Raw genomic sequence first — 288,358 nt, 5'->3', positions numbered from 1 at the left:
ACTTCCATTAGGTGCAGCCCAGTATATCCTCAGGTGATCTGACTTAGTCTGTTCTGTACCAATCTTTATCTTTCAGGGGAAATGATACATCGGCACTGTCCATAAAGCTCCCAGCCCAATTTCCTAGTTACTAGGCTGGTTATCCTTAGTATAATTTAATTGTTCCCAAGGTAAAGGGGTGCCTTAAAGCTTAAATGACCATAACCTGGTGTTAACCACGTAAATCCATCCCATAGTTGTGGGAGCTTTTATTCCTTGGCTGAAATTTTGCTTGTTGCTCTGATTGAGCTTGAGTAACTTTAGAGGAAAATTCATTTTTATGGCCAGGGTCAGAGCAGGTATTATTAGTTGTCTAGGTGAGGGGATCCCATCTAGTAATATCAAGAGTAACCTAAACAGGACTGAACTTTCTTTCTTCTAAAATAAATGTCCTAAGGACCATCCAATTAGAGCCTTGGAGTTGAGAAATGCACCAAGGTAATACAGAAGCGCTAGACGCAGGTAATTGGCCACAAACCCAACAAATGGACTGATTTTTAAAACTAGCATAGGATCGTGTCCATGATAGAAAAACATTTGATTTATATGTAAAGGTCCAAGAAGTCAGAAAACATTATAAATTATCATACGAGTCAGGTCGAGCATCTTGGGTAAGCTGTCTACTTCTGATGTTGTCTTCTTCTTGTCCTGGTGTGAGTGTAGTTTCCTCTGAGCATTGTTTTAAGGTGATTTTGACGTCAGCAGTCCTCTCTGCAGACCAGTCCTGTACAGGGACGCTTTGTAATTGGAAATTAATCTGAGTCATTTTCCTTTAATCTTGTTGTACATGAGCTAATTAAGAGTACCTGGTGAGGGCCTTTCCATCTGGGTTGTAGTGAGTCTTTAAATGATGTCTTTTCCAATATACATAGTCCCCTGGTTGCAGGTCTTGAGACATCTGATCTTCATCCAAAGATAGATTACTAAGGTAAGTTTCAGAAACAAACTTAGAGTGTCCTTTTAATAATTCAATTTAACTTTATGTGAATATAACATAATAGCAAGGAACTATCCGGGAAGTGAGTCTTAGTAAATACAGACCTCCATTAACAAAACTGGGATTTAACATTCATTGAAGCATCATTTTCTCTCTAAAAGTACCCTAATTTCTACCAAATACAGCCAAATTAAGAGTAATTTGTTTGCCAAATAAATCTGGTCTCAATAAACTTGGCCTGATGATTGATATAACTATAATTGATCATGCAGGCTTTTTTCTTTGCTGAAACTTTTATAAGGGGTCTCAGACTGAACTTTTAAATTAATTTATTATTTATTTATTTATTTTTATTTATTTTTTTGAATTTTATTTATTTATTATACAGCAGGTTCTTATTAGTTATCTATTTTATACATATTACTGTATATATGTCAAACCCAATCTCCCAAATCATCCCACCACCACCACCCCCCACCCCTGAATTCCCCCTTGGTGTTCGTACGAATTTCCCCTTGGTGTCCATACACTTGTTCTCTACATCTTTGTCTCTATTTCTGCCTTGCAAACTGGTTCATCTGTACCATTTTTCTAGATTCCACTTATGTGTGTTAATATACAATATTTGCTTTTCTCTTTCTTATTTACTTAACTATGTATGACAGTCTCTAGGTCCATCTACGTCTCTACAAATGACTCAATTTCATTTCTTTTTATGGCTGAATAATATTCCATTGTATATATGTACCACATCTCCTTTATCCATTCGTCTGTCGATGGGCATTTAGGTTGCTTCCATGACCTGACTATTGTAAATAGTGCTGCAATGAACATTGGGATGCACGTGTCTTTTTGAATTATGTTTTTCTCTGGGTATATGCCCAGTAGTGGGATTGCTGGGTCATATGGTAATTCCATTTTTAGTTTTTTAAGGAACCTCCATACTGTTCACCCTAGTGGCTGTATCAATTTACATTCCCACCAACAGTGCAAGAGGGTTCCCTTTTCTCCACACCCTCTCCAGCATTTGTTGTTTGTAGATTTTCTGATGATGCCCATTCTAACTGGTGTGTGGTGATACCTCATTGTAGTTTTTTTTTTAACATATTTATTGGAGTATAATTTATTGGAGTATAATTGCTTTACAATGGTGTGTTAGTTTCTGCTTTATAACAAAGTGAATCAGCTGTATATATACATATATCCCCATATCTCCTCCCTCTTGCATCTCCCTCCCAGCCTCCGTATCCCACCCCTTTTCGTCTTGTTTATGGTTTCCTTTGCTCTGCAAAAGCTTTTAAGTTTCATTAGGTCCCATTTGCTTATTTTTGTTTTTATTTCCATTAGTCTAGGAGGTGGGTCAAAAAAGTTCTTGCTGTGATTTATGCCAAAGAGTGTTCCTCCTGTGTTTTCCTCTAAGAGTTTTATAGTGCCCGGTCTTACATTTAGGTCTTTAATCCATTTGGAGTTTATTTTTATGTATGGTATTAGGGAGTGTCCTAATTTCATTCTTATACACGTAGCTGTCCAGTTTTCCCAGCACCACTTATTGAAGAGACTGTCTTTTCTGCATTGTATATCTTTGCCTCCTTTGTCATAGATTAGTTGACCATAGATGCGTGAGTTTATCTCTGGGCTTTGTATCCTGTTCCATTGAGCTATATCTCTGTTTTTGTGCCAGTACCATATTGTCTTGATTACTGTAGCTTTGTAGTATAGTCTGAAGTCAGGGAGTCTGATGCCTCCAGCTCCTCTTTTTTCCCTCAAGGCTGATTTGGCTATTCGGGGTCTTTTGTGTCTCCATACAGATTTTAAGATTTTTTGTTCTAGTTCTGTAAAAAATGCCATTGGTAATTTGATAGGGATTGCATTGAATCTGTAGATTGCTTTGGGTAGTATAGTCATTTTCGCAATACTGATTCTTCCAATCCAAGAACATGTTATATCTCTCCATCTGTTTGTGTCATCTTTGATTTCTTTCATCAGTGTCTTATAGTTTTCTGAGTTCAGGTCTTTTACCTCCTTAGACAGGTTTATTCCTAGGTATTTTATTCTTTTGTTGCAATGGTGAATGGGATTGTTTCTTTAATTTCTCTTTCTGATCTTTCATTGTTAGTATTTAGGAATGCAAGAGATTTCTGTGCATTAATTTTGTATCCTGCAAGTTTACCAAATTCATTGATTAGCTCTAGTAGTTTTCTGGTGGCATCTTTAGGATTATCTATGTAAATAGTATCATGTTATCTGCAAATAGAGACAATTTTACTTCTTTTCCAATTTGCCTTCCTTTCTTTTCTTTTTTGTCTCTGATTGCTGTGGCTAGGACTTCCAAAACTGTGTTGAATAATAGTGGCGAGAGTGGACATCCGTGTCTTGTTCCTAATCTTAGAGGAAATGCTTTCACTTTTTCACCATTGAGACATGTTTGCTGTGGGTTTATCACATATGGCCTTTATTACATTGAGGTAGGTTCCCTGTATGCCCACCTTCTGGAGAGTTTTTATCATAAATGGGTGTTGAATTTTGTCGAAAGCTTTTTCTGCATCTATTGAGATGATCATATGGTTTTTATCCTTCAGTTTGTTAATATGGTGTATCACATTGATTGATTTGCATATATTGAAGAATCCTTGCATCTCTGCCTGGGATAAAACCCATTTGATCATGGTGTATGATCCTTTTAATGTGTTGTTGGATTCTATTTGCTAGTATTTTGTTGAGGAATTTTGCATCTATATTCATCAGTGATATTGGTCTGTAATTTTCTTTTTCTGTGGTGTCTTTGTCTGGTTTTGGTATCAGGGTGATGGTGGCCTCGTAGAATAAGTTTGGGAGTGTGCCTTCCTCTGCAATATTTTGGAGGCGTTCGAGAAGGATGGGTATTAGCTCTTCTCTAAATGTTTGATAGAATTCACCTGTGAAGCCTTCTGGGCCTGGAATTTTATTTGTGGGAAGATTTTTTTTCTTTTTTCTGGTATGCGGGCCTCTCACTGTTGTGGCCTCTCCCGTTGCAGAGCACAGGCTCTGGACGCCAGGCTCAGCGGCCATGGCTCACGGGCCTAGCTGCTCCGCGGCATGTGGGATCTTCCCAGACTGGGGCACGAACCCGTGTCCCCTGCATTGGCAGGCGGACTCTCAACCACTGCACCACCAGGGAAGCCCTGTTGGAAGATTTTTAATCACAGTTTCAACTTCATTACTTGTGATTGGTCTGTTCATATTTTCTAGTTCTTCCTGGTTCAGCCTTGGAAAGTTATACCTTTCTAAGGATTTGTCCATTTCTTCCAGGTTGTCCATTTTATTGGCATAGAGTTGCTTGTAGTAGTCTATTTTGATGCTTTGTATTTCTGTGGTGTCCATTATAACTTCTCCTTTTTCATTTCTAATTTTATTGATTTGAATCCTCTCCTTCTTTTTCTTGATGAGTCTGGCTAAATGTTTATCAATTTTGTTTATCTTCTCAAAGAACCAGATTTTAGTTTTATTGATCTTTGCTATTGTTTTGTTTCTATTTCATTTATTTCTGCTCTGATCTTTATAATTTCTTTCCTTATACTAACTTTGGGTTTTGTTTGTTCTTCTTTCTTTAGTTCCTTTAGGTGTAAGGTTAGATTGTTTATTTGAGATTTTTCTTGTTTCTTGAGGTAGGATTGTATTGCTATAAACTTCTCTCTTAGAACTGCTCTTGCTGCATCCCGCAGGTTTTGGATTGTTGTGTTCTCATTGTCATTTGTCTCTAGGTATTTTCTGATTTCCTCTGATTTCTTCAGTGATTTCTTTGGTTATTTAATAACATATTGTTTAGCCTCCATGTGTTTGTGTTTTTTATGGTTTTTTTCCCTGTAATTTATTTTTAATCTCATAGCATTGTGGTTGGAAAAGATGCTGGATATGATTCTGATTTTCTTAAATTTACCAAGGCTTGATCTGTGACCCAAGGTGTGATCTATCCTGGAGAATGTCCTGTGTGCACTTAAGAATAAAATGTAATCTCCTGTTTTTGATGGAATGTCCTATAAACATCAATTAAATCTATCTGGTCTATTGTCTCATTTAAAGCTTGTGTTTCCTTATTAATTTTCTGTCTGGATTATCTGTCCATTGGTGTAAGTGAGGTGTTAAGGTGCCCCCACTATTATTGTGTTACTGTCGATTTCCTCTTTTATAGCTGTTAGCATTTGCATTATTTACTGAGGTGCTCCTATGTTAGGTGCATATATATTTATAATTGTTATATTTTTTTCTTGGATTGATCCCTTGATCATTATGTAGTGTCCTTCTTTGCCTCTTGTAACATTCTTTATTTTAAAGTCTATTTTATCTGATTTGAGTATTGCTACTCCAGGTTTCCTTTGATTTCCATTTGCATGGAATATCTTTTCCATCCCCTCACTTTCACTCCTTATGTGTCCCTAGGTCTGAAGTGGGTCTCTTGTGGGCAGCATATATATGGGTCTTGTTTTTGTTTCCATTCAGCGAGTCTATGTCTTTTGGTTGCAACATTTAATGCATTCACATTTAAGGTAATTATCAATTTGTATGTTCCTACTACGATTTTCTTAATTGTTTTGGGTTTGTTTTTGTAGATCATTTTCTTCTCTTGTATTTCCTGCCTAGACAAGTTCCTTTAGCATTTGTTGTAGATCTGGTTTGGTGGTACTGAATTCTCTTAGCTTTTGTTTGTCTGAAAAGCTTTTGACTTCTCCATCAAATCTGCATGAGATCCTTGCTGGCTAGAGTAATCTTGGTTTTAGGTTCTTCCCTTTCATCACTTTAAATTTATCATGCCACTCCTTTCTGGCTTGTAGAGTTTCTGCTGAGAAATCGGCTGTTAACCTTATGGGAGTTCCCTTGTATGTTATTTGTTATTTTTCCCTTGTTGCTTTTAATAATTTTTCTTTGTCTTTAATTCTTGTCAATTTGATTACTCTGTATTTCTGAATGTTTCTCCTTGGGTTTATCCTTCCTGGAACTCTCTGCTTCCTGGACTTGAGTGGCTATTTCCTTTCCCATGTTAGGGAAGTTTTCATCTATAATCTCTTCAAATATTTTCTCAGTTCCTTTCTCTCTCTCTTCTCCTTCTGGAACCCCTATAATGCGAATGTTGTTGTGTTTAATGTTATCCCAGAGGTCTCTTAGGCTGTCTTCATTTCTTTTCATTCTTTTTTCTTTATTCTGTTCTTCAGCAGTGATTTCAACCATTCAGTTCTGGGTCACTAATCCATTCTTCTGCCTCAGTTATTCTGCTATTGATTCCTTCTAGTGTAGGTTTCATTTCAGTTATTGTATTGTTCATCTCTGTTTCTTATTTCTTTAATTCTTTTAGGTCTTTGTTAAACACTTCTTGCATCTTCTTGATCTTTGCCTCCATTCTTTTTCCGAGGTCCTGGATCATCTTCACTGTCATTATTCTGAATTCTTTTTCTGGAAAGTTGCCTATCTCCAGTTCAGTTAGTTTTTTTTCTGGTGTTTTATCTTGTTCCTTCACCTGATACATAGTCCTCTGCCTTTTAATTTTGTCTATCTTTCTACAAATGTGGTTTTCATTCCACAGGCTGCAGGACTTTAGTTCTTCTTGCTTCTTCAGACTGAACTTTTAAAAGATGTTTCAGGGCTAAGAAAGTCATGCCAAGGGCTTATCACTGATTTTACCTAACAGATCTAGATGAATTCCTCCCTTTTTAAGGTCCCCAAAATACCTTGAAGTCTCTGTACCTGTTATTGATTGACCTTCCTAATTTATCTGATAAGGCTGCTGGGATCCTAAGAGTTTACAAACTCTGGAGGGAGCAAGTAGAGAAAAAAGATATATGTTTCAATTCTGCCTACAAAGGTATAATTTACCATATTAAGGTAAACCATGATTAGTTTGAGGGGAAGGTTTTCCCTACATCTGGAAAACACAGATTCAAACCAATAATTTTTCAGATAGAAAGCATAAAAGTTATAACCGTATTTACCAGTTCACTCAGTCTTATGTAACTAATCCTTTTGGTTAACAGCTGTATGAAGCCATCAGGTTTTTCACTAGAATTCTTCAATTTGTTACCCAGTTCAGCATTATGGTCTGAAAGTCAGAAACTTGTATTTATCCAAAAGTACTTTCTATAAATCTTCTTGAAGAGGAAGCATTTTTGCAAAGGCATTGGAATAAAACCGTAAGTGTCTATAATGACAAAAGACTTAAGAAGGCATGTTTAAAATCTGATTACTATGCAATGCAATTGACAGAGTAACTTGGTTATTGCTGTGACATACAACACTTTAAGATAATGACTAGAATTATGACTGATAACATTTTACCAGGACATATCAGAATTTTAGGTATTCCGTATAATTTCCAGAATATATATATATATATATATATATATATATATATATATATATAGTAACATTTGCCATACAATATAACCTAAGAAGATTTATTATTCATTTGACAATTATTCCCATGTAACTCAACACACCAAATGAACCTAGTTTATCTCTCTCTTTGGGATGTTTCAGGGGCCCTTTGATGCAACCCAAAGTTAGCTAGAGGTCAAAAGGTCTTCATTAGAGTTTCATTTAGGAAGTTTCAGCAAAAAATATCAAAAAGGGTTTAGAACACTCAGTCAGATAGGATCACAGGTCACCATGAAACTATAGTTATTCACTTAGCCAAAGTAACAATAAAAGATTTCAAAGTCAGATACAGAACAGATCACTTAAAAGGTAAAGAAACTTGAAATCTGTTGTGAAACGCAGTTCAACATTTAAAAATATCTTGTCCTCTTAAGACAGAGAAAAACCAAATTCAAGTTTTGCATGTGCTTACTTTTACAATTTATTTACTCAAATTTATTTTAACCTTAGTCAATCTGGACCATGCATAAAACTCTTTTCTTGGGGTCCACTTTCCACAGCACTTTTTACCACTTTCTGTATCCATCACTGTATTTCCCATTCAGAAACAGCCAGCTATAAGTCAGACCTACCCGTTTCCCTTGATAAAATGCAATTCCATCCCTCATGCCTTCTTTACTGAAAACATACACTCTACTTTCCTACTGTACACTGAAATGTTTATTATTTCTATTAGCTTTAGTTACATGTTTAAAAAGAAGTTACTCTATCATTTCCTCTTTTAGAAGCTTCTAGATACCAATCAAAGTAAGCATTCCATTCAGTCTGTTTGATTTTACAGCCAGCTTTTTTCTAACCGTGCATGCAAAAATATTAATTTTGGAATATCAAAAGAACTCCAATTTGGCGATTTTAGGTTGAGATCTCCTTTAGTATAATTTCCCCAGTTAAGTAGGTACTTGAAAGTATGCGTTTTTGTACATACATAAACTTGGCTGGAGTGTTAGTCAGAGGCTGGCTTTCTGATGCCCCTTGTTTCTGTGTTTGAGAGGATTTATTTCCCATTTTAAAGTTGAATTTGTCAGGGCTAAAATTTGCTAGTGAAGTTGTGTGGTGGCCAGTGTGCTGCTTGTGAGCTTAGCTCCTCTAGGCATCACCCCAGAGTCGTTTCAGCCCTCTTACATGTCTCAGTTTCTCCCTTCGGTGGTCTAAGATCACTGAGGGTGCTCGAATTGCTGAATGGCCAGTTCTTACCCATGACCCCTGGACGAGTAAGTGTTTTAATCAATGAGTGGGTTTCCCTATGGGACCACGGCACGGCATGAGGACTCTGCCTCCACCACTCCCATAAATCTCCTAGTTGCCTGAGAAAGCTGTAACTGGCCAGAAGGAGTCTTGTTCCTTTTCTTCAGAGCAAAGCTCTCATGTAATATTTTCACTTTTATCCCGACAAATTCTATTAAGGCAGCCAAAATGAGGAAAAGCATCAGATCAGTCTCATACCTAACCACTCAGTGAAGACCACTCAGTCTCCTACAACTGAGCAAACCCTGGTGCCTTTCAACAAGCCCCCTCCCCCTGCAGTATCTTTCACTTGGGTGGGTATTCCTTGGTATCTTTCAACTGAGCCCCACCCCACCAGTATCTTTCAACTGGGTGGGTATTCCCCAGTAGCTTTCAACCCAGTCCCCGCCAGTATCTTTCAACTGGGTGGGTATTTCACTGATATCTTTTAACAAGGTCCCCCCCCCCCCCCCGCCCCCAGTATCTTTCAACTGGGAGGAGGCAGGTACCTGCTATATACCGTCAAATAACACTCAGGATCATCAACCAATATGGGAGATCCAAGAACCAGGAGAGACTTATCCAAATTCATCTGAACTCTCAGAGGAGGCAGATGGGTGCCTCTGCTGATACTAAGGCTCTGGTTCCTCACAGAGTTCAGGCGAAGGAGAGGAGTCCTCTCTGGGTCCCTTTGTGGTCACCATAAAACTGTCAACTTAAAAAAATGCACAATGTGAAAGTTGTGACTTAAGTTTTATTTGGGGCAAAAAGGGGACTGCAGCCCAGGAGACAGCATTTCAGATAGCTCTGAGAAACTGCTCCAAAGTGGTAAGGGGGAAGGTCAGTATATATGTGATTTTGGTGAAGGGGGAGTACATGTCATCAAGCACATATTTTTTGGCAGAAGGTTTCTGCCAGTCACGAGGAGCAGTCGTCACCATGAAGGAGTTTAGTGTTTTTCTACATATGAGGAGACACAAGAATTGGGCTCATAAAATCGGCTCCTAAAAATATCTCTCTGAAGACCCGTCCTGCCAGTTTTTCCCAGAGCACAGAGCGCCTTATTTCAGCTCTCCACCCTGAACTCCTTTTAGGAGGGTGTTGAAGATCAGCAGCTCCATGCACAGCAGCACATGATTTAATCCTTGCAGAGGTAGACGGCAAGTGCCAATGGCAAGTGCCAACTGTAGTTGACAATATTAACAACGCAGGTGTGAAAGACAAAGGCGAAATGATCCAAGTGTCACAGGGGTATAGAGGAAAATCTCAGAAGGGGTGGGAAGAGAAAGCAAAGGGCAGTTTAGAAGTCCTAGAGCACAAGGATGGCCCAGGGATTTGTGACATATCCCATTACTTTCTCAGGTTGGTGATATCTATTTTTTTAAAAAAACACTCTCTTTTAAAAATCTTTGCTTTGAAATGTACTTATTTTCACTCTGCACATTTAAATCATGTCATTTTAGGAGATTTCTGAAATCTTTTCCAGCTGACCTGATTTTACATCAAACACCTTTGTGATAAACAAGGTAATAGCCTAGGGAGTCATCAATTCTGGTCCTTCCCCATCTGAGTGATGGGGGCAAATGAACCAAAGCAGAGAACAAATTACTTTCAACATTAGAACTATGGAGACTTTTTTGGTAGTGTTTCTTACTTCCAATACAAACACTATCCTCATGTATTTGTTCTCTTGCTGCTAGCTCTCTTTTTTCTTACTATCCCAATCACAATTCTCACTTTCCTCCTTTCTCTATCCCCCACTCCCCTCTGTTGTCAAGTTCTGACAAAGCTTTCTCTAAAATGTTTGAATTCAATCCATCAGTCCATCTATCCCCTACAGCTAATATCTTGGAATATTTTAAGAGACTTTCTCTCTGTCCGTTTCACTCTGCGGACCACAGTCAGGTCAATAACCTGAAAAGCACCTTTACAGTAAACCAGGCTATTTCCTTATTTAAAAACTTTATAGAGGGGATATATGTAAACATATAGCTGATTCACTTTGATATACAGCAGAAATTAACACAGTATTGTAAAGCAACTATACTTCAATAAAAATTAATAAAAAATACTTTATAATTCTCCATGATGAAGTCAAAACCACTTTAGACTTTCAGACAATCTGTGGTCTAGGCCAGTCTCCACTTGCTCACTTTTCTGAACCTTTAACTGTAATCTGATTTACACACCTTTCCCAGAAAACAGAGGCTCTAGTTTTCTGCCCCCGGCAGTGTCATAGGATGAATGGGAAAGAGGAGAGAGGTGAGAAACAAAAGTGCTTACTCATCCCTCAACGGAATTCTTCTCTAAGCCTCTGTTAATCCTGGCTTAACTTTAATATCCATTTCACAATTTTCTTAAGTGGAAAAAAATAAAGGAAGTTGTCTATGGTCATTGGCAAACAATTGAAAATAAGGAAAAAGTCAAGTTTAAAGTAGCTTCTTTATATATTTTTGAACAGAGATCAGGTCTTGTGTCTGCCACTTAGTAGGTTCTCAATAAATGCTTGTTGAATGAATAAATGAATGTTCAGGGCCAGAATTAAAATGAGCCAGAGTGTGAGACCTTTTTCTTCTTCCTCTCATCCCTCAGTTCCCCTGCCTTTCCCCTATCACCTTGCTTTTCTTTTAACCTGAAAACTCTCTTGTCAATTTGTATGTATGTGTGCGTGTATATGTGTACTTAGAAAAATTAATGGAGAAAAAACTACAGTTGAAGCCTAATAATTTTGTAATATTTGCAGGAAATATTTTACATATGATAAAGTTATTATGGCTTTGGCATATTTAACAATGATATACTAACTCTGTACATCTTTGCTTATCATCTAGGTGCAAATGTAATGCAAATAGGTATTAAGCAACTTAAACCATTTGTACTTATCTAGTAAAACATGGTATGGTAAGTAAATTTGCTCAAGATAGATTCACCCTAAAAAGTCAAAGCTTTTTAAAAACAAACATGATAAGTTGGACAGATCACGTGTCCAGGGGGTGGCAGAGCTGGGGCATTGGTGTGTGTAGTGTGCATGTGTGTGAGCTTTCTTAGTACAGAGAACGAAAATCTTCCAAATTTTATTGCCCAAGGCAGATATTTGTACTTAAAGAATGCACTGGGTACTTTTAGAATTCAACCCTGAATTTAATTGGTACAAAGAGTTAGAAAGATCATTTATAGGTTTAAATTAAATAATTTGCTTTCTCAGAAATTCCAATTAGTGTTTCACTGGAAACAAGTGAAGCCTACTTTAGAAATTGTCTCTTGTCTGGACTTCCCTTGCTTGAGGTTTTAATACTGATGAGTTCTGCTTTTCTGACTACTAAAAACTGTTGGCTCTAATTTGGAAATAACCCAGATGTGTGGGGATATTTTTGACTTAAAACCATAGAAAATCATAAAAAATTAAGACTGAGAAATTATGGTGGACCTCGCCTAATTTTTCCTCATCTATTTTTGTGTGTTAACTCCAGTCAATCCCCAGGGTCAAGAATCAACAAAAAGGTACACATTTATTTGTAGTCCAGGGCATGTGATTAAGTTATTCAATTCCGGGGAAAGAAGCATTAGAAGTTTGAAGATTTTCACAGTATCAGGTCACTGGCTGCTGATGGCTAAAATACAGCAGCCTGGAGGTTTGTCCCCTTCAACTTGTTCCCCAGTAGCATCAATGCCCAATACGACACGGGGGGTTTAATTGATCAGCACAGTAAGGAAGAGTGTGTGTTACACAAAGTCTCTTTCAAAAGCCTCTCAAACTTTGATAACCACAAGACAAACATTTCTCCCCTTGTATGAGTCAATGTCAGCTTGTAGCTTTTTGGAACTATTAAGAGGAGTCTGGCAGGAAGACGATGTTCAGCAACACTAGGACAAAGGAGTTACTCGACACTAAACCAAATAACTCATCTACAGGAACTGATAATTTTTGAAGCATTAGGGAGTTTAATTGTATACATACACTGTATCATAATTACTTCTGAGTTCAGGGTTGGGAGAATCTGGAATTAGCAAGTTGCTGCCCTTCAGGAGATCTCCCTTAATAGAGTTTTTCCATGTTGCTAAGATGATTATTAACTCCCTCATGATTTTTAAAAAATTAATTTATTTATTTTTGGCTGCGTTGGGTCTTCCTTGCTGCATGTGTGCTTTCTCTGGTTTCAGCGAGTGGGGGCTACTCTTCATTGAGGTGTGTGGGCTTCTCACTGCGTTGGCTTCTCTTGTTGCGGAGCACGGGCTCTAGGCACGCGCGCTTCCGTAGTTGTGGCTCACGGACTCCGTTGCTCCGCGGCATGTGGGAACTTCCTGGACCAGGGCTTGAACCCTTGTCCCCTGCCTTGGCAGACGGATTCTTAACCACTGCGCCACCAGGGAAGCCCTCCCTCATGGTTTTTTAACAGGAGAGAGCTAATGCTGAAAGAGGGGTAGTATTGAAAGTGATTGAGTGGATTTTCATTTAGATGGTTGGTGTATACATCCTCGCTCTGCTCAAACTAGTTGAAAAATCTGGGGCAATGAACTTCTTTCTCCCTTGGTTTTCTAATCTGAAGATTATAAATGTTCCCACATCATATGATTATTATCTGGTGAAAATGAATTGCTTTGTGCTAAACCCCCAGGATGTTGCCCAACATACACTCATTGTGTGCTTGCTATTATTAGGACTAAATTATTATGAATCATTTCTTATTTCATCAAAGCTACCTCTAGCTAAAAAGAATCAAGGATAGAGACTTCTTAGTTTTTTAAAGAGGATTTAGATGCATATGTAAAGATAACTAAATGTATAAAAGGAATTGATTGCCCTGAGCATGAATTCTAGTGAACTCATTGTTTCTTCCCAGGGAAAAGCAACCACAAAAGTCTTAAACTAAAGCACAAAGGCATTAGAGAAACTATAAGGAAGAATATACCACTGAGACTTATGATTAGTTCTATTGATAAGTGAGGTTATAGCTCTGGGATTCTTCATGCAGGTCAAACTTACGCAGCATTTGAAGCACTTGGGTTAATTTTTTGGCGTCCTCCATTCTCCTGGGTTTCCTTGCTATTCTTTCCATGGGCTGCTGAAGCCCTTCCTGGAATGTCCAGTCCAGGCCACCTACGATTTACTTAGTCAATATAAATTTTATACACTCTTCCTTGTCCTCATCTCAAATTTTTTGCAGATTTAATAGTTTTTACTTTATCAATAATCTTCTCAAAATGGATTTCTGGCTTCCCTGGTGGCGCAGTGGTTGAGAGTCCGCCTGTTGATGCAGGGGACACGGGTTCGTGTCCCGGTCCGCGAGAATCCCACGTGCCGCAGAGCGGCTGCGCCCGTGAGCCATGGCCACTGAGCCTGCACGTCTGGAGCCTGTGCTCCGCAACTGGAGAGGCCACAGCAGTGAGAGTACCACAAAAAAAAAAAAAAAATGGATTTCTGACTCAGATAACTGTATATGTAATCTTTTTTTGGATGATCTCTTCTAGTTTTCATACCAGTGAAATTGTATGTAGTTGTAATCAAAAGATATATATTATGCTGTATTTTCTTTTGTCATCTCAACATCATTTTTCTATATCCTTTCTACATTTATCTTATCTGTAGAATTAGTCATTAAATTTCTCTATAACTCTCGAATACTTTTCCTATTATTGATTATTTGGCTTGTTTTATACTTTCCTCTTAAAATGCTTTTATAAAAGTCTTTGCTTGTGCTTCCCTGGTGGCGCAGTGGTTGGGAGTCCGCCTGCCGAAGCAGGACACAGGGTTCGTGCCCTGGTCCGGGAAGATCCCACATACCGCGGAGCGGCTGGGCCCGTGTGCCATGGCCACTGAGCCTGCGTGTCCGGAGCCTGTGCTCTGCAATGGGAGAGGCCACAACCGTGAGAGGCCTGCGTACCACAAAAAAAAAAAAAAAAAAAAAAGTCTTTGCTCATTTTTGTTTTCATTTTCACATTATTTACTTAGAACAAATTCTAAATGTTGGATTATTAGGTCAAAAGCATAAACATTTCTATGTATCAGAGACATATAGCCAGGTCTCACTCTAAAAGTAATAAGCAAATTTCTATTTCTGGCAACATTAAATGTGTGCAATATACTTGGCTCATAAACCCCCATTATCCTAATTCCTGAGGTTTCAGGAAAGAAATAATTTGACTAACTCCAATTAATGCATGAATGACTGATGGCTTTTTCTTTACTCATTTTAGAAAGGAATGCTAAGCAGTATGAGTGTGTGTGCATACATATTAACATAAACTTCTGAATATTTAGAGGCAAGATGACTTTCTGGTATTCTGATCACACTGTATAATACACAGTAAAATTTCCTTACTTAGAAAGTTCAGTTTAAGCAGTTTAGATAGATACTGACTGAGGGACGGCAGTAAATGTTTCTCCCAGCATTACATTATTATAATTTAATGAGAAGTAGATCAGTTTTGCAGGTGATTTGTTATTTCAGCAAACACTTATGGAACTTCCTTATTGTCCAAAGACCTGAATCAGGTGTAGTGACAGCTACAAAGATGTAAAAGCCACAGTCTCAGCCCTCAGTGACTTTCTAGTCAAACAAGGGGGATAACACATGACCACAAACCAATACAATACTAATTGGAAAATGATGTCTCATCCAGAAAAATGGAGAGGTAAGTGGAGAAAGAGATTGCTTTGATGAAGTGATGTTTTATCTTAAACCTAAATATTCAACATCAGTGATATCTAGAGGGAAAAAACTCCATTCTCATTTCCACTTTAAGGCCAATGAGACTTCTTTCCCAAACTAATTAGGTAAGCTTTTCTGCCTTTATCAGTGGCATTGACACAAAAATATTTGGGAAACCTTATGAAATTCCAACATCCTTATGGAAAGCAAATGCACTATAATTTTCCCAAAGGCATTTGTTTATCAAGGCATAATCTCTTCTGGGAAAGATGGAGGTTGAGATTAATGGGAGAACCACTCAAGAATTTAAATTTTCATGAGTTGGCATTTGATCTTTGGCAGGACACTAAGATTAATTCAGGATACAGTATGTATTTGTAGCTGAATTAATCAAATATACTGAAATTGATAAAAAGAAGAAAGAAATTGAGTTTGACATATTGTTTCATAGATGTCATTACATTAAATGCCCAGCACATTCAATAAATCAGTTAGTTCAGAAATAAAACAAAGGGGAAAAATCTAAAATTGGCACTTTAACTCTTTTTTTTAGAACTGTACCAAATTAACCTTCAACAGCTTCTGCAGAATCCTTAAAGTGGCAGATTCTTTAGAAATACACATAAAAGTTGTCCTTCTTTAAAATCATCAGCTCATTCTAATTCACTTTCTAGAATTAGATTTGATCACTTTCCAAGTTCAGGCTAAATTTTACTGTTCTCTTCTAAACAGTCCATCAGCATTTTGAGATTCTCTTAGGTTGAAAGCCTAATTGCCCAAAGTGAGCTCTGTACTTTTAATATTCAAGTCGCAAAGTTAAAGCTGTTCTGTACACAGCCTATACCTTGAACATTGTAGGCAGAGACTGAGAAAACCTAGGATGCCACGAAACCTAGACTATTTTCATTATAGTCATCAGGACTGGTTTAAGTAATAGGAATCAAACTTTATATAGTTTAGGCCAAAGCAGTATTTTATTGACTCACACATCCAAGCCAAGGTTGAAAATCCAGTCAGCTGAGATTGGGCTGCCCAGGCCTCCAGAGATATTTGAATCTGGGACTTATAGCAGCCGGGTTATTACCTGGGCACCCATCTCTGGTTGTTTCTTTGTCAGCTTCTTTCTTTCCCACCGCAGACTGGGGTTGCCATGTGGCTGGACAGGTCACCAGTGACACCTGAATTTTGTCTTAAAACTCTGCCATCCCTGTGGGAAAAGAGCTTCAATGATCCATTCCCCAATTTAAAACATCCACAAGAAAGTTCTTGTTGGCCTCGCTTAGGTCAACTCTTAATACTGAACGTGGTCTAATGAAATAATGAATGGAACACTTTTTGTCAGAAGCAATCTTACACACTGTCAATTAATTTTTAACTTTGTTTCTCACAACAACTCTATGAGATCAGAATTATTACAACTTTTATTTGATACATGGTATACTCAAGGCTTCTGAAGAGTTAGGTGACTTGCCTCAATTCACCAGCTCATAAATCTCTACAGCCAGGATTTGAGCCCAGGATTTGCTTCAGGGTCTGTCTTTTTACAGAGCTCCCATCATCCTCCCCTGACTATCTCTGTGATTAACCTCTTCTGGGTCAGGTGTGCATCTTCTAGTCCATTGCCAGATGTAGGGACCATGAGGGAACATGTCAACTCCCAGAGTAGTTAAGGTGAAAGTGGTGGTTGGAGGTGGGCAAACATCCCAGAGAAGAGGACAATGTAGCAGATGTCCTCTACATTCCTACTGTCACCTATGGATTTTGGTGATATTTGTTACCCCAGCCAGTGTTGATTGCCCTGACTAATACATGAACACATCTGATAGGTCACTTCACATTCAAAGTGTTCCAAGTGTCCTAAGAATCCTCCTTGTGCCTTTGGAGGTCACACTTTCACTTAACATTTTTTTTTTCCTACCATTTTATTTATTTACTTATTAGAAAAAGGTGATATATTTGTTTCTTCTTGAAACAATTTCAAAATCATTCAGTGAATGTTATCCTTTCCTTCTCAATTAAGTGGATTAATCTTTCTCATTGGGATGTTTACAGATAACAAATAGTACAAATATATTTACATATACATGTTCAAGGGACACCTTTATAGTTGCTTGATGATGAAAACAATGCTCTTTATTTCCAAATTATTTAAAATACTCAACAATTTCAGAAAATATGTCTTTAAAAAAAGACTCAAATGAGCTATATTTTTATTTCAAGCATAATATGGACTGAACTACAAAGTGAGATTAAGATATATCATATTTCTCTTTGGTACCCTAGTGTTTCATCAATAAGATTCTTTGGAAAGTTGTGAAAAAATACTGGCAAAATATGGAGTGGTCAAGTTAAAAGTTTTGACTTACTCAACAATCTTTTTTTTTTGCTAAGCGTTTTTTATCTTTGTGCCATTGTTTCCACTATAGTTATTTATTTTTTCCCATATTTGCCCCTCTGTGCTCCCTTCAGAGGTAAACCGCACCAAATGATCGCTTTCATTCTTTAGTGTTAGGCGTTAAGGGGTGGACCCCTCCTGACACCCATGCACAATGACTTGACCGTTTTCCTGAGACAGCTGTCCAACTCATCTCTTGGCTCAGTCCCCCTGCCTCATTCATCACTTTTGTTGTTTCTCCTTCAATTTTCTCAGCTACTTAGTATCATGCTGGGATTAGCTCAGCTTGATATAACGTCAGATTTTCCATTTCTTTTTCTACCACCTCCTACATGGTTGATATCCTGGATAATGGTAAACTGTTAAACTAGACTGCTTTACCAGAGATTCTCTGCTGACATTTTGGTCATAGAGAGAGTAGGTACATTCAACTCATGATTTCCAAGCTGACAGTTTATGTAATGTGCCTCTAGGACCGTGTTGCTGCTTTTGCTTCTGGAAAGGGTGGGGCACACCAAGTTTATTACATGCAAAATTTGCCTTCTAACCTTGGGGAACCCTTTCCAACTGCTATTATGGTATCCTGTAATCTTTTGCTGTCCTGATCAAAAAGAAAATAGACTCAGAATCAGATTCATAGATGTAGACTTGTGGTTGCCAAGGTGGGGTGGGGGGGATGGAGTGGGAGTTTGGGATTAGCAGATGCAAACTATTACATATAAAATGGATGGACAACAAGGTCCTACTGTGTAGCATAGGCAGCTATATTCAATGTCCTGGGATAAATAGTAATGGAAAAGAATATAAAAAAGGATGTATGTATATGTATAACTGAGTCATTTTGCTGTACAGCAGAAATTAATATAACTTTGTAAGACAAATACACTTCAATTAAAAATAAATAAATATAATAAATGAACTCATTATATAACCTTTTTTGAGCCACCTCTTTTCAGTAGAAGGAGGCTGATGGTTCCCTTCTTAGCATATGGTTTTTACAGTCACGCTATAAAAGACATACCATAAAGAAAACCACTTATATTGAAATACAGACCTCAAACTATCTTTTTTTTTTGGCCTTGCTGAACAGCTTGTGGGATCTCAGTTCCCCGACCAGGGATTGAACCCTAGCCCCGGCAGCGAAAGTTCAGTGCTAACCACTTGACTGCCAGGGAATGTCCCAAAATGTTTTTTAAAAATTGTGATATAGGGCTTCCCTGGTGGCGCAGTGGTTGAGAGACCGCCTGCCGATGTAGGGGACACGGGCTCGTGCCCCGGTCCGGGAAGATCCCACATGCCGCGGAGTGGCTGGGCCCGTGAGCCATGGCCGCTGAGCCTGAGCGTCCGGAGCCTGTGCTCCGCAACGGGAGAGGCCACAACAGTGAGAGGCCCGCGTACTGCAAAAAAAAAAATTGTGATATAGTAATATGTGCTTCATTCATTAAATAACAAGATTTGGAGATAGGTCTAATAACTATTGTAATTTCAAAGTAGCGATCCGTGATATTTTGCTATACCTGCAATATTATATTGTAATGTGATATATTTTAAAATATTGATGATTTCTTTAGGAATTAAAGTTATAGTGCTAATTCTACAGTGATTGATTACATTCATAATTGAAGGAAACGTTAAATTTCACTTAGGGACTAATGCAAACAAAAAGTAATATATTCCACTGCTATAAATTGTAGGTGACTTAATGCATTACTTCTTTCCTAGGTATTTGCATTTTAAAATAAGACCTTCAGGGAGAGAGAAATGGTTTACAAAACATAATAATGGAATTTCAAGCACTGCATGGTCCTATTTAATGAGGTGTGTGTGTATATTTTGCTGTACTAGTGGTATATGTTTTAACAAACGTGACAAAATCAAACATGTATAAATGCTTTCTCTATCAATGTTGTCACTTCCTTAAGCTATGATAACATTTGCAAACTATTTATATTAGAAATTTCGTGGGAAAAATTCTTCCTTAATTTTCTTTATAGACAGAATCCTAATCTCCTTTGTCCATGGTATATCTTTCAATAGCAGGTTGTTAGAAAAAGGCAAAAGTCATGATGAAGTAAACTGTTTAGGATTAAAAGAAAAAGGGTGTACATTTAAGGCAGTGAAACCAGTTTTTTATGTTTCATAAATTAGTTTTTAATTTAATCCTGAGAGAGATTTCAAACATCTTTTGAGGAATGGCAGAAACACTAAAGAAACATATGGACTCCCCAAGGTAATTTCCTTTGTAGATAACGTTCATATGGATATAAGTTTAAAACATTCTGACCTCAGGGGCTCCCCTGGTGGCGCAGTGGTTGGGAGTCCGCCTACCATGAGGGGGGCGCGGGTTCGTGCCCTGGTCTGGGAGGATCCCGCGTGCCGCGGAGCGGCTGGGCCAGTGGGTCGTGGCCGCTGGGGCTGCGCGTCCGGAGCCTGTGCTCCGCGGTGGGAGAGGCCACAGCAGTGAGAGGCCCGCGTACCGCAAAAAAAAAAAAAAAAAAAAAAAAAATTCTGACCTCATGAGCCATGTGCTATAATTTGGGGGTAGAGAAACCCTCCTGTTGAACTTCAAATCCCACGATTTAGACATTCATCTTTTCTGCTTCAGTGTGAAACTAGTTCTGGCTACTTAGGCTCTGCACATTCCAAGTAAGATGATGCACTGCTGATGGTGGCATCCATTGGTTAATAATCATGTTTTGGAGTTTCCCAGGATTCTGCTGCTTGAAGCGTCCTATGATTTAATTTACATTGAGATGCCTCTGTGAATCTTTCTGAGGAGTTTTATGGGGAGCAGAAACAAAGTCTTGTCTGAATCTGTCATCAAAAATAATCTAGCTCTCTTCCCCTCTGTGAAAAGTTTGTGTAAATTAATCTAGTGATTGATTTCATTGTCTCTGCTTTCAAATGCCTGCGTAACAAACAGCCCATGGATGCAAGTAGACCCTTTCCAAGCATTCCTCTTTTTCTTCTGCCTCAGGGGCTGCTGTTGACTTTCTCAGCTTCTGGGGGGATTTTGCTGTAATATTATATTGTAATGTGATACAAAAATATGGATGATTTCTATAGAAATTAAAGTTAATGTGCTAATTCTACAGTGAGTGACTGATACATTCAAAATCTCTGGAGATTTTTGCCATCCCTCCCTCCACCTTGCCGCACACTGTCAGAGGTCCAATGGCAACAGTCATCACTCACTCCCTTCTCCCATTAGGGAGAACTCAGCGTCTGCCACCACTCCCCTGTGACCTTGTCCCATTTTCAAACTCTGTCCTCTTCCAGTGGGGTTGGCCTAGAAATGGGGGTAAGAGCCCTGGGGGAGCAGGATTGGGAGAGTCTTTTTACCTTCCTCATACAACTTGCCCACTTCCCTGTATCAGCTTTCAGCTTTCCATAGTTATTTCTGGAAGGACATTCCATTACAGTGCCTATTAAATTGCATTTTTAGTATGATAGTTCTAATTTTAGAAGTTAAATTGGCTTTGTTGATTGGACTGAGAGTTTTAGTTCATTTTCCTATGTTCTTCTAGAAAACCAAAGCAGTTTGCAAGTAAACTTTTCATTTCTGTAAACTGAGAATTACTGTAGTGTACTTTTCCTTTGGTTAGTCCTAAAGACATGTATTTTAACCAATTCTTGTAAACCAGAACACTGAGTTCATGGACCCTAAAATAGTGGTTCTCAAATTTTAGAATTTCCTAAAGGCTTGTTAAAATATAGGTTGCTAGGCCCCATCTCCAGAGTTCCTGATTTAGCAAATCTGAGGTAGGGCCTGAGAGTCTGCATTTCTAACAAATTCCCAAGTGATTCCTTGCTGCTGATCCAGAAACAGACTTTGAGAACCACTGATCTAGAGGACAGGCCACAGACCTAAAATTACTGTCAATCTTTATGATTCTTAATACAGTTTGAATCCCCAATTTTCACCATAGTGTGAATTTTAAATTCCTCTGGCAAAGTCACAACTAAATAGAGGTGCATCCAGGCTCACTTAGAACTTACATTTAATTGACGATTATCAGGTTTGCTAACAGATATTAACTTCATAATTTGTAATAAAAATTTTTATAAGTTGGCCATAAATGGGCTAGTATTCATGAATTCACATAAAAATGTGTGTTCAACCAAACTAAGCTTACTTTTTTTGTCATCAGTTTTCCTCCCAGCTATTTCTTTTGCTTTTGAGCCATACTTTCTTAAGTCATGTTTTTCAGGAGTTTTAAAAAAGAAATTCCACCAAGTTTGTTATCTTGGTAGAGTTATTATTATTTTTTCGAGGCTCTATTGACGAACAGCTGCCAGTATGTGCCTGCTGCTATAGATGGGAAAAGGTAATTGATTTTATAGTGATTCTGAGTGCTCAGCTCTGGGACCTGCCTGCACTATGCAGACCTGTGAATTGAATAGGGATAGGAGACTTCCATTGCTAATCACGGCAAGACTCCAGACTGTGTTTGGGAGGTGAATGGCCTGGGATTGCTTTTCTTTTCTGGAGGAAAAGAGAAATCAAAGCTATATATATATTTTTTTAAATTGAAGTATAGTTGATTTACAATGTTGTGTTAATTTCTGCTGTACATCACAGTGATCCAGTTATACATGTATATACATCCTTGTCTATATTTTTTTCATTATGATTTATCACAGGATATTGAATATAGTTCCCTGTGCTATACAGTAGGACCTAAAGCCACATGTTTTATTTCTGTTAGCTCTCATGATCTCACTTCCAAAAACAAGCACCTTTTGATCATCGTGGAGCTGTCTTAGTTCAGTTGTCATCCTGAAAGATGAATAATTTTGATATACTGGGTTGAGGTTTGCCCCTAACTGAAAGAAGCCTGGGTTTGGCCTAGTTTATGCAAATTAATGGGTGTTCCTGTGTTTGCACTGGAAACTTCTAACTACTGGGGAAGCAGAGCAGCATCAAAGGACGAGCCCAGCCTTGGGGACATCAGTTTTGAGTTCAAAGCCCAAATGTGTCATTTGTTAGCAAGTGTTCAGTTTCCTTGTTTATAAAATCATACGGAGCCTGCAGGCTGTGATGGATGAGAAACACTAGATGGAAAACACCTGATACACAGTAAACAGCTAATAAATGGAAATTATTTTTATAGACAGAAATTTGCTCAAAAATTTCAAATTTTCTGACTTCTTCATTTGCAAAAGCACAGTTGCTGTATTCATTTGAGAAAAATTATTTCCCAAGGCCCTGAATAATAATCAGAGAAATACCTGTGTACCTCTTACTGAAGTTTTATTCAACGTGATTTATGCTTATTTGTCCTCGCTTTCGTCTACTGTGTGGAGATGGATTTGTGATTGGTTTGTTGAATTTTAATAGCCACATAAGACCTTTTACCAATTTGATCAAATTCTTATTTATTTATTGAAGTACAGTTGATTTACAATGTTGTGTTAATTTCTGCTATACAGCAAAGTGAATCAGTTATACATATATATATATACTCTTTTTTAATATTCTTCTCTATTATGATTTACCATAGAATATTGAATATAGTTTCCTGTGCTATAGAGTAGGACCTTGTTGTTTATGAGTAAATTCTTTAAAGCAACGTTTAAGTATGTCATACTTATATATAGGATTTCTATCATGAGTCTGGTAAATGTTGAAAATCTCTACCGCATTGCTTAGCATATACCATTTATCTGATAAACATTAATGATTTTTGTTAGTAACTGTACTATAGAAAGATTCCATGATACATGTTTCCAGATTCTAAATGTTTTAAGATATGAAAGGGCTATTTTTTTCTGACCACTACTTATACGGGGCCATAGTCAGGATGCAAGTTAAGATATCACTTCAGTGATATCTCACAAAGAGCTGCTTCCTCTTTTTATTCCTGATGGCCTTCTGGTTTGCCAAGCCATTGAGGCAGTCTTCCCAATGACTCAGAGCCCAGCACCAAGGCTACTGCCTCCCTCTATCTAGAGTCTGCCAGGTGATGCCCCCAGGGGTCAGTCCACGAAGCCAACCCAAGACTTGCATTTGTTACTTGTTTCACTACAGTTAAAAGAAGGGGTTTGAATAAGTATATTTCATCATTACAGAACCATTTTTTATCTCATTTTTTTATGGTTGACAAATGATTCAAAGGGTGAGAAGATAATTTCTATCCCAGTTAAGAATGCTTTTCAATAATAAGGTGAATGATTTCACTGGTTTTTAGCCTTCTAAAACCTCCTGCTCTAGTGAGCATCAGATGATGGATTTCTGACCTTCCTGGAGAAGCACTTACCGCCCTGCAATCACCCATCCTTCCCTGCCCCGATGAGTTTGGGATGAATGGATGTACTGGGGCGGATTAGGATGGAAAACCTGAGGCCCCTCATTGTAATCTCCATTGGCCTTCCCAAAGCAGCCCCCGCAGCCAAATAATCATAAATCTAGCTAAAAATCGCATGCTGACTGCGCAGTCAGAGGAAAGTGTGGATACTGTTTTCCTCTACCCAATCCACACCTGGTTGATGTCTCTGGGCTTTGCTTGAACAAAGGCTACTGGACCATCTTTCCGGAGGAAAGCATCTTTAGGGCACTGCCAGTAAGATTTAATTAAAATGAATGTAATGTAAGGCACACATATTCTCTATGAGGCGTGTCTGTGGCCAGTGTTTGATGGAAACAGAGAGCAGCCTCATAGATGGTCTCTGGGTGGCTTTTCCCAAGCTTCAAAGAATAAATTTTGTATAGCGTCCTGGAGGTTCCACCAACATAGAAGCCTGAATACAGTTTCATCTAAAACCGCCCTGTATGAAAATTAATGCATCTCCTATATTCCCCAAATGAGTGTGTACCAACTGATTAGGAGGACTGGTTTGGGAGTGTGTCTAGGCGTGATTTCGGCTAGTGTTTTCTGGTGGTGAGGGTGGGATTTGACAGAGGCTAGAACTTTAATGGATTTTTTAGTTTCAAAAAGATAAAAGGAGAAAGACATCAAACTGAGTTGTTAACTTGATTCTTATAGCAACTGGATAACTAGCTCTTATATCTGCCAGGAGCAAAGGATGGAGGTGAATGACCCACTGAGAATGGTTTTTGCATTAGACTGAGTGAGGAGAGAGCCCCTTTGCCAGGCAGTGTGTGTGTATGTGTGTGTGTGTGTGTGTAAAGCTTTATTGAGATATAGTTCACACACCATGCAATTCACTCATTTAAAGTGTATAATTCAGTGGTATTTAGTATACTACAGAGCTATGCAACCATCACCACCATTTAATTAATTTATTTTTCTTTATTTTTCCATATACTTATATTATTTATTTTTTTAGTTATATTTAACATGCAAAATTTTATTAGTTTCAGGTGTACAACATAAAGATTTCATATTTTTATACATTTTATACAAATAATCACTGCAATAAGACCAGTTATTATCTGTCACCACACAATGTTGTTACAATATTGTTGACTATATTCCCTGTGTGTACTTTCTATTCTCTTGACTTATTTATGTTATAGCTAGAAGTTTGTACCTCTTAGTTTCCTTCACCTGTTTCATCCATGTCCCCATAACCCCTACCTTCTGGCAACCACAAATTTGTTCTCTGTATCTATGAGACTGTTTCTGTTTTGCTTTCTTTGTTTTGTTTTTTTAGATTCCACATATGAGTGAAATCATGCAGTATTTGTTTTTCTCTGTCTGACTTATTTTACTTAGCACAGCACCCTACAGGTCCATCCATATTACCAAAACTGGCAAGATTTCATACTTTTTAATGGCTGAGTAATATTCCAGTGTGTGTGTGTGTGTGTGTGTGTGTGTGTGTATGTGTGTGTGCACCACATCTTCTTAATCCATTCATTTGTTGATAGACACTTAGATTGCTTCCTTATCTTGTCTATGGCTTGTGCTGCCATGAACTTTTCAAATTAGTGTTTTGAAACACTAATAGTGCTTTTCAAATTAATGTTTCTGTTTTCTTTGGATAAATACCCACAAGTGTAATTGCTGGATCCTATGGTAGTTCTATTTTTAGTTTTTTTCCATACTGTTTTCCATAGTGGCTGAACCAATTTACATTTTCATCGACAGTGTACAAGGGTTCCCTTTTCCCCACATCCTCACAAATACTTGTTATTTATTGTATTTTCGATAATGGCCATTCTGACAGGTATGTCAGAGAAGGTATCTTATTGTGGTTTTGATTTGCATTTCCCTGATAATTAGTGATGTTTAGTACCATTTCATGTCTGTTGGCCATCTATGTCTTCTTAAAAAACATCTATTCAGATCTTCGACCCATTTTTTTTTCTCTACCCATTTTTAATCAGTTTATTTTTCTGATATTAGTTGTATGAGTTCTTTATATATTTTGGATATCAACCCCTTTTTCTGGATATCAGAAAAAGATATTTGCAAATATCTTCTCCCATTCAATTGCATTTTCTTTTTGTTGATGGTTTCCTTCAATGTGCAAAAGCTTTTGACTCTGATGTAATCCCATTTGTTTGTTTTGCTTTTGTTGCACTTGCCTGAGGAGACATGTCCAAGTTGACAGTGTTTTAGACTTTGTCTCTCTTCACTATGCAAAGCCTGAATTATCAAAGCTGCCGTACTATTCTAACTATATCCAAATCAGCTCCAGAGGAGCGATCTGTCTCCTTGACTGGTGGTAAATGTTTATTTAGACCAGAGGTTGGCAAATCTTTTGTGTAAAGGCCAGAGAGTCAATATTTTAGGCTTTATAGGCTGTAACTATTCAACTCTGTGGTTGTAGCAGAAGACAATGTGTAAATAAATGAGTGTGGTCGTGTTCCAATAAAAGTTCCTTTTCCAAACTAGGATGCAGGCCAGAATTGGTCTGTGGACCTTAGTTGCAGATCCCTGGTTTAGACCATTTATGGTCAACCTATGAAAAGTAGACTATATTAATATATTCAATATTCAAAATAATTATTTAATGTGATCTTTCTTGAAAAACATACCAAACTCAACTTTTCCTTAAAAAATTTAAATGGGAAGGAAGCTTTAAAAACCACATGCCCTATAGCAGTCAGAGACTGTGTGTCTTATTAAGGTTGGGAAAAGGACTTCCATCTACGGACTGATGAAAAAGTGGGACCCATAACAGCAACAGTTTAGAGCACCAGCTGACCTTGGCACAGCATTTATAGTCTGCAAGCAAGCAAGCAAGCAAATGCTTTAAGAAACATATGGATAAAGCTCAATCAAGAGCGTTTATCTTCCAAATACATGACTCGGGACATATGTTTTCTTGCCAGACATGTAGTTGGATTATTTAAACTGTTACTGAAGGTTGTGGACCATTTTTGCATTAATGAGAAAATAGCTTTAAATTCAGGTCAAAATCGACTGTTTCATGTATCTGGAATCCACTTTGCTGTGGTCCAGGTTGTTCTCGTTTTCACTCATCAGTTTAACAGAAAGATGGAATAATGACCTGAATAGGTTGTATGACCATCTGACCTACTGTCATTTTGGCAGAAATGTTTCAACTGGTTCCATTTACTGCTCCTGATAGCCAGGGGGTTCTTTGTTGTATCAAAGCTACTCCCTTTGAGACACCTACTGCTTCAGGCTTTCACAGATTAGGTTAACAGTGCTTGAAAATGGATATGTAATCAATTCATTTCACCCATTTCTCCCTAAAAAAATGTGCTCATAAAATACCACACAGAGAGTTAGTAGACAAAGTAGATCTCTAGCTCTTGTTTGGGTCTTGGCACAAGACCCAAAAGTAGATCTCTAGCTCTTGTTTGGGTCTTGGCCATTTTTAGCAAATAGAAACACAGGAGGCCCAGTTAGACGTGAATATCAGGTAAATGACAGATCTTTTTGGAGTTTAAGTATGTCACATCAACTATTTGGAACACGCTTATACTAAAAATTATTCATTCTAAATATTTGTTGGGGCATAATTATATTAAAAACCTATTTGGTGTTTACCTGAAATTCAAATTTAACTGCATACTGAAGCATGTTCTAGTAAACGGAGCTTTTGCTGTCTACTATGTTTTATATTGGGTACTGCTAAAATTGAAAAATGCAAATGCTTCTAGTGGACAATTCTTTAAAAAACATTTTAATTGACGTATAGTTGATTTAAAATGTTGTGTTATTTTCTGGTGTACAGCAGAGTAATCTAGTTATATATATTCTTTTTCATATTCTTTTCCATTAAGTTTTTTTTTTTTTTAACATCTTTATTGGGGTATAATTGTTTTACAATGGTGTGTTAGTTTCTGCTTTATAACAAATTGAATCAGTTATACATATACATATGTTCCCATATGTCTTCCCTCTTGCATCTCCCTCCCTCCTACTCTCCCTATCCCACCCCTCCAGGCTGTCACAAAGCACCGAGCTAATATCCCTGTGCCTTGTGGCTGCTTCCCCCTAGCTATCTACCTTACTACGTTTGTTAGTGTGTATATGTCCATGACTCTCTCTCACCCTGTCAAAGCTCACCCTTCCCCCTCCCCATATCCATTAAGTTTTATTACAGGATATTGAATATACTTCCCTGTGCTATACAGTAGGACCTTGTTGTTTATCCATTCTATATATAGTAGTTTGCATCTGCTAATCCCAAACTCCCAGTCCATCCCTCCCTGTCTCAATGCCTTGGCAACTACAAGTCTGTATCTGGGAGTGTGTTTCTGTTTCTTAGATAGGTTCATTTGTGTTATATTTTAGATTCCACATATAAGTGAAATCATATGGTATTTATCTTTCTCTTTCTGACTTACTTCATTTAGTATGATCATCTCTAGTTGTAACATGTTGCTTCAAATGACATTATTTCATTCTTTTTTATGGCTGAGTAGTATTCCTTTATATATCTGTACCACATCCACTTTATCCATTCATCTCTGTTGATGAACATTTAGGTTGTTTCCATGTCCTAGCTATTGTAAATAGTGCTGCAATGAACATTGTGGAACATGACTCTTTCTGAATTATGGTTTTCTCTGGATAAATTCCCAGTGGTGGGATTGCTGGGTCGTATGGTAGTTCTATTTTTAGGTATTTAAGGAACCTCCATACTGTTCTCCATAGTGGCTATATCTATTTACATTCCCACCGACAGTGCAAGAGGGTTCTCTTTTATCCACACCCTCTCCAGCATTTATTGTTTGTAGATTTTTTTGATGATGGCCATTCTGACCGGTGTGAGGTGATACCTCAATGTACTTTTGATTTGCATTTCTCTAATGATTAGTGATGTTGAGCATCCTTTCATGTGTTTGTTGGCTATCTGTATATCTTATTTGGAGAAATGTCTACGTAGGTCTTCTGCCCATTTTTGGATTGGGTTGTTTGTTTTTCTGATATTGAGCTGCATGAGCTGCTTATATATTTTGGAGATTAATCCTTTGTCAGTTGCTTCATTTGCAAATATTTTCTCCCATTCTGAGGGTTGTCTTTTCATCTTGTTTATGGTTTTCTTTGCTGTGCAAAAGCTTTGAAGTTTCATTAGGTCCCATTTGTTTATTTTTGTTTTTATTTCCATTACTCTAAGAGGTGGGTCAAAAAGAATCTTGCTGTGATTTATGTCATAGAGGGTTCTGCCTATGTTTTCCTCTAAGAGTTTTATAGTGTTTGGTCTTGATTTAAGTCTTTAATCCATTTTGAGTTTATTTTTTGTATGATGTTAGGGAGTGTTCTTATTTCATTCTTTCACATGTAGCTGTCCAGTTTTCCCAGCCCCACTTATTGAAGATGCTATCTTTTCTCCATTGTATATTCTTGCCTCCTTTATCCAAGATAAGGTGACCATATGTGCATGGGTTTATCTCTGGGCTTTCTATCCTGTTCCATTGATCTATATTTCTGTTCTTGTGCCAGTACCATACTGTCTTGATTACTGTAGCTTTGTAGTATAGTCTGAAATCAGGGAGCGTGATTCCTCCAGCTCCATTTTTCTTTCTCAAGATTGCTTTGGCTATTCAGGGTTTTTTGTGTTTCCATACAAATTGTGAAATTTTTTGATCTAGTTCTGTGAAAAATGCCATTGGTAATTTTTGAATTGAATTTTTGAATCTGTAGATTGCTTTGGGTAGTATAGTCATTTTCACAATGCTGGTTCTTCCAGTCCAAGAACATGGTATATCTCTCCATCTGTTTGTATTATCTTTAATTTCTTTCATCAGTGTCTTATAGTTTTCTGCATACAGGTCTTTTGTCTCCTTAGGTAGGTTTATTCCTAGGTATTTTATACTTTTTGTTGCAATGGTAAATGGGAGTGTTTTCTTAATTTCACTTTCAGATTTTTCATCATTAGTGTATAGGAATGCAAGAGATTTCTGTGCATTCATTTTGTATCCTGCTACTTTACCAAATTCATTGATTAGCTCTAGTAGTTTTCTGGTGGCATCTTTAGGATTATATATACTATATATAGTATCATGTCATCTGCAAAGAGTGACAGTTTTACTTCTTCTTTTCCAATTTGGATTCCTTTTATTTCTTTTTAGTCTCTGATTGCTGTGGGTAAAACTTCCAAAACTATGTTGAATAATAGTGTCAAGAGTGGGCAACCTTGACTTGTTCCTGATCTTAGTGGAAATGGTTTCAATTTTTCACCATTGATAATGATGTTGGCTGTAGGTTTGTCATATATGGCCTTTATTATGTTGAGGTAAGTTCTCTCTATGCCTATTTTCTAGAGAGTTTTTATTGTAAATCGGTGTTGAATTTTGTTGAAAGCTTTTTATGCATCTATTGAGATGATCATATGTTTTTTATCCTTCACTTTGTTAATACGGTGTATCACATTGATTGATTTGCGTATATTAAAGAATCCCACATTCCTGGGATAAACCCCACTTGATAATGGTGTATGATCCTTTTAATGTGCTGTTGGATACTGTTTGCTAGTATTTTGTTGAGGATTATTGCATCTGTGTTTATCCGTGATGTTGGCCTGTAGTTTTCTTTTTTTGTGACATCTTTGTCTGTTTTTGGTGTCAGGGTGATGGTGGCCTTTAGAATGAGTTTGGGAGTGTTCCTCCCTCTGTTACACTTTGGAAGAGTTTGAGAATAATAGGTGTTAGCTGTTCTCTAAATGTTTGGTACAATTTGCCTGTGAATCCATCTGGTCCTGGGCTTTTGTTTGTTGGAAGATATTTAATCACAGTTTCAATTTCAGTGCTTGTGATTGGTCTGTTTATATTTTCTATTTCTTCCTGGTTCAGTCTCAGAAGGTTGTACTTTTCTAAGAATTTGTCCATTTCTTCCAGGTTGTCCATTTTATTGACAGATAGTTGCTTGTAGTAATCTCTTATGATCCTTTGTATTTCTGCAGTGACAGTTGTTACTTCTCCTTTTTCATTTCTAATTCTGTTGATTTGAGTCTTCCCCCTTTTTTCTTGATGTGTCTGGTTAATGGTTTATCAATTTTGTTTATCTTCTCAAATAACCAGCTTTTAGTTTTATTGAGCTTTGCTATCATTTCCTTCATTTCTTTTCATTTATTTCTGATCTGATCTTTATGATTTCTTTCCTTCTGTTAACTTTGTTTTTAATAAATGTATTTATTTATTTACTTATTTATTTTTGGTTGTGTTGGTTCTTCATTGCTGCATGCACGCTTTTACTAGTTGCAGTGAGTGGGGGCTACTCTTCATTGTGGTGTGTGGGCTTCTCATTGCAGTGGCTTCTCTTGTGGAGCATGGGCTCTAGGCACATGGACTTCTGTAGTTGTGGTGCACGGGCTTAGTTGCTCCACAGCATGTGGGATCTTCCCGGACCAGGGCTCGAAACCATGTCTCCTGTATTGGCAGGCAGATTCTTAACGGCTGTACCACCAGGGAAGTCCCAACTTTAGAGCTTTTTTGTTCTTCTTTCTCTAATTGGTTTAGGTGCAAGGTTAGGTTGTTTATTTGAGATTTTTCTTGTTTCTTGAGGTAGTGTTGTATTGTTATAAGCTTCCCTCTTAGAACTGCTTTTGCTGCATCCCATTGGTTTTGGGTCATCGTGTTTTCATTGTCATTTGTTTCTAGGTATTCTTTGATTTCCTCTTTGATTTATTCAGTGATCTCTTGGTTATTTAGTAGCATATTTTTTAGCCTCCATGTGTTTGTATTTTTTACATTTTTTTCCCTATAATTGTTATCTAGTCTCATAGCCTTGTGGTTTGAAAAGATACTTGACATGATTTCACTTTTCTTAAATTAACCAAGGTGTGATTTGTGATACAAGATATGATCTATCCTGGAGAATGTTCCATGAGCACTTGAGAAGAAAGTGTATTCTGTTGTTTTTGGATGGAATGTCCTATAAATATCAATTAAGTCCATCTTGTTTAATGTATCATTTAATGCTTCTGTCTCCTTATTTATTTTCATTTTGGATGATCTGTCCATTGGTGAAAGTGGGGTGTTAAAGTCCCCTACTATATTGTGTTATTGTTGATTTCCCCTTTTATGGCTGTTAGCATTTTTCTTATGTATTGAGGTGCTCCTATGTTGGGTACATAAATATTTGTAATTGTTATATCTTCTTCTTGGATTGATCCCTTGATCATTATGTAGTGTCCTTCTTTGTCTCTTGTAATAGTTTTTATTTTAAAGTCTATTTTGTCTGATATGAAAACTGATACTCCAGCTTTCTTTTTATTTCCATTTGCATGGCATATCTTCTTCCATCACCTCACTTTCAGTCTGTATGTGTCCCTATGTCTGAAGTGGGTCTTTTGTGCACAGCATGCATATGAGTCTTTTTTTTTTGTATCCATTCAGCCAGTCTATGTCTTTTGGTTGGAGCATATAACCCATTTACATTTAAGGTAATTATTGATATGTATGTTCCTATTACCATTTTCTTAATTTGGGGGATTTGTTATTGTAGGTCTTTTCCTTCTCTGGTGTTTCCTGCCTAAAGAACTTCCTTTAGCATTTGTTGTAAAGCTGGTTTGGTGGTGCTGAATTCTCTTAATTCTTGCATGTCTGTAAAGGTTTTAATATCTCCATGGAATCTGAATGAGATTCTTCCTGGGTAGAGTAATCTTGTTTGTAGGTTTTTCCCTTTCATCACTTTAAATATGTCCTGCCACTGCTTTCTGGTTTGCAGGGTTTCTGCTAACAGATTAGCTGTTAACCTTATGGGGGATTCCCTTGTATGTTATTTGTTGCTTTTCTCTTGCTGCTTTTAATATTTCTTCTTTGTAATTAATTTTTGATAGTTTGATTAATATGTGTCTTGGCATGTTTCTCCTTGGATTTATCCTGTATGGGACTCTCTGCACTTCCTGGACTTGATTGACTATTTCTTTTCCCAAATTAGGGAAGTTTTCAACTATAATTTCTTTAAATATTTTCTCAGTCCCTTTCTTTTTCTCTTCTTCTTCTGAGACCCCTATAATTTGATTGTTGGTGCATTTAATGTTGTCCCAGAGGTCTCTGAGACTGTCCTCAATTATTTTCATTCTTTTTTCTTTTTTCTGCTCTGTGGTAGTTATTTCCACTATTTTATCTTCCAGGTCACTTTTCCATTCTTCTGCCTCAGTTATTCTGCTACTGATTCTTTCTAGAGAATTTTTAATTTCATTTATTGTGTTGTTCATCATTGTTTGTTTGCTCTTTATTCTTCTAAGTCCTTGTTAAACGTTTCTTGTATTTTACCCATTCTATTTCCAAGATGTTGGATCATCTTTACTATCATTACACTGAATTCTTTCTCAGGTAGACTGCCTATTTCCTCTTCATTTGTTTGGTGTGGTGGATTTTTACCTTGCTCCTTAATCTGCTGCTTATTCCTCTGTCTTCTCACTTTGCTTAACTTACTGTGTTTGGGGTCTCCTTTTCACAGGCTGCAGGTTCGTAATTCCCATTGTTTTTGTTGTCTTCCCCCAGTGGGTAAGGTTGGTTCAGTTGGTTGTGTAGGCTTCCTGGTGGAGGGGACTGGTACCTGTGTTCTGGTGGATGAGGCTGGATCTTGTCTTTCTGGTGAGCAGGACTGCATCCAGCGGTGTGTTTTGGGTTGTCTGTGAACTTAGTATGATTTTAGGCAGCCTGTCTGCTAATGGGTGGGGTTGTGTTCCTGTCTTGCTAGTTGTTTGACATGGGGTGTCTAGCACTGTAGCTTGCTGGTCGTTGAGTGGAGCTGGGTCTTAGCATTGAGACGGAGATCTCTGGGAGAGCTCTCGCTGATTGATATTATGTGGGTCCAGGAGTTCTCTGGCGGTTCAGTGTCCTGAACTCATCTCTCCCACTTCAGAGACTCAGGCCTGACACCTGGCCAGAGCACCAAGACCCTATCAGCCACACGGTTGTTGGCAGGAGCCAGTTCCTCAGAAGCTGGCAGACTGAGGATGTCAGTTCCTCACTGTTTGTTGGCCAGAAGTCTCAATCAGTTCTTTGCCATTTGAGTCTTTCCATAATGTATCTTACACATGGCAGGTAGCTTCCACATATATATGTCTGCAGATCCTCTCCCTGGTAGGCTGCTGTCACACCAGTGTTCCCTGTCAGTCATGGAACATCCAGAAGCTGTGGAGGCACACTCAGGGAGCTAGGCGCATGCAGCAGGAGGATGAAGCAATGCTATGAACATAGGGGTGCATGTATGTTTTGAATAATAGTTTTTGTCTGGATATATGCACAGGAGTGGGATTGATGGATCACATTAGGAGAGTTCTCTTTTCTCCACACCCTCTACACCATTTGTTATTTGTAGTATTGGTCCCGTCTTTTACATGTATACATATATAATAGGTAGAGCAGTTATGATGTCTTGAATGTTTGAAAACACTTCAGCTGTGAAACATCACCTTTAGCATTACCATTCTCTGATGGACCTTCAACCATTACCCTGGTTGTCACTCTTCCTCTTTTCACATTGTTTAATCTCACATTAGAAATGGTCCCTCTCACTGCATTCCTCCAAATGCCACTGACACAACACTGTTGTATGAAGTTGACTTTTACTGGAGGTTAGAAAGTCAGTGGGGGTGGATCTACAATGTAGCACAGGATGGGAGGTACTTGACATTGGGTACAGAACATTCTGTTCTTAGAAATTTCTCTGCCACCACCAGCTGTGGGGCTTTTTCACTGGGCTCTGGCTTCCTGCCCTGTTGTAATTCCTAATGCAATACAATACCCCTTCCCCAAGACTTCTACTGGGTGCCTCTTCTCATTCTAGAACCCTGAATACCCTTCCCCCAGTGCCTTTGCTTCTCTCACCTCCTTTAGACTCTAAACTCCCAAGTGCTTATGACATTATTATGTAGATCACACAGTAGATGCTTTGTTTCATCCTCTCCTCTCCCTGGCCTTTCCCAGAGCTCTTAGATGTTCTTAGATAAAAAGTTATATTTTTAAATTTACATAGTTATGTTTTAAATTGATATTTATATTTTTCATGTATTTATATTCTGACTTTTACAACAAAGTCATTAGATTAAGCCCCTTTATTAACCTTTAATAGATTAATAGATTTTAACAGATTTAAAAATCTATTTATCTACCTATCATTGCTCTCTCTCTCTCTCTCTCTCTCTATATATATATATATATAAATTTTTGTCTGAGAAAAAATTATATATGTACCACACCTTCTTTATCCATTCATCTGCTGATGGAAGTTTAGGTTGTTTCCATATCTTGACTATTATAAATAATGCTGCTATGAACATTGAGGTGCATTTATCTTTTCAAATTTTAGTGTTTTTGTTTTTTTCAGACATATATGCAGGAGTGGATTGCTGGGTCACATGGTAGTTTTATTTTTAGTTTTTTGAGAAACCTCCATACTGTTTTCTACAGTGGCTGCCCCAATTTACATTCCAACCAAGAGTGTACAAGTGTTCCATTTTCTCCACATCCTTGCCAACATTTGTTATTTGTGTTCTTTTTGATGATAACCATTCTGATAGGTGTGAGGTGATATCTCACTGTGGTTTCCATTTACTTTTCCTTGATGATTAGTGACATTGAGCATCTTTTCATGTGCCTATTCGCCATCTACATGTTCTCTTAGAAAAAATGTTCAGTTCTTCTGACCATTTTTTGGTAACATCTTTATTGGAATATAATTGCTTTACAGTGGTGTGTTAGTTTCTGCTGTATAACAAAGTGAATCAGCTACACATATATCCCCATATCTCCTCCCCCTTGTGTCTCCCTCCCACCCTCCCTATCCCACCCCTCTAGGATTCTGTCCCTTTTTAAAATTGAATTATTTGTTTGTTTGGTTTTTTTTGATATTGAGTCTTATGAGCTGTTTATATGTGTTGGATATTAACCCCTTATTGGTCATATAATTTGAAAATATTTTCTCCCATTCAGTAGGCTTTCTTTTCATTTTGTTGATGGTTTCCTTTGCTGTGCAAAAGCTTTTAAGTTTAATTAGATCCTGTTTAGTTTTGCTTTTATTTTCTTTGCTTTAGTAGATGTATCCAAAAAAATATTGCTGCAATTTATGTCAGAGTGCTCTATGTTTTCCTCTAGGAGTTTTATAGTATCTTACATTTATGTCTTTAATCCATTTTGAATTTAATTTTGTATATGTTGTGACTGTTCTAATTTCATTGTTTTACACGTAGCTGTCCAGTTTTCCCAGTACCAGTTATTGAGGAGTCTGTCTTCTCTCCACTGTACACTCTTGCCTCCTTTGTCATAGATTAATTGGCCATAAGTGGGTGGGTTTTATTTCTGGGTTCTCTATCCTACAGATAGATATATAAATTTTTGTCTTAGAAAAAATTATATCTATCTATCTAGATAAAGATATAGCTATATAGATATAGATGATATAGATATAGATATAGATATACCATCTACCCAAAGAACCAGAAGAAACTATGAAAGTACTGTGCACTTTCTGTTTCACTTGAGTCAGACCAATTTTTCCTGGATAAGACTTCATCACCAGTCTTGGTGAAAGAACATTTATTTCACCTCCTTTTATGCTCTGCTTCCCCCAATCTTCCTTACCCTGACCTCACAGACCTTGTTTAAAATGAACTCTATTCCAACTCTTAAGAGTCATGATTTTGTGATTCTGCCTGAAGTGCCCTTCAAAACTTCTGTGAAGGGCCATTTTATTTTATTTTACTGTTCAGACCAGCCTCCCCACCTCCCTGGTCCCCTCTGGCAATGATGTACCCGCCTCTGGTGCCCTCGTTTATTCACGAGTCTCTCTGGGAGCTTCCTGCAAGCAGTAGTTTACTTGCAATTCACCTCCCTCCATTTGCTCATGACAGTGGCTGAACACAGTAGGTGATTAATAAGTGTTGACTACACTGCTGAACTACTGCATGGCGACATCAACAGAGAGATGCCATCTCTCTCTTGCTCTCAACATCCCTCCATGGCTGCCCACTGGTGGGATCAAGCACTGTTCAGTATCACAGAAAATAGTTTGCTCTGAAAGTGAGTTGCTGTCAAGCAGTTTGATTTTCAAGAGGAGCAAGATCCTGGGGAGGCGCTACTTTCATATTTGTAAGACGCTCCCAGGTTTCCATTGGTGGTGATGAAAAGAGGGACATTTAATGCTTGTGCAGATTACATAGAATATTTGATCATAGCAACTATGTTCAGAGTCTCAGTTGCAAGCAAATGAATAGAAAGCAGTGAGCCCTCTAAATCAGTGTTTGGCTGAATATATTTTTATCAAAAAAATTTAGGATATTCTGACTTCTCCATGGCAGATTTATTTTTTGATACCATAATGACCCACCATCATCTTATTCACTTTAATTTCAATGTTATTTACCTTAAGGCAGAACCAATTGCTCCTTTACCTCTGCTTTTGTTGCAATTTTGGAGTTTATTGTTAGTATCTTAAAGTAGTTCTGATCCATAAGAAAGAGAAATAATGACCTTTCAATATTAAAGGAAACTTCTTATCTACCTCTTTCTATCTTATTTTTCTCACTCTTGCCCAGAGTTTACTATCCTGGGTTTAGTGTTCATAATTTTCATGAGCGTTTTATACTAATACCACCTATAATCTATAAAATTATATGTAGCTGGTTTTGTGGTTTTTTGAATACTACACAAATCATGTTATGGTAGTTATTCTTTTATAATTTGCTATTTTCACAATATTCTACTTTTAAGAGAGAGGTAGGTTGATACATATAATTCTAGGTAATTAATTTTATTGCTTTGTACTATTTCACGAATAAATACATCAGATATATTTATCTATTCTTAAGTTGATGGGCATTTAGACTACTTTCTTCTCGTTTTCCTCTAACGTAAAACATCAATACAATATTCATGTATGTGATTTCTTGGGCCGGGTGCAGGAGCTTCTCTAGGGTATATATCTAGGGATGAGACTGCTGGTCATTGAGTGTACCCACGGTCTCCTGTTCTGAGGTATTGCCAAACTGCTTTCCAAGGTGGTCTTACTCTCCCTTTAGCTGTGTGTGATGCTACCTGTTGCTCTGCATTCTGGCAGCATCTAATGTTGCCAATTTTGTGGGGAGGATATGACATTTCATTATGGGTTTCATTTGTGCTTTCCTGATTACTAGGAAGATTGCATATCTTTTGCTGTTTTGTTTTTGTCATTTGTGTTTCTCATTTTGTGACTTTTCTCCTTCCATAATTTGCTAATTATTCCATTTCATTTTTTAAAACTTTTTCTTAAATAATTATTCCATTTCTTAAAAGCTGATTTGTGGAACCCTTAAAATATATTTTTGACTTCTGAATCCTTTTTTTTTTCGATTTTATGTACTACAAATATTTTCTCCCTATCTATGAATGAGCATAGCATTTTCCCCATCTAGGGGTTAACGTAGCAGTTACCTCATTGTGCAATACTTTGTGCTTGTCTCTTTCTCTCCTGAGGCTATGAATTCAAGTGAGAGCAAGAACAGACCTTTTCATTTTTATTTCCTTAGTTCCTGGCACATAGATGATACCTAGCAAAATTGCTTGAGTTGACTTGAGAGTGCCACTTAATTTAATGTAGATGCTATTGTAAATCTGAGGTTTTTACTTAAGGCTTTCAGTTTAAAGTTGTTTCCGTCAATCTTAGTCATTTGATATATACATATATATTCATATACACAATATGTATATACATGCATACATACATATCACTTGAAAGAGTGACACTTTTGCAACCAAATCAGGTTAGGCCCTTTTCACAGCCTTTAAAATAGGGCTTCCCTACATTTCCAAACAAAGAGTTTCTCTTAGAACACTGCTAAGGTTGAGACAGGTTGATATATTCAGATGAGATTGCAATAACAGATGCATTTCTATTTCTGGTCCAGAGTTGTTGGGGAAGCGAGAGGAAGGAGGGCATAATTGTACAATGTTTTGTCGTCTTTGCATCTCATCAATATCAGCAGCTGGCACAGGCAAGTGTTTGTCAACTAAGGTCTGTCGGCTGACCCTGACCTTGTCGTTACAATCACTGCTTTCTTGACATCTACTAGTTTGACATGTGGCACCAGGCTCTGTAGGCAGCCTGGACTTGAATGTACTGTGAGTTCTCTGACATTACTACTGAAATTCCTTGTTATTGTCACCATGTCATACTTTTGACATCTACGATTACTATGTCCTGTCTTCGTGTTTCTTCTTTCAAATGGCAGTAGTTATGTTGTAGTTGATGTGACTGTTTACAATGTAAAGATGACAAGTGTTCAAGTTGCTGTGGATGCTCATCTTAGAATTGCTCCAGGAAAAGTTGATTTTACTGTAACTTTATATAACAAGAAGTAATTTAAGTAAATTTCGGGTTGGAGTGAGCATCATGAGTTTAAAGAATTACTTTTTATTTAAGATGTAACTAAACTTTGAAATGTATTAAAAACACATTTCAAAATGCAATTTTAACTCCTTAACATATTCTTAGCTATGCATTGGGATAGCAAAATTCAGAAGCCATGGTTCTCACTCTTCCCCCTTGGTCCTTCCTTGAACTTCCCTCCTATTTCTCTTTCTCCCTCTCTCTCTCCATCCCTCCCTTCTCTCTTTCATAACCTGGCATTCAAACATTCCTATGCTCTTCAGGTGACACTTTGCACTCCACTTATGAAGTTTCATTACTGTATTTTTTTCCAATAGTGTCCTTTGAAACTGAGCTTTATCCACAGTAGTAGCTGGAGATAACGTTGTTTATGGTGCTGTACATAATTACATTTTGTGTTGGGTATGTCAGGCCTATGACGATGGAATAATAAATGGGTACAGAATGTTTCTGCAGCTTTTATTTGCAAGGAATTGCTCATGCAGTCAGGGTCACATGCAAGATGCAAGTGAAATAGGACAGGGAGAAGAGGATTTATCTATTCCACCATGAATGCATTCCAGAGTGATTTGATTGTTTTTCTATACCTTCTAGCAGGTGGATATGTGTACAGCTGCAATAGCTGGGGACATTTTTTATTTCAGCTAATAAGGAGATAAAAGTGTTCTTTGCTTGCAAATTCAGGCATTTTCTTCCTTCTAGAATTCCTCAAATTGGGAAGATTAGTGCATTTTCATTGCCTTTTAAGCTTGTTCACCCAGGGTATCACAGCTGTAACTCTTCCCAATATATCCTGGCTATTGTAAAGGCCTTTTTATCTCAGAGTCAAGGGAGCAGTTGAATACTAAGTTTTTGTTCCAGAAATTCAGCCGTTGTGAATTTCTGTAAACTTCTGTCTTTTCTTCAGTTATATTCTGTCTGAAAGTTGTATATGTTAAGACTTGAAGGTTCTTTGAGATGATGTCAAGTTACTCTAGAAATGTGTTCTGGTTTTGTAACGAGCACTTACTTTTTGCAAGATCCAATAAGCATGGATAGGTCTGATTTCAAATCCACTGCACTTATCTTGTAGATGGCTTTTCACCAGGAATTGCATCCATGGGAGACTTTTCACCTTTAGTAAATCCCAGGCTCCAAATGGGAGTTCCTTAAATGGATAACTGAGGGACATGGCCAGGTTAACTGAGAGTACATCTCCATCCAACTCCTTTCTCTGTAGTCCAATCTTTTCATTTCCAGCTGGCCACTGTCACGAGTTGCACCTCTGAGAGGCATCTCTCTGAGAAGTATTTTAGGATAAAATGGTTAAGATCACAGTTCCATGGAGTCAGAAAGATCTGGATTTGAGTTCTAAATCTGTCATTTTCTTGGTGTAGTTCCTTGTGAGAGGTAATCTAACCATTAAAAAAAAATTATTAGGACTTTATTTTTTAGAACAGTTTAAGGCTCACAGCAAAACTGGAGGTCAGGTATAGAGCTTTCCCATATACCCTCTGCCTCCCCACATCCATAGCCTCTCCCATTACTAACATCCCTCACCAGAGTGGCACATTTGTTGTGATAGATGAACCTATATAGACACATCATAATAACCCAAAGTCCATAGTTTTGTGACCATACAGTCTTTCACAGTGTTCCCTTGTTATTCTTTTAATGTCCATAGCATCTGTAGTGATGTCGCCTTATAACCATCTCCCAGATTAAAATATAGAATCTCACCAGAATCCCAGAAGCCCCTCATCCTCCCTTCCTTCGAAGAGGTCATGGTATATAGAGCTGCCTACCAGGGTTTTTCCTCCTATAAGCATCTATTCATACTCATTTTCTTACTCAGGTCCAAAACTTTGGAGTGACCATTGACTACTCTCTGTCATACCTCATATCCAGTCCATTAGCCTCATCATAGATCTACTCTGAAAATATATTGACTCTCCTCAGTTCTCACTTCCTCCACAGCTATTGCCCTGGTCCCAAACTCATGCTTTCTTGTCTATACAAAATTAGAGCCTCCAATCTGCCCTCCTTTCTTCTCCCTTGTCCCCCTGTAGTCTATTGTCTTCTTCTTCTTTTTTTTTTTTTTTTGCTGTACACGGGCCTCTCACTATTGTGGCCTCTCCCATTGCGGAGCACAGGCTCTGGACATGCAAGCCCAGCGGCCCCTGTATTCTAGTTTTAAGTGTAAATTTTTATTCTCTTGCAAAGTTTTAGATCCCCCCACCCCTGTTCTTTCCTAGGATATCTTGTCATAACAAATCAGTTTAAATAAGCCAGTATGATCAGCATCTACTGCCAAATAACTGTCTGTACCTTCAAAATAAGTAAGTAGTGACAGTTCAATTGTATTTTTGTTTCTGGCTAACAAAAGCACATTGATAGCTGATATTTCTGATTTGTTAGAACTAAAATATGCATATTAAAACAAAAACGTTTTAATAGATATATTCTTTTCAAACTTTTAACCTTTTTATTTTAAAAATATCAAAGCTACAGAAAAATTCCAAGAAAACTACAGTTAATACCAAATACCCTTCACCTATATGCATCCATTATTTAACATTTTTGCCACATTTGCTTTATATCTCTATCTATCTATGTATCTATTTATGTATCTAGGTATCTACCTATCTATCTATGTATCTACCTATCTATCTATGTATCTATCTGTCTATCATTGTCATCAACATTTATAATATTCTTCATTTTTGTTGAACCAGTTGAGAGTAAGATATGGACATCGCAATATTTTATCCCTAAATACTTCTACATGGATCTTCTAAGTATAAGAAAATTTTCCTATATAACCCATTACAGTTATCAAATTTAGGAAATTTAGCATAGATACAATACTGTTTATGAACATATATTTTATATTAATTTCCACAGCTAGTATCCTCATCCCAAATCATTCTTTCTTGCCCAGATTAGTGCAAAATTAGTGCACTGTCCTTTATAACAGTTTTTATAAAACTGTTTTTTTTCAATCCAGAATGTAACCCGGAGTCATGTACAATATTTAGATGTATGCCTTTTTGGTTTCCTTTATATAGGACATTTTCTCAGCTTTTCTTTGTCTTTTCTGACATTGACATTTTGAAGACTGAAGATATTTATTTTGTAGTCCTTTTTAAAAATTTTTTTGGTACGCGGGCCTCTCACTGTTGTGGTCTCTCCCATTGTGGAGCACAGGCTCCAGACGCGCAGGCTCAGAGGCCACGGCTCACGGACACAGCCGCTCCGCTGCATGTGGGATCTTCCCGGACCGGGGCACGAACCTGTGTCCCCTGCATCGGCAGGAGGACTCTCAACCACTGTGCCACCAGGGAAGCCCTGTAGTCCTTTTTTTTTAAAAAAAAAAATATTTATACAGCAAGTTCTTATTAGTTACCTATTTTATACATATTAGTGTATATATGTCAATCCCAATTTCCCAATTCATCCCACCACCCCCACCACCCCCACTGCTTTCCCCTCCTGGTGTCCATATATTTGTTCTCTACATCTGTGTCTGCCTTGCACACTGGTTCATCTGTACCATTGTTCTAGATTCCACATGTATGCATTAATATACGATATTTGTTTTTCTCTTTCTGACTTACTTCACTCTGTATGACAGTCTCTGGGTCCATCCACGTCTCTACAAATGACCCAGTTTCATTCTTTTTTATGGCTGAATAATATTCCATTGTATATATGTACCACATCTTCTTTATCCATTCGTCTGTCGATGGGCATTTAGGTTGCTTCCATGACCAGGCTATTGTAAATAGTGCTGTAATGAACATTGGGGTGCATGTGTCTTTTTGAGTTATGGTTTCCTCTGGGTATATGCCCAGTAGTGGGATTGCTGGCTCATATGGTAATTCTATTTTTAGTTTTTTAAGGAACCTCCATATTGTTCACCATAGTGGCTGTATCAATTTACATTCCCACAAACAGTGCAAGAGGGGTCCCTTTCCTCCACACCCTCTCCAGCATTTGTTGTTTGTAGATTTTCTGATAATGCCCATTCTAACTGGTGTGAGGTGATACCACTTTGTAGTTTTGAGTTTCATTTCTCCAAAATTAGTGACATTGAGCAGGTTTTCATGTGCCTCTTGACAATCTGTATGTCTTCTTTGGAGAAATGTCTATGTAGGTCATCTGCTCATTTTTTGATTGGGTTTTTTTTTTTTAATATTGAGCTGCATGAGCTGTTTATATATTTTGGAGATTAAGCCTTTGTCTGTTGATTCGTTTGCAAACATTTTCTCCCATTCTGAGGGTTGTCTTTTCACCTTGTTTATAGTTTCCTTTGCTGTGCAAAAGCTTTTCAGTTTCATTAAGTCCCATTTGTTTACTTTTGTTTTTATTTCCATTACTCTAGGAAGTGGGACAAAAAAGATCTTGTTGTGATTTATGTCAAAGAGTGTTCTTCCTATGTTTTCCTCTAAAAGTTTTATAGTGTCCTATATAGTGACTATAATGTTTATAATCTAACATTTAGGTCTTTAATCCATTTGGAGTTTATTTTTGTGTATGGTGTTAGGGAGTGTCCTAATTTCATTTATTTACATGTAGATGTTCAGTTTTCCCAACACCACTTATTGAAGAGACTGTCTTTTCTTCATTGTATATCCTTGTCTCCTTTGTCATAGATTAGTTGACCATAAGTGTGTGGGTTTAACTCCGGGCTTTGTATCCTGTTCCATTGATCTGTATTTCTGTTTTGTGCCAGTACCATATTGTCTTGATTACTGTAGCTTTGTAATATAGTCTGAAGTCAGGGAGTCTGATTCCTCCAGCTCTGTTTTTTCTTCTCTCAAGATTGCTTTGGGGGGCTTCCCTGGTGGCACGGTGGTTGAGAGTCTGCCTGCCAATGCATGGGACACGGGTTCAAGCCCTGGTCTGGGAAGATCCCACATGCTGCGGAGCAACTAGCCCTGTGAGCCACAATTACTGAGCCTGCACATCTGGAGCCTGTGCTCCACAAGAGAAGCCATGATAGTGAGAGACCCACGCACCACGATGAGGAGTGGTCCCCACTTGCCGCAACTAGAGAAAGCCCTTGCACAGAAACAAAGAGCCAACACAGCCATAAATAAATAAAATAAATTAAAAAAAAAAGATTGCTTTGGCTATTCGGGGTCTTTTATGTCTCCATACAAATTTAAAAATTTTTTGTCTTAGCTCTGTAAAACAATGCCATTGGTAATTTGATAGGGATTGCATTGAATCTGTAGATTGCTTTGGGTAATATAGTCATTTTCACAATACTGATTCTTCCAATCCAAGAACATGTTATATCTCTCCATCTGTTTGTGTCATCTTTCATTTCTTTCATCAATGTCTTATAGTTTTCTGAGTCCAGGTCTTTTACCTCCTTAGGTAGGTTTATTCCTAGGTATTTTATTCTTTTGTTGCAATGGTGAATGGGGTTGTTTCCTTAATTTGTCTTTCTGATCTTTTGTTGTTAGTGTATAGGAATGCAAGAGATTTCTGTGCATTACTTTTGTATCCTGCTGTTTACCAAATTCATTGATTAGCTCTAGTGGTTTTCTGGTGGCATCTTCAGGATTATCTATGCATAGTATCATGTTATCTACAAAGAGTGACAGTTTTACTTCTTCTTTTTCAATTTGCATTTCTTTTATTTCTTTTCTTTCTCTGATTGCCGTGGCTAGGACTTCCAAAACTATGTTAAATAATAGTGGCAAGAGTGGACATTCTTGTCTTTTTCCTGATCTTAGTGGAAATGCTTTCAGTTTTTCACCATTGAGGATGATGTTTGCTGTGGGTTTGTTGTATATGGCCTTTATTATGTTGAGGTAGGTTCCTTCTATGCCCACTTTCTGGAGGGTTTTTATCATAAGTGAGTGTTGAATTTTGTCAAAAGCTTTTTCTGCATCTATTGAGATGATCATATGGTTTTTATCCTACAGTTTGTTAATATGGTGTATCATATTGATTGATTTGCATATATTGAAGAAGACTTGCATCCCTACCTGGGATAAATCCCACTTGATCATGGTGTATCATCCTTTTAAAGTGTTGTTGGATTCTATTTGCTAGTATTTTGTTGAGGAATTTTGCATCTCTATTCATGAGTGATATTGGTCTGTAATTTTCTTTTCTTGTAGTATCTTTGTCTGGTTTTGGTATCAGGGTGATGGTGGCCTCACCTAACTCCTTCCTCTGCAGTTTTTTGGAAGAGTTTGAGAAAGATAGGTGTCATCTCTTCTCTAAATGTTTGGTAGAATTTACCTGTGAAGCCATCTGGGCCTAGAATTTTGTTTGTTGGAAGATTTTTAATCACAGTTTCAATTTCATTACTTGTGATTGGTCTGTTCATATTTTCTATTTCTTGCTGGTTCAGTCTTGGAAGCTTATACCCTTCTAAGAATTTGTCCATTTCTTCCAGGTTGTCCATTTTATTGGCATAGAGTTGCTTGTAGTAGTCTCTTAGAATGCTTTGTATTTCTGTAGTGTCCGTTGTAATTTCTCTTTTTTCATTTCTAATTTTATTGATTTGAATCCTCTCCCTCTCTTTCTTGATGAGTCTGGCTAAAGGTTTATCAATTTTGTTTATCTTCTCAAACAACCAGCTTTTAGTTTTATTGATCTTTGCTATTGTTTTCTTTGTTTCTATTTCATTTATTTCTGATCTAATCTTTATGATTTCTTTCCTTCCACTAACTTTGCGTTTTGTTTGTTCTTCTTTCTCTAGTTCCTTTAGGTGTAAGGTTACATTGTTTATTTGAGATGTTTCTTGTTTCTTGAAGAAGGATTGTATTGCTATAAACTTCCCTCTTAGAACTGCTTTTGCTATATCCCATAGGTTTTGGGTCATCGTGTTTTCATTGTCATTTGTCTCTAGGTATTTTTTGATTTCCTCTTTGATTTCTTCAGTGATCTCTCAGTTATTTAGTAACATATTGTTTAGCTTCCTTGTGTTTGTGATTTTTTACGTTTTTTCCCCTGTAATTTATTTCTAATCTCATAGCGTTGTGGTCAGAAAAGATGCTGGATATGATTTTGATTTTCTTAAACTTACCAAGGCTTGATCTGTGACCCAAGGTGTGATCTATCCTGGAGAATGTTCTGTGTGCACTTCGGAAGAAAGTGTAATCTGATGTTTTCGGTTGGAATGTCCTGTAAATATCAATTAAATCTATCTGGTCTATTGTGTCATTTAAAACTTTTGTTTCCTTATTAATTTTCTGTCTGGATGATCTGTCCTTTGGTGTAAGTGAGGTGTTAAAGTCCCCCACTATTACTGTGTTACTGTTGATTTCCTCTTTCATGGCTGTTAGCATTTGCCTCACGTATTGAGGTGCTCCTATGTTGGATGCCTATATATTTACAATTGTTATATCTTCTTCTGGATTGATCCCTTGATCATTATATAGTGTCCTTCTTTGTCTTTTGTAATAGTCTTTATTTTAAAGTCTACTTTGTCTGATATGAGAATTGCTACTGCAGCTTTCTTTTGATTTCCATTTGCATGGCATATCTTATTCCATCCCCTCACTCTCAGTATGTATGTGTCCCTATGTCTGAAGTAGGTCTCTTGTAGACAGCATATATATGGTCTTGTTTTTGTATCCATCAGCCAGTCTGAGTCTTTTGGTTGGAGCAAATAATCCATTCACATTTAAGGTAATTGTCAATATGTATATTCCTATTGCCATTTTCTTAATTGTTTTGGGTTTGTTTTTGTGGATCTTTTTCTTCCCTTGTGTTTCCCACTTAGAGAAGTTCCTTTAGCATTTGTTGTAGAGCTGGTTTGGTGGTACTGAATTCTCTTAAATTTTGCTTATCTGTAAAGCTTTTGATTTCTCTGTTGAATCTGAATGATATCCTTGCCAGGTAGAGTAATGTTGGTTGTAGTTTCTTCCCTTTCATCACTTTTAATATATCATGCAACTCCCTTCTGGCTTGTAGAGGTTCTGCTGAGAAGTCAGCTGTTAACCTTATGGGAGTTCCCTTGTATATGTCATTTTCCCCTTGTTGCTTTTAATAATTTTTCTTTATCTTTAATTCTTGTCAATTTGATTACTCTGTGTTTCTGCATGTTTCTCCTTGGGTTTATCCTGCCTGGGACTCTATGCTTCCTGGACTTGGGTGGCGATTTCCTTTCCCATATTAGGGAAGTTTTTGACTATAATCTCTTCAAACATTTTCTCAGGTCCTTTCTCTCTCTCTTCTCCTTCTGGGACCCCTGTAATGCGAATGTTGTTACATTTAATGTTGTCCCAGAGGTCTCTTAGTCTGTCTTCATTTCTTTTCATTCTTTTTTCTTTATTCTGTTCTGCAGCAGTGATTTCCACCATTCTGTATTCCAGGTCATTTATCCGTTCTTCTGCCTCAGTTATTCTGCTATTGATTCCTTCTAGTGTATTTTTCATTCCAGTTATTGTATTGTTCATCTCTGTTTGTTCTTTAATTCTTGTAGGTGTCTGTTAAAAATTTCTTGCATCTTCTCGATCTTTGCTTCCATTCTTTTTCCAAGGTCCTGGATCAACTTCACTATCATTATTTTGAATTTATTTTCTGGAAGGTTGCCTATCTCCACTTCATTTTGTTGGTTTCTGGGGTTTCATCTTGTTTCTTTATCTGGTACATAGTCCTCTGACTTTTCATTTTGTGTATCTTTATCTGAATGTGGTTTTTGTTCCACAGGCTGAAAGACTGTAGTTCTTGCTTCTATTTTGTAGTCCTTTAATTTAGGTGTTTTTTGCTTGTTTCTTCATGATGAGATTCAGGTTATTATTTTTGTGTAGAATGAAACACAAGTGATGTATTCTGTTATATCACATGAGAAAGCACATGATTTCAGTTTGTTAATTTATTGTTGATGTTCACATTGGTTACTTACATAAGTTGGTGTTGACCATAGTCAGCTACTGTAAAGGTATCCTTTCCCTTTGCAATTAATAAGTAATATACGAGGAGATACTTTGAGACTATATATCCTGTTTCTGAACTTTTACCCGATGGCTTTAGGCTTCATTAGGATTCACTTTTTTCTAATTCTTATATTGCTTCTGCTATTAGTTGGCACTTTCCTGCTAGGAAGACCTTTCTCTCTACCCCATCTATTTATGTTCTATATGTAATTTTTAGTATTGTTACCGACCAGGGTTCTTGACCTCCTTAATCATTAGAAATTGATCAGAGGCCAGACAAGAAATTCAGGCAAGGCTTTATTGGTGCCCCTGCTGCAGCAGAGGGAGTGAGGACAAGAAACAGTTTCCCTTGCTCGTTCCCTGAGGGGGGGCGAGCTGGTTCCTTATATGGCATGAGGGTAGAGGTGTGTCCAGTGGTTGGGCTGGACCAGTAGCTTAGGTGGTTTGCCCACCCCTTTGGTAGTGTTGTGTGCAGGGGGGCATGCGCAGTACCCTGCTTTTGCTCCCAGCTCTTCAGAAGTGACATTTGGGTTGTTTTGGTCTTTTTGTATCTTATTGTCCATAATTTGCCCCATCTGTGCATGCATGCAGCTATTTTTAGTCCCTTATAGTTTCTTTGTATTTTGTTCCTCAAGGAGGCATCTGTCCAGGTGCAAGCACTGCAGTAAAGGGTCCCAGGTCCCAGGTCCCAGTCTGTCTAAGTATCATCTTGTACTTCTCTTGACTCAACTTTGGAATCAGGCATTTCTTCAACCCTTGTCCATTTTAGGGGGGAGTGCCATATAGGAATCAAGATTTGGTGCCCAATATGCTCATTGTTTCTGGGGTATCATTGCCTCTAGGTCCTTTCAGCAGACAAAACTAGGATAAACCAATATTTTTCTTGTCACCTCTAACATCCAACAGATTGGGGTTCTTCTTTATCTTCCGCCTTCATATTTGTATCTCTTTTCTCCCACAGTAAAGTTTCTACAACTGCACATAACAGTATGCATTAACCTTACACATATAATATTGAGAAAAACAAGCCAGACTTAAAAGAGTTCATACCATATGAGTCCATTTATATGCAGTTTAAAAAAAAAGGGGGGGGGGGACACCAATCCATGCTGTGAGAAGTTAGGTAGCAATTACCCTTGGCAGGCTGGGGTGTTGGTAGTGACTGGAAGGGAGGATGAGGGCTTCTGGGGGTGCTGATGAGGTTCTGTTTCTTGATCTGAGAGATGGTTGTAAGGGTATATTTGATTTTATAAATACTTTCAGTTGTACACTGATGTTTCATGCATTTTTTTTGGTGTATATATATTATACCTCAAAAGTTACTTGGATTAATTTCTTTTGCTTTCCTTTGTGTGATTATGTTGTCATGTCTATATCTGACTATGTTAATTTGTTTCTTTTTATAGGCACTCGTAGGATTCCCCCCATTATTGTTGATTTAATTTTATCTTTTTGAATATGTAAAAGACTAGGATTATATCAACGGTCAAAACTATACAAAAAAAAGTGTCCTGGAGAAGTAGATTCCCTTCAGTATCATCCTGCTTTTCCAACCCCCTCCTGACTGCAAGTCACCAACTTATTCATTTCTGACTTATCATTTCCTATTATTTATTCCTAATACAGCCAGAATGACCCTTCCAAAGCATAACAATATCATGTTACTGCTTTGCTCCAAATATTCCAAGAGTTTCCTGTCTCACTAAGGATAAAAACCCAAGTCCTCACAGCAGCGGAAAAGCCTTTGCATCTGACCCCTGTTCTCAAGCCTCTTCTTGCCTCATCTCCAGGGGCTCTTCCCCAAGATGACTCATCTTCAGCCACCCCAGCTTCTGTTCCTCAAACATGTCAGATCTTCTCCCCTCTTTGGTTCTTTACTTTTGCAGTCCCTTCTTCCTGTGGTGTTTTCTCCAGGTATCTGCATGGTTCATTTCCTCACTTCCTTCAAGTTTCTTCTTAAAAGTCACCCTCAAGGAAGGCTTCCTGTTCACTTTATTTAAATATATTATACTCCCATCTCCACTCCATGGCACTCTCTATCCAGCTTCTACAGTTATCTTTTTCTCAGCATTATCACATTCTAGTACATAACTTGTTTTCTTTTATATTGTCTGTCTCTCTCCTGTAAAATAGAAGCTCCAAGAGGGCAGGGAGTTTTATGTGTTTAGTCCACTGCTGTGTCTCCAGGACCTAGAATAATACACAACTCATGCTCAGATTAACATTTATTGAACAAACAATGAATGCACACAGTTGAGGAGATAACAGTAGGGAAAGGCCTTTGAAAATTCCATACCAATATGTCACCAAAGCCAAAATGACATATTTTAACAACAACTCTTCTGTAGCTGTGAGGGTGGAGGGTGGGGCGGGGGTGTTACAAAATCTGCCTCACAGACATACACTGCTGAGGATGTGGAAGTTTCAAATTGATAACAATAAGCTTTGTGGTTTAGATTGTTTATCAATGAATAAGAATGAACCTAATGACTCAATTGAGGTGGATATTTCATGGAGGGAAAGTGTTTCAAGAAATGGAAGAGGAAAAAAGAAATGGAAAATAAAGGAAATGAGGGAGAAAAAAATAAGGGCAAAGGGAAAATGAATACAATTAAAATAGCCAAGGAATTTCAGGTAAGTAAGAACACCCTTGAAAGCTCTTTGTGGCTTCACCTGAGTGCTCCTGCTTATGCACCGTGGGGCACATACTCTTAGAAGTATGCGTCAGTGAAAGGAAAAGAAGGCAAGCTCTCAACCCATGTGGACACATTTCTTGGGAGAATACTACTTTGCTTAAATCAGAGAAAGCAGATTTAGCCTGGGCAATGCTGCCATTTATTGAACTGATTAAGAAAAATTTAAAAAGCATAGGATATATTCAGATGCTTGTAAAGGAAATTCCTGTTTTGGACTCTTCTATTTTCCCTTGAGATCCTTACCCTTTGCCAGAAGGCCTGTCTTTCTGAAGATCCTGAAGCACTGCGTAGGGAATGTGTCCAATGGGAAAACACCTGGGGGGAGAGGGGAAGGCCAAGCTTACTCTGTATTGAACTTAACTTCTTGAGCTGAGCAGCTGTGTTTGGGAGTCTTCAGAAAGGACCCTGGGGATATTTTCCCATTTGCTCTTGTTCCGAAGAAGAAATGTGCATCTTCTTATGCTAATGTGTTTTCCAAATGTCAGACATTTAGTTGAAACCAGGTGGTTTTAGAATTAAGGTACAAGAGTTTGTCTTTTCTGAAGAAAATCCCAGGAAAAGAGAAACTTGTGTGAGGTCTCTGAGGTATCCAACTCCCTGAAGACATCAAAGGTCCGATGCTGGAGGTTCAGGGAAGGAAAAGGTGTGAATATAACCTAAGTGGGAGATCTGAGGGACTGGCAAGGCACACAAGTGTAGGAATGGCAAAGTATAGATTTATTTTACCCTTCATTGCTTCCATGGGCTTCTGTGGCAAATGAGACAATGTCCAAGCCAGAGTTGGAAGAGGCCAGAGAACATGACCAACCACAAAGCCTGGGTTGTGTCTTAACCTTATACATGAATGTAAATGCTCCTTATCCATCCCCACCATCTCTCTAGCCCATTCTTTAAATTACAGGGACATCAAAGAATGTCTCCAGAAGCACATCTGTCTCTTGAATGTTAGGGCAAACTGGCTTCTCAGCTTTGGTGAGTATTGTTTACCAATCCCCATGAAGCTCAAAAAACACTGCGTCATAAAAATCAGCCATGCATGGTGCTTGAGTAGCTTGAGTTATACCTATTGCTGTGGTCTCAGAATGGGTAACACATCTCAGCGATCGTGCCAGGCAACCTGTTAGTGATCTCGGCAGTGAAGTGGCTGGAAGAAAGACCTTGGTCCTTGTCTTCCTTGAAGAAAGAATTCAGCAAAGAGATCAAGATAGTGAAACAGATAAAGCATTTATTAGAAGCAAAGTACATGTGGGAAAGCACACGGGTAAACTCAGAGTGAGTTGCATGCAATAGGGGCAGCTTAGGTTGCTTATATGGGGTTAGTTTCCAGGTTGTCTCTGGTCAGTCATCTTGCTTGTGCCCATGTTCGGTCTGAGTCAGGGTCCTTCTTGGTGGGTACACGCATCTCTCAGCCAAGATGGATTCCAGCATGAAGGTTTCTGGGAGCTTGGCAGGACATATTGTGGGCTGGCGGCTCTTCCCTCCTTTGGTGCCTCCCTAGACTGAGGACCTTCTCTGTGCATGTTCCAGGCTGGGAAATCCCCTTGACCACAAGAATGAGGAAATTGTAGTCTCTTTGTCTTCTACTCAGTCAGAGCCTGATGCTCCTGCTAGTATCTTATCTTGAAGTCTCAGCAGGAGACTGGTTGCAGCTGCTCAGCCTGGGGCCCATCTATCTCCTACATCATTAGGGCATGGGGAGAAACTATTAATCTGAATTAATTTTTGTTTTCACTATTTTGATTGCCATTTAGGTTCAAGATTTACATTGTACGTTTGTGCAGGAGTACATGCACAAGATAATGAATAAATAAGTAAATAAACAAAAAAATAAATATTCATATAATGGATGCATGTGTACAGATTATTTTACTGATGGGTGCATACTCCAGGAATCTTGGAGACCACTGCATGCCCTTTTTTTTTTTTTTTTTTTTTTGCTGTACGCGGGTCTGTCACTGTTGTGGCCTCTCCCGTTGTGGAGCACAGGCTCCGGACGTGCAGGCTCAGCGGCCATGGCTCACGGGCGCAGCCGCTCCGCGGCATGTGGGATCTTCCCGGACCCGGGGCACGAACCCGTGTCCCCTGAATCAGCAGGCGGACTCTCAACCACTGCACCACCGGGGAAGCCCCGCTGCATGCACTTTGATATCCCCACCTCAATGTAAACAATCTTTATGTGCTAACGCGTGAGACTGACACTTAAGTGTTTGTGTCCTGTATACTCAACATGATAGAGGATCCTGACCCACTGGAAGGGATTTTCTTTGTCTTTTTAAATGGATATGCTCATTCTTATGCTGTAGATGATAACTCAATACACTTTCCTAAATTTTTTTTTAAATTAAGCGTTTTTTCCCCAAATTAAAACTTTGTTTTTTGAGGCCAATAGCAAAGAATTTGAACTGTTTCTAGTGGAATATTAAAAAAAATTTTTTTAGACAAAATTCTGGTGGATTTTTAAGAAAAGATTGTTTCCATAGCAAAAGTATAACATAAGCATCTTTCTTTTCAAAGACACCTGGTTTTCTCTGAGAGTTTTAGTTAAATTAGAAACAAATCGACTTCTTAGGATTTAAAAGATATATGTGAATTTTCAGAGGTTCTCTACACTTGTAGCTGTGCTGAGTTACATTACTTTAATGATTAAAAAGAGAAGTCCTTTTATGATAATAGTATTTCAACAAGGCTGAAATACCTATTTTTCAGGATATAAATGCTATTGGGAATTACCTTAGCTGAGCTTGAATTGTGGGCTGCTTGACATTTTATATTACCTGAATAAACTTTTATCCCAAGATCACAAGATAATTTTCCTTTCAGGATTCAAAACCGTACTTCTCTTAATAGAGTGGAGAATGTGATTGAAAATACATTTTTGTTCTGAGGAATGACAGGTGAGCTGAAAGGTCTAGATTTCGGGACATTTCTAATTCTGACGGACGGAATGCTCACGCAACAGCTCAAAGTCTGAAACTGTCCCTCCCACAGAATTCTCCTACCTGACTGTCTGAGTCTTTCAGGAACCAGAATCAGAATCCCACTGAAACACCATCTCAAAAAAACAAAATGAAAGGCCAGGTCCCATTACACCAAATATCCTTGAAGAATTTGCTAAACCCTGAATTAAGTCCAAATATTGAGTTTATTTTTTAAACTAAAATCTATATTGAACAAAGATATTTTTAAAGGATTTCTTTTGAACTGCTGCCAAACTTGAATATTTCAAAAACTACAGGACTTTTACCAAACAAGGCCATCAATATATCCTCTGAATGAAATTGGACTTGATCCAGTGCCTTGGTGGTATGTCCCTGGATTGAACCTGCTCACCCTCCCACACCTCTGCAACAAATTTCCCATGAATCCTTATGGATACTACCTCCCCGCCTCTTAAATAACCTTATCTCTAATTTGGAAACATCATTCCTAGAGAGATGAAAGTGGATAATCTATCAGGTTTTGTTTCCTGATTCTTGATTTCTTGTCCTGTGCAGTTGCACATTTAAAGTAGGAAGAAACATGGGGCTTCCCTGGTGGCGCAGCGGTTGAGAGTCCGCCTGCTGATGCAGGGGACAGGGGTTCGTGCCCTGGTCTGGGAAGATCCCACGTGCCGCGGAGTGGCTGGGCCCGTGAGCCATGGCCGCTGAGCCTGCACGTCCGGAGCCTGTGCTCCACAACGGGAGAGGCCACAACAGTGAGAGGCCCGCGTACCGCAAAAAAAAAAAAAGAAGTAGGAAGAAACATAAGCAGCGGGACTCAGACTTCATCTCCCCATCATCAGAGGGACTCTGATCCCTGAGGGATTTATGTTTTCTTCTCAACTCTTCATCAGTAATAATCCTCCTACCATGTCTCCTTTGGCAGAAAAGGCTCAGACGGCTGTATAAAGCGCACCAGCTATCTTATAAGGATGTCTCGAGATACAGACGTTATGCACAAGAATTATGTTGAAGATGCCTATTCTCTGTTGGAATCCACTAGAATTACAGATAACTCTAACCCTCTCAGCAAGATACTCCCACTCTGTCATCAGTTGGCATGTCTGACAGCCTTATTCTAAGTTGTTCACTTTAGTTGGTTTTAATTTTCACCTTCTGTCCAGAGCAACTTTCTTTGACCGTTAGAATCTTCATCCTTCTGACTCCAAGGTAATCATTTTAGCCCTCTCACTCTGAGGTTGGTGTGGGTAACAGCCTTCACAATGGAAGGAGCACAAGTAGTGTGCAGGGCATTCTATCTGTGTTAAGTAGTGTGTGTGTGTGTGTGTGTGTGTGTGTGTGTGTGAGAGAGAGAGAGAGAGAGAGAAGCGCCCCCCCACCTACACACACACGACAGGACCGCAGATTTTAACATGCATGACTTTAAAATTCTCCAGCAATCCTGAGTTGCTAAGTCATGGAGTCATGAAGGGATCTGCAGCTTTGCTAAGCATGAACTTGAATCCCATCTACTTGAAGTTAAGGTGGGGGAGCAAGTCACTTAGCTAATATTTAAGCCAACTGTTGCAATCATGTTGTTGTTGGGGAAACACTGTAAAGCAGGTTTGTCACCCTCTGCACTACGGATATTTTGGGTCAAACAGATCATCGTTGAGGAGGGTGACCTGTGCATGGTAGGATGTTTAGAAACATTCCTAGCCTCTACCCACTAGACACCAGTAGGAAACCTCTCTCCATGTTTGTGACAACCAAAAGCGTCTCCAGCCATGTCCTTGGGGGAGTAAAATAGTCTGGGTTGAGAACCCCTTCTGGATTGATAAGTGATACTTAAGTCACTGGAATTTTATTAAAACTTTTATTTTGGGCTTCCTTGGTGGCGCAGTGGTTGGGAGTCCGCCTGCCGATGCAGGGGACACGGGTTCGTGCCCCGGTCCGGGAAGATCCCACATGCCGCGGAGCATCTGGGCCCGTGGGCCATGGCCGCTGAGCCTGCATGTCCGGAGCCTGTGCTCCACAACGGGAGAGGCCACAACAGTGAGAGGCCCGCATACCGCAAAAAAAAAAAAAAAAAAAAAAAAAAAAACTTTTATTTTTTAAGGACATTTATTAAATATGGAAAATGAAATACTCTAAAATCTACATTTCTTTTAAGGAAGACATCTGATAGACAGGAGGCCTCTAAAATCTTATTCACTGAAGTTTGAACTAATATCTTCTTTTTGTGTTGAATATCAATGTCTCCAATATAGGCATTGTTCTTTGATGTTGTTTGAGAGAAAATATTTATCAATTGAAGATAAGATGAAATGGAGAGTGGGGAAGATTTTATTCATAGAATCTGTTTGGGAGACTATATGGATTGCCTTGTCAATAAGATAGGAGTAAGGATGTGTTTTCAAGACCCTTGGGAAGAAAAATCAGTAAGTTCCAAATAAATGCTAGTTAAAAAAATTTATTTTATTTTATATTGGAGTGTAGTTGATTTACAATGTTTTGTTAGCTTCAAGTGTACAGCAAAGTGATTCAGTTATACATATATATATACATGTATACATTCTTTTTCAGATTCTTTTTCCATATAGATTATTACAGAATATTGAGTAGAATTCCCGGTGCTCTACAGTACGTTATGCTAGTTTTTATTACACCAGTGAAATCTAACCATCCCCTGACTGCGGTGTGAACAAGCAAAAACTTGACCGTTATAGTCTGGGAACAGCCCATGTGCTCAGCCACTGCTCTGAGGATCAACTCTGGCGATCCTTCTAAATCCTGGGTCTCCAGCTACAGATTTCTTTTAATTAAACTCATACCAGTTGTTGGAAAACTGGTAGACATTCAGCACATTCAAAAATTCTTATTTTACTGTCTCACTTTTCTGTACTAACGAGTTTTACGATTTCTACTTTTAATTCTTGTTTTCAGTCTTTCTGTTTTCTGCAAAACTGGCACTAAACTGAGCTTGTGTTTCTGAATACTAATCCATGAAGATGGTTTTCAAAGGGGAAATGGCAGCTAAAGGAAATGGCACTGATAATTTGTCAATCTGGATACTTTTTACAGCATGACTTGACTAGGATCTGGAATTAAGTGCCCACAAGAGAGGATTAAAAATAGAAAGGGTTTCAGTTTCAGAAAGCGAATTCTTGAAGTGTCTTTCCTGTCCTCTTCATTCAATTAATCACACACCCTGGCACCACCATTTCTGCAAATGGTGCAGAGTGTCCTCTGGGGTTCCCAGATTGAAATGGAACCCAAGTGCTGAATTCTTTTGGCTGGATTTTTTCTACAGACCGGTGAGTTGCCATTTCAATGAAAATTATAACATACTGGTCCAGCACGAGCATTGACTATGTCTTCATTTGGAAACAAGAACTGGAAAGCTTTGTCCTCTTTGTATATCTTGGTACACGTTTGATTCTTTTCAAAGTGGTTCCTACGCATATATACACTACCAAATGTAAAACAGATAGCTAGTGGGAAGCAGCCGCATAGCACAGGGAGATCAGCTCGGTGCTTTGTGACCACCTAGAGGGGTGGGATAGGGACGGTGGAAGGGAGACGCAAGAGGGAGGAGATATGAGGATATATGTATATGTATAGCTGATTCACTTTATTATAAAGCAGAAACTAACACACCATTGTAAAGCAATTATACTCCATAAGGATGTTAAAAAAAAAAAGGGGTCCCTACGGAATGTTTTATTTGGTCTTGTTTTACTTATATGTAGGCAAGGAGGGACAAAAAATCAGGCAGGTTTTTCAGAACTTATTTCTTTTTTGATCATATTTTCCCAAAGTATATTTAAATATAATGACATTGTATCTATAATGTAGCAAAAGTGTCATTACTATTAGTTAAAGTATTCATAGTGTTACGGTAATGATCTAAAGAGCATTATAATAGAATTCATAATATAATAGAAACGAATTTATAATAATAATAGAATGGTTATAAAGAATTTCGCAACAATTGCCAAGACTGAGTGCTGGGGAGATTTGTAAGAATTAAAATTCTATTAACTTTCCATCACTTCAGTGTGTGGTTTGAGTGGTTTTATTGCAGTGAGAATAGGTTAGGGAGTTATTGAATCTTACAGCCGCACAAAGCTCTCAGATCATTTGGTCCAATGGCTTTCAAATTTGTGGCCCACAAATCCTGTGGGTGTGTGTGTGTGTGTGTGGGTGTGTGTGTGCATGTGTTTATATAAATCTGAAACAGTCTCTCAAATAGTGCTTATTGGGATATTTTCTATTACATTTGATTCTTTTCCATTCTGTTCTTTTCTTTAATTCATTTAAAAATGCTGACCACAGTTCACCATGGTCATAACTTGTAGTTTGAAAAACACTGATCTAGTGAAAATTTTTTTTCCTAAAATCTATTTGCTACTATCTGACACCCGTTTTTTCTAAGTCCGTGTCTCATTAAGGGGAGGACTGGTTCAGGGAATGAAAAAAGTTTTCCTAAGTTAAACTGTAGAGATATTTTTCGGCATCGCGATGCTTTCTTCAAGGCTTGGCTGTGTTTGCCCTGTATATTGGTTCCTGAAACTGATAGATATGAAAGTTTGTGCTAGAAAAGCTCGAGAGGTATTCTTCTCAATCTGTTTATCCAGAAAGGCATCTAGGTTTTCTTTTGTAGATGAGTAAACTATAATCCCCTAAAACCTCCCAGAGGACAACAACCCAAACAAACGCTGACAGAGTCCAGCAGCTGTGTTTCCTGAGTCAGAATCAGGGGCCCTCGTGACTTGCCTTTGGGCCAACAGCTCACTGGCAGCTAAAGTGAGCTCTCTTCTAAACACACATATGGAATTTCAGATTCATGCCATTCAGCACTTGGCTCTAACAAAATGATTTATGGCTAGTCCAGAAAGTACGTTCAGATTGCTCTGGTGGAAATCAGGAGGCGGGCCTTACCCACTGCCACTATGCATGCACACACACACTTGCTCATCTGGGTGACTGGCCCTGTGACACCCAGGCCAAAGAAACCCGACTCATGTTGCTGGCTTTTAGTTACCTTGATACCTTGGGAGAAATAAGAAATTCCTGAGTTTGGCTCTTTACAAATCTGAGCCCTGGAGAACCCACGTGGATGACACAGCAGGAGGAAAGAAGGGAGCCGGGGGCCAAGTGAAATGCCCCCTCTGCCCCAGGCCACTGTCATGGTGCATGCCTTTGAGAAACCATTTAACCTTTTTGTACCTTAGTTTTTCTCATCTGCCTCATGGGCATAATAACATAGTACTTCGCTTCTTCTTTTTTGTGAAAATCAAATGAGAGAAAAGAGTGAAAACTTTTTGAAAGGCCAAAATGGCACCTACATACTGAATGAATATTGAAAAAATTTTCCCTCTTGTCAACCATCAGGTATTTTTTTTCTTTATTTTTTAAAAATAGGAAGGCACAAAAATGATTATTGATGATTGTTCTTGTGTTTCATCTGAAGAAAAAACAGTAGTAAAATCAGACATTGGATTTTCTGGTTATATTTTTTCATGCATATGAAAATAAGGGGAGCTATTAAAATGCTTACTCGTGTATTTCCTAAAATCATCTTGAATACCAGGCGTACGTGTATCACACTCTGACAAGGTGGAGAGCAGACGGCTGGTTGCCTTGGTGATGGCTAGATCTAAGGTCTCACCCTGCCCTGCATCTGCTCCCTGTGTGACTGTGGACAAATGACTCCATCTCTGATATGCCTGGTTTCCTCACTGGAGGAATGAAGATGCTCCTGCCAAGCCCACAGCCTCGTGAGATGCTGATGAGATGATGTGAGCTGGTAAAGCAGGGCCAGCAGCCTGCATCTGGCCCACCGTCTGCTTTTGTAGATAAAGTTGAACTGGAACACCAGCGTGCCCGTGATGTGCACGTTTATTGTGACTGCTTTTACCCGACTGAGTAGTTGTGCCAGTTGTGACCCCAAAAGCCTAAAATATCTACTCTCTGGCCCTTTGCAGAAAAAGTTTGCCAACTCCTGAGAATTATTTCATCATGAATGTAGAACACTTACCGTTTCTGGCACATGGTAAATTCCAAAGAAGAGCAGCTATTCTCATTATATAGTGGTAATAGAGTTTAGGGTGAATTTGGTGATGATAATAATAGAGATGATGATGTGTTAATAGTAAAGATGGTGATCATGATGAAAAATTAATTCTTTGGCTACCAGCTTCAAATTCTTTTACCCTATTATAGAAACCACCCCTTCTATTGCCAGATACCTAACACTTAAGGAGTTTTTCCCTTCCCCTGGTATCAAAATTAATTTTCAGGAAAGGACCTGAAACTTTGCTACAAGGTAAAAGAACGAAGTTTTAGATTTTAGGCTAAATCAGCAGACGTAGGGAGATATTTTGAAGGGAAGCCCAGAACTTCTCCTTGTCCATTTCTGAAAAAAGTGGCCACTAATCTCTTCTTATTTTTTCATTCTGGACAACTCCTTTGAAAATGTATGTGGAGTGTTCATGATTTTTGTTTTTCCCTAAGATCACGCTTAAGTGTGTACCAGAGGCCTTCACCTGTGTTGGGCCTTGTGATGAGTCCTGGTCATTTTCCCAGATCCCATGGATTTCCTGGGGAAAATGTTTGCTTTTCTTGATTTGCAAAGCTAAGAAAAGGGGAAGAAAGAATTTGTTTTTATTCATAATTTCTAGGCTACAGTAAGAAGGTTTCCTATAAAGTGTATAATTTTGCTAATCTATGGCCTAAAAAATGTAACCCATTCTTACCATCAAGTACAATTCGAAGTGAGACTCACTCAGAAACTTAGCATCTGTTTCTTCTTCAGGTTATAAATTCACAAATAGGATCTGTTTCTCCCTTGCAAGCAGTCTCCCTGGCAACGAAACCACCTTTCTATGATCAGAGCACTTTGTCACTTTGGAAGTTTGACTTTCTGACAAGGCTTCTGGCTCAGGGAGATGAAGAAAACAACATCCAAACACAAACATTTCAAAGACACCCAAGTGGTGGATTACAAATGGGAACTCCATTGAGGTGACTTTGCTGTGGACGGTGTGTCAGACAGCATCACCGTCACCCTCCCCAGCCAACCGGCGAAGACAGCGGTCTCTGGAAGTAGCTATCTTTGTAGCAGAGAACAGATGGGAGTGAAGCTCTGAGTGGATGAATTACCATAAAGTTATATTCTGGGAAGTGGCAGGTAGAGGAGAGGTAGAAAGATTTGCAGCAGGCCGCCTCGCCAAGTGAGCTCACCTAGGGATTGTTCAATCTTGCTCATCTCTAGGCTAAAATAAAAGTATTGGTCACAACCCAGATACATCATAGGAACGCAGCCTTCTCCTCCCTATGCTCACAAATGACCAGGATCAAGTGAGAGGATGCTGGTCTTGGCTGATCCTCCGACTGGTTTTTGACTTATTACTATTATTATTATTGTTTAGCCCTGGTACTTTCTCCCCCTGCTTTTTTCCCCTATGGTCAACCAGTGACCAGAGTCAGAACCTAATTCAGTTCTGGGTTTCCTTCCCCCAATATCCTGTGCCAATCCCCGTTGTAACTGGAGTGCAGTTGGGGGTAGATTGTGTATTTGGGGTAGGAAAGTGGGCAGAGTAAACAGGAAAGGTGCCTGTTTCCTTATGTCAACTGCTACTCACCCTTCAGAAAGGGTGAAAAGACCTATAGAAATTGACGAGACTCTGCAGAGACCCCCGGATGAGCTTAGAGTGAAGGAGGATTGGAGGATCAGAGAAAAACAGAAACAATAACGGGGGAAACTTCGTCAGAGTGTTTTTGTCGTGAGCTTGCTCCCACGATCTCCAGATGAATGGTGAGTTTTCTTCCTCGGAAGATTTCCCCCAGGAGAACAGTGTACCTCATAGAAGCAATTTGAATGGGCAGCTCCGTCCCACGTACTCCTACTTCATATTGTGTGTGTTTGAAGGCCCTGGCAGCATGGTGGGAGGCATTAGATGGAATTAAGAAAAAGGCATGTTCTGCAAAACAAGGGATTTAGAGCTTTTGTGAAGTCAGTGCTGATTCCAGGAAGCAGAATGAAAAGGTTTTAAAAACTTTCTTCTTCCCTTCCTTCCTTCCTTCCCTCCCTCCCACCCTCCTTCCCTCCCCCCTTCCTTCCTTCTTTCCTTCCTTCCTCCCACCCTCCCTCCCTCCCCCTTCCTTCCTTCCTTCCCTCCCTCCCTCTCTCCTTCCTTTCTTCCTTCCCTCTCTCCCACCCTCCCTCCTTCCTTCCTTCCCTCTCTCCCACCGTCCCTCCCTCCCTCCCTCCCTCCTTCCTTCCTTCGTTCCCTTCCTCCCACCCTCCTTCCCTCCCCCCTTCCTTCCTTCCTTCCTTCCTATGTTGGCTGCTCTGCACGGTTTGCGGGATATCAGTGCTCCGACCACGGATCAAAAGTGGGCCACGGCAATGAAAGTGTCAAATCTTGACCACTGCGCCACCAGGGAACTAAAAAGATCTTTTCTTATAAAGGCACTTGTAAGACCTTTTCTAAAAGTGTGAGTGGATTCATCTCAGGAACGTCATACCGACTATGTTTCTTAGGCTAGGCATAGAGTAAGTCTTCTGTAAATATTTATCAGACACCTATTGTTGGTTTAATATTAAAATTGGTGTGTTGGGCAGAGAAGAATAGAATTCAGACACAGGGGGGTGGGCACAGAGATGGGTACCCAGCTTCCTCTTTGAGGAAGGTCTTACTGCCCAGTGCAGGGAGTGTGCTGGGCAGACAGCTTCTATCTGTCACCTCGCTCAGGTCTGCCTCACTTGCAGAGAGATGCCATGCTGAAGTCACGCCTTCCCAGCACAGCCCACATCGGGCAAAGGCCTGGCCACTTTGGCTGGATGTGGGATGCTATTGTGGTAATACTCACTCCTGAGCTCCCTACACAATCAGCCTCAGCATCACAGTTCAACTTCTCCCTCTCCCAATTCTGCTTCTGCCCCATCCCTCTCACTGTTGTTGATCTCTTGTAAATACCTGACACCCTGGACTTTGTCTCGGGATCTGTTTCTGGAGAACCCAACTTGCGACCCCTGGTTATTAATGATCTTAAAGATAATCCAAGAGGCAAGATTATCCTATAGGGATAATTGATGATGTGGAACAGAATAGAAATGCTACAACATTCAGATGAGAGGGAGAGAGGTGAGCATTTCAAAAATCAGTTATGGGCTCCTGCTGGATCTGGACCATTTTGCTGAGCAAGCCCAAGACACTTGAGGATGAGAAAGCAGTACAGGCAAAGTGAGTGGGAGACTGTGAGGGAAGGGGACCTGACTAGAGTAAGGGGTACATGTCAGAGAAGAGTCAGCAATCGAAATGTTGTTAATTCACTTAAGATCAGATCTGGCTGTAGACAGGAGAGAAACCTCATGATAGACATTTACTTCTCTCTCCCATTATTAAAAAAAAAATGTTCAGAGGTTGTTGGTCCTGACCTTGATTGGCGGCTCCCCCTGTCAATTCATGAATCTATCATCTTTAGAGTGAAGCTTTCTATCATCAGGGTCTCATATAGCTGCCAGAGATCCAGCCATCACATCAAAATTCCAGACAGCAGGATGGAGAATGAGACAAAGAAGGGCATGCCACACCATTTTAAGGAGACTTGCTTCTAATTACATCTCATTGGTCACAGCTTAATCACATGGCCACACCTATGAGTAAGGGAGGCTGTAGAATGTAACCTTTAAACTAGTCAATGACATATACAGCTGAAAAACATTCTTTTTATTACAACTGAAGAATATATTACCATATTTTTTTTCAGATGATGGAAACAAATAATAGAAAATAATAAAAAGCCTAAAATCTTGTGTCTTGAAATTGATGGGGGTAGTAAAACATTTTAGAACTTACAGAGAAGAAGAGTTATTTAATATAAGAGTGTGGAATGGCAAAAGATTTTGGACATATTCAATTGGACATTAATATTAATAATCATCTAACATGTTTTCTGTGGACCAGGAACTATGTCAAATGCTTTATATCTGTTGTATTGTTTAATGGAGCCTATGAGGTAGATTTTCTAAATGATCTATTACAGATGAGGAGATGGAGATTTCCAGAAATTCAGAAATTGATCAAAGTCACACAACTTGCAAACGGCAGAGCCAGGCTTCAAACCCATGTTTGTCAAGCCCCCCAATCCAACCACTTGCACTATGGTGCTCGTATCAAACATCAGAGAGGAAAAGCTGGAGCTCAGGAGAGAGGGCAGAGGTGGAGGTGCTTGTGGGGAGCCAGCCAGCGTCTAGGAGGGTTGAAACCATGAGAGCAGAGGACAACCACTGGGATGGAGAGAATCAAGCAAAAGGAAGAGGAGGCATTAAGTGCTGAGTCTTTGGGCTCTTTCTCCTGGAGGAGGAGAAGCAGAGGAGAGACTGGGAAAGAACTAGGCAGGGGGGTGTCCGAGAGACCCAGAGAAAGACTTTCTTGACTGTGAAAGGAGCCAACAATGTCTATAACACAGACGTTCAGAAAAAAGTCAATTATCTGAGCAGTAAGAGGTCATTCGTTCTTTCGAAGTAAGTGTTGAAAATGGGATGTGGGAATGGGTGGAGGAAGGTTGGAAAAAATGGACCAACTATTTGAAACTTATCTGGTCATCCTGTTGTTAACAATGGTTGATCATAACCGTGAATATTTATGGAGTGTTTACTCCATGCTGGGTTCTGTTCTAAGGGTTTACGTGCACCCAACGGGGTAGCTACTCTGATTATTCCCATTTTACAGATGAGAAAATTGAGTCATCGGTCTAAAGTCACACAGCTATTTAGTGGTAGAGTTGGGACCCAAACCCAGCAGTCTGGCTCCTGAGCTCATGGTTAGGAGTCTAGAAAAGCCAAAGTTTTCTTAAAAAGTAATGAAATGGCAAGAGTCCACAGATGTTTTTTTCTGAGGTAAAAATCTCACGTCCATCTTCATAGGAATTGTTAAAGATATTTAGTGATTATTCATTCTTCTTTCCCTAAAAAACTGTGTTGAAGAGGGATCAGTTTTGTTTTATTTTTTCCCGTGTCAGTTTTTAAAGAGAAAAAATAGTTTAAAAATAATTTAAGTGAAATTTGAAAATATTGAGGGAACATATATTGCATTTTTGATGGTAAGCTTATTGAGAGAATTGAAATGATACATTATGGTCCTTAGTAAATATCTCCAGAAAGAAAGAGGGCATTCTCTTTTTACAGAAAAACATTTTAATAATTCTGCACTGGAACAATGATTTTTTGTGTCTCAAATTCCTTTATGCCTACAGACTGTCCAGCTGAATGTCATTAGAACCTCTAGAGCTTATTTTCACATAGCTTGAAGCCTCACTCATCGCCTACACAGTCACATGTTGATTTGAAAAAAAAAAAAATATATATATATATATATATATGCATGTAACTGCATATGATACATATGGGCAGCCTATTGGGATCTAAGACTTACAGATACCAGCCTTACAGCATTCCTAACCCTTTCAGGTAACCAGATTTATTCATGTCAATATGGGCTTTCAAAAGACTGAGAAGTAATTCTTAAAATATTTCTACCTGGAATCTTATGGTTCAATTTTCAAATAAAATAGTACTATCATATTCAAAATTAGAGACTCTGGAAAAGTGTTTCTGTTTAGAATTTGCTGGTTACTGTAATAGGCAGATTTCAAGGGAATAGATTTGCCTTTCCATGCAGACTAATCAATGAACAAAATCATAGGTGGGAAGAGAGTTTCATTGTATATAGAGATGTAAAATAAAAAGGCAAGAAAAAATAGTAAAAGTTGATCAGAAAAAAAAAAAGAACTCAAAATACTCATTTTAAAGAAAAGTGCTTGGGAGTATATATTCAGTAATAATATATATTTTTGAAATTTTAGAACGATTACAGAACTGGCATTTATTGGTTTTAAATATATATTTAATGTTAGATTGCTGGTCACATTGGTCAACACAATATTATAGCCTACAGCTACAACAATAGCTGATCATTTCTGAGATTTTATCATACGGTGGGCCTCATATTGAGAATGTCTCATGTATCATTTCATTTAATTATCCTCAAATCCCTATGAGTTAGATAATCTAGTTTCTTTATGGAAATGAGGGAGCCATTCTTCACTGCAAATTTTATTTTTTTTAATAATTTTTTTTAATTTTTATTTTTGGCTGTGTTGGGTCTTCGTTGCTGCACGTGGGCTTTCTCTAGTTATGGCGAGCAGAGGCTGCTGTTCATTGTGGTGCGCAGGCTTCTCATTGTGGTGGCTTCTCTTGTTGCGGAGCACAGGATCTAGGCACACAGGCTTCAGTAGTTGTGGCACACGGGCTCAGTAGTTGTGGCTCACGGGCTCTAGAGTGCAGTCTCGGTAGTTGTGGTGCAGGGACTTAGTCACTCCGTGGCATGTAGGATCTTCCCAGACCAGGGTTCGAACCCATGTCTCCTGCACTGGCAGGCAGATTCTCAACCACTGTGCCTCCAGGGAAGCCCCCTGGTTTTTCTTGAGAGCACAAAAGATGCAGGAATCTCCCATGCACTTGTGAGTTGTAAGCTGCCTAAGGCTACATCGGAAGATGTCGAAGTGCCATAAAACCTTATCTTTGACAAAGGAGGCAACAGTATACAATGGAGAAAAGACAACTTCTTCAATAAGTCTTCACTGCAAATTTTTAATGTTCTCTTTATTCTAACCTGTGGACAAATTTGATAAGTAGGTAAAGTGCTTTCTTCAGGTAAGATGGTTGCTATTTCAGTTTCCCTTTCATGATGTATAAAATACCTTAAAATTATCTATTTTATTAACTTGAAAATCTTCCTTCTTACATCCTGCATATTACTTCATTGCACACTGAGAGAAGATAATGAAGAAACATGTTTTCCTTGCATTATCTCCTGTATTGTTTCTTAAAATCCCACCTTTGAAACCCTAGCCATTTCTGAACTAGGAAGCATCCTGTCATCTAATGTGATGTAGTCAGAGAAGTGACAGTGGAAGGCTAAATTACGGTAGCTACTGACTTACCACTAATAAGGTGAGTCATGGGGAGAAAAGTTTTGCCTTTTATTTTCTATTTCTTTATACTTGACCCCTAGCACCTTTATTTCTGACCTCTTCTTTTCTTTAGGGTTGGCATGCACTATTAATTAATTCATTCAACAAATATATATTTAGTATCTACTCAGTGTTAAGTACCAGAGATGCAGTGGTGATCCAAAAGGGCATCATTAATTCCTGTCTTCGTGGAAGACTGCTCAGCAGTGTTGGTCCCAGGGACACCTCTCATCCTGGGGCAATATACTGGCTACTGTAGCGGTCAGCTGGTTTTTCCCTCTGTGGAAATTCTGGTGTCAACCTAAAAAAAAAACAAAAGATCATCCCAGTGTGCTTTGATTCACTGGCATCTCTTCACCTACTCAATTACTCTTTTACAAATGCATATGCACCTTCTTTCAGGACAACCCTTCTGTCTAAGTCATTGTTGATTCTGGAGGATACGGAGCATTGAACGTTGAGTCTATTAATGTGCTGCTGGAGTGTTCTGTAACTCTTGATGAATCTGGTTTTCTGCAGTTGTGGGCAAGTCACAGCGTTTATAAAGGATCTTTAGGATGACAGTAGATGAGGATGAAGATGGTTAAAATCTGCCTTTCTGTTTTGTTTTGGAGTGAACACATTAAGGGGAGAAAATAGAGGACACCGCAAGAAAACATGGTAGTGTTCTGAGACTGTATCCATTAGAGATTTTTGTTAAACCTTACACATTTCATCTGTCCTAGAAAGAAAGAGAGAAATTAACATTTACTGTGTGCCAACTGTGTGTTGGGCCATACATCAGGATCTTATATGTCATCTCATTTAATTTTCACATTCACCCTCTGAGATTTGGACACCTTTATTATGCCCATTTTATAGATGGAGAAATGAAAGCTCATGGAATTTAAATAACTATCATAGTGTTGTTGGCTAATTATTGGTAGATTTATGGTTTGAATCTGACTCCACATTTCATTGTTTCCATTAGTAGAATTAATAAATTGATGGTATAAAACATGTCAGAGTTCACGCATTAGTTTAGATGTTTTTGAAGATAAATATTGTTTATTAAATATAAGGAAATACTTGTCATAAACATATTTAGTGATCCAACAATATTTTTCTGGGTCTATGTTGCACTATCCATATTGAAATTTAGGTAGCTTTAGCATTCATACCAATACAATTGGATTTTTTGCTGATATCTCATTTCCATTTTAAAGTTATGTTGTGAAATAACCATGCATTTTTTTTATAGCAAGAATGACATAGAGAGAGAAAATAATGGTGATGAAAGCTAGAAAAGTCAGAGTGTATAGCCTCATTTTGGGAATGAATACTGGAGGCTTTAGGGAAACATTCACCTGAGTCCAATTCTCTTTAACGTCGTTAACAACAAAATCTTTGCTGGCTGCTCTCTCCTGAACCTTTCTTATCACTTGTCTATAAGTGAGTATCTCTATGGTAAGGCTGGGAGAAGCAGTCAGCAAATAAGAGTCCACATGAAACTGGGTTCTAGCCAGGCAGACAGGGATTCAAATCCAATTACATCTTGTGCTCGTTAGGCAAGTAATTTAATCTCCCCAAGTCTCAATTTTCTCACTTGTCTGATGGACATGATAATTCTCTTGCTGGCTTGTTGTGAGAAATTCAAGAGATGATCTATATTAAGTACCCAGAATAGTATCACATAAAACTCATTAAATGGTATTTATACATAGTATAAATTTGATCAAATCTGTTCCTGTGTTGCAGGAAGGGGGACCCCTTCCAGGGTCCAAGACTGGGCTCTTGTCTAACACTCAGAAATGAATCGTCTGAGGAGACACACGTGCTGACAAAGCAGAAGACTTTATTGGGACAGGGCGCCTGGGTGGAGAGCAGCAGGGTAAGGGAACCCAGGAGAACCGCTCTGCCACGTGGCTCACAGTCTCAGGTTTTATGGTAATGGGTTTAGTTTCTGGGTTGTCTCTGGCCAATCATCTTGCCTGGCCCATATTTGGTGTGACTCAGGGTCCTTCCTGGTGGTGCATGCATCTCTCTGCCAAGAACGATTCCAGCGCGAAGGATTCTGAGAGGTTGGTAGGACATATTATGGGCTGGCATCTCCTCTCTCCTTTTGGACCCTCCCAAATTCTCCTGGTTAGTTTTCCTTGGCAGCACCATGTTCCTTGTCGGGAACTCCTACTGTGAGATAACTCATGCAAGAGGTTATCATGGTAGTTGGCCAAGGTGGGCAGTTTTGGTTAGTGGTTCCCTAACAACTGTATGTTCCTTGAAGACAGAAATCTCTCTTGCCCTCTCTGAATCCTCCATACAACCCTCATGTATGCCCACGGTCATTTGTTTATTTAATGGATGTTTATTGACCCCCTGCTATGTGATAAGCACTATGCTAGGTGCTGGGGGTACAGCAGGAGACAAAATAGAAATGTCCCATTGACCTGGTGCTTATGTTCCAAGTGGGGAGCCAGACATTAAAGAATTCACTCTACATGTAATCACATAGTTTTAATAGCAGCACATGCTATGCAGAAGTACAAGGCCTAAGAGAGCAGCAACAGATGGCTGTATCTCACCCAGGAAATCATGGAAGGAGTCTTCAGGTAGTGATTTTATGAAGCATACTGTGGGTGAGCAATTGTGTTAACCTCATCATGCAAATTAAAATGATTCACCATAGAATCTCTGAGTTTCTTAGAACTCAGCAGGGTGAAGAGAAATGAAGCAGGGAGATGGTTGCTGGACAGCACTTCAAGCAGAAGAAGCAGTGGGCCAACCATTTATCTTGCTCCATGTTTTAAAAGATAACACAATTAGCCCTTCACATCATCCCCATCCCCAACCAATACCCAACTGTTATTTATGAGAAGGGAAAAATAACTCATTGAATATGTGCTGTTAAACTTCCTCCGTAGCCTATTATATCATGCCATTTTTAACCTCACAACAGTTTTGAGATATTATGGCCTCAATATTGCAAATAAGTAGGCTGATTATGCCTTGGTTTGCCCTGTATAGTCCCATTTTATGCCTGTTGCCCTGAAGGAATTACTAATTGTGCCCCCCATGCCCCCATCTTTCACACCCGAGAGTGTCCCAGTTTGTGTGATGAACTCTGCAGTCCTAAATAAAGGAAGCTCAGAGAGATCAAGAATCTGCCTTGGGTCACACAGCTAGTAAGTGGCAAAAGGGTGGGGATACCACACCAGTACTCTCTCACCCAAAGCCCCATGTTCTCTCTTCTGTATTGCAAACACAGTCAGTTAGTTCTACCCTTCTTCTATTGCTATTTTATTCTTCTAATTATGGTTAGGTAATTCAAGAAAAGAATGGACAGACACTGGCTTTCTGACATCTGTCTTCAGTTATTCTGCAGAGTCATGAATTTCAATAAGAGTACAATGAAAAAAAATGATGGATTAAGGTAAAATATAAAATATGTAGAGGAAGTAGTAGCTGTTTTCTTGGTATGCACATTTTTACACTTATATCTAGCCTATTCTTTATGTTGACCAATATAAGGAAGCTAATTTAAAATATAGTTGCTTCGGAAAGAGCAGATGTGACTCTAATGACAAAACATTGGTTATGATCTCTCTGTGACCAGACACCTGTGGGCAGGGGTGTTTCATGACTTGTCCTGGTGGGCAGAGCCTGAATGTAAAGAGCTTAGAACTTTTAAAAATAATCAATTAAAACTTTTATGTGAGCAATCCTAAAATCACTTTTTGAACACAGTTTTCATCAGCAAAACTGAGTAATACAGATAAAATTTGTATCTGTAGTATATGATGAAGGCTTTTGAGGGCATTCTTCATATGTAAGTATACCTGGAACATAAAATAGGAGGTTATTGCCTCGCCTTTGTTTTATTTTTCTTAACATCTTTATTGGAGTATAATTGGTTTACAATGGTGTGTTGGTTTCTGCGGTATAACAAAATGAATCAGCTATACATATACATATATATCCATATCTTCTCCCTCCTGTGTCTCCCTCGCATCCTCCCTATCCCACCCCTCTAGTGGACACAAAGCATCGAGCTGATCTCCCTGTGCTATGTGGCTGCTTCCCACTAGCTATCTATTTTACATTTGGTAGTGTATATATGTACATGCCACTCTCTCACTTCGTCCCAGCTTACCCTTCCCCCTCCCTGCGTCCTCGGGTCCATTCTCTACGTCTGTGTCTTTATTCCCGTTCTGCCCCTAGGTTCTTCGTGACCATTTTTTTTTCTTTTAGATTCCATATATATGTGTTAGCATACGGTATTTGTTTTTCTCTTTCTGACTTACTTCACTCTGTACGATAGTCTCTAGGTCCATCCACCTCACTACAAATAGCTCAATTTTGTTTCTTTTTATGGCAGAGTAATATTCCATTGTATATATGTGCCACATCTTCTTTATCCATTCATCTATTGATGGACACTTTGGTTACTTCCATGTCATGGCTATTGTAAATAGAGCTGCAATGAACATTGCAGCATTGTGGTACAATGTTTGACTCTTTTTGAATTATGGTTTTCTCAGTGTTTATACCCAGTAGTGGAATTGCTGGGTCGTATGGTAGTTCTATTTTTAGTTTTATGAGGAACCTCCATATTGTTCTCCATAGTGGCTGTATCAATTTACATTCCCACCAACAGTGCAAGAAGGTTCCCTTTTCTCCACACCCTCTCCAGCATTTTTTGTTGTAGATATTTTGATGATGGCCATTCTGACTAGTGTGAGGTGATACCTCACTGTAGTTTTGAATTGAATTTCTCTAATGATTAGTGATGTTGGGCATCCTTTCATGTGTTTTTTGGCAATCTGTATATCTTCTTTGGATAAATGTCTATTTAGGTCTTCTGTCCATTTTTGGATTGGGTTGTTTGTGTTTTTGATATTAAGCTGCATGTGCTGCTTGTATATTTTGGAGATTAATCCTTTGTCAGTTGCTTCATTTGCAAATATTTTCTCCCATTCTGAGGGTTGCCTTTTCATCTTGTTGATGGATTATTTTGCTGTGCAAAAGCTTTTAAGTTTTATTAGGTCCCATTTATTTATTTTTGCTTTTATTTCCATTTCTGTAGGACATGGGTCAAAAAGGATCTTGCTGTGATTTATGTCATACAGTGTTCTGCCTATGTTTTCCTCTAAGAGTTTTATAGTGTCTAGCCTTGCATTTAGGTCTTTAATCCATTTTGAGTTTATTTTTGTGTATGGTATTAGGGAGTGTTCTACTTTCATTCTTTTACATGTAGCTGTCCAGTTTTCCCAGCACCATTTATTGAAAAGGCTGTCTTTTCTCCATTGTATATTCTTGCCTCCTTTATCCAAGATAAGGTGACCATATGTGCATAGGTTTATCTCTGGGCTTTCTATCCTGTTCCATTGATCTATATTTCTGTTCTTGTGCCAGTACTGTACTGTCTTGATTACTGTAGCTTTGTAGTACAGTCTGAAGTCCAGAGCCTGATTCCTCCTGCTCCATTTTTCTGTGTCAAGATTGCTTTGGGTATTCAGGTTCTTTGTGTTCCTATACAAATTGTGAAATTTTTTGTTCTAGTTCTGTGAAAAATGCCATTGGTAGTTTGTTAGGGATTGCATTGAATCTGTAGATTGCTTTGGGTAGTATGGTCATATTCACAATGTTGATTCTTTGATTGGAAATCCAAGAACATAGTATATCTCTCCATCTGTTTGTATCATCTTTAATTTCTTTCATCAGTGTCTGCATACAGGTCTTTTGTCTCCTTAAGTAGGTTTATTCCTAGGTATTTTATTCTTTTTTTTGCGATGGTAAATGGGAGTGTTTCCTTAATTTCTCTTTCAGATTTTTCATCATTAGTGTATAGGAATGCAAGAGATCTCTGTGCATTAATTTTGTATCCTGAAACTTTACCAAATTCATTGATTAGCTCTAGTAGTTTTCTGGTAGCATCTTTAGGATTCTCTCTATATATAGTATCATGTCACCTGCAAACAGTTTACTGTTTTACTTCTTCTTTTCTGATTTGGTTTCCTTTTATTTCTTTTTCTTCTCTGATTGCTGTGGCTAAAACTTCCAAAACTATGTTGAATAATAGTGTCAAGAGTGGGCAACCTTGTCTTGTTCCTGATCTTAGAGGAAATGTTTTCAGTTTTTCACCATTAAAAATGATGTTGGCTGTGGGCTTGTCATATATGGCCTTTATTATGTTGAGGTAAGTTCCCGCTATGCCTATTTTCTGCAGGGTTTTTATCATGAATGGGTGTTGAATTTTGTTGAAAGCTTTTTCTGCATCTATTGAGATGATCATATGGTTTTTCTCCTTCAATTTGTTAATATATGGTTTATCACATGATTGATTTGCATATCTTGAAGAATCCTTGCCTTCCTGGGATAAACCCCACTTGATCATGGTGTATGATCCTTTTAATGTGCTGTTGGATTCTGTTTGCTAGTATTTTGCTGAGGATATTTGCATCTATGTTCATCAGTGATGTTGTTCTGTATTTTTCTCTTTTTGTGGCACCTTTGTCTCATTTTGGTATCAGGGTGATGGTGGCCTCATAGAATGAGTTTGGGAGTGTACCTTGCTCTGCTATATTTTGGAAGAGTTTGAGAAATATAGTTGTTAGCTCTTCTCTAAATGTTTGATAGAATTCTCCTGTGAAGCCACCTGGTCCTGGGCTTTTGTTTGTTGAAAGATTTTTAATCGCAGTTTCTATTTCAGTGCTTGTGATTGGTCTATTCATATTTTCTGTTTCTTTCTGGTTCAGTCTCGGGAGGTTGTGCATTTCTAAGAATTTGTCCATTTCTTCCAGGTTGTCCATTTTATTGGTAGGTAGTTGCTTTAATAATCTCTCATGATCCTTTGTATTTCTGCAGTGACAGTTGTTACTTCTCTGTTTTCATTTCTAATTCTATTGATTTGTGTCTTCTCCCTTTTTTTCGTGATGAGTCTGGCTAATGGTGTATCAATTTTGTTTATCTTCTCAAAGAACCAGCTTTTAGTTTTATTGAACTTTGTTTTCATCTCTTTTTCATTTATTTCTGATATGATCTTTATGATTTCTTTCCTTCCGCTAACTTTGGGGTTTTTTAATTCTTCTTTCTCTAATTGTTTTAGGTGTAACATTAGGTTGTTTATTCAAGATGTTTCCTGTTTCTTAAGGTAGGATTGTATTGCTATAAACCTCCTTCTTAAAACTGCTTTTGCTGCATCCCATAGGTTTTGAGTTGTCGTGTTTTCATTCTCATTTGTTTCCAGGTATTTTTTGATTTCCTCTTTGATTTCTTCAGTGATGTCTTGGTTATTTAGTAGTGTATTGTTTAGCCTCCATGTGTTTGTATTTTTTGCTGATTTTTTCCCTGTAATTGATATCTAGTCTCATAGCATTGTGGTTGGAAAAGGTACTTGATATGATTTCAATTTTCTTAAATTGACCAAGGCTTGATATGTGACCCAAGATATGATCTATCCTGGAGAACGTTCCATGTGCACTTGAGAAGAAAGTGTATTCTGTTGTTTTTGGATGGAATGTCCTATAAATATCAATTAAGTCCATCTTGTTTAATGTATCATTTAAAGCTTGTGTTTCCTAATTTATTTTCATTTTGGATGATCTGTCCATTGGTGAAAGTGGGGTGTTAAAGTCCCCTACTATTTTTGTGTTACTGTCGATTTCCCCTTTTAGGGCCTTTAGCATTTTCCTTATGTATTGAGGTGCTTCTATGTTGGGTACATAAATATTTGTAATTGTTATATCTTCTTCTTGGATTGATCCCTTGATCATTATGTAGTGTCCTTCTTTGTCTCTTGTAATATCCTTTATTTTAAAGTCTATTTTGTCTGATATGAGAATTGCTACTTCAGCTTTCTTTTTATTTCCATTTGCATGGCATATCTTTTTCTGTCCCCTCACTTTCAGTCTGTATGTGTCCCTTGGTCTGAAGTGGGTCTCTTGTAGACAACATATATACAGGTCTTGTTTTTGTATCCATTCGGCCAGTTTATGTCTTTTGGTTGGAGCATTTAATCCATTTATATTTAAGGTAGTTACCGATATGCATGTTCCTATTACCATTTTCTTAATTGTTCTGGTTTTTTATTGTTCCCGTTGTTTTTGGTGTCTGCTTCCAGTGGGTAAGGTTGGTTCAGTGGGTTGTGTAGGCCTCCTGGGGGAGGGGACTGGTGCCTGTGTTTTGGTGCATGAGGCTGGATCTTATCTTTCTGGTGGGCAGCACCATGTCTGGTGGTGTGTTTTGGGGTGTATGTGAACTTTTTATGATTTTAGGCAGTCTCTCTTCTAATGTGTGGGGTTGTGTTCCTTTCTTGCTTGTTGGCATAGGGTGTCCAGCACTGTAGCTTGCTGGTTGTTGAGTGGAGCTGGGTCTTAGCGTTGAAATGGAGATCTCTGGGAGAGGTTTCATTGTTTGATATTATGTTGGGCCAGGAGGTCTCTGGTGGACCAATATCCTGAACTTTGTTCTCCCACCTCAGATGCTCAGGCCTGACACAAGGCAGAGAACCAGGACCCTGTCAGTCACATGGCTCAGAAGAAAAGGGAGGAAAAACAAAGACAGAAACAAAAAAAGAAAAAATGAAGAAATAAAATAGTTATTAAAATAGAAAATAATTATTAAAAATAAAAAAATTAAAAAGTAATAAAAAAATAGAAAGAGAGAAATAACAAAGAGAGCAACCAAACCAAAATACAAATCCACCAATGATAACAAGCACTAAAATCTATACTAAAATAACCCCAAAAAACCCAAAAAACCCTAATTCTAAACCCAGGACAAATGGCAAAAGCAAAGCTATACAGACAAAATCACACAAAGAAACATACACATACACACTCAGGAAAAGAGAAAAAGGAAAAAAACATATATAAAAAAAAGAAAGAGAGAAACCAAGTCAATAAACAAATCTACCATTGATAATAAACTGTAAATACTCAACTAAGATAAACATAAAACCAGAAACCCATTAGGTGCAGAAAGCAAACTCCAAGTCTATAGTTGCTCCCAAAGTCCACCGCCTCAATTTTGGGATGATTCGTTGTCTATTCAGGTATTCCACCGTTGCAGGGTACATCAAGTTGTTTGTGGAGATTTAATCTGCTGCTCCTGAGACTGCTGGGAAAATTTCCCTTTCTCTTCTTTGTTCACACAGCTCCCGGGGTTCAACTTTGGATTTGGCCCCGCCTCTGTGTGTAGATCGCCTGAAGGCGTCTGTTCCCTGTCCAGACAGGACGGCCTTAAAGGAGAGGCTGATCAGGGGACTCTGGCTCACTGAGGCTGTGGGGAGGGAGGGGTACAGGATGAGGCGGCAGAGGCCGGGGTGACGTTGTACCAGCCTGAGGCACACTGTGTGTTCTTCCTGGAGAGTTGTCCCTGGATCACGGGACCCTGGCAGTGGTAGGCTGCACAGGCTCCCGGGAGGGAAGGTGTGGATAGTGACCTGTGCTTGCACATGGGCTTCTTGGTGGCTTCAGCAGCAGCCTTAGTGTTTCATGCCCGTCTCTGGGGTCCGCGCTGATAGCAGCAGCTCTCGCCCTTCTCTGGAGCTCCTTTAAGCGGTGCTCTGAATCCCCTCTCCTCGCGCACCCCCAAAACAATGGTCTGTTGACTCTTAGGCAGCTCCAGACTTTTTCCGGGACTCCCTCCCGACTAGCTGTGACACGCTAGCCCCCTTCAGGCTGTGTTCACGTAGCCAACCCCAGTCCTCTGAAGCCCGAGCCTCAGCCCTCAGCCCCCACTGGCCCTGGTGGGTGAGCCGACAAGCCTCTCAGGCTGGTGAGTGCTGGTCGGCACCGATTCTCTGTGCGGGAATCTCTCCACTTTGCCCTCTGCACCCCTGTTGCTGTGCTCTCCTCTGTGGCTCCGAAGCTTCCCCCCCACCCCCCGCCCGTCCCCACCAGTGAAGGGGCTTCCTAGTGTGTGGAAACTTTTCCTCCTTCACAGCTCCCTGCCAGAGGTGCAGGTCCCGTCCCTCTTCTTTTGTCTATGTTTTTCCTTTTTTCTTTTGCCCTACCCAGGTACGTGGGGAGTTTCTTGCCTTTTGGGAAGTCTGAGGTCTTCTGCCAGCATTCAGTAGGTGTTCTGTAGGAGTATTCTACATGTAGCTGTAGTTTTGATGCATTTGTGGGGAGGAAGGTGATCTCCGCGTCTTACTCCTCTGCCATCTTGAAGGCGCCTCTCTTCCCCTTTATTTTAAATAAAATACATTTAAAACATATTATACCAAAAGTCATTTTGGAAATAAATATTACTTTGCTCTGTTCCTTTATGAAATTATGCTGTAAACTCTAAAGATGCTAGTGTTACTCTATTCACTTACAAATAAGACTTTATGAATTGTGTTGTGGGCCAGAATTTAGGTTTCTCTTATGATGTATATAGAAGTGATTCTCTATATATGGAATCTCTGAGTATTTCTATTAAATAATATGCTTTATCCCCAATGCTTTGCACCACACTTTATTAATATCTCTCTGGATATGTTTCAAGATCTTCTAGTCAATTTATTATCCATATTTTTAGTTCATATTCCTGTGCTGCTGAATATATTCATGACCCATGGGCCCATGTGTATTTATAGTGCCCACTAGACATGGAATGTGGACCACCTCTTCCTTTCTTCCTAATTCAGAGGACTTCTGCCAATATCCATCTATCTCACTGTTTTCCCTTCCAAGCCCAGATCAGGAATAGCACTTCGTCTAGTAACTTTGTGGAAACTTCTTGATTTGTTTGACCAAAATATCTCTTTTTCATGCCTTCATCAAATATCACAGCAGAAAGACACCTCTGTGGACAGCCCAGTTCAGCAGTTCACCCTGTGAGTGGGTTGGAAGTGGGCATTGGGAAAGCCAGGGCTTCTGTGGCCAAATAAATGTGAGAAACTGTGGGCTAAGCCAAGCTTGAAGGGCCTCTGGACCATGAGACAACTCCACAAGGTCGACATAGAATAAACCAATTCCTAAATTTATTTGACCACATAATCCTTTCATCACTATTTATCTTGCAAGGCTGGTATTCTAAAGAAGGCACATCAGGAAACCAACACTGATTCTAGAATGTTGTTTTAGAAACAAATTGTCCCTGAGAAGTTAAGTGACTTACCCAAAACCTCACAACTATTTGGTGGAAAATCTGAGATCAGAACAAATTTTGTCTGCTTTTGACCTAGATGGTTGGACAGTGCATAGCTCTGAGCATCTTGCTATTTCTTGCTACAGGTATTTGTATGTAAGAGTCATGGGAGGAAGCTGACTGCAGTTACTCTCATTTTGCTATGACCTTTAGCCTCTAGACCTTTGATTCTTAGTAAGGACTTGTGAGCCCCAGCAGCAACTGGCCCAGTGGAACCGAGAAACTTGAGATTGGGATGATACTGTTTTCTTTTAGAGAGTCAATTCAAATTTAATCAAAATTGTCCTTTTCATTAGAAGAAAAGAAGTGCAAGAAATATCCACAAATAAAGATCTCAGTCAGTCAAGAAGTTCACTGGATAAATATTTATGGAGTGGTAATAAGTGCCACATACTATTCTAGGAAAATAAAGGTGATCAAAACCAAATCCTTACCCTTATGGAGTTTAAAAACCAATGATAAAATTGTATGTGTATTGTATGTATAACTGAATCACTTTGCTGTATACTTGAAACTAACATGACTTGTAAATCAAGTATACTCCAATATAAAATAAAAATTTTTTAAAAATGACAAAATTAGATAGGAATCAAGCGTGAGAAGTTGGTACGGGCTCTAGAGCAAATAACATGGGCAAAAGTGGATAGAGAGTATGGGGAAGGGGCTTGAATTGGGGTTGCAGTCTCATGTAGGGTGGTGAGGGACGTTTTACAGTTAAAGTGACTTTTGAGCAGAGACCTGAGGAAGTGAAGGGACAGTAATAAGCTTGGGAAAAACATTCGAGGGAGTGGGATTTGCATGCTGTAGGAATACACAAAATTCATCGTGGCTGGAGCTGAGGAAGCAGGAGGGAGAGTCATAGGGACCAAGTCCTGTTGAGCTGTTGACTATTTTAGGGAATTTGGCCTAGCCTCTGGGTGTCAGGGGAAGCTGCTGGAGGGTGTTGAATAGAGAAGTGATGTGGTCTGACATGTTTTAAAGGTTTAATCTTGCTACTGTGTGGAAAGCAACTGGGGAGATGTGATAGATCAGTTTCCCAGGAAGAAGATTCTGAGATAGAGATTAGCATACAGGAAGTTTTCCCTCTTGGAAGTGCTCTCAGGACCAACACCAGTGGGAGATGGGAAGGAAACAAGATTACACAGAGGGAGAATTGGGCTGCAATGAAGTCTCAGTAGAAGGTTAGCCAACTTGAGGGTAGCTCTGAAACTGGGTTCACCCTTCAGCATTGTCTCAAATTGGAACAGGGGTGCCAGGTTTTTGTATGGATGCATCGAGCAGCCATTGGATACAGGCTGCCTCTGAGAAGGGGGGTGACTTTATAAGGAGCTTTATTCAACCAGGAACAACTCTTGGAGAATATAAACAGCTGAGCAGTGTCACAGCACTTCCAGCATCTGGGGATAGTCCTCCAGCCAAAGGGAGATGTGGGTGGTTTATCGGATATTGACTATAGGAGGCAAAGTAGAAGCAGGGAGACCACTTATGAGAAAGTGATTCAGAAAGGAGATTATGGTAGGTTCTGCTACTAGGATGTTAGAAGTAGAAGTAATGAGATAGATTCATTTTCTAGTTTTATTTTGAAGGGAGAACTGACAAGTTATACTAATATATTGATGGGAGGTTATGAGAAAGCAAGAATATCAGTATATTGACCAATACTGATATATTGATGGGGGATTATGGGAAACCAACAAAAACCAATATAAGCCCTCATTTTTGGCTTATGCAATGAGAAATAAGTACAACTATATGCTGGTGGGGAGAAATTAGGGGGAGGGGTGGGAAACAATTTCAGGAGAAACACAAATAATTCAGTTTCAGACGTATTAAGTTTCAAATGTTTGTAAAATATCTAAGTGAAGATGTTAGTTGGCTATAGGGGTGTATTATCCAAGGACACTGTACAGGCTGGGGAAACAAATTTGGAACTCAATGGCTTATAAATGTTAATTAAAGCTATGGGACAGGATGAGATTATCCAGCAAGTGACTCCTGGGCCACTTCAATGCTTCAGGGTCAGATGGCACAAAGCAGGCAGAGAAGGATGGTACAGGGGCTAGGAGGGGACCAAGAGAAATGGTATACCAGAAGCCAAGCTGGAAAGTGATTCCACAAGGGGAGAATGACCAACAGACACTTATTCCTGTTGGATATATGTTTCTTATCATTGTCTCTGTTCCCCTTTCAAATTCTACCAGGTACAAGGCCTATTTGCCTCTTCTGAATATCTAAGTATGTCAAACATTTTCACTTAGGTGCTAGATTTTCTTCAATACTTTGAAGCTCTTGGTTTATTTGAATTAAGGTGGACTTTTAGTATCATTTTACCTAGGAAGATATACCCTCAAGAGAAGAGACTCTGCAAGCAGTAGTAACAGGAATAGAAGAAACCCAGATGAGGCCAGCACACATGCCAATATAGATGAGGACAAACTTAGACTGTGACAGTGTTACCAAACTCAGGTTTGGCTGCTTCTTCCTCAAGAATCCAATACTGAGGCACAAGTGTTGGGTGAAAGGAAAAATAGCTTTATTGAGGAAGCCAGCAATCCTGGGGAGAAAGTGGACTCATGTCCTAAAGAACCAACTCCCAACTCCCCAGGTCTTGCTTGGAGATAATATAGAGAAAAGAGAAAGGAGCTACATGCTGGGGAGAGGGTAGTATTCTATTTTCAGAGATGATTATCATGATCATTGGTGCCAAAGTTTCATCACGTCTTGCTTATGATTGGAACATCATTTTGCCATGAGTCTCTGGTTAGTTATCTCTAAAAAATAAGGAGCAAGGGTTAAAGCAAAATAGAACAACTAATCTTCCATTTCAATATGCATCATTAGATTATTCTTCTGTAAACTAAGTTAAAGTTGAAGGGGAACTAGGGCAGGAGTCAGGCTTAGCATACTTGAAGCTGAAATTCCTCAGTTACAACAGGCTCTCATGCATTTTTTTTTTTTTTTTTTTGCAGTACACGGGCCTCTCACTGTTGTGGCCTCTCCCATTGCGGAGCACAGGCTTCGGATGCACAGGCTCAGCGACCATGGCTCATGGGCCTAGCCACTCCGCGGCATGTGGGATCTTCCCAGACTGGGGCATGAACCCGTGTCCCCTGCATCGGCAGGTGGACTCCCAATCACTGTGCCACCAGGGAAGCCCCCTCTCATGAATTTTTTATGAGATATCAGGATTCATTTAAATATCATACAGCCAATTCTGAGTTGTGATTATGATTCCTACAATCACCTATTATTCTGGAGCAGGGGTCCAAACCCTGGGTGATTCCCATCTTCAGAGGAAAAACACCACCCAGGGCTAAAACAGAATGAGAAGTGATTTTGATGTTGGTTACCAGGAGTAGAAACTAAGTGCAGAATCTGAGTGAAAGCTCCCTGGGGATGGCCTGAGGCTGCTTCCCCGAACAGCCTAGATTCAGCACATCACTTGCCCTCTCCTCTAACTTCATTCACCAGTGGTGTAGCTATGAAGGTGAGAATGGGGTCATGAGAATGGGGTCCAAGTCTTTATCTTGATGTCTCCTAGAGCTTAGAATAGTGCCTGTCACTCAACAGGGGTTTATTAAGATGAATAAATGGGATTTCTAGTGACTTTTTTTTAAGCACAAGGCGTAAGAGCAGTCAAATAGACTTCTGAATGGTCTTGACAGCTGGATCTGTTTAATAACTTACATGTTTCTTAGCAATATTTTGTGGAGGTGTCTATTTTTTTTTCCTCAAATTTGTTTTCCATGCCAGGAAGAGAGACTATTTGTTCTATACTGTTTGTTTTAAAAGTAATACCTTAAGATTCTCTTGGCTGGAAGGTATTGCAGTAATATCTGTTTAGTCAGAAGGGTGAAGGATGCCCTACTTCAGCCATCAGTAATGCCAGATTTTAAAGAGAATTTTGGATTATATTTGTCTGTTGCAATGTTCAACAAACTTTACTTTCTTTTGGGAATAGATTATTCAACAGAGAAGTTTGTGTTCCTTAATAAGAGGGAGATCATTAAAAGTTTGTGTTTATAAAATGCTTCAGGGTCTTAGGCAGACCCTACATGGCCTTCTTATCTATAGAAAAAAGTAGTTGTAACTGGAGGCTAGACTCTCCCCTTCTCCCACCCCCAATCCTGTGTCGGTAACTCACTTGGTCTTCATCATCCAAGACGGAGGCCTATTTTTTGACCAGGTGCCATCATTTTCTATTCCAATGAGGATGGTTTCTATAGAAATTGTTCTAAATACATGTGCTCTTTGAGTATATATGCAGTTACTAAGCAGATGGCTGAAGCATGCTATTATAATGCATGACTGTTCTGCTTTTTGTTAAGTAAAAATTGTCTTCTATCAATATAAGGAATAGTCTATAATGCCAACAATTACTAAGAAAACAAGGGAAAGAAAGTGAGTACAGAAAAGTTCCCAATAAGACACAGAACAAAATAGCAAAATAATGGATTAATTTCATTGGTTCTCATTGTAAAATGACTCAAGGAGGAAATCAAGTATGACAAAGGATAGGGGCTGAAGTATTCCCTCTCCCAAATCTGACTGTACCAACATGTGTGAATATTGCTTTATGTTTGGGGGAGGGAATGAGAAAAAATAACAGAGGGAGAAGGACAGAATGAGATATAGGAAAAGAGCTTCCTTATTGTTTGAATCCACTTAGAATAAACTGATTGAACCACTGACAAGGGATGGATCGTGGAGATGAGTGTGGTCTCTAGGATTTGCTAAGGATCCCCTATTCAGTAAGGAATAGGAATTAGGATTTTATATATATATATATATATATATATATATATATATATATATATATGATATATATATATATGCATATACATATATTTATGTAATTATATAAAATCTTTGTTCCTATTCCCTACTGAATAGCATCAAAACATCTTAATTCAAGATCTCTGGGGGAGAGAGATGAATCTGAATATAGAAAGTAGAATAGTGGTTACCAGGGATTGGGGGTTGGGGTAGGGAATGAGGAATTATTGTTTAATGGGAACGGAGTTTCAGTTTGACAAAATGAAAAAAAGTTCTGTGGATGGATAGTGGTGATGGTTGCACAGCAATGTAAATGTAATGCTACTCACTAAACTGTACACTTAAAAATAATTAAAATGGTAAATTAAAAAAAAATCTCATGATCTAGACTGAACCTACTTTTCTAGTCTTATTTGCCTTTATTCTCATGTATGTTATTTACCAAACTGAGTAACAATAGTGTTCACAGGTGTAACATTTATTATTTGCCTGACACAGAGCTTTACATGCTGAATTTAATTGTAATTTTCATGAGAACCCTGTGAAATAAATACTATTTTGATCCATATTTTGCTGGTGGGGGACTGAGCCTTCGAGAGGTCCTGTAACCCCGGCTTGCACCCAGGTCCCACAGCCAGTGGGTGATCTGACTCCCTGGTTCCCTGCTCTGTGGCTAACCCTGCTGCTTACTGCCGTTCTGATAGGTGCCTTCACCTGAGCTTTTCTCTCTGCCTGAAATAAGGGCTATTCTATCTCACCTTCAGAGGTCCTATTCTGCTACTCTTCTAAGTGAGCCCAAATGCCACTTTATCCTTGAATTACGTACCCCAGGTGACTATGATCTCACAACCCTCCAAAAATTCCTCTCTTTGCTACTCTGAGTGTCACAGACCAGCAGCTGGGTACCACCGGGAGCTCGTGGGAAATGTTGAATCTGAGGCCACACCCAAGATCTCCGCAATCAAAAACTGCATTTAGGGTCTTCCCTGGTGGCGCAGAGGTTGAGAGTCCGCCTGCCAATGCAGGGGACACGGGTCCGTGCCCCGGTCGGGGAAGATCCTACATGCCGCAGAGCGACTGGGCCCGTGAGCCATGGCTGCTGAGCCTGCGCGTCCGGAGCCTGTGCTCCGCAACGGGAGAGGCCACAATAGTGAGAGGCCCGCGTACCACAAAAAAACCAAAAAACAAAAAAACTGCATTTAAAAAAAAATATTTTATGCATTTAAGAAAAATTATTTACAGTTGATTTACAATATTGTGTTAACTTCTGCTGTACACAAAGTGATTCAGTTATACATGTACCTATCAATACATTCTTTTTCAGATTCTTTTCCATTATGGTTTATCACAGGATATTTAAGAAACTGCATTTTAAGATCTCCAGGTGGCTTATGTATAAACTTTGAGAACTGTAGGATGGGAATTTTTCTCTTCTTTTTTGCTTTGCATCTCTGTACTTGTACACCTGTTTTATATTCCCAATTGGACTGTAAGCTCTTTAAGGGCAGGAGGGCATTATAGTCTCTTGACTATCCATAAATATACATAGCATAGAATTTGTTCTCTGATGTAACACAGCATTCACATTTAAAAATTTAGATCATTTACTAGGTCAAAAAGTACTGGGTTATTTGGAATAGTTTTTCCCAGTGTGCTAACAGTATCACTTTTGACAATTGGTTCACTTGTAATGTTTCCAAGAATTCAGGCTTCTGATAATGGTGAAAATGTTAAGAGGTATAATCTAGGTCCCTAAAATAAAACCTTCATTCCTTCCCAGAGCCTTTGGTCTATAACCAGCCCTTGTGACACAACGTCTTTCATCACCAAAGCACAAATATAGATATTACAGATTTGGAGAAAAATCAACACTTAGAAAATGGAAGTGCGGAAGCTGAAGACTCCAATCAATTTCACATGTAAAGCTTTGACGTTTGTCTATAGTCAGGAAACTCACTGTCTTCCAGGAACATTGGAATGGAATTTAGTTTTTTTTTTTTTTTTTTTTTTTTTGCGGTACGCGGGCCTCTCACTGCTGTGGCCTCTCTCGCTGCGGAGCACAGGCTCCGGACGCACAGGCTCAGCGGCCATGGCTCACGGGCCCAGCCGCTCTGCGGCATGTGGGATCTTCCTGGACCGGGGCACGAACCCGTGTCCCCTGCATCGGCAGGCGGACTCTCAACCACTGCGCCACCAGGGAAGCCCTGGAATTTAGTTTTGACAAATATTTGATTCCAAGCTCTATTTTAGAGCAAATTTAGTTAATAGCAAAACTTCAGTCACTAGAGACACTCCTGTACCATTGCTCGCTAGGTACATGCCAAGGACCACTAATTAAAGCTATTGATTTTTGAAGGGATGACCGTGTGTTTTCTCATTCTTTATTTAGACCCAGTGTTTGCATGTATTTGTACCTCTAAATGTTCCCAGTGAGTGTGACCAACTGATTGCTGGGATTGTCAGCTGTGCGGGTCCTTTGATCAGCTTCTTGTTGCTGTACAATCCGGCTTCTCTGTTCTTTTTGCAGAATGTTTAATTGGACTACATGCATAAAAAGAAAAGAGGGGAAACACATATAGGTGGTAATTCTTCTTTTACTTCTACTGGCTCCATTTCAGCAGTCAATCTGACCTCTCCTGAAGTTCCAAATCTAAAAATTGTCTGAACATAAATCTACTCTTTGGAGCTGACAAAACCCTTTCATTCAGGGAGGATTCCTCGTTACCTCTTTTTTAGAATTTTTTTCCCTGCGAGTGTGTGTGTTGTTTCAGGGAGTGGCTCCCTTCCCACCTCACTCATTGGTTTGCTCACACCCTTATGGGATGAATCAATGCTTCCAGAAAGCCGGGGGCTTCCGAGGGACTGCGGGAACAATTACTTCCAAATGATCTCGTGCATCTTAGCAGGGAGCATTCAGACCACACCCCAGGTAAAAGGAAGTCTTTCCTTCATGCTTTTGAGAACGTTGAAAGGCTATGCACTCTGGTGTTTACTGCAAGAGGGTTTGAGGGAGAGATGCCCGGGTGTAGATAAATTTGACTATATCAAAATGAAATGTTATAGGCAGTTAGTGGAAAGGATGGGCAGATAAAGGCAAAACTGCTTACTGGCAACCAAAGAAGATGCTCAGGACAGTCCTTGGCGCAGTGTGAATGCTGAGAGACACCCTGTCATGTTTCTTCTCAACAAGAAGCTAGTGGCCATCTGTGAGTGTGGGTGTCAACGTCAGAAGGAAGAGAACTTTTAGGGAAATAGAAGAAAGGAAGGCACTGGAGCCCGAAACTGAGCAAAGAAGCAGTGAGCCTGCATGGCACGGGGGGAAAACAGTTTCTTATATTATTAGTCGAGTGGCCGGTGAGAAGGTGACAGTCTCAGAGTTTCGAGCACTTTAAACTATACTTAGGAAAATATTTTCATCCTTTCCGCTCTAATTTTTATTATTAAACTAGTTTCTCAAGGATAGGAATTAAAATGCGTTTTTAAACAACACTGACAATGGAAAGTGTTAACTGGCATTTAACCAATGCAATGATATGAACATGCATCTGGTTCTGCTTTGTGTGGAAAATGATTTTTCATCACCATAGCAATTCATTTCTGGGCTCCATTGGAACTGGGCTATGGTATGCAGCAAAATTTTTCATTTTCTTTCCTGAATAAGGGATTCAGCAGTCCACCGGCTAACACGGGGCTAACATCTAAGTGTTGTATAGTGTAGCTAGTATAATTTCAAATCCTTTTCCAACTAAATTTTGTGCAAAAAATTCTGTACATGCTTGTTAGGATAAAATGATGCTAGGTAAAACTGATGAAAAGAGCCCCATGCTAACAATGTACTGCCAGCTTAAAAGTGAATACCAAACCATTGCCCTTTTTGTGGTTAATCTGAGGTTATGTGTGTGGATAGGAATTAATCCCTGATCTTGTTCTCTGACAGTAAACTAGGAAGATGAAAAGTCTTTTGTACTGTTGGATTTTCCATTTTAAATGTTATTCTTGATGACATTATATGTTGGCTCAACTAAAATTAAAAACAAACTGTTCTCCTTACCTGGTGAAGAAATTTTATGCAGGCTATGGATGTTCCTGTAAGAAAATATAACAATAAAAAAGAAGGAAATAGTTTTACTTATCTTCAGTTGCTTTCATTGTCAACATTTGGTTATGTTTAGAAATTCCTTTGAGGATATGTTCTAAAAGCACACCTCATTCATTGAAGCATCCGTTTTTATTCATACTTTGTTTCAATTTTATTCACTAAAATTGTAACTATTAACCTTTAAAAAGTCAATAGTTTACAATGTATCAGTAGTGATGATCTATTTGTATTTTAGAGACTTTAGTAGCAAAGCTAAAGTAAAGAAGTACATTTTTGGAGAAATAAATCTTGGTCACTGTATATGCTTTAGAAGGCAAAGCCACTTACTGTTAATAATGGTTATATGTATTTTGTAACCACAGGGCACTTATACTGAAGTGCATACTCAGTATTTCAATTTCATCTGGGTAGAACATAAGATAGACCTGGGCTTCCCTGGTGGCACAGTGGTTGAGAGTCCCCCTGCCGATGCAGGGGACACGGGTTCGTGCCCCGGTCCAGGAAGATCCCACATGCTGAGGAGCAGCTGGGCCCGTGAGCCATGTCCGCTGAGCCTGCGCGTCCGGAGCCTGTTGCTCTGCAACGGGACAGGCCACAACAGTGAGAGGCCCGCGTACCGCAAAAAAAAAAAAAAAAAGATAGATCTGTAGTCATCATGTGGGGAGATGAGGGCAGGCCTATAGCACCTGAGGACAAAGTCACACTTTCACCACTTCTTTTACTCCTAAAAGACTATCTTTATTTCCTACCCAAATGAAATTCTATGATAGATTATCTGAACTACCCTCAGTGATTTCCTTGCTAAAACCCCTCTCCACCCATCAAGATATTGATGAGATTAGTCATGTAAAGAAGACTTCCTAGAAAATAATCCATCTAGAAAGTGTGTTGTATTGTGTATCACTGATAAGACTAGTGGGTTCCCTAAATCTCATGAGGGATCTAATGTCCGTTCCTAAAAGGGAAAGCATTGATTTATTACTTTTGGATGATAAGCCTGGGAATTGCGACCTGACTGCCATGGGGGAATAGACAATTATTTTTAAAGGCAGAAAATAATATTGAAAAATGAAAGTTGGCTCAGAAGGGTTTGTCTGTGTAGTTTTTATGCCCTAAGGAATAGACATTGTTTCTAGAAACCCTAACCCTAACCCTACTCTGTTATAAGCCTAGACCTTATAATCATCTAGTCTTACCATCCCACTAAATCCTAAGCTCTCATAACCCATACTGTGACCCTGGGACATTCTCCTCAACACCCACTATGCTTTCAGATCTGATTCCTGAACCAAAGAGACCACTAGTCCCTTAGTCTGAAGTCCCTCTTCTTCCCTGTCCATGTTGAACTCCATGGTTGACCCTTTGCTCTTCTCCCATCAGTACCCTCAGTTTCCTGACACTCACATTCTTCTGCCAGAGCCACCTCTGAACATCAGTTCTATAAATGCTGCAATTCACTTGCTCTGTTCCTATGATAGGCAGTTGAGCATTCCTGGAGACATTATCAAAAAGCCAAGCAAATTTCTTTTACTACAAATTCACGGATTTACATTTAGGCTGGGCCCTCACAATAGTCTGTCAATCCTTTTACTTATTTGTAGTCAGGCCTCTTTCTCACTGCATCATCCTCCATCAATGGTGTTCCAGGCTTTTCCATTTCTCTTAAAATCCTGTGTCACTTTTGCTACTTCTTTCTCAGCTACTGGACCACTTAATGGTAGAGCTGGATGGTTCAGTCTTGGACCTCTTCTTTTCTTATTTGTGCTGACTCCCCTGGTGATCTCATCTGGTCTCATGGTTTTCAATACCATGTATAGGTCAACAACTGTAATGATTTTATCTCCATGACAGACTTTCCTCTGAACTTTTCTCCCATCCCCACATTTCCACTTGGATATATATTTGTCATATCATATTTGATCTTTATTTTCAAACCAGCTTCACCTCTTGTTTTCCCTGTTTCAGTAAAGAATATCTTATTTCTTTCAGTTATTCAGGTCAAAAATTTTGTACTTGTGTTGACTCTTGTCTGCTCTTATATCGCACATCTAATTTTTCAGCAAATTCTAAGTTTTTCCTTTAGATTCCAGCCAACCCAAGTTTTACCTAACATTTTCTCTCCTATAGGTTATTATACTAGTCTTCACAGCACTTATCACAATTGAAAATCCTATTTTATTGCATATTTATTTGGTTTCCTGTCTCCCTCCCACCAGAATGGGTAGAGGTTTTTGTTCACTGTGTGTCACCAATCCCTAGAATAGAGCCTAGCATCTGGTAGGCATTTAATAAGATCTTGTTGAGTAAATGAAAGTAAGTAGAAGGCAACGTATTCAAGTGAGGTTTGGTTTAAGTAGGAGTGTAGTAGCAGGACTGATGGCTATGTAAAAGGACAAAGATGTAGGTGGGTGACTAGATGTGGTGATGAGGGTTTTGGAAGTTCTCTTCAGATTGCTTCAACTATCTCAGTGAAGTGGGAAACAAAGTTGTCAGCTCAGAGTGAGAATGAGGAAGAAGATGTAGGGGTTTGAAGAAAGAGGAGAAGGTGTGAGTTTTCTAGCGAGTGGGAGAGTAAATGGGCTCTGGAACTGTATAGTATGATTACAGAGAAGAATTAAAGTGCCAGATTGAGGCTCAGGGTCATAAATTTGAAGTGAAACCAGCAAGTGGGGTCGTGTGATTTTTTTCTGTGACCACATTTACCCTTGTGGTGCAGGAGGAGAGTAGGTAGGTGGTAGACTGAGTGACCACTATGATTTACCCGAAGTGGATGGTGATGTGAGAGAAGGTAAGGTATTTGAAGGGCATGCACAGGAGGAGTTGTGGTCAACTCGGTCATTAAGTCTGGCCAAAAAAAAAGAAGTCTGGGAAAACTTAATGTTGGAAGGATCAGTAGACTTTCATTTTGGTGGTTTCCCAGAAATGTTGGAGTCCAGAATTGAAGAGATGGTGTGGAAAGAAAAGAAGTGTTGATCAGAGAAGGAAAAAACCCTGAAATTATGGTGGTGTTGTGGCTACTGGTTGTTGCTAAGGATGTGAAGGGCAAGGAAGAGTAGAGGTAGTGAAATATGCTATTAGAAAAATTACCCATGGGATAGCATATTGGGTATTATAAAAAGTGTGGTGTTAGAAGGAGTGGAATTAACCCCAGAAGTAAATCTTCAAAGAAAGAAGGGTTTGACTTGGGGGTGGGCAGATGGCTGTAACAAGAAGAGGTAGTGAATGGTGTAGACTTGTGGATGGCAGGAGCTTCAAACCTGGAAGTTTGTAGGTAAGAGGGAAGAAGAATGGTCTGGAAGCAGAAAAGAGTGTACAGAGGATACCTAGCCTACTTCTGGTGGGTCACCCAGTGTGAGAGGAAACAGAGAGCTTCTTGAGAAGCAGAGTCCTTCAGCAGGAACCATGTTTAGTTAGAGGCAGAACATGTAGAGAAGAGGTTAAGGATGTGGAGGGATGTGTGACAACTGCCTGAATTCCAGAAAGTGTATGGTGAAAAGTTTCCAAGAGTTGGATCACGGTATGTTGCTGAAACTCAGTCTCTGTTCACCAGTACTGAATAGAAACTCAGAGACAGAGTTTTGGGTGAAGTAGAAAAGACTAGCTTTTATTGCTTTGCCAGGCAAAGGGGGCCACAGTTGGCTAATGCCTGCAAAACTGTGTGTCCCGCCCTGGAGGAGGTAGTGTTCAAGGAACAGGGTGTGGTCAGCTCATGGACATTCTTCTGATTGGTTGGTGGTGAGGTAACTGGGAGTCAGTATCATCAGCCTTCTGGTTCCAACCGGTATGGGGTCTATGTGCTTATGGGCAGCAAACAGTTAACTTCCTCCACCACGTGAGGGTTTCAGTAGCTGCAAAACAGCTTAAAGGACATGGCTCAGAATATTATCCATAGTCCTTGAGGAAGAACTAAATGCCCTTGACTTTGTTTAATGGCTAAAGTATTATTATTTTGACTTGCTTGACTGTTTTCCTTTCTTTCTGCCTTTTCTCACTTCCCTGATTAAATTTATTCTTTCACTAAAGTTTTTCTACAGGCAAAAAGCAGGTGAAGGACATGGGTGGGGATCTATTCTGGGAAGGCCTCATAGGGTCCATCTCGGTTACAGGTACAAGAAGGGAACAAAACTAGGGGTATGCATTGCACACAGAGACACAGGGATGGCTGGGTTTCTCGTGCAGCTGATGTGATCGGGTTTAAAGGGCATGTTGAGATACGACACACAAGGGTGGCACGACCTGAAGGGAGAGGAGTCTGGGAGTTCCTGCCAGGGCTATTGCATTTCTTGTGACAGAGGCATGGAGGTGGCAGCGTGGCAGTTTCCTTATGACTAGATGGGGCTGATCGCATCATGAACATGGATTACGTACCAAATGAGTCCCCTCACCTTCCAGCTTCTCTCACTGCCTCACAGTCAGAGCTTTTCTGTATCTCCGTTAATTTTCTCCATTCTCAGAGGAGGCCATGTTCTTTCTGTTGTTGCTTTAGCTTTTTCTGCCTGCTTCCTCCAGGACTTTGCTCCACTTTCCTTCCTACTGGTTCCTTCCCCGAGTCTACAGACGTCTTCACGTCTATCCTGTTACAGACCAACAAGGGAACCTCTTTGACTGGACTTTCCTTTCTAACTACTCTCCATCTCTCTTCCTCCTTCTCACCCAAACGTCTCAAAAGAGAAATCTCCAGCACCATCTTCTCTTTCTGCCTTTCCTTTTAGTCCTCCATCTATTACTCTTGGCTTTCTGTCCTGATCGCTAGCCTTGGGTCTTATAAAACCAGCATTACCTATCTGACATTCTAATGAGACGATCTCATTCTCAATCTACAGCGCTTGGTTCTCAGTGTCAAAAGGACAGAACTCAAGCTTGATTCTCACCCAGTGCTGCTTTCCATGCTTTCACTCAGCTGGTTTCCTCAGCCTGGAAGACCCTTATTTTTCTCTTCACTAGAACTTAAATTCCAGGTGCTGTGTTTTATGGAGCTTCCCAGACTGGGTAGGCATCCCTTATCGCTTTTCCCTTCCTATTCTGTGCGTATGCTTTTCCTACTTGTGACTGGTCTATTGGCTGTTTCTTATTTGCTGTTATATCTCTAGCTCCTGAGTACCTGTCACACAGCAAATGCTTAACAAAATGGTTTTTGAATGAATAAAGAATGAATGAAAGAGAAGGTATATCCTCGAGAAGAGGCATTGGTATCCTGGCAGCAAGAAAAGTAAACTTTCAATTTTCAATTCACATTTTAGCATTCTCATTCATGATATATGTCAGAAGTTTCACACATGCTTGGTGATTATGAGTCACACTGAACCTGCTAACCCAGAGTTAAATGGATAAAAGTCCTTGACCTCTGTGGGGTCATCACAAACACAGCATCTGGTCTGTTCTGAAATTAACTTTTATCCATGTTAACTTGCAACATTCCAGCAGCTCAACTTGCCAAGCTGCTCTTCTGTTGCCGTGTCCTACAGTAGGATCTTCCTTGGGTTGTATTTCTTTCTCCGATAAATATTTTCACAAAAAAAGGGTCGGATAAACTATGAATATTTTAATAGATGTTCTCTTTGCCAACCATACACATGATCATAGGACAATAGGCAATTTATCAAAATAAATGAGATAAATATAATATGTAGAGAGTAAAGTCAAAATAAACCTTTGATAAGACTGAAAGTCTAATTTATAACGTGTCTCATAGGTCTCTTCTGGTGATGCTGAAGCCAAACCTCTGATCTTCACATTTGTCCCCACTGTCAGAAGACTACCAACCCACTCCCAGTTGGGTGACACCTCTAAATTCATTGTTAAAATTCCTGAGGAACCAAGTGATAAGACTCCAGAAACTGTAAATAGGGTAGGATTATTTTTTACTATTTTTTATATCAAGCAATTAACATTAAATTATCCATCATAATGACTTGCAAATTTGTATGGATGTTTATTTTCTCTGCTTAAAGTGAGATAACTGGGAAATCTAAGATTGGCTAAAAATATAACTATGTAATAGGAACTTCAGTGTTATCAAATCTCAGGTTCTCTCCAATACATTATTCTCAACCCTTTTGATTTGATATCCTTTTGTTTGCTGTTCACGTGATATATTCGGCCTCCTGACACCTCCCCTCCCAAATGTATCTTAAAATAATAAAAACAAAATTTTTACAAAGTTTAAATTTATCTTTAAAGAATGCTAGATAAAAGAGCGAGGTGTTATTTTACGTGTAACAGATTAGCAGCATTAAAAAATTGTAATATCTGAATTTGGGGCAATTGTGGATATGTTGGCAGGCTCACACTTTGCTGCTAGTTTTGTGAATTTGTACAGTTTTGGTGGAAAACCCTTATCCACAGTCATACAACTGTTTATAACCCTTTAATGTTTAAACTCTTGGAAATGCATCCCAGGGAAATAGTACAGAGGAAAAAAGTGTTATATAGGAAAATAATTAGAGAAAAATAAAAGGAGCCTAATATCTAACAATTAGAGAAAAGCTAAGCATGAGATAATACATCACCTTGACAAAGTTATAATTATAATGGTTATGTAATTTCATGGAACATGTTAATCTTACATATTAAGTGATACAATAGATTATAAAGTTGTATTTATACCCTGATTATACCTATCTAAAGAGAGATCAAGACTAAAAAAGAAATGAAAACAAACAGAAAAAAACATAAAAATAACTTGTGTTAAATAGTGACATTTTGGGTAAAAAAAAATTTCTCTTTAAAATGTATTTTAATACTATCTTATTATAAATAAAATGTGACTGGGGGAACTTTGTGGTATTTTTGAGCCAACTTGTAGGAGATAAAATTATCTGATTCTCGTTGTCTATATGAAAACATCTTATCTAGCAAGAAGTAATATATAACCTGGGACTTACCATGTCATCTTATTTCAAAGACTGTTGGGATCAAATTATTTCAGAGAAATTCTGAATGCCACATAAAGCACTTCTGGGAAATTTCTCCCTAACAGTACTCAAGTACACATAATATATTCATGGGATCCTTTGTGATTAGGTGCTATGAGTGTGGGACTATAGATGTACGAATCAATCTTGGCTGCAGATCTCTGAAGCCTCCAAAGATAAGGATATTCATTTACAGATGGCAATGGTATCTACACAGCCACAAGTTTTGCTTGACCTTTAACTAAACCCATGACACATCCCCATTTGTTTTGTGAATGTCTTTATGGAAAACATTGCTCTCTTTCCTCTCTTTTTAAAAAGCCATATCAGGATTTATTTGAAAGCAGGTTTTGCTGACTTTGATCATGAGCCCTAAATTGTTTGGGCTTGGACCAGGAAAAACAAGTGGGTTAGTAAAAGTAAACCATTAGCTTCAACCCAAATCTCTCCTATGCCAACCTGGTTTTTAGATATATTTGTAAAAACTTTTGTCCTTGGAGTTTATAAGCAGATTAAGGTTTTAAGAAAGAGTACATGCAAAAAAGCATTTACCAAAGCAACATCAACGCTTTCATGTCTCTACGTTTATTGCAGTCTGATTCCAATGAGTATTCGACCTTGAATGTTGGGAGCCAACGGGAGAGAGACCGAGGAACATTGACTTATCCTTTAGAGGTCAAGGACAAGGCTTCCCAAGGAAGGGGATTTAAAGCAAACGAACCTCAAGGAATGCAGCAAAGTGACCTCTTCAAAGCTGAATATGTCTTTATTGTGGACTCTGAGGGGGAAGATGAAGCTCCAAGCAGAAGAGGTGAACAAGGCCCCCCAGGAGGGATGAGCACCACAGCTGCTCGGCCCACGTCTCTAGCAATCTCCTCCAGTCTGGTTTCTGATGTGGTACGCCCCAAAACTCGGGGGGCAGACCTCCAGGTTCCGTCACATCTTGAAATACCTCATGGGATGGCTCCTCAGCAAAAACATGGGCCGGTAGGTTTTTCTCCTTGTCATTAAAAAAAAAAAAGTTTCATACCCTTTGTCTGCAAAGACATTTCTATTTATTCAAGGCATCAAGGTGTACAAAACTCTCAAGGAAAGAGATATTAAAAAACTAAAATCCCAAGATCATAAACCATCACAGTGTAAATATAGATAAGAAATTGAAAAGAAATAAATTTCATAAGATGAAAAGGATTATATACAATTATGCTGTGAACTGGCTGAAGAGAATATGTAAAACACTTAGCTGGAGTGGATTTGGAGGAATATTAACCCTTCCTTCTGAAAATTTTTGGAGAAGGTCAGTACAGGGAATTTCTTAGGAGAGAGTTCTTGGTGGGCTGGGTGCATGAAGAAGCACATTTCAGAGATGAGAAAGATCCAGCAAAAAGACATCAACTGGATGCAGACACTTTACTTTTAAACCAGTAAAAGAGTAGTAAAAGGATACACTAGGAATTAAGAGTGTGTAAGGAAAATCATTTCCTCCTGTGTGACTTCAGGGAAATATTGACTGTATTCCTGGAAACCACCGGAAGCAGGGCTGGCCTCAGAGAACTGGGGAGAAGATCCCACCCCAAAGCTTAGCAGCAAGATTGAATGGTTCCTTTAAGGTGTCAAGGCTTTGATACAGTAGGAGAGGACTCATAGCTGAGAGGGCAGGAAGGAAAGGGGGTGAAGAGGGTGGGATTTTGAAGGGAAAAAACTAGGATGACTGGCTATTTGTTGTCATGAAGTTATCAGATGACTTTGACAAGGCATAGAATGTCAGGAATGCAGAGACTGGCTTGGCTTTGGGAGTAAATAATGGGTGCAGAGCTCCCTGTGACAATGAGCATGAGTCAGTACAAAGATGTCCTATTTAGAATCTGCTAGACCAGGCACTTGCAAGCATAACAAAGTAGTTGGGAGAACATTTTTATTGTTGAGTTGGCCTTTTGGTACTACTAGGACCTATGCAAAACTGTAGCGTAGGCATCTTATCTTTGGTGCCACCTTATCTTTATTTATGCAGCCTTCACTGGACTTCCTGATAATGAATTTATGTCACCCTCAAGCATCCAGTATCCTCATGCTGTCTTTTGGTGATAGAAGACTCTCACTGGGGTAGCACCACCCAGGTCTATTGGACTAAAACATTCATTTCTTCTTGAAATTTATTCTTATCTAGTTATTGGGAATATTCTAATCATATAATTAAACATATTCTCAGTAAGTGGTGATAGGCTTAAACATTTCTTTCTTGCCTTAGGAAAGATGATGAAATAAGCAAGTTGGCAACGTGGAAGTTTCCATAGTGTGTGGAGTGTAGTTTAACATGGCCTTTGAAGACATGGTGATACCAAATATAAATAAAGAAAAGTATTCTTAATGAAGCAATGTTTGGCTTTTCAATTTACTCTTTTCTCCGACTGATAGATTTCTTCCGCTGAGTTGGTCATTTATTTTGTCTTCATGTGACCAAATATATAGAGGGAAAACCAAAGACAAAACACACATTTGGGATCTTTTTGCCAAAATCAGTTAGTTAGAAGTAGGTTATAGTTCATCCATGTTATCAAAGCTCCAAATGAAAAGGCAAAGCTCAGCCTAATTCATTAGTGGTGGATGAGCATTATGATTACTGCAGATGGAGGAAAACTGGGTCCTGAAATGTTTGGGAATAACCATTGTTCCGGATTCCATTTCCTATAGTAATCCATTTGAGTGATGAATAGTAGGTCATCATGAAATAAACATAAAAAAAAGAAAAGTGAAAATGAGATGACTGTTAAAGGTAAGCTAAACAGAAATGGCCAGAGCATTAAAGAAGTCACTCTGAGAAGTTAGTACAGTCAGTAGTCGAAGCTTAGTGTAAAAAGCCCAAAGATTATCCCATAATTGGATTACCTGATGCCAACAACATCAGCTTTTCAATCAGAAATGTAGTTAATTAAGTTATTTCTGGTCCACCTGGTAAAAATGAATCCATGTACAGAATTGTCTATATATTATCACTATCAGTTAGTCAGGAATAATTTATGAAGCTATTCCTAAAAAAAATTTACTTAGCTCCTAGTCTGACCTTTAACCTTTCTATAACCTAGCCTAGATGTCGTTTTCTATCCACATTGGTACTTCTATTCTTCAGCTCTCCTGAACTGTCATCAAAGTATACACGTCATACCTTTGCATCCTTGGTCCTTGATTCCTCTGTGTGTGATTCTTCTCTCTTCTCACCCCATCTACATGTGACCACAGCTACTTGATGCTCTAAGCTCAGCCCAAGCAGTACCTTTTCCTAGAGACATTCTCTTTGAAGACTAGTTAGTTTCTCTCTTATATCTTTGTCATTTTCCTTGTAGTTTGTAGTCTTTTTAGAAAATCTCCAATATAACTCCTTTTCACCTGATTATAATGATGGATTTTATCTTTCTTCCTCACTAGACTGAGAACTATTTGAAGTCAAGGTCTGTCCCTTGTACATTTCTGTACCTCTAGCACTTAGGAGAGTGTCTTGCATATACATGAGGTTCAGTAAGGTGTATGAAAAGCATAAATATTTAAAAGTTCACATCTTTGAAGTCCTTGCTCAGATATTGACTCCTTCATGAAGCCTGCTTTGGTTCCTTCAGTGAAAGCAAACTCTCCCTCAATATAATTCTGGTAGCTTTTTCTGTACATCTTCTATAACAATTATCCTATTCCAGCATGTATTATAACTATTTAGGTTCATGCCTTATCTCACCTAACAGACTGTAAAGTTTTTAGAGGTAAGGTCCACGTTAAGCCCATTTTTATTAAACACTTTTTTCTCTATAGTGGTTACTATATTATCTTGAACAAAGTCAGTATAAATATTGGGTTGAGTGTATTTTGTGTTCCAAATACTTTTGCTGAGGTGGCATGTTTAAGCAAAAGTACATTATGTTAAAAATCATTAAAGAATTTAAAATTTTAAAGTGTAAGTCAAAATTAAAAAGACTGTATAATATAAGCAGTTGAATCAAAAGCCTTTCAAATAAAATTCAGAAAGAAAAGAGTAATGTTTTTGAATGTTAATGTCTTGAATGTTGGTGTAGATGGCTAAGAATTGACTTTCCTAGGGATAGTATTAGACTTAAAAGAGAGGTGAATATACACGTATAAAAACAGAATGATTTGTCTGAAAGACCTACAATAAAGCCTGGAGCTAAGACAGTGTCTGTAGGAATAAAAAGAGGGACTTTGTGGGGGTAGAATGAACTGGATTTGTTCATTGACCACATACGGAAAAAAAAATCAGTGATGAATGAAATTTATAACCAAGGAAATTGAATGAATGTTGGCACTAACTGAGGAAAGAATAACAGGTCTTGGGAAGGGATAAGAAGAGATGAGATATCTAATGTTGAGTTTGAGATGCCTGGTGGCAGAACGCAATGCTATCAAGAAAGAAGCTGGAAATATGAATCTGGACATAAGAGGGAGATGGGAGACTGGAAGTATTTCCTATATGAGCTGAAGCTATGAGAATGGAGCGGTTTACTCATGGAAATAATGCAAAACAGGAAGACACAAGATACAACTCAGGACACAGTCAAGTATAAAGGGCCAGTGAAAGATGAGAAGCCAAAGAAGGAGGCTGAGAGGGGAACAAAGAAGTTGGAGAGAGGGGTTTCATGCAGGGAAAGCTAAAGAAACTTTCGACTAAAAAGTAGTTTATAAATGAGGTCAAATACATAAACTATATAAACATTAATTAATTAATCAATAATTTAAACGTAGCTCAGTAATGTTTTCTTTCTAAAACTCAAATGAATCTGTTATCAATCATATCCATTCTGGGATACAAAATACCAACCGTGAAAGAACATTCGGGTGGCATGACATGTTTTGAGAATGAACATGGAATTATCACATAAGAATCATATGGTTCTCCCCGTTTTATGCTGGGAGACCTCCTGGAGAATGCAGCTTTCCTCTCCAATATTGTATTTTCATATTTTCTAGCTGCCTTGACGACAGATTTTCTTACTGTCCTGCAGCAAGTAATTCTGCCAAGTGGGACAGCCAGGTTAATATATGCTGCTGCTTGATTTAGAGAAGATTAGAAGCTAGGAGATCAAGAGGCCAAGATCAAAGGGAAGGGAAGGATCAAAAGGCCTTTTGCTGATAGAGTTGGAGGTGAAGCACTAGGGGTCCCTGCAGGGAGGTGTGTCCTCTGCAAGGAAGGGAGGGGACCCTCTCCTGCATGATTATTATTAGAACCAGATGTGTAGGGATGGGGCTAGGGATGTGGGGTCTGACCTGGCCGCTGTCTCAATTTGGGATATGGGAGCCCTTCTGCTCTCCCAGGTTAGAGCCCAGAGTCTGGTCCCATTACCTGCTTGGACACACACCTCCTTTGGGCTCCTCCTCTGGGAGAGGGGATGAGGTTGTCCAGCATGTGACCAGCTCTGCTCCGGAAGAGCAGCCTGGCACCTTCTACTAAAATATTATTCTATAATATCATTTATGAAAATAATATAATATATAACACAGTAGAAAATATTATAAATTTAATACAAGTCAAAATAAAATACAAAACAAAGCCAAATAAAGTAGGGCCTTCAAAGTCCATTAAATATAGGACTTAGGAGGTCATTTGGTGACCTTGATGGGAACAATGTGAGTGGAGTGATGGGGCAGAAATCAAGTTGACGAATGGATAAGTAGTGAAAAGGAGATCACACAGTAGAGAGATGGTATGAAAAAGCAAAAATGAGACTGGCAACTTATGGTCACACTCCTCTGGGCAGTTACTTGAGGTCGTAAACTTTAGTGTCCTCATTCGTAGAATGGGGTGATGCTATCAACCTTCCTTGGGAAGATTAAATGGAATTAAATATATGGCCTAGAACAGTTCCTGGCCCACAAGTGTTCTCAGGAATGATTCATTGTATTTAAAAAGTTGGAAATGGCAGCATGTTTGGGGGCACACGGTAAGGAACATGGGAGGAGGGAAACATTTTATATATTCGTTCAAACATAGCTTGGATGTCAGAACGGAAGAAAGGACACAAAAAATAAGATCAGTAGAACTGGTGGTGGCCAAATAGAGGAGGCTCTTACAAAAAATTCTGGGAAATTTGGACATTGGTACACATATTAATTAAGAACCTAGATTTTAGGGATCCATGGAAAAGAGATTGCAACAAATTATTTGGACAGGGCATCAGACATAGAAACCTTTTTTATAGTCGTGGGCCTTTGTTTTATAGTGAAATACCCTATTCATACCAGCACATTGTATCAGAATAGCTTTTATATGTCTCTCTTACACCAGTAGATTTGTGAGCCCTGTGATGACAAAAAATCTTGCCTTCTGTCTGCATCACCTAACTCCAATGCCTGAGACACTATAGGTACTAAGAAAGTATCTGATGAATGAATGATCCTCCTTTTCCCATGACACTGCCATATAAATAGGGAACAGACATCATTACATAACTTTCTTAATTTACAGCAGAGAAAAATTATATTAGAGGAGGGAAGACAGCCTAGGACTCCAGCCTCATAGCTTGGCTGTTGTTTTGTATTTTGCCTGTTAAAACACATTGTCCATAGCTTTTGGCCTAGGGATTTAGAGGTTTAAGACTTTGAAAAAAGCTGGGAGGTTAAACTTCCATGGTAGTTCTGCTAACTGCTAGTCTTCTGCTGCTATGCTGAGAAGACTAGCTTGGAGCCACAGGTTCCTGAAAAATGGCATGTTTCTATTAAAATGCAAGGAAGTCATTTGTATATGCCCATCAGCAGGATGACTTCCTAACTGTATGCAGAGCAGAGCTACATGGGGCCCAGCAGCAAAGAAAACAAAACAGGAGTCTGCCTTGCATAGCAGGTGGGAGGTCATTCAAGTAGTAACGCAGATTCTGGCTGGGTCCACTTGATCGTATAATTGCCTTGAGGCAGTTGAGATGATTAAAAATGTAGAGGCCCTCATTCTTTTAATTGATATACATACCCCTGACCAACTGATTTTATTGCTTTAAAAACCTTTCTCTAGCACTCTTCCCATTGCCAACTCCCCATTTCCTTTCTTGTTTAGGGTGAGTATACGATTCCATCCTATTCCACCCACTTAGCCTACGTTGTCACTGTCCATGGTGAGTGACACTGGACACACCAAGGAGAGTTCCTCTGACTCAGTGGGGGACCCTGGCTCTGCTCTGATGCTGGCAGAATCCCTGTGATGCCTCGCTGGTCGTTGGTTGCTTCTTCTGGTTGAGATCAATTGTACCGATAGCCCGAGGGGCAGAGGAAGTACATTTATGGAAAATCAAGTTGCTTTGACAATTTCAGCAGAAGGGTGAGGAAGACATTTAAAAGGAGGGACTCCCGACTTTTGGTATCAGAACTCAAATATTTGTCTTGCTGGTGAGGAAAAGACAGATCTGTGGATCTAAGAGCCATCAGTCTCTCCACCCTCATGCCCAGAGTCTGGAGCAGAATAAGAGGGGCCAACTGTGGAGGGAGGTGATGATGCCACTGTGGAGGGAGGTGTCAGGATGTGACACCACACCCTTGTCTCTGGCTTTCTGTTCCTACACCCACTTGACACTTTATTTCCTCATTCCTGCATGAAAGTAACATGCCAGACATTAGACACTAGGAGAGTAAACTTTAAAAGAACTTAGTACCTGCCTTCAAGGAGCTTGGAAAACAATTGCACCTGAAAATGATGCCAATGAAAGGTGACAGGTTCAAGGAACAGTGGGACGTCTAGAGGGAGGACACCTAGATCATCCTGGATCACCAGGAAGGGTTCACATTGTCTGAGCTGAAATGTGAAAGATGAGTAAAAGTGTTCTTGGCTGACGAACAGGGCCCAGGCATTCCAGACAGTGAGGACAGCCAGGGAAGTACTGACACACAAGAAGAGGGTGGAAAAGAGAAGGAGTATGATAAGGGCTCATCATTTATACTAGGAAATACACTAGGAGAGAGAGATGATATAGACTATGGCCACAGATAAAACAGTTTTGAAAAGGAGGAAGAGATTGCAAGTCAGATTCTGTAGAGAAATCAGAAGAGATAAGGGATTCAAGTGCCGGAGGGGCTTAGGAAAAAATAAACCATTGTAGATATTGGTGATAAGAGTTTCTGCAGAAGAGCAGGGGGTAAAATCTGTTAAGAAATCAGGGGAAGTATGTTACTTTTCTATTGCTGCATACAGATTACCATATACTTAGTGGCTTAAAAAAAACACCTATTTATTTTCTCCAGGGTTTTTTAGATCAGAGGCCTGGGCACAGCCGAGCTGGGTCTCACAAGTTTGAAATCAAGATGTCAAGTTCGTCTCACCTGGAAACTCTCCTAAGGGAAGGGTCTGCCTCTAAGTTCCCCCATGTTATTGGCAGAATTCATTTCCTCGAGGCTGTAGAATTCATGGCAGCTTGCTTCTTAAAGCTGCTACCTTGATCTCCAGCTTTCTGACCCTCTTTTAAAGGGCTCATTTTACTAGTGTTGCCAAGTCTGAGCTCGTGCTGTTCACCGCATGTCAGGCTAATAAATTGAGAGATGATTTGTTGGGGCCAGGAATAGTGACTTTATTTGGAAAGCTAGCAGACCAAGAAGATGGCAGACTAGTGCCCCAAGGAACCAGCTTCCCTGAGTTGGAATTCAGTCTTCTTTTATCTAAAAATGGGAGGTGGTTTAGTTAGTTGTTGGTGTTGGGATCCTTTGTTTTTGCAGCTGTCCACATAGGTCTGTAGGTCTGGTCACAATGTTCCTATAAACCTTCAAGACAGATGTTACTCTGTTCTGCAACTTTTTATCTCTATATGAATGGAAAAGTGTTACACCTTTAAAGGTTAGAGCCTTGAGAATGCGCTATCCTGCATATTTCAGGCTATAGGCAACATTCTTAACTTGTAGCTAAAGCAATAGATACACAGGTTAAAGTAAAAGAAACACATCCAATATGGAGTCAGATTTGTTCTTCCCTATTACATTAGGGCATGCCTACTCAGGAGGATCTCTTATTTGATTAAGTTAAAGTCACCTGATTAGGAACCTTAAATACATTTGCAAAATCCCTTCACCTTTGCCAGGTTCTATTAGCTAGAATCAAGTCACAGTCTCCATCTATATTTAAGAGGAGGGGATTAAGGCAGTCTGTGTGGGGGCGGCTGTTTGAGAAGTCATTTTAGGGTGTGTTGGCCAGAATAAGTAAGTAAATCAGCACAGTGATGGTAGGGAAAGGTGTGACTGAGAAGAAATCTACATAGACCCGTAACTAGGGTATTTACAGGCACCACAGATCTTGGTGCCTATGTGTGCCTCTGTTTATATCAGTTAGATTTTGTTGCTTAACAAACAGTACCAAAATTGTGTTTTTAAACAGCAACCATCTATTTAGCTCAAAAATCTGCAGGTCAACAATTTGGCTGTGTTCAGCTGCGTGGTTCTGCAGCTCTGGGTCAGGCTTGGCTGATCTTTGCTGTAGTTCACTTACGGGTCTGCAATTGGCTGCTGGGTCAGCTGCTGGCTGGTTAGCTGTCTGGTGGTTGGTTAGCTGAGATGTGGTCTGGCATCTTCCAGTGGACTAGCCTGGGCTCATTTACATGGTGGTGATGCTCCGCACTCAGCAAGCCAGTAAGCCCCAATGCACAAGTGCTTTTCAAGCCACTGTGTCTTGTATCACATTTGCTAACATCCCACTGGTCAAAACAAGTCATATGGCTAGGTGAGGTTAAAGGGTGAATGAGGGAAAGGACTTTGCCTTTCTTATGAAAAGAGTAGAAAAATGTGGACATTTTTACAGTCTACTACATGATAGTTATTATTATCTTTTTAATGATGGGAAGTATTCTGCTTTATGTTAGGATGAGAGAACCAGTAAAAAAGAAAAAGGATGAATACGTAGCATACAGGGGATAGTTAATGAAATGGGATCCCTGAGAAGGCAAGAGCTGCTGGAATTCCGAGTACAGAGGGAAATTTACTCTTAAAAAGGGAAAAGACATTATTTTTCTTTAGAATGAAGGAAAGGGGATAAGAATAGGTCTAGAAAAAGTTTAATTTTCCCAGTAATCATAATTTTCCTTGGAGAAAAGGAATCTCGGTTATCTGTTGCACACAGTGAGGGAGGTTCTGGGAAAAGGGTTAGTGAGTGCTAACTTTGTGGAAGGCTGTTGTTTAGAACAGGAGAGGAAGCTGAGGTCAAAATATAAGAAAAGAAAAAAATAAATCCCAAACGACCCACAAAAAAGCTGAGTGGTACACAGTCCAGCTGAGACTATAAACTTTAAATTTATGATGACACCAATTTACAGTGCCTTACCCAGCCCATGTGTGAATTAGAAAAAGGTACCCCCTCTGCTTAGTGTAGGAAAGTTCAGCCCCACTCTCAGCTGGTGCCCTTGTACAGGACAAGCTCTTAAATCGAGTGCAGTGGCCCTGGGTTCTGTTATATTTTTAAAATAACAGCTTTAAGTAGACTAGGTCTAGGAGCATAATTGATTTAAGAATAATGATTTGCCAAGTGGATTAGCAAAAGAACAAGATGGCTAGAGTGTTGACAATATTGGCAAGAAGGTTGAGATTAAATAAGTATTTCTAAAACCTAAAATGCAAAATAGCAGGGGATGAGGGAGATGAGACTGGCTAGGAGGAGAGGGGCTCTGTTGTGAAGGAACAATCTTGAGTGCTTGGTAGATGTGGGAAAGTATTGGTGACATCTTGAGCATCGGTGTGTTTTGATTAGATTTTTAACAGGTCGGTCTGAAGATAGGTGCAATTGGGTGCAACTAGAAATAGGAATACCAAAAAGTTGACTTAAATTGTTCAGGTAAGAAAGGCTGAGAATCTGCTCAGTCACATTGCAAGTGTCCATCAGTGAGAAGAGGTCAGATCAGCAGGTTTGTTTAAGAGGCCAAGGTGCTATAATGTAATGATTGCGTGCAAGGACAAAGGAGAATCAGGAGTTTCTGCCTTGCAGAAACTACAGATTCAGGAGAAAGATCACAACTATATGGACCAACATGGTTCAAATCTTGTGAACTATTCAGACCATCAGGCAGCAGATCAGATATTTTGGCTTTTATTCAGATGTTTTGGAATCTCATGGACACATTAGGAAAAACTGAATATACACAGAAGCAGTTAATTTTATTTATTTATTATTGAACTATAATTTAGTTACAATGTTGTGTTAATTTCTACTGTTCAGCAAAGTGATTGTTACACATATATATACATTCTTTTTTTTTTATATTCTTTTCCATATGGTTTACCATAGGATACTGAATATATTTCCCTGTGCTATACAGTGGGACCTTATTGTTTATCCATTCTCTCTATATATAATAGTTTGCATCTGCTAATCTCAACCTCCCAGTCCATCCCTCCCCCAACACCCTCCCTTAGCAACTGCAAGTCTGTTCTGTATCTCTGTGTGTCTGTTTCTGTTTCATAGATAAGTTCATTTGTGTCGTATTTTAGATTCCACATATAAGTGAAATCATACGGTATTTGTCTTTCTCTTTCTGACTTACTTCACTGAGTATGATAATCTCTAGTTATATCCATGTTGCTGCAAATGCCATTATTTCATTCTTTTTTATGGCTGAGTGGTATTCCTTTGTATATAATACCACATCTTCTTTATCCATTCCTCTATCTATGGACATTTAGGTTGCTTCCATGTGTTGACTACTGTGAATAGTGCTGAGAAGCAATTAATTTGAGATTGACTGAAGTGACAAGGCAGCTATACTACAGAGACTGGCTGTTAAAATAACTGATAGCCTCTATTATGCAGGATCCAATATGGATTTAGGATTAAGACCATCCACTTGATGAGAGCAGAATATTGTAAGCATCCTCTGTTACAGAGATTACTGTGAATGTATTCAGAGCTCAGGATAGTTTTTCTAGGAGAAGAGAGTTTTGAAAGTGATTTTGGAGGAGGTATGTGGTAAGGGGGCTCAAGGAATCAGAAGAGGGCTGGGGACTGGAGAACATAGTCAGCGGTCATTTTAGAGAGGTGTCTGAAGCAAAGACATCAACAAATATCAGGTTAGAAATAAATGGTGGAGAAGACAGAGAACAGGTTTGAGAGAGAAGGAATTAGAGAACTTAGAGAACAGAACTGGGGTTATTAATGGGAGAGGATGAAAAGATTGATATAATTTGTAGGCATCATCAGAGAAGTTTATTATCATCAGTAAGGGATTTACAGGAAAGAGCTAAAATAAAGGGCCTATTTCGAGCTACTTGACTGAACATTTGACAGGTATCCATCCTTTCTTCCTGCATAAAATTATTCATGTCTTTACTCGCTCTTTTTTTAAAGTTATTAATAAGAAGAACTCAGGAAAATGAATCTTTTTCATTAAAAAATGCATTCCCTTCTCCTGGAAATTTTGTAAAAATATGGTGCCACACTTTTATATTAGTATAAATTAGGATAACATCAAATTAGAAAAAAACATATTGCAAATGCTTATTAATACATCAAATAGGAAAATATAATAAAAAACATTCTTAGACTTTTCAGAATCTTTCCCTTTGAACTTTTCTTAGAAGTTCTTCAATGATAAGCTATTAGAAAGTACAGTAAAATTAAGAGTTACTTATATTAGGTAAGATATGACTTCGTGTAATAGAATGTTTGGTAATTAGAAGCCATAGTCTTGGGGAAATTGGAGGGAACAGTCTTTTCCTCTGATGAGACCCTCAAAATCACAGTCCTGAGATTTTAACATGATAATTTGGTAGATAATCAGGATGAATTAATGAGTTTGTTATATAAACTGAAGTTATTTGGAAACATGACTGAAAAGGTAATGGAATTTTTGTGGCTGTTATTAATTTACAATTTTTTTATAACAAAAGCTATGGCATAGCATGCAAAGAGACTGTACATAGCCTCGAAATTTCTTCATTCCTTCCATGAGGATAGACCAGTCATAGGAAACAATTAGAGAAGAGCTTTCACTTATGGCTAAACACATGAGTGGGTTTTACAAATACTGGATAAGCAAATTGTTTTTAAGCAAAACTTATGTGAGGGAATTGTTAAGTTTTCTTTTTCAATTTGATTGAATTCTGTTTGATTTTCAATTCTTGATGATTTTCAGATATTCTGGGTTACATGCCAAAATTATTCAAAAATAATTTATGTGGCAAGAATTCTGTGTTGCAAATACACAAATGAATTTACATATAAAAAGAGAAGAATATTTTGGGTACATTTGCTCAGAAACTTAGAAGTTTGGGGTGAGTTGTTTGAATTTATCAGTTTTAAATATTTTTAGAACTCAAAACTCTATGATATGAAAATCTTTGCATTAGGTCTGATGGACACCTTCTTAACATGTTATAGAGCAAAATCAAGAAATATCTTTTACTGAGTTTATAAATGAAGCTCTTGCTAAGTTTAATTATTATGGTCGTACACTTTTCTGCTATGTAATGCAATGTATATAATATTATACAACTTAATATATAACTTAATAAATTAAGCATATAACTTAATAAATACAAATTAATATTTTGAATAACAGATATTCCCTAAATTCTGTATTAGGTACAAATATTTTCTTTTCTCTTATGGATCAATAGACTCAAATCAATAATTTTAAAGGGAAACCTCTGTTTAAAAGATTTGGCTTTAGAATCATTTATAATTTCAGTATTTGTCTTAAAGTACTGGATAATTTTAAAAATAGCGCAAGAATAGAGCTACTCAGTTATTTTACAGGCTCTCCCTAGCTTCTCTTGAAAGTGATAACAATATTTCTTTATTTTCTTTTTATTTGATATGGGATTGGTGGCTTGCATTGTTTCAGGCAGATTAGATGAACCTATTTGCAGGGCACCTATAGAGACATGGACATAGAGAACAGACACGTGGACACAGTGGGGGAAGGGGAGGGTGGGATGAATTGGGAGATTAGGTTTGACATAAATACGCTACCATGTGTAAAATAGATAGCTAGTGGGAAACTGCTCTATAGCACAGGGAGCTCAGCTCGGTGCTCTGTGACGACCTAGATGGGTGGGATGGAGGCAGGGGTGGGAAGGAGTTCCAAGAAGGAGGGGATATAGGTATGCATATAGCCGATTCACTTCATTTTACAGCAGAAACTAACACAACATTGTAAAGCAATTATACTCCAATTAAAAAAAAAAGATAATGTACTCTGGCTTCTTTCCATATGAAAGAGTATCTATTCATTCCTTCCAACATAACTCACATCATTTATTAACTGTTCATTCTGGCAAGTAATTAGGGAAAATATTTTTCATAAGCTAAAACTCCCTCTCTGTTTCGGCCTTGGCTTTCAGTCTCTCAGTTTGTTACAGTTATGTTGACGTTAAGCACTGCATCTTTTGAATTCTGGGCATTATTTTCAGGTTTACAATATGTAGGAGTAGTCCAAGTTTTTAGAATTTTTAACATTCAAAGTGTGGTAAAGTTTTTAAGGATTGTATTCATTATTATTATATTATGGTTTATATTCTTGCAATGGAAGAAGACCTATTTCCTTTTCCAAAGTGCATTTTGAAATTTATATTGACGGTGATTTAAATCTTTTCAAATCACACAATTCCAAAAGAAGATAACTCTTTTAGATTTTTGTCAATGAATTATCTTCCAAAGGGAGACATGCAAATACAATTTTATATTGATGTTCGTTCTGGAGAATAAATGAGTTATAGTATCTAAGAGTTCACCGTTTATTTATATTTTATTTCAAATTCAAAGCAATGCCTCATTAGCAAAACAGAATTTCTGCCATTTTCTCAGAGGCTTAAGGGCCTCTTTCTGTGTAAACTAATAAGACTGTTTGCATAAATGCACAAGTGACAAGAATGTTTTGACAGTTTCACAAATGATGTCCTATGACCCTGTCTATTTCTCTTTCCTCTAGTTAACTTCTCCCACTGCCTCTGAGCAGCTTGCCTATAAACCACCTGCTTTCTCCTTTGTTTCTCCAACTAATCAGAAAACACCACCTGTCCCAGTCGACCTAGCCGGAGCCTCTGTCCTGGAGGAGTTCCACCCGAGGAGGCTGGATGTCAGTGGGGCCCTGGTGGAAGAAACAGCCATGTACTTTCAAACTTCCGCTCACTCTGCACCCTTTTTTGCACCGAAGGGCACGTCCTCGACGTCACAGTTCCCCCATCCCGCTCAATTATCAGGTTCTCACTCATCCAGTCCAAGTGCAGTCCAGCAAAAACCTGGCCTGACGTCTGAAGTCCTCAAGAAGACTGTCGCCTCGCATGTCCTTAGTCCCAGAGAAAGTCCGAGAACCTCTTCTCCTTCGCTGCCCTCCGGTGCTTCTCTGAAGTCGAATTCAGCCTCCTACATCCCGGTCCGCATCGTCACGCACTCACTCTCTCCGAGTCCCAAACCCTTCCCCTCCCCTTTGCACGGCTCTTCTTCCACTGTCTGTAGCCAAGTGTCACCCAGCGGGAACTTCTCAACGTCAGGGGTGAAATTCCCAGTGCCTTCCCGGCTTTCCCTCCTCACTGCCATCCTCAAGTCCAATCCTTCTCACCAAAGACCCCTTTCCCCGGCATCCTGTCCCACCTTCTCTCTCAACTCCCTGGCTTCTTCCAACCTCACACTCGATCAAAAAATTAAACAAACCTCTCCTACGCCTAAAAAATCCCTCTCAAGTTGCTCCCTGCGAGCGGCGTCTCCAGAGCAAAGGGAAAACCAGGTTTCTGATCTCAGCCAGCAATCCTTTCCCTTCCCTTTTTCCACTAAAGCTGCTCCCCTTCCTCTGGCGTCCTCCCTTTCTCCCCCGAAACAGGGCAGTAGCAGCCTTGCTTCTTTGAATGTAGAGAAAACGCCATCCCCCACTTCTTTAAAGAGCAGCCCGATGATTTCCCAGCTGCAAACCAGTATCTCCAGTTCTACAGGTCTGCCTCCTGTCCCTCCAAGCTTTTCTCCTTTGTTTTCCAAGGGCAGACAGGATGCTGACCTCAGGGGCCCAGGAAAGCCCAGGGATATTTCCCCACATCCTTCTACGTTAGCCTCGTCGGCATCGTCTTCGGTGTCTCCTCCCACTAACCCAAGAGCCAGGCTCCCCTCTCCAGAGAAATGCTACCATCCTTCCCCAGCTCTTTCAAACCTGATAAACAGATCCAAGAGAGCATCAGCACCTCTCTCTGGCCCGGGGCAGACACCTTTAGCTCCTCCCCCACACCCTGTCTCCAGCGCTGGCTCTGCCTCTCTTCCCCAACTGGGGTGCTCCGCTCTACCTCGTGCTAATCCGCCCACCGAGGTGCGCCACCTCAGTCCCTCAGCGCTGCACCCAAATCTTACCCTGCCTTCAAGACTTGGGAAATCCGAAAGCTCCATATCTGACCACAGGTCGTCTGTTTCATCCCCATCACCTCCCATCTCTCTAACAAGAACCAACGAGCTGATTTCACCTTGTGCATTGTCCATGTCAACAGGCCCTGAAAATAAGAAACACAAGGTATTTTTTTTTTTTTTTTGCACGTTGCATGGTGCATGTTTCTTTTGAAATACGGAATCATTTTTTTCAGGGGAAAAATCATCAATTATGATATTCTTTCTGTTCCTACAAGGAGATAGTGCAAGGGGATCTAAGATTTGGTATATTTGAATGTGTAGATGAATTATAAACGGTCTAAAATTGTGTATGTTTCTCAAAGCCTCTTTGATGTTGCAAATCCTCTTGTGGTAACCTTTTATACCTGTGGCTCCAAGGGCATTTTTGCCAGGCATAATATGAGTTATATTATTGATCCCGAAGATGGAATTTAGAGCAGTTAGATGGAATTTGGGAATATGATACATTTCTGATTCTTTAATAACATGGACCCTATTGTCCATCAGAATACCCTGTACTGATAAAATAGTAGACAGGATTACTGTAAAATGGACTATTATCATATATCAAGCCCCGTATAACTGCCCAGACAATCTGACAACTTTCTATTTCCTCTGCTGGCATTTATTTATTAGTAGTAATTTTCTTCCCCTTCCACCATGATGATTTCTTTATTGCTCTCCATACACCTCAAGCTAAATCAATATGGATTTAGCTCTATATATGTTGGGCAAAGAGAATAGAAATTTCCTTTGTATGTGAAAATTATTTGATTTATTATGAACACTGAATACTTAATGATTATAACATACAGAAAGGATGGACAGGCTGGGTAGAGGGAAGTAAAGTTAAGAGAGGAGAAGTATTGACTGTTAAATGCTCTGAAGTGACCCATTGAGGAAGGATGTGAAATCAGCATTTACTTTAATATGAGAAGGGAAACATTTGAAGGAGTTACCCAGAGCATTCATTGTTCCTTTTTCCTGGAGGAAGGCAACTCTGCCCTAGAGTGTAGCAGCTTCCCAACTGTTCTCATGTAATTTAAGATATGGAGTTTAGACACTCAGGATTCAGTCAGTATTCTATAAATGAAATAAAATTATGAAAGTGTCTGTATTAAGAGGGGGTTTGGATTTTCAGTTCAGTGCATTGAATTAACACCATTTTAGAGTGTCCAAGTTGGTTCCATGGAGATTGTATTCAACTCTGTCACTGTTGGGATGATGAACTTACCATGGAAAAGATGAAACAGCCCACATGATGCTGTTAATATGTTACAGTACAATTCAACTTAAAAAGCATGCATTAGACGTCTACTGTATGCCCACCACCATACTAGCTTTTTTGTGGATGTGTTTTATTTTTAAGGAAAATAATCCTTTATCTTAAAAATATATTTTATTCAGCAAAACAACATATACATATATATAATGTGGAGAAGCTATAGAGAGTTATTAAATCTACAGTAAAGCTAGAAAACAAGGATAAGGCGATATTAATATAACGTAATACAGATTATGTATAAGAGTTCACTGAATTCAGTATAAGAGAAATATTATTATGGGATATGTTTAGTAAGGGAAGTTATCATAAATGTCAGGCCTGTTGGAAATGTTTAGGATTTAGCTTAATGAAGAGGAAAGCAGGTGGCATTTCAGAAATGGTAAACAACTCCACCAAATATACAGAAGATGATCCCAGAGGAGTATATGTGGACATGTAAGAAGATTGGCCTTATCATCGAATAGTGATGATAGTAATGATAATTACAGTAACAGATATCAAATACTTTCTGTGAGTCAAGGTCTATCCCAGTAGTTAAGCAAAGTAGTTAAAATTTAATTAAAAGGGACCATGTTAGTTAATTTTGTCATGACCATATGAGATTGGTAATATTATTTTCTTCATTCTGTATACCAAGAAACTGTAGTTCAGTGAATAACTTGCCCAGGTTACATTTCTTATACTGGCAGAGCTGACATTTATATTAATTGAAATCTACTGATTCCTGAAGCCATGTTCTTTATTACTGAGATTTATTGCTACAAAGCAATAACTCATATTAATTATCATTTTAGCCTTATTTATTAACTCTTATGAAGGAATGAAATGATGATTAGAATTATCAACTTGTATAATATTTGGATCATTTTAAAATGTATTTTTCAAGATTATTAAGTCCTTGTATTTTAAACTTCAAAGCAAATGGGATGGAGGAAATCTAACTTTCTCTCTAACTCTAAGTTTGAAAATATGATTTATTTGAGGTGAAATGACCTGGTGATGATCTTTTCAATACATATGTGTGATTATGGAATTCATTTGTAATGTATTGAAAAAAAAACCCCTGGTGATCTAAACATTACTTTTTCCTGAATTTACTGGCAATTATCTCTTAAACCATACTGCCTTACACTTATTCTTTACCTCTATGAAAAGTAGTGTTACTCCACAGGCTTCTTAGAGGGTTTCTGTTTGTGGTTCACTCTGTTTTGTTCATGTTTTGTCCCAGTTTTGGAGAGTTGGAAAAGAGTGAGCCCAGAGCGGCTTCTGATGAATTCCTTTTTTGCCCTAAAATCAAGTTTTTTGAAGACCTGTTCCTCCCCAGCTCATTTACTGCCTCCAATTTTGAAGAATTTTCAGTGTTAGCTTTATTTTTTCTGCTTATTTTCTTTATATCCAAGTTAATAAAGTTCAGGCTTGTAGAAATGCTTCTTAAATTTGATGAACATGTATGAAAATATGGAGAATGATTATAATTAATCCATTTTTATCTGTTCCTTTGAACAGAAAAAATGCTTCTTATAATGGGTAAAATTTATAATAACTTTTGCAAAATTGGTTTCTCTCGAGACATATTTATTTGTCATATTTATCATATATATATATCATATAAATATTTGTCATATTTATTTCCTCCTTGCTTCTTGCTGTTATCTCTCTAGGTAAAAAATCAGTATGTGTATATATATAGATAGATATAGGTATAAAAATAAAACTATTCTTTGCAAGAATTGTAACTTGAGTGTAAAAAGTTCAGTAAAATGGACACTGTTGGATACTGGAAGAGATAAATCTTATCGCAGTTTCTTTTGATGTTTGACTCATTTTGTTTAAATTGCTAAGATTACTTTATAGATTGATAGGAGGAAATAGACAAAAGCTTTGGGATATCAAAGAATTTATATGCTTTTAGGGACTGTTTCTTGTCTGGCTCGTTCCACTGTTGTGCTAATCTGAGCACAGGACCCTCTTTGAAGTCAAAGAGTTTCAGATTTAGATCAGCTTCACTCAGTGCCAGATCCTGAAAGGAAAGAGGTCCTAGAATACAGATAGCCATCAAATTAAAACATCAATGCTTGAAAGATATTAGTTCCAAGTCTGGCCTTACTGTCCTTTGATATGAAAATGAACTGGAACAGCTAGCTTAGGCTGAGCTAAATTCAGGTATAAGGTATGTTTGATGTTTCTTTTTCATAGATAGAATCTTAAAGTTCTGAATCTGCTTTTATTAGTATAACGGCTATATTTTAATTTCAGATATGGTTGAAAAATATCATTTCACATTATAATCATGGTTCTAGACAGGATGGGTGTCTCCCTGAATGTTGCTCCCATGGCTCTTTGATCAATGTGTATATTGTCTGAGACACTTTTTCCCCTTGGGAAAACCTGAATATCAGAAAATTAATCTATGAAGTTGTATTTGGGTTCCCAATATCTTTTGCCTTCATTATAATTTACATTTTTCTCCTAGTGAGTTATCATGGTGCTCCATATGGAAATTTGGGATGGCTATTACATCAAAACCTTATACATTTTGCCCCTCAATGATGATTGTCTGAAGCTCTGTGTGGGCTCCAGTGGTGTCACTGTCCTGGCCTGAAAGCTAGCTGGACACATGGATTGGTTAGGGAATCAGTTGGGAGCTTTTAGATATTTTATGAACTTTTATAGTTGATGTTTTATTTATAAACTCTCATTCTTTTAAGGCATCATAACATTTCCAAGTATATCACACTGAAAACTTGGTGGTTACAAGCCTCTATGTGACTTTCTCCATTTCTGCTGATCCTTACATAATCTGGGAACAGAATGAAATGTACCTCTATGAGCAAAAATGGTCAATCTGAGTTCAAAAAAAATCACTCATTTGTAAAATAAATATGTATTGAGTGCTCATTATGTACAAGTTTCAAAGTTGTGAAGATGCTGAAACAAATAGAATTGCAAAAAATGCCTGCTAAAAGAACATTTATATTCTATAGTGAAAGAGAAACAGTCCACGACCCTCCCCCTCCCCAATAAGTAAATTTTCTTGTATGTTAGAAGATCATAAGTATAGAGAAAAGTATAGCAGGGTAAGAGGTGGTTGTCACCAATTTATGTTGGGTGGCAGAGACAGGTTTCTCTGAAAGGGTGACATCCAAGAAGGTGATGTTTCTTGAGAGAGTATGGTCAGACCCTTCCTCAGGGTCTTGTTGTTTATGTAATTTGAGGTCCTGCCATTTACCTGTACTTAAAGTGTAACCATGAGTTCAAATCCCTGATTCTCAAGGCAAATAGTACAGTTTGTTTTGAGATCTCATAGGTCTTTATTACTAGAGCCTGTGGTGAATTTTATATGTCAGTGATGGGGGTGGTGGTGAGGAGAGTGGTGGGAAATATTTTCTGAAGGGGAGGGTGTGTTCTTGCTATCCCCACCTTCACACCCAAGATTTATGTTACAATATCTAGCACTGCCTATAAATAGAATTAGCTCTGATAAACTTACATACAAAATGCAATTTCTTTTTTTTTTTTTTTTGCGGTACGTGGGCCTCTCACTGTTGTGGCCTCTCCTGTTGCAGAGCACAGGCTCCGGACGCATAGGCTCAGCGTCCATGGCTCACGGGCCCAGCCGCTCTGCGGCATGTGGGATCTTCCCAGACCGGGGCACGAACCCGTGTCTCCTGCATCGGCAGGCAGACTCTCAACCACTGCGCCACCAGGGAAGCCCCAATTTCCTTTTTTAAACCTAAACTTTGCCCTGTACCTGTTATGTAGTGAATATTTAACAGATATTTATGGAAAGATGACTAAAAGCATAGATTGCAAATTGGAGAGATATAGTAGTTATCACTGAATTTTTTGCTGGATTCAAAGACAGGCTGGTTGGTTCTACCTTGTATGACTAGCTAATGGTGATTCCAGCCTGTAATATTACAGCCTATTCTTATTATTTAAGTTATAATTACAGTGACTAGAGTGATCTGTAATTTTAAGCCAAGGAAGGGAAACCAATGAATTTGCTTTCATACCTGGAAGGCTTGACATACTAAAAAAGAAATATACTCCAAATTTGGATATTGTTAGGAGAACCTAAAAGAAATATACTGAACACAAAAAGTATCTCTTATGGCAGCAAGAATGATGTTTGGACTGAGAAGGAAAGGCTACATATGTCTTAGAGATGCATAAAGCCCAAGATAGATGAAGAACTAGAAAGGACATCTAGTTGCTCTAAATAAGTTCATATCTCCTGGTCTAGATAAATCGTATCTCAAAAAACAGATGAAATTTCTAATTTTATTGCAAAAGCAGTATTGTAAATGATGGGAAAGAGGAGATTTACCAGAAAAAAGAAGCAAGCTGTTTTTTTAACACAAAAAATGGAAGGTAAATTCTGAAAATTATGGCAAATTCTTAGGTTGTGAATGTTTACCAAAAGAGTTATAACTGGAAGTCAGACATTTTCTTCAAGCAAAAGACATTTATTGAACGCTTTCCAGCTTCTAGCTTTTGTGATGTCTTTCATGATATCTTGAACAAGGAGAGATATTTGAGAAGTAGTGATATATTTCTGTGAATTCTGAATGCTTAATCCAAAGCATCCTCGAGATCACTGTCTGTCTCATCACCTTCTTTTAATTTTATGCATATTATTATCTCTCTATGGCTTTTCTTTTGCTTTCTTATTTGTTTGTTTCAGTTCATTAAGATGTAAGCTCTAGAGAGTAAAGGCTTTGTGTGTTTGTTTACTGCTGAATCACCAATACTTAGAGCAATGCATGTCACAAAGTAGATACTCAATAATATTTTGTTGAGTGAGTCTATTAGTTGAACTGCCGTATCCAAATAAATTTACAAGATGGATTGATGCCCACCAGGTTGGCAGAATGCAGTAGGCAAGACCTCCCTATCCTTGTATGTGACTTGAATGAAGATAAAGATGATATGCATAAAAAATGGTTCATGAAATAATATAAAATTATTATCTTTGCAGTTTACAATGACTGACAAATCTAATCAGTGAAATTGGATAGAGATAATACCTAAAGTACTATTTTTGGATCTAGAAGGAAAAAAGCATAACTACAGGATAGAGGTTAATTTCAACAAATGTTAAGAAAAAGACGAAAGGATTAGGAATTTTAGGTAATAGCATACTCAATGTGATCCAACAATATAAAATGACCTCAACTTCATTCTGTGTATTCTAAACACATCACAAAAACCAGGGAGGCAATGCCAATGAGTATCATCTTCACTGTATTAATTGAGTTTATTGTCAATATCATGTCAGTGATGATGATATTCTACTTTGTGTTAAAAATACATCTAGATAAATACACCTTTAAAAAATTTATATATAATAGTGTGTTAATCCCAAATTCCTAATTTATCCTTCTCCCCACGTTTCCACTTTGGTAACCATAAATTTTTATTTTTTATTTTTTTTAGAAGAAATGTAAATGTTCTTTTATTTTATTTTTAATTTTTTGGCTATGTAAGGTCTTCACTGCTGCGTGTGGGCTTTCTCTAGTTGTGGCCAGTGGGGGCTACTCTTCATTGCAGGGTGTGGGCTTCTCATTGCAGTGGCTTCTTTTGTTGCATTGCATGGGCTCTAGGCGCGTGGGCTTCAGTAGCTGTGGCACGTGGGCTATGTAACTATGGCTCATCGGCTCTAAAGTGCAGACACAGTAGCTGTGGCACACGGGTTTAGTTGCTCCGCGGCATGGGGGAATCCACCCGGACCAGGGCTGAAACCCGTGTCCCCTGCACTGGCAGGCAGATCCTTAACCACTGCGCCACCAGGGAAGTCCCCATAAATTTTGTTTTGAGGTCTGTGAGTCTGTTTTATAAATGCGTTCATTTGTATCATTTTTTTACACATTGTAAATCAACTATAATCTAATCTAAAATAAAAATTAAATTAAAAATATTTAAAGGAATATTGACAGAGGAAAGGGATAGTGAAATTCTTCAGCTGAGGATCAGTAAAGAAGGGGTAGGTGGAAACAGCAGTATAACTATCACACAGAAGAGAGCTCTTAGTCCAAGCAGGGAAAAAGAGGACCAAAGTCCTATAGGAGTAAGTTAGCAGGAAACATATTTTGGCTCAATATAAAGGGGAATTTTGTACCAGTTCTAACAATTAGACCTGAATGTGCTGCCTTGGCAGGTAGGCAATTGTTCATGGTGTGCCTGAACAGAGAATCAGAGAGCTTGATGCCTTGGATGAGGGGGTTGAAACAGATTGCCTTCAGTATCACTTCTAATTCTAAGATTATATGGCATTACATTTATAATAAGATATTGCTCTGTAAAGGCTTCGTCAACTATATTCTTTAGGACAACTGCGGATAGGAGAACAAGCATTATAAATGATTACGCATCCTGAAAGGAGAGGCAAGAGCATATGGCAGGTAAATCACAGTTGTTGAGCTGGAGCACCCGTGTCCAAATCCCAGCTATGATTTAGTAGCTAGTGACCTTGGATAAGTTTCTTAACATCTGTCTGTTTTAATTTCCATATATAAGGTAAACATAATGTAATACCTACATAATAGGTTTGTTGTGAAAACTAAATGAGATAATACACATTAAGGTTTCAGAAGAGTACCTGGCTTGTAGTGATTGTTATCTATTATTATTGTTGCAACTATTGCTACAGTTAAATATCCACAAACCCTTGTGGAGTATTAATAACATATTTTATTCTGCATTATTTGCCTGTTTAGATATTCCTTGGGAAAAAGTATCTTATAGAGAAGCATGGATATTGGATCCAGATGGACCTGGATTCCAAATCTGTTTGTTTTTTATGGGCTGTGGTCTTAGATGAGTCACCTGAGCTCACCACATCTTCTTTTCCTAATGACTCTTTAGTTATAGGGATTCTGCAAAATTAAATGAGGCAATGCATGTTATTCGCCTAGTCATAGATGTCAGCTCTAATTCCACATGCTGAGATGGCATTTTATTTTAGTGCTTATCCAGATACATTATTTTCTGGAGATGATAGCAGCACTGGATCAATAGAGAGACTTATAATTAATGACTTTAGTCATTAATTATAAAATTACAGGATTCTGCTTCAGTAGGTAAGCTCAAGTCTTGAAGGGACCAGAGATTTTCTTCTTCCAGGTCTGGCATTTTGATTTTTTTCTACTTGAACTTCTTCCTAAGGAATATGAATGTGCCAGCTTCTTACCTTCCTCACACCAGTTGCATGAAGGTTACACCAATCCCATCCATAAAATTCAAGGTTTTATTTTACTTGATTACCGTGTCTTCTTCTGTAGATCCTTTGGTCTTCTTTCCAGGGGACGAATACAGCCTGGAGCTGCGTGCCAGTTTCCCGCTGGCTCTGGGCGAGTGGGGAAGTTGCCTGAGAGCTTTTGAAGTGAGAGGAACCTTGAGTTTAGTTAAGCAGCTTGGGATCCAGAACAATATCAAAACTGGGCCTTTGGTTATCTATATGATACTGGTTTCTACAACTGTCTCACGCTCAACCCTCTCCCCCAAATACTTCCCAAAACTGAACTAGATTACTCTGAGTTTTACTTAAAACTCAGAATGTTGGGCTTCCCTGGTGGCGCAGTGGTTGAGAGTCCGCCTGCCGATGCAGGAAACATGGGTTCGTCGCGGAGCGGCTAGGCCCGTGAGCCATGGCCGCTGAGCTTGTGCGTCTGGAGCCTGTGCTCTGCAATGGGAGAGGCCACAACAGTGATAGGCCCATTCTGAGAAAACTCAGAATGTTTTTATTTATTTATTTATTTATTTATTTATTTATTTATTTATTTTTAACATCTTTATTGGGGTATAATTGCTTTACAATGATGTGTTAGTTTCTGCTTTATAACAAAGTGAATCAGCTATACATATACATATGTTCCCATATGTCTTCCCTCTTGCGTCTCCCTCCCTCCCACTCTCCCCATCCCACCCTTCCAGGCTGTCACAAAGCACCGAGCTAATATCCCTGTGCCTTGCGGCTGCTTCCCCCCAGCTATCTACCTTACTACGTTTGTTAGTGTGTATATGTCCATGACTCTCTCTCGCCCTGTCAAAACTCACCCCTCCCCCTCCCCATACCCTCAAGTCCGTTCTCCAGTAGGTCTGCGTCTTTATTCCTATCTTACCCCTAGGTTCTTCATGACATTTTTTTCCCTTAAATTCCATATATATGTGTTAGCATACGGTATTTGTCTTTTTCTTTCTGACTTACTTCACTCTGTATGACAGACTCTAGGTCTATCCATCTCATTACAAATAGCTCAATTTCATTTCTTTTTAAGGCTGAGTAATATTCCATTGTGTATATGTGCCACATCTTCTTTATCCATTCATCCGATGATGGGCGCTTAGGTTGTTTCCATGTCCTGGCTATTGTAAATAGAGCTGCAATGAACATTTTGGTACATGACTCTTTTTGAATTTTGGTTTTCTCAGGGTATATGCCAAGTAGTGGGATTGCTGGGTCATATGGTAATTCTATTTGTAGTTTTTTAAGGAACCTCCATACTGTTCTCCACAGTGGCTGAACCAATTCACATTCCCACCAGCAGTGCAAGAGTGTCCCCTTTTCTCCACACCCTCTCCAGCATTTATTGTTTCTAGATTTTTTGATGATGGCCATTCTGACTGGTGTGAGATGATATCTCATTGTAGTTTTGATTTGCATTTCTCTAATGATTAATGATGTTGAGCATTCTTTCATGTGTTTGTTGGCATTCTGTATATCTTCTTTGGAGAAATGTCTATTTAGGTCTTCTGCCCATTTTTGGATGGGGTTGTTTGTTTTTTTGTTATTGAGCTGCATGAGCTGCTTGTAAATTTTGGAGATTAATCCTTTGTCAGTTGCTTCATTTGCAAATGTTTTCTCCCATTCTGAGGGTTGTCTTTTGGTCTTGGTTATGGTTTCCTTTGCTGTGCAAAAGCTTTGAAGTTTCAGTAGGTCCCATTTGTTTATTTTTGTTTTTATTTCCATTACTCTAGGAGGTGGGTCAGAAAGGATCTTGCTGTGATTTATGTCATAGAGTGTTCTTCCTATGTTTTCTTCTAAGAGTTTGATAGTTTCTGGCCTTACATTTAGGTCTTTAATCCATTTTGAGCTTATTTTTGTGTATGGTGTTAGGGAGTGATCTAATCTCATACTTTTACATGTACCTGTCCAGTTTTCCCAGCACCATTTATTGAAGAGGCTGTCCTTTCTCCACTGTACATTCCTGCCTCCTTTATCAAAGATAAGGTGTCCATATGTGCGTGGGTTTATCTCTGGGCTTTCTATCCTGTTCCACTGATCTATCTTTCTGTTTTTGTGCCAGTACCATACTGTCTTGATTACTGTTGCTTTGTAATATAGTCTGAAGTCAGGGAGCCTTATTCCTCCAGCTCCTTTTTTCGTTCTCAAGATTGCTTTGGCTATTCGGGGTCTTTTGTGTTTCCATACAAATTGCGAAATTTTTTGTTCTAGTTCTGTGAAAAATGCCAGTGGTAGTTTGATAGGGATTGCATTGAATCTGTAGATTGCTTTGGGTAGTAGAGTCATTTTCACAATGTTGATTCTTCCCATCCAAGAACATGGTATATCTCTCCATCTATTTGTATCATCTTTAATTTCTTTCATCAGTGTCTTATAATTTTCTGCATACAGGTCTTTCGTATCCTTAGGTAGGTTTATTCCTAGATATTTTATTCTTTTTGTTGCAATGGTAAATGGGAGTGTTTTCTTGATTTCACTTTCAGATTTTTCATCATTAGTATATAGGAATGCCAGAGATTTCTGTGCATTAATTTTGTATCCTGCTACTTTACCAAATTCATTGATTAGCTCTAGTAGTTTTCTGGTAGCATCTTTAGGATTCTCTATGTATAGTATCATGTCATCTGCAAACAGTGACAGCTTTACTTCTTCTTTTCCGATTTGGATTCCTTTTATTTCCTTTTCTTCTCTGATTGCTGTGGCTAAAACTTCCAAAACTATGTTGAATAAGAGTGGTGAGAGTGGGCAACCTTGTCTTGTTCCTGATTTTAGTGGAAATGCTTTCAGTTTTTCACCATTGAGGATGATGTTTGCTGTGGGCTTGTCATATATGGCTTTTATTATGTTTAGGAAAGTTCCCTCTATGCCTACTTTCTGGAGGGTTTTTATCATAAATGGGTGTTGAATTTTGTCGAAAGCTTTCTCTGCATCTATTGAGATGATCATATGGTTTTTCTCCTTCAATTTGTTAATATAGTTTATCACATTGATAGATTTGCGTATATTGAAGAATCCTTGCATTCCTGGAATAAACCCCACTTGATCATGGTGTATGATCCTTTTAATGTGCTGTTGGATTCTGTTTGCTAGTATTTTGTTGAGGATTTTTGCATCTATGTTCATCAGTGATACTGGCCTGTAGTTTTCTTTCTTTGTGACATCCTTGTCTGGTTTTGGTATCAAGGTGATGGTGGCTTCGTAGAAGGAATTTGGGAGTGTTCCTCCCTCTGCTATATTTTGGAAGAGTTTGAGAAGGATAGGTGTTAGCTCTTCTCTAAACGTTTGATAGAATTCACCTGTGAAGCCATCTGGTCCTGGGCTTTTGTTTGTTGGAAGGTTTTTAATCACAGTTTCAATTTCAGTGCTTGTGATTGGTCTGTTCATATTTTCTATTTCTTCCTGATTCAGTCTTGGCAGGTTGCGCATTTCTAAGAATTTGTCCATTTCTTCCAGATTGTCCATTTTATTGGCATAGAGTTGCTTGTAGTAATCTCTCATGATTTTTTTTATTTCTGCAGTGTCAGTTGTTACTTCTCCTTTTTCATTTCTAATTCTATTGATTTGAGTCTTCTCCCTTTTTTTCTTGATGAGTCTGGCTAGTGGTTTATCTATTTTGTTTATCTTCTCAAAGAACCAGCTTTTAGTTTTATTGATCTTTGTTATTGTTTCCTTCATTTCTTTTTCATTTATTTCTGATCTGATTTTTATGATTTCTTTCCTTCTGCTAGCTTTGGGGGTTTTTTTGTTCTTCTTTCTCTAATTGCTTGAGGTGCAAGGTTAGGTTGTTTATTCGAGATGTTTCCTGCTTCTTAAGGTGGGCTTGTATTGCTATAAACTTCCCCCTTAGAACTGCTTTTGCTGCATCCCATAGGTTTTGGGTCATTGTGTCTCCATTGTCATTTGTTTCTAGGTATTTTTTTATTTCCTCTTTGATTTCTTCAGTGATCACTTCATTATTAAGTAGTGTATTGTTTAGCCTCCATGTGTTTGTATTTTTTACAGATCTTTTCCTGTAATTGATATCTAGTCTCATGGCGTTGTGGTCGGAAAAGATACTTGATACAATTTCAGTTTTCTTAAATTTACCAAGGCTTGATTTGTGACCCAAGATATGATCTATCCTGGAGAATGTTCCGTGAGCACTTGAGAAAAATGTGTATTCTGTTGTTTTTGGATGGAGTGTCCTATAAATATCAATTAAGTCCATCTTGTTTAATGTATCATTTAAAGCTTGTGTTTCCTTATTTATTTTCATTTTGGATGATCTGTCCATGGGTGAAAGTGGGGTGTTAAAGTCCCCTACTATGAATGTGTTACTGTTGATCTCCCCTTTTATGGTTGTTAGTATTTGCCTTATGTATTGAGGTGCTCCTATGTTGGCTGCATAAATAGTTACAATTGTTATATCTTCTTCTTGGATCGATCCCTTGATCATTATGTAGTGTCCTTCTTTGTCCCTTTTAATAGTCCTTATTTTAAAGTCTATTTTGTCTGATATGAGAATTGCTACTCCAGCTTTCTTTTGGTTTCCATTTGCATGGAATATCTTTTTCCATCCCCTTACTTTCAGTCTGTATGTGTCTCTAGTTCTGAAGTGGGTCTCTTGTAGACAGCATATATAAGGGTCTTGTTTTTGTATCCATTCAGCCAATCTGTGTCTTTTGGTGGGAGCATTTAGTCCATTTACATTTAAGGTAATTATCGATATGTATGTTCCTATTTCCATTTTATATATTGTTTTGGGTTCGCTACTATAGGTCATTTCCTTCTCTTGTGTTTCGTGTCTAGAGAAGTTCCTTTAGCATTTGTTGTAAAGCTGGTTTGGTGGTGCTGAACTCTCTCAGCTTTTGCTTGTCTGTAAAGGTTTTAATTTCTCCATCAAATGTGAATGAGATCCTTGCTGGGTAGAGTAGTCTTGGTTGCAGGCTATTCTCCTTCATCACTTTCAGTATGTCCTGCCACTCCCTTCTGGCTTGTAGGGTTTCTGCTGAGAGATCAGCTGTTAACCTTATGGGGATTCCCTTGTGTGTTATTTGTTGTTTTTCCCTTGCTGCTTTTAATATGCTTTCTTTGTATTTAATTTTTGACAGTTTGATTAATATGTGTCTTGGCGTGTTTCTCCTTGTATTTATCCTGTATGGGACCCTCTGTGCTTCCTGGACTTGATTAACTATTTCCTTTCCCATATTAGGGAAGTTTTCAACTATAATCTCTTCAAATATTTTCTCAGTCCCTTTCTTTCTTTCTTCTTCTTCTGGAACCCCTATAATTCGAATGTTGGTGCGTTTCATGTTGTCCCAGAGCTCTCTGAGACTGTCCTCAGTTCTTTTCATTCTTTTTTCTTTATTCTGCTCTGCAGTAGTTATTTCCACTACTTTATCTTCCAGGTCACTTATCCGTTCTTCTGCCTCAGTTATTCTGCTATTGATCCTATCTAGAGTGATTTTAATTTCATTTATTGCATTGTTCATCGTTGCTTGTTTCATCTTTAGTTCTTGTAGGTCCTTGTTAACTGTTTCTTGCATTTTGTCCATTCTACTTCCAAGATTTCGGATCATCCTTACTATCATTATTCTGAATTCTTTTTCAGGTAGATTGCCTATTTCCTCTTCATTTGTTAGGTCTGGTGGGTTTTTATCTTGCTCCTTCATCTGCTGTGTGTTTTTCTGTCTTCTCATTTTGCTTATCTTACTGTGTTTGGGGTCTCCTTTTTGCAGGCTGCACTTTCGTAGTTCCCGTTGTTTTTGATGTCTGTCTCCAGTGGCTAAGGTTGTTTCAGTGGGTTGTGTAGGCTTCCTGGTGGAGGGGACTAGTGCCTGTGTTGTGCTGGATGAGGCTGGATCTTGTCTCTCTAGTGGGCAGGTTCACGTCTGGTGGTGTGTTTTGGGGTGTCTGTGGCCTTATTATGATTTTAGGCAGCCTCTCTGCTAATGGGTGGGGTTGTGTTCCTGTTTTGCTAGTTGTTTGGCATAGGTTGTCCAGCACTGTGGCTTGCTGGTCGTTGAGTGAAGCTGGGTGCTGGTGTTAAGATGGAGGTCTCTGGGATATTTCCACCGTTTAATATTATGTGGAGCTGGGAGGTCTCTTGTTGACCAGTGTCCTGAAGTTGGCTCTCCTACCTCAGAGGCAGAGCCCTGACTCCTGGCTGGAGCACCAAGAGCCTTTCATCCACACAGCTCAGAATAAAAGGGAGAAAAAGTAGGGAGAATTAGTAGAAGTATGAGTAAAGAAAGAAGGAAAGGAGGAAAGGAAGGAAGGAAGAAAGAAGCAAAGAAGGAAAGAAAGGAGGGAGGGAGGGAGGGAGGGAGGAAGGAAGGAAGGAGGGAAAGAAGGAAAAAAGACAGAAAGAAAGATGATACAGTAAAAATAAAATAAAGTATAATATAGTTATTGAATTAAAAAATATTTAGAAAAAAAAAAAAAAAGGGACGGATAGAACCTTAGGACAAATGTTGGAAGCAAAGCTATACAGAGAAAATCTTACACAGAAGCATACACATACACCTTCACAAAAAGAGGTAAAGGGGGAAAAATCATAAATCCTGCTCCCTGAGACCACCTCCTCAATTTGGGGTGATTCGTTGTCTAAAGGAGGGAAGGAAGGAAGGAAAGAAAGAAAGAACGAAGGTAAAGTATAATAAAGTTATCACAATTAAACTTAATTATTAAGAAAAAGAATTTTTAAAAAAAAGTCATGGACGGATAGAGCCCTAGGACAAATGGTGGAAGCAAGAGTATACAGACAGGATCTCACACAGAAGCATACACGTACACATTCACAAAAAGAGGAAAAGGGAAAAAAATCATAGATCTCGCTCCTAAATTCCACCTCTTCAATTTGGGATCATTCCTTGTCTATTCAGGTATTCCACAGATGCAGGGTATATCAAGTTGATTGTGGAGCTTTAATCCGCTGCTTCTGTGGCTGCTGGGAGAGATTTCCCTTTCTCTTCTTTGTTCTCACAGCTCACAGGAGCTCAGCTTTGGATTTGGCCCTGCCTCTGCGTGTAGGTCGCTGGAGGGCGTCTGTTTTTTCGCTCAGACAGGACGGGGTTAAAGGAGCCGCTGATTCGGGGCCTCCGGCTCACTCAGGCCGGGGGTTGGGGGATGGGGGTAGGAGGGGCACTACGTGCGGGGCGGGCCTGCAGCTGCAGAGGCAGCGTGACGTTGCGGCAGAGGCCGGCGTGATGTTGCACCAGCCTGAGACCCGCCGTGCGTGCTCCCGGGGAAGTTGTCCCTGGATCCCGGGAACCTGGCAGTGGCGGGCTGCACAGGCTCCGCGGAAGAGGGGTGTGGAGAGTGACCTGTGCTCGCACACAGGCCCCTTGGTGGCGGCAGCAGCAGCCTTAGCGTCTCCCGCCCGTCTCTGGGGTCCGCGGTTTTAGCCGCGGCTCGCGCCCGTCTCTGGGGTTTGCGCTTTCAGCCGCGGCTCGCGCCCGTCTCGGGGGCTCGCGCCCTCAGCCGCGGCTCGCGCCCGTCTCTGGGGTTCGCGCTTTTAGCCGCGGCTCGCGCCCTTCTCTGGAGATCCTTTAAGCAGCGCTCTTAAACCCCTCTCCTCGCGCACCAGGAAACAAAGAGGGAAGAAAAAGTCTCTTGCCTCTTCGGCCGGTGCAGGCTTTTCCCCGAACTCCCTCCCGGCTAGTCGTGGTGCACTAACCCCTTCAGGCTATGTTCAAGCCGCCAACCCCAGTCCTCTCCCTGAGCTCCGTCCAAAACCAAAACCCGAGCCTCAGCTCGCAGCCCCGCCCGCCCCGGAGTGTGAGCAGACAAGCCACTCGGGCTGGTGAGTGCCGGTCAGCACCGATCGTCTGTGCAGGAATCTCCTCGCTTTGCCCTCCGCACCCGTCGCTGTGCACTACTCCGCGGTCCCGAAACTCCCCCCTCCACCTCCCGCAGTCTCCGCCCGCGGAGGGGCTTCCTAGTGTGTGGAAACTTTTCCTCCTTCACAGCTCCCTCCCACTGGTGCAGGTGCCGTCCTTATTCTTTTGTCTCTGTTTTTTCTTTTGCCCTACCCAGTTACGTGGGGAGTTTCTTGCCTTTTGGGAGGTCTGAGGTCTTCTGCCAGCCTTCAGTAGGAGTTCTGTAGGAGTTGTTCCACGTGTGGATGTATTTCTGGTGTATCCGTGGGGAGGAAGGCGATCTCCGCGTCTTACTCTTCCGCCATCTTCAAGGTCCCCCCCAGAATGTTTTATCATTTGATTCATTAACATCACTGTATTAGAAAGTGCAGGAAAGGGTGATAAGGTTTAAAAAAATGAAATTAAGATCAAGAGCATGGCCTTCTAGGTTTTCCATTATGGAGTTAAATTGCTGATATCACTTCTATTCAAAATATACTACTTTCTAAAAATTACTGCTAAATGTTATGTGTTCTGATCATTGTTTTTATGAATGATGCAAGAGAATGTATTGAGTTCAATTAAACTTATTGGCATAATATTTGTTTATTATGACACTATAAAAAAAGAATTGCTTTCCTTTGAGAATCAAGCAAAAATACCCCAAATATTTATACAATAGTATTCTTCTCAGGGCATGCTGCTAATGAGAAATCTATATATAACTTTGTAAAAATGAATGTTTTTAAGTTCTGAAATGATATAGCCTATACTTGCCTATAATCTCTAGGCTGATATTTTACTGTGATATTTCTTTGCTTCTCATTCTAATAAAATATTAACATGATAAACTAATTTTTTTCTGGCAAAAACAAGTTGTTGAAGCATAATCACTGCTTTCTTCATTTGATAACATGTGGTTTAACTGGGTAGAACTAGTCTAAATTTATGTCACATTCTTTCCCCTTTTCAACTCCACTCTTGCTTTCTGGTTACCCCCATTCTAGCAATACAAGACCAAGTCCAGCTACAAGGCTTTTGCAGCAATCCCAACAAACACATTGCTTTTGGAACAGAAGGTCAGTGTTGGCTCAAAAGCAGAGTGAATTTTGGTGATGTTTTCTAAAATTGCTTATGTCATTTTTGTTATGTTTAAAAAAAATTCTGTTTTCAAGTTCTGCCTTTACTAAAATAAAATGCTGCTCTTAGTTTAGGATGACATAGTGAAAGCATCTTGGATAGAATTGGAGACATCACTGATTTATTGGTCAAGTCTTGGTAGGAGCCTGGAGTATCCAAGCTACTAAGCAGCTCTGAGAAACTTGATTCAGATTTGGGTACATCCCTGTCCTTTGGAATTTTAAATGGTTATTAATATTTAAGAGCTTCTACCTCTATTCACATTGATCAATAGAGTAGAGGTAAAATGGGGTTACGTGTGGGCAACTGGCCACCTTTGAAATTTGATGATTAATAGTGGCTTCCACAGGGTGGAAATATTATAGCCAAACATCCAACTTAGCCTCTTAAATCCCATCACGGTCTGAACATCGTTATCCATTTTCCTCAGCCATTGATCTGACCTCCATGAATGGGAGGGAGGGTTTGATATCCCTTCCAATGACCCAGCTATTTTCACATGGCTCCAGGGCATTTTTGACTTGCTATTGAGTCATTAACTGTAAAATTACAGGATTCTGCTTCAGTAGGTAAATTAAATTAAAGCCCCTTGTTTCATAAGTCCATTACAAATACTCAAATGAAGCCCCAGTGGAGGATCATATCAGAATTGAAGTGAAATCAATTACCAGGTCTATGACATGATACATTTCTTATGTTATTTTTATGATATTTATTTTGGCAATTTATCTTTGCATGAAGCCCATTTTTTTCTGTGCAATTATAGTGTTTCAAGTAATGTTATAATTTGTCAAAATGTTAATGTTTGCAACCAGGTGGTATTTTGACCACTGGCTTGTGAGCCTACATTCTTGTTATTTTAGCATGATCTGGAGAATAAAACTGTTATATATGCTTTTGTCTAAAAAAGTAGGAATTGTTAGTGGGATATTCTAAGTGGTATATAGGTGAACATTGGTTGGCAATATCTCTTATATCATGTATCTCTGATAACAAATTCCCAATTATCCACCTGTGGCCCAGAGTCTATGCTCTATATATCTGAATGCCTTGAACTGGAGGTGGGAGGTGAGGGGGCCATCTGTAACTTTTTCTCTAGCTTCTCTTCTGAATTTTGACCTTCTATGGTTCATTGAAAGATGAGATGGGCGTAAAACACCAATTTCAGGAGGTTTCAGGAGGCTTCAAGAAGTGACACCTTCACCAGATGCCCCTTATCCTATTTTCTAGAGTTAAATATTATGTGGAGTCATAGTAGAAGTGTTCCCTCACCATAGACCTTCTCCCCATTTCAGATGGACATTTCCAAAATCTGGTCACAAGTGCCTGTCTTCACAGAAATGGGAGAAGCTCTCCCACTCAGTAGCCAGGCAGAGAGAATAGGGGCTGTTCTGCCACAGTGTCCTTCCCTCATGCTGGCCAGCTCTCTTCTCTTCCAATTCAGTGGATTTTCGAGATTATAATCCATGAGGAATGATTAGCTTAATTTCAAATTGCATCACAAACTCATTTCATAAATGTCTATGGTGGTATCGTTTTGCATTGAACCTAATGCAAGTTCATTTGGGAGAGGTTTTGTGTTTTTAATTTTGAATAAAACATACTCTTCAGTAAAATTATTATTTTTATTTTTAGTACCACAACATGTAAATATCATGATATCTAGTTTAAAATATCTAAGTTTAAATATCATGATATCTAATTTAAAATATCTAATAAAATTATCTAGTGTGGATAATGGTCTCTTGGCTAAGATGTTGGTTTTGGACAATAAATATTTGAATTCTTTGAAGGTCACAGGATATAACATGATGTTTGTTTTTCTTTAGAGCCTTTTATAATTCCACATTTTTTTTTTTTTTTTGGCTGGCTTTCCCATGTTATGTATTCCTCAATAAGAGATTTTACTCTGTAAGAATTTTTAAATAACAAAAGTATTATCCCAAGATTTCATGAGAGTTTATTTCTATTTTCAGTAATATTTCTTGAATGGTATTGTGCTGTTTCTTTCATGGTTGTTGTTTTTAAAAAATAAATCTGGTAATTTCGATCATTTTGCCCAACTGTTTATACAATAAAACTCATCCTATGACATTAAAATCAAAGGGACTTATTTCTGAGTTGAGTGAGTAAATTAAAACTATAATCATCAGAGACATCTATTTGGGAGAGGATTAACATTTTGGAATATTTTAAATCACAGAAGCTTTTCTGAGATCCCTTTAATATCTTACAGAACAGCACAATTAGGGGGTAGGATGATGGCGCAGTGTCATCACAATATTCTGTTAGGGTCTGTGCTGTGGAACGCCTTGAAGATAGAAAAAGCACATTTACTTCATCTTAAGATAGATGGACAATTAATTCTCTCCCCCAACCGGATTTTTTACACCACATTCTGTTTTATAGCATATAGTATAATTAATGAGGAACCAGAATCACTTTAAAAAATAATACTATTTTTAAAAGCAAAATTTTCTCCAAATTGAAGTACAGGCATCCCTTCCAATCAGATATTAGGCTTTCATTGAATCCTTGGATTGGTTTCAGTTTTAATCACCCCTTGATGAAACCCATAATTTTCAAAAGAGTACATTTTGTTGGCAGGGGACATGAGGTTTCTGATACTTCAATTCTGTAATTTATTGTCTGTGTCAAACTTAAATTTATAGCTTATTCCATTTTCTATCATTTTTTCCCCTATGAACTTTTAGGAGGGAAGAATTTTTAACTAAAGCCTTAACTAAGGCTTTACAGCCATCATATTTTAATGTGTTGGTGTTGGGGTCTTTGACTTAATCTCCTGCCAATAATCATCTTCTCTAAGATTGAGATGAGGATGTAATACAAGTGATTATAAAACAGGAACAAAATAATCAGATGAATGTGCATTTGTGACTGTCCTTATTACAATATGTTCAACAATATACTAGACTCTGTAGAGGAAATAAGTTTGATATGGACATTATTTTTTAGTCTCAATGTGGGTACTGCTGTCCTTTTCAGAGAATGTTGAAGATCTCTCTCTCTCTTATTGACTAATTTTTCTTCTTAATCATCTGAGTCTGATAGCAATAGGTAAAAAGTTAAAATTAAACTGAAGGGCACATTTTAATATTCTAAATAAATGGATTATTATTTTTATTGAGCAATTGTGTTAAGGAAAGGAAAGATGAAGGGATATTTCCTTGAAATCAAATATTGCCAATATATATTGTCTCAGAGTGATTAATTTTTTTCCATGAAAGAATACACTTTTTCCTTGTAAGTAATTTATCTGTTCCCTTCCTCAAAATTATTTCTCAGGATAAAATCAAGGCTAGGGTTAGGTACTGTTTCCCAACAAATGATATTACTATGCATTTAATTCATAAGCTTAATGTGTTTGAAAGAATTTTAGAGTAGCTCAATTTTATAAATAGCACCTATAAATTATAGGATTAATTATTTAAATGAAAGGTACAGGAGAAAAATTATTTTATTTTTCCTGGTGGAAGGAGGATAAAGAACAACTGTTTTGAAGACAGTAGTAAAAACTGTGCTACAAAAATAGAAAGGTAAAGATTTGAGATATCTTGTCAATTGTCAAATCATTTTATTCTAAGTTGCCAGTTTAATTTTTTAAAACATGAGTTGGTAAACTCCAATCTGATTAAACATATGTTGTTGGGTGAGACTATTTTAGGATCTTTGCATGTCTCAAAAATTTAACAAAATCTGGTTACCAACTTAGCATATGGTATAGACTAGAGAGACATCTCTTAATTTAGGTTAGTTCAAGAAGTAAATGTGTTCCCAATTTCTCTAACAATGGAAAAGTGCCCAGGACCCAGATCTATACCAATTGGTTCTTCTTGGGCAGTTGTCTACCATGCAACTATTTCTTTTAAGGCGCTTAGTAAACCATATTAAAGTATGCATACTGGTTGTTTTTTTTTTTTTCTACTATAAACTATTTGAGAAAACCTAGTAGTTTTTGTTAAACATTCATTGAATGAATTAATTTAGTTTGCACCTGGGTAGGTCTCTTAAATTTCCAATTTTATTCCACACGATTTTAAAACAATTTTTTGCTCATAGGATTGTAAAAATAAGGGGGCCTCGTATATGGCAATTAGGATGATGATAAGCGTCTTCCTTTAGGGTAGAATAAGCTTCATCAATTCTAATTCCATGGAAAAGATATAAAAGGCCTTCTGCTACAAGGAAAGTAAGTTGGTTTTAGACTTGGTAATTTTTAATGGTTAAAGAATACAATCACAATGGCTGCCATACTGAGTACTTTAGCATGTCAGACACTGAGCTAAATGCTTTACTATCCTCACAACTCTGTGAAAATTTTGATGCTCCAAAATGTCAACTAAATTTCCCAAAGCTGCAGGGCTAGTGAGTTGCTGAAATGGACCTTAAGTGGGATCTGATTATCCCTTAGCTTTTCCCTGTTCACCATGCAACAGTGACATCAATTAGCTAAAGTGAAATATTGAGCAAGAGGTGATGTTTTGGATAATATTTTATTACTTGCTAGAATATATTTAAATCTTCATCAAATTAGAGCAGCAGAAGTTTTTTGTTTTTTTTTTTAATGAGGAACAGTTAAAGGGAATTGGAAATAGCTTAGTTCTGACAAGACTTGAGTTAGTGAGGGTTTACAAAGCAGCCCAATTTTTTGAGTTATTAAAAGAGAGGTGGTGAATTACAGTAGAGGAGGTGCTGGCTGGGAATCAGGAACACCCTTCTGATATACTTGATTAAACGAAGAAAAAGTCTGGTGGCTTTGCCATTAAGTCTTCAGGAACAGGTTTGAAACTGGCCGTAATGACTTGCCAAAACTCCCTTCCTTCTGTGTGAGAAGAACAGACATTTAACCCTTCAGAGATCTTGGGATTAAAAACACCAAGTAAATTTCCTCAATTCTTGAAATTTTTAAACCAATCATATGAAAATAATCTGCTGATAAATATTCCTAGACCTTTAAAGAAGCTGTAATTTTATATATTGGAGGCCTCTTTGGCTTACAGCATACATTTCCCCCTTTTCTTCAGATCTGAATGCTATTCAGACCTGAATCTCCAACTAGAGAATCAAAATGAGATTTATTTAGATGAGAATATCTCCAATCCTACAAATGGTTTTGTATTAATGACTGAAAATCAAGCAAATCTCTTGTAGTCACAGGGTTTATTCTACCAAATAGCTGGTCAGATTAACAAAGAATAGAAGTTTTGGGGTTTCTGCCTGAATTGTTTTTTGGGAGGTTAATTTTATCATTATTAAAATACAGTACTCGCCCATGAAATTTTTGAAATCCAATCCAGTTAGATAGTTCAGGCATCACAAAAAATTTACAAGCCCTTTTAGAGTATCCTCTCTATGGAAGGAGTTTACTTTCTAACTCTTAGAGTGCAACTAATTCATTCTATTTTCAGATTTTTAGAACTTAATCCTATTTCCAGAAAGAGCAGGTTCTAATCAGTCTGCTGATTCAATATATCTGACTTAACAGTGTTTGCAATTCCATGAGAGATGCTCCTTTTGGATGGGTAACACATATTACAGTGTGTGGTCATATATTCTCATAAAGACTTTGATTTACAATGCTTGCTCCTAGTTCTTACCTCTTAATTATAATGTCATGCTGAGCTCAGAAACTATTTTCTTCTAAAAGGAGAGTCACTATGTCTTTTTTCAAAAACTGGGCCCCAAAGTTGGTTGTGCTGAGTAAAATATAACCACTTTTAATGAGACTATTTCTAACCATTAGTTAAGAATCTTTAAAAATAGGATTCAGGGCTTCCCTGGTGGTGCAGTGGTTGAGAGTCCGCTTGCCGATGCAGGGGACGCGGGTTCGTGCCGCGGTCCAGCAAGATCCCACATGCCGCGGAGCGGCTGGGCCTGTGAGCCATGGCCACTGAGCCTGAGCGTCTGGAGCCTGTGCTCCGCAACGGGAGAGGCCACAGCAGTGAGGGGCCCGCGTACTGCAAAAAAAAAAAAAAAAAAAATAGGATTCAAAGCATGTTCCATTTATGCCTCACTTGGCTATCAGCCAGTTTGGTAGAAAATATATGTTTTTTAAATAAAATCTTTAATTGGAGAATATTCTGAGAGAACTTCACTCAAAATGAATAAATCTAAAGAAATATCAGTACAATCCTGCCGGGCTAAGTTGTCAAAAAGCAATCTACGGTCAGGCTTCACATTAATGGAGATTTAATATATTTTCTTTTAATACATTTTTGTACTACAGAGAAAAAACCTACTTTTTATGGCTGCTAGAAGGAGTGGATCAAGATGATATATTTGACAGAGAACTCCTTGTCAATAAAAAAATCAATTCTAGTGAATTTCAAGGCTATTCAAACTTAGAATAATCCCCCTTCCAAATTTTAATGCAGTTTGAGTATTATCTCCATTTCAAAGTTTCAGCATTACTGACTGAATACTAGTTATCTTCCTTAATTTTCCAAGCATTCTGAGTAGATAGTTTTTTCATTCTTTGAGTAAATTTCAATACTTTAAGTAGCATAATAAAAGTTGTGTTTTCCTATAGTAATTTCCCACGAGGTAACCTTCGTGATTTTGGCTGAAAAAATATTTGCTCATTATATTAACATGGATCACATACTCAGATCTTTGATGGTAAACACATTTAATTGAAATATGGGAAAATAAACTGTTACTTAAAATATTCAGAGTTTAAACTTCTTCTCTAGAGCATTTTACCAAGGCATATTAAGATCATATTCTTTCTATGATTCATTTATTCATTTAACTCCATTTATTTGTCAGTCTGCCCTTTCAAGTCATCCTAAAGATCTTTACTGAAGACATATCATGTGTTCTATCCTTAGAACGCCAAGATAAATACCATAGTTTCCTAATTGTTATAGGACAAATGGTCCAGTAGAGAGGAGATACAGTTGAAGAGTAATGATGATACAATATGCTTAAGGCATGTATGGAATGATGCAGTGCCCCAAGGAGGGAGGGGCAGATTTTGCCTGGTGCAAACGCCAAAATATATTATAAAGGAGCTGGATTAGGATTTTTAGGATGAATACGAATTCTAAGTGAGTTGAGGATGGAGGAGGGATAATCTAGGCAAAGTTAACAACGTGTGCTTGGAAGGTCAGCACAAGTTCAAAGAACTCAAGTGATCCATTGTGGTTAAAGAGCAGCATGCAAGTGAGGAGTGGGTAGAAGGTGTTGTTGGAGAGCAAGGAAGAGCTAGACCAAGGTTCTCTCCTAAGGAGTTTGTTGTTAATCCTGGTCACTAATTAATTTTTTTCTTCTTCTTTTTTTTTTTTTTTTCCTTTTTTAACTTTACAAGTATTTTCTCCCAGTCTTTGGCTTTTTAAAATTTTTTTTGAGTATAATTGCTTTACAATGTTGTGTTAGCTTCTGCTCTACAATGAACTGAATCAGCTATATGTATACCTATATCCCCTCCCTCTGGGTCATTAATTTCTGACTTTATCCTTCTCTATAATGATCGTCATAGTTAGAAGCCATGTGTAGTGTAAAGCCTAAAATTAAAGCCCAATACTACCTGCTTGGCACCTGGTAGAATTGAGAGGGCCTCAGCTGGTCTAATTGCAAGCTCACCTCCCCACTCTGCTCCCCCAGATAAGGTCCCCTAACCCTCCCTATCAAACCGACCAGGTGCAGTGCCTACTTATTCAAACAAGCCGACCACACCCTTCTAAGGAAGCAGGGACGCCTCACTCTCTTGATCCTACAAAACCTGCCTTCCACAGCCCCTGTTGTTCACTGTTCCCCGAGCACAGCTCTTATGTGGCCCTGATGGAATGCACAGTTTCTTCCCCTGGGCCGTGACCACCTCTGACTACTAAACTGCTGTTGATTTCACCTGTCCAGTGTCAGGTGTCATGTATTCGGCCATCCCCATCACCACAGAGTGGGAAGCCCTTCCCCTCCCCACCAACAGGGTAAATAGGAGGTGATTAGAACACCATGTCAAGGAAAAATTAAGCTGTCTGAACACCAGCAAGGAGTTATCTTTACGACATCTTCTGTTCCCTGCTATTCATTACTCATGATTAATCAAAAATATAGAGGATGGGCTTCCCTGGTGGCGCAGTGGTTGAGAGTCCGCCTGCCGATGCAGGGGACACGGGTTCGTGCCCCGGTCCGGGAGGATCCCACATGTCGTGGAGCGGCTGGGCCCGTGAGCCATGGCCGCTGAGCCTGTGCATCCGGAACCTGTGTTCCACAACCGGAGAGGCCACAACAGTGAGAGGCCCGCGTACTGCAAAAAAAAGAAAAAAATATATAGAGGATGGAGGAGGAGAGGAAAAGAGATTTTTTTTATGGTAGGAAAGAGGCAGTCTCAAGAGTTTCTATTAGGTTATCATAGCCAATATTTTATATTTTATTTAATGCAGAGAAATAGATTTTGAAAAAATGATTTTCAGACAGTACTTTCCTTTGTGAGTTATTGAAATAAGGGGGAGAGCTTAACATAATAAATGTTTATTTCCTCCCCACAACACAGTGAGGTATAGCTCAACTTGGCCATTCAGTATGGCTCTCTGTCGGTGACTCAGCGATGTAGACTATTTCCATTTTGCATCTTAGGTATATGCTAATAAAAACATTTGGTTGTATCGCGCAAAATAGAGATTAAGACACAAAGCACTATTAGGGATATAGAGGGTTACCTCATAATGACAAACTTTTAATTCATGAGGAAGGTATACTTCTAATTATGAATGTAGCTAATAAAATGGTTTCAAACTACATTGAGAAAAATTGCTAAGATCACAGGGAGAAATTAACAGACTCACTACAATTCTGTGAGATTTTATGGTGACTTTCAATTAATTGATGATTTTCAATTATTAATAGAATAAAGAAAAAGAAAGTAGTAAAACTAAGATGATTTGAAAAAAAATGAAAAATCGTGATCTGATAGATACACACACACACACACACACACACACACACACACAGCTCTGCAACCAACAGTTAGAGAATAGATGTTTTCTTTAACATAAATGGAATATTTACAAAAAACTAATCATGTCTTATACCATAAATCTCACACTACATAAGAAATGGCTATTTTGAAAAGTTCTATGGTTATAACTAAATAAGTAGGAAATTTAAAAATTGGGGGAAAAAAACCCTTATATTTTAAAAAAATTAGAAAGAAAAACTACCTTAATGGAAATACCTAAAAATGTATTTAGAATTGAATGACAGTGACCATACAACATATCACAACTTGTAGAATGCAACAAAAGGGATTCTTTGAGGGAAAATAGGATAAATCCAAAGAATGTAGAAGGAAATAAATAGTAAGGATATGAACAGAAACTACTGAAATGGAATGTGAATATGCCAAATAAGATCAAAGTCAAAAGTTAGTCCAATTAAGAGATTAGAAATGGATAATTCTACATGGAACTTGATTAATAAAAAAGCAGGTGGACACAAATAATTATTAGAAATGATGAAGGGGATGGACCAAGATGGCAACATAGGCAGCTTCTGAACTACTCACCTACTAGGGACACATTGAATATAAAGCTGCACATGGAGAAATTCCCTCAGAGAAATCCAGAAACCAGCTGAGTGACTCCAGCATCTCAGATTCGAAACCTGGCAGGAATGGCTGAGATACATTCTTGTCATCAACCCCATCCCTGGCACAGTGCCAAACAATTGGGAGGGAAACCCCAGCTCCCAATTTTGCCCTGAGGTTGCAGGCTGTACATCTAATGTCCCAGCTTTTAAGGCTCCCACCCAAGGGACAAGCCCCCAAAATACCTAGCTACAAAAGCCAATGGGGCTCGTGCCCACAAAAACTACGAGACTCCTTATATTGGAGATACTAGTTCCACAGGAGAAAGTAGGCAGTTGTGGGCAATGCCTCCAGGTCAGAGAATAGCTCATCAAATGTTTCAAAGATATTTCTTCTTGGAAACATTGAGACATACAGGGCTTTCTTTGAATTCAGACTTTACTACATGTATATTTGACTAAAATCCTCACATGAGAACTATTTCATTTATTATCACTAGGCACTAGACGAACCAGCCAAGACAGAGAGCATCTCCAAGGACAACACATTAGATCCACCTCTGGAGGTAATGGCTTCAGATCACCTCTGCTTTTGAAATGCAATCCCGAAACTCACTGCTAACCCAGTACCTGGTTTCAATTCTTCCAGTTGTGTTTCCCTGAACAGCTCAGGCAGCAAACTGAAGAGCTCTGTGCTACCATTGATAAGGTCTTACAGGATTCCTTGTCTATGGTAATGCCTTAGACTAGACCGTGCAATTCAAACCTTTGCTTTGCTTCACTTCATTTCCCTCTGCTTGGCTAGGATGGATGCATCATAAGCTTGTCCTTTTTTTTTTTTTTCTAGCATTCTTCTGATTCTCCTTCAAGTTCCCTACAGACATTTTTGGGTTCTGACGCAATGAAAGTATGTATGTATTTAATATAATTTACTGAACCATAATATAGAAATATTAATGATTTTTAAACTGCAGGTCAAGGCCCAGTAGTGATTTGGGAAATTAGTGGATAGCAACTAGCATTGTGTTTTTTTTGTTTTTTGTTTGTTTATTTGTTGTTAGCAAACAGCATATTAAAATAGAATAATAAGAATGTAAACTATCAATCAGACTGTATTATTCCAAGCAGTGAGTAGGTATTGTTGACATTTATTTCAATTCATTTACATGTACAGGTATAGGCATGTGTATATAGGTTGCAGTAAAATCTATTTCTAACTGTAGGTCAAGTTCAAAACAGTTTGAAAGCCAAAGTATTAGACTGTGTTGTTATATGTTGGCATTTAAGATATAGAAATGTATGTAGAATTTGTGACTTATTCTCATCCCAAATCATAGCTTCAGTCCTTATGTAATTCAGAGCCCTTACACTTGTAGAAACTGAAAATGAGGTAGACTAAAGTAGTGTTAGTCTTAGAGCTTTCACACTGGTATTATTTCTGGAATTCTTTTCTTTTGGTTAACTGAATTTATTTCATTGTTCGTTGACTCAGAGGGACAGAATCCTGGATATTTTAGATCATTTGAGAACTACTAAAGCATTGTTATAATTGAATATTTAAGTACTCCCTTCTTATCATGTAGTCTTTTTCATTTGTTGGGATAAAATATTACATTTCTCCAAGTTATTTTTTTTTTTGAATGCTTTGTACAGATCTACTTACCCAAATTTCAAAATGATTGTGGTTTTTCTTTTATTGATAATTGTTAGGTTTTTTTGGTCAGTCTTATTTTCTCTCTTGGAATTAGTATAAATACTTTTTGCATATTCTTTTTCAAAATTGGACATTGTATGTATAAAGTAGATTTTATTGAATTTTACTTATTTAAAAATTTTTATTAGAGTTGATTTACAAAGTTGTGTTTAAAGTAGATTTTAAATGTACAGAATTGCCTATAACTAAAACAGTATTTCTAATTTTCAATTGGAACATTATAGACAAATATCCTTTAATAATGATGTAGAAGCCAGGTAATCACTCATTGTCAGTATTATTATATTTTAGTAGAGAGAACCTGCAAATGGATAGCTATAGCTTCTCTATTTGTAACCTATTTTGTATATTCTTTAAGTCTTTTAATCTAAAGATAGAAAAGTTTGATTTGCCAGAGACTATATAAATTTTAAATGTATTTTTTTCTCATTTCATTTGTTGAACATATAAAAATATCCTATATTACATTAAATGTAATAGGAATAAGACTTAAGTAACATGTGAGTAATAACCTGTATTATTGATTTATTTAACAAATATTTAACGCTTATAGTGTTAAAGATACATTATTCTAGGCCATTCAATTTAAGGCAATTTTTCATTTAACAAATATTTATTAGTACTTACTATGGGCTTGGTACTGTGAGGTACTATGGTGATAAGTGTGAGCAAGGCAGAGTAATCGGAGAGGCGTATTTCTTTTTTTCAATTGAAGTAGATTTACAATGTAGTGTTAGTTTCAGGTTACAGCACAGTGATTCAGTTATACAAATATACATATATGTATTCTTTTTCAGACTCTTTTCCCTTATAGGTTATTACAAAATATTGAGTATAGTTCCCTATGCTATACAGTAGAGCCTTGTTGTTTATCTATTTTATATACAGGAGTATGTATATGTTAATCCCAGCTTCCTAATGTACCCCTCCCCACACCCCCTTTCCCCTTTAGTAACCATAAATTTGTTTTCTATGTCTGTGGGTCTGTTCTGTTTTGTAAATAAGTTCATTTGTACTTGTTTTTTTTTAGATTCCACATATAAAGTGATATCATACGGTATTTGTCTTTGTCTGACTTACATCAGTTAGTATGATAATTGTTAGGTCCATCCATGTTGCTGCAAATGGCATTGTTTCACTATTTTTTATGGCTGAGTAATATTCCATTGTCTATATGTACCACATCTTCTTTATCCATGCATCTGTCAACAGACATTTAGATTGCTTCCATGTCTTGACTATTGTAAATAGTGCTGCAATGAACATTGGGGTGCATGTATCTTTTCAAATTGGAGTTTTTTCTGGATATAAGCCCAGGAGTGGGATTGCAGGATCATATGGTGGTTCTATTTTTAGTTTTTTAAGGAACCGCCATACTGTTCTCCATAGTAGCTGTACCAATTTACATTCCCACCAACAAGGTAGGGGGGTTCCTTTTTCTCCACACTGAGAGGTGTACTTTGGATATAACGATCTGAAAGTAGGATTCAAACTGAGACCATGAGGGAAAGAAGCCAGTCATAGAAAGATCAGGGAGAATGGCTTTCAGGAAGAGGATTAAGCACGTGCAAATATCCTGGCAGGAAAGAGCTTAGTGTGCATGAAGAAGGCCAGTGTGGTTGCAGTATGGTGAACAGTGTGAAATGAGGTGAGAAAGGGGTGTAGGGACGGCGAGGATACTTACATGCCATGCCATGAAGTTTGGATTCCAGGGAAAATGGGAAGATATAAAAATATGGGGGGGATAATATGAAACCATTGAGAAAGCTGGCTGATGGCTGCTGTGATGAGGCTACCAAGGTCAGAGGAACCATGATGGTGGCCTGGTGCAGAGGAGCTGCAGAGAAGCACTGAGTATGAAAGAGATATTGCAGCCTTGCTTGGGTTTGGATGTGTGCAGAGAAGGAGAAGAGAATCGTGGAAGAGCTCCTGCTCTTTGCCTCGACGGTAGACAAACGTGAAGGAGGCTCAGTGTGGTAGAGGGAAGAGGGTTATGTTTATTTGGATAAGGTAAGTTCAAGATGTGTGTCAGGGGGGCCTTAACCTATGTGGCTGGAGCTGGTACGAGAGATCAGGGAATGACTGGTACGTCGATGCTGTGGACACCCGGTATGGAGCTCCCAGGAACAAAATATTGCAGGTCCAATCAAGGAGAATGAAAGTCTATTGTGCTCAGAGCAGTGTGGTAACATGGAAGCTACAAGAGCACAGTGTTTAAGAGAGTGTGATCGTGGTGATTGTTGCCAAGAAAAAGAACAAATAAGGCTAGAGAAGTGTTCATAAGATTTGACTTTGATTTTGAAACTATATTGCTATTGCTTATGTGTTTATTCTCATCATTTTGATTTTTCTAGCCTTTATTAGCCTATAAAGTCCTTGTGAACCTGAGGCTGTTCTTTTTATTTTTATTTTTTTTTTATTTTTTATTTTTTTGGAAAGGAAAGTTTGCTTTATTTCAGATGCCACCAACCAGGGGCTGGGGGGAAGGGGGAGGGCGGGAGGCTGTTCTTTTTAGTCTCATATGAAAATTGTGACCTTATATATTGATACATAACATATATGTAATTTTTAATTCATGTTTTCCTAGATGTATCTTTTATTACTTTTTTCTACTATTATTTTTTTTACTATTTTCTATTACTTTATTTTTTTATCTTTTTGTACACTCATCTTATTTTCTTCAAGACAACATATTCTGGATATCACTTTTATATTTGATCTGAAATTCTGTTTATCTGGGACCTTAAGCCATTAGCAATTACTGTAATTCTTCTTATATTAGGACTAATATCTCCCATCTTATTTTATATTTGCTACTTGAAATGTTTTCTTTTTTGACTTTCCTGCTTTCCTTTGGATATTTTGATATTTACTGGTTTGAAAATTTTACTTTGCTTTTTTGTTACTTTTCATATTTACCTCTAAATTATTAAAGACAATAATTATGCTTATTTTCCTATCAATTTTAAAGCTTACATATATCTTTTTCTAAACTTAAGTACCACAGGATTTTTCACTTTCCTGTTGTTTTTAATCAAGATCTATCTGTCTATCTATCTATGCATATGTATGTAGACGTAGTTTGTTAGTAGTTTTTGGACTTCTAGATCTGAATTTTATATGGTTATATTTTTCTTGATTTCTTCTTTATTTAGACACATACTTTATTTAGATCCTTATTTCTTACACATTCATAGCTTTCTCCTGGATTTATTTTTCTTCTTGTTGACCTCTTGGTTGTATTCAATAAGGTCTTTTTGTATTGATTCTATTGCCTGTGTTCCTGAGATTATCATTATTTTGCCCTTTCTTTTATTTATTTTTAGTTAAATTTATTTATTTATTTTTTAATAGATCTTTATTGGAGTATAATTGCTTCACAATACTGTGTTAGTCTCTGTTGTACAACAAAGTGAATCAGCCATATGCATATATGTATCCCCATATCCCCTCCCTCTTGAGCCTCCCTCCCACCCTCCCTATCCCACCCCTCTAGGTTGTCGCAAAGCACAGAGCTGATTTCCCTGGGCTATGCTACTGCTTCCCACTAGCTATCTATTTTACATTTGGTAATGTATATATGTTGATGCTACTCTCACTTTGCTCCAGCTTCCCCCTCCCCCACCCACCATGTCCTCAAGTCCATTCTCTTCTATGTCTAAGGCTTTATTCCTGCCCTGCCACTAGGTTCATCAGTATCATTTTAAAAAATTTTAGATTCCATATATATGCGTTAGCATATGGTATTTGTTTTTTTCTTTCTGACTTACTTTACTCTCTGTGACAGACTGTAGGTCCATCTACCTCATTACAAATAACTCAACTTCATTTCTTTTTATCGTGAGTAATATTCCATTGTATATATGTGCCACATGTTCTTTATCTATTCATCTGTGGGTGGACATTTAGGTTGGTTCCATGTCCTGGTTATTATAAATAGTGCTGCAATGAACATTGTGGTATGTCTCTTTTATTTAAGAATTTTAAAAATTATTTATTTAATTTATTTATTTTTGGCCGCATTGGGTCTTCATTGCTGCACGCAGGTTTTCTGTAGTTTGGTGAGTGGGGGCTACTCTTTGTTTCAGTGCGTGGTCTCCTTGTTGCAGTGGCTTGTCTTGTTGCAGAGCATGGGCTCTAGGCAGATGGGCTTCAGTATTTGTGGCATGTGACCTGAGTAGTTGTGGCTCGCGGGCTCTAGAGTGCAGGCTCAGTAGTTGTGGTGCACGGGCTTAGTTGCTCTGCGGCATGTGGGATCTTCCCAGACCAGGGCTGGAACCTGTGTCCCCTGCATTGGTAGGTGGATTCTTAACCACTGCGCCACCAGGGAAGCCCACATGTCTCTTTTAGAATTATTGTTTTCTCAGGGTATATGCCCAGTAGTGGGATTGTTGGGTCATATGGTAGTTCTATTTTTAGATTTTTAAGGAACCTCCATACTGTTCTCAATAGTGGCTTATCAATTTACATTCCCACCAACAATGAAAGAGGGTTCCCTTTTCACCACACCCATTCCAGCATTTACTGTTTCTAGATTTTTTGATAATGGCCATCTGACAGGTGTGAGGTGATTGCTCATTGTAGTTTTTTTTTTTTTTTTTTTTGCGCTATGCGGGCCTCTCACTGCTGTGGCCTCTCCCGTTGCGGAGCACAGGCTCCGGACGCGCAGGCTCAGCAGCCATGGGTCACGGGCCAGCCACTCCGTGGCATGTGGGATCTTCCCGGACTGGGGCACGAGCCCGCATCCCCTGCATCGGCAGGCGGACTCTCAACCACTGCGCCACCAGGGAAGCCCCACATTGTAGTTTTGATTTGCCTTTCTCTAATAATTAGTGATGTTGAGCATCTTTTCATGTGCTTCTTGGCCAGCTGTATGTCTTCTTTGGTGAAATGTCTATTTAGGCCTTCTGCCCATTTTTAAATTGGATTGTTTGTTTTTCTGATATTGAGCTCCATGAGCTTTTCGTATATTTTCGAGATTAATCCTTTGTCCATTGATTCGTTTGCAAATATTTTCTCCCATTCTGAGGGTTGTCTTTTCATCTGGTTTATGTTTTCCTTTGCTGTGCAAAAGTTTTAAGCTTAATTAGGTCCCATGTGTTTATTTTTGTTTACTATTTTGTTTTCTATTTTGTTTTTATTAATCTAAGAGTTGGGTCCAAAAATATCTTGCTGTGGTTTATGTCAAAGAGTGTTTTTCCTATGTTTTCCTCTAAGAGTTTTATACTGTCCAGTATTACATTTAGGTCTTTAATCTATTTAGAGTTTATTTTTGTGTACGGTGTTAGTTAGTGTTCTAATTTCATTCTTTCACATATAGCTGTCCAGTTTTCCTAGCACCACTTATTGAAGAGGGTTTCTTTTCTCCATTGTATGTTCTTGCCCCTTTGTCATAAATTAAGTGACTGTATGTGTGTGGGTTTATCTCTGGGCTTTCTATCCTTTACCATTGATCTATATTTCTGTTTTTGTGCCAGTACCATACTGTCTTGATTACTGTAGCTTTGTAATATATTTTGAAGTTGGAGAGCCTGATTCCTTCAGCTCCGTTTTTCTTTCTCAAGATTGCTTTGGCTATTTGTGGTCTTTTGTGTTTCCATATGAATTGCAACATTTTGTGTTCTAATTCTGTGAAGAATGCCATTGGTAGTTTGATAAGGATTGCACTAAATCTGTAGATTGCTTTGGGTAGTATAGTCATTTTCACAATATTGATTTGTCCAATCCAAGAACATGGCATATTTCTCCAACTGTTTATGTCATCTTTGATTTCTTTCATCAGTGTTTTATAGTTTTCTGAGTACAAGTCTTTCGCCTCCTTAGGCAGGTTTATTCCTAGGTATTTTATTTTTTTTGTTTCAGTGGTAGATGGGATTGTTTCCTTAATTTCTCTTTTTGATTTTTCATTGTTAGTGTATAGGAAGACCAAAGATTTCTGTGCATTAATTTTGTATCTTGTACCTTACCAAATTCATTGATTAGTTCTAGTAGTTTTCTGGTGGCATCTTTAGGATTTTCTATGTATAGTATCATGTCTTCTGCAAACAGTGAGAGTTTTATTTCTTCTTTTCAATTTGTATTCCTTTTATTTGTTTTTCTTCTCTGATTGTTGTGGCTAGGACTTCCAAAACTATGTTGAATAGGAGTGGTGAAAGTGGACATCCTTGTCTTGTTCCTGATCTTAGAGGAAATGCTTTCAATTTTTCTCCATTGAGTATGTGGTTTAATGTGGGTTTGTCATAAATGACCTTTATTATATTGAGGTAGGTTCCCTCTATCCCAATTTTCTGTAGAGATTTTTGTCATAAATGGGTGTTGAATTTTGTCAAAAGGTTTTTCTGCATCTATTGAGGTGATCATATGGTTTTATTCCTTAATTTATTAATATGGTGTATCACATTGATTGATTTGCATATATTGAAGAATCCTTGCATCCCTGGGATAAATCCCACTTGATCATGGTGTATGATCCTTTTAATATGTTGTTGGATTCTGTTTGCTAGTATCTTGTTGAGGATTTTTGCATCTATGTTCATCAGTGATATTGGTCTATAATTTTTTGTGTGTGATATCTTTTCTGGTTTTTGTATCAGGGTGATGGTGACTTTGTAAAATGAATGTGGGAGTGTTCCTCACTCTGCACTTTTTTGGAAGAGTTTGAGAAGGATAGGTGTTAGCTGTTCTCTAAATGTTTGATAGAATTCATCTGTGAAGCTATCTGGACCTGGACTTTTGTTTATTGGAAGATTTTTAATTACAGTTTCAATTTCATTCCTTGTGATATGTCTGTTTATATTTTCTAACCCTTCCTGGTTCAGTCTTGGAAAATTGTACCTTTCCAAAAAATTTTCCATTTCTTCATAGTTGTCCATTTTATTGGCATATAGTTGTTTGTAGCAGTCTCTTATAATTCTTTGTATTTCTCTGGTGTCAGTTGTGATTCCTCCTTTTTCATTTCTAATTTTATTGATTTGCATCCACTCCCTTTTTTTCTTGATGAGTTTGGCTAAGGGTTTATCGATTTTGTTTATCTTCTCAAAGAGCCAGTTTTTAGTTCTATTGATCTTTGCTATTGTTTTCTTCATTTCTATTTCATTTATTTCTGCTCTGTTCCTTATGATTTCTTTCCTTCTACTGAGTTTGGGTTTTCTTTGTTCTTCTTTCTCTAGTTGCTTTAGGGGTGGTGTTAGATTGTTTATCTGAGATTTTTCTTGTTTCTTGAGGTGAGATTGAATTGCTATAAACTTCCCTCTTAGAACTGCTTTTGCTGAGTGCCATAGGTTTTGCATCATCGTGTTTCCATTGTCATTTTGTTTCTATATATTTTTAAAATTTCTTCTTTAATTTCTTCAGTGATCTCTTGCTTATTTAGTATTAGTAGTGCACTGTTTAGCCTCCATGTATTTGTGTTTTTTACAGTTTTTTTTCCTGTAATTGTTTTCCAGTTTCATAGTGTTGTCATCAGAAAAGATGTTTGATATGATTTCAGTTTTCTTAAATTTTCTGAGGCTTGATATTTTTTATTTTTTATTTTTATTTTATTTATTTATTTACTTATTTGTGGTATGTGGACCTCTCACTGTTGTGGCCTCTCCCATTGTGGGGCACAGGCTCTGGACGTGCAGGCTCAGCGGCCATGGCTCACGGGCCCAGCCGCTCTGCGGCATGTGGGATCCTCCCGGACTGGGGTACGAACCTGCGTCCCCTGCATCGGCAGGCAGACTCTCAACCATTGCGCCACCAGGGAAGCCCTGAGGCTTGATTTTTGACCCCAGATGTGATCTATCCTGAAGAATGTTCTGTGTGCACTTGATAAGAAAGTTTATTCTGCCACTCTCAGGTGGAATGTTAAATAAATATCAGTTAAATCTATCTGGTCTATTGTGTTATTTAAAGCTTTTGTTTCCTTATTTATGTTCTGTTTGGATAATCTGTCCATTGGTGTAAGTGGGGTGTTAAAGTCCCCTACTATTGTTGTGTTACTGTCGATTTCCCAATTCATGGTTGTTAGCATTTGCCTTATGTATTGAGGTGCTCCTATGTTGGGTGTATAAACATTTACAATTGTTATATCTTCTTTCTGAATTGATCCCTTGAACATTATGTAGTTTCCTTCCTTATCTCTTGTATCTCTTTAAAGTCTATTTTATCTGATATGAGTATTGCTACTCCAGCTTTCTTTTGATTTCCATTTGCATGGAGTGTCTTTTTACAACCCCTCACTTTTAGTCTGTATGTGTCCCTAGATATGAAGTGGGTGTCTTGTAGACAACATATATACGGGTCTTGTTTTTGTATCCATTCAGCCAGTCTGTGTCTTTTGGTTGGGGCATTTATGCCATTTACATTCAAGGTTATTGTTGATATGTATGTTTATTACCATTTTCTTAATCACTTTTGGTTTGTTTTTGTGGGTCTTTTTCTTCTCTTGTGTTTCCCGCCTAGAGAAGTTTCTTTAGCATTTGTTGTAAAGCTGGTTTGGTGGTGCTGAATTCTCTTAGCTTTTGCTTGTCTGAAAAGCTTTTGATTTCTCTGTGGAATCTGAATGAGATCCTTGCTGGATAGAGTAATCACGGTTGTAGATTTTTCTCTTTCATCACTTTAAGTATAACCTGCCACTCCCTTTTAGCCTGAAGAGTTTCTGCTAAAAAATCAGTGGATAACCTTATGGGGATTCCTTTGTATGTTATTTTTTGTTTTTCTCTTGCTGCTTTTAATATTTTTAGTTTGAATTTAATTTTTGTTTTTCTGATTAATGTGCATCTTCATGTGTTTCTCATACAGTTTATCTTGTAGGGAACTCTCTGTGCTTCCTGGGCTTGGGTGACTTTCCTTTTCCATGGGAAAGGATTATAGTGGGAAGTTTTCCACTATAATCTTTTCAAATAATTTCTCAGACCCCTTCTTTTTCTCTTCTTCTTCTGTGACCCCTATAATTTGAATGTTGGTGTGATTAGTTTTGTCTCAGAGGTCTCTGAGCTTGTCTTCAATTATTTTCATTCGTTTTTCTTTATTCTGCTTCTTGGCAGTTATTTCCACCATTTTGTCTTCCAGCTCACTTACTCATTCCTCTGCCTCAGTTATTCTGTTATTGATTCCTTCTAGTATATTTTTCATTTCAGTTATTGTATTGTTCATCTCTGTTTGTTTGTTCTTTAGTTCTTCAGACCTTTGTTAAACATTTCTTGTATTTTCCTAATCCATGCTTCCATTCTATTTCCGAGATTCTGGATCATCTGTACTATCATTACTCTGAATTCTTTTTCAGGTAGATTGCCAATTTCCTCTTCATTTATTTGGTCTTGTAGGTTTTTGCCTTGCTTCTTCATCTGTGACATATTTTTTGCCTTCTCATTTTTTTTTTTTTTTTTTGATGAGTGGGATTGTGTTCCTATCTTACTGGTTGTTTGGACTGAGGCTTCCAACACTGGAGTTTGTAGGCTGTTGGGTATAGCTGCGTCTTAGTGCCAAGATGATGACCTCTGGGACATTACTCCGATGAATATTCCTTGGGGTCTGAGGTTCTCTGTTAGTTCAGTGGTTTGGACTCAGATCTCCCATCACAGGACCTTTGGCCTGACTCCCGGCTTGTGAACCAATATCCCACAAGCTGTGCAGGGCAGCAGAAAAAGAAAAAAAAAGAACAATAACAAAGTAAAAAATAAAATTAGACTAGGAAACTAACAGATATGTTAGAAAGAATATAAAGATAAAAATATAGATGAAACAACAACCAGAAGGCAAAACAGAACCACAATAGTAAGAAAGAGGAGGAGAAAAAATCCAAAAAGGTGGAAATGGCCTTGGCTGTGGAAGGCATGTCCTAAGCAAGGGTGGGGTTTGAGCAGTGGGTGGGATCTATGCTTAAGACCCACAGGGCTGGCAAAGGCCCTGGGAGGTATGGAGGGTGGGGCTTAGGCTTAATGGAACAGAAGGGGCCCAGGTGTGCCTCCTACCTCTGGTCTCAGAGAGCAGGGGCCCCACCTGGGAGCCCAGCAGGCTTCTCAGGCTCAAGTAGGCAAGGCAAATGCCCTCTGTGCCTCTCCTTCTCCTCTGGTCCTGGAAGGTCTCTCCCTCCTGCCTCTCTTGTTCTCCCCCCAGCCTCCATCCTATGCCCCCAGGACCAACGTAGCCCAGAGGGTGACTCTGAATGCTTAGGACATGGCCCAAGAGCCAGGCAGACTTCCCCAGCCTATTGGGCAGGGGAAACTCTGGGTGCACTCCCCCCAGTCCAAGCCCCTGAGTGTCCCTCCACTTGGGAACCCCTCCCCTCTCTCAGCCACCCCTCAGGGCCACCCATCTTGTCTGGCCTCCACTTCTCCTTCCCCCTCAGTCCCCCCACATCCTACCAGTTCGCTTGGGGGCTCCTCTCATTTCCTTGGGCATCGAGGTCCCCCACCAGTGTCCAGCACGTATCCTAGTTGTGGGGAGACATGAACTCCACATCTTCCCACACTGTCATCTTGACTCTGCCCTCCCGTCTTTTAAATTATGGTTTTGCTGGATGTAAAATTATAGGTCCCCTCTTTTCAGCAGTTTTTGCCCTAGGTTCTTTTTTTTTCAACAACATAACTTGTGAAGTATTTTGTCAGCATGATATTTACTCCTCTGCTACAGAGTGATCATTTACAGAGTGGCACTGTGATCTTTTAGAATTTTATATTTATCTATGATGTTACTGATTTTTCCTATTATGTGTCTAAATGTGCTTTGTTTTTCTCTTATGTATCTCTTTGACCTTTCATCTGAAGTTTTCACTCTTTTTTCCCCCCTTACATTTAAGATAGTTTTAGTCATTATTTTTTTTCAAACACTTCTTTCCTCCTAGGACTCTTACTAGACTGATTTTGTCACTTTTGCTTCTGTATTCTATATCTCTTAATCTTTAAATATTTTCTTAATTTATTGCTTCCTAATGCCTCTAAGAGGATTCGTCAATCTGATACGCCAGTTCAAGAATCTGTTCAGTATCTACTATATTCTTCAGTCTCTATGTTCAGTTCTTTACTATAGCTTATATAGTTCTGTTTTAAAAGTCAGGTTTATTGAGGTATAATTTACCTACTGTAAAATTTTCCTTTTTAGTATACAGTTCTATGAGTTTTGACAAAGCATAGAGTTGTGTAACCTCCACCACATCCAAGATATAAAACTTCCATCAAAAGAAAAAGTTTCCTTGTGCTCCTTTGTAGTCTATTCCTCCCTGCAACCCAAGTGCACTTGCATGTATCCATAGCTAATTTCTTATTTTTTATTGAAATATAGTTGATGTACAATATTATTTCATAATTTTTAATGAAATCAGTTAGCTTAATTGAGAGAGTTTCCTCAGCCATGTTTTGCATCTCCAGTACAAATTTAGAGAAAATATATGATACGGTCCATCCAGGTTTTTGTTGTTGTTGTTAGTTTTTGTGAGTTTGTCACAAGGAGAGAAGGAAGCAAGATAAATTAAGGTACTATTAAAATGGCTGAGAATATGAAACATGTAATGAGAGAGGCAGTAAAGCCATAATGGAGCTGGGAAGTCTCATTGATTTGGAAGTCTCAGTGAGGCTGAAGAAATGTTGTTTTGGGATATTTGAGAAATGAAGATGGTAGATGAGAAGTAGAGTTCTAAGAGGAGGATGTGAAAATGAAATTTCAAAAGTTTTCCATTTTATTTGTGAAGGTGACATCTAGGGATGGTCCTGGCAGCGGATGATTGAAAAGGAGTGGATAAGAGTATCTTTGGAGTTGAGCAGCTCAAAGAATTGAGGGGATAGAGACTTATGTGTGAATTTTGAAATTGCCAAAATTACATAAGGAACTATTATGATCCATGAATGAACATCATCAATAAATAAGATAAAACTTTCTAGAAAGCTGATCAATAACAGCAATGAAAAAAACAATAAAGTGATAGTGTTTAATGAAATAATTTTCAAAGGGACAGGGGGTTTTGTAAAGAAAAGAGGGAGCAATGGTTAGAAAGTCTTAATAGGAAAAAAAAGGTGAACATATTTATCCCAGAAGTTGAATCTTTTAACATTTTCTTGATTACTTCAGTAATGTAATTGTTTTTATTTTCATACAGATGCCTACAACTCTTCCAAGAGCAGCTGGCCGAGAAACCAAATATGTAAGTCCCTTCATAATTATACATACTGCTTTTTATTTTATTTTATTTTTTTTGCGGTACACAGGCCTCTCACTGTTGTGGTCGCTCCCGTTGTGGAGCACAGCTCCAGACTCGCAGGCTCAGCGGCCATGGCTTACAGGCCCAGCCGCTCCGCGGCATGTGGGATCTTCCTGGACCAGGGCACGAACCTGCTTCCCCTGCATCGGCAGGTGGACTCTCAACCACTGCGCCACCAGGGAAGCCCCATACTGCTTTTTTAATGGGTGCATGTGCATGCTTTGGAGGAAACTCAATTATATAGTCATTTAAATTGAATTAGTTGAATTTTTCATAAATGGAAGGGGTAGGATGGTATGATTGGCCCAGAGGTGGAAAATCACATTATGTCAGGTAAGTTTATTGAATAAATTCCTTCTTAAGTGAGGTCTCATTTGATTAGTTTGGCTGAATCAAACAGAATTCTAACACCTGCTTTCTGTCTTTCTAATTATCAAGGCTTAGATGACATTTTCATTTCTGTAATGGTTTATCATGCTTATTATGAAAGAGTCAACTCACATAGCTGAAACATTAAGATTTGTCTGTTTCTAATGGGATTGCCAATTTATTTGATTTGGACTAGTTTGTTGCTTTCTTTCATTTAAATTTTCAAATAAATCGATTTCTACCTATGAGCAAAAATATAGTAATAATGGGTACGTAGGTATAGACTCACACACTTGATTCAATTAATTGTGGAGATCTGGCTCCAAACATCCTAGATGCACACTCACACACATAGCCTCATCCCTTTCCTATTCTTTATTTACCTAATAATCCATCATGTGGCCAACTTCTGCTTCTGACCCAACATATTCTAGTATAAGCAAGATTGTCTCATAAGCAAGTGTTTAGCTTTTAGTTTAAAACAAACCAGTAAACTATTCCCTTTAGTTTATACTTCATATTTTCTACTATGTAGTTTTCATAATCATCATCATTCAGAGTCAATAATTAGTAAATATAAATTTTGTGACGTATCTTCTTTGCAATTTATACATTTCTGCCTTCTTTAGAACCTCCCTAAGGCAGATAATAAATTGGGTGAAGTTACTGAGCTTCATCACATTCAGAAAATAATGTTTGGAAGGTATGGATAGGAACACTACTTAGAACATTTTCTAGAAGCCTTCACTGTTATTTTCTGCTATTACTGGAAGTCATTTGGAGTAATACTTAAAAGAGTGGAGGCAGTTAGCGGGCTATACTCAAGTTTTAATCACAGTGTTGCTGCTTGTTAATGAATCCTGGAAAGTCACTTAACCTCTCTATGCCTTAATTTTTTTCATCTATAAAATTGGGATACTAATATTTAGTTGATGTAAGATTTATAACTGTTAACATATGAAAAGCCCTTACTGTAGTCTGACACATAGAAATGATTCAATAAATAATGGTTCTCCCCTTTTTTCCCTCTCTTTTTCCTTAGTTTTTCCCTTCATCCATGTCTCCCCCCTTCTCTTCCCTCTCCTTATCTTGGAAAGACTAGACGCACCATGATTTAGCTGAGTTCCTTGATTCTTCAGTTGGATATAAGAAAAGAAAGTCCCTAAAAATGCTTCTATTTTTTTGTGACTGAGACATTCTACAAGAGGCAGACCCAAGAAAAGTAGCTAGAATATTCTTTACTCTCACCTTCCTTTCTCATCTACTCCTAATTTGCACCTAAGTGCATCTGATTTAGACTCATTTATAATGAGGTACAGAGAGCTGATGCCTCCTCCCACACCTCCTGGAGGTGGATAATTTGATAACAATGGAAACAATTCTGGAGGGGCTGCTTCAATCTCCATAGTTAGAGGTTATGTCACATTGTTCTTCTGTCAGTTATCCGACTTGATTAAAGGAGGTTAACATTTGCTGCAAACTTTGTGAGAGCATTTGAGTCATTCAAAGTTAACACTGAATCATCAAATAGATTTAATACAGCCTCGAACAAATATAAACTCTAATTCAGATAAAATTATTGGCTTTGATTAAATTTGGTTTCTTGGAAAAGCTTTGTTTATTAATTTCTCTCACAAAATGACATTTGAATTGTTGTTTGTGACACCTCAAATATGTCCATGTCTTTTGAAAGACTAGATGGGATGATTTTATGGTGGAATGGGAAAACCAGTTTTTGGTGCCATCAGAGAAAAGTCACACTTGTAAATATTTGGCTTCAGTTATTACATTTACTAAGTGATGTCTGATGCAGTGTTTTTGAGGAGAAAAATGAAATTTTAGAACAGAAGTGTTCCTTAGCTATAAGCCTTAATCATATGTCAACAATTGACCTTGAATACACTAAGTCCTGATTTTTAAAAAAGAATGATACTGTAATATTTTCTTTCTTAAAAACTTTTTAAATTTTTAAAATTATTTTTTATTAAATTTTTTTTATTTTATACTGGAGTGTAGCTGATTTATGATGTTGTGTTAGTTTCCAGTGTACAGCAAAGTGATTTAGTTATACATATATCTATTCTTTTTCAGGTTCTTTTCCCATGTAGGTTATTACAGAGTATTGAGTAGAGTTCTCTGTGCTATGCAGTAGGTCCTTGTTGATTATCTATTTTATATATAGTAGTGCGTAAATATATGTTAATCCCAACCTCCTAATTTATCTCTCCTCTTGACACTGTAATATATTTTTCTAGAAATTCTAATATTCATATTAGCAGAGATACAAATGCCTCATATTAAGTGCAACTTGAATAGTTTTCCCTTAATTAATTAATTAATCTCCACATTTTTCTCCCTTCCTCTCCCATGGAAACTCAAAAGCAAATCTGAGAATCCTACAAACTGTAACATTTCAATATTCCTCCATCTCTCTTCAAAACTTTGAAGAAAGTAGGCATCTTCACAGTATACAGCTGCTGGGACTTGGTGTATCATTGCCTTTGTAGAACTTCTTAGATTCTATTCTAAAGCAGGGATCATGCAGTTTACCAATGTCTGCACCACAGAGAAAAAAAAGGGAAGACTTAAATTAGAACCAAGAAAAAAAGTTTTGTTACACTTGAGGGTGGCCTCAGCTGCTTAGTACAGTCCACTCAAAATCCCTATTTCTGGGGGCTCTTTAAAAGTATAGTATATAGTCTGTGAATTGTGATGAGTAGAAATTGTAGTCAGTTCCTAGCTCTATTATTCAATTTTCCACTGTTTTGACAAATATTTGAGTGTCTGCCATGCCCCAGTACTCACGTGGAGTCACTGAGGTGTGAGGGATGAATAGAACAGCAAGGTCCCCATTTCTGGAACATACCATGTGGGAGACAGTAAACAAAATAGGAAAGAGCAATCTTGCAGAAATTGGAGGAGAGCTAGCCAGAGCACTGGCTCATGTTAAAACAAATGTACAATGTTGCTAGTTTTCAATGTGTCAGTATGTCCATTGGATTTCCAATTTTCCTGGGATGATGAGAGTGGTTTAATTAAATAATGAGAAATGATATGACTAATTCCTCTTTAGGGGACTTTGATAAAAAGCTGACTTTCCTTTATCAAAAAAAAAAATCCATGTAAAACAATTCATTTCCTTTTCTTGATCTTGATTGCACATATTGTTACATTTCACTTAGTCTTTTTTTTAGGATGAGCCAGATACAGTAAAGGACCTTCAACTTAGACTAATTAAAGTCCAGGTTTTTCTTCAATTCATCATGTACTTGAATTGCAGTTTAAAGTAATTTAATTGAGGTTCTCTTAAGTGTCATAGAATTTAAACAAGGCGAACAAACACGTTGAGTGGTCCTGATCTCCACAGGTCACCTGTGGGATTGATAATTTATCATTCATATTTCACTTGATTGTTTTTAACAGATGCCAAATTCAACAATCATAATAACTAGTGTTTTGAGTTCTTACCTTGCAAATCAGTTTTAACTATCTCATTTAACCTTATACCAGTCCTATGAAGTGGGTATGATTATTTCAAATCTCCATTTTATGGAGGAGGAAACAAAGTCACAGAGAAGGCAAAGTCCAACCCAGGTCTTCCTCATGTCAAAGCCCCTGTTGTTATTATTTGCGTGTACCAACAGGGGCTAGAAATAATTTGTCTTCCTTAAATATTTTATCCATTAGTATTCATATTCTGGGTTTAAATTAATTCTTCATCCCCAGTAAACTCCAGCTTAAACTTTGAATGAATAATTTCATATTTGGTGACAACTTCTAAGATGATAATGTTTAGCATATTTCTAATGTTTTAAATTATTGCTTACATGTAAATTAACTCATAAGTTATCAGTTAATCTACAAGTGATTGTTTCTCATGGCACTCATTTTTAGAGTTTCCTTCCCTCTATGTAATGGAATGAATTTTCTAATTAAATTTCTATTTCATTCTGTTTTCACTCTATCATCTTTGGAGGGGAGTGTTATTTTTTTTTCTTTGCATTACACTTGCCTTAGTAAATGTTTATTATTTTTCATTAACTGCTACCAGTATAAATTCATTTCATTCATGTAATTCAAAACCACAGTATGCTTTCTTAATAAAGAGCAACCTCAGAAAATAGGGCAAATATTTGGACCTATTACTAGTTTATCAAAAAACTGTCATTTGGAGTCACATTCTATTGATAACAACTTATTTAATAAACTCTCTACATTTAAGAAGTTACTTTTAAGTGCCAGAGAATTAACAAAGACAGCTTTGTTGAATATGATATAGCATAGAGGTAAAATCTCATTTTAATGAGCTTGAGGGACAGAAAAATATCATTACAGTGGAAGCATATTGCTTTAAAAATATCACAGAATATGAAAAATGTGTCAAACTTTATTAAGAATATTTCCCTCTATATACAGATGTTCAAATAAAGGTCATCTTCTCCAATTAAGCCACCTCACACAGTCCCCTTGTTGCTATGCTTGGAAACGTTGCTATGCTGGAGTGTTTCAGAGGTGATGTGCCCTAATGCAGCCATAGATCTTAAGAGTAAGAGGTGAAAAATCCAATCTACTTAAATCCAGACATGGATCCAAATCTGCTTCTATAGGTTGTGACCAGAGATTTGATGAGTTGTGAATAATATAAGCAAGAAATTCTACTCTACTGATCATTCTTCATTCTGTCTTTCTTTCCTTTTTTTTTTTTTTTCCACTGTTCAGAAATGTTTCCAAGGTATGCATGTGTGAGAGGGGATGAGGAGGGAAAGGAAGGTAATTATATAGGCTGAGCTAAATGAGGAAGAAGAGAAATGATTTAATGAGACATCCTTTATGCCTTGGTCCTTCCCTTCATCATTTTAGATGTCACCAAAAATGAAGGCGCCATATTTCAGCCACACTTCCCTTGATCTGATTTTTTATTCCTCTTTTGCACATGTAAACTGTGACTGTCGCTGGTCACTATGCCCTTTTATTCTGCCTACCAATTATGTTCATAACAATGTGGCATCATCATTCCCTAAGTTACTGAGTCAAACTTTTTAAATACTTTCAACTCTACTTTTTATATTTAGACCTTTTGGGGATATATCACTAACTCATAATATAGCTCTTAGTGAGATATTCATATAGGGTAAGGTCTACAAGTAGAATAAACAGTATGAAGCAAGAAAAATATGATGTCTCATACATATATCTCTCTGTCCTTGGTGCCTAAAATGCTCACCATTGGATTCAACTTTTTAAAATTTTATTGAAGTGTAGTTGATTTACAATGTTGTGTTCACTTCTGCTGTACAGAAAATTGAGTCAGTTATACATATATAGATTCTTTTTCATATTATTTTCCGTGTTGGTTTATCACAGGATATTGAATAATTCCCTGTGCTATGCAGTAGGACCTTGCTGTTTATCCATTCTATATAGAGTAGTTTGCATCTGCTAATCCCCAACTTCCAATCCTTTCCTTCCCCACCTCTCCTCCCCCTTGGCAACTGCAAGTCTGTTCTCTATGTTTGTGTGTCTGTTTCTGTTTTGTAGATATATTCATTTGTGTCGTATTTTAGATTCCACTTATAAGTGATATCATATGTTATTTGTCTTTCTCTTTCTGACTTACTTTGCTTGGTATGATAATCTCTAGGTCCATACATGTTCCTGCAAATGGCATTATTTCATTTTTTCTATGGCTGAGTAATAGGTCATTGTATATATGTTCCTCATCTTCTTTTGGATTCAATCTTTTGAGTAATGCCTTATGTACAAATAATAGGAATGCTCTCTAGCTAAAGGGTAAGACAGTGTCTTATCATCTTATAATTTTATATTTCCTCAATGCCAAGCTCAGCAACTCAGGGATTATTAGGGGCTCTGTTGATATTTTAAGTTTTACCTTTTTCCTTGTCTGTAGATCAGTCTTATCTGGGAGAACTAAAATAATTCAATTAGCACATTATCACTAACTAGAGTTCTTTGAGCCTTAAGAAAAGAAAATTCAGGACAATTAAAGTCAACAGGGAAAAGGTCAAAGAGAAACATTTTAATCCTATTGAATTGGATGTTATATTCAGGGACATGACTGTTGAAAGGGAAAAAAAATATTGCCCAAAGTAGAAGTACATAGGGTAGAAGGCAAAAGTAACTGTTCAACACTTTTTACCTGGTACAATTTGATTTTGTCCCAATCTCCCAAAAGGTGTCTGCTAGTGTGATGCCTGACACCCATGAGTCGAGAATGGGGAAAAGCTGCAGATTGCAAGGAAAAGCAACTCTAGACAATAGCTGAGGAGCTTGGATATACTTTATGTGCCTCTGGCATGAAGTCTTTGGAAGAAGAAAATGGTTTCTCCAAAGTGGGCTTGGCCTAAGTGGTGGCTTTGTGTAGCAATTTATTTTTCAGTGGTTCTTAAATCTTCATTTCTTTCCGTAGTCTTAACTCTTTCAGTTTGCATATAACCTACCGCTTTAATAGGTTTTCTTTGAAATACAAAATTTTGACTTCCCAATTTTTTGACTGCTCTGTTTGTGTTAAAGTTTTGTTTGTTTTTTAATGGTGATATGCTGGTTAAAATCCTCCTACTCTATCTTCCTCTCACTTTTTTTCTTTTGTAATTAAAATGATGTCAAAGGCTATAGAATATAGGTTATGGGATCTTGTTTCACACAAGAGTCATTCTTATACTCATCTCTAACGTTCTTCATGGTTAGTATTAGCGTGGATAGAACAAATGACTAAAAACATCAGTGCTGTTCAAGTCCAATTTCAAGTTTATTTTTAGGTACCTCATGTTGCTTCTCTTCCTTAGTTTAGTTGACCAACTGGCAGTTTTTTAAATATAGTAGCCTTCTCTTGCTACTCACCATTCCAATCTCAGCTCACCAGACAATCTTTCTTTACTTTTCAAAAATCATTGCTGCAATATTGTAACATAACTATAGCTACAGAATTTAATAAACATTAACATGTATTGGGCAAGCAGAGGGAAGGGAAGCTTCTCAAAGAGTTTGACACAACTGGGTTAGTTGAAAGCATCTGGTTATATTTGTGATGATACACATAAGCCAATATTCTTTTTCTTTGATAAAGGATCTGCAGTAGCTTTATAAATATTAACTCTACCCTGAGGTTCAAATTTAATTCTGTTTTTTCCTCTGGGAATAGTTTCTCATAATAGTGATATGAAGTCCATTATATTAGATGAAATAAAAATATACTGGGGATGTCTAAATCACCTTATTATTATGTCATAATTCGCAGTGAAGAAATTTTGGGGACTTATGGAGACTGGATACTAAGATATTTGTGTTTTTCCCTAATTTAATTAATGTGTTTGCCTGAGCACTTTCTCTTTTTTCCCTATGATAGTTGGTTTATTTAGCACAAAGTACTGAAAAATGTTAGTAATATAGTTAAATTGTGCAAATATTTTATTTTTAGTGTGTGACTTCTTTTTTCCTATAAGTATTGAGGTAAAAATATAACTATATTTTGTTCCTGTCAAGATACATTCAGTTCAGCATATTTCATAGAAGTCATTTAACTTAGGGAATTCATAGAGAATTCTCTCATTACTGCAATAATGAAGAATTAACCAAAAGGAAAAGATCCTGAGACATTAGAAGAAATCGTTATTACTCATATTACATTATGAGGTTAAAAATGAAACCCTAGGTGAATTGAAAAATCACTGGGATAGGCATTCTGCAGGGTAATTTTCTGCAGCACAGAATAACCATGAACCTCAGTGCACGGTAACCTGGTCCACAGCAATTAGAGGTGGGGAGCAATTATCCAGGACATACTGCTGCTGTAGAGCAAGCAGAGATGGCAGTGAGCAGTGACCATCCTGGTGAAGAACGTCGTGAGTCAAAAAATCAAAAACAAACCATGCTGGACACAGTATGAGAAGGACAGCAGGTGCCTGGTCATTATGTTTGGTGACTCACACTCTTATGTACTTGGCGATACCATAGGAACCACTCAGCTTTCAGTTATCATTCACTTCTCAGAGAGTAAAAGCAATATTGACACATCTGTCATAACCCCGAAAATATCTGCAATTTCAAAAAGAATAGAGATAGTGTAGGGACACAACTTTATCATGTGTTAGCCAAGTGTATTTATGATTGTGCATCTGTATGTTGACCACTTCCCTGATGTGGAAGCCTGGTCTCCCATTCAAGGGCAGAAAAGCTTGAGAAAACATAACTATTAAAATATATGTATGTAACCCAATCTACAAGAAAGAAAGAGTAACTGTGAATGTCAGAAATGAAGAGGGAGCTCCAGGTGGGAAAGTTAAGAAGAAGCTTAAGCTCTGGGGGAACACAGGTATGTCAGAACCCAGGTGACAGTAGCCAGGAGCTTAGAGTTTAACTTTCACTATATAATGAGTCAGAGCTGTGGATGAATCCTTTGTGTGCATCCACGAGCCTAGAAGGCCACATGGCCATGAAGCATGTGATAGAAGTAGACATAAATCCTCCCACCATCTTTAATCTACACTCTTGGGTGGTAATATAGTCATCCATGAGAAAATGGGTCCTAAACCTGTGAAAGTTGAAGATGTGGGGACCTGCCACCCTGTAAGTTCAGGAATATGAGGGAGATGAAATAAAATGGAAACTGGTCCAGAATCAGTAAAATACCTGGGCCCCCCATTAGGGCAAATGTGAAATGTATTGTAGGCATGGTTTCCCAACCCAGGTTTTCTCAGATACCTACAGAAATCATCACTGAAATTATCCTGACTGAAGAGGAGCTCAAAATCAAAAGTAAAAAGCCATCAAATGAGTAAAGAACATCATAGGGCAGAGGCATGAAGGAGAGTCAGCAGATACAAGAAACAAGGGATTTAGCCAAGAGAGATTATAGAAAAATCTGGAATGAATTTATAAATATAATAAAATGTTGAAATAGTTAAAAGGAATTACAGATACCATAAACAAGATTTGATAAGGAACCAAACTGAACTTCTAGAAGTTAAAAATAATGTCATTAAAATATAAAATTCAATGGCCATGTTAAATGTATTAATATACTGCTGAAGAAAAATGTGTCAACCGTCAGGCTTATATGTGGAAATGATCAGGAATGCAGCATAAAGAGATAAAAAATATGACAGGGAATTTTATAGAGATGGAGAATGGATTCAGAAGACCCAACATATATTTAATCAAAGCTCCAAAGAAGAGATTAGATATAATGGGAGAGAGGCAATATTTGAAGTAATTCCTGGAGGATTTTCCAGAAATGAAGAAAGATATGTATTCTCAGAATGAAGGACTACACCAAGCCCCCAAAAAGGGTACATAAAAAGAAGTCCATGCCCAGACACATCATAGTGGAATTACAGAATGTCATGGAGAAAAATCTTAAACACTAAGCAAATGTGAAGACGGATGATCCAAGTTATGACGTTTACATTGATAGCAGTAACAGAAGTCAGAGCAAGTGGGCAGTCTTCAGAATGCTGGGAAATAGTAACTATTACCTTAGAATTCTATGTCCAAGTAAACTCTCATTCAGGATGAGAACAAAATAAAAACATTTTCAGACAAAGCCCAAGACAGGAAGTTCTGAAAAAACTACCAGAACATTAACTTCAGCAAGAAGAAAACTAAATCCAGAAGAAAGGAGTGAAATTCAGGAACCAAGGATGATGAAACAATATTAGCCTCCTCTTTAATTTAAAGCAATTAAAAATTTTTTTTCATGAAATCGTGAAAACTTTGTTTTCTAATATGAGTAATTTAATGAAAAAATCTGTTATTTGTTTCATTTTGCTGTACATAAATATAAGTAGCTAACAATGTTGGTAAGTTTGAGTAAAATACGGAGTATACAGAGCATGACATATTACACCTTGAAGAATTTTTGATGTCTTACGCTAGTACTTGTGTTAAGGTGCTAAGGAAAAGCAACATAGAAAACATCATATTTACTATTATGTGAGCTGAATAAAAATGTGTAGGAGAAATATTGTAAGGCAACGTACCAAAAATGTAAAAAAAATCATTTTTTGGTGGCATAATGATATTTTTTCTTTTACTTAATACCTGTCAAAATTCTACAAGGGACATGTGTTATTTTAGCAATAAAAAACTTCAGAATACTTAAAAACATAGATATGTTATCTTACTAAATTATGAATTTCACTAAATAAACACTACATTTATAATTTTGCAGGCAAACCTCGCCTCACCATCTTCTACGGTATCTGAGAGTCAGCTGGTACGTATCCTCTTACTAGACATAGACCTGGTACTTTAGAAAATTCTGATCTTTTAAGACAGCTTTATATGAACAAATGTGAACTGAGAACAAATTGACTGTATATAAGTTTATTTGCTTACTTGTCTAGTAAAAGTTCACCGATGCTTTACTAAAGCTCCATGTGGTTGTTTTGCAAGTCACAGACATACATAAAAACATATATAGAACTTATTTGCCAGTAACTTGCATCCTAGTAGTGGTGTTAGGATAGAATGGGCAAGGCCAGAAGGAAGATGCCGATAGAGGTTAGAGACAAGGCCTCACTTCCGGATGGGAGAGATCAGAAAAGGGTTCAAGGACAATGTAGCCTTTGATCATGTAGAGTAGGTTCTTCAATTGAGGAAATGAGATATTTCAGACAGGAAGATTAGCATGTGGATGATCTAGACCAGGGACAAACAATAGAAATATAGTGTGAACCTCAAATACAAGCCACATTTGTAATTTAAAATTTTCTAAGAGCCACGTTAAAAAAGTAAAAAGAAATAGGTCACATTAATTTCAATAATAAATTTTATTTATATACACATTATCATTTCAATATATAATCAGTATAAAATTGAGATTATTTTACATTCTTTTTTGGGGGATAAAGTCTTTGAAATCTGCTATGTATTTTACATTTACAGCATACCTCAATTCAGGCTAGCCACATTTCAAGGACCCAACAAGGGGGCTGGTGGCTACTGTGTAGGACAGCACAGATGTAGGCTCTAGAATCTGTTATTTATAGATAAAAATTTGATTAAGTAGGAAAATTACTTTTTCTAACAGTGTTTTGTGTTATTGTTACAGTGATGAGCAAATTGGAACCATGATATGTTACCTAGATATTACTAAATATTTTCTTTATTATCTTTTAATTTTTATTGTTTATAATTAATTATAAACACCTTCAGTAAAATTGAATGAAAATATCTAGTAAAGCACTGTAAGACATTAAGAAGACAAAATCAGTTTAATACTAATTTTTCCCCCTATTTTAAGCAATTATTTCTGTGTCCTACATCCATAGCCAACAAGTCATCTTGTCATTATCATGCCAAAATGACAATGATATTTTTATTTGTAGTGCTGGGAAATCATAAAAAGTGTAGTTTGACTCTTAAAATAGCATGATTGAAGCAAATGGCTTAGGCATGCTGGTGTTTATACATCCAGTGTGTATATGGGGTGTGTTTGTGTGTGTGTGCATGTATGTATGTGCGAAGTGTAATTTTAGTGTCAGTTGATTTAGAATAGTGGGCAGCAGTATAGGATAGTTGAAAGAATGCTGGAACGGGGCCAGGAGACCCATCTTTTACTTCCTGCTCTAACGCTAACTACTGGGCTGACAGTGGAGAAGTCAAGAATCTGGGAGACTGGGCTTCAATCTTCTAAATGAACAACGATTACACTCTGTCCAAGCCTCTCTAAGGCAGTGAGTCCATGGTTACTAGTTCAGGGGAGCAAAGGAGTTGCCATGGAGATAAGAGGTACAATAACATTGTGAAGTTGAACAGTTTCCCACTTTAGTATGGAACTATTGTTACAACTATTTTAATATTTAAAATAATGACATATGTACTTGTTTCTTGAGAGTAATGTGTGAAAATTAAGAAATATTTTGTATACTCAACATAGATACAACAGATTTTAGATGTTGAATGTGTGTTAATATATATTATCAGACTGACATATACATATATAGATAGATAAATATCAGTTCTTGACAATATTTTGAGAAACTATTTCAAAGAAGCAAATATAGATAATGATTTCATAAATTAAGACATAGTATAAATGACCCATTGTAAATGTAATAAGTGAACTTTTTTGGCCAAATAATTCTATGAATTTGATGTTTGTGTTCTGAGAAAAGTATGAAGTGTTGCTTTGACTGACTTTGATGATATTATTTTTGCATTTACTTTAGACATTTTCTCTAGAGAGTTCAAGGAATTTCTTAACCAAGTTTTAAATTAAGTTTTAATTCCAAAATTCACTTGAGATCTAGGTAGATTTGTGAAGGGATTATTATCAAGCAGGCTATCACACACAAAAAGAACATCTCTTGGATGGATGTAATTATTCAATTCAATCACTGACTTCTACTTCATGATATTAACCCTGTATTTACATTCTGTGAATATAGAATAGAGTAGAAGTAATTACATGCAAGGGATGCTATATGGATTTGCTTTTTTAAAGATTTGTAATATTTTCACTCTTAAGCATTGTAATTTATGAATGAATTATATTTTTATGAATGGATTTCCAATATTTGCCATCATGAACTCTCTTCAGGGTTAAGTTCTGAGTAATTTCAGTAAATAAGTATGCCTTTGAAAAACAAATATGTATATATACACACACAGCATGTGTGTGTGCTTATAACATATACTATACATATAGATGCCATATGACAGGTAATTCTGATAGCACACACACACATATACATATTGCTTTCTGTTTATATGTGTGTGTACATGTGTATAGCACATAAATACAAGATTTTGGGGAACACATGATAGATTATAGTTAAATTATGTAAGTAAATATTGTATATTTTGCATAAAGTAAGCAATTAAAATTATTTGATTCCTATTTTAGGGGAGAAATGTAATAAATTGAAGTGAAAAATGTTGAATCACTATGATAGCACAAGCTTAACACGGAAGCCATTTTGCTTTTGAGCTTTGGCTTTTTAAGAATATATCATTTTTTCATATTTTTTCTTTTTAACGTGGCTTAGCTATTTGCTTGTTTACATTGCAACTGTCCCCATTCAACACTGGAAGGAAAAAAGAAATATGACCTTTCCCATTACTCTTAAAATATTTCCACTGTTTACTCTGAAAACCAAATTATGTAGCATTAGGCTCAGAGAGAAGTGTTTTGGGGGTCCTTATGAAACTAGTTCACCATTTTGTGCCTCAGTTTCTCTTCTTCTATTAAACAGTAATGCAGTACATCAAAACTGGGAAGGACTTAGAGATGAGGATGTTTTAAATACACATCTAGAAAATGGAGGTTGGGACAACTACCCTGTCAACCTGAAAGCGTTTTTGTAAGGCTCACATATCATAAAATGTAAAGTTGCCAATGTAGCCCTGTACATATGGGGTGGGGGGTGTTATTATTGCATATAAAGTCTCTGAAATATTATCTCTGAGATTTAACGAGTGGCCATTTTCTACAGATAAAGAAACAGAGGGTCACAGAGTTTGAGTAGATCAACTAAGATCACAGCGTTCGTGGTCATCTTTGTTCCGCGTGACTTTCAAAAGGAATCATTATTGATTTTAAATAATTCAAGGGGAATAAAAAAGGCTGATGAAGGAGTTGGGAAATAAGGCCTCTACGGAAGTGTGACTTCCACCAGCGCATGTGATCATTTTCTGAAGAGAAGGGGCTGAGTAGGATCAGTTAGGGTCCTGAGGCTTCACACCTGTGGATAGTGCATCCCCTGGCATCAGAAAGGGAACAAAAGGAAAGGAAGATTCCTGATCTAGGCTGAACCTTCACAAAGCTTTCTTAATTGCTGAGCTGACTCATCATAATATTAACAGAGGCTGGTGGGGTCTCTTTTCTCTGGGTAGGAAAACAGGTTGGGCTTTATAAGATGGGTAAACACTGGTCTTCCTTGGCAATAGGTAAGGGAACCTGGTTTAGGAGACATTTGGCTTTTGCTTTTGAAATTTCATGCCACTACAAAATGCTCATTGTTGCCCAAGATGGAATACTGAAGTACAAAACAATAGATTTGAAAAATAAACCACATGGTTATATATAGGTAAAAGCAAAATGGAGCTTACTGGAACACTGTACAGAAGAGGCGCTTAACCTTGCAGATACTTTGTTCCCAGTTCTGAAAGCCAACTGACGTGTCCTGTTTTAGTGGTGCATGACTGATCTTTCTAAGGGCCGTTGAGGTCTCTGTTGTTCAGAAAATGCAGCCCTGAAAGCTTTTGCATAGAACTAATGTCTTCTTCAAGCTTGAAGGCGGTTTGTTCTTGACTAATTTTCTTTGACACTACATGCTCAAGTGCTACAGCATTTATCATGTATGCCTCTTCAGGTCTGAGTCATGCTATTTTCTTTTAACTGTTGAAATATTTTAAACTGGCCAATCTGCGTTGTGTACATTCCAAAAAATAGTTTTGGAGTTGTGAGCTGTGGTTTATAATTATTGAAATCCTGCATATGTTTATTTTAATACAGCTATCATAGTAATTATAAAATATATTTTTGGAAAAAGCTCATCAGATAAGTATTTTCCTGTAGTCTAGATCATTTGATATCTAGATAGTCTAGATCTAGATAGTCTAGGTAGTCTAGATCATTTGATATCAATATTCTGTATTATATAATACAAAGTGCAAAAACAGGAAAAAGGAAAGGTTTTTTTTTTCCTTTCAAGTTCCTTTTATGATATTTTTTCTTTACAAATTTCTGTCACGCATATGATCTCGTTAGAGTCACACAATCATGTTGTGAGTTAGTATGGCATTGATTGTTATTTCCATTATTCTGATGGAAAAAACCCTGAAGTCTAGATATCTACCATGTGTCAACAGTCTCACACCTAATTGGTGGTATTAAAAACTGTCTGACCCCTCCTCCCTAATCTTGGAAGCTTTACTCTGTACTATAGTGTTTTGAAATGTTTCTTTGAGGGGAAAAAGAAAGCTTAAGTATTTGCTTCAAGCATATAATATTTTTATTAAAAAAAAGAATTAGAGTTAATAAATTTTTATTAATTGGAGTGAATCAGCTAAATAATTTAGAAAATATTGCTTTTGTCAACAGTCTTGACTAGGAGAATGTTTTTGAGTTTCTCTGAGCTTGTTGCCACAGAAATTCTAAAGAAAAAAAAATAACACTGGAGAATATAGACAAGACAGAAGCAAATGGCTAAAAGAAGCAGTGATGGTACTTTCACAAACTCCTTGGATCCATCAAATTAGTCAGACTCACAGAATTTTCTGTATGATGTGTTTTATTACTTTCTTGCTGTTTTTTTTTTGGTTTTTACACATCTTATTTCTTCAAAAAGATAGAAATAAACCCTTGAAAACTGGGATCCTATTCTTTATTTCTTTTCTTTACTTATCACATGACTCCAGAGCTTACTACCTCAGTCAAAGGCAATTAAAAACACCAGTCCACTAGTTGGAGTTAATTTATGAAAGATGTGGTTCTAAGAAGGCATTATCCGTATAATGGATTCTCTAGGTCAGTGTTGACAGTTAATTTTCAACTTTAGTCTCCAGCCAGAGGCAGTACCAACTTGTTGTCGTAGAATTATGATTATAAGTTCCAAAGGACAGAAACAATATCTATTTTCACAGTGCCCGAATAGCAATATTCAAGGATAAGTGTATACTTGATGAATTATAAACACAAATGAATAGTGGGATCAGTGCCCTACAAGCCATTAAAACCTGCCCCCAGGCCCCGGGACTCCACATACTGTATCTCTTGGACTTTTTCTCCCTTAAGACTAATAATAGAGTTAGATGTGATCTCCCAGGTTCCACCCACTCTTGAATTCTCCAAAGAAGATGATATCATTTTCTTCCATGTTAAGACTTATTGCTTATCACTGCAATCAAACAGGGGGAAAAAGAAATGATTTTTTAAAAATAGAGTTAAAATCTTGCAAAGTCCTTAAAGATGTGGCCTCTGGTCCCTGGTCTTGACTTCCTGTATCATTGGAGATGATAACTTCGGCTTTCTACTCTTTCTTATCTCTGAGGGTGGAGGTCACCAGCTCACATTCATTCTTCTAGTCCCCTAGGGGTGAAAGGCATGTAGATCTTCTATCTGGCGAAGTTCCTTCTTCCTGGTTATACTGTAATCAAAAAGTCAGTCCAGGAAAAATAAGGGGAGACCCGTATTAGATCATAGCCAGCATATTAAACTTCTGCCTGTCAATTAGTTTATTCATCCTTCAAATGTTTATTTAGCATCTATTAGGTTCCCAGCACAATTCTAGGTTTTGGAGAGATAACAGTGAACAAAACAATGATCTCTGGTCTCACAGATCTTAAATACATTCTAGTGGAGGAAGGAAGAAAATAAACATAAACTGAGTTCAGATTGTGTTAAGTACTATGGAAAAAAAATAGGGCGAGTAAGAGGAGGTGGGGATTGATATTTTACATGGGTCGTTAGGGAACACCTGTCTGCTAATAAGGTGGCATTTGAGCAGAGACTTGAAGAATTGAAATAGAGAGTCCTGGAAAGGGAGAAGAGAGTTCCAGACAACACAAAGAGCAAGTTCAAACTCCCAGAGTAGGGAACACACTGTGTACCAGAGTGGAGAGTGAGGGAGAGAGAGGGGCAGTAGTAGGAGACAAGATTGGAAAGGGAGAAGCTAGTTGGAGAGTGAAAGATTAGGTCATATGGGGCCTTGTAGGCATCACCCTGCAGGCATTGTAAGGGTTTGAGTTTTTACTCAAAGTGAGAAGATGAGGCATTAGAGTGCTTTGACTGGAGTCCTGTGATGTGGTTTGATTTACTCAGTGATTGTTCTGTGCTTAACTCACCTGAATTGTGAGCCCTCTGAGTACAAGTGTTCTGTCTTATTCATCTGGGTAGACACTACAGTTACTGACATAGAATAAGTCTCACTTGGCAAAATGCCTGCAGAGAGCATCTGATAGATGATCTGATAGAGGAATGCTTCAGAGCTCCAAGACAATGGTTGCTTTGTATTTAAGGCACTTCAAAAATGTCAAGAATACATACATATACATATATGTCATACATACGTATATGTCAAGAATACATACATACATGTATATATGTATACATACACGAATACATATATGTATACATATATATGTATAGCAACATATACATATATATGTATAACTGAATCACTTTGCTTTACACCTGAAATTAACACAACATTGTAAATCAACTATACTTCAATTTTTAAAAAAAGACTTTATCAGTATTGTGTGAACTACTCTTCTCTTCAAAGCAAATGGAGAGCAGAGTTGTCCATGATTGTTGGGATCTAGCACTCTTGGAATTGTGTCAAGAAGAATATAAACAGGCAGACTCCCCATCCGCTAAAAGCCCATATGTATTCCTGGCTCTAATGAGGTTCTCAGATTTAAAAACGTACAATAACAGAATCACAGTATTCTGTTATCAGAATCACAGTATTCTGGTTCCAGTTAAAAATAAAACATCTGCCTACCCTTTTCTGCAATGATAATGCTTTTTTTCTGAAGGTGGGGGAAATATTTTACTAGCAAGAATGAAAGATTAACCTTTTTTTTTTTCAAAATATAGCTCCAAAAGAGGGGGGGTAAGTCTTACATCCAGTGTCAATCAATTCTCAGGAGGTTCATCATAATACATTGAAATTTGCTATTTGGAGAACCTTCTTGTTGTTCTTTCTGTGCTCCTTTTGCTGGCTATGGGAGTCATTACATGTTTTTATTTCTCCACGTAGGCTGGAACGAAAATTATCATGTCGCTTTCCCTGGCATTGTAAGAATGACATTTGTTTGTATCACTCACGAGTCTAGCTGGATCTTTCAATTCTTTAGCAGCTAAAAAATGAAGGAAGGGCCTCCTCGGGTGAGTTTAGTTGTCATGTTGCCGGCAATGATCGTCTTAGAGTAGCTCACCTTTTTAGAGTCTTCTCACTTGTTAATCTAATTTCCTTTGTTTTTGTTTGGATGCAGATGTAGCAAATTAGGTTTGCCAGAATTAGCGAACCAGTCTACTTGGAGTCTAAAGATACCGGGTGACTATGAGCAAGGATGCAGCATAGATTAGGAATTGATAAAGGGCAGTCTGTTCTAAGCCTTATGCAATAACTTTGTGTGGTGTGGTTCTTGAGGAGGCAGGAATGTAAATAATCAAATGTGCCATTATTCATTATTAAAGGACCTAATCAGGCAGGAGGATTAGGATCCTTTAGTTGATGGTCCAGACAGGTCGAATGGCTTTTTTCCAAGGTCATACAGTCTATTAACACTATTGCAAAAATCAAAATCTATGTCCTTATACTTTCCCCCCACAAATATCATGCTGCTTCTTGGATTTTATACCAAGTCCAGAGAAATATCAGTATAAATTTTGATGTCTGGCTGTGGAAACTACAGAATCCTTTAGGAGGCTGAATGTAGTGTTTGTGCCCTGCTTAAGGTAAGAAAAACTGGATTTACTAAGACTAGTGAAAAAAACAGTAAAATGACATGTGATGAGTTAACCATGGCCTAAGTCATGAATGTGGCAATTGGCAGTGGAAATAAAACAGAAGCAATGGATTTAGAAGGAATCAAAAACATAAAAATACTAGGACTTTGTTAGTGATTGCCCAGAGGACGTTATAGAGAGGTGGGTGTTTTAAAATCATTTTAAGTTTCTCTCTATGCTGTTTCTCTCCCTGTCTCTATCTCTGGAGTAGGCATCAGAGTAATTAAAACCCTGGGTTTATGATCAGACTAGACCTGGATTAAACCTCAACTTGTTCACATATTAACTGTATGGCTTTGGCACGTGACTGATTCTAAGTCTCTCACAGGGTTGTTGATAAGGAATTGATGAGATAATCAATTTAAAATATTGAATGTAGTGCCTGTAAGATATGGAATCTGGGTCTATGGGATAATGATGATGTCATTATCTGCAATGAATCCTCAAGTGTTTTGAGGCTGGTTTCAAAGCACGTGGAATGGTATGAGCAAGGTGTAGAGGCTGCCATAAACAGGATTGATCAGTGTACCATGGTTTATGGAGAGTACATGAGGCTCAGAATTGGGCCAACAAGGTTTGAGTTTCAATTTGACCAAAGGCCGAGCGAGACACAGTTAGGTGTGAAGGGTATGGTTAAAGGTTATAGGGCAGGGCTTCCCTGGTGGCGCAGTGGTTGAGAGTCCGCCTGCCGATGCAGGGGACACGGGTTCGTGCCCCAGTCCGGGAAGATCCCACATGTCACGGAGCGGCTGGGCCCGTGAGCCATGGTTGCTGGGCCTGTGCGTCCGGAGCCTGTGCTCCGCAGCGGGAGAGACCACAACAGTGAGAGGCCCGCGTACTGCAAAAAAAAGGTTATAGGGCAGGAAGTGTGAACAATGTCAAAGGCAAACTATGTTTAGTCTTCCTTTGCCTGGAGTTGGCTTCCCTGTCCATGAAATGCTGGCTGGTAAGTGACAGCAAGTTATGGTGCAGGAATAAAAACAGGACTAAGGAAAGAAGTAATGAATATAATGGAAGAATTGGGGCAACTGTACTGAGACCAAATAAGCAAACTAGAATGAGGAAAATTCAGGGATTTCAGGTAGACCAAAGCCTAGGAACACAGAGTCCAAGAAAAGAGCAGGTGGAAATAGAGGAAATAGGGAAAGAATCCTTGTTCAATTGCCAGACAACTATCAAATCCAGGAAATTCATAGCAAAAAAAAGCATCAAACCTGGCAGAGAAATAAGCATGAAGGGTCAGTAACTGATTCTGATATTAAAGCTACTTGATATCCAGCCAACCAGAGGACTGCCTTTTCTGGATTCACCCTGGAGGATGATGATCCCGAGACAGATGATCTGAGTGGAAGTTTCCAGGCCAGGATGACCCAAAACATCCACCTGCTAGCAATGCAGGAACCAGGGCATCAAGTTTCTCTGGCAGGGGGATTCTCACAGCATATCAAGTGCTTCTGGTCAGGTTTCTTCCCTCTGCTTTCATCTTTTTGCTGGTGCCGCCAAGTTTAGTTTCTAAACTTCCGTGTTGGTTTTAGAAACTGGTAAGCCCTGAGTACCGGAGTTGTACTGATTGCCTGCTTCCCAAAGGAGCAGGAGAGAAGGTACAAGAGTAGGAGCAGCAGGAAGGAGAAATGAAACAGGAAGTCACGTGGAAAAGAGAGACAGGAAATCTGGACAGTTTCGGATCATGACCCAGGTATCAGGCGTCTCCCTATGACAGGTGGCTGTAGAAATCAGCACCTGCTTGAGTTTCCTCTCGTGCTGAGTTCATTGGAGGATATTACTCTCATATGTATACTCAACTGTGTGATGTCATGCATAACTGGTTGTTACTTGCTCATCTTTTCCCCTGGAGAGAAATCAGAGTTTCTTAAGTGGGAGATATTTCCCTGCCTGGGGAAGATAGAGGTTTTTTTCTCAATCTTTATTCCCCCAGTTGGCATAGATATGAAAGCCAGCTGGGAAAATATGGGTTGAAAAAAATATTGCAGAGTGGCATTTATTCAAGACTCAAAACATAACGGGTGGCTTATAGGGCAGAGAGATAGATGTCCTCCCTTAAGGCTTAATTCGAGAGCATCAGCACAGACTGAGGAGAGCTAATTTACTATTTTCTGAAAGGAAATGGGCTTGAGAAGAATGATTACAGCAAAATGCTCAAACAGAAAAAGCATCACAACTTTTTACTGAATTCTTGTTTGGGATGTTTTTTTGTAAACGTATCAATCATTTTGTGACATTTTACAGTGTAATGAGATTTTGGTGTTTGTGAAACATCATTTTGAAATTGCCCCAAACTAGATTCCTCTCTCTCTCTCTCTCGTCAGACTGACATTGGGTACAAATCCATGAATCTGAAATGACTGGTCTATTCACTCAAACTCTTTTGATTGCAAGTTATAGAAGTCAACCTGAGTTGGAAAAAAAAAAAGAGAATTTTGTGTAAAAGAAAAGGAAAATCTTAGGAAGCCTCAGAGAAGAAATTCAGCTGGGTCCCAGGAATGTTTTGGAATTCAATTCTGGAAAGCCCTCAAGTGTGTCTCTTCTCCATACACTTTGCTGTATTTTTCTTGATCTCATCAGATCTGCTTTTATGGCAGATTAAGTCTTTCCCATAGCTCCCAAATCCACGTATTATAATTTCAGTCTCCCAGCATGGCCGCAGAGCAGTTTAAAGCAGTGTTCCATATTCATGGAAGAGAATATCTGTTTGCTACCCAGCCCCCATCCCCTTGTGTCAGAAAGCCACCCTTGGTTTCATCATACACAGTCTGAACATGGCTTCTGGGATTTTAGGCTTTCCAGAAAATGAAAGTTGTTTTGGGCTTGCTGGATTGTCCTAGATTTGTCTATACTATCATGCCCCAAATGAGTACGCTGTCTGGCACCGAGGATGCTCTCAATAAATATTTGTCAAATGAAACATTTATTGACTGAATACACTGGCAAGGATATAGGAACATGTTTGACTAGATAAAGGAAGATGTTTTTGCATTTTGAACGTCATAATAGTAGATCTTAATGAGTTGATTGTGCTGTAACAGGTAACTATAACTAGTTACATTAGTTAAAAATCATTTGATTTCTAGCTGTTTTTATGTATTTATAAAATCATTTGAAAACAAAAAAAATTGCTGTGAGAATATATGAATGACTTAATATACCTATGTATTCGTTTTAATAGTATTTTTTCCTTTATTTTTTAAAAATTTGATATTCATGAAGACGAAGCCTGGAGTAATTCGCCCCGTACCTGTGAAATCCAAAATATTACTGAGAAAAGAGGAGGAAGTCTATGAACCCAACCCTTTCAGTAAATACCTGGAAGAGCACAGTGACTTCTTTTCTGATCAGGTGAGTGTGCATATGAGAAAGTCTTTGATATTTGGATAAATAACTGTACAAAACATAGAGATGCCTCTATGAATATGGTGTGTGCAAGAAAATGTTTGTGATTGGAATATCCTTAGTAATAAAAAAGATCTATTTTTTTACATAATAAAACAATTCTTAAGTATTTTCAGGATGATATTTTGAAGTATTTAAATGCTTTTTCCTAAAATTTTTCTACCTATTGTTTGTATTGTTTTGGGGACCAAGATATTACTTCCTATAAAGCATCATGGAGTCACTGATTAAATGGTCATACAGGTGCTGCAGTCTTAGTTCTAAAATCCTGCTTCCTTTTGAAGCAATGCAATGCTTTAGGTATGGTATATTAGTCAGAAGATCTATTGCTTGGATTCATATCAACGTAATAGAGATGATGTGATACCCTAGATTGAGTGTTACTAGATAGGGAATAAGGGCTTAAGTTCTTTTAAGGCATCATTGTTTTTTCGGTTTATGTGCAAAAAAGGTATACTATCTTCCCCTTATATATCCTATATGTTGAAGAAGGTATAATGGAAGGTTGTTGATGGTGCTTTATAAGATATTCAGGAAAAACATGAAAATACATATTTATGCAATATAAAATTTCATAAATTATCTCAAAGGGAAACCTTACATCCTTATTTGTCTTCTTCAAATGCAACAAAGCGACATGGGTTATATATTTTATATCTCAAACATTATTACATGCTTCAGCAATGCAAGAAATCCAGAAACCTTTGTGGGTACAACCAGGATGTGCAAGATCACCACCACATTTGGTAATCTATAATAGAATAGACTTGCAAAAGAACGTAAGGTGCTATACTCTTTTTAAAGTTCAGCTGGAAAATGATAACTAACAATATTCTTGAAAATAGAAATTATGGTCATATTTGTGAAACATAAGAAATATCTTGTCTCGTATTATACTAGCTCTATGACACTGAGCAAGGTATTTCATCTCGCCCAGTTTGTGTCTTAACGCATAAAATGAGGCATTCAGAAGAGGTACTTTTTAAGGATCCTTCAAATTCTAAAATCTGGGTTATTTAAAATCTAAGAACTGTGAGTAGGCTAAAAGCCTTGAAAAAGTTCATTATAAATACTTTCTCATGCTTAGCTACAGTTTTTATTTATAAAATGGAGATGATAATGTTTTCTGCTTATTTATATATACTTTGTGAAGACTGATAGGATTTCAATAAGTTAAGCATTTTTAGGAGACACTAATATCATTAAAAATGATAATTAGAGGCAATTATTCTCATTTTATAGAATAAAAGGGAGCCCTTAATTAATTAAATTAAATAGGGAAATCTTATTGATATATAAGGTGTGTTCACTAAATCTGCACATAAAAGAAACGGAAATTCCTGTTTGGAAGGCATATTTCCATCATCAATGAAAATATTCATTATATATCTATTGCTTATATGACACTGATATTTTAGAGGCTTAATGTGACATTTTAGACAGTATGGGATTATTATAAAAATTTATAAAAGTAATCTAGTATTATATGACAAAAATGCCAACAGTTAAAATAAATTTCACATATTATCCATGCAACATATTCTTCAAATATGATCTAATTCTGTAAAATAAAAATTTTGTTCTTTTGTATTAGTATAATTTTAAATTCATGCATTTTACCTTAAACAAGATTCTTTGTAGAATGTCAAGTTAACCTAACTATAAGTTATCACAATTTATTGTCCTCTGGAATGATAAACTCCATTTTCCACTGTAAGAAATTCTTTTCATTAAAAGGAGTTGCCAGTTCTTTTCATAGCTTTTCCTGACTATACAACAAGTTTAAAGCTCTGTTTATGCACACCATAAACCTATGTATTTTCAGATAATTTGTAGAAAATTTGAGCTCTTCTGCAAGTATTTTCGTGGTGCATAGACTTATTTATATTTTCTTTCAATCAGTTTATTCTTGTGTATATCCCAACTTCTGTGTCAGCAGACTGTCAGAATTGAAAGAAGTCTAGCAGAGCACTTAAAAGTGAATTCCAGACCTTCCCTGATCTTATTCATTGACCTTGCAGGAGAGGAAAAATGAATATACTAGGAAACCGGGAAGCTGCATATACTATCAACTGGCCTCTACATGGAGCTATAACCACCACTTCATTGTGGCCAAAATCTGCAATGGAGGCAGATACAAAAGACAGCTCACAAGCATAAATGCTGAAAGCTCCTTAAATAATGAATTGAGTAATAACAATTTATGATCTCAGCATGGCTACTTCATCAGAACTTAACTCAAATTCAGTTCTGGTCGCTATTGCGTTCTCTTTTGCTGCTGCCACAGAATAAATTGAATGGTTCTAAACTCAGTTGATCTCACCATCCATCCATGTAATGGGAAATTCTTTAGCCCGACAGTTGAGCCAAACTGAAACACCTCACATTCACTGATCTGCCCTGTCCTGGGGACAGTCCCACATGACAGGAGATGTTGGATAGGATTGTTAAGTCCATGAATTTCCCCTAGCAGCTTCACTGCCATAAAATATGATTTCAAAACTCTGTTACAAAAAGTTACACACCAAAGATGATGAGACAAGACAAAAATGTATTTACTGTAGCATAAGAAGGTACAACCAGGCAGACTTTTGAACTTATAATGAACTGAAAAGTTGCCTGGAGATAGCCCCTGAGCACTAAAAGCAAAGTTTGAAACCAAATGCTTAATCAAGTAATTGAAACTTATTAATCAACAACTTTTACATCAAAATGGCATAGGCCAGGAAGCATCATTCTATTTTTTTTTTTTTAATTTAACAACTTTACTGGAGTATAACTGCTTTACAATGGTGTCTTAGTTTCTGCTTTATAACAAAGTGAATCAGCTATACATATACATATATCCCCATAAATCCTCTCTCTTGCATCTCCCTCCCATCCTCCCTATCCCACCACTCTAGGTGGTCACAAAATACTGAGCTGATCTCGCTATGTTATGCGGCTGCTTCCCACTAGCTATCTACTTTACATTTGGTAGTATACAAAAGTCCATGCCACTTTCTCACTTCATCCCAGCTTAATCTTCCCCCTCCCCATGTCCTCAAGTCCATTGTCTACATCTGTGTCTTTATTCCTGTCCTGAACCTAGGTTCATCAGAAACATGTTTTTTTTTTTTTTTTTTTTAAGTTCCATAATATGTGTTAGCATGCAGTATTTGTTTTTTTCTTTCTGACTTACTTCACTCTGTATGACAGACACTATGTCCATCCACCTCACAATAAATAACTCAATTTCGTTTCTTTTTATGGCTGAGAAATATTCCATTGTATACATGTACCACATCTTCTTTAAACATTCATCTGTCGATGGACACTTAGGCCGTTTCCATCTCCTGGCTATTGTAAATAGAGCTGCAATGAACATTGTGGTACATGACTCTTTTTGACTTATGGTTTTCTCAGGGTATATGCCCAGTAGTGGGATTGCTGGGTCATATGGTAGTTCTATTTTTAGTTTTTTAAGGAAGCTCCATACTGTTCTCCATAGTGGCTATATCTATTTACATTCCCACCAACAGTGCAAGAGGGTCCCCTTGTCTCCACACCCTCTCCAGAATTTACTGTTTGTACATTTTTTGATGATGGCCATTCTGACTGGTGTGAAGTGATGCCTACTGTAGTTTTGATTTGCCTTTCTCTAATGATTAGTGATGTTGAGCATCCTTTCACGTGTTTGTTGGCAATCTGTATGTCTTCTTTGGAAAAATGTCTATTTAGGTCTTCTGCCCATTTTTGGATTGGGTTGTTTGTTTTCTTGATATTGAGCTGCATGACCTGCTTGTAATTTTGGAGATTAATCCTTTGTCAGTTGCCTCATTTGCAAATATTTTCTCCCATTCTGAGAGTTGTCTGTTCGTCTTCCTTTGGTTTCCTTTGCTGTGCAAAAGCTTCTGAGTTTCATTAGGTCCATTTGTTTATTTTGTTTTTATTGCCATTTCTCTAAGAGATGGGTCAAAAAGGATCTTGCTGTGATTTATGTCACAGAGTGTTCTCCCTATGTTTTCCTCTAAGAGTTTTATAGTGTCTGTCCTTACATTTAGGTCTTTAATCCATTTTGAGTTTATTTTTGTGTATGGTGTTAGGGAGTGTTGTAATTTCTTTCTTTTACATGTAGCTGTCCAATTTTCCCAGCACCACTTATTGAAGAGGCTATCTTTTATCCACTGTATATTTTTGCACCCTTTATCAAAAGTAAGGTGACCATATGTGTATGGGTTTATCTCTGGGCTTTCTATCCTATTCCATTGATCTATATTTCTGTTTTTGTGCCAGTACCATACTCTCTTGATTACTGTAGCTTTGTAGTATAGTCTGAAGTCAGGGAGCCTGATTCTTCCAGCTCTGTTTTTCTTTCTCAAGATTGCTTTTTCTACTTGAGGTCTTTTGTGTTTCCATAGAAATTGTAAAATTTTTTGTTCTACTTCTGTGAAAAATGCCTTTGGTAGTTTGATAGGGATTGCATTGAATCTGTAGATTGCTTTGGGTAGTATAGTCATTTTCACAATGTTGATTCTTCCATTCTAAAAACATGGTATATCTCTCCATCTGTTTGTATCATCTTTAATTTCCTTCATCTGTGTCTTATAGATTTCTGCATACAGGTCTTCTGCCTCCTTAGGTATGTTTATTCCTAGGTATTTTATTCTTTTTGTTGCAGTGGTAAATGGGAGTGTTTCCTTAATTTCTCTTTCAGATTTTTCATCATTAGTGTATAGGAATGCCAGAGATTTCTGTGCATAAATTTTGTACCCTTCTACTTTGCCAAATTCATTGATTAGCTCTAGCAGTTTTCTTGTGACATCTTTAGGATTCTCTATGTATAGTATCATGTCATCTGCAAACAGTGACAACTTTACTTCTTCTTTTTTGATTTGTATTCTTTTTATTTCTTTCTCTTCTCTTATTGCAGTGGCTAAAACTTCCAAAACTATGCTGTATAATAGTGGTGAGAGGTTTCCTGATCTTAGAGGAAATGGCTTCAGTTTTTCACCATTGAGAATGATGTTGGTTGTGGGTTTGTCACATATGTCAATATACAGCCTTAATTATGTTGAGATAAGTTCCCTCTATGCCTACTTTCTGGAGGAGTTTTATCATAAATGGGTGTTGAATTTTGTGGAAAGCTTTTTCTACATCTGTTGAGATGATCATATGATTCTTCTCCTTCAATTTGTTAATATGGTTTATTCCATTGATTGGTTTGCGTATACTGAAAAATCCTTGCATTCCTGAGATAAAGCCCACTTGATCATGGTACATGATCCTTTTAATGTGCTGTTGGATTCTGTTTGCTAGTATTTTGTTGAGGATTTTTACATCTATGTTCAATAGTGATATTGGCCTGTAGTTTTCTTTCTTTGTGACATCTTCATCTGGTTTTGGTATCAGGGTGATGGTGGTCTCATAGAATGAGTTTGGGGGCAACTCATTCTGCTATATTTTGAAAGAGTTTGAGAAGGATAGGTGTTAGCACTCTCCTAATGTTTGATAGAATTCACCTGTGAAGCCATCTGTTCCTGGGCTTTTGTTTGTTGGAAGCTTTTTAATTACAGTTTCTATTTCAGTGCTTGTGGTTGGTCTGTTTATACTTTCTATTTTTTCCTGGTTCAGTATCAGAAGGTTGTGCTTTTCTAAGAATTTGTCCATTTCTTCCAGGTTGTCCATTTTATTGGCATATAGTGGCTTGTAGTAATCTCTCATGATCTTTTCTATTTCTGTGGTGTCAGTTGTTACTTCTCCTTTCTCATTTCTAATTCTATTGATTTGAGTCTTCTACCTTTTTTCTTGATCAGTCTAGCTAATGGTTTATCAATTTTGATTATCTTCTCAAAGAACCAGCTTTTAGTTTTATTGATCTTTGCTATCATTTCCTTCATTTCATTTTCATTTATTTCTTATCTGATCTTTGTGGTTTCTTTCCTTCTGCTAACTGCAGGTTTTTTGTTCTTCTTTCTCTAATTGCTTTAGGGGTAGGGTTAGGTAGTTTATTTGAGATGTTTCTTGTTTCCTGAGGTAGGATTGTATTGCTCTTACCTTCCCTCTTAGAAATGCTTTTGCTGCATCCCATAGGTTTTGGGTCATTGTGTTTTCATTGTCATTTGATTCTAGGTATTTTTTGATTTCCTCTTTGATTTCTTCAGTGATCTCTTGGTTATTAAGTATTGTATTGTTTAGCCTCCACGTATTTGTAGTTTTTACAGATTTTTTCCTGTGATTGTTAAGTAGTCTCATAGCATTGTGGTAAGAAAAGATAGTTGATACGGTTTCAATTTTCTTAAGTTTACCAAGGCTTGATTTATGACCCAAGATATGATCTATGCTGGGGGATGTTCCATGAGCACTTGAGAAGAAAGTGTATTCTGTTGTTTTTGGATGGAATGCCCTATAAATATCAATTAAGTCCATCTTGTTTAATGTATCATTTAAAGCTTGTTTTTCCTTCTTTATTTTCATTTTGGATGATCTGTCCATTGGTGAAAATGGTGTGTTAAAGTCCCCTACTATGATTGTGTTACTGTCGATTTCCCATTTTGGCTGTTAGCATTTGCCTTATGTATTGAGGTGTTCCTATGTTGGGTGCATAAATATTTAGAATTGTTATACCTTCTTCTTGGATTGATCATTATGTGGTGTCCTTCTTTGTCTCTTGTAATAGTCTTTGTTTTAAAGTCTATTTTGTCTGATATGAGAATTGCTACTCTAGCTTTCTTTTGATTTCCATTTGCATGGAATATCTTTTTCCATCCCCCCACTTTCAGTCTGTATGTGTCCCTAGGTCTGAAGTGGGTGTCTTGTAGAGAGCATATATATGGGTCTTATTTTGTATCCATTCAGCCAGTCTATGTCTTTTGGTTGGAGCATTTAATCCATTTACATTTAAGGTAATTATCGATATGTATGTTCCTATTACCATTTTCTTAATTGTTTTGGGTTTGTTATTGTAGGTCTTTTCCTTCTCTTGTGTTTCCTGCCTAGAGAAGTTCCTTTAGCATTTGTTGTAATGCTGGTTTGGTGGGGCTGAATTCTCTTAGCTTTTGCTTTTCTGTAAAGGTTTTAATTTTTCTGTCAAATCTCAATGAGATTCTTGCTGGGTAGAGTATTCTTGGTTGTAGGTTTTTCCCTTTACCACATGTCCTACCACTCCCTTCCGGCTTGCAGATTTTTTGCTGAGTCCCTTTTATGTTATTTGTTTTTTTCCTCTTGATGCTTTTAATATGTTTTCTTTGAATTTAATTTTTGACAGTTTGATTAATATGTGTATTGGCATGTTTCTCCTTGGATTTTTCCTGTACAGGACTCTCTGTGCTTCCTGTACTTGATTGACTATTTCCTTTCCCATATTAGGGAAGTTTTCAACTCTAATCTCTTCAAATATTTGCTCAGTCCCTTTCTTTTTCTCTTCTTTTCCTGAGACCCCTATAATTTGAATGTTAGTGCATTTAAAGTTGTCCCAGATGTCTCTAAGACTGTCCTCAATTCTTTTCATTCTTTTTTCTTTATTCTGCTCTGCAGTAGTTATTTCCATTATTTTTTCTTCCCAGTCTCTTATCCATTCTTCTGCCTCAGTTATTCTGCTACTGATTCCTTCTAGAGAGTTTTAAATTTCATTTATTGTGTTGTTCATCATTGTTTGTTTGCTATCTGTTTTTCTAGGTCCTTGTTAAATATTTCTTGTATTTTCTCCATTCTATTTCCAAGATGTTGAATCATCTTTACTATTCTTACTCTGAATTCTTTTTCAGGTACACTGCCTCTTTCCTCTTTATTTGTTTCGTCTGTTGGTTTTTATCTTGCTCCTTCATCTGCTGTGTGTTTCTCTGTCTTCTCATTTTGCTTAACTTATTGTGTTTGGTGTCTCCTTTTTGCCCACTTCAGGTTCGTAGTTCTGTTGTTTTTGGTGTCTGCCCCCAGTGGCTAAGGTTGGTTCAGTGGTTTCTGGAGACTTCCTGGAGGAGGGGACTAGTGCCTGTGTTCTGGTGGATGAGGCTGGATCTTGTCTTTCTGGTGGGCAGGTCCACATCTGGTGGTGTGTTTTGGGGTGTCTGTGGAGTTATTATGATTTTAGGCAGCCTCTCTGCTAATGGATGGGATTGTGTTCCTTTCTTGCTAGTTGTTTGGCATAGGGTGTCCAGCACTGTAGCTTGCTGGTCGTTGAGTGGAGGTTGGTCTTTAGCATTGAGACAGAGATCTCTGTGAGAGCTTTTGCCGTTTGATATTATTTGGAGCCAGGAGGTCTCTGGTGGACCAATGTCCTGAACTTGACTCTCCCACCTCAGTGGCACAGGCCTGACAGCTGCCCCGAGCACCAAGACCCTGTCAGCCACATGGCTCAGAAGAAAAGGGAGAAAAAAGATAGAAAGAAATAAAATAAAGTTATTAAAATGAAAAATATTAAAAATTTAAAAAAAATTAAAAAGTAATTTTAAAAAAAGGAAAGAAAGAATGAAGGGAACATCCAAACCAAAAAACAAATCCACCAATGATAACAAGCACTAAAACCTATACAAAGAAAAAAAAACAACAACAGACAGAACCCTAGGACAAATGGTAAAAGCAAAGCTATACAGACAAATCACACAAAGAAGCATACACATACACACTCAGAAAAAGAGAAAAAGCAATATATATATATATATATAAACAGGAGGAAGAAAGCATCCAAATCAATAAAACAATCTACCAATTATAATAAACTCTAAATACTAAATTCTGATAAACATAAAACCAGAAACAAATTAGATGCAGAAAGCAAACCCCAAGGCTACAGTTGATCACAAAGTCCCCTACCTCAATTTTGGGATGATTCTTTGTCTAGTCAGGTATTCCACAGATGCAGGGTACATCAAGTTGATTGTGGAAGTTTAACCTGCTGCTCCTGAGGATGCTGGGAGAAATTTCCCTTTCTCTTCTTTATTCGCACAGCTCCTGGGGTTCAGCTTTGGATTTGGCCCAGACTCTGCCTGTAGGTCGCCTGAGGACATCTGTTCTTGCCCAGACAGGATGAGGTTAAAGTAGCAGCTGATTAGCGGGCTCTGGCTCACTCAGGCCCGAGAGAGGGAGGGGTATGGAATGCGGGGTGAGCCTGCTGCAGCAGAGGTTGGCATGACGTTGCACCAGCCTGAGGCATGCCATGTATTCTCTGGGGGAAGTTCTCCCTGGATCACAGGACCTTGGCAGTGGTGGGCCGCACAGGCTCCCAGGAGGGGAGGTGTTGATAGTGACCTGTGCTTGTGCATAGGCTTCTTGGTGACTGCCACCACAGCCTTAGCATTTCCTGCCCATCTCTGGGGTCCACGCTGATGGCCACAGCTTGTGCCTGTCTCTGGAACTCATTTAGGCAGTGCTCTGAATCCCCTCTCCTCATACACCCTGAAACAATGGTCTCTTGCCTCTTAGGCAGTTCCAGACTTTTTCCTGGACTGCCTCCTGGCTAGCTGTGGCACACTAACCCCCTTCAGGTGGTGTTCATGCAGCCAACACCATTCCTTTCCTTGGGATCTAACCTCTGAAGCCAGAGCCTCAGCTCCCAGCCACCTCCCACCCCAGTGGGTGAGCAGACAAGCCTCTCAGTCTGGTGAGTGCTGGTCGGTACTGATCCTCTGTACGGGAATCTCTCTGCTTTGTTCTGTGTACCCTGTTGCTGCACTCTCCTCCATGGCTCCGAATCTTCGCACCCACCCAGCCCCTGTCTCCTCCAGTGAAGGGGCTTCCTAGTGTGTGGAAACTTTTCCTCCTTCACAGCTCCCTCCCAGAGGTGCAGGTCCTGTCCCTCTTCTTTCATCTATGTTTTTTCCTTTTTCTTTTGCCTTACCCATGTATGTGGGGAGTTTCTTGCCTTTTGGAAAGCCTGAGGTCTTCTGCCAGCGTTCAGTAGGTGTTCTGTAGAAGTTGTTCCACATGTAGATGTAGTTTTGATGTATTTGTGGGGAGGAAGATGATCTCCATGTCTTACTCCTCTGCCATCTTGAAGGTCTCCTCTCATCATTCTATATTAGATGGATTTTTAAACAAAGACATTTCAGAATGAAGTTTATGCTTCTCTGAAATTACCTTTCAATCCATTATTATATCAATTTGTGGTCCTTTTGAGTTCTTACAAAATATCCTTACACTCCACCTATGGATATAAAACTATGGTGATGTACTTTGAGGCATAGTTCTATTGATAACTAAAGGCAGAGTTAAATAACTAATAGAACTGATTGGACAAATGGGCATCCAGAAGACATAGAGGCTTAGAAAATCAATTCACTAATTAAAATGAAGATACCAAAAAGAGGAATGGTGTTTTGTTTATCTGACTACTCATGAGTTTGCAAAATATACTGATTGCTTTCTGGTCATTTAATGTATTTAATTAGACAAAAGTGATTTCTGCACTGAAGAGTCTCAACTTAATAGAAAAAGCAATTGCTAACCTCAGTTATATAAAATGTGGTATAAAATATTTTTCTCTCATTCTTTATAAATTAGTAATTCAACCCATGATATTAGGTATGTCATTTCTCTCTTGAAGCCCTAGAAAAATGTATAAAAATATTGTGGACAGAATTGAAAGGGGGTTGTATTGTAGTTTCATCTCATTTTCCTGGAAATATTTTCATTTTTTTCTTTTTGTTAAAATGAGAAATAGTGCTTTCCAGCATGTATGCCTCTTAAATTTTATTTTCCTCCTAATTTGCTTCAATAGGGAAAAGAGCATGTTTTTGTGTGAAAATGACCATTTAACGAGTGTCCTTCACACCAAAGAGAATGAAAACGGGTAATTACAGGGAATTTTCTTTATTGTAGTATTTACATTCTTTCTTTTCTTCTGAGTTTTCTTAGACATCTGACTTCCCAACCAAACTATCTGTTTGACTTTCAACTTTGATGACAATGCGGGTGACTTTCAGTTTTCTATCTAATTATTCATCAAATTATATATATATATATATATATATATATATATATATATAAAATATATATATATATAAACATCTTTATTGGAGTATAATTGCTTTACAATGGTGAGTTAATTTCAGTTTCTGCCTTATAACAAAGTGAATCAGTTATACATATACGTATGTTCCCATATCTCTTCCCTCTTGCATCTCCCTCCCTCCCACCCTCCCTATCTCACCCCTCTAGTTGGTCACAAAGCACTGAGCTGATCTCCCTGTGCTCTGCAGCTGCTTCCCACTAACTATCTGTTTTACGTTTGGTAGTGTATATATGTAGCTGTGACAAAGTGAGAGAGTGGCATGGACATATATACATCAAATTATATTTTTACTGTGACCTTCACCTGCACTTCCTTATCACCCATGTGTTACAATTATAGAGCAAACACCTTTGTTAAAAGGTGAACTAGATAATATTGCCTTTTATTATGAATGACTACTAGCTTTGTCACAAGTTGCTACCTTTTCAACATTTGTTTCTCAATCAAGATGGCTCAATCTCTTTGTCATAAAATTATCTTTTTATCATTGCTAACCTTTTATCAAGAAATTTTTTCAGTTTAAAATGTTCAACATTTTTAGATGTAGAAATGATTAAGTGGTTTACTGAATAGTTTTGAGGGAAGAGAATCAAAATTGCTTGCAGGGTTACATTTCTTTTGGAAGAGTTAAGACCAGAGATTTGGCTTCTCCAACTGTTACCAGGTTGTTTTTGATTATTCAAGTAATGAAATCCTTGTGAGTTTTTCTCTTCATCTTTTCCCCTTACTCCCTCTGTCCCTCCCTCCCTACTCCTTCCTGCCTTCCTTCCTTCCTCCCTTCTTCCCTTCCTCTATATGTAATAGGTAATAGACAATTTATCATATACAGGTTATGTATGATATGTAATAGATAATTTATCAACACAATAAACTTTTTAATGTTAAAGAAATTTTCCTATAGAGACAATATTTTCTTTTTCTTCCAGGATATAATCATATAGGAGCTCTTCGTCAAACTTAGGCTTTTATCTCTCCCATTTATTATTTATTTATTTATCATTATTTTTGTTATTATTGCTTTAAGATTTCTCTTGACTTGTGTATGTACCAAGGAAGACAGGAACTAAGGGGTGCAGGTTTCCACATTGCTAAGGGTACGGGTTTCCACAGCAAAGATTTCTTCTCCTGCCCCTCTTCCATTGCTTTATGTAGGTTTAAAAATCTTAGATTTTTACTTGCTTTATTTATTTATCTTTTTCAATTTTAGAATTTTCTTTAATTTTTTATATAGCAGGTTCTAATTAGTTATACATTTTATACATATTAGTGTATATATGTCAATCCCAATCTCCCAATTCATCACTCCCCCCAACACTTCCCCCCTTGGTGTTCATACGTTTGTTCCCTATATCTGTGTCTCCATTTCTGCCTTACAGAATATTTGTTTTCCTCTTTCTGACTTACTTCACTCCATATGACAGTCTCTAGATCCATCCACCTCTCTACAAATGACCCAATTTTGTTCCTTTTTATAGCTGAGTAATATTGCACTGTATATATGTACCATATCTTCTTTATCCATTCATCTGTTGATGGGCATTTAGGTTGCTTCCATGACCTGGCCATTATAAATAGTGCTGCAATGAACATTGGGGTGCATGTGTGTTTTTGAATTATGGTTTTCTCCGGATATATGTCTGGTAGTGGGATTGCTGGGTCATATGGTAATTCTAGTTTTAGTTTTTTAAGGAACCTCCATACTGTTCTCCATCGTGGCTGTATCAATTTACATTCCCACCAACAGTGCAAGAGGGACCCCTTTTCTCCACACCCTCTCCAGCGTTTGTTGTTTGTAGATTTTCTGATGATGCCCATTCTAACTGGTGTGATGGGATACCTCACTGTAGTTTTGATTTGCATTTCTCTAATAATTAGTGATGTTGAGCAGCTTTTCATGTGCTTCTTGGCCATCTGTATGTCTTCTTTGGGAAAATATCTATTTAGGTCTTCTGCCAATTTTTGGATTGGATTGTTTGTTTTTTTAATATTGAGCTGCATGAGCTGTTTATATATTTTGGAGATTAATCCTTTGTCCATTGATTCGTTTGCAAATATTTTCTCCCATTCTGAGGGCTTTCTTTTCATCTTGTTTGTAGTTTACTTTGCTTTGCAAAAGCTTTTAAGTTTCATTAGGTACCATTTGTTTGTTTTTGTTTTTATTTCCATTACTCTATGAGGTGTATCAAAAAAGCTCTTGCTGTGATTTATGTCAGAGTGATCTGATGTTTTCCTCTAAGAGTTTTATAGAGTCCACTCTTATATTTAAGTCTCTCCATTTTGAGTTTATTTTTGTGTATGGTGTTAGGAAGTGTTCTAATTTCATTCTTTCACATGTAGGTGTCCAGTTTTTCCAACACCACTTATTGAAGAGACTGTCTTTTCTCCATTGTATATCCTTGCCTCCTTTGTCATAGATTAGTTGACCATAGGTGTGTGGGTTTATCTCTGGACTTTCTATCCTGTTCCATTGATCTATATTTCTGTTTTTGTGCCAGTACCATACTGTCTTCATTACTGTAGCTTTGTAGTATAGTCTGAAGTTAGGGAGTCTGATTCCTGCAGCTCCGTTTTTTTCCCTCAAGACTGCTTTGGCTATTCAGGGTCTTTTGTGTTTTCCATACAAATTTTAAGATTTTTTGTTCTAGTTCTGTGAAAAATGCCATTAGTAATTTGATATGGATTGCATTGAATATGTAGATTGCTTTGGATAGTCTAGTCATTTTCACAATGCTGATTCTTCCAATCCAAGAATATGGCATATCTCTCCATCTGTTTGTATCATCTTTAATTTCTTTCATCAGTGTCTTATAGTTGTCTGCATACATGTCTTTTTTCTCCCTAGGTAGGTTTATTCCTAAGTATTTTATTCTTTCTGTTGCAATGGTAAATGGGAGTGTTTCCGTAATTTCTCTTTCACATTTTTCATCATTAGTGTATAGGAATGCAAGAGACTTCTGTGCATTAATTTTGTATCCTGCAACTTTACAAAATTCACTGATTAGCTCTAGTATTTTTCTGGTAGCATCTTTAGGATTCTCTATGTATAGTACCATGTCATCTGCAAAAAGTGACAGTTTTACTTCTTCTTTTCCAATGTGTATTCCTTTTATTTCTTTTTCTTCTCTGATTGCTGTGGCTAGGACTTCCAAAACTATGTTGAATAATAGTGGCAAGAGTGAACAACCTTGTCTTGTTCCTGATCTTAGAGGAAATGCTTTCAGTTTATCACCAGTGAGAATATTGTTGGCTGTGGGTTTGTCATATATGGCCTTTATTATGTTGAGGTAGGTTCCCTCTATGCCCACTTTCTGGAGAGTTTTTATCATAAATGGGTGTTGAATTTTTTCAAAAGCTTTTTCTGCATCATTTGAAAAGATCATATGGTTTTTATTCTTCAATTTGTTAATATGGTGTATCACATTGATTGATTTGTGTATGTTGAAGAATCCTTGCATACCTGGGGTGTGTGATCTTTTTAATGTGTTGTTGGATTCTGTTTGCTAGTATTTTGTTGAGGATTTTTGCATCTATATTCATCAGTGATATTAGTCTGTAATTTTCTTTTTTCTAGTATCTTTTTCTGGTTTTGGTATCAGGGTGATGGTGGCCTCATAGAATGAATTTGGGAGTGTTCCTTCCTCTGCAATATTTTGTAAGAGTTTGAGAAGGATGAGTGTTAGCTCTTCTCTAAATGTTTGATAGAATTCACCTGTGAAGGCATCTGGTCCTGGACTTTTGCTTGTTGGAAGATTTTTAATCATAGTTGCAATTTCATTACTTGTGATTGGTCTGTTCATATTTTCTATTTTTTCCTGGTTCAGTCTTGGAAGGTTATACTTTTCTAAGAATTTGAAAATATCTTCAAGGTTGTCCTTTTTATTGTCATAGAATTGCTTGTAGTAGTCTCGTAGGATGTTTTGTATTTCTGTGGTGTCTGTTTTAACTTCTCCTTTTCCATTTCTAATTTTATTGATTTGAGTCCTCTCCTTCTTTTTCTTGATGAGTCTAGCTAATGGTTTATCAATTTGGTTTATCTTCTCAAAGAACCTGCTTTTAGTTTTACTGATCTTTCTTATTGTTTTCTTTGTTTCTTTTTCATTTATTTCTGCTCTAATCTTTATGATTTCTTTCCTTCTAGTAACTTTGTGGGTTTTTTTTCTTCTTTCTCTAATTGCTTTAGGTGTAAGGTTAGGTTGTTTATTTGAGATTTTTCTTGTTTCTTGAGGTAGGATGTTATTGCTATAAAGTTACCTCTTAGAACTGCTTTTGCTGCATCCCATACAGTTTGGATCATTTTGTTTTCCTTGTAATTTGTCTGTAGGTATTTTTTGATTTCCTCATTGATATCTTCAGTGATTTCTTGGTTATTTAGTAATGTATTGTTTAGCCACCATGTGTTTGTGTTCGTTATGTTTTTTTACCTGTAATTGATTTCGAATCTCATAGCATTGTGGTCAGCAAAGATGCTTGATATGATTTCAATTTTCTTAACTTTACTGAGGCTTGATTTGTGACCCAAGATGTGATCTATCCTGGGGAATGTTCCATGTGCACTTGAGAAGAGAGTGTAATCTGCTGTTTTGGGACAGAATGCCCTATAAATATCAGTGAAATCTATTTGATCTATTGTGTTATATAAAGCTTGTGGTTCCTTATTAATTTTCTGTTTGGATGATCTGTCCATTGATGTAAGTGAGGTGTTAAAGTCCCCCACTATTATTGTGTTACTGTCAATTTCCCGTTTTAAAGCTGTTAGCAGTTTCCTTATGTATTGAAGTGCTCCTATGTTGGGTGCATATATATTTATAATTGTTATATCTTCTTTTTGGATTGATCCCTTGATCATTATGTAGTGTCCCTCTTTGTCTCTTGTAACATTCTTTATTTTAAAGTTTAGTGTATTTGATTTTTGATTCCTATTTGCATGGAATATTTTTGTCCATCCCCTCACTTTCATTCTATATGTGTCCATAGGTCTGAAGTGGGTCTCTTGTAGACAGCATATGTACGGGTATTGTTTTTGTATCCATTCAGCGAGCATGCGTCTTTTGGTTGGAGCATTTAATCTGTTCGTGTTTGAGGTAATTATCGGTATATATGTTCCTATTACCAGTATTTATTTGTAATGTGTTTTTTTTTTTTTTTTGGCCGTACGCAGGCCTCTCACTGTTGTGGCCTCTCCTGCTGTGGAGCACAGGCTCTGGACATGCAGGCTCAGCAGCCATGGCTCATGGGTCCAGCCACTTCGCGGCACGTGGGATCTTCCCGGACCGGGGCATGAACCCATGTCCCCTGCATCGGCAGGGAGACTCTCAACCACTGTGCCACCAGGAAAGCCCTGTAATGTGTTTTTTTTTTTTTTTAGGTCCTTTTCTTCCATTGTGTTACCGATTTAGAGAAGTTCCTTTAGTATTTGTTGTAGAGCTGGTTTGGTGGTGCTGAATTCTCTTAGCTGTTGCCTCTCTGTAAAGCTTTTGATTTCTCTGTCACATCTGAATGAGATCCTTGCTGGGTAGAGTAATCTTGGTTGCAGGTTCTTCCCTTTCATCACTTTAAATATATCATGCCGCTCCCTTCTTGCTTGTAGACTTTCTACTGAAAATCAGTTGTCAACCTTATGGGAGTTCCCTTGTATGTTACTTGTCATTTTCCCTTGTTGCTTTCAATAATTTTTCTTTGTCTTTAATTTTTGTCAATTTGATTACTATGTGTCTTGGCATCATTCTCCTTGGGTTTATCCTGCTTGGGACTGTCTTCACTTCCTGGGGTTGGGTGGTTGGGTGGCTATTTCCTTTCCCATGTTAGGGAAGTTTTCGACTATAATATCTTCAAATATTTTCTCAGGTCCTTTCTCTCTCTCTCTTCTCCTTCTGGGACCCTTATATTGTGAATGTTGTTGCATCTAATGTTGTCCCAGAGGTCTCTTAGGCTGCCTTCACTTCTTTTCATTTTTTTTTCTTTATTCTGTTTTGCGTCAGTGAATTCCACCATTCTGTCTTCCAGTTCACTTATCCGTTTTTCTGCCTCAGTTATTCTGCTATTGATTCCTTCTAGTGTATTTTTCATTTCAGTTATTGTATTGTTCATATCTGTTTGTTTGTTCTTTAATTCTTCTAGGTGTTTGTTCTTTAATTCTTCTAGATATTTGTTAAACATTTCTTGCATCTTCTAAATCTTTGCCTCCATTCTTTTTCTGAGGTCCTGGATTATCTTCACTATCATCATTCTGAATTCTTTTTCTGGAAGTTTTCCTATCTCCACTTCATTTAGTTGTTTTTCTGGGGTTTTGTCTTGTTCCTTCATCTGGTACATAGCCCTCTGCCTTTTCTTCTTGTCTATCTTTCTGCGAATGTGGTTTTTGTCCCAAAGGCTGCAGGACTGTAGTTCATCTCTCTCCTGCTATCTGCCCTCTGGTGGATGAGGCTATCTAATCCTCATCCACTGAGGATGAAGGTGGGGCTGATGGGTGGGGCTGGATTCGCTCCCTTTTGGTTGTTTTGCCTGAGCTGACCCAACAGTGGATCATACCCAGCTCTTTGGTGGGGCTAATGATGGACTCTGGGAGGGTTCATGCCAAGGATTACTTTCCAGATCTTCTGCTGCCAGTGTCCTTGTCCTCATGGTGAAAGACAGCCACCCCCTGCCTCTTCAGGAGACTCTCCAACACTAGCAGGTAGTTCTGGTTCAGTCTCCTATGGGGTCACTTCTCCTTCCCCTGGGTCCCGAAGCACACACTATGTTGTGTGTGCCCTCCAAGAGTAGAATCTCTGTTTTCCCCAGTCCTGTCAAAGTCCTGCAATCAAATCCCACTAACTTTCAAAGTCTGATTCTCTAGGAATTCCTTCTCCCATTGCTGGACCCTCAAGTTGGGAAGCCTGATGTGGGGCTGAGAACCTTCACTCCAGTGGGTGGACTTCTGTGTTATAAATGTTCTCAAGTTTGTGAGTCACACAACCAGCAGTTATGGGATTTGATTTTATTGTGATTGCGCCCCTCCTGCCATCTCATTGTGGCTTCACCTTTTTCTCTGGACGTGGGGTATCTTTTTTGGTGAGTTCAGTGTTTTCCTGTCAATGATGGTTCAGCAGTTAATTGTGATTCCGGTGCTCTCACAAGAGGGAGTCTTTTTACTTGCCTTAAAACAGACACACAAAGAAGACCTTTGCCACTTCTGTCATAATAGATGGAATAATTCTAATAATTAGTTAAGCAACTGAATTCTAATAATTAGTTAAGCTTTGAAGCATTAGTAGTTTAACAAATTGGTGAATATGTAGTGTCTGACTGTACCCCAGTCTATTGGGAAACAATGATAATCTGAAAGCTTTATATAAATATGTCCTATGTTTGTTAACTCGTGATGTCCCCAGATATCTTTATTTATGAGAGGTGATGGTTACCATATTTAGAACCTCTCATGTAAATTATATTCCTTTTTTTTGTTTTTTGTTTTGGTTGAATTCAATCTTTATTTTCATTTTTATCTACATCTAATAGGGTTGAAGTTTATGAAATAAAAAGCTGTAGTCATTATATCTAAACTTTTATTACTTCTATTTGGAAGGCTTAGTTTCTTTCTTCAAATTTTTAAAATTAAAAAAAATTGTTTTATTTTATTTTTATTTAAACATTTTTGTATATTATGGTTTTAAAGTAAGGTTTTATTTCCTTTATATTTGTGTGAGAAAAGCCAGGGAATGGCAAGACAAACAGTACTTAAAATAAGGTTTTGTTAAAACAGAGTTTAAAATTCTCTATTGGTTTCACCTGAAAAGTATCAGACAACAGAATTTTAAGAGGAGAAGGTAGCTGTGTAAAAATAATTTTAAGCAATAGCCAAAATAAATATTATTCGAAGTTTAGAAAGTTCATTTTATTTGTTGGCAAGAGAAAAGATGTGTTCTTATGTTTTACTTCAGAGGAGTCTATTTCTCAAAACTTCTTGAACTTTAAGTCAGTGACAGCCTGTGAATAGAACTATATGGTGACAACAACATGGCTTTGGTATAGTTTTGTCTTTTATACTGTATGTCACACCTCTCCCAGGACATTGTCTACAATGATCTCCTCTCTCCCCCTCTAATTGTAGATTCAATTCTACAACTTCCTTAACATATCTGGGGGGCTAGTTATCAATAAGTGTACGTAGGAAATGCAACCTGGGTGAGGGGCTTGTGGTTTTCTTTTCTCTATGAACATTTTCTTTGACCTATGAGAAATGGACTCTAGGTAGAATATATTTAGAGGAGGATGTAGTAAAAAACTATATGTATTCTTTGAATATAAATGCTAAGATTGATGTGTTTAGAATAAATGTTATAATCTCTAACCATTGGAGAGATTGTTAGATATTTTAAAATGTGGGTGAGATTAGGCCAGCTTTGCATGATGACAAATGTAAAGGTCACAGCAAGATATAGAAGTTTGAAGCTGAGTCATATGAAGAGACTTGGAAACTTTCTCTTCCTCACTGTGATCTAAGATAAAATAACTGTGAGTTTGTCATTCTGGCAGAGAAAACAATAAATCCAAATGAGAAGAGCAATCAAGAGGGTGCACAGGACAGAATGAAACAGAGAGCTAAAACTGGTAAATAAACTATTTTTTAAGTTCCGTTAAAGAAAACAAAGACAGCTTTAGAAGTCCAATCTGTGAAAACTGAAATCAGGTTAGTGAAGCAATTGATTTAAAATAAATATATGGAAAAAAAGAAAGCCAGGGTTAAAAATGTATTTTTCTTTATCACAAAGGCTGTGTGAAAAGAACAATCTGTAGTAAATTTGTAAGTTCAAAAATGGTTATTCCTTTGAGATGGGAGAGCTGGTAGGTTTATAGGGTTTTTAAAAATAATGTTCTAACCTCCAAATCTAGACATCCTAAGTGAAATTTAATCTACTGTAGCCCAGCCATCCAAATACGAATTTGTTTTTTGAACCTTTAGATCTTTAATATTTTTTACCTTACTTTTCCTTGAAAACAGAAAATGCATTTGGTAAGAAACAACTTACCAGGACCCAGATTGTCAGTTATCTTTGTCCAGTAGAGCTGAGAGGCTTAGCATCTTTTACCTGCTCAAGTAAAAGCAAGTATATATGATATTTATCCCATAGGGTAGGCTCAGAAAAATAGAGGTGTTTTTCTCAATCTGTGGCTTAATGGCTTTTGGGAAGTATTAGGCCCTCATGAATTGCATTTGATAGAAGGACTGGCCCTTTGCAGCATATTCTAAGGTCAGGCTAGTTTCACTTCACATTTCAGAAACCACATTCATGCAAGACCTGGATGCCCTTATTCATTATGATACATAATTGAACCAAAGGGAAACTAGGGCAGGTTGGTGTTTCAGAAAGAGCTCTGAAGTATGTGTTCTAGTTGTGATTGTGTGGTTAACAAGTTCTACTCAGTGCATTTGTGAAACGAGGGGACCCGTGGTTCTCAACTGGCATGACTTTGCCCCAGATATTACTGTCATGACTGGGGCTGAGCATGCTGCTGCCACCCAGTGGGTAGAGGCCAGGGATGCTGCTAAACATCCTACAGTATCCAGGACAGTCCCCCACAGCAAAGACATCCTACCCTAAATGTCACTAATGCTGGGGTTGAGAGACCCTGGGCTAGCCCACCTATTGCCTCCCTTCCAGCTCCAAGAATTCTATGACTAATGATGCTCAAAGCTACCCCTGCCAGGGGCATTTCCCTTCAAACAACATTGATTAGGTGTCTTCTTTTGTGTTTGAACTAAGAACTTTTCCATATTTGATTTACACAAAAGAGGTAACTAAGCCTCCATTTATGAGAATTTCCACATTCCATAGAGCCACTACTCATAATGATAGCCCTGTTTGACAAGGGACATACATTTTCCTTGGCTCTATGTCAGCAAAATTATGGCTTTACCACTTTTCTAGACATTTCTCTTTCTTGTATTTCCCCAATTGTTAGGTGTAAAGACAATTAACTGAAAGAGAAATTTAAAAAAGTCAGGCAGTCTGATGTTAAACTCTTAAAATGCATGCTGTTAGACTAAGTCATTCCTGATCCTGGATTTAATTACACATCTTCAAAATGAGTGTGTTGTATGAAGTACTTTCAAAGGTACCTCCTTACTATGAAATTCTGTGTTCGTGCCCTTAAATATTACTGGAACCCTTCTGATATTTCACATCCTTAGATGATCCAAAAAAAAAAAAGCAAGTATTAATCATGTCATAACTTTGGAGAGATGGAAAATCTTATAATCTACTGTCTAGGTCAAAATCATGACAAATAAGACTAATTCTACCCCCATAGTTTACTTTGATTCTTTTCTTTTTGATTGAGAAAATTGGAGTAGGGAATATTTTCTTTTATTTTGATTTTTTTCCTTTTTAAAAAAATCATGTCCTATTTACTTCCTATTTGTGGAGTAATAAGAAATTATCAATATGATTCATTGTCATTATTTCCCTTTGAATAACTATACTTTGTTTTGCTTTTCCTTAAACTAAAATCCCTGGGAGAGAAATGATTTCTTTTCAAAGTTAAATTTATATATACATATATAAATGTATATATAACATATATACATTTATATATATGTGTGTGTGTGTGTGTTCATATAAAAGACACACATATATAACAGCCTGTGTCAGGGTCCTGGTATTTGCTACTTAAATTACTTTTTTCCTTTTTTTACATTGGCAAACTTGACAACTATTTCCGTTGCAAATATCCTGAATAGGAAGGCTAAGTAGGCAACCTAAAATTTAAACAAAGATGCTTTCTATAATGAAAGTGAAGTCTTGGCTGTGTCTGGATTTCTTGTTTCTGCATCCTTTAAGTGTAGAAGACACCATGCTTTGATTCCTTTGTTTCATAATCACAAAAGACTCTGGGATAACACTTGTAATGAACTTTGGGGACAATTTTTGCCTTTCTAGATCTCTCTGAAAGGTGATTTTAGACTGGGTGACAGGCTGTGTACAGGAAACACAATTTAGTTGGTGAACATCAACACTTTCACTTAAATTTCTTGGTAAAACCATAGTAGAGTCAAAGGAACAAAACCTCAGGATATTAAAAACACAAGATCATTTTTCTTTAAAATTATAACACTTTGTTAACATGAACAATATGAAGGATACGTTTAATGTATCTTGTACATTAAATGTACTGAATTTCTCTTTGAAATTCAGTTTTAACAATCACCACCAAAATCCTACCCTGAGATATGAAGATGGTATTAAGCCTTAGCTGCCCATGTTGGTGGAAGGACCACAGAGCACAGGAGTGTAGGGGAGAAGGGACTGGAAAGTATTCCTGGGCTTGTAGTCCTTGCTGTGGATGGTGTCCCTGATGAATGGTGTCGTTACTTCTGTCCACATTCACTTCCCTTCTGTCTCTTCTTAGCATCCAGCCATTTATGTTTGTGCCAATAAAGATATGGGTGCTTTCTCAGGAAACAGAGCAGACAATATCCTTGATCCCATGGAGCTTATATCCTAGTGGGTTCTAAATATCTGAACCTTGGTCGCTGTCTCCTTCCTGCTACTCTTAACCTTCTCTGCAACCCTCTGTACTTTCTCGCCCTTACCTGTCTACTTCACACTCAGGCTACAGACTCCAAGGCCTGGCCCTCTGGTTACCTAATCCATTAAGTGACCCTACCTTCACTATTGGTTACTGGAGCCTACTGCTCCAGCAGTAACTTTCCTGCTTCCTGCAAAGGAAAGAAACATTATGATAGAATGCAATGGAAAGAACATGGGTTTGGTGTGATCCTGGGAAGATCAGTCAACTCTCTGAACTTCAGTTTCATCCTAGAAAAATGGGGCTACTAATCTCATTTCTAATGGTACCCATACTCATACCCATTCATGATTAAATGAAACAGTCACTGTGAAAGAGCTCTGGACACTTTAAAGAGAATGCAAATTTTTAAATGTTTACTGTTGTTATCATTTCTTTTAGGAGCATTATAATTTTGGAAGAAAGGAGTTGACTTCCTACTAAAGGGCCGCCAAATACATTCTCTTCTTTCTTCCCACCATGATGAGAAATCAGAGAAGCCTCTTTTCTGTGTTACTTTCTAACTTCTTCAACTTAAATTGCACCTTTTTCCCCAAATGCATCCATGTCAGAATGTAGGATGAAAATTAAACTATATGTATAGAGAAACATAAAACTCAGCATTTTCATGCTCTAGTGCCCACTGTGATTGATTATAAAATACTTCCTCTTTCTTTTCTCTTGAGCATGTCTTAGTCAAATATCTTCACACTTTATCTATGTTATCTGCTCTGTGAAACTTGCTTTCAGACAACCACAAACTTTCAGAACTGAATAATCCAAATCCTATCTTCACAATTATGTTTTAGTCCTTTAATTTTTTTAAATAGGGAATTTGAAGTAGCTAAGCATATGCTAACTTTTTCATATTTAACAAGTTCAAATTTTTTTGTTCAAGTCAGGGTCTGAAATAGATGTGTTGCTTTAAGTATGTCTGTTTTTAAAATTCACATGGATACTTTAAAATTAGGGCTGATAAGCAAGAAGTTATGCCATATGTTCAAAATTAAGAGACCTAAGTTATCTTGGCTTGATCTTAGTGAAATGTAGATGATTAGAATCTCTTAGTAATTTGGAGTTTCTGAGACCATGTCTGTAAAATGTCGATACCTCTTTGGCCGAAAGAGGCACTCTTTAAGAAATACATTGTAATCGTCCTTGACTTTATGAACGGGGTGTTGTTTTAAATTAAAACTTTAGCAGAAATGCTAAAATTCTGATTTTGGATTACTATAGGCTCCAGGCAGAAAAGAAAAGCTGACTATAAGTGCTGCATTTAAAAATGTGTTGTTAAAAAAAGAAAAAAAATCATTTTCCCAAAGAGGTGGGAAGAGGGAAGAAAGTATGGAGTTAAAGGCTCCAGTAATTTCACGCAGTGGTGCTCTGAGTTTCAAAAGGCACAGATAACTGTGTGTGGTGTGTAGAGGGGACAGTGAGAGCAAAGGGAAAATGGATTTTCACCTTTCACTACCAAACCACAGGAAAGGAGGTTTAAAAAAACAGATGGAACAAAAGAGCCTCAGATGGGTAGGCTTTAATGAAGAGCCCATATGCATTCCAATGTCCTTTTGAGTGTTGCAATGGAAAGAGCTTTTATGGTTAAACAATTTGACTTGATGGCTGAGTAGAAAGTGGGCTTCTTCTAGAGTGATGAATGCATCAGATATTGCTATAGCATTACTTTTATGATGTCTCTGTCAATATCTAATTCTACTGGCTCTGTAGTTCTTTTAACAAATAAAGCTAAATAAATTTATTCTCTGCATGTTTTTGGTAATCTTTCTGTAATGAACAAAGATGTTATTTGCTTCATAACTTCGTGTGTTCTTGAAGTTTTGCAGGATATGATAATCAAGCCAAATTGTCAATTCTTTTTTAAAAATAAAGCTCTTAAATAAAGCTTCTTTTCTTTTGAAAAATTTGTTCTAAGTATTTTTACATTGAAAAAGACAATTCTCAAATAAGTGAAAAGCACTGTAAGGATTTTATGGGAAATAACTATGTTACATATCTCACTGATACAAACACATACAAGAGAATTTTACGATTCCTGTTCTTCCCTCAAAAACTAGAACCTTATGAGATTCATCTATTGAATATCAAAGCAGCGTAGAATGATGCTCATTTTCAAGAATCATTTTGAATAGTGATCTCCAAAGAAAAATGTACCAACCTCAAGATAATTCATTGGAAGGGAGGTAGGGTGCAGGTCAAACGTTAAAAAGATTTTATTAATGTGTGTTGTTTTCAAACCTTTAGGTTTAGAAGCTATAGCCTGTGGGTCAGATCTGATTCACCACCTCTTCCATAAAGCATTATTGGCACACAGTCATGCTTATTCATTTATATATTATCCGAGGCTGCTTTCACACTACCATAGCAGTAGTAATTGTGACAGAATATATGGTTTGCAAAGCCTACAAAATACGGTACCTGGGGTTTTTTTGTTCTTCTTTCTCTAATTGTTTTAGGTGTAAGTTTAGGTTGTTTATTTGAGATGTTCCTTGTTTCTTGAGGTAGGATTGTATTGCTATAAACTTCCCTCTTAGAACTGCTTTTGCTGCATCCCATAGGTTTTGGATCATCGTGTTTACATTGTCATTTGTTTCTATGTATTTTTTTATTTCCTCTTTGATTTCTTCAGTGATCTCTTGGTTATTTAGTAGTATATTGTTTAGCCTTCATGTGTTTGCATGTTTTACAGATTCTTTTCCTGTAATTGATATCTAGTCTCATAGAGTTGTGGTCAGAAAAGATATTTGATATGATTTCAATTTTCTTAAATTTACCAAGGCTTGATTTGTGACCCAAGATATGATCTATGCTGGAGAATGTTCCATGAGCATTTCAGAAGAAAGCGTATTCTGTTGTTTTTGGATGGAATGTCTTATAAATATCAATTAAGTCCATCTTGTTTAATGTGCCACTTAAACCTTGTGTTTCCCTATTTGTTTTCATTTTGGATGAGCTGTCCATTGGTTGGAATGTAAATTGATACAGCCACTATGGAGAACAGTATGGAGGTTCCTTAAAAATCTAAAAATAGAACTACCATATGACCCAGCAATCCCACTACTGGGCATATACCCTAAGAAAACCATAATTCAAAAAGAGTCATGTACCACAATGTTCATTGCAGCTCTATTTACAATAGCCAGGACATACAAGCAACCTAAGTGTCCACTGACAGATGAGTGGATAAAGAAGATGTGGCACATATATACAATGGAATATTACTCGGCCATAAAAAGAAACAGAATTGAGTTATTTGTAGTGGGGTGGATGGACCTGGAGTCTGTCATACAGAGTGAAGTAAGTCAGAAAGAGAAAAACAAATACTGTATGCTAACACATAAATATGGAATCTAAAAAAAAAATAATAATGGTTCTGAAGAACCTAGGGGCAGGGCAGGAATAAAGACGCAGATGTAGAGAATGGACTTGAGGACACGGGGAGTGGGAAGGGTAAGCTGGGGCAAAGTAAGAGAGTGGCATGGACTATATACACTACCAAATTTAAAATAGATAGCTAATGGGAAGCAGCTGCATAGCACAGGGAGGTCAGCTCAGTGCTTTGTGACCACTTAGAGGGGTGGGATAGGGAGGATGGGAGGGAGATGCAAGAGGGAGGAGATATGAGGATATATGTATATGTATAGCTGATTCACTTTGTTATACAGCAGAAACTAACACACCATTGTAAAGCGATTATACTCAAATAAAGATGTTAAAAAAATATACAGTATCGGGATCTTTACAGAAAAAGTTGGCTAACTCCTAACCTAAAGCAGTAAAAAAAGATTTTAAGCTTTCCTGATGTATATGGTTTCACATTGGTCTCTTTTGTAGTTCTGAATGCTAGACACAGCTCATGTATATTCTAGGTGAGATTTCCTGAGTAAGGGTCTCTTGCCTCATCCTGTACTTTCCATCATCATTGAGCTTCTTTCAACTACAAGAATCTAGTAAGTATAGTCCTGAGGGTGAAAAAAAGAGTCATGGCTCTCCAACTTGTTGCAATGGACAGAGAGTCCTTAGTTGGCTATTCCTTAAGCCTGTTGCACCCTATTGCTGTTCATGTGCCCAACTGGGTATATGACTTATCATTTCAATTATTTTTGACTAAAATAATCTTCAGAGAGTGAGAAGATAACTTTACTAAAAAGACTCCTGCAAAATAATCTAGATTGAATATTCCACTATTCATATAGACATAAACAATAAGAAATAACAGAGGTCATCACGTAACACCTAGGTCTAGATAAGCTATGTTATCAACCATAAATATAAGTTATATATTTATGAGTGTTAACCTACTGGAATTTGACAAGAAGTAGGCTAATTTTTTGAAATTTTTGAAATTATTTGCAATAAGATTTTATATCTGCTTTCATTATTTTTAAAAATTTTATTGAAGTGTAGTTGATTTATAATTTTGTGATAATTTCTGCTCTACAGCAAAGTGATTCAGTTATACACTACATTCTTTTTCATATTCTTTTTCATTATGGTTTATCACAGGATACTGAATATAGTTCCCTGTTCTATATACAGTAGGACCTTGTTGTTTAACCATCCTACATATAATAGTTTGCATCTTCTAATCCCAAACTCCCAATCCATTCCTCTCCCCCACCTCCCACCCTTGGCAAACACAAGTGTGTTCTCTATGTCTGTGAGTCTGTTTCTGTTTCATAACTACTTTCATTTTTAACATACCTAGCCCTAACCTTATATTTTTACCTTGAATTTTAAGTAAAAATTGTATTATGACAACATAATTAGTAAGACATTTCCAAAGTAGGCATCTGGGGCTTGGAAATGATGTTCAATTTTCAGGAATGTTTGAAGACAAAGAGTACTCAATATTATAATTTTTAAAGTTTTGCTTAAGTAAATGTTGAGAGTCTTTTATGAGAAATCTTAATAAGGGAAAAATTGAAAACCCAATTTAATTGGGGATACATGTGTTCTTCCTGCTACAGTAAACATCATAATATAATACATAGAAAAACAAAAGAATGATGAACTGAAATTCATTCCTTTGTATCAAATACCATTAGAAAATGCATAGAAAATGCCACTGAAGATTTGAAAAAGTAAGAATAAGCAAATTACATTATATTGGAATTTTATTATTCAGCCGGATCAAAGTATAAATTTAAAAATATTCTCAATTTATAGCATTTGTGTTCTAAATATGAAATATATGAGTGACATTTTTTTCAGACTTAAAGGAAAAATAAGTCAGCACGTATTTTATTTTCTAAAATAAGTGACCTTAATAAAATCATTTTTTCAGACTTTAAAGGAAAAATAAGCCAGAAATAAGTCAGAATATATTTTATTCTCTAAAATAAGTGAATTTAATGAAATCACTGTTCTTTGGGAAAATACCCATCTTGGATGTGTGGGATAAACCTTAATATGCAAACCCCCAATCCCGTGTCTTTGCATGGGTGCATACGTTGGCAACAGAAGATCCCTGAACTGATTTTGTTCTAGGAATTGGAGGAGGTAAGGCTATAGAGTGAATCACAGAGGAAGTCATATTTGCAGGAGGCTCTCTCTTTCTGTGACAGCCTGGACACAGATAAGTTGCTATGTGAAATACTGTATAGCTGACAGTCTTCATTGTTTGAGGAAAAATAAAGACTAAACAGACTCACACCCCAAAGCCTGTATCTTTGGAGCACAAAGACAATCTCAGGCGGTGGTCCCTTCCTCATATGAACCTCTTGCAAAAATTTATGGTCTAGGAAAGATTCCTTTACTATTGAGATAAATAAATTTTTAAAAAAGGGAAAGAACAGTTCCTAGATTAGATAACAGAAAAAGCAGTCTTTAAGCTGGGACTGTTAAACCAAGTGATTGAGAACAGCTGAGGATAACAAAGTGTTCTAGGTGCTACAAACAAAAGGAAAGGAGAGGTTATAATGTTCAGAATGGGAAGGTTGAATTCAGGCCAAAATTTCCTTAAACAAGACAAACAAGACCCCCTTATATGCTAAAGGATAAACTTTACGTGGAAAATACAATCATTAGAGTATCTAAACATTAAAATATAACATCAACGCTCATAAGGCAAAAGCAAGAGATAGGATGAGAAAAAGTGAAAATATATTGGTGGTAAAATAACTCATTTTATAGTTGTTGATAGATTACATAGGACAGTAAAAATAGATCCTCTAAAGTAAATTGAATTAATATATATGTAGTTGGGCTCTGTATCCTGCAAAAAAGCCAAACCAAAACAGAAACTATTCTTTTGCATATCTGTGGACTCTTCACAAAACCCAACCATGTATTGAGGTTAGGCCCAAAAGGAAAAGCTTTTAGTTGCCATGATAAAAGTAATACAGGATAGGGGTAGAGAATTAAGAGTACAAACTACTATGTAGTTATTTATTTATAAAATAAATAAGCTACAAAGATACATTGTAGAGCACAGGGAATATAGCCAATATTTTATAATAACTATAAATGTAGTATAATCTTTAAATTGTGAATCACAATGTTGTACACCTAAAATTTATATAATATTGTAAATCAACACTACCTCAGTAAAAAAATGATTAACTGCCAAGATAAAAATAATACAGAGAAATTTCTCTGATCACAAAAATTTTATAAATTAATAACAAATTTAGAAAACACAAAAAGTCCCTGCCATCTGTATGTTGAAAAATTTGCTCTTTAACAAATTATTTTATTAAAGGGGAAATCAAAATAAAATTTCTATGTGGAGAAAAAGACAATGAAAAAATCATCTATTATAACTTATAGAATATAGTTAAAATAGCCCTTGGAAGAAAATTTATAACTCTAAATATGTTTAATGAATAAGAGAATAAAAATAAATCAATTAAATATTCAATTTGGAAAATTAAAGAACAGTAAGATCTCCTGCTCATAAGAAAAGCAAGAGAAAGGAACTGATGAGAATTGACAAAAATAACTGTAAAACAGAAAAGCTGTAGAAATCATACATAAAAAATATGTTTTTGAAAAAACTGTGTAAAATAGTAACAGTGTAGTAACATTATTACAGTGTAACAATACTTTCAAAATTCTGAAGGAAATTATTTTGCAACTTAGAATTTTGGATTTAATTTTAAAAATTAAATGATTTAATCCAAAAAAATTAAATGATTTAGTCCAAAAAATTATGCAAGGACAGAACAAAGTTTTCAACATGCAAGGTGTCACAAATTGGCTTCCCAAATTCCATTTTCCCAGGAAGCTCCTTTAAGTCCCAGTGAATGAGAAGAAACATGGAAAAGAAAAAACATGGGCTACTGGAAACAGGAGATCAAACACAAGAGAAAAGCAAAGCAAATTCCCAGGACGAAGGTAAAAAGAATCGCAGGATAACAACCTACACAAAGCATAGAAGACAAGCAGCACAGATTGGAAAACGTGCCTCCAGTGACATACCTGTAGAGGCTGTCACCACCAACGGTCCTTTCTGCTTTGTACAGTCCTGACCGCAGACAGTGCTCAAGTGAACTTGTCCAAAATTCTTAGCTCTCTTTGGCCTGTGCAAATGCTGATAAAATTCTGCTCTCTCCTCCCTGCCCAGTTGCCTGGAATAGCTGATACCATCTGACCCTACAGAAGTGTTCAGGTTTGACCGACTCCTGAGAGATGGAGGTTAGCCCAGAGAGCTTAGAAGCGTAGAACTCAGAGCAGCACACCCTCTTCAAACTTTTCCCTCAGGATTGGTTAGACCTTGGTTAGATTGCTCCCTATAAGGAACTCTTGGATTCCCCTGGATCACTACAGGCTGCCTCCTGACATTTTCTCACAATGGATTCGTGAACCATCTGAGACAAATGATACAAATGAACTTATATACAAAAGAGAAACAGACATAGAAAACAAACTCATGGTTACCAAAGGGAAAAGGTGGGGGGAGGGATAAATTAGGAGTTTGACATTAACATATACACACTACTGTATATAAAATAGATAAACAGCCAGGACCTACTATATAGCACAGGGAAGTATACTCAGTATTTTGTAATAACCTATAAGGGAAAATAATCTGAAAAAAAGAGATATATGTATGTATAACTGAATCATTTTGCTGTCTACCCAAACTAACACAATATTGTAAATCAACTATACTTCAATAAAGATAAATAAATAAATTAAAAAAAAAACATTCAAGGAAAACACAAAAAGCTGAAGCCAGACTATAAACCAGAGACTGTTCAGCTCCTCTTCCTAGGCACTGTCAACTATCAATAACAATGCTGTCTTTTTCTTACACAGCTAGTCTTTGTGCTTACTACTCAATTTTCATATTAATCCTTTTCCACACTGATTAATTAGTTGTTGATAAAATAATGAAATGGTTGATTGAGAAATAAAACTCAATTAGAATACATTTTAATCTAAAAGCCATCTTTAGTGGGCAAATACTACAACCCTTCCATTAAATTGCATGTTAACGTGACTATTATTTAATAATAATAATGTTAGAGGCAATAGCCAATGGGATTAGACAAAAGAAAGTCCTGCAAAGTATAAAAACTGGCAAAGAAGAGATAAATTTATGACTGTGTTAGGTGATTTAATATTTTAGGTGATATACCTGGGACTTCCAAGAGAATCACTGAATGATGATTATCATCAGTGAGACAACTCAGTAATGTGTGTTATAGGGAATCCATAGCTTTCATGTACTGATATAGAAATGTTCCAAAATTGTAATCAAATGGAAAAAAAAAAAAAAAAACCTCAAACAAATAAGATGCAGAACACTGTGTATAGGATGCTATCTTTTTAATAAGTGTATTTTTGTAGTCTGTGTGTATGTTTGTAGTCTGTGTGTGTGAAATGAGAATGTATATTTGTAATTGCTTGATATATAAAATAAACACTTGAAGCACAAACAAGAAACTAATAAAACACTTTTAGTCATATTTTCAAGGCACATAAGGTTAAAACCCCTCATTTTTACAAACTTAAAAACCCTAGAATTTAATTTTCTAACCTGCTTAAAATTTTCCAAGCATTTTTTAAAGTATGTTTTGAAGTAAGTTTTTAAAGTAAGTTTGAACCCATTGTGGGGGCATCTACTGATACAGCAAACACATTCAGCATAAATTTTAGAAAACCAATTGGTGGCTTAAAAATACATGGCTTTGGCAAAATCAATTCAGCTTACATGAAAAGAAATATTAATTGTATAGTCTTAAAAGTTGAATTTACCTGTTTAGCTGAATGTCATTTTGAGCAATGTGCATTATTTTGTACTGAATTTCCATTTCACACAAAGCCAAACACATTCATTCATTACTAATGGCATTCTTGACCTCATTGAAAATATTATATTCTTTTGAAAACTCAATTGTTACTGCATTAAACATCTGCTCTATTAGGCATTATGCTTGATGCTGAGGTCTCAAAGGTGAATAAAACAGGTTTTATTTTAGAAGTTTTATCCCCTAAGAGGTTTTACTGTAGGATAATCACTGTCAATTTATTACATTACATTAAAAATTTCAGGAATATAAGAGGTGCTTTAAAAAGATCTGCAAAATAGTAGCCCTTTTCTTTTATGATGGGTGTATATATATATATATATATATATATATATATATATATATAATCTTTCTTGTGAGTTTTCTTTGTAGATTCATGACTTTCCTCTTGTGGTTTCCTTGTTCTGTTCACATAATTCAAGGCCTCATCTAGCAGCTCTTACTTTCTCAAAGACTTCCTCAGGCAGGCATCCCTTTCCAGGGGATGGAAAGACCCTCTCTAGTTAAGACCTCATTACCTTTCCCCTCTACATTTGAGCACGTCTGTTTGTTCTCCAGTTTCTTTCCAAAGTAACACCCTGCCTGGAATGGACATCTTCGTTCATTCTTTCTAGACTCACCCCTTCCTGAGCCCTTCCCCATACTCAGCTCAACCGGAAACTCATGGCACCATGAATTATACAATGACTTGATACCCTCTATGATGCCCTCCCCCTTTCTGCCCCCAGTTTCTTCCAGACCAAATCACAAGCACCTTTAATTTAATTTCCACTGTTACTACCTCTTCAATGAAAATTCTTCTAGTCCCATCCTCCCCACTTTGGGATGAGCTCTCTCCTTCCTTAAACAAACATGGCCCTGTTGGGAGACTCTGTGGGCACTTGATCAGTTCTGCAGGAGAGGCTGGAGATGGGCGACCAACGGGAATTACTGGAAGAGACAGACAATGCACTATAAAAGCAGGAGTCTTGTGAGGATCCAGAATATGAAGGGAGGTTTTCTTCCAACTAGTAAAAGATTCTGATGCAAAGTCTATAATATTTAGACTTAATTCCAAGTGAGCTTGACCTTTGCCCACTAACATCCTCTTTATGCCTTTCTTCTTCCCAGGATGTGCCTGTCCCTCCCAAGCCTTTTTCTCTCCATCCTTTATATCAAACTAAACTCCATCCTCCTGCTAAGTCTCTGATGCATCCACAGACCCTCCCACATGCTGACTGTCTTACCCCAGGACCCTTCAGTCACTTGTCCTCCTTCTCCCTGAGTGATGAACAGGAGAATTCTCACACCCTGTCTAGTCACAACGCATATAATAAGGTGAGAATGCCCTGTGCTGTGAACCTTCTTCATGCTTAACTTTCGAAACTTATATGTAGACAAAACATATATTAAGAATATTTAAATATATTAAGAATGTTAAATATTTGTGTGAAGACACATGTCCTTAAAAAAAGATAATAATTAATCTTGGGGAATTATGAAATATTTATGTTTCCTTTAAAAGTCATTTCCTAATTTGCATTGCTCATTGTTTCATGTTCTAATCCCAAGGTGGAAATCCCAAGACATGTTTCAAAACCTTAAAAGATGCCATTATTAATTTATCTTCTAGTCTTAGTTTAACATTCTTAAAAAGCTTCTTAAAATGACAATACCTTGATGAGGAAGCATTTATAATTGAAGTCAGTGGGCAAATAAATAATTAGAATTTCTGCAGATATCTGCAATAAATATTAATATTTTATTTAAAAATGTATCTATCTGCTTCATAATGTATAGTGATGGGATATGTAACAAGTAATGAGGTGTTCAGTACCTAAAAAATATGTATATATATTTTTAAAACAGCAAAAATACTTATAGTTGGCTTTGGAATGTAATCATATATATTCTATTAGAAGCAAGCAGTCAATAGCACATAAGGCTTATGTATAAGCATCCTTTGCTCTTCTGAGCATCACCATAAAGGCATTCTGGCTTAACACAGACTCTCAGACCTTGAAACTTTTCTAAAAGAATTGACTAGTCAAAATCAACCTGCAATTAAATCTTTTTTTAAAATGTAAAATCTTGTTTTAAAACATTTGTTTTGCAAATTCTCTATATTTAATGAAATACACCTCTATATTTGGAAATCAATCAAGGGCATATGTAGTTGAACAATATTCCTTGGGCCTTAAAGCATTTTAAAAAATGTTCATAAACCCAGTCTAAACACAAAGAATCATCTAAAAAGTGAACATAATTATATGAGGAAAAATTATCTATTTATATTTAATAACATTTATCATGACTGAGTTGTCAACCCTGAATTAAATTTTTAAAACATCTGTTTTCTGCAAAACAAATGTTTTTAGGCAAAGTTCAGGATGACATTTGTATGGCCTTTGGTTGCTTCTCATTCTAGGTCTAGAAAAAGAAGTATTTCAGGGAGAGTATGATATTTTAAAATGATTTTATATTATCTGTAATTCTCCCTCTTTTAGTACTAGCCAACGTCTATGACATCCATTTAGCTATTAAATAGAGTTAAAAATTCTGATACTAACAACCATTTTCTTATATAAATTATCATCTACGATAGGATTATAATTGTATTTTATAGATATCAATTGCTTCAAATAGCTCTTCTTTTGACATTTTTAGTGGTGTTTTCTGGAGACATTCAGCAAAGGTAGAGTCAGTATTTCATTCATAATTTAGCCTTTGCTTGGTCAGGCTGTGAAAGACAATATATGAAAGCCATTTGAGGCTAGACAACTATTTTCAGTCTACACAAGCTTCACAATAGATTTCACGTCTCAGTGTCTGAGATTTATTGATATTTTCACACCTGAAATAATAATAATGATGATGATGTTGTAGTTAGACAACATTTCTTGATGGAAGATTCAGTTGCTTAGTTTTGTATTTTAATTGCTCCTATTAAAATGTATGAATTTTACTTAATTTGATATCAATGTTTACAAACACTGTGTCGTAAATATTCAGCCAATAGCATACCAAGTTATCAAGACTTGTGTTTCTTTTTTACTGAAAATAGCTTCTTGTCTGAAATTGTAAAACATAACTGTCATTTAAATTAACTGCTCTCCAATATCCTAACATCCTTCCCAGATCTCACTTTGCAGCTTTATCTGCTGGGCTCATCTCCAAACTCAAACCTTCCCTTCCCTCCCCTCCCCCAGAGGTCCACATTGAACTTGACCTTACATAACTGCCTCTGGGGCTCCCTTATCAACTGGGGCTACAGAAGATGTTTGACAAGTTTTGTTCTTCTGTTTCATCTGTAGTGTGTGCTTCTCTCTTGTCCTAAATACTTACACTAATCCCTGCTCTATTCTCTTACTGTCATTAGTTCATATGATGAACTTCATATGATGTCCTATCATATATGAAGATGCTCAGGTGTTTCCCTGTTATTGTGCTTAAACCAGTATTTCCTCTCTTTTCCCCATCTCATGAAGGGAGTCATTACTCTTATTTCCTTCTTTAACCCTTATAACTAACATAGCCCAATAGATAAGAGCATGGTGTCTTTAGTCAGTCCATCTGAGTTCATTTCTTGAACCCACTCCTTCCAGATGGTGATAGTGGGCAAGTGAGGGTGATAATAGTACTGTCTTAATAGAATATTATGAGATTAAGATGGACTAATATGTATAAAGCACTTAGAATAGTGCCTGGGACATAACAAGAACCATATAAGAGTTAGGTCTTTGTATTAATAAGCCTTCCTGAATTGTCATTGCCATCACTCTCTTACATCTTTATTTGTTCTTTTTCCATTGAACCCATCCTTTTAGTATGCATGTCATCACTCTCTTACATCTTCATTTGTTCTTTTTCCATTGAACCCATCTTCTTTGTATGCAGAAACTTCAAAACACAAAATAAAATGAATACTTCCTTTTCCTTGCTGATGCTACAAACCTAGTAATTTCAAGACTTTCTCTCAAAGTGATCAGTAGCCATCCCTCTTCTGTAAATTACTCTTTAATTCCTTCTTGAAGGCATTTTGTCTTTCACCTCAACCACTCTACTGAAATTTCTCTCTCAAGGGTAAACTGCTTGTCTGCAAACTCAGCTGAATTTTCTGAGTCTTCTATCTCTTTTATGCCTTTTAGCAGTTGACACCGTTGATCATTCACTCTTGAATCTCTGTCATCATTCTGCTCTTGGGATAATATGTACATTTCAACTCCCTGACTGTTCCTTCTTTGTTTTCTTGGTGGACATGTCCTCCTCTACCTCTTCTCTCTAACTGCCTCACTTCAGATATTCACCTACTCACAGGCTTCTGGGGTGATCTTACTTGTACTGATAATCCTCAAATCCACATGTCCATTTCTGCTTCTCCTCTGAGTTCCAGTTTTATACCTTCAGATGCTTGCTTGTCAGTTCCCCCAGGGTGCCATGTTGTCACCTCAGACTTATCATTCATGTTGTCTCAAACCAATTCTGTTCTGGCAGAACCCCAAATACCCTGTATCGTAAACAACCCAACCCATTAAACTCAAACACAATCTCCACCTTCTCACTCTCTAAAACATATAACACTACTAAAAACTCTACCACTAATCCTAAAAGAAATGCTCCTAACACAACCTTATTAGAAACCCAAACCTCAGGGTACTGCTCAGTAGCCATAGCTGTTGTGTAACCAAACACAACCAACATTCCCCCCAGGTAAATCAAAAATACTATTAAACCTAAAAATGAACCACCAAAGTTTAAAACAATCCCACACCCAACACCACCACCCACAATCAACTCTAAACCTCCATAAATAGGTGAAGGCTTTGAAGAAACCCCCATAAAACTAATTACAAAAATAATGCTTATAATACAAACAATGTATGTCATCATTATTCTCACATGGACTTCAACCATGACCAATGACATGAAAAATCATCATTGTCATTCAACTACAAGAACACCAATGACCAACATTCGAAAAACACACCCACTAATAAAAATCCTCAATTACACATTTATCGACCTTCCCACCCCATCAAACATCTCTTCATGATGGAACTTTGGCTCCCTACTTAGTCTCTGTCTAATCGTACAAATCCTAACAGGCCTATTCCTAGCAATACACTACACACCAGACACGACAACTGCCTTCTCATTTGTCACGCATATTTGCTGAGACGTTAATTATGGCTGAATTATTCGATATCTACATGCAAACAGAGCTTCCATATTCTTCATTTACCTTTACACCCACGTAGGACGTGGCCTATAGTATGGCTCCCACGCCTTCCAAGAAACAGGAAACATTGGAGTAATCCTACTATTCACAGTTATAGCTACTGCATTCGTAGGCTATGTCCTACCCTGAGGACAAATATCATTTTGAGGCGCAACCGTCATTACCAACCTCCTATCAGCAATCCCCCACATCGGTACCACTCTAGTTGAGTGAATCTGAGGTGGCTTTTCCCTAGACAAAGCAACACTAACACGCTTCTTTGCCTTCTACTTCATTCTCCCCTTTATCATCCTAGCACTAGCAACCGTCCACCTACTATTCCTCCACGAAACAGGATCTAACAATCCCATAGGAATTCCATCCAACACAGACAAAATCCCATTTCACCCCTACTACACAATCAAAGACATCCTAGGTGCCTTACTACTAATCTTAACCCTACTTACACTAACCTTATTCGCACCTGACCTGCTAGGAGACCCCGACAACTACACCCCAGCAAACCCACTCAGCACCCCAGCACACATTAAACCAGAATGGTACTTCCTATTTGCATACACAATCTTATGATCAATTCCCAACAAACTAGGAGGAGTTTTAGCCCTACTACTCTCAATCCTTGTCCTAATGTTCATCCCAATACTCCACACATCTAAACAATGAAGCATAATATTCCGACCCTTCAGTCAACTTTTATTCTGAATACTAGTCGCAGACTTCCTAATCCTAACATGAATTGGAGGTCAACCCGTAGAACACCCATATGTAATTGTAGGCCAATTAGCATCCATCTTATATTTTCTCCTAATTCTAGTGTTAATACCAGTAACTAGTCTTATCGAGGATAAACTCCTAAAGTGAAGAGTCTTTGTAGTATAACAAAATATCCCGGCTTTGTAAACCGGAAAAGGAGAAAACCACACCTCCCGAAGACTCAAGGAAGAAGCATTGCACCTCACCGCCAGCACCCAAAGCTGAAATTCCACATAAACTATTCCCTGAAAAATGTTTATTGTAGAATGACCACAAGGCTACAGTGCTATGTCAGTATTGAAAATAATTTATTTTATAATACTTTTGTTATATAAATCATACACACATGTACCTCCACGAGTCAATAATAGCGTCTTCCTGTAAATGTATATATGTACATGCTATGTATAACTGTGCATTCAACTATTTTCCCCACGAGCAGTTAAAGCTTGTATTAAATTTTATTAATTTTACATATTACATAACATTATTGATTGTACATAGGACATGTCCTGAAACAAATTCAAGTCAGCTAACACTATGGCTGCTCCATTAGATCACGAGCTTAATCAACATGCCGCGTGAAACCAGCAACCCGCTCAGCAGGGATCCCTCTTCTCGCACCGGGCCCATAAATCGTGGGGGTAGCTAACGGTGATCTTTATAAGACATCTGGTTCTTACTTCAGGACAATTTTAACTTAAAATCGCCCACTCGTTCCCCTTAAATAAGACATCTCGATGGGTTAGTGACTAATCAGCCCATGCTCACACATAACTGAGATTTCATACATTTGGTATTTTTTATTTTTGGGGGGGATTTGCACAGACTCAGCTATGACCTTAAAAGGTCTCGTCACAGTCAAGCAAATTGTAGCTGGACTTGTATGTATTTTTTATTTGACTAGCACAACCAACATGTGCAATTAAATTAACGGTTACAGGACATAGTACTCTACTATTCCCCCCGGGCTCAAAAAACTGTATCTCATAGTGGATCAAACCCCACTTATCCCATACAAAACTAACCATCTGCTTAGATATTCACCACCTCCCTATACAGGTTCCTCCCTAGATCTATGAACCATTTTATTCATAAATCAATACTAAATCTGACAGAAGCCCCATAATGAAATTATACGAACATCTTTTACACCCCATAGGTTAATGTAGCTTAAATTTTTCATAAAGCAAGACACTGAAAATGTCTAGATGGGCTCGCCAGCCCCATCAACATAAAGGTTTGGTCCCAGCCTTTCTATTAATTCTTAACAGACTTACACATACAAGCATCCACATCCTGGTGAGAATGCCCTCCAAATCACAAAGATCAAAAGGAGCGGGTATCAAGCACGCTACACTAGCAGCTCACAACACCTTGCTTAGCCACACCCCCACGGGACACAGCACTGATAAAAATTAAGCCATGAACGAAAGTTTGACTAAGTCATGTTAACTAGGGTTGGTAAACTTCGTGCCAGCCACCGTGGTCATACGACTGACCCAAATTAATAGAGACACAGCGTAAAGAGTGTTAAGGAATCATACAAAATAAAGTCAAATCTTAATTAAGCTGTAAAAAGCCATAATTAAAACTAAGCTAAACCACGAAAGTGACTTTAGTACAATCTGAGTACACAACAACTAAGACCCAAACTGGGATTAGATACCCCACTATGCTTAGTCGTAAAACAAGACTATTCGCCAGAGTACTACTGGCAACAGCCTAAAACTCAAAGGACTTGGCAGTGCTTCATATCCCTCTAGAGGAGCCTGTTCTGTAACCGATAAACCCTGATTAACCTCACCAACCCTTGCTACTTCAGTCTATATATCGCCATCTTCAGCAAACCCTAAAAGGGAGCGAAAGTAAGCATAACTACCATACATAAAAACGTTAGGTCAAGGTGTAACCTATGGGATGGGAAGAAATGGGCTACATTTTCTATACTAAGAACATCCCTCATACCCACACGAAAGTTTTTATGAAATCTAAAAACCAAAGGAGGATTTAGTAGTAAATTAAGAGCAGAGTGCTTAATTGAATAAGGCCATGAAGCACGCACACACTGCCCGTCACCCTCCTCAAGTACCACAGCAAAGCCCCAGCTCACTAGCCCATGCTAAGCTACGAGAGGAGACAAGTCATAACAAGGTAAGCATACTGGAAAGTGTGCTTGCATAAAACAATATGTAGCTTAAACAAAGCACCTAGTTTACACCTAGAAGATTCCACAACCCGTGTATATCTTGAACTAAACCTAGCCCACACCCCCCTCCCACTGCTACTACCATAAACTAATCAAATAAAACATTCATCATACATCTAAAGTATAGTAGATAGAAATTTAATCACCAATGGCGCTATAGAGAAAGTACCATAAGGGAAAGATGAAAGAAACACTAAAAGTAAAAAAAAGCAAAGCTTACCCCTTGTACCTTTTGCATAATGACTTAACTAATAACAACTTAGCAAAGAGACCTTAAGCTAAATTACCCAAAACCAGACGAGCTACTTACAAGCAGTAACTAGAACAAACTCATCTATGTGGCAAAATAGTGAGAAGACTTATAAGTAGAGGTGAAAAGCCTAACGAGCCTGGTGATAGCTGGTTGTCAAGAAAGGAATTTCAGTTCAACGTTAAATAATACTAAAAACCACATCAAGTCTTAACGTATATTTAATCGTTAGTCTAAAAAGGTACAGCTTTTTAGAAATGGATACAACCTTAACTAGAGAGTAATACAAACATAAACCATAGTTGGCCTAAAAGCAGCCACCAATTGAGAAAGCATTCAAGCTCGACAATAAAACAATGTTTTAATTCCAACAATAAGTAAACCCACTCCTAGTCTGACTATTGGACTAATCTATACAACTATAGAAGCAATACTGTTAACATGAGTAACAAGAAATTTTTCTCCTCGCACAAGCTTACATCAGTAACTGATAATATACTGATAATTAACAGCTAGTAAATATAACCCAACACTAAATTATTTATTAAAAACACTGTTAACCCAACACAGGCGTGCATTAAGGAAAGATTAAAAAAAGTAAAAGGAACTCAGCAAACACAAACTCCGCCTGTTTACCAAAAGCATAACTTCTAGCATAACCAGTATTAGAGGCACTGCCTGCCCAGTGACAATCATTAAACGGCCGCGGTATCCTGACCATGCAAAGGTAGCATAATCACTTGTTCTCTAAATAAGGACTTGAATGAATGGCCACACGAGGGTTTTACCATCTCTTACTTTTAATCAGTGAAATTGACCTCCCTGTGAAGAGGCGGGGATAACAAAATAAGACGAGAAGACCCTATGGAGCTTCAATTAATCAACCCCAAAATCACAAACCCAAACCACCAAGGGATAACAAAGCTTTATATGGGTTGACAATTTCGGTTGGGGTGACCTCGGAGCACAAAAAACCCTCCGAGTGACTAAAACCTAGGCCTACTAGCCAAAGTGTAATATCACTTATTGATCCAAATTTTTGATCAACGGAACAAGTTACCCTAGGGATAACAGCGCAATCCTATTCTAGAGTCCATATCGACAATAGGGTTTACGACCTCGATGTTGGATCAGGACATCCTAATGGTGTAGCCACTATTAAGTGTTCATTTGTTCAACGATTAAAGTCCTACGTGATCTGAGTTGAGGCCGGAGTAATCCAGGTTGGTTTCTATCTATTACGCATTTCTCCCAGTATGAAAGGACAAGAGAAGTAAGGCTAACTTCAAATAAGCGACTTCAAACAATTACCCCCGATTCTGATATGATCAATTAATACACCTACTCTGAAAGAATTTCCTTCCCCTAACACTAGTCCTCTGTATATGACACGTCTCACTGCCCATTATAATAGCAGGCATTCCTCCCCAAATATAAAAGACAAGAAATATGTCTGACAAAAGAGTTACTTTGATAGAGTAAATAATAGAGGTTTAAACCCTCTTATTTCTAGAATAATAGGAATCGAACCTACCCCTAAGAATTCAAAGTTCTCCGTGCTACCACGTTACATTATAATCTACAGTAAGGTCAGCTAAACAAGCTATCAGGCCCATACCCTGAAAATGTTGGTTTATACCCTTCCCATACTAATAAATCCATCCATCCTTATCATTATCCTAATTACCCTCATCCCAGGCACAGTAATCGTAGCTCTTATTGACTATTCACCTGAATTGGATTTGAAATAAATACAATAGCCATTATCCCCATCATAATAAAAAATTCTAATCCCAGAGCCACAGAAGCCTCCACTAAATATTTCCTATCACAAACTACCGCATCCACGCTACTCATAATAGCATTATTAACCTACTACATTATTAACCTACTACACTCTGGTCAATGGACCATCACAAAACTATTCAACCCAACAGCATCTATACTAATAACAAAGGCCCTAGCTATCAAACTAGGACTATCCCCCTTCCACTTCTGAGTACCCGAAGTAACACAAGGCATCCCCCTAACTACAGGCCTAATCCTACTCACATGACAAAAACCCGCACCCCTATCAATCCTCTATCAAATCTCATCATCGATCAACCTACATCTAATGCTAATTATATCTTTACTTTCTATCCTTAGTCGGAGGATGAGGTGGACTAAACCAAACACAACTCCGAAAGATTATGGCCTACTCATCAATCGCCCACATAGGATGAATAGCAACCATCCTACTATATAACCCAACCCTAACTTTACTAAACTTACCAATCTATATCACAATAACTTTCACCATGTTCATGTTATTCATCCAAAACTCAACCACCACTACATTATCACTCTCCCAAACATGAAACGTAATACCCGTCACCACAACCCTCACCATGCTCACCCTACTCTCCATAGGAGGACTCCCTCCACTTTCAGGTTTCATACCCAAATGAATGATTAGTCAAGAATTAACAAAAAACGATATTCTTATTATACCAACATTCATAGCCATTACAGCACTACTCAACTTATATTTATACATATGCCTCGCCTACTCCACAGCATTAACGCTATTCCCCTCTACAAACAACATAAAAATAAAATGACAATTTCACTCCACAAAACAAATAACCCTTCTACCAACAGCAATCATAATATCCACAATACTCCTACCTCTCACACCAATACTCTCCATCTTACTGTAGGAGTGTAGGTTAAATCCGACCAAGAGCCTTCAAAGCCCTAAGCAAGTATAATTTACTTAACCCCTGCCTAATAAGGATTGCAAGACTATACCTTACATCAATTGAATGCAAATCAAACACTTTAATTAAGCTAAATCCTCACTAGATTGGAGGGATACATCTCCCACAAACTTTTAGTTAACAGCTAAATACCCTAATCAATTGGCTTCAATCTACTTCTCCTGCCGCAAGAAAAGAAAAGCGGGAGAAGTCCCAGCAGGATTGAAGCTGCTTCCTTGAATTTGCAATTCAAAATGATCATTCACCACAGGACTTGGCAAAAAAAGGACTCTACCTCTGTCTTCAGATTTACAGTCTAATACCTACTCGGCCATTTTACCTATGTTCATAAATCGCTGACTATTCTCAACTAACCACAAAGACATTGGCACCTTATACCTGTTATTTGGTGCCTGAGCAGGAATAGTAGGCACTGGCCTAAGCTTATTAATTCGCGCTAAACTAGGTCAACCTGGCACACTAATTGGAGACGACCAAGTTTATAATGTACTAGTAACAGCCCATGCCTTCGTGATAATTTTTTTCATAGTCATACCTATCATAATCGGTGGGTTTGGAAACTGACTAGTTCCCTTAATAATTGGAGCACCTGACATAGCTTTTCCCCGTATAAACAACATAAGCTTCTGACTACTTCCTCCTTCCTTCCTATTTCTAAAAGCATCCTCAATGGTTGAAGCTGGTGCGGGCCCAGGCTGAACTGTATATCCCCCTTTAGCCGGAAACCTAGCACATGCAGGAGCCTCAGTAGACCTTACCATTTTCTCCCTACACCTAGCCGGTGTATCCTCAATCCTCAGAGCTATCAATTTCATTACAACTATCATTAACATAAAACCACCCGCTATAATCCGATACCAAACACCCCTCTTCGTATGATCAGTCCTAGTCACAGCAGTATTACTCCTATTATCACTACCCGTCTTAGCAGCCGGAATTACCACACTATTAACTGACCGGAACCTAAACACAACCTTCTTTGACCCTGCAGGAGGAGGAGACCCAATCCTGTATCAGCACCTATTTTGATTCTTTGGCCACGCCGAAGTATATATTCTAATCCTACCTGGCTTTGGAATAATTTCACACATTGTAACTTACTACTCAGGAAAAAAAGAACCTTTCAGGTATTTGGGAATAGTCTGAGCCATAGTGTCTATCGGGTTCTTAGGCTTTTATCGTATGGGCTCGCCATATATTCACGGTTGGTATAGACATAACACGCGAGCATATTTTACATCAGCCATTATAATCACTGCTATCCCCACAGGAGTAAAAGTCTTTAGTTGATTAGCATCACTTCACGGAGGGAATATTAAATGATCCCCCGCTCTAATATGAGCCCTAGGTTTTATTTTCCTCTTCACAGTAGGTGGCCTAACTGGCATTGTTCTAGCTAATTCATCACTAGATATTGTTCTCCATGATACCTACTACGTAGTTGCCCAATTTCACTACGTACTTTCAATAGGAGCTGTCTTTGCCGTCATAGGAGGGTTTGTCCACTGATTCCCACTATTCTCAGGATACACACTTAACTCAACATGAGCGAAAATCCACTTTATAATTATATTCGTAGGTATAAACCTAACATTCTTCCCACAACATTTCTTAGGTTTATCCAGCATACCTCGATGGTACTCCAACTACCCAGATGTCTACACAACATGAAACACTATTTCATCAATAGGCTCTTTCATCTCACTAACAGCAGTTATACTAATAATTTTCATTACCTGAGAAGCATTTACATCCAAACGAGAAGTATTAACAGTAGACCTCACCTCCACAAACCTTGAATGACTTAAATGGATGTCCTCCACCCTATCATACATTTGAAGAACCAGCATATGTCAACCCAAAATGATCAAGAAAGGAAGGAATTGAATCCTCTCTAATTGGTTTCAAGCCAACACCATAACCACTATGTCTTTCTTTATAAATGAGATATTAGTAAAGCCTTACATAACTTTGTCAAAGTTAAGTCACAAGTGAAAATTCTGTATATCTCCATGGCATATCCCTTTCATCTAGGCTACCAAGATGCAACATCACCCATTATAGAAGAACTCCTACACTTCCATGATCATACATTAATAATTATTTTCCTAATTAGCTCCCTGGACCTCTATATCATCACCATAATACTTACAACCAAACTAACACATACCAGCACAATAGACGCCCAAGAAGTAGAGACGGTTTGAACTATCCTCCCAGCCACCATTTTAATTCTAATTGCCTTACCCTCCCTATGAATCCTCTACATAATAGATGAAATTAATAACCCTTCTCTTACTGTAAAAACAATAGGCCACCAATGATACTGAAGCTACGAATACACCGACTATGAAGACCTAAACTTCGACTCTTACATAATCCCAACATCAGACCTAAAACCAGGAGAACTACGACTACTAGAAGTGGACAATCGAATAGTCTTACCTATACAAATAACAATCTGAATACTAGTCTCCTCCGAAGATGTGCTACACTCATGAGCTGTGCCCTCCCTAGGCCTAAAAACAGATGCAATCCCTGGACGCCTAAACCAAACAACCTTAATATCAACACGACCAGGCTTATTCTACGGGCAATGTTCAGAAATCTGTGGCTCAAATCATAGTTTTATACCAATTGTTCTCGAGCTAGTACCCTTAGAGAACTTTGAAAAATGATCTGCATCCATACTATAATCTCATTAAGAAGCTAAACTAGCGTTAACCTTTTAAGTTAAAGATTGAGAGCCAAAGCTCCCCTTAATGACATGCCACAACTAGATACATCAACGTGACTCCTTACTATCCTATCTATATTCCTAACCCTCTTCACACTATTCCAACTAAAAATCTCAAAACATTTCTACTCCCCCAACCCCAAATTAATATTCACCAAAACACAAAAACAACAAACCCCTTGAAACATTATATGAACGAAAATCTATTTACCCCTTTCACGGTCTCAGTAATACTGGGCATCCTTATCACCACTCTAATTATTATATTCCCCACTATGTTATTCCCAGCACCAAATCGACTAATTAACAATCTCACAATTTCCATTCAACAATGACTAACTAAACTTACATCAAAACAGTTAATAAATACACATAACCTTAAAGGACAAACCTGATCTCTAATACTTATCTCACCTCTCCTATTTATTGCCTCCACAAATCTTCTTGGAATATTACCCCACTCATTTACACCTACCACACAACTCTCAATAAACATAGGAATGGTTATTCCTCTATGAGCTGGCACCGTTATTACAGGTTTCCGCAACAAAGCAAAAACATCCTTAGCCCACTTTCTACCACAAGGCACACCCACTTTCCTCATTCCCATATTAGTAATTATTGAAACTATTAGCCTACTTATTCAACCAGTAGCACTAGCCATATGACTAACCGCCAATATTACAGCAGGCCACTTATTATTACATCTAATTGGAAAAACAACTCTTGCACTAATAAGCACCAGCCTACTCACAGCTCTCATCACATTCTCCATCCTTACTCTGTTAACCATCCTCGGATTCACTGTCACCTTAATTCAAGCCTACATATTCACTCTCCTAGTAAGCTTATACCTGCATGACAATACATAATGACCCACCAAACCCACTCACACCACATAGTAAACCCCAGTCCTTGGCCCCTCGCAGGAGCTCTCTCAGCATTTCTTATAACATCAGGTCTAATCATATGATTCCACTTCAACTCAATAATTCTACTAATCTTGGGCTTACTCACAAACTTCCTAACAATGTGCCAATGATGGCAAGACATCATCCGAGAAAACACTTTCCAGGGCCACCACACAACAACCGTCCAAAAAGGACTTCGATACCGAATAATCTTATTCATCTTATCAGAAGTCCTATTTTTCACAGGCTTTTTTAAAGCCTTTTACCACTCAAGCCTTGCCCCCACTCCCGAACTAGGCGGATGCTGGCCACCAATAGGCATCCACCCCTTAAACCCTTTAGAAGTCCCACTCCTTAACACCTCTGTATTACTAGCCTCTGGCGTATCTGTCACCTGAGCCCATCACAGTCTCATAGAAGGAAGCCGCAAACATATACTTCAAGCCCTTTTCATCACAATCATACTCGGCCTTTATTTTACCCTACTCCAAGCATCAGAATACTACGAAGCCCCATTCACAATCTCAGACAGAATCTACGGGTCTACTTTCTTTGTGGCCACAGGCTTCCATGGACTACACGTCATCATCAGATCCACTTTTCTCATCATTTGTTTCATACGCCAAATAAAATTTCACTTCACCTCAAATCACCACTTCGGTTTCGAAGCCGCTGCTTGATACTGACATTTCGTAGACGTCGTATGACTATTTCTCTACGTATCTATCTATTGATGAGGTTCATAGTCCTTTTAATATTAATAAGTACAACTGACTTCCAATCAGTTAGTTTTGGTACACTCCGAAAAAGAACAATAAATCTCCTATTAAGACTACTAACAAATACAACACTAGCCTTACTATTCGTATTTATCGCTTTTTGACTCCCTCAACTAAACATGTATGCAGAAAAAACAAGCCCCTATGAATGCGGATTTGACCCTATAGGATCTGCCCGCCTACCTTTCTCCATAAAATTCTTTCTGGTAGCAATTACCTTTCTTCTCTTTGACTTGGAAATCGCCCTCCTACTTCCCCTCCCCTGAGCAACCCAAACAAACAACCTAAGCACGATACTTACTATAACCTTATTCTTAATCTCCCTACTAGCAGCCAGTTTAGCCTACAAATGAACCCAAAAGGGCTTAGAATGAGACAAATATGGTACTTAGTTTAAAACAAAACAAGTGATTTCGACCCACTAGACTGTGATTCAAACTCACAATTACCGAATGTCTCTAATCCATATAAATATCCTAATAGCCTTCACCATATCTCTTGTAGGCCTATTAATATACCGATCCCACCTACTATGCGCACTACTCTGTCTAGAGGGTATAATGGTATCGCTCTTCATCCTAGCAGCCCTCACAATCCTAAATTCACACTTCACCTTGGCCAGCATGATACCAATTATTCTCCTAGTATTCACAGCCTGTGAAGCAGCCATTAGACTAGCCCTGCTAGTCATAATCTCCGACACATACAGCACTTGACTACGTACAAAGCCCCAATCTCCTCCAATGTTAAAATTCATCATTCCCACTATCATACTAATACCCCTAACCTGACTATCAAAAAGCAACTTTATCTGAATTAGTTCCACAACTCATAGCCTACTAATCAGCTTTACAAGCCTACTCCTCCTCAATCAACTCAACAACAGCCTTAATTGCTCCTTAACATTCTTCTTCGACCCCCTCTCCACACCGCTCCTAATCCTAACAATATGACTCCTTCCCTTGATACTAATAGCAAGCCGATCCCACCGTCTGAAAAAAGCTTTACATTCCAGTACTGATTACATTACAAACACTCCTAATTATAACATTCACCGCCACAGAACTAATCCTATTCTACATCATATTTGAAGCTGCACTAATCCCCACTCTCATTATTATTACTCCCTGAGGTAACCAAACAGAGCGACTCAATGCAGGACTCTACTTCCTATTCTACACACTAATCGGATCCCTCCCTTTATTAGTAACATTAACATATCTGCAAAATACAACAGGATCTCTAAATTTCCTATTATTACAACACTGAGCCCAACCACTATCCACTTCCTGATCCAACATCCTCATATGACTAGCCTGTTTAATAGCTTTCCTAGTAAAAATACCTCTGTACGGACTACACCTTTGACTACCCAAAGCACACATAGAAGCCCCTATCGCAGGTTCAATAGTCCTTGCAGCTGTACTACTAAAACTTGGAGGCTACGGCGTACTACGAATTACATCAATGCTTAACCCTTTGAAAGAACATGTAGCCTACCCTTTCCTCATGCTCTCCTTGTGAGGAATAATCATAACCAGCTCTATCTGCTTATGTCAAACAGACCTAAAATCACTCATCCCATACTCCTCAGTTAGCTACATAGCACTCGTTATCGCAGCTATCCTTATCCAAACCCCCTGAAGTCACATAGGAGCTACCGCTCTAATAATCGCCCATGGCCTCACATCCTCTGTACTATTCTGCCTGGCAGACTCAAACTATGAACGAATCCACAGCCGAACCATAATCCTAGCACGAGGCCCACAGATCTTTCTCCCACTAATAGCCACCTGATGACTACTAGCAAGCCTCACAAACCTCGCTCTACCCCCCACCATCAACCTGATCGGAGAACTACTCGTGGTTATATCAGCCTTCTCATGATCAAACCTCACTATTATCCTAATAGGAACAAATATTGTAATCAGCGCCCTCTACTCCCTGTATATGCTAATCACAACACAACGCGGCAAACATACTCACCATATCAACAACCTCACCCCCTCCTTCACACGAGAACACGCTTTAGTAGCCCTACACGTCATTCTCCTACTACTTCTATCACTAAACCCCAAAATTGTCCTAGGTCCCCTTTACTGTAAATATGGTTTAAGAAAAACACTAGTTTCTGAAACTAGTGACAGAAGACCAAAACTTCTTATTTACCGAAAAAGTATTGCAAGAACTGCTAACTCATGCCTCCACACCTAACAATGTGACTTTTTCAAACTTTTAAAGGATAACAGTTATCCATTGGTCTTAGGGACCAAAAAATTGGTGCAACTCCAAATAAAAGTAATAAACCTATTCACTTCCTCTGCTTTACTCACATTACTAATCTTAACTGCCGCAATCATAATATCCAACACAAACCTCTACAAAAGCAACAAGTACCAACACTATGTAAAAAATATTGTCCTTTCCACCTTCTTCACTAGCCTAATCCCAACAATAATATATCTTCACACAAACCAAGAAGCACTTATTTCAAATTGACACTGAATTACCATCCAAACCCTTAAACTAACACTTAGCTTCAAAATAGACTACTTTTCACTCATGTTCATGCCCTTGGCACTGCTCATCACATGATCTATCATAGAATTCTCAATATGATATATACACTCTGACCCCCACATCAACCAATTCTTCAAATACCTGCTCCTCTTCCTCATCACTATACTTATCCTCATCACAGCTAACAATCTCTTACAACTCTTCATTGGATGAGAAGGAGTAGGCATTATATCCTTCTTACTCATTGGCTGATGATTCGGATGGACAGACGCAAACACAGCCACCCTTCAAGCTTATATAATCACATCAGAGATATCGGATTCCTTATGTCAATAGCATGATTTCTATCTAACATAAACACTTGAGATTTACAACAATCTTCATACTCAACCAAAACTCCTTAAACCTTCCTCTCATAGGACTCGTACTAGCCGCAGCTGGAAAATCAGCCCAATTCGGACTTCACCCCTGACTCCCTTCAGCAATAGAAGGTCCCACCCCAGTCTCAGCCCTACTCCACTCAAGCACAATAGTTGTAGCAGGAATTTTCCTACTTATCCGCTTCCACCCTCTAATAGAAAACAACAGACTCATTCAAACAATAACTCTTTCTCTGGGCGCCCTCACCACGTTATTCACAGCCATTTGCACCCTCACCCAAAACGATATCAAAAAAGTTATTGCTTTTTCCACCTCCAGCCAACTAGGCTTAATGATAGTAACAATTGGTCTCAACCAGCCTTACCTAGCATTTCTACACATTTGCACACACGCCTTCTTCAAAGCTATATTATTCTTATGTTCCGGCTCTATCATCCATAACCTAAACAACGAACAAGACATTCGAAAAATGGACGGACTATACAAAGCCCTTCCCTTCACCACGACTGCCCTTATCATTGGCTGTCTGGCACTAACAGGAATACCATTCCTCACTGGGTTCTACTCTAAAGACCATCACTGAAGCCGCCACTTCTTATAACAACGCCTGCGCCCTATTGTTAACTCTAACCGCTACCTCCCTCACAGCTATCTATAGCACTCGCATCATCTTCTTCACACTACTAGGACAACCTCGCTTCCCTCCTCCATGAACATTAATGAAAACAATCCCCTATTAACCAACCCTATCAAACGCCTATTAATCAGAAGCATCTTCGCTGGATTCATTCTATCCAACAACATTCCTCCAGTGACCACGCCCTTAATAACCATACCCTTACACCTAAAACTAAACGCTCTCATAATAACGACCTTAGGCTTTATTCTTGCATTCGAAATCAACCTCAAAACACAAAACTTAAAATATATACACCCCTCAAACTCCACTAAATTCTCCACTCCATTAGGATATTTCTCCACAATCATACATCGCCTACCCCCTCACCTAAACCTATCAATAAGCCAAAAACTAGCAACCTCCCTACTAAACCTAACCTGACTAGAAATCATCTTACCAAAAACTACAGCCTTTATTCAACTAAAGGCTTCCATACTAACCTCAAACCAACAAGCCCTTATCAAACTCTACTTTTGATATTTCCTTATCACTATTACCCTTGGTATGCTCTTATTTAATTACTCCGAGTAATCTCCACAATAACCACAATACCAATAAAAAATGACCAACCTGTAACAATCACCAATCAAGTACCATAACTGTATAAAGCAGCAATTCCCGTAGCTTCCTCATTAAAAGACCCAAAATCCCCTATATTGTAAACAACCCAATCTCCCAACCCATTAAACTCAAACACAATCTCCACCTTCTCACTCTCTAAAACGTATAACACTACTAAAAACTCTACCACTAACCCTAAAACAAATGCTCCTAGCACAACCTTATTAGAAACCCAAACCTCAGGGTACCAGGAGGTCTCTGACCTTCCTCTGTTATATGTGGATGCAGATATCCTTTGGGGTGTCCTCAGTTCTGGCTGGTACATGACCATCAATCCTATAATACATCACTGCATCTTTCTTTCTTCACCTGCATGATATGACTTCATTGGCTCTAGGTCAGCTAATCCTGAACATCTATAGCATGTATGGGAGCATCTATAGCATGTATTGCTATTGTTACCTACATTCTGGGAGCAGATAAATTCTGAGGCCATCTCAGAACCATCAGCTTAGAGACTCTACATATTCTCTCCTCTTCTGTTCCTGCTCCCTTTGCCATAGGGAACTCCACAAGATTCCATATTTGTGAATTTGCCTACTCACTAAAAAGTCAGTACTCACTGCACTTCTGTGGTCATGTGTGGACATATGGGAACAGTGGAAAACTTGATTGACCTGTGCACATGTTCCCAGCTGAGGTGAACAAGGTGATGTTTTGTTTTGTTTTTCTTACGTTATAAGTAATGGTTCTTTTCACGGACCATCTGGTCCCACGTGTTTGGAATTATTGTGCTTTTTTGTTGGTGATTTTGCTATTTTAAATGGCCCCTAAGCCTAGTGCTGCCATGCTGTCTAGTGTTTCAAATGCAAGAATGTTGTGATGGATGTGCCTTACAGAGAAAATGTGCATGTCAGGTAAGCTTCCTTCAGGCATGAGTTATGGTGCTGTTAGCTGTGAGTTCAGTGTTAATGAATCAATAATATATATTAAATCAGATGTCTTTAAACAGAAGACAAGGTAAACAAGGTGATGTCTGATTGGCTGATGAAAATGTAATTAGAAGCTCACAGGAACCCAATCCTGTATTTCTTCTCAGAGCTATGGTTCAGGATTTGCTAATTCCATGGTTGTAGTTACTTTATGGGACAGAACTACCACAAGTAATGAGAATCAGTTGTATCTTGGTTTGGATTTCCCTGAGAAAAGGATTCATATATTAGTAGTTAATTTGGGAGGTTCCAAGGAATAGCAATTAAGGTAATGGAGACTGAGACAAGGGTAAAATAAAGGGTGTATCACCAAGCAAGGTGCCACTGTAGATAACTGGAGCTTGAGTTTCCCAAGGGATTCTGGGAGCCAGTGGAGAGCAGACAACTCAGAGTTGGACAACCTGAGGTTGGGGAGGGGAGCATTCCTCCTCAGAAAGAGCCCTCAGGCCAAGAGAAGCAGGGACAGGCTTTTTCAAGTTGAGAGGCTGGTATTAAAATGTCAGGGTCTGAGATGACACATGTGGTTCCATGATTTATAAAATATATATCCACACATACCATGTTTCTGATCTAAATTTGAAGTCCGGGATCCTGAAAACCAAAACTTTGGCTATGAAAAATAGAGAGAATTTTCTTTATTTTTGATAATTATGATTTGCTACCTATAACTGCTGAAAAAATAAAGGGTACCAAGGAATTTGTGTCTGGGTGTGTGAGGCTACTATCTTAAAATTGTCTCTCATCTAGAGTCATTTTGCCAATTTTTCCTCCATTTTGCAATGCATTTAAAAATGTTTATCTTCAAAGCTAATAAAGTACCACCCACAACACATCTTTTGTGTTTAGGTGTAGTGCCACCCACTCTCTGTTTTTAAGAATTCAGTTCATTTAGAAAGACTCCTCTTCTCTGGCCCCATTAATACATTGTCGTGGGGTCTCAGCTACTTTCTTGACCCTCAGGTGAGAAAACCTACGTGCCTATAACATGCATCTGTGGAAAGTTTATCGCTCTCCCAAATGTTTAACCTTTTCTCCAGCCTCTGCCTCATTTATTCTGTCTTCCACTCTCACAATCTCTGAGGTAGCCCTGTCTTTTTAGTCTAACCCAAATTCTAACTCTTCTGGCCCACTTTCACAGTGGGTACTCAGAAGTACTCACAGTGGGTACTCACAGAAGTACTCAGCTTTGTGCACCTTTTCCTCTTTTCTTATCCCACCTACATTTTTGATCTTTTATTTAGCACAACCATAGGCTATGGAGACAGGATGTTATTTCTTATATTTCCAGCACTTTCAACTTGAATATTTCAGTGCTTGTCTCTGGAGTAGCCTCTGAAAATCCCTTCCACTCTAGCTTTCCCTTCAGAGCAGGAGAGAGGTAGTTATTCATCTCCCACCTCTATTCTTCCTGTCCAGAACACTTCTCAGCCCTGTCTGAGGTAGGAGGTAGATGGGCTCTGGGGATGAGCAGCTGGAATTTGTCAAGCTGAGTAAATTGGGGCTTGTCTCCAACTTCAAGGAAAAAGTTAATGGCAGGAGCTGAGCTCTGCTAGAGTAAAGGGATAAGATGACCACATCTATCATTCTTGGGGTCAAGGGGACCTCCCTGACTGCACATGTGCAGAAAGGCTCCTTGGGGGTCAAAAAAGCAGGGGATGTTATCCCTCTGGGTGCTGTCAATCTCCCAGAGGACTGCCCCCCAACAGTGGCATCCATCTTGGCTAAAAGATGCATACACATATCGGAGAGGGCCCTGGGCCAGGGCAGATGTGGGAAACTAAGTGAGATGATTTGACAGAGGTAAACAAAGACCCAGAAGAACTGCCCTATATAAGTGATTTAAATCACCTCCCTAGTGCACTCCTCATTCAGGAGGACACCTGCACTCTTCTCTGGATGTGTATTTCTGCCTTGCTTCTGTCTTAAATAAACAGCTTCTTTGTGAGCTCTCCCACATGTTGTGCTGTGCCTCTAATAATAAACTTTGTGCCTATTTTTACAGCTTCTGTCTCCTTGAAAAATTCTTGTTTTCAAGGGGGACAAGAGCCAGGGTGGCTCTAGTTCCAGCCACTATCCCCTGGTGGACTAGCAGTTAGGATTCCTGGTTTTTACCCGGGCTGCCCAGGTTCAATTCCTGGGCAGGGAACTAAGATCTCACTTCAAGCCACTGCTCACTGCTGTCTCCCCAAGGTCATGACCATTCCTAGTGCAGATGCCCAGACTGCTGTCACCATTGCTAGATGTTAGGGCAAGACTTTAAGGTCTCCCACAGAGAGAGGAAAATGTATACTCCTACATAGGATAACCATTCATCTTGATCTTTCCCAGACATTTTTTTTAAAAGTATACCAATGTCTTTTTCTATTTTTTGATATAATTTTATTTAAAAAAAGCTTTTTGGTAAGTAAATATTTTATAGGTGTATTAATGTAACAAACCATTTTAATCAATCAATAAATATTTTAAAATGATATGGTTTCAGTTATTTTTACTGAGCCTTCTCATTAGCAGGTGTTTTGATTTGATCAGTGGGCATACCTATAGTGAAATACAGCTTAAAGTTTGTCTGCAGACTTTATAATAAGACATCAGTTACTGACAATTTGGTTGAATAAATGAATTGTTTCATGCCTGTATCTGGAAAAGCAATTCAAACTCTTTCTTTAGTTTCCTTACCTATAAAATAGCAATAAAAATAGAATCTCTAGCATAGAATTGTTACCCTGATCAACTGGTAAATGAAACTTTCACATTCCACCTTAAGTACCCAGTTTTATATATTTTTCAACATGCTGTCTATTATTTGTAGAATTTTGGCGCTGGAGTAAAGAAATAATCCATCAACATAGCTAGTAGGACAATACTCTCATCTAATATTGCCTTTTTTCTTTTATTAGAATCTATTCATTACTTTTAATCCCTCCAAATTTATTCACATATGTATTCTCTTTCATTCTGATTTTTCATTTTGCTTTCCTTCCTCCCCTAGGCAACTATACTGAAGTGTTTTTTTGTTTCCGTTTTTTTTTTAGTATATTTTCTTTCAAAAGTTGCATTATTATTTTGTGTGTCTCTAATTAAATTTACATAAATGCTATTGTGTCACATACTTCACTCTTTTTCTGTGGGTTTCTATTTTTTTTAGCTTTATTTATTTATTTGGTTAGTTTCTGCTTTATAACAAAGTGAATCAGTTATACATACACATATATCCCCATATCTCTTCCCTCTTGCATCTCCCTCCCTCCCACCCTTCCTATCCCACCCTTCTAGCTGGTCACAAAGCACCAAGCTGATCTCCCTGTGCTATGCAACTGCTTCCCACTAGTTATCTATTTTACATTTGGTTCAGTAGTGTATATATGTCCATATATACACTACCACTCTCTCACTTTGTCCCAGCTTACCCTTCCCCCTCCCTGTATCTTCAATTCCATTTTCTAGTAGGTCTGCATCTTTATTCCCGTCTTGCCCCTAGGTTCTTCATGACTATTTTTTTTTTTTTTTTGGATTCCATATATATGTGTTAGCATATGGTATTTGTTTTCCTCTTTCTAACTTCACTCTGTATGACAGACTCTAGGTCCATCCACCTCACTACAAATAACTCAATTTTGTTTCTTTTTATGGCTGAGTAATATTCCATTGTATATATGTGCCACATCTTCTTTATCCATTCATCTGTCAATGGACACTTAGGTTGCTTCCATGTCCTGGCTATTGTAAATAGAGCTGCAATGAACATTGTGGTACATGACTCTTTTTGAAATATGGCTTTCTCAGGGTATATGCCCAGTAGTGGGATTTCTGGGTTATATGGTAGTTCTATTTTTAGTTTTTTAAAGAACCTCCATACTGTTTTCCATAGTGGCTGTATCAATTTACATTCCCACCAATGGACAGCTCATCCAAAATGAAAACAAATAAGGAAACACAAGCTTTAAATGATACATTAAACAAGATGGACTTAATTGATATTTATAAGACATTCCATCCAAAAACAGCAGAATACACATTATTCTCAAGTGCTCATGGAACATTCTCCAGGATAGATCATATCTTGGGCCACAAATCAAGCCTTGGTAAATTTAAGAAAATTGAAATCATATCAAGTATCTTTTCTGACCACAACGCTATGAGACTAGATATCAATTACAGGGAAAAAATCTGTAAAAAATACAAACGCATGGAGGCTAAACAATGCACTACTTAATAACCAAGGGATCACTGAAGAAATCAAAAAATACATAGAAACAAATGACAATGAAAACACGACAACCCAAAACCTATGGTATGCAGTAAAAGCAGTTCTAAGAGGGAAGTTTTTAGCAATACAATCCTACCTTAAGAAACAAGAAACACCTCAAATAAACAACCTAACCTTCTGTGGGTTTCTTTTTTCTCATCAGTAATAGTAGCGTATTGGGTTTGGTTCCAAAACTCTTACTCTTGGAGATAAACTGGGCTGACTGCATCAGAATTACCTGGAGATCTTAGACAAATGCAAATTAATGGGACTTAGTTGGAACTTCTAAACTCAGAACTTCCACTGGCCTGAGTGATCTTAAAGTATTTACTCCATTGAAAAGTCTATGCTTCCTCCATGATAGCAAGAATTTCCTCTTTCACTTTTTAAATTCTGTAATGATTCAGCAAGAAAATGAACTTCATTATGAAAAATAACTTTACAAAGAAAAACTGTTTATACTGACATGTTTATAAGTGTTTGATTATAATTGATTTTTTTCTCATAAAACCCCTAGTAAGTAAAAACAACTGTTAAATAGTATATATACATACTTAGGTCATAGGATTTTTTTTTTTTATTAGAGTAAGTTGTAAAATGTAAGGTTGAGTTCTTAGTCAAAATTGTACCTATGTGCTTGTAGCATTTACAATTGGGTTGAGTGTTTATACATCCAGTATTCTTGGACTTTTTGAATCAGAGGTACATATCTTTTTTCCAGTGCACTACTTCAATCATTAAAAGTCATTTCTCTTTGAAAAAATACCACAGCTGCCAACATGCACTTTCTTATGATTTACTTTTTAAGAAATTAAAGTGTCTTTTTCATAAAAAGAGATTTTAAAATATGACAATCTTTTATATTAGAATTATGTTTTTACTAAGAAAGATGAAGTATTTTACTTGAAATGTATTTTATCCTTATGATATGTCAACAGAATATTTACTGATCCATTTTATTAGGCTGTTTTCCAAGCAGCTGCTTTTGAGATTGTAGATTAAGAATAAAAAGGAAATATAACTTCTCTGTGATGAAAAATGAGAGTTCAGTGAGCAAAATGGTGGTGTTTTCAGCCCAATTCCATCCATTATTTGTCTTTTCTACATAAAGGATCATTCCACTTATAATAAGCCAAGGGTGAGACATCTATTAGAATAGTGAGGAATCTACCTAGAAAATGTATTATGAATGAGAAGTACACAGTTTCAGAAATAGGAGGGAAAAAAAATGATTGTAATAGACAGTCACATCTTTGAGGGAATTAGGTCCTACTGACTTTTATTTTCACATACAGAGTATTAGGGGGTAGGTGCATGGACTATGAATGAGGTAGGAAGCCAAGGAAGGAAAGAAACTTTTATATCCAGGATGGTCAGAGGGACAGGTCTCTCCATAAATTGGCTTTAGTCTGCTTCCTAGATCATGACCATCCTTTCTTTAAAAGTTTTGGATATTTCACCTTTAATGTTGACTTTTCTCATTCTTTTTTCCCCTATTTTTATCTCCTACTTCTTAATTTTCAAATTTAATCCATTTGTGAAGTTTATATTTTTACCATTATTGAGAATATCTTAACTGGTACAATCATTGCATAACTACTTGGAGAACTGACCCTATGAACCTATAGAAATTCAATAAATGAATTAAAATATTAATATTAAAGACATATTTCCAATATGAGTTACATTTTTTAGTAGCTCCTCTGAAATGAGATCTCTTTTCTGAGGTTTCTTTTGATATTTTAACAAAATCAATCAACAGAAGTTAAAGCAGATTATGACTCAGCTGGAGAAGGGAAAAATTTAAAGTAATTCTAACTTTCATCAACTGCTTCAAAGGCTGAAGGGGCTTTGAAATAAAAACTTGTTTTTCTGATGTAAGCTGTAAATATTTAGATCTAAAGATGTGAAAAATCTTCTACAAATATATAAAGAATTAAGCAACACCCCTTTGAGCTAAGCAGTTTATAACTGGGCATAGCTTCAGAAGGAGAAAATGAACACTAAGTTATGTGACTGGGTTCAAGTTTACAAAATCCTTGTCCAATAAATAGCCTAATTCCCCACCAATAACAAAGAGCATAGACCTTGCAACTTTTTAATTTCAACACAAAATCTAGGAACTCTGGAGTCTGGCAGTTGACAAAGCACACTATATTCATTTCACAAAGATTTATTGAGTACCCCTTATTTGCAAAGAGCTGTGTCTGTGACAGTCATGCATTGGAAAGCAAGGGCCTTTGCCAGGTACCTCTTCTCTATTTGGGAAAAACAGATATAACAAATAAGCAAAAAAAAAAATCATTATAAATGATCGTTGTGACACCTGCTATGCAGAAAACAAGTAGTTATGAGCACATAGAACAGAGGTCCTGATCTCATGTGATGAATCAGGAAAGGCTTAGTAAGGAAATGATGTCTCATCTGAGGTTTGGAAGGAAGCAAAAGTTGGGGCCGGGCTGGACATCCAGGCAGAGGGAACAGCATGGTTAAAGTTTTCCAGGCAGGAAAGAAAAGGAACAGGATGAGCTTGAGAAAATGAAAGCAAGCCAGAGTATTGCGGAAACCACTGGGATTGGGAAATACGGTTTAAAGTTAGCAAGAAGTAAGACTGCTGGACTGCTCTTCCTCTCTGGCCTCATCTGAACTTGTGAGAAGAAAGCAGGGAGTGAGGTGAGGCATCTCCAAGATTTTGTGCAAGAGGAATTGATATTTATAAAAAGTAGACCACAGGCCACTTCCTTTGTAGACAGTATTTTATTTCAGTTTCAAAACAATCATAAAGTAGGTTTTATCCCCTTTATTTTACATATGAAGAAACTGAGGCTCAGAAAGTATAAATAATGTGTACAGAATTCCACAGAATGGGCTTAAATCTGGTACTTGACTAAGTTTTCTTAAGAAGCTGCCCACCCTCCCCCCCAAAAAAATCTATTGCTGAAGCTGCATCACCACTCTCTTGGACATCTCCCCTCTGGAATCACAGGCTGCCTTCTGGTTAAATGACAGGATAGGACGGAGATATCAGAACAGGAACTAAGTAACCACTGAGGCCACCTGACTTCCTTCACTTTCCAGATGAGGAAACTGAAGACTAAAGATGCCAAGTGACACACCCAAGGGCCAGTGTGAGTGATTGCCAGAGCCTGGGTTTATTGTGAACCACCTTCTTTGGCAACCACAGTTCCAAAGGTTAGTGGCTGAGAGAGCCATTGTTTATCTAAAACTCTGACAAAAATTTACTGAGGTAGCCACATTTATTGAAAAAAGTCATCTTGACTTTTGGAAGCAAAACCTCTTTTTATCCTCCTCATTAATAATGTCTGTTTGTGTTCTGTCTACATAATTAGAAATCCTTCTGAGTAAATCAAGGTAATTTATTTTCTATCATCATGGAGATAACCTGCCTTGCTCCTAATTCTAAAACTTCTCTGACAACTTTTGGAGTTAATGAGAATTGGATAACTATTAAGATGCTTTAGAAGAGAACATTTGAGGTGGGTGGAATAGGAGAAGAAGCTCTATAAACTCAAAATTGGTTTTTAATGTTTGAGATTTTTCAGGAAACAAAACCTGAGCCCTGTTGGCCTATGCCAAATTGTTTTCTAAATGGATGAATTTGTATAATATGTTCAGGAAGAACATTCTGTTTAAAATGGCTAAATGCAAACTAATTGGACTTTTAACATTAAAAAAAAAAAAGAATGCCAGTGAGCAGGTATTTTAATAGAAGCAGTTCTGAAAAATTAAGTATTAATTATATTTTGTTAGGTTCTCCACTAGAGGGCAAAAAGAACATATCAACACAATAGGTGCCCTAATGACAGGCTGGCATTTGAAACCAGGCATGTTTTGGGTTATCTCACTGTCAGTTATCATTTAAAAATGTACTTAATATAATCACAAGCAGTTGACTTGTATATTTATTCCAGGAAAGAAGAACAATCCAATTTTTATGTATCTGTCCCTAAGCTCACGTATTGCCATCTAGCTGAAAGTTTTCATTGTAATGCTTTTAATAAAATCACCTTAAAAAAAATTAAGAATTTGCTAATTCGAAAGAGATGTGCAGTAGGATGCAGGCTGGATGGCATTTTTAGAATGGAAAAGTATATTTGGAGAAAGATTCGTTTTAAAGCTCTTGTAAAATAACATGCTGGCCCCTTAGAATTGATAGACCATGCTTGTGTTTCATAGGCATTGTTTGCACCTTGTTCAGATGGAGGCACTAAGGAAAAATGAGCCCCTGGTGTTTCAAAGCACTCAGCTGCCACCTGTCCCATCCCCACTGCCTGGTGTCTTAGACCAGGTTCCTTAGAAGCTGAGCCTGAGACAGGGTTTCTGGTATTTGTGATTTGCTGAGGGCATGGCTCTCCAGAAAAACGTCCTGTAAGGGAGGGTGTACATTGTGATTTGGAAGGGCAAGGAGAAGAGGAAGAGTGATCTCAGACAGGCTATCCATTGCCTAATTCACAGGGAGAGGGCTCTGGAGTATAAATTGCAAGGTCACCCACACTTGAGGCAAAGGAGCTGCCCTTGGATACATCTTACCAGTCATCATCAGCTGTGGGTCTTGGTGTGGGTAGAGGGTCAAGGAACTCGGCGTTGGGATGCTCTTCTCAGCTGAGGGCGATGGTCTGTAGAAGGAGGCAGCTGCGGGCTCTGAAATAAATGAAATCCCTGATGGAGGAGGATCTTTGCAAACTGAGTCTTTAAAATATATGTATTTTGTACGTATGTATTTTGTGCTTACTTCGACACATACATATATACAAAATACATACATGTATTTAAAAGATATTTAAATATGTATTTCTTAAAAGATATTTAAGAAAAGGAATAGCATTAAAAGAAGGTTAGATAAGCAACTATCTTTTATATGGGGTTGATCCCTATGAAATCGCCTTATTCAATAGTTCTTGATATAGGAAAACATCAGTTTTATCAGTTTCACATAGTTCAACCTAATTGTTGGTCTCATTGCTTTCATTTATTTTACCTTTCTACTTATTCCATGCAGCAAAAGCCATATGTGATATGTGGCATTTACATAGTAAAGGAGTCTCTTATTTTGAAACTTAAGGGCAAGTTTCCTATGTTGCTTCCTTTTGCTTAATGTGACTACTGTTTTACTTCTTTTACTAAAATATGACCATAAAATTGTTTCCGATTGCTAAATTTGTTGAAGTTTACCCATGTGTGACTGATCAAAGTACAACTAGACACTTGATTAACAGCCATTAAATAATGATACCCATTTGTCCACATATAAGCCATATGTTCCATATGTCCTTTGAATCAAATAGAAATCTCTTTTGCACAAGAAAGATATCACAGTGGGATTGGACCTTTCCTCAGGTTGTATAAAAGTGTTCACTTAGCTCCAGTTGGACACTGAAATGCTTCCTTAGTTCTTAAGACATTCAAACAATATGTAAGATCACTCCTCAAAGAATTACAGCTCAATCTTTGGGACATCATAAAACTTTGGGACTATATTATTAGGAATGCATGTTTATGATGGTCACATCTTTCTGTTCAGTGAGTTTTTTTTTACCAGTATATAATTATTTTTGATCCCTTATAAATTTTTTTCTTGAATTCCATTTTAAAGATAATAAGGCTGCACTTCTAGTTTTATCTTGGCTCATATTGGACAGATACATCTTTTCCTCCTTTTTTTCAAGTTTTATATGTCTTCTTGTTTGTGTGTGTCTCTTATTGAGCGTGTATTCTCCCATTTTGATTTTTTATTTTATCACAAGAGACTTCTCTTCGTGTCTGAGATTATCTTATTACATGATGTTAATTCTGCCATATTATTTTACATTTTCCATTACTATAATTTCTTTTTTTTTTAACATCTTTATTGGACTATAATTGCTTTACAATGGTGTGTTAGTTTCTGCTTTATAACAAAGTGAATCAGTTATACATATACATATGTTCCCATATCTCTTCCCTCTTGCGTCTCCCTCCCTCCCACCCTCCCTATCCCACCCCTCCAGGCTGTCACAAAGCACCGAGCCAATATCCCTGTGCCATGCGGATGCTTCCCACTAGCTATCTACCTTACGTTTGTTAGTGTGTATATGTCCATGACTCTCTCTCGCCCTGTCACAGCTCACCCTTCCCCCTCCCCATATCCTCAAGTCCGTTCTCCAGTAGGTCTGCATCTTTATTCCTGTCTTACCCCTAGGTTCTTCATGACATTTTTTTCCCTTAAATTCCATATATATGTGTTAGCATATGGTGTTTGTCTTTTTCTCTCTGACTTACTTCACTCTGTATGACAGACTCTAGGTCTATCCACCTCATTACAAATAGCTCAGTTTCATTTCTTTTTATGGCTGAGTAATACTCCATTGTATATATGTGCCACATCTTCTTTATCCATTCATCCGATGATGGGCACTCAGGTTGTTGCCATCTCCGGGCTATTGTAAATAGAGCTGCAATGAACATTTGGGTACATGACTCTTTCTGAATTTTGGTTTTCTCAGGGTATATGCCCAGTAGTGGGATTGCTGGGTCATATGGTAGTTCTATTTGTAGTTTTTTAAGGAACCTCCATACTGTTCTCCATAGTGGCTGAACCAATTCACATTCCCACCAGCAGTGCAAGAGTGTTCCTTTTTCTCCACACCCTCTCCAGCATTTATGGTTTCTAGATTTTTTTTGATGGCCATTCTGACTGGTGTGAGATGATATCTCATTGTAGTTTTGATTTGCATTTCTCTAATGATTAATGATGTTGAGCATTCTTTCATGTGTTTATTGGCAGTCTGTATATCTTCTTTGGAGAAATGTCTATTTAGGTCTTCTGCCCAGTTTTGGATTGGGTTGTTTGTTTTTTTGTTATTGAGCTGCATGAGCTGCTTATAAATTTTGGAGATTAATCCTTTGTCAGTTGCTTCATTTGCAAATATGTTCTCCCATTCTGAGGGTTGTCTTTTGGTCTTGGTTATGGTTTCCTTTGCTGTGCAAAAGCTCTGAAGTTTCATTAGGTCCCATTTGTTTATTTTTGGTTTTATTTCCATTACTCTAGGAGATGGATCAGAAAGGATCTTGCTGTGATTTATGTCATAGAGTGTTCTGCCTCTGTTTTCCTCTAAGAGTTTGATAGTTTCTGGCCTTACATTTAGGTCTTTAATCCATTTTGAGCTTATTTTTGTGTATGATGTTAGGGAGTGATCTAATCTCATACTTTTACATGTACCTGTCCAGTTTTCCCAGCACCACTTATTGAAGAGGCTGTCCTTTCTCCACTGTACGTTCCTGCCACCTTTATCAAAGATAAGGTGTCCATATGTGCGTGGGTTTATCTCTGGGCTTTCTATCCTGTTCCATTGATCTATCTTTCTGTTTTTGTGCCAGTACCATACTGTCTTGATTACTGTAGCTTTGTAGTATAGTCTGAAGTCAGGGAGCCTGATTCCTCCAGCTCCTTTTTACATTCTCAAGATTGCTATGGCTATTCGGGATCTTTTGTGTTTCCATACAAATTGTGAAAATTTTTGTTCTATTTCTGTGAAAAATGCCAGTGGTCGTTTGATAGGGATTGCATTGAATCTATAGATTGCTTTGGGTAGTAGAGTCATTTTCACAATGTTGATTCTTCCAATCCAAGAACATGGTATATCTCTCCATCTATTTGTATCATCTTTAATTTCTTTCATCAGTGTCTTATAATTTTCTGCATACAGGTCTTTTGTCTCCTTAGGTAGGTTTATTCCTAGATATTTTATTCTTTGTGTTGGAATGGTAAATGGGAGTGTTTTCTTGATTTCAATTTCAGATTTTTCATCATTTGTATATAGGAATGCCAGAGGTTTCTGTGCATTAATTTTGTATCCTGCTACTTTACCAAATTCATTGATTAGCTCTAGTAGTTTTCTGGTAGCATCTTTAGGATTCTCTATGTATAGTATCATGTCATCTGCAAACAGTGACAGCTTTACTTCTTCTTTTCCAATTTGGATTCCTTTTATTTCCTTTTCTTCTCTGATTGCTGTGGCTAAAACTTCCAAAACTATGTTGAATAAGAGTGGTGAGAGTGGGCAACCTTGTCTTGTTCCTGATCTTAGTGGAAATGCTTTCAGTTTTTCACCTTTGAGGATGATGTTTGCTGTGGGCTTGTCATATATGGCCTTTAATATGTTGAGGAAAGTTCCCTCGATGCCTACTTTCTGCAGGGTTTTTTATCATAAATGGTGTTGAATTTTGTCAAAAGCTTTCTTTGCATCTATTGACATGATCATATGGGTTTTCTCCTTCAATTTGTTAATATGATCTATCACATTGATAGATTTGCATATATTGAAGAATCCTTGCATTCCTGGAATAAACCCCACTCGGTCATGGTGTATGATCCTTTTAATGTGCTGTTGGATTCTGTTTACTAGTATTTTGTTGAGAATTTTTGCATCTATGTTCATCAGTGATATTGGCCTGTAGTTTTCTTTCTTTGTGACATCCTTGTCTGGTTTTGGTATCAAGGTGATGGTGGCCTCGTAGAAGGAATTTGGGAGTGTTCCTCCCTCTGCTATATTTTGAAAGAGTTTGAGAAGGATAGGTGTTAGCTCTTCTCTAAACGTTTGATAGAATTCATCTGTGAAGCCATCTGGTCCTGGGCTTTTGTTTGTTGGAAGATTTTTAATCACAGTTTCAATTTCATTGCTTGTGATTGGTCTGTTCATAGTTTCTATTTCTTCCTGATTCAGTCTTGGCAGCTTGTGCATTTCTAAGAATTTGTCCATTTCTTCCAGATTGTCCATTGTATTGGCATAGAGTTGCTTGTAGTAATCTCTCATGATCTTTTTTATTTCTGTAGTGTCAGTTGTTACTTCTCCTTTTTCATTTCTAATTCTATTGATTTGAGTCTTCTCCCTTTTTTTCTTGATGAGTCTGGTTAGTGGTTTATCAATTTTGTTTATCTTCTCAAAGAACCACCTTTTAGTTTTATTGATCTTTGTTATTGTTTCCTTCATTTCTTTTTCATTTATTTCTGATCTGATTTTTATGATTTCTTTCCTTCTGCTAGCTTTGGGGTTTTTTTGTTCTTCTTTCTCTAATTGCTTGAGGTGCAAGGTTAGGTTGTTTGTTCTAGATGTTTCCTTCTTCTTAAGGTGGGCTTGTATTGCTATAAACTTCCCCCTTAGAACTGCTTTTGCTGCATCCCATAGGTTTTGGGTTGTCTTGTCTCCATTGTCATTTGTTTCTAGGTTATTTTTTTATTTCCTCTTTGATTTCTTCAGTGATCACTTCATTATTAAGTAGTGTATTGTTTAGCCTCCATGTGTTTGTATTTTTTACAGATCTTTTCCTGTAATTGATATCTAGTCTCATGGTGTTGTGGTCAGGAAAGATACTTGATACAATTTCAATTTTCTTAAATTTACCGAGGCTTGATTTGTGACCCAAGATATGATCTATCCTGGAGAATGTTCCATGAGCACTTGAGAAAAATGTGTTTTCTGTTGTTTTTGGATGGAGTGTCCTATAAATATCAATTAAGTCCATCTTGTTTAATGTATCATTTAAAGCTTGTGTTTCCTTTTTTATTTTCATTTTGGATGATCTGTCCATGGATGAAAGTGGGGTGTTAAAGTTCCCTACTCTGAATGTGTTACTGTCGATCTCCCCTTTTATGGCTGTTAGTATTTGCCTTATGTATTGAGGTGCTCCTATGTTGGGTGCATAAATATTTACAATTGTTATATCTTCTTCTTGGATCAATCCCTTGATCATTATGTGGTGTCCTTCTTTGTCTCTTTTAATAGTCCTTATTTTAAAGTCTATTTTGTGTGATATGAGAATTGCTACTCCAGCTTTCTCTTGGTTTCCATTTGCATGGAATATCTTTTTCCATCCCCTTACTTTCAGTCTGTATGTGTCTCTAGGTCTGAAGTGGGTCTTTTGTAGACAGCATATATAAGGGTCTTGTTTTTGTATCCATTCAGCCAATCTGTGTCTTTTGGTGGGAGCATTTAGTCCATTTACATTTAAGGTAATTATCGATATGTATGTTCCTATTCCCATTTTCTAAATTGTTTTGGGTTCGTTATTATAGGTCTTTTCGTTCTCTTGTGTTTCTTGTCTAGAGAAGTTCCTTTAGCATTTGTTGTAAAGCTGGTTTGGTGTTGCTGAACTCTCTCAGTTTTTCTTGTCTGTACAGGTTTTAATTTCTCCATCAAATCTGAATGAGATCCTTGCTGGGTAGAGTAGTCTTGGTTGCAGGATTTTCTCCTTCATCACCTTCAGTATGTCCTGCCCCTCCCTTCTGGCTTGTAGGGTTTCTGCTGAGAGATCAGCTGTTAACCTTATGGAGATTCCCTTGTGTGTTATTTTACCCTTGCTGCTTTTAATATGCTTTCTTTTTATTTAATTTTTGACAGTTTGATTAATATGTGTCTTGGTGTATTTCTCCTTGCATTTGTCCTGTATGGGACTCTCTGTGCTTCCTGGACTTGACTAACTATTTCCTTTCCCATATTAGGGAAGTTTTCAACTATAATCTCTTCAAATATTTTCTCAGTCCCTTTCTTTTTCTCTTCTTCTTCTGGAACCCCTATAATTCGAATGTTGGTGTGTTTAATGTTGTCCCAGAGGTCTCTGAGACTGTCCTCAGTTCTTTTCATTCTTTTTTCTTTATTCTGCTCTGCAGTAGTTATTTCCACTATTTTATCTTCCAGGTCACTTATCCGTTCTTCTGCCTCAGTTATTCTGCTATTGATCCCATCTAGAGTACTTTTAATTTCATTTATTGTGTTGTTTATCATTGCTTGCTTCATCTTTAGTCCTTCTAGGTCCTTCTTAAATGTTTCTTGCATTTTGTCTGTTCTATTTCCTACATTTTGGATCATCTCTTCTTTCCAGTTTTCTATCCAAGAGATATGGGTTTATTAGCATAGAATTTATTCATCCTACTTTGTTGTTATGATTGCCCTTAGCTTAGGGCTCATATTCACTTTTATACACCCCTGTCAATATCTATGTTTTCTCCCAGGAAGACAAGTTCATTTGGTCCCTTCCATTATCTTTCATCATGTTCATATTGTCCAATTCTAGATTTTTATTTCTGGGATTTTATGGTTATAATTTCTCTCCTTGTTTTCCATAGCTTTTTGTGGCTTTTTTTTTACGGCAGTGGTACACTTGCTCAGGGTGTTTTATTGCCTTACCTTCCTATATTTTTTGCTGCCTCCTTCTGTGTTTATTTATCTTCTTATTTGTGTCTTTGGTCCAAGAAAATTTTAAGGTGGGTCTTTATTTGACAAATATTCTCAGGTCCTGTATGACTGAGAACATATTTTATGCTTCTGTATTTATATGATATTTTATCAGTGCACCTAATTTTAGGTGATAAAAATCTTAGACAAATATGGTAGCATTTTTACCCTGATATTCAAAAGGTCTCACTCACTCTTTGGAATGGCTGAAACCTACTAACATAACATAACTAAACATAGTTTTTCCATGGGTTTTTAGCAACCAGTAAATACCCCACCTATTTCATGATTTTTAATTTGGATAAAGAGATATCTTGATGTTAGGATGTGGTTCTAGCAGGAACGTAGCAGGGAGTGAAAGAAGACAGTCTCCAGAGGGGAGATCTTAGGTTACAACAACTCTCCAGAAAGCAAGGCTGTCAGAATCCCTCAGGAATGGCTGCCATCTAAGACCAAGTTGCAGCGCCTGCCAGGACAATATAGATGGGGCAGGTGGTGGGGCAGAGAATACGCATGCACTGAAAGCTCAAAGGCATATAACTGACACGATAAGAGTGTTAGGAGATGCTTACATCGTTCCTGAAATGTGTCTTGGAATAATGCAGAGGGAGATGTGGGGATGGAGAAACAAGATCCAAGTCCAGGGAGACAGGACTGGCAGGCACCATGCAGGAGGCAGCCTTCCACTTGACCTGTAGGCTTACTGTCCTCAGCTCATCTGCCTACCAACGATTCACATATCCTCTCCCTCAAAGATGCTGCTGGGGTTGTCGTTTTAGGAGAGAGCAGAGTGGGGTCTGGTCCGGGGTCTCTGGAGGTGATGGGGGCACAGACTGACCCCATCACAGTCATGCCTGTTCTTCATCTTCAGAAACACTTCCAAATTTTTACGATACACCAGTTGACATCTCTTGACATACTCCTGGGTTCTAGGGCAAGTTTCTTGCAACTAGTTACAAATTAGGAATAGCTGGGGTGGGGCTAAGGCAGGGCAGGGATTGTATGTCACATTGGAATAAAATGGCTAATACCCTTTCTGTTCTATAGAAGAGAGAGAACAGAGGGAGAAAAATTCTGCCGATATTATCTTTTGTGAAGGAGACATTTGGTTTATGATTGTACTAGAGTTAGTACTAGATTCTGAGAACAACTGAAAAGGATGTTTTGCCTGTAGTACTAAGCAACTAATTGTGCCCTTAAAGGATAGAGGAAAGAAAGAGAACAGCAAATATGCTTCCTTGTCAATTCCAACTTCAGGTTCCGGAATTTATTTTGAGTCCTAAAATGTTGTTAGAAGGTAGATTTTGCTTCCTTTCGATTCCAACCCGGGAGCTGTGCAATGAAGAAAGTGAATGAGGTGGTTAATCCCCCAGGGGATTAAGATTTTTCAATTAAGAAAGAAGCAACTTTAGATGAAAAATGTGAGTAAACACGGGGAGGTGGTGGTTGCCTTCAAAACAGGATGAACACGTAGAAGAAAAAATTCCATCCTGCTGCCCTTTTGAAGGTGGTCTTTTGAGGAAGAGGGAATTCAAATATGTCCCGAGTCTGGGCCTCCTAGGGTGGAAAGAAAAGGCCAAGAATAAAAAATAGTATAATTGGGGAATTTACAGCCATATCTCAAAAGACCTATTACAAAGATCAGAACAGAAAATCCCTGTTTTCTTACTGGTATAAGACTCAACTGGTCCTTAGACACCCATATGTTAATGATGATGTTAATGATCAGAACTTAACAGGGAGTTGCCTGTGGGTTTTTAAAACAATTAACATGTACCAAATTCCAGCTCAGCATTTGAGAATACTCAGGGAATACCCAAAGGAATGCTGTGAAACTTCATAGTGTTTGTAAAACTTCACACGCGGAGCAAGTGGCACAGCTAAGAACTGATATTAAAGATCCCAGGTAAGATTCCATGGAGAGGTCATTTTTACCGTCGCTGTAGGTGTAACTTCTGCCTCAGCTGTGGCTCAGTGCAGGAGATTCCAAAAAGGAAGAACTCTTTTTTTTCGGAGACAGCATCATTTATCAATGAAGAGATTTTTGCTTCATCCAGAGACAGAAAGAACTGGCAATCACCTAGTTAGCACCCAGAATTTAAAGATGAGAACACTGAGGTCCAGAGACAAAATGGTCTTTCTCAGTTTACATCAGAAGGTAGTGACATAGACAAATGTGTAAACCTTTGGGCATCACCCAAAAAAGATGCTGTACCTTTAAATTCTAAAAATAAATATTCAAGCTACTGAAGTTTTGTAATTAAAAAAAATATCCCAGGCTAATGCAGATGAAATCTTTAAGACCTATGGATAGGAGTGGCATGTTTCTGATCATCATGAAAGCAGGTGTGTCCTCATAGCACATATCGTGAACTGCCCTCATTAAGGACAAACTCAGAGCACTTCCCATGTTTTGTTCCAGGAATAGAATCTTTTTTTTTTTTTAATGCACAGAGTCTAATCTCCTGACTTATTTTAAAAAATAAAGTATAATTGATTTAATACAATGTTGTGTTAGTTTCAGGTGTACAGTAAATTGATTCAGTTATATATATATATGTGTGTGTATATATATATACATATTCTTTTTCAGATTCTTTTCCCTTATAGGTTATTACAAGACATTGAGTATAGTCCCCTGTGCTATACAGTAGGTCCCTGTTGTTTATCTATTTTATATATAGTAGGTGGATATGTAAATCCCAAACTCCAAATTTGTTCCTCCCCTAACCCCTTTCCCCTTTGGTAACCGTAAGTTTGTTTTCTATGTCTGTGGATCCATTTCTGTTTTGTATATAAATTCATTTGTATCATTTTTTTTTTAGATTCCACATATAAGTGATATGATATATGTCTTTCTCTGGCTTACTTAGTATGATAATCTCTAGTTCCATCCATGTTGCTGCAACCAGGCATAGAATCTTGAGCAGTAAAATCAACCAACTTGTGCTAGCATATTATGGACCCTGTCCTCTAGCAGCTTGCAGTCTTTCTGGGCAATGAGACGGACTCATATTAAACAGCCTTGATTCATTTAATGAGTATTTTCAAGGGCTTAATCCTTGACTTCCGAAGTGGAGCTGATGCAGGCAAAATCCCTGCACAGTAATTCTCTAGCCTGGGTTTCTGATTTTCTCACTCGTTTGGTCCATTCATTCTGAATTTTCTCCTTATTTTCCCATCAACCCAACGGTGAGTAACTTCTTTTCAGCTACTTACACCACATGAACTGTGTCTCTCATCTTTATGATGAGAATTATCCTGTAGATTTCAGCCTCTTGGGAAGAGATTCCTTCCTATTTCTAGACCAGGTCTGATTTATCTGTGATGAACCCTCCTAGCACTCTGAACTTGCCCTTCAGAACACATTATATTATGTTTGTTTCTGTATATTCCTGATTATATAGTTAATATCTTCCTCTCCCACTGCACTGTGGTCTCCAAGAACAGGGAGGATGCCTGTTCACTTGCTGTCATATCTCTAACATCCAGTAAAGTGTCTGGTACATGAGCACGTACTCAATAAAAAAGTGCTGTGGTAAAGTATTTAATTACACAAGCACAGTGTAACTTAACTGACAAGGACATTCTGAATACAGCTAATTTCAGTTGTGAATAGATAAATATTTGAAAAACATCAATTCCATCAGTTCATACAAAAATCTTGGCTGTGGTCTCGCTCCTCAACTTATGGTATTGTTGGTCTCAGCTGAGACCCATTAGAAATGCAGACGCTCAGGACCCTCCCCAGACCAGGTGCGTCATAATCTGAAATTTACAAGACTCTCCAGGTGCTTCCTATGGGCTGGGATGTGTTGTAAATCAGAGATTAAAAACTCAAGTGTTTTGTTTGGCCAGGCAGATCCCCTAGGTGAGTGAAGTAAACCAGACATTTATGTATAAGCATGATCATAGGTGACTTCTGACCCTTGACCTCCCTCACTGGGAGTGGTGGGCACTGTGTTGATGTGGAGATTAGCTTCATCTAACAGGGACAGCCATGTGCATATCAAGACGATTGCAGGCCTAGGGTTGCAGGACCCTTGAGCAGTTCAAGAGAAAGAGACACAAACCTGCAAGTAGAATCTGTGGACTCAAGCACTGACAACTAAATTCAGTTCTTTTTATTTATTATTTTTTCTTTTTTTAAAATTAAAGTATAATTAATATATAATGTGTTAGTTTCAGGTGTGCAGCAAAGTGATTCAGTTATACATACACACACACACACACAAACACACACACACATACACACATATATATATATATATATTCTTTTTCAGATTCTTTTCCATTACAGGCTATTAAAAGATATTGAATATAGTTCCCTGTGCTATACAGTAGGCCCTTGTTGTTTATCTATTTTATATAGAGTAGTGTGTATCTGTTAATCCCAAATTCCCAATTTATCCTCCCCTCTTTCCTTTTTGGTAACCATAAGTTTGTTTTCCATGTCTGTGGGTCTGTTTCTGTTTCGTATATAAGTTCATTTATATCACTTTTTTAGATTCCACATATAAGGGATATCATATGATATTTGTCTTCCTCTGTCTGACTTTAAGCAGAAGAGTCATGAAAGACTTAAGCAGAGTGCACACGTGCCATAGTGCTGGTTGAAACGTCTCTAGTTTGCAAAATTTCTTATCAATGAAGAGACTTTGGGGAATGCAGTAAACAATTCTAAGTCTTCACTAATGCAGATTTCTCTTTTCTCTATTTCATTCCTTCTCTCTTTCATTATTAATTTATTTATTCAATACACATTCCGTGTCTCCTGTGCTGAGTGGTCTCTTTGCCAGGTACAATCGACCTAAAAGTGAATAGCATAGAATGTATGTGACGTGCAGTGGCTCACAGTCTCACGATGACAACAGTGTACTCAGGAAACACAGTGCTTTATGTAGGTATCACTGCAATAATTGTCATGTCTATTTCTGAGAGATGTTCTTAAGAAGGTTACACTCTAGCTTGAGTGGTTCACAAATCTCAGTGGAAGACAGAGTAGGGGGGACAGCTTCCTGAAGACAAATGGAGCAAAGGAGGTTTACAAGAGGATGTGGTTCAGCCAAAAAGCAATCCCGAGGAGTGAATTCTGAATAGCAGGTGTAGCACCCTCAGTGATTTAAAAATGGGAACGTTTCTTGTAACACTTCATCATTTTTGGAAGGCAAGAAAATCTACTTCATCTTTGCACAGGCGGGAGAGCTCTTTCGCAAAGTTACAGCTCTGCATGCCATTCCTCGGGTAGATTAAGACTTAATTGATTTGACCACATTCGGCATATTTTCTTCTTTTCTAGTTGTAGGGTTCTCTCCAGTTGGTTGGAGGTAATTTTATCTGTCTTTGTCAGAGAAGTTAGCTCTGGAGATGCAGTGACATTTATGAGAAGGCCCCACACAGATAACAAACACTCCACAAGGCTTTATATTTGTGTGGTGGCAGCTGTGATAAAGAATGTAATAAAACTCAACCGAAGATTTCATTCAAATACGGCTTGTTGATTAGCCCGCAGTGGTGAGTGAGCAAAGGTCTGATGATGTTATACAATATCTGGGACTGGAGTTTTCTGATGAATGCTATACGATATCTGGGACTGGAGTTTCCATCCAGGATGAAAGGATGTTTTGTCTCATTTCACTCAAGCTTTCCATTTCATCGATCCATCTATGTTGAATAATGGTCTGATGATAAAATTTGTAACTTTTCAGGTTTTTTTTTTTTTTGAGACAAAATAGTAATTTGTCCTCTAGAACACTCACCACCAAGTAAACAGGCTTGGAGGACTCTCTCTGTCTTCCTGTATCTACTGACTCTGGATAACAAGCCGTCCACCTATATGGAATTTATTTCAATGTTTTAGTGTCATCATTCTCATTCTGACTGTGAGAAGATATTCCTGCCATATTTGTTCTCCCCATATGACATCTCCAGACCTCATGTTTTACAAAACCTCTGCATTCTGCACACATACCAACTTCAACAGTATTCCTCTGGAACATTTTGTAGTTTTTCTTCCCTAATCAACAAAATATCAATGTGTCTGCCTGATGCTCCTTCACTCACACTAGAGAGTAGGGGGGCCTAGAGTCACCCAGGAAATCTTGAATTTATTCTATTCTCTAAGGCAACTCTTTCATTTAGACTTTCTTCTTTATTCTGTCTCTCTGATTACTTACATAGTTTCCAACCCCCCTCCCCCATCTATATTCTGCACATCAGCCAGGGTGACATTATTTGACATGAAAATCTGATCACATGTGTCCCCTTCTTGCTTGGAGATTCAGTGGTTTCTCACTGCCTAGAGAATGAATCCCAGACTCCTCATCTGACATACGAACTTCATTGTCTGTGTCTCCTGAACAGAGACACCAGCTACACCAACCACTCCAAACTGCATCTGACTCTGACACTCTTACACATGGCTTTCCCTTTTGCAAAATGGCACACACACCACTCCCTCCCTCTGTCTCCCCGCTCCTGTCTCCTGAGCTTCTTCCCAGTGGCATGTTACCACTTCTTACTGCTTTGAAAGAACGGTCTCCAGAGGCTGTCACTCTGGATTCCAATCATGACTCTGCCACTAGCTCTGGACCTTGAAGAAGTTATCCTGCCTCTTGGTGCTTTTGTTTCCTCATCTGTGAATCAGGATAAAATTAGCGCTCACCTCACTAGGTTGCTGTCAGCACTAAATAAACAAATATATATAAAGAATTTATCATGTGAGTACACAATAAATTACTATGACTAACTCCATTAACAGTATCACATTTTATGTAATGTTTTTGGTCACCTTGAAGATAATAAGAAAGCAAACCTATTGGGACCCAAGATCATAAATAGAGGAAAGCATTCCAAAGCCAAATATAAATGATTTGGGGATTAACAATTAATTAGGATCAGTCATTCGCTGTTCTCTTTTGTTGGTTAGCATAGTTAATACATAGTTTTTGAAACTGATGATTAAAATAAAATGGATTTAAATGAATGAATACCTATATTGGAAAGATGGGATAGAATGTAAAATAGATACCACATAATTACTCAATTGCTTTTCCAATCTCCATTGAATATTTTATTGGGGCAACAACATTTTCAAATTTTACGATGTTTATTCTACTCTATCTTAGGAGACTAGGAGAATGGGGATTTGCCATGGTACAGACTTCAATGATTCATAGAATTATCATACCATTTAGCCTAGGTACGCTAAAGATTTTGCTGTCTCTAGGACCAATTGTCTTGGTCTGAAGTTTGAAGGGGTACATAGCATCTGATCCTAAGCCAGGTTTACAATCTCAGGGGACCCTGATGAACAGGAGAAAGTAGGTGCTTTCAGCTGATTTTTGGAAAACTATTTGAATCTCTAGCTGGCTTAGGGACAGATCATGCTTCTATTTAAAGTAATGGTCTCAGGAAGCTGGGATCCCTGATGTTATGACACTCCAAGAATTTCATCGTTGGGACAGAGTTTAATGGTTGGAATTTAATGAAGCTCTAGCTTTAAATAAAAGCAGGCTCGTTTCTTGAAAATCAGCTAGAACAGAGGGAAAGTGAGATGGGACCTCCTTGGCCTCCCCAGCAGCCTCTGGTGATGTCCTCCTAGGGCCAAGAGTGCATCGCTGGGACCCCCTGAATTGGCAGATCACTGATCCGATGATTTATTGATCAAATCCGGACCAGGTTGAGAGTAAAAGGGGGCCAATTATTTCCACAGCCCGGATTTGCCCAAGATAGTTGTAGAAACTGGGGATGCTCCAGTAAAATCAGGTATTATGGTTACTCTAATGTTGGAGTGAGGAGAGATGGTTAAAAAATAAAGGGGGTAAGCAGATTTATTATAAATGATTGTTTTCTCCTTGTCTGTGTCCCTCATTCTGTCTCTTTTGCTTGAATATCTATGACTTTTCTTCTGTCTGAATAGGTTTAAGTGTATGTATAATGCTCAGAAGACCCATGCAATAATAAAAAATCCTATATAAACAAAAGAACCTCCCTCTGTTAAAGTGTCACTGTGTCATAAACTGCATGATAATAGTGTTATCTGGTAAGGTTACAATGTTTATGAAGTCCTTGTGTTTTGAGATTCTTAATGTTTGCAACAATGCACAATGTTTTACATTTCACTTAAGCGTTCACTACAGATGCATCTGCATTGCAGGTCTAAGCGTGATTTGTCTCTTTTGCTTTGGAGCTTTTCGATTTGAGAGCTATTGTGAGAGTGGCAACATAAATTTAACTTTGTTTCCTCTCTCTGATAACTGCCAGTGTGTTTTAACAATTCATTCATTCAATAAACATTTAATAACTGTCTATGCTGTGTGCCAAACACTGTTAGAGTTTATGTGGGACACAGAGATAAATAAGATGTGGTCTTAGGCTCCAAGGATTCACCACCTGCCAAATTTTTTTTCTATGCTAAGAATATCTTCCTTTGTTTTTAGTAACAATCAAATCTTAATGTTTACTTTGGTAGAATATGATCAGCAATAATATACTTACATCATCATTTAACTGTCAACTTAAATGAAATTTAAACATTTATCTCTCCTTACTTCTATCCCTGTTCACTTCCTGGGCGTCTTTTCTGTGAAGTTGAGTCATCCAATGATGGCTATTCCGGAACACGAAACTCTTGATTCCGAAGAGGTAAATGGAAGATACAATTGGAGATCTGGTTATCTGTTTCCATGTGATATTAGATTGTAGAAATAAGACAATCTTATTTTTTTTAAATATTAATAAAATCAGTTGTTTTTTAAAAAAAGAAAGAATGAACTGGCCTACTCTGATAGTCACATGAGTAAATTCTTGCTGCTTCTCAATGTGGAAGTTGTACTAGAGGTCCCCATGTGTGTAGCACCTTGGTCACAAACTAACTTCTATCCCCTCTGTCTTCGTGATTTTCTCTTTGGATTCATATGTGAAACCACTGTTGTCTTCTTTTTCTAGAGGGTCAATGGATATCCAATAATACTTATATGTGTCTTCTGAGTCAGAGGTCTCAGGACCTCGTGGTAGCTCAGTTTCCCATCCCCCAAGTGAATTTTGCATATGGCGGGTAGCATACAGACCAGAGTGTGCCATCTCAAATATACCTCTGAATTTCATGCAATGTTTAACCACTTTCACATTTTGAGCTAACATATAAAAATAAATGCAAAAAACCTTTTTATTTTTATAAATGTTATGCCAAAGAGACACGAAAAAGTTTTGTAAAAAAATTTAAATTTTGCGTTAAGAGCAAGAATAACTGAACAATGTTTTCTTTTTCTATATCCCTTCAGACAAAGTGGTAAATATGGAAAAAAGAACGCTTTTTAAAGGACTTATCTTTAAGATGGTAAAAAGTGAGCTCATTCATTCATTCCAGATACCCTCACAAATGAGGCCTGCTCAGTTTTGTAGCCTCTAAGTTTAGAAAAAAATAGTAATAATACAAAAGAGCAATAAGAATAATACAATTCCAAATAAGGTTCTAAATGGAATCTGAATATTTTTCCAAGCATATTTTCCACAATTTAGGGCGTATTTCATAAAGTGACATCCCTATTTCTGTAAATTTTGAAACGTATCATACAGGACCGATGTGTCTCTCTGCTATACTTTAGTCATTAAAATATAAAGGCATGTTATGAATAGGGGTGAATTTGTATCCTTGACCATATCTCTGATTTTTTTTTAAAAATCAGGATTATTGGTGTAATGAGTATGGACATATGGGAAACTGCTGATACATGTAGCCAAGTTGCATTGCTGAACAACTGTAGTAATTCACCTTCCCAGAAACTTGTTATAATACCTGTTTCTGTGTACTATATATCTGTCTGCATTGAGAATTATTATAATTGCCAATTTATTGAGAGTTTATTATATGTTACCATGTTATGCACTTTAGATGCATTATTTTACTTAATCTTCACAAAACATTGTAAGTTAAGTATTATTGTTCCCATTTTACAGATGAGGAAACTGGGGCCAAGAGAAATCCATTTATTGCCTAAAGTCAGTTAGCTGACAAGTGTCTGTACAGTCAGGAATGGGATCCAGATATGACTGCCTGGGGCCTATGCTCTTAAACAATCTACTTTCCTCTATCTAGCTATCTTTATCTAAATCTCTATCTATACTATTTAAATCTTTTTCCCCTTTAAAATCATGCTTTAAAATATTTTCAGTTTAAAAGGGGAAATTATCTTTCATTTTTATTTGCATTTAAAAGTTCTGTCTTTTTCTGTTATTCTTGTCTATTTTGCTTTTGCATCATGTTAAGCATTTATCTACTGGTCTAGTAATATTTTTATTATTGAGTTGTAAACTCCCTTTATATATTAAGGAGATTAACTCTGTCAAATGTGCCAGCTCTTTCACTGTGATGGTGGCAAATTGTGTAATAGTAAAACAATTGGACAAATATGTAGTTCCAAAAAAAGGAGAAAGTTTGAATAAATTTTGTACATTTTCAATGAATGTTAAAAAAATAATCAAATGTTCTCTTTCAAACGTCATAATTTTGGCTCAAGCTTACAGAGACTACAGATAGAAATAAGAATGTTTCTACACAATAACAGAAAGTCAGTTGGTTGTTTAAATAACAAAAGCATCTGGTTCAGATAACAAATGCTGAATTAACAGAATCTTATGTAATCTGAAAGACTCCATTGCTGAAAAGAACAGAGTAGATGTAGTATTTACACTTTTGGGGCACCAGTTATCACAATCCTAGAGATAAAACTTAGCATTAAGCTAGTGGATAAGATTGTGAAAAAATGATTTCAACTTTCATGTTTAGAATATATAAAGCAATACCATAAAAACCCCTACAGTTTGAAGTTTAACAATTGTGAGAGACAGTGAGTTACTCTTAGTAACTTAAAACAAATGTACACACACAAAATGGAATATTACTCAGCCATAAAAAAGAACAAAATAATGCCATTTGCAGCAACATGGATGGACCTAGAGATTGTCATACTGAGTGAAGTAAGTCATACAGAGAAAGTCAAATATCATATGATATCACTTATATGTGGAATCTAAAATTTGACACAAATGAACTTATTTGCAAAACAGAGATAGTCTCATAGGTATAGAAAACCAGCAAGGTTACCAAAGGGGAAAGAGGGGGGATAAATTGGGAGTTTGGGATTAACAGATACACACTACTATGTGTAAAATAGATAAACAACAAGGTCCTACTGTATAGCACAGGGAACTATATTCAATATCTTGTAATAACCTCTAATGGAAAAGAATCTGAAAAGGAATATATATATATATATATATATATATATATATATATATATATATATAAAACTGAATCACTTTGCTATACACCTGAAAATAACACAACATTGTAATTCCTATACTTCAATAAAAATAAATAAATATATATCAAACTAAAAAAAAAATAAAAGAAACATAAATAATTAAACTACCATTTTATCCACCTAGTATGCTGGGTTTTACTTCTTAGTTATACTGGCACATTTGGGAGCAATTTAACAACTTTTTACAATTCCTTATGATATGTGATCAGACTGTAATATTTACCCATGTATTTTTCCCAAACCCTCTTTTTGATATGTATTTACCCACAAAATAAGAAAACTACCTGTTTTTATAAAGCAATTCTCGTCTTATGACCATATGAACTAGGGAGTAAAGCTAGTTACAAATCCAGTGCAAATAAACACTCATGGAAGAACCTTGATCAGATCTGAGAATTTCCCTCTTGGTTTTCTCTCATTTCCTAAAGACAGCAGTCTCCCTTTCTTACTGGCAGACTCCTGTTTCTTGCATTTGATCCTGCTATTTGTAGACACTAGTTTTTCAAATAGATCAGTAATTCATTTAAAAGCAGAGACCTCAGATTTATCTGATTTAATATGATCATCATTTTTACAAGTCCTGTGATTTATGAAATCCATTTAAAGATGACTAACTCAAAATATCAATTTGACTTCTCATCTAGGTCAGTGGTTCTCAGCTCTGGCTCAACATTAGTATCTCCTGGGACTTTTTAAAAGCCCCAAGAACAGGGTTCCACTCTAGGAAAATGAAATCAAAACACTTAAAATAGAACTACCATATGACTCAGCAATCCCACTACTGGGCATATACCCATAGAAAACCTTAATTCAAAAAGACACATGCACCCCAATGTTCATTGCAGCACTATTTACAATAGCCAGGACATGGAAGCAACCTAAATGTCCATCAACAGAGGAATGGATAAAGAAGATGTGACACATATATACAATGGAATATTACTCAGTCATAAAAAGGAACAAAATTGGATCATTTGTAGAGATATGGATAGACCTAGAGACTGTCATACAGAGTGAAGTAAGTCAGAAAGAAAAACAAATATCATATATTAATGCATATATGTGGAATCTGAAAAAAATGGTATAGACAATCTTATTTACAAAGCAGAAATAGAGACACAGACATAGAGAACAAATGTATAGATACCAAGGGGAAGGGGGTGCTGGAATGAACTGGGAGATTGGGATTGACGTATATACACTATTAATACTATGTATAAAATAGATACCTAATGAGAACCTACTGTATAGCTCAGGGAACTCTACTCAGTGCTCTGTGGTGACCTAAGTGAGAAGGAAATCCAAAAAAGAGGGGATATATGTATACATATAGCTGATTCACTTTGCTGTACAGTATAAACTAACACAATACTGTAAAGCAACTGTACTCCAATAAAACAAAAAACTATCAATCCAAAAAAAAAAAAATGTCTCCACTGGTCCCTTGATAAGTTTTAGATTCTCTTTAGAAATCAGAGAAATTGAAATGGAAAAAAAAATCTCATTATTGCTCTGGTGCTCTTAAAATCACGTGTTTTTTTGTTTTGTTTTTTTTAAAGCAATGCTTAAAAGTATTTTTTAAAAGTCAAAATCAAAGTAAATTGTTAAGCTCAAAAAAAAAAAAAAAGAATCTCTGGAGGTGGGCAAATGCTGGTTTAAAATCTCCACCGGTGATTTACCTGTACAACAGGAATTGAGATCCTCAAATTCTAGCTCCTTCATTGGCAGTCTAGAAAAGTCAATCATTTGGAACCTTGGAAACACAAATTTGAAAGTAAAAGCAGGAGGATCATAAGAAATGGTGTTTCAGAGAATGCTTTGAATTAATAAAAATTTGGGTCACAAATTCTTCCTTTCTAATGTCATAAAAGTTTAACCTGTACTTTAATCTATGGTAGATTACTTCTAAGATATCTGTTCTATGCTGAGATTCACTGTAATTGAGTTAGTAAAACCTAATGCTTTGTTTCCTTTGACATTCTACACAGGTTTGGAAAATACTTAGGCTGGGACCAGGCATAGCATTTGGTGTGAGTTGAGTCTGAGGGCTAGTACTTCCAAAGAATGTTTTATTTAACATTTTATTTGGCACTTTAAAAAATACTTGGCCACTGATTAATGCTCATAGAAGAAAGAGAGATCCCTAAACAATGGACTTAACCATTGTGATCAGCTGGTTGATCAATTTTCAAAGGAAGATCACTTTCATATATTTTTCTTTTGAGTGTGCTTGCATTTATTTTTTTAATTTTATTGAAGTATAGTTGATTTAAAATGTGTTAATTTCTGCTTCACAGCAAAGTGATTCAGCTATACATATATATATATATATATTCTTTTTCATATTCTTTTCCATTATGGTTTATCACAGGATATTGAATATAATTCCCTGTGCTATACAGTAGGACCTTGTTGTTCATCCATCCTATGTATAATAGTTTACATCTGCTAATCCCAGACTCCCAATCCTTCTTCCCTTCTCCCAACCCCTTGGCAACCACAAGTCTGTTCTCTATGTCTGTGAGTCTGTTTCTGCGTCATAGAGATGTTCATTTGTGTTGTATTTTAGATTCCACATATAAGTGATATCATATGGTGTTTGTCTCTTTCTGACTTACTTCGCTTAGTATAATAATCTCTAGTTCCATCCATGTTGCTGTAACTGGCATTATTTCATTCTTTTTTATGGCTGACTAGTATTCCATTGTGTGTGTGTGTGTGTGTGTGTGTGTGTATATATATATATATATATATATATATATATATATATATATATACCACTACTTCTTTATCCATTCCTCTGTTGATGGACATTTAGGTTGTTTCCATGTCTTGGCTATTGTGAATAGTGCTGCTATGAGCATAGGGGCACAGGTATCTTTTTGAATTAGTTTTGTCCAGATATATGCCCAGGGATGGGATTTCTGGATTGCACGGTAACTTTATTTTTAGTTTTTTGAGGACCCTCCATACTGTTTGCTATAGTGGTTGCACCAGTTTACATTCCCACCAACAACTGTTGACACCAATGCAGTAATCTCCAAGTAGGTGTACATATAACACCGTCTAATTTAAAGCAGACTCTCTGCCTGAGATAAATGCTTTCTGATTATAGTTACTTAGAAAAAATTAAATTCCACTAGCAACCATAATTTCTGATTGTATTCATCATATCTGGTGAATTCAGCAACTTGGATCCACAACCAGTCTCTATACCCACTTCTCTCTCTACAGGTTTAAATGTGAAAGTCATACAGGGGATGAGATATAAACCGACCTGCCACTCTTCACATCATCTGCTACACTCAGTCCTAGGCCTATTTTATTTTTAACTGAGGGTCAATTGATTTTCAAAAACATGATTAAATGCATTTGGTTCTGACCTTTCATATCCACTTGTTATTAACACAGCTGGAGAGCTAATCATTCACTACCTGCCCATAGAACACATACTAGGCAAATTCTTCTCCTGTTATCTTATTCCTTCTCTTTGCAGATTTTTAGTAAACACTTAAGGGTTCCCAAGATAACAATTCTGCTGGCAAGGTGACCATCTAGGATTGATTTGTTCCTGCAGTGTATATAAACTGCAAAACAAAAACAAAAATATAAGTTTTTATGTTCATTTTATTTTGAATACCAGAACCTCCATTGATGACTCGAGTTCTAATTTTATGGGACGGGTGTCTCATTCCTTTATCTTTATTCTCCAGATTAGAACACATAAAAGAGTAAAATAAATTATTTGTCCATGGAAGCAACTCTCATTTTCTGGTTTGATTTAAGGGTAAAAATGAAATTACCAAGAGGAATGGGCCCACTCTATTCTCTTCAGGCAATCTCCCATAAATATTATTTACCAAAATCAAGCTTTGGTAAATCTTGGATTGCAACATTCAAGGTTGTAACCATAGGGAAGAACTTGGTATCTGAATATTTTTAACTGCTGATGAAAAGAAGATTCATATACTTTGATCGACAACTTGCTAGAGGGCCAGGGTAATTCTGTCTTATAAAGAAACCTCATATGAATACCTGAATGAGTAGCTACCTTGCCCAGCCATCCAGGTGGGCAAGGACATTCTGACAACCAGATTTAGCAACAGTGGACCCCATCAAGATGACCTTCCTGTGTTGTAAGCCCACAGTCTGTGTTGAGGAAATAAAATTTAAAAATATATATATTTGCCAACCCAGGAGTCCTCTTCACAAAAGTGGTAGAGAAAGAAAACACTTATATTATTGACTAAGCATTCAAACCAGAATGTGATGCCTATCACAAACACTAAGAGACTGAAAAGAGAGAAGGAATCTCACGCTTCATATAGCCGAGCAGGTGTAACCCATTATATATATGTTCTCAAGATAAACAATAATTCAATTTATCCTCAAGTAAGAGGACTTGACAAGTACCATTTATTACACACAGTTCATCCTAAATCACCTGTTAATTGGGGGGGCCATCTGTGTTAGTTCATTGGCTTTACCCAAAGGAAAAAGAAACGTCTCATATCTTTATGACAGGAGGTAGTTTTATATCTTAGAGCCAGGTGTCAGCTAAAGTTAGGCTCCCACCCTCCCTCAGAAACTAGGAGAAACTCGGAGATAAGGCCGCTATCTCCCTCGGATGTTTACCTTCAAAGGAGATGGTTCTCAAGTCCTTGAGACTTTCCTGAGTCTTAAAGCTGACAAAATGCCCATCTAGTTTTCACAAGGATTTATCACCATTTTGAAGAGAGGAAAATGTACTTATAAAGACAAGTTTTCTAAAATAAACTGCTCTAGGAACAAGGGAGGGAAATCTCTTCACTTATTTTCAACAAGGGGAATTAAGCCTCTTTTCAAACGTTTCTCTTTGTCCTTACACCTGGCTGACATGGGGCAGAACTGAAATCTCAGAGTCTGACCCTGAAATAGCCACTAAAAAGAAAGAAGTCTCACTGATTTTTCTTTTCTAGGGACTCCGTTGATAATACTGTAGGAGAAGTGGGGGTTTGACAGTTTGGGGGTTTCTCCTTCAAAGTCTTTTCAAGAGCTTAATGTTGATTTTTATATTGTAGTGAATCACAGTAAAAAGCTGAGCAGAAGTCAGAAAGTAGGACAGACATTCCTGTGTGTGCTAGTTTTTCAAGATAAACAAACAAAATAATAGAATCAGGGTTAATAACTATGTGGAGGTCAGGTAACCCAGATATTAAACGGTTTTGACCCCAGATTCAATATTGTCTTTCCTAGAGTTAATTATATCCACATTCTCCACCTACCATCCTACATTTGCAGGACCTTAGCTAATGAACATCTTATCACTTCTGGCTTATGGGTAATAAATTCTGATACTAGATCTTGTATTTTTACACCGTAGTTAGTAGTTATGTAAATGTCCAAAATATATTGAAAATCTTTTAGAAAAAAATGAATATGTAGCTGTCAATGAATTATGATATACATTTTCTGGAAATGACAATTTGCTCTGGTTTCATCTTTATAAAAACATATATGTAGACCATTCTGCTTTCATTTGGCAGATAAGAATATTCAGAGTTGGTTATGTATTAAAAGGGAAGGAAAAATCAATTTACACAGCACATTCTTTAAGAACGTTCTTTCTGTAATATTGGATTAAAGTTTCACAGCTACATCACTTATTACCCAAAGTTAACTCTAAGCAAAACAAATTTTGGAATGTGACTCCCTTCAAAATTATGATTTTGTAAATGTCTTAAGGTCTTTCTTATTTATATTTTCTTATCTAAAATAACTCTGTTGTTCAACTGGTGATAGGATATAATACTGAGCCTTCACTACCAGCGGTCTAGTCTGAAAATAATGATTTATTTATTTTATTAATGATCTCCATCTTCTTAAATGTAGACATTTGATTTTCCCAGGTTATTCAGCTCTTTACCTATACTCAGATTGGCAAAGGAAAGTAGAAATGCCACAAAAGGCCCAAAATCATGACTCTACCTGTCATAGCATCATGCCATTTCAAACCAGCTGCTGAATCATGGTGGCAAACATTACTTTGACCTTCCATCGCATTCAGGAAGAGCTGAGAAATAGTGCTCAGTTTGTCAGCCTGGTGTCAGAGGATGAGATACTTATTCTTCTTCAATCTCATTTAATTATTCCTATAATTATAACATCTTACATTTGAAAGATAATTGAGAGGGCATTTAGTCCAATATTTTATTGAATGTTATAATCCCGTATAACCTTATAAGTCTTCTGTTGAAACTCTTCTGGTGACAGAGAGTTTACCATTTATAAGCCAGACGTGATATATGTTTTAAAATGGGTGAAACAAACTAATGACTGCATGAACAACAACAACAAAAAAACAAGAAACATTGAACAAACGAGGGTTTAGTTTCAAATACTGTGGCCTTGGGCTTGATATTTAATCTTTGGAGCCTCAATTTCATTCTCTGTAATATGAGATCAAAGGATTATGGTGAAGATTTGCATTCATGCATGTAAAGTGCTTAGTATTGATATGTAAAATAAATAGCCCTTCATAAAGGTTAGCCAAAGAAGATGATTTCTTTAAATCTTTTGTGAGAGTAACTACCAAATGTTGCTACTCTCAGGAAAATCAAAAACATGCTAATTTTTATTTGTTAGAAAGAAAAGAAGGAATCGAGGCTTTTTCTCCTTTCATTCGAAACCTTCAGAGAATTCCAGATGATGAAAGCTACAACTCAGTTATTTCATGACTGTTGATTTTCTGTGGCTAGAACAAATCAGTGCAGGAGTGAAGCTATTTCTTGTTTTAGCAACTTTTCCTCCACCTCCTCCTTCTAATCTAACAAATGCAGCTCCTCTTCCATGATGCAGGACGTGTCCTGTTTCACCATCCTGCTCAGCCACTTGGCTATGCCACCTGCAGTTTTCCTGTCTGCTTTCCTTACGCCTTGCACATACCCCATGTCCACCTTGGAGCCAACTTTGAGCCACAGCTTTCTCAGATGATTGCTTCTTCATCCTGTGATCCAGCCCAGGACAAAACAACCAACCAAACAACCAACAATGAACCAAACAAACAAAAAACAACTTATTTACAAAACAGAAATAGAGTCTCGGATGTGGAAAACAAACCCATGGTTACTGGGGGGAAATGGGAGGGGGAAGGGATAAATTGGGAGTTGGGGACTGACATATACACACTACTATATATAAAATAGATAATGAATAAGGACCTACTGTATAGCACAGGGAACTGTACCTAACATTCTGTAATGACCTATATGCGAAAAGAATCTAAAAAAGTGTGGATATATGTATAACTGATTCACTTTGCTGTACACCTGAAACCAACACAACATTGTAAATCAACTGTATGCCAATAAAAATTAAAAAACAAAAAACAAAAAACAGAGAGAGTTGCCCAAAGAAGAGAAACTGACCTCCCTCAATTTCCACCAGCCATTTTGGGATGAAATGCTCCTTTGACAGCCATGCATTGGCACGTGGAAATACAAACTTATGGTCATTTCCTTCCACTGATGTCATTTCATCACATTGTTCTATTAGAGTACAGTTTTAGAACTAAATTTCTCTTTTGCCCTCCTCTCTGATATTTTCTTTTATACTTCTTTCTCGACTGGTATGATCTGCTAATACCAATCTCCACTCAGTTAAGTTTATCTTGTCCGCTCCAGACAGTGTAACCGTATCAAATAGAGATTGATGGATAAAGAAATCAGTGCAACCACTCCACTCCATACTCCATAGCAAGAGGTTCATTTGCTGTCTCTCACTTTTGTAATGTTCCCTTTTGCAAAAGCTGGGACTTAATCCAATCCCAGTTCACTTTACCTCCTCCGTGTTTTAGAGGTTACATTTTACGGAACGATGCACTCAGTACTAAAGGAAAAGGTAACCAAGCGATTGAAGGGTGAGGAGGTGTGGGTGGGTTATGGCAGGGCTGTTCCTTAAGGTGGCATCAGCCCCTCAAAACCATGGTCACCCCTCTCAGGAGGCCAGAACTGCTCTGCTGAGCTCTTGAGAGATCAGGGTCTGGTCTGAAGATACAGCTGTGTGTCTTTATCCTGCCATTAACTCTATAACAAGAAAAAAGCTACTGAGGAAAAAAATAAACAAAAACTTCCTACTCCAAACCATTTTTTATATGAGATGCTACACCTGAATATGAATGGGGCATAGTTTTTAAAATTCTATATCTCCATTAACCTGACTACTATTTTCTCTTATTTTGCAGCAATGAAGATGGAGAAGTGAAAATCCAGACTGGGCTGAAGCTTTTTGGAGTGCTGGTGCTAATCACTTGCTAGATTTAACTTTTATTACTATTTTTTGTCAGTCTTAGTGTTTCCTTTATGAACTGCAGTGGAACTAAAAAAAAGTTTCCTGCAGGCACATAACATGGAAGTTATACCTGGCATAGGAGATAGTTACCTACAGTTTCTCCCACTGCTGTTAGAGCCTTGAATGCCTTCTATTAAGCTGACAGCAATACTAACATGCCCCTCTGTTTAGCAGCCAAACCACAGGGAAATAGAAGGATGGGTGTGACGATTTTTCAACACCAGTTTTTTGTTTTTTGTTTTTTTTTCGGTACACGGGCCTCTCACTGTTGTGGCCTCTCCCGTTGCGGAGCACAGGCTCCGGACGCGCAGGCTCAGCGGCCATGGCTCACAGGCCCAGCCGCTCCGCGGCACGCGGGATCCTCCCGGACCGGGGCACGAACCCGTGTCCCCTGCATCGGCAGGCGGACTCTCAACCACTGCGCCACCAGGGAAGCCCCAACACCAGTTTTATTTAATGCACACATTACTCCCTGAATCAAGATTTCTTCCCCTTCTGCTTAATTTCTTTTTCATGTAAAAAAAAAAGAACAGCAACTTTTTAAAAAGGAGCCCCTGCCTGCTTTCAGGAGTTCATTGGGGGAGCTCTTGAATGTGAGAAAGTTGGTATTTTCACAAAATGCATGCTATTTTCCTGTTCTGTTTGGGTTCTGTGCTTGATGGGACAGACAGTCATGTTGAGGTGGTGTTGCTTTAATGTTTCTAACATCACTGTCTCTCTGACCATCACCACGTGATTCTTGCAAAGGCTTCTTCAGTGTTAGTTTGTACCCATAATCTTGGGAGCAGCCAAGACCATAGAGCAGACCACACTGTTGGTGACAATCCCGGAGCCAACTTCCAGCAGGCCCAATGCCCACTCTATTGGCCGTGGTCTCTTTTTTCCCAGCTGCCATCCTCAGTACCCTGTGCTCACCTTTTCTAAGTGGTTTCCTTTTTCTAGCCTTCTACTGGGGCAACACACTAAGGAAGAGTCCACAATAGTTCTGGACAGTGAGCTCCTGGTAGCAGAGGACTCTCAGTAGAGACTATACCCTCGCACACAACACATGCTCCCCTGGGAGCCAACTCTGTCTGAGCCATGGCTCCCTCAGACCACTGCTCCATCACCCCCATCATCCTGCCACAGGCCATTTTGGAAGGCTCCATTGCCAGTCATCAGCTGGCACCTGGAAACACAAAGTTCTCATCATCTCCTCCATTAGTGCGTGAGAAGCAGTGGAACCTTAGTAAAGCTTTCTGCTCTCTCTCCTCCCCCAAACAAAATCTCTACCTGCTAAATTGTGTGAGGCATCACTTTAGATTATTCATAACCATCTCTAGTATTCAGTGTGCTCTGATCATGTGTCAGGCACCATGAATTTGATTTAACCTTCACAATGAGCCTGTGAGACAGATAATAGTATTTTTCATATTCTATGTTTGTAAGAATAGGCTTCAAAAGGTTAAATCAAGCTAGTAAGTGATAGAGACAGAATTAACATCCAGATAATCAGATTCTAAGACCAAGTTAGTCATTTGTCTATTCATTTTTGACTTTGAGAATGAAAGGTTGAGTTGATCACACTCCCTAATTCATTGCTGTTATAAGTTTGGGCAAGACCCCCTCTTCTGTGTACTTGTTGATTGGGTGATTGATTGATTAACTTTTATAACAATTTCTATCTTCCCTTCTGCTAAAAGCACACATTCTTGTGTTTGATAAATATTCTTTACCTATATATGTTTTGAGGATGTGCATTGTTTTTCTCTGCATATGTATTTAATAAAAGTAAATGACATTATAGTTTATATTTTGTTTCTTTTCTTTTTCCACTTAGCACATGGTTTTTAAGCTCTATCCACATTGTTCTATAAATACCTAGTGGATTATTTCCTCACAGCTACCTGGGGTGCGGTCTTCACATCTCACCTGCCCACCTGCCCCACGGTGCACTCTCAGTTTGCATCCCTCTACCAGGAACAGCTGTGATGTGTATTGTTGCATGTAACCTCCTGTGGACTTTGTGAGAATTTCTCTGGACTATATACCCAGGTTTAGAATTGTTTAAGTCTGTATGTGCTTAATTTGATGAAGTGCTCCCAGACTGCTATTCTCTAGAATGCATGTCCTCATTTTTATTCCCACCAGCAATGTGTTAGGGCTCTTATGTCCCTGAGTATCTCTCTACTTGGAGATAGGAGCTTTGAAACCTCAGGCTTTACCATCTTTTTTTTTTTTTTTTTTTTGCGGTACGTGGGCCTCTCACTGTTGTGGCCTCTCCCATTGCAGAGCACAGGCTCCGGACGCACAGGCTCAGCGGCCATGGCTCACGGGCCCAGCCGCTCTGCGGTATGTGGGATCTTCCCAGACCGGGGCACGAACCCGTGTCCCCTGCATCGGCAGGTGGACTCTCAACCACTGAGCCACCAGGGAAGCCCCATGGCTTTACCATCTTTGAAGGCAACTTATAAGACAGGAAATTTGTTTGAATATGGTATCCTATTCACCTTAAGTTTTCCAGTTCTCAGAGACTTCTAGACCCTCTAACTCAGTGCAGTTGTCACTTAGGTGTTATTGTTTTCATATCATCGATGAAAGCCTTATTTCTGAAGGATTATTTGACTGAGGTCAAATAAGGTAGTGATGGATAAGCCTAGCACAAGGCCTTTTGGCTTTCCTACTATGCTATTTCTACCCAAACAACCTGCATCCAAACATCATAGTCCAATCTGTTCAGCTTCTCAGCAAAGATCAGAGTGTTGAGACCATGAAAACAGGATGGACAAGTTGGTTGCAGGGAGAACATGGAGAACAGAGTGCTTTTCAGGTTGGTTGGTACTAGCATCAGTGTCCTGAGCAGCTTAGGAACACAACTGATTCTTGTGAGGAGGAAAGAGGTGGGAGTAGGTAGTGTGGAATAGACAGATGCTGAGGGTCTATCTTTATTTGGGTTCTGTGGCAAGCAGATTTGAAGACAAGTATTTAGCGTGATGAGTTTACCCGGGAGGTGACCATAGGCATCCCTGGTAACGGAGTGAGGCAGTGAGTCAGGGGAGGGAAGGAAACAGTAAAGAATCCATCAGAAGGTCAGTTACTACAGTGGATGACTGGAGCTCATGCCCCTGGAGCTCAACCTCCTGTGGGGGGAGGTTCTAGGACACAAGGCTGAATATGTCTCACAGTTGATTCAACTCAGAGGAAAGGAAACTGGGGTTGTCATTCTAAAGTTGGACTATCAACCTTTACTCAGCCCTGATTTCTTTCTTTGTAAAGTTTTTTTTTTTTTTGACTTTTCATGATACATTTCTAATAGGACTCATTATTTCCTTATGAAATTTTAATTTGGAAAAAATGGGAAGTCTCTTGAATATTGTTCTTTATAGTCTCTGAAGAACACACAGGAAGGAATAGTTAATGGAAAGCTTAAGGAATAAGGGGAATTCTCAAGATTTTTTTTATTAAACAAGCAGACAATTCTGCAATTAGCACTAGGAACTTTAACTCGACTGCCCTGGATTTTCACATTTGAAATAATCTTTCTCTATTAGAAATTAAATAAACTGTGTGAGAAGGTCATTTGGTTTGTAAGAAGGAAAGATTGTTTTGCTTAAAGCAAGTCTAGAGGCCTTAGAATAATTAAATAGTAATTAGGAAATATTACTGAATTTGTTTAAATATATATCTATATATATCTATATCTATATCTATATCTATCTATCTATCTATATATATATATATATTACATTTTGGGGACTTTCCACATATTCCTGTGGTATGTCATAAAATTATAATTCCCTCATACTTTAGAACATATTATTCTCAATATATTTGACTAGAAATCCTTTTTCTTTATTTTATACTTTAATGAACATACTTTATTTTTGTAAAGGTTTTCTAATGGATTTATTTGGAATTGTTCAATATCACTTAGACACCTGAGTCTAGACTTTCCTTAACTGAAAACTCTGGGAATAAATATTAAAAAAATGAAACTATACAACAGGTAAAGGAAGCTTAGTAAATAATGTAAATAAAAGACAAAATTTTTCCAGGGGCCTACAGATGGTGAATCAGATACTGAACAGACTCTCTAAAATGAAAACAGTGAAAGATTCAACCCAATGGAAAAAAGAAATCCCTGTGCAATATTTAGCTGAAAGCATGCTTCATGGCAGTATCAATAGAGAGGCAAAATTTTGGATAATAATGGAGATGGGACTGGAAAACATTCCTCTGTCAAGTTCTCCCTCATCGCCAGGCCCCCTTCAGATTAGCAACCTAAATTTGAAACTCATCCTAGGCTCTGACCTGACGCTTGCCTGGGGGGCTGACCCCTTAACTCTAGGGACCTCTATGCTAGAAAATTTGCCATATTCAGGTCTCTGGTGCAGCTGTGATCTCAAGCCCCAGGGCTAACCTACACAGCAAAGGGAATGGGGGAGACTTGACCTTAGACTTGAACCATTTGGGAGTCTCACTTTGTGGTTATGAATTGAATGATAAACTATGGTGAAGGGGATCTGTGCTTTTCACTCTGTCTCAGAGTATGCGGAGAAACAGTGAAAAGTGCTTTGGGATGAAGTGAGAGAGTAGCATGGACATACATACACTACCAAATGTAAAATAGATAGCTAGTGGGAAGCAGCCACATAGCACAGGGAGATCAGCTCGGTGCTTTGTGTCCACCTAGAGGGGTGGGATAGGGAGGGTGGGAGGGAGATGCAAGAAGGAGGAGATATGGGGATATATGTATATGTATAGCTGATTCACTTTGTTATACAGCAGAAACTAACACACCATTGTAAAGCAATTATATGCCAATAAAGACGTTAAAAATAATGCACTTGACTATCTGGAAAAACGCCCAAAAAACTTTTTTGTTTCTATTGACTGGCTATGTGAGAGGTGTGCTTCCTTTAGAAGATCTAAATGGAGCAGAATATACAAAGCTGAGGTTGTCTGTCAGTTGTGAAACCCAAAGTCACGTTTGTTTTATAAGATACATTTTTAGGCTTATTACCAGTATTTCATGTCAGGCCCTCTCCTGAGTAGTAAGTGATTTATCTCTACAATTAATAGGAAATATAAATGGAAACCTGCAGCTGACTGAATAGTCCTTTCACTTGCATCCTACTTCCATATATGCCTGGAGACAGAATTTAACTAAGAAAATATGCTTTGTACACCTGATAAGGTTGTGCTTTGTTGAATTGCCCTGGGGAGTGAGTTTCAAATATTTCCTGCGAAGAGTGTCCTTGGCTGTCAGGGCGAGTCCATACACAACCTCATTGAAGGTTGTCCTTGCAGACACTTCCCAGTCAGCTCTCAGGGCAGGAAAGCTGTTCAAGCCGACATCTCATGGCCTGGGCATTGGCCTGTTAGCACTATCACCAGATTTGGAGATGGGAATAGGGTAGACAGGGAACAAAAGCAGATGGGGTGTCAAATCAATCTTTCATTTTTAATCCAATCACAATTCTCCAGTTTCTGAGTGCTTCTCAACTTACAAACTTACATCACAACACACACACACACACACACGCACACACATGCACACTCTCTCACACACACATTCTCTCCCTCACATACCTATACACACACGCTAATAGATACACTGTACTTCATCACTGGCAGCTGAGTTATAAGTATTCTTTTTTTTCCATTCTGATGGCTCTAGAATAATCTAAACTTCCTCCTGAACATTTCAATACAAACCAGTGAGTACCAATATGATGGTTTATGTAAGCTTTTATAGAGATCCAAGGTGTAAGGGGTTGAGACAACTCTTCTCAGCCAGAGTGGAAAACATCTGACATTGGTTTCCCCAACCCCCATCCAGTACTCATGAAGAATCCTTTCCTAATCATGGTCTTGAGCTACGGGGTCTAGGTTTGGGTTCAGAATCCCCCACACAGAGGTCCAGGCAGCCATAATCCAATGGCTGTAGTTCACGTTCAAGAGGAAATCTGTTATGATTCCTGCCCTGATGTATTGCAAGTTAGCTCTTGGACAACACTTTCCTCTGTGCTCTTATTCCTCCTCCCCAAGGACTGTTCCCTCTGATTGTCTAAATCAACCCAGATCCCCTGTACTCCCCTTATCCTTGGGCAAGTGGGGCTGATGCTCTGGAATCTCCAGTTTAGGGGTGGCTGAGCTTTGAAGTGCTTTCTTCAAAAATGTCTGGACCCCTCTTTAGTTGCTGGAATGAGTACAGGTCAACAACACCACCCAAATGGGGCAACCTGAGTTTGGGTAGGAAACATCATAGGCTCTAGCTAGACCCTGTATCTCCCTTTCAGGGTATCTCAATCATCTACATCATACTTAGGGCAGCTAGGTCCTCTAAGATGCATAGAGATTTATGCCTAGACTGTTGTCCTATGGTTCTGCAGCCAGGCCCCAGTTTTAGGAAACTGGTCTGGTGAATGGAACATTCTGGCTGCCCTATGTGTTATTTCTTCCCCAGAATCATGCAAGATTGGACCTCTACAGGGTGCTGACAGGCTGATTTCTGCTGACTCAAATTGCTTATATAGGTACAGGCTTCACAAAACATAGTCTTCCTGAAATGTTGACACCTTTTGTGTTCTACTGCATCTTTCCTTCCTCCCAATTTCTAAAATCCACTATTTTTTTTTCTGCAGAAAAGTTCTCCCAATATTTTGCTTCTAAAATTAAAACTTACTTGTCCTAGTTCCTAGTGCCATTGGAACCCACTGTCATTGATGGTGTAAGAAGAGACTTAATTCTGGTCCATGAACTTTAAGAGGAAATCTGCTCAGGGTCTTCTAGTAAGAATTACTTAGCTCTTAGAAAGAGACACAATGGAGTGGGGGGCGGGAGTCAGCAAGATGGCAGAGTGGTAATGCCAAAACCCAGCCTCTGTGCACCTACGCCAAATTGAATCTCGGAGACAGAGTTTTGGGCGAATTAGAAAAGAATAGCTTTATTGCAGGCGCCAAGCAGAGTCCAGGCAGCTAGTGCTTAAAAGACCCAAACTTTCTGAAGGCTTTCAGAGAAAGATTTATAAAGACAGGATGAGCCAGGATGTTTGTGAGGTGTGTGATCAGCTCCTGGACATTCTTCTGATTGGCTGGTGGTGAAGTAATTGGGAGTCAGCATCATCAGCCTTCTGGTTCCAACCGGTCTGGGGTCTATGAGCTTGTGAGCAGCGCACAGTTAACTTCTTCCACCTGGTGAGGGTTTCAGTATCTGCAAAACTATTCAAAAGACACAGCTCAGAATATTATCTATAGTCCTTGAGGAGGAACTGAAGGTCCTTGACTTTGTTTAATGGCTAAAGTGTTATTATTTTGTCTTGCTTGACTGTTTTCCTTTCTTTCTGCCTTTTCTCACTTCTCTGATTAAATATATTCTTTGACTAAGGTTTTTCTACGGACAAAACGCAGGCGGAGGGCATGGGGGTCTATTTTGGAAGGCCTCATATGGTCTCTCTCCATTACAGTAGGAGGCCCTACTTCCTCCTTCCTGCCATGGAGACACCTATTCAATAACAATACAGGGACCAGTTCTCTTTGTGAGAGATCCAGAAGCCAGTTAAGAGGCTCCCACCCTCCGGACAAGCACAAAACCGGGTGCATCAAAGCCAGTAGGAAAATTCATGGCTCTTAACAATCCCTACCCTGGAGGTAGTGCCACGTTGAGAGGAAAACTCTCAACTCCTGGCTTCTCCCTGGAGATGGAAAGAGAATACTGGACTTACAGCCAACATTCTGACTTTTGTGGGGCTACTCAAAGGACTGATTTCTGTTTCAAATCTCTTGGAGAATGTATGGGAACTGGAATAATCTAGATGTCTGGGGCCTGTTGAGAATGAAAGAAGAGCTGGGTGGTGTGCTACTGTTTCACAATCCATAATCCACCCACCCTAAGTATATCACCCATATAATCATCCATCGATATACTACTATGCTCGCAATAGAATAGTTCAAATTAAACGAGTTCTTATTATACGCCAAGAATTACTGTAACTTCTTTATTTGTATTATGTCATCATTTGCTATTGTTATTTTCATTTTATAGATGAGAAAACTGAGGCACAAAGATGTTAAGTAACATGACTGAACTCACATCATTACTAGACCTCCTTGGTGTCAAATATTCTTCACCTAAGGAAAGATTTCTGGCTAACTCAGGTAGCAAAAGCAGCTTTCAAGGAGGATGGGTTTGGGGTTTATTAATTAATTGATTCATTCCATTATTTTACAATTATTTTGTTGTTGTCGAACATCTGCTCTGTGCCAAGCAGTGTGCTGAGCTGGGCTGCAGTTACCTCCAGACTCTCCGGTTGCTTGCAGACTCACAGAAAGACAGAAGTTACCACGGAGTGCTTAGCAGTGGAATGGGGTGTGGTTTCATTGAGGAATGGAGGTGAGGCTGAGACTGAAGGATGAAGTACAGTCGGCCAAGGCCAAGGAGGATGGACAGATTAGCAGAGAGGGCACTGCAGGTGTAAAGGCATTGGGGGCACAGATGACAAGGGTGCATTCTAGGAACCATGGAAAGAGTGTCTGAGTCTTCCTGGTATTTAAGCTTCAGCCCTTTCTTTGCAGAACCTATTTAAGGACGAGTGACATTAGAAAAGCAAAGCTAAAACCAAACATTTGCACCCAAAGTGAACCTGGAATGAACTGAACTTGCAACAAATGACAATCTCTCATTCTGCCTCTCTGTCTCTTATTATAACTGAATTACATACCGAGTCAAAAAATTTGGGAGAATGAGCTGAAGGCTATGAATCAAGCTGAATTGAAACTAAACTAAGTTCTGGCTTACTCGGTGTGGAACTGGAGGGCTGAGTTAGTGCCAGTGCAAGGGCATTCATGGTTTCATGTATCATTGTATTATTAAAAGTTTCAAAGCAGCACTATTCACAATAGTCAAGACATGGAAGCAACCTAAGTGTCCATTGACAGATGAGTGGATAAAGAAGAGGTGGTACATACACACAGTGGAATACTACTCGGCCATAAAAAGAATGAAATAATGCCATTTGCAGCAGCAAGGATGGACTTAGAAATTATCATACTAAGTGAAGTAAGCCAGACAAAGATCATATGATATCACTTATATGTGATACGTGTATCAAAAAAATGATACAGATGAACTTATGTACAAAACAGAAAGAGATTCACAGGCATAGAAAACAAACTTATGGTTACCAAAGGGGAAAGGTGTTTGGGGGGGAGAGAGAAATTAGGGAATTAGGATTAACGGATACACTTTACTATATATAAAATAGTCAACAAGGTCCTATTGTAAAGCACAGGGAGCTACATTCAATATCTTGTAGTAACCTATAATGGAAAATAAACTGAAAAAAAAGCATACTTTGCTGTACATCTGAAACATTGTAAATCAAGTATACGTCAATTTAAAAAAAAGGTTAAACATTTTAATTAAAAATGTTTCAGAAAAGAGAGGTAAAAAGGCTCCATCAAAGGAGGGGATTGAAAGACTAGATCACCATATGGCCACGTCCCTGTGTTGGGGAGGAGATCAGCCTTGGTGAACTGAAATCTTCTGTCCAATTGTTTTTCCTAAAATAAGAACATTAGACTATTCTCAGAACCGAACAACAGTTGAACATGACTATTTCATTAAGGGTGAGGACCTCTGGAGGCTCTGAGCTGTGTTTTGATAACTGGCTTTATACTTAAAGTGGCTGGTTTGAGGACCGTGCCCTCTGACCTCAGATTCAGGGCCCTTCCACTGCCAGCATGGACTCGTCCTCTATTTGGGGACACACTGGCCCTGCCTTCGGCTCAGCCTTTTCCCTTCTTGGTGTGCTGGTAGGAGGTAGGACAATGGCTCTACCCCTGAGGCTTGGTGTGAGTGTGGCTGAGTCAGTGTTTCTGTTTGTGCCTCAGTTTCTTCATCTGTGAAGTGAGGATTCTACCCCTTCCCTCACTGAGTGATAGCTCAGAATCTTCCTGGAATTTATACTCAGAGATTCTCTGATTAATATGTACCGGATAATGTTTCACTAAGCAAAAATGATTGAATGAGGTTGTTAACCCTGGCGACTAGGCCAAGGGAACTGTGGTCAGAGCTTCAGAGTTCACTAGCAGACTATTCATTAACCAGGCTGGCTGTCCAAGTCCTGACTTATATGACATGATTTTCCTAGGCAATGGTCAGTGGAAATCCTGAACTAGTTACCAAGCATGTCTTACAGATTCCATCACTACACGGTCAGTCTTGCCTTTATACTCCCAGATCCTGAGCTTTTTCATTAGCTAAGGCTTTTCTCCTTTCCTTTTTTCCCTGATGTTTTCTCCATCTATATGATTTACTATATTATTTGTATTTTATATTTTGCTGCCCAAATTCTTCAGAGCTTGAATTTTTGTTTCCCTTCTTATTCTAAAATGCATTTCTGTGTGCATTTCTCTGAGCCTGTGCTCTAGAGCCCGTGAGCCACAACTACTGAGCCCGTGAATCACAACTACTGAAGCCTGCATGCCCAGAGCCAGTGCTCCACAACAAGAGAAGCCACCACAGTGAGAAGCCTGCGCACTGCAATGAAGAGTAGCCCCCACTTGCCGCTACTAGAGAAAGCCGGTGCACAGCAATGAAGACCCAACACAGCCAAAAATAAGTAAATAAAAAATTGATAATAAAAAAAATTGATTTTAAGAAAGTTATTACCTCTTTTAGGTAATTTCACATCTGCTAAATGGAGAAACTATAGACCACTTTATACATAAAAATATTGCTCTGAGGATTAAATGAGATAATAAGTGAAAAGAGCTGATATTGTACCCTACACAATAAAGATTAGTTTTCTTGTGCCTTCCTTTGGATTACCAAGAACAAGTCCCATTAAGCGTCTTTGTCCTTTATTTTTCCTTTAGGGTCATTCATACTCAGCCAATCTCTGCATCAGATACAGGAAGGTGTACACCATGTATACGCTCATTCATGGGTGTTTGAGGTTGTGATTCTTTTATTCTTCAAAGTCTATGACATACACAAACAAGTTTGAGAATTATAGCTATGCTTTCCACCTTTCTTGTTTGAGGTGAACATCTATTAATTTACCCAACACATACTCTTTTTTTCTAGGAACTCCCAGCCTTCTACCTACACAGTTCTTGCAGGGGCATTGGTGCACATACAACTGTGATGATGCCCCCAGCTCCCAGTTCAATTGTAGAGAAACAAAATCCGAGCTCAAGAATATATCTCAATCCACATCTAGTTGGTCATAATGAGCACATGTTTCAGGCTGGACTAATACATTTCTTCCCCATAAATTTGGATTTTGACCTGAGAGAATTAATTTCACCTCCTGTGTAGGTGGCTGGATGTTGAATTGTCTCAGAAGCTTTCAGGGTCCTTTTCCACACTGGATACAGATAAACACAGAAATGTGATTTGAAATGAGAGTCAAAAGAAGGAAAGGCATGGAGGGAAATATGATGAGAGGGACTCATCTGAATTCCCTCTGGCTTTGCAGCCACTGGTCCCACTGACTCTTAAGGGGCACCTGCCTCCCTGCTTACATTAGCTCTCCATGTGCCCTTCCAATGATATTCTTATTTTTACCTTCATTAGTTCAAGTTGCATTCTGTTACATGTAACCAAAAGAAGGTTAACCTGACTGATAGTGATATTAAAACTCACAGCTGCAGTTTCTTGGGTGGCCGCAGCAGCACTTAGAGACAAAAGATCTCTTTTCAAAGATTTCCTTGTACATATGTTTCCTGTAGCAGCCTTTACTCCTAATAAGTATGTCCATGTTCTAATTACATTCAGATATAGGGTTTCCAGGTTACTTTTAGCTTAGCTTAGACTTATTAAGGAGGGTGGTTTGTTAGAATAAATTGGAACATTTTGGGGGAACTTTCATTAAAACACACCCTAAGAAGAGATAGCCTGGGTTTAAAGTTTAAAGTTCAAGCACCATACTCTTAGAGTCCATTTAAATCACCTCACTGCATAACAACCCTTTCATCACATTAGAAAACTAGTATGTAGAGTAGAAAGTGTGTTTCATAGAAATAACAGAAAGATTCCTCAGATATGCAGAAAGTAGCCAGTGTTGTACTGTAGTATTTAAAATCATGGATTATAGACTAAAATGTCTTAATCTGAATTATGATTTTGACACTTAGCAACTGTGTGACTTTGAACAAGTTATTTAAACTCACCTGTAAAATAGTAACATTTCCAGTAGTAATGTTCTAAGATGCTGTGAAGTAGTACATATAAAATTATTAATACGTGGTCTGGTTTAGAGTAATAGTTCAAAAAATGTTATCTATTATTTTGATTGTTACAGCTATGTAGCCTTAGCCAGGTTTAGAAATTCATGTGTGCCTCAACCCCTAATTGGAATCAATATCTTGAAGTTATTCACGATTCTAAAGTCTAACTCCTTTACTTAAATATTTCTGTGTGCTGGTTAACATTATTTTTATTGTATGCAGAAAAAATTTATACCAGTCAAAGACAAGTGATATAAAAACTAATTTTCTGTCTTTGGAGATTAGAGTCTGGGCAGTAGTTAAAGAAGATTAAAAAATAAATTATTAATAAACAAAAATAAATACATTGAATGTATACCACAAGTGCAAATATTTACTATATGTACAAGGATCTAGCCTGTTTTTCTTATTAATCCAAATGTGTGGATTACTGGTGAAAATGGAGGAGACCAGTATCTCAGAGTATACATTTTAACTGAAGTTAAAAGAGAAGAGGCAATATTTGCAGCAATATGGATGGACCTGGAGATTATTATACTAAAGGAAGGTAAGTCAGACAAAGACAAATATTGCTTATATGCAGAATCTAAAAAAAATTATACAAATTAACTTATTTACTAAACAAAAAGAGTCTCATAGACTTAGAGAATGAACTTATGGCTATAGGGGGGAAAAATGGGGGGAAGGGATAGACTGGGAGTTTGGGGTTGACATATACACACTGCTACATTTAAAATAGATAACCAACAAGGACCTAATGTATAGCACAGGGAATGGGAAAAGAATTTGAAAAAGCATAGATACAAGTGTATGTATAGCTGAATCACTTTGCTGTACACCTTAAACTAACACAACATTGTTAATCAACTATACTCCAATACAAAATAAAATTATAAGCAGTTCCTAACTTTGAAGAAAAAAATAAATAAAAGAGAAGAAACAAGAGTTTAAAGAGATAGAAGATGGAGCTCTTCAGAACAGGAGAAATATTGTCATAGACCTGAAGTCAGAGGTGGAGATATTCTGAATGTATTTCAACACATAATGTTTGCACACTTGCCATGTACTATGCACTTTTTTAGTCACTGAATTTTCAAGGACAAATAAAAATACTTACTGCTGTCAGGACACTTATACTCTGGAGCAGCAGACACATGAATAGATGTGACGTGGGACATTTTTTTTTGCAAATATGAAACCCACACATTTTCATATCCTTCCTGAACGTGTTTCCTTGCAGTTCTTCTGCAGCTCAAGCTGAGCCTCCAGGCTTCTTGTTTCAAGGAAGAAGGGAAGAAATTGCTTAAAAAAGAGGCCACTGATTGGTCTTAAATTTTAAAGCTGGCTTTCTTGACCTTTGTAGGTAGTCAGTAGCTCTGCAACAGAGAGAGAAAATGATTTTCTAAATGACTTTATTTTCATTTGTTACCAAACCAAACTTGGGTCCATTCACCCATGCATAGTAAAGCCAATCTACTGACACTGGGTCAATATGAAGGAAAGTGCAGTGTTTACTGCAGGTGCCAAGCAAGGAGTCCAGGGCAGCTAAGTGCTCAAAACATATGGACTCCCTGATGGGTTTCAGCAAGAATTTTTAAAGGCCTGGTGAGGGAAGGGCATCCCATGGTAAGTGGTCAGCTAGTGCACAGTTCTCTGATTGGTTCATGGTGAGGTAACAAGGGTTAGCATTATCAATCCTCAGGCTCCAGTAGGTCTAGTGGCTAAGTGCTCATGATCATCAAGTAGTTAATTGCTGGGGTTTTGGCATCTGTAAAACAACTCAGGAAATGTGCATCAGATACTATTATCTGGGTACCTCAGAGAGGAGCTAAAGCAGAGGATATGGGGGAGGGGTCTGCCCCGGAAGACTCCCTAGGTCCTGCTCTATGCCCTTAGCATATCCAAAGATAAGTGGAAGACTTCACTGAAGAAGTAGAGAAAATCTCAGGGTATTGGGGGAAGATGGAGAAAGCCAGCTGCTACCCCTGAGGTTAGTGAGAGAAGAGAAAGGAAAGATGTAACATGGGAGAGGCTGAAGATGTCTGGATGAATCCTAGCCTTCAGCTTGCTGCCACATCCACATGCCCTATAAGTGATGGGGTGGAGGTGCAATAGGAGGAATCCAGGGAGATCTCTGTCTCCCCAAGGCCTCCATGCAAAGTTCTGAGGATTCAGAGGTTCCCAGGTCAGAAGAAGGTGTTAAGGGCCCAGGGTGCTAGCAAGGGCTATGTTCAGAATTAAAAAAAAAAACCAATGTATTTGAGCTTCAAGCCCAGAGCCAATAGCTGGGATCACAGATTTTATGGTAAGTCCATCCTGTGACTCCAAATGGTTTTCACTGTATATCTGAGAGTACACAGGACTCCACTTCACAGGGGACTACAATGCAATTTGATAAGATTGCATTGCTCAGAGTCTGGGTAAGTTCATTTTTTAAAAACATAATTTTATTGGAGTATAGTTGATTTGCAATGTTGTGTTAGTTTCAGATGTACAGCATAGTGGTTCAGTTATACCTATGCATATATTCATTCTTTTTCAGATTGTTTTCCTGCATATGTTATTACAGAATATTGAGTAAAGTTCCCTGTGCTATACAGTAGGTAGGGTTTTGAGGGCAGAAGGAAATATATATATCCCCTAACTCAGTATGGACTTGATGAGAGGGCTTCTTTAGATTGTGATGTTCTTTGTTGACTTGATGTGATCTTCACGTCCTTAATGAGTAGATCAGGCAAAATCAAGGAAGTGGGATTGGTGTTCCAGGCCTCAGACATCACATGAGCAAAGGTCTAGAAGGACTTTTCTAGGTGCTGTGAGTATTTCAAGTGGCTGCAGCACAGAGTTTGAGGCACATTTTAGGTTCCCCCAGAAATGGAGTCGAGGACAGAAACATCAGTGTAGGAAGTTATTGGAAAGTGTGTTCAGTTGACAGCACATGTCATGGAGGGAGGGAGGCAGGACTGGGCAGTGGGAGAAGTTGGGATGTGATGAAGTTACAACAGGGATCTCAGGCTCCCACATAGTGTGTTCTAGAACCAGGATGGCTCTTTAAATATATCACAGATTGAAGCAAGTAGAGGGCCTTTGTATCTTCCACTGACCTTGGATAATGTTGCCCGGGGAGTGGGGTGGCAGTGAAGGAGTAAACTAGGGTAAGGCAGCTTCCTTTGGTAGAAGGCAATTCTGGAAAAGGGTTTCAGCCACGAGCCGTTAGCTGGCCACCTTCTAGTGACTCGAGAGAAGGGCCTGGGACTTGAAGGGGCTCTGAGCAGCACAGCACCGCACCCACTACAAGGCGTGAATTTATAAAAGGTGCAGTTAGAGAGGTAAGCACATACCAAGTAATACAGGGTCTTATAAATCATATTTGCAGGTTTGGGCATTTTGTTTTAAAGCAACGGGGAGCTACTGAAGGATTTTAAGCTGGAGGTTAAGTCGATATGATCATGTTGGTATTTTTAAAGGATCACCATGGTTGCTGTGTAGATAATTGAATGGAGAGAATACTGTGGGCAGGGAGCCCTGTGAGAAAGTGACAGTGGTCATCAAAGACAGAGGTGATATGAGTTTGAATTTACTAAGTGGGGGAATAAAGAAAAGTGGACTGACTAAGGAGATATAGAGAAAGCAAAATTAATGGTATCCACTCATGCATGGATGGAGTGTGGGGGTGATGGAGAGAAAGGGATGAAGTCATAGGTTCTGGCCTGGGAATCTGAAATTGGACATTTAGTTAAAGATGATGCTGTGTGATTTTTATTTCCTGTTCCTTCTTTCTGCCACGTGGACAACTAGAGTTGGCAACACCCTTGCAGTGAGGAGAGACCGTGTAACCATTGCCAGCTAATGAGACGTGAGTGGAAGTGATGACTGCTACTTCTGGGATGAAGCCATAGAAAGTTTGGTGCCATCCTCTCCTCTCTTCCTTCCTCTTTGGCAAGAAGCAGGGAGGCCATATGTGGAGATGGTAGAGCCACAGAATCAAAGCAGCTGAGAACCCTGAGTCACGCCATGGAGGGCAGCTGCTCTGGATTGTTGCCCAGTCAAGAGAGGACTTTGTGTGAGCTGGAAATAAACTTCATATGTTATGCTTTGAGATTTGGGGGCTGTTTGTTCATACAGAATAAGGCTAGCCTATTCTGACAAATATTGGAACATAGAAAGAGTGTGTGTGTGTGTGTATGTGTATGTGTGTGTGTGTTGTGGGTGGGAATGGAGGCAAAAAGAGAGGGGAATGGAAAAGGCAGAAGGTAAATTTAGTTTTACAAATGTTGCGTATAAGATCACCGAGAGATGTTTAAGTGGACATATCCAGTATACAGTTAAAATGTGGATGAGGAACTTGAAGCAAAATCTAGATGGAGATATAGATTTCAAAAGACATCATAGCCAATAAATGAAGCTATGTGAGGAATGAGATTCCTAAATAATCTGATCTAAAATCATCTGAGCATATCATTTTCCTGGGAATGGTCTCTGTTTGTCGGTAGGTCCTTTAGAGAAAGCAATAGAATTCCAGAAAACTTTACCTTTTACTTTTAAAATTGCATAAGTCAATCTCAATATTGTCATACAGTATAAAGCAATTTTCTCTTTTTCCCTTCTTCATGATACTGTAGGCATCTGGGTGCCTGAATGTAAGTGTAAGAACCAACTTCCACCTCACAGAAGGGCAGGCAAGCCAAAAAATTACTATTAAAAATCTGCAACTAGTTTTTATCTAAGTGATGTCTCAAACTAAGAGTTGTTTCAAAAAATTATCTAAAAGGAACCTTTTAACATAAGTACCAAAATATTATTGTGAACAGCTATAAAATAAGCTGAATGTCATTATTTTAGACACAGAAGCTAGGAAAGCCATTTGGTGGTTTAAGTTTTACACGACTGAACTAGACTTTATAATGCTGAAGATTTTGTTGCTTTGGGGGTATAAAAATATAAGACAGAATCTGATATGAATTCATTAGATGGGATACCGAGCAGGACCCTGTTCGGCTCCTGGGCACAAAAGCCATTTTGTGTCCCCTGTTTCTTGATTACAGGAAATAGGCTTCATTCAGCCTCCATGACCTTCCCTGAGTTCCAATGGGCAGGTTCAAGCATTTATTAATCAGGGAAGGGAGAGGATGTGGAGGCAAGGGAGGAGCAGTCAAGAAACAATAGTGCAGCCTTGGGGCAGGGTCCAGGTTCCCCCTCAAGGGATACACATAACGATATCTTTGGGCTGTTATGCAGATACTGAAACCCCCACCAGGTGGGAGAAGTTAACTGTATGCTGCCCACAAGCACGTAGACCCCAGACTGGTTGGAACCAGAAGGTTGATGATTCTGACTCCCACTTACCTCACCATCAACCAATCAGAAAAATGTCCAGGAGTGGATCATGCCATCTTTGAACCATTACTATAAGACTCCTCACTATCCCCTCCAGGTTGGGATGCACAGTTTTGAGGACATTAGTCCGCTGTGGCCCTCTTTGCCTGGCAAAGCAATAAAGTTATTCTTTTCTACTTCACCCGAAACTCTGTCTCCAAGATTTAATTCAGTATTGGAATACAGAGGCTGATACAGCTTCAGATGGTCATTAGATGCCTAGACTGACTCTGAGTCCAGCAGCAAAAATGTATGGGCGTGAGATTTGCACCATGTTGGAGGAGGGGCAGAAACATGGAAGAAGGTTCAGCTTGGCTCATGGTCTTTACTGTTGATGTCCTTCACACAGAACAGCCTGCATGGGAGAAAAATATGCTGAACTGGTCTATTTATTGTCATTTCACTTAGAAACTGATTCACAGAAGTATTAAGTGACGTCTAAAAAAAATACACCAAAATTTGAGGGCTAAAGTCGAAACCCAAGTTTGGTCCTCTTTAATTCCAAACACAACACTTTCTTTTCTTGAACACACTGCTTTGAATAAGATCATTTCAAGTGTGTTATTTATATCCCTCTGTATTGTGGAAGAGATGTGTTCTTGTTTCTTTCTTTCTTTTTTTTTCCTTTTTTTTTTTTGTTCTTGGAGCTTTGAAATATTTTAGAGGTAGTCCTTCATCTCCAATCTCCCTTTTGTTTGTGATAATGGAAACACTTCCCTTTCTCTCTCCTGGTTTTCACTAGAGCAACTGCTCAAAATGACTCAGGTTTTCCAATCAGCTGTGGTTCCTGCCTCACGTTGGGGAGGGAAGGACCCACAACATACGATGCCTGTAAAACACACAAAAAGTGCCTATTTATGAGGAGAAACAGGGAGCCCTATCCTTGTCTGGAACTGTCATCCCTCAACTCACATACAACCATCTCATACAGTGTTTTATCTCACTTGCCTCATTCTGGTCTGATTGAACATCATCATTTTCTAATGGGTTGTTACCACTGTCTCTGTGAGTAATTGGGAAGTGAATGCCCTCAGGACCCCCACTTATGAATACAAACTCTCTTCTATTCTAAAAAACAAAGAAATAGATTGCCGAATATTAATAGCCCACAAGAGTTTAGAATTTAAGGTTAGACAATTTAAGGTCTGCTTAATGCATATTTTTATCCAAAGGTGAATGATAGGAAAGGCAGGGGTGGAGCAAGGGCATAATCTAGAGAAGAAACTAATATATATTGAGTGACTATTATATATCTGGTACAGAAGCTTTTCTTTTTTTTAAGTTGAAGTATAGTTGATTTACAATGTTGTGTTAATTTCTGCTGTACAGCAAAGTGATTCAGTTATACATATATATACATTCTTTTTTTATATTCTTTTCCATTATAGTTATCACAGGATATTGAATATAGTTCCCAGTGCTATACAGTAGGAACTTGTTGTTTATTCATTCTATATCTAAAAGCTTACATCTGCTAACCCCAGCCTCCCACTCCATCCCTCCCCCAACCCCCTTGGCAATGACAAATCTGTTCTCTATGTCTGAGTCTATTTCTGTTTCATAGATAGGTTCATTTGTGTCATATTTTAGATTCCACATATAAGTGATATATATAGTATTCTTCTTTCTCTTTCTGACTTACTTTAGTTAGTATGATCATCTCTAGTTATATCCATGTTGCTGAAAATGGCATTATTTCACAGAAGCGTTTCCACTTATAAATTTTCAATTCATGGACTCTCACTCTGTGAATGAAATTACGCTGCAATTAAAAGCACCCATCACCAATAGATGGGGTTAGTAGTAATGTTAGGTCATTTTTGGTCATTGTGTTTCTTGAGTCATAGACAGGAAATCTGCCACTCATGTGTTAGTTTTGAGATAATTTATCATCATGATAAACCCCATTCTGGTAGATAAGTACAAAATAAGTGCCAAAATGAAAAAGACATGATGGGATGGAAAGTAGAAATAATTTTATTTTTTTTTTTTGCCGTACACGGGCCTCTCACTGTTGTGGCCTCTCCCATTGCAGAGCACAGGCTCTGGACGTGCAGGCTCAGTGGCCATGGCTCACGGGCCCAGCCGCTCTGCAGCATGTGGGATCTTCCCAGACCGGGGCACCTGTGTCTCCTGCATCGGCAGGCAGACTCTCAACCACTGCACCACCAGGGAAGCCCAGAGATAATTTTTATAAATTAAAAGTGATAAAGAAATGGATGAGTATTGCACAAGTATATGGAATGACTCATTTTTCAATGAATCCAGAGGACATATCACAAATCATGAAATACTTGAAGGAAGGCCCTGGGTCTGTAACATTGAAATTAATAGACAAGAGATGAAAAAAAGTGATTGAAAAAATGAAACAGCTTTTGAGTGTGTGGTTCCAGCAGCTGTTTTTGAGTTTTACCATATTTCATACTGTACCAATGAGATCATCATTTCTTGGGATAAGACCTGGAGACTGGTTTACTTTTATTTTTCATAATTTTTACTTCCTTGGTGATTCTATTCTACAGCCGGTGTGCAAACCACTGGGTTAGGAGTTCAGAGGGAGGCAATGGGTTTGTAATTGAAAGGGCTTTTAAACATTAGGTGTACTGGAATTGTACATTTACGATGATTGCCTCAAGCTAGTTAGTGGAGATTCCACAGGCTCAAAGCTTTTTCACATTTTGCAAATTAAAAGTAGTGATGAGGCAGTAAATGCTATTGCCATATTCTAGGAATGCCCCTATCACTTGTGCAGAGATCATTGAGAAAGTGGCTGGCCTTATTCACACATTTTCATATAGATGAAACAGTTAGGTTTTGAAAAAGATTTCTAAATAAATACAAATCAACAAAGAAGATAAGATTAGGTTTAATTTTAAGTCATTTTAGGAGAATGAATTAAGACCACAAGCTGAAACAGTGGAGTCCCTTTGGGTTTTAAATACATTGGCTTAAGATCAGCATTTTGTGAACTAATCCTTTGCAAGGAAAGGAGCTTCTGCATGTTTCCAGTACTTTCTCATAGATTATTTTATTTAATCCTCAAAACAACTTTATAAGATTGGTATTATGCTTCCTATTTTGATACGTGAGTTAACCAAGCCCATAAGAAGATAAAATAACTTGGCTCATGTCACATGGCTGGTAAGGAATTTCAATCTACTTTTGACTTGAATCCAAAGCTAAGAATCATTCTGATATATCATGATGTCTCTCATAAAACAAATATCTGAGGAATATTTGGAATTTTCATATAGTTTATGAAAAAAATTATTAAAAAACCTTTCAGTATAGCCCATGAGATTCTAAAATAAAATTCCTTGCAAACACATTTACAAACACATTTAGACTATTCAAATAGCTTCCTTCCAGAGTCCTGCCTTAGTCCTGGCTGACCATGGACACTGCCATTCATGTTCATGGCTCTTACTATATGTTGATGACTTGCAAATCTACACTCTAGCAAAGATGGAAGTCAGTTTCTCATTAGACATCCTCATCTGGAGAAGCCGCCAGAAAATCAAAATAGATTCCAAACTGAGCTAACTTTTACCCCAAACTTCTTCTTCTGTAGCTACTGCTACTATCTAGTCATAAGTGCAAGAACCCTGGAACTCACCCTGGGTGATCCCTATTCCTTTATCTCCACATTCAGTGAAACATTTTACGAGTATTACCTGCATCATATCTCTCTTATTTTACTCTATTTCAGAACCACTTTTCAAGGCCAAGTTCTCATCATCCTTGCTGAGACTCCTGCAATAGTTTCCCAGTCTCCAGTCTCACCCTTATCTGATCCATCCTCTGTTTTGCTAGCATGATGATCTATCATAAAATGCCATCCTGACCATATCCTTGTCTTGTTATGAATTTGGAATAACTTCCTGTCCCAAGGATTCATTAGTTAAAAATGACAGATACTGACTATGGTTAATTGAAGGTCTCCCCAAAAGAATTTTTTGAAGGATATTGGTATTCACAGAAATTAAAGAAAAGATGACTGACCGAGGATCTTGGTCAGTACCTCCTGGCCAGTGGGGGTGTCAGTATCTGAATACCTCAAACCAGTCACTCCACTCAAGATTCAGTTCTCAGGAGAGAGTGACGGGCTCAGTTTATGTCACATGAGATCTCCAGAAGTGGTGAGATGAAGACCTATGATGGTCACCTTCACCAAGACTCCATGGCTTGGAGGAAGAGTAGATCCCTAAAGGAAAATGTATGTTGTTACTTAAAACAGTTTGGGGGTGAGGGAAAACAACTGACTAATATTCCTTCTTATTTTTAAAGTGAAATCTGTACTTGGTGTGTCCTTGTCATTCAAGATCCAAAAGTATCTGGCCTCTACTAATTTTTCAAATGTGTCCTGTGTTATGTTTTGTTTCTCAGTCTAGAATTATATCTACTTTACATGACAAATATCCTACTTACTTACTTTAAGCCTCAAATGAAATGTCATTTCCTTAGTATCATCCCTCCTAATTCCACCAGGAAGGGTTGGCCACTGCATCCTTTGTGCTCTTATTAAACCCTCTGACGGTCTCTGTAATAAAAATTATCAAGCCTCCTTGCAAAGATGTTTTTACAAGCTGGCTTTCCTGGCTATACTGGGTTGCTCTGTAAGGATTAGGATTAGGTTTTATTAATCTGTGCATCCCCCAAATATAGTAGTGCCTGGAGTACATTTGAAGTTTTATATATATATATATTTTTTTTTTTGAATAAAATAATGAGTGACTAAAACTGCCTTTTCTCAAAGTGTTGTTCTGCTAAAAGCATGCTAAGAGAATTAGATGGCAGGCCTATTTCTTATTTTCAACTGCCTCATGTGAAATAAGGCATTAATTTAAAAAAAATTTTATTAGCTCTAGAGGATAACTGTTTGCATCCTCTATTGTTTCCTGTTTAAATATATTGAAATTAGAATTTTGATGTGAAAGAAAATTTTGTTCTCACTCATATGCACACCTTTTCCTCTAATAACTTTTTTTCTGTTAGCTTTTTCTCTGTTGTAGTCTTTTATGATCTCCTTTGCCTTCCTGAATTTTCTTTCATTTTCTTTGATTTTCTTTTCTTTCTTTTTGGGTCTTATCATTATGAGATTTCATAGGCTCCTCCCCTATTTACATCAAGGCAAAGAACAGGCAGCATACGGGCTTCCCTGATGGCGCAGTGGTTAAGAGTCCGCCTGCCGATGCGGGGAACACGGGTTCGTGCCCCGGTCCGGGAAAATCCCACATGCCACAGAGTGGCTGGGCCCATGAGCCATGGCCGCTGAGCCATGGCCGCTGAGCCTGCACGTCCGGAGCCTGTGCTCCGCAACGGGAGAGGCCACAACAGTGAGAGGCCCGCGTACCTCAAAAAAAACCAAAACCAAAACAAAACAAAAAAAATAATGGGCAGCATAATCTCTGTAGGAGGTCTTTGTACCAGAGTGGAGACCAGGTGGGAGGTAAAATGTGGCCTTGGTCAGGGTCTCTTTTCCTTCCAGGCCCAAACTGGATGCATTCTCTTGGCCCATTAGAGGTTTGCTTTGGTGCCTATTGGTCTAAATCAAATATTCCCACTAGACTCTCTTAATCTGCAAATGCATGCTACATAAATAGCTGTACATGCAATTCTATGTTGGAAAAAAAAAATTTAATGGAAAAAGATGTTGACATTGCTATTTCAAAAAAAGTAAAAGACAAGGGGAAAGTAAACCCAAAGTATCTGTTTAATTACTGTGAGAGGTGAGAAGATTTTGAGACAAATTGCTACATGCCTAGACCTGGGCCCAGCATCCTGAACTATTACTTGTTAGGGAGCTATTGTAAGATTCTCTTTTCCATTTCATGGATCTACTAATTTTTTGTTTTCAACTTTCTCAGTAATGTATAATTAGAGACCAAGTCTGCATTAACTGGTAAACTTCCACAGAGGATTAGGGTTTCACTTGAGTGTTTTTACAATGTAGAACCAGTCAGTGAAAAACCCCACGATCCTTTGCTAGATCTCTACCCCCTCTCATGTTCTCCCCACCTCAGGACTCACTGGGTTGGAAAGAATCTGGATAGATTATCCATGTCATGGGCTAAGGGCAGGGTTTAGTCAAGATGACCAGGTGAATACTTAAACAGAAAGGCTGGATGGGGCAGGAATGTGTGCCCTGATCTTGGGGTCAACAGCTTCATCATTGGCTGTGTACTTGCATAGTCACTTGAGTCTTAGTTCTTCATTTGTAAAAATGAAAACAGGGATAATAATTATAAATTCTACCACCATGGACTACTGCAAGATCCAAAGAGATTATGTGCACTCTCTAACACACAATGTGTATTGTGTATTAAATGGACATATATATGTACATATACAGACATATATTGTAATTACAATGTGTAAAATCTTCCAGTCCCTCTTAGCAACCTAATCCAAAGACAACTACACTTTGTAGGCAAAAGTTTTCTTTATGTCTCATTGAAACTCTTTACTCTAAAATTTGAGTTCTCTCTCTTTCTCTCCCTCTCTCCCCATTTTTGCCTATTTAAATATATCTAAAAACTTCCAACTATGGTACTACCCTCTTAACCACAGGGCATACATTCTAAAAGCCCCAGTGAATGCCTGAAACCTTGGATAGTACCAACCTGTATGTATAATACTATGTTTTTTCCTATACATACATACCTATGGTAAAGTTCAATTTATAAATTAGGCACAGTAAGAGAATATCTGAATTGCCAGTATCACTACTCTTGTGCTTTGGGGCCATTATAAGTAAGATAAGGGTTCCTGGAACACAAGGACTGGGATATCCCAACAGTCGATCTGATAACTGAGATGGCCACTAAGGGATGAATAGGTGGGTAGCGCATACAACCTGGCCAGGCCAGAAAGAGTGATGATTCATATACTGGGTGGGATGGAGCTAGTCGGTGTGAGATTTCATTACGCTGCTCAGAACAGTGCACAATTTAAAACTTATGATTGTTTATTTCTGGAATTTTCCATTTAATTTTTTCAGACCATGATCGACTGTGGGGAACTGAAACCACGGAAAGGGAAACTGTGGATAAGAGGGGACAATTGGATAAATGTGACTAAAATCTCCAGTGTCCAGTCCTTTTTCGTAGCATCTAGCTAAGATCTAGTGTTAAGACAACTTATTTGATTGCCTTCATTCTTTCCTAGGAAACATCCAAAGGTGCTGATTTCCTCCATTGTTCCTGTGTAATGAAGGTAGTAAAAATCACAAAAAGAAGAAATGCAACACTTTCTTCTCATCGGAAATGAAGCTCATCCAAGGAGAATGGTCATGTTGAAAGAGGGTGTGGCATGGTGGACTCTAACCTTTCTAGTTATGCATATGTTACACCTCCAGTTTTTGAAAATCCACCCACTGTATTACAGTTATTGATTATTATGTTGAAGAATCATTTATTGAAGATTCATCTGATCAACCTTCATGTAAATCCAAATTGCAAGTAAATACGAGCATTTTATTTTTTTCTGATTTCTTGTTAGTTGTTTTAAAATGTTTGTGATGTGTCAATCAGCGTTAATTGCCAGTGTCATTATGGACAATTTTGGCCAGATAATTCTCTGTTGTGTGTTCTGTCCTGTGCATTCTAGGAAGCTCTGCAGCTTCCCTAGCCTCCATCCACCAGATGCTTGTGGTCCAGACAATCAAAGCAGTCTCCAGACATTGCTAAACTTCTCTTGGGAGGCAAAGTCATCCCCTATTAAAAACTACTAGTCTAAAGGAATATATTAGTAGTAGAACTTGTGTCAAATATGTCACTTTCAATGTGAAGTTTCTTTGCAGGGATATTTGAAAGCTTTCATAAATTTTGAGACAGTGAAATGATTGAAGTGAGATAGTATAATCAGTAGATACACTTAAACTGTAATATTTAACCATGTGCTGTAAACAAATAAGTTAGGGCACCACTGTCAATCCCTTCTGACTGTGGGGCTCCCAACCTTACCTCAGGGTGAGAGTTATGTGTATGTGGGTATCAGACATAACCCATCAAAGAATAAGGAGAGTGGGGTACTTATACATCAACTCTTCCATGCATTATTTAAAGGGCTTCTTCTGGGTTACAGGGAGGGTGTTAATTCTTAGCACTTCTGGATTGTTATGCAGTGGAGCTGGGGAAAGAGGGAGCTCTGGTCACTAACTCATAGGGATGCAATTTCAGCCAGCTTTTCCTAAAATGGTACAGATGATGGGAATATGGACAGAGTGTCAACAGCGTCTGCTGAATCCTACCCAGGAGCTGAAGTCATTGGATGAGAAAAGGGTTGAAGATGTATATGAACCAAGTGATAAGTGAAGGACTAAGAGAAATGGTGGAAGACTAAAAATCATAGATGGAAGAATTCCCCGGGAACAGGATGACACCTCATCTTCTGAGTCTGGAAGGAAGATGGGGAGGATGGCTGCAAATGTAGATTGGTTTATGAGTTTGATGACAGGAAGGCATGGGATTAACATTTGCTGTCTTTGTTTTCTTGGTAACCTCTGAGAGAATGTCTTCCCTAAAAGTGACGTTCTCTAGGAAGTTAGGAAATCAAGGTTTGTAATGGCTCCAAAGGGAACAAGTTAAAGAAATATGAGAAGCACTTAAGAGCTTAGCTGAGACCAAAGTCAAAAAATTTGTTGTGGTAGCAATTCTACAAGCTGGTGGATCATCTCCAACAGTAGACATAGTACAGGGGTAGAAAATGCAAATTGTAGCATTCATATATTTATTGAATAAATGCTTTTTGAGTGCCTAATATGTGTCAGGAACTAAGTGATGAAGATAAAATGGTCAACAGACAAATTATACATAGACACAATTCTATGATTTTGTAGAGCTTTCTGGAGAGGAAATACAGAAAATAAATACGATTGATGAATATAATGTTAATATATCAGTAATAGGCAGAGAGAATGGGGATAGAGTGAGCTGGGACTGGAGATGTGGTGTCATTTTAGGTAGGAAATGTAGGCAAGGTCTCTCTGAGAAGGTGTCATTTGAAAAAGGGCTTGAAAGAGATGAGAGATTGAGCCATGTGTATATCAGGGAAGCATAGTTCAGGCAGAAGGAACAGCAAGTGCAAGGGTCCTAAGATAGGAGTGTGCCTGGCATGGTGAGGAAGGGCAAGGTTATTGTGATGACCAGACCAATAAGATTGAGGGGTAAAATGGTTTAAATTGACAGGTTTGGAGGTCCACCTCATACAGAGTCATGTAAACTATGGCTTTTAGGTTGATTCAATGCTGGGTGTTTTGAGGAAAGATGATATGTGAGGACCAGGGAGGGAAAGGATTGAGGATATTGATGAGAACACTTTAAATGACCACAGAGAAGAGAAGGAAGTGAGTCCAAGAGTAAGCAGATAAATTGGGAGCTTTATGAAAAATGTGACGTGAAGCAGGAGAGCATGAAAGCATTGGATTTAAAGGAGAAAAGAGTTTTTAGTTGGAGATTGTACTTTTGAATGATAACTGACATTTATTGAGCATGAATGATGTGCTAAGTACTTTATGTATTATCTCATTTAAGTTTCCCACCTACCTGATATGATAATAAATATTGTTATCTAAATGTTGCAGATGATGAAATTAAAGTAGAAAGGGACTAAGCCACTCTCTCAAAGACGTGCTTCTGGTCTGTGGTGAAACTAGGATTTGAATTTCATTAGTCTAACTCTTTGGCTCCTGTTCTTGACTAGTTCACTACACAGGGTTAAATGCTGCAAAGGGTTCAGGTGTGATCAAGATGGACACAG

General features: G+C 38.0%; 1 protein-coding gene, 1 long non-coding RNA gene and 1 pseudogene across 4 annotated transcripts; 2 read left to right on the top strand and 1 right to left on the bottom strand.

Moving 5' to 3' along the window:
• The first annotated feature begins 85,589 nt into the window (after nt 1-85,589).
• MLIP (muscular LMNA interacting protein) lies at nt 85,590-250,415 on the top strand. The gene is made up of 14 exons (XM_032648901.1): nt 85,590-85,717; nt 92,580-92,735; nt 94,396-94,788; nt 108,681-110,240; nt 127,493-127,564; nt 137,672-137,737; nt 137,821-137,904; nt 138,019-138,078; nt 150,962-151,006; nt 161,619-161,663; nt 173,136-173,264; nt 206,235-206,441; nt 249,946-249,999; nt 250,350-250,415. The coding sequence occupies exons 1-14, from the start codon at nt 85,619-85,621 to the stop codon at nt 250,413-250,415; spliced, it is 3,036 nt and encodes a 1,011-aa protein (XP_032504792.1). The 5' UTR covers nt 85,590-85,618.
• On the bottom strand, nt 216,780-243,300 carry LOC116762620. 3 transcript variants are annotated; one of them, XR_004352303.1, is made up of 4 exons: nt 243,289-243,300; nt 232,644-232,651; nt 222,512-222,515; nt 217,543-218,119 (listed from the first exon to the last, which is right to left on the bottom strand). It is a non-coding gene; the product is annotated as an uncharacterized LOC116762620 (long non-coding RNA). The 3 variants fall into 3 exon arrangements; XR_004352304.1 differs by lacking the exons at nt 217,543-218,119; nt 222,512-222,515 and adding an exon at nt 216,780-217,239; XR_004352302.1 differs by lacking the exons at nt 222,512-222,515; nt 232,644-232,651; nt 243,289-243,300 and adding exons at nt 221,456-221,459; nt 227,613-227,622.
• Nucleotides 219,245-219,925, top strand: LOC116762619 (annotated as a pseudogene).
• Nucleotides 250,416-288,358: the final 37,943 nt, after the last annotated feature.

Source organism: Phocoena sinus, chromosome 11, assembly GCF_008692025.1.
Source record: "Phocoena sinus isolate mPhoSin1 chromosome 11, mPhoSin1.pri, whole genome shotgun sequence".
Lineage (NCBI taxonomy): Eukaryota > Metazoa > Chordata > Mammalia > Artiodactyla > Phocoenidae > Phocoena > Phocoena sinus.
This window is presented reverse-complemented; position numbering and strand designations above follow the sequence as displayed.

What these genes read in the sequence shown, in the direction of transcription:
- MLIP (XM_032648901.1), top strand. Translation starts at nt 85,619, where the DNA reads ATGCTTCCAGAAAGCCGGGGGCTTCCGAGGGACTGCGGGAACAATTAC. An exon ending in CATTAGATCCACCTCTGGAG is followed by an intron (nt 137,738 to 137,820) that starts GTAATGGCTTCA and finishes CAATTCTTCCAG; the next exon opens with TTGTGTTTCCCTGAACAGCT. An exon ending in TACAGGATTCCTTGTCTATG is followed by an intron (nt 137,905 to 138,018) that starts GTAATGCCTTAG and finishes TTTTTTTTCTAG; the next exon opens with CATTCTTCTGATTCTCCTTC.